The sequence below is a fragment of the Mytilus galloprovincialis genome, chromosome 2, assembly GCF_965363235.1.
Source record: "Mytilus galloprovincialis chromosome 2, xbMytGall1.hap1.1, whole genome shotgun sequence".
Classification (NCBI taxonomy): domain Eukaryota; kingdom Metazoa; phylum Mollusca; class Bivalvia; order Mytilida; family Mytilidae; genus Mytilus; species Mytilus galloprovincialis.
This window is the reverse complement of record NC_134839.1, coordinates 80,830,600-81,096,258: the sequence shown is the minus strand read 5'-3', so window position 1 is coordinate 81,096,258 and position 265,659 is coordinate 80,830,600. Positions and strand designations below refer to the sequence as shown.

At 32.1% G+C, this 265,659-nt stretch overlaps 11 protein-coding genes and 1 long non-coding RNA gene across 18 annotated transcripts; 8 read left to right on the top strand and 4 right to left on the bottom strand.

Moving 5' to 3' along the window:
- Nucleotides 1-15,849: 15,849 nt before the first annotated feature.
- Nucleotides 15,850-28,125, top strand: LOC143064565 (putative peptidyl-prolyl cis-trans isomerase dodo). 2 transcript variants are annotated; one of them, XR_012975277.1, is made up of 4 exons: nt 15,850-15,961; nt 23,046-23,237; nt 24,802-26,172; nt 26,364-28,125. XR_012975277.1 is itself a non-coding variant. In XM_076237471.1 (3 exons), exons 1-3 carry the CDS (start codon nt 15,913-15,915, stop codon nt 25,020-25,022), a joined length of 462 nt encoding a protein of 153 aa, XP_076093586.1. In that variant the 5' UTR covers nt 15,850-15,912; the 3' UTR covers nt 25,023-28,125. The 2 variants fall into 2 exon arrangements, 1 of the variants encoding a protein (XP_076093586.1); XM_076237471.1 differs by having other exon boundaries at nt 24,802-28,125.
- A 2,254-nt stretch (nt 28,126-30,379) lies between these two features.
- LOC143064563 (L-proline trans-4-hydroxylase-like) lies at nt 30,380-45,900 on the top strand. The gene is made up of 10 exons (XM_076237470.1): nt 30,380-30,503; nt 35,207-35,239; nt 36,459-36,537; nt 38,947-39,025; nt 39,910-40,017; nt 40,287-40,378; nt 41,816-41,906; nt 43,387-43,519; nt 44,992-45,143; nt 45,652-45,900. The coding sequence occupies exons 2-10, from the start codon at nt 35,224-35,226 to the stop codon at nt 45,763-45,765; spliced, it is 864 nt and encodes a 287-aa protein (XP_076093585.1). The 5' UTR covers nt 30,380-30,503; nt 35,207-35,223; the 3' UTR covers nt 45,766-45,900.
- Nucleotides 45,901-48,411: 2,511 nt separating this feature from the next.
- On the top strand, nt 48,412-58,461 carry LOC143064562 (L-proline trans-4-hydroxylase-like). The gene is made up of 10 exons (XM_076237469.1): nt 48,412-48,482; nt 50,870-50,903; nt 51,423-51,501; nt 52,710-52,788; nt 53,358-53,465; nt 53,932-54,023; nt 54,409-54,499; nt 54,973-55,105; nt 56,530-56,681; nt 58,199-58,461. Exons 2-10 carry the CDS (start codon nt 50,888-50,890, stop codon nt 58,310-58,312), a joined length of 864 nt encoding a protein of 287 aa, XP_076093584.1. The 5' UTR covers nt 48,412-48,482; nt 50,870-50,887; the 3' UTR covers nt 58,313-58,461.
- An 8,907-nt stretch (nt 58,462-67,368) lies between these two features.
- On the top strand, nt 67,369-74,615 carry LOC143064560 (L-proline trans-4-hydroxylase-like). The gene is made up of 10 exons (XM_076237468.1): nt 67,369-67,439; nt 68,074-68,095; nt 68,899-68,977; nt 69,523-69,604; nt 70,549-70,656; nt 71,551-71,642; nt 72,112-72,202; nt 72,944-73,073; nt 73,445-73,596; nt 74,100-74,615. The coding sequence occupies exons 5-10, from the start codon at nt 70,615-70,617 to the stop codon at nt 74,205-74,207; spliced, it is 615 nt and encodes a 204-aa protein (XP_076093583.1). The 5' UTR covers nt 67,369-67,439; nt 68,074-68,095; nt 68,899-68,977; nt 69,523-69,604; nt 70,549-70,614; the 3' UTR covers nt 74,208-74,615.
- Nucleotides 74,616-77,546: 2,931 nt separating this feature from the next.
- LOC143064559 (L-proline trans-4-hydroxylase-like) lies at nt 77,547-89,627 on the top strand. Its single transcript, XM_076237467.1, has 10 exons — nt 77,547-77,740; nt 79,205-79,239; nt 81,715-81,793; nt 82,417-82,498; nt 83,703-83,810; nt 86,345-86,436; nt 87,081-87,171; nt 87,949-88,078; nt 88,725-88,876; nt 89,365-89,627. Exons 2-10 carry the CDS (start codon nt 79,224-79,226, stop codon nt 89,473-89,475), a joined length of 861 nt encoding a protein of 286 aa, XP_076093582.1. The 5' UTR covers nt 77,547-77,740; nt 79,205-79,223; the 3' UTR covers nt 89,476-89,627.
- On the bottom strand, nt 89,578-91,613 carry LOC143064561 (uncharacterized). Its single transcript, XR_012975276.1, has 2 exons — nt 91,469-91,613; nt 89,578-90,604 (listed from the first exon to the last, which is right to left on the bottom strand). It is a non-coding gene; the product is annotated as an uncharacterized LOC143064561 (long non-coding RNA).
- Nucleotides 91,614-105,298: 13,685 nt separating this feature from the next.
- On the top strand, nt 105,299-138,622 carry LOC143064556 (sec1 family domain-containing protein 2-like). 2 transcript variants are annotated; one of them, XM_076237463.1, is made up of 16 exons: nt 105,299-105,349; nt 108,521-108,713; nt 109,253-109,489; nt 112,889-113,032; nt 114,014-114,091; nt 114,801-114,932; nt 117,192-117,364; nt 127,557-127,650; nt 128,287-128,414; nt 129,673-129,882; nt 131,653-131,746; nt 132,415-132,478; nt 133,024-133,126; nt 136,632-136,784; nt 137,073-137,205; nt 138,504-138,622. In XM_076237463.1, the coding sequence occupies exons 2-16, from the start codon at nt 108,540-108,542 to the stop codon at nt 138,585-138,587; spliced, it is 2,001 nt and encodes a 666-aa protein (XP_076093578.1). In that variant the 5' UTR covers nt 105,299-105,349; nt 108,521-108,539; the 3' UTR covers nt 138,588-138,622. The 2 variants fall into 2 exon arrangements, with proteins under 2 accessions (XP_076093578.1, XP_076093577.1); XM_076237462.1 differs by lacking the exon at nt 105,299-105,349 and adding an exon at nt 107,952-108,007.
- A 1,230-nt stretch (nt 138,623-139,852) lies between these two features.
- On the bottom strand, nt 139,853-156,503 carry LOC143064558 (target of rapamycin complex 2 subunit MAPKAP1-like). Its single transcript, XM_076237466.1, has 12 exons — nt 156,390-156,503; nt 152,905-153,062; nt 150,856-150,944; nt 149,422-149,535; nt 147,168-147,322; nt 146,690-146,856; nt 145,853-146,029; nt 145,295-145,404; nt 144,537-144,644; nt 143,676-143,810; nt 141,931-142,059; nt 139,853-140,406 (listed from the first exon to the last, which is right to left on the bottom strand). Exons 2-12 carry the CDS (start codon nt 153,033-153,035, stop codon nt 140,177-140,179), a joined length of 1,545 nt encoding a protein of 514 aa, XP_076093581.1. The 5' UTR covers nt 153,036-153,062; nt 156,390-156,503; the 3' UTR covers nt 139,853-140,176.
- LOC143064557 (eEF1A lysine and N-terminal methyltransferase-like) lies at nt 156,456-175,725 on the top strand. The gene is made up of 14 exons (XM_076237465.1): nt 156,456-156,592; nt 159,316-159,495; nt 160,140-160,368; nt 161,724-161,932; nt 162,398-162,515; nt 165,809-165,927; nt 166,269-166,403; nt 168,100-168,286; nt 168,580-168,757; nt 171,413-171,535; nt 173,232-173,308; nt 174,025-174,160; nt 174,741-174,869; nt 175,395-175,725. The coding sequence occupies exons 2-14, from the start codon at nt 159,404-159,406 to the stop codon at nt 175,709-175,711; spliced, it is 2,049 nt and encodes a 682-aa protein (XP_076093580.1). The 5' UTR covers nt 156,456-156,592; nt 159,316-159,403; the 3' UTR covers nt 175,712-175,725.
- Nucleotides 175,726-183,000: 7,275 nt separating this feature from the next.
- Nucleotides 183,001-210,970, bottom strand: LOC143064555 (cholesterol 7-desaturase nvd-like). 2 transcript variants are annotated; one of them, XM_076237461.1, is made up of 6 exons: nt 210,262-210,970; nt 199,338-199,526; nt 196,979-197,160; nt 196,119-196,364; nt 192,206-192,379; nt 183,001-187,564 (listed from the first exon to the last, which is right to left on the bottom strand). In XM_076237461.1, exons 1-6 carry the CDS (start codon nt 210,716-210,718, stop codon nt 187,397-187,399), a joined length of 1,416 nt encoding a protein of 471 aa, XP_076093576.1. In that variant the 5' UTR covers nt 210,719-210,970; the 3' UTR covers nt 183,001-187,396. The 2 variants fall into 2 exon arrangements, with proteins under 2 accessions (XP_076093576.1, XP_076093575.1); XM_076237460.1 differs by lacking the exon at nt 192,206-192,379 and adding an exon at nt 191,844-192,017 and having other exon boundaries at nt 210,262-210,966.
- A 28,624-nt stretch (nt 210,971-239,594) lies between these two features.
- Nucleotides 239,595-256,653, bottom strand: LOC143064552 (palmitoyltransferase ZDHHC12-B-like). 4 transcript variants are annotated; one of them, XM_076237456.1, is made up of 7 exons: nt 256,524-256,620; nt 246,634-246,715; nt 245,914-246,081; nt 245,320-245,450; nt 243,462-243,578; nt 240,866-241,032; nt 239,595-240,007 (listed from the first exon to the last, which is right to left on the bottom strand). In XM_076237456.1, the coding sequence occupies exons 3-7, from the start codon at nt 246,011-246,013 to the stop codon at nt 239,674-239,676; spliced, it is 849 nt and encodes a 282-aa protein (XP_076093571.1). In that variant the 5' UTR covers nt 246,014-246,081; nt 246,634-246,715; nt 256,524-256,620; the 3' UTR covers nt 239,595-239,673. The 4 variants fall into 4 exon arrangements, with proteins under 4 accessions (XP_076093571.1, XP_076093570.1, XP_076093573.1 ...); XM_076237455.1 differs by lacking the exon at nt 246,634-246,715 and having other exon boundaries at nt 256,524-256,653; XM_076237458.1 differs by lacking the exons at nt 246,634-246,715; nt 256,524-256,620 and adding an exon at nt 249,548-249,966.
- LOC143064553 (F-box only protein 6-like) lies at nt 254,254-264,279 on the top strand. The gene is made up of 5 exons (XM_076237459.1): nt 254,254-254,276; nt 258,581-258,703; nt 259,082-259,208; nt 259,927-260,056; nt 260,826-264,279. The coding sequence occupies exons 2-5, from the start codon at nt 258,637-258,639 to the stop codon at nt 260,967-260,969; spliced, it is 468 nt and encodes a 155-aa protein (XP_076093574.1). The 5' UTR covers nt 254,254-254,276; nt 258,581-258,636; the 3' UTR covers nt 260,970-264,279.
- Nucleotides 264,280-265,659: the final 1,380 nt, after the last annotated feature.

The following is a 265,659-nucleotide window of genomic DNA, read 5'->3' as shown; positions in this document are numbered from 1 at the left end:
TTTGTATATATTTATATTTTTGTTTGTCCATTATTCTCTATTCTATATATTTTACTGCGGCACCCTATTATTCTCCATACATTATTTTTTTGGCCCATTTTTCACTATTCTGTATTTTTGCACACCTCACCCAAACCTTCATAGTTTACAATACTTAACCATACGATATTACAATAACAGCAGTTAAAAGTTAAATAGGATTTTTTTTTCTGAGACAAGTGCCTGTGGTTACAGTATATCTAATACCTATCTAATCTTATAATATGAAATGAAAATAAATTATGTTAAATCATCATTAAAATATATTTACTAAAAAAAATCCGAAACATAAAAAATTAAATATAAATGAAAGTCCATTCCAGTTGAAAAGCACCTATGTTATATGTATACTATTTTTTAATAAAATTGAGAATGGAAATGGGGAATGTGCCAAAGAGAAAACAACCCGACCATTGAAAAAAACAACAGCAGAAGGTCACCAACAGGTCTTCAATGTAGCGAGAAATTCCCGCACCCAGAGGCGTCCTTCAGCTGGCCCCTAAACAAATATATACTAGTTCAGTGATAATGAACGCCATACTAATTTCCAAATTGTACACAAGAAACTAAAATTAAAATAATACAAGACTAACAAAGGCCAGAGGCTCCTGACTTGGGACAGGCGCAAAAATGCGGCGGGGTTAAACATGTTTGTGAGATCTCAACCCTCCCCCTAAACCTCTAGCCAATGTAGAAAAGTAAACGCATAACAATACGCACATTAAAACTCAGTCCAAGAGAAGTGCGAGTCTGATGTCAGAAGATGTAACCAAAGAAAATAAACAAAATGACAATAATACATAAATAACAACAGACTACTAGCAGTTAACTGACATGCCAGCTCCAGACTTCAATTAAACTGACTGAAAGATTATGATTTCATCATATGAACATCAGGCAAATCCTTCCCGTTAGGGGTTTAGTATCATACCATCATAACATATATGAGAAGAACATAACCCGTGTCATGCCAACAACTGGTTTTTGAATCAATATGTTTAGTTCCGATGCAAAGACCCTATAAGTGAATCAATATTAACGCCAAAATATGCAATCTTTAATGACCTGACAACAGTATTGTAACTATATCCCGTCTTAATAAGTCTATTCAAAGGTTTTGTTAGTGTTTGAGGTGAATACTGACACCTTTGTGCTTTATAAAGAATATTTCCATAAAAAATTGGATGTGAAATACCTGAACGTATAAGAAGTCTGCATGTTGAGCTATATTTACGAATGATGTCCTTATACCGATGATAAAATTTAGTAAATGTTTTGACTAGTTTGTGATATCGAAAACCCTGGTGTAATAATTTTTCAGTAATACATAAATTTCTCTCGTTAAAATTTAAAACATTGTTACATACACGAGCGAATCGTACAAGTTGAGATATATAAACACCGTAAGATGGTGACAAGGGAACGTCACCATCTAAAAATGGATAATTAACGATAGGAAATGAAAAATCATCTCTTTTATCATAAATTTTAGTATTCAGCTTTCCGTTAGTGATATAGATATCAAGATCGAGGAAAGGACAGTGGTCATTGTTAGTATTAGCTTTATTTAAAGTAAGTTCAGCAGGATAGATTTCTTTAATATACATACTGAAGTCGTCATTATTGAGAGCCAAATTATCATCCAAATATCTAAAAGTATTATTAAATTTGTTTATCAGATGTTGTTTCGATGGGTCTTTGCTTATTTTTGTCATAAATTGTAACTCATAGCAATACAAAAACAGGTCCGCAATAAGTGGTGCACAGTTAGTCCCCATTGGAATTCCGATAATCTGACAATATACGGAATTCCCAAAGCGAACAAAAATGTTATCTAGTAAAAATTCAAGGGCATATATAGTATCAAAGCATGTCTAATTGACATAGTTGTCGCGTTGTTCTTCACGATTAGTTGTAAGCATCCACTATTTTCCGGTTTAATGTCTTTCATTCTTCATTGGATCTTCAACAACACTGAGTCATTCTGATTGAAACAAAAAATTCTCTAAAACTGACATGATCAAGAAAGATGCTTGATTTCTTGTTGACAACATACTTGTTACGTTTGAAGGAATTGTTCTTTAACAGACGGCGGCTGTCGGCAATCCAATGGGAACCAATTGTGCCCCTCTTCTTGTCGATTTGTTTTTTTATTATTATGAGGCTGAATTCATACAGGAACTTCTAAGGAAGAAAGATAAGAAGTTAGCAATATTCTTTAACTTTGCTTCCCGCCATATATACATTATATATATATATATATATATATATATATATATATATATATATATATATATATATATATATATATATATATATATATATATATATTTTGGATAAGAAAGTTAAGGACAATTTCCCCAGAGGGCATAAATGAAAAAACATAGAATGAGTCACTCATTTTCCTGTTATCACTTGTTTCCAGTAACTCCGGCTTCCGTACTGGCTTCACAGTTTGAAGATTTTTTTTTAAAAATACCAGTTTAAATTACAGGGCTCCATTCATTTGGGATGGATGTATAAGTACGTAGCCACGTTTAATCGTTTTACATTATTAGATAAAACTTATTTTTTTCTAATCATTATTAAACTGCTATTCGTTTGGGAGGCTTAAATATGTAGTTTCTGTTTCGATTGCCCTACCGTTGTCAAATTTGAAATATTATACCAACTTGGACCGGTTAGGGCATTTTTGATTTTTTTGTTTGAGGACTGCCCTCCATGCAGTTATACCATCTAAACTGTCACAACCTTTGGTAATTTAGAGTTGTGCCAGTTCACTTCGCAAATAACTATTTTCATTTGGCATATCTTTGTAATCTTTGCGCTGTGTTTGGAAATTTTAAAATTGTACCAGCGTCTGTGGTGTTCGCTTAAATTGTATAAATTTCAAGATTTTGATAGTTTCTCAGTTTTCATTTGACATCGTGCATACGGAGTATATATGTCCCAACTGATACGATATTACCGGGCTTGTACTTCCTATCATAATTTCCTTGATAGAGGGTTGCTGCTCACAATGGAGCTTTTAAAAAAGAGTTCCAAATGGTTAACTCGATATCATCCCTTCGTAAATTTTACGGACGCCATGACGAGTTGGTTGACCGTCATAGAATAACTGTTTCACAGATGATATCGGATATGTTCCTTATGTCGTAACTACAATCCACTTTTCATCACGAATTTGACCTACCGAATTAGACTATTAACTGGGTTTTGTAATACTGAACAAGGGCAACACGATGGGTGCCACTTGTGGGAGCAAAATCTGTTTACCCCCCTGAGATCACCCCTAGTTTTGTGTGGGGTTCGTGTTCCTTAGTCTTTAGTTTTCTATGTTGTGTCTTGTGTACTATTATTTTTCTGCTTGTCTTGTTTTATTTTATAGCTCCAATGGCGTTGTCAGTTATTATTAAGCATATGTAAGCATGTAACAAATCTGATGATGCCCTATATGTAAATCGGACTTAAAATTTGATTTTAAATTTATTTTCAAATTTACTACAAGAGAGTAACGAACTAAATTTTGTCAGATACTTTTATGTAGTATACTTGTTACTTCTATTTTTAAAACATTGGTAAATTCAATCCGATTCATAAATTTCCGAATTTTTTTTTTAGAATATTTGTAACTACTAGTATTCAATCATGTCTATGAATAGATTGTGATAACTTGCACTTGCTTTATTCTGTGTTTGAAGACGATCATGATGATATTATGTAGTTTAACTTTTTATTTCAATAAAATATTGACTATGACTCTGGCTTTGTATAATATGTTTCGTTATTTGTAAAACTAATTGTTCTTACCTTGCAAGGCTTGTCTATCTCAAAATAATATCATGAAAATTGAGAATGGAAAAAGCCGGGGATGTACAGAAGTGACAACAACCCAAACAAAGATCAGAAAACAACATAATGACGATGTTTGACATTGATATTGAAGTTGGTCCATCGAATGATGGTATATTATTTCAGTTTGATAAAAGACATCCTCGTGTCAGCATGTGCATATTCCCCTTTTTATGATGATTGCTACAGTTGTGTTGCAAATAATTATAAATAATAGCGAGTAATTCTTTCACTCACTCATTGGTTGTATGATTGAATTCTGCCATTAGAGGCAATTGTTATACACAGGACGAAAGTTTCTCCCCAGAAAAAACATAATCAAATTGTCTCATAAACATACTGAAATCCGGGACTGAAGTTTTGTTTGTACATTTTATAACAAGAACAAGTAGCCAATTTGGTAGGAAATATTTTTTCGTTACACGAATCATAGTGATGTACTATATTCTAACACCAACAGATGAGCCGAGGATAGTAATACACAAGGAAACAATGACTGGACAACTTATTTTTTAGAAGGTAAGGGAAATAAATTTTGGCTGATCGAATTTCTTCAAAGTATAAAAAAGCACTTTCGGGTCACTGTCAATAGCAGGATACAATTGAGCATATGTACACGTTTTCTATCTATGAGTTTGACTGTCCCTCTTGTATCTTTCGCCCCTCTTTGTACGTGAATTCAAATTAGGCGCTCAATTAAAAAATGATTATTGATTGATAACATAAAAGCAAGAAATACAAAAGAGAGATGCACTTGAGATCTACACAATTTTGAAAAATTTTAAAAACTTGCTTCATATTAGATATTCATGGTATTCTTTTAGATACAGAAATATCCGTGAAATACAGTTACTAGACTGATCGAAATACTTCTATTACATATCAAAATAATTAAATCTTTTCATTTCGCTGGCCTGCTGCTCAACTTCTCTACGGAATTCTATACGCCGAGATTGCCGCATTGAACGGCGACATTTTAGAAATCTAGTCAGTTCATTCCTGGGGTAGTTCTAACTGTTGCTTCTCTGTTTGCAGCTGTATTTAAATAAATATTTTCTCCGCTTGAATTGTATTTTTGTTTTGTTTCTTCTGTGCTAGCCGGCTGATCATCTTGTATAGTAGGTGCGGTGCATGTACTTGCATCTTGCGCACCGACTCCAGATGGTCCAAAACAATACTTAAAGTGCAATAATTGATAATATGATAACCCTGTTTCTATTTGTATTCCCTTGTGACGAAGTCATTAATAGGATAAATATATTTTATTACGTAATTACAAAGTCAAGAATGTTTCTAAAGTTCAAATGTTCACAACTGTCTTTAAAGTTAAATTGTTCGAATGGTCAATATCTCACACGGGCACGTGATCGTATAGTGATATAACTGTTCGTTCATGTTAGAGTACTTCGGATAATAAGCGCATGAGTCCCAGCCTACCCGCGAGGGGGGAGACCTTGGCGGAATCTCCGGTACCAATCTCTTGTACCAAGCTGTCCTCTGTCCTCCTGTCCAAGTCCAAAGCTGGATCTTATATAGTCCAGTGGTCCATAAACATCGGCCCATAGCTGATGGCCGGTTACGAATTAGTCTGGGTGTTGAATAATTCTAGTCTGTGGTTAATTGTCAACCTATACAATTAACCCGCAGGATACATGTTATTTCACAGTATACATGGTCATTTATTGGCTGCAGGTTATATGTTTATAATATTCGTACAGATCGTTATTTAGTGTCCAAAGAGTACATTTCATTGAATGTTCGGTTATGCTGTAATCAATTCCTTTTTAATGAATTTCCTAATTAATACTCCAGTAATAATAATAATAATTAATGATATGAAACACAATTGTGTTACATATTATGCCTTCCATCCAAAATAGAACGAAAGTTCAATAAAATACGGTAGTTTTTCTTCCTGTAGATTATCCTAATAGTTCATTGTAAGGTTTCCGGTAACCATCACCACACATCTAAAGTTTATAAAGTTCTATAAGTTCAATATCAGGATATAATAAGTTCATTACATTCATCAAGTCCAATAGTGGAATATAGTTACACATAGTTCATTCGAATCATAAGTTCAATATTTCGGTATACATAGTTCATGTTTTATTTCCGTCACCATCATAGTATAATGTTCATCAACTGCGGGAAAGGACGCAAATCTTTGTACAAGTGTCGGTCATCATCATCTTCATTACGTAGTAGTTAACGCATCTAGCTGGTTGGTTCGTCCTTCTAAAGAGGCTGTTAATAACATTGTCATTGGGTTAAGTTTCATCCTTGATCAATGGCGCAGAGAAAGACATCAGTTTCTCTGGAAGCAGTAACATCTGTTCCAACCAATTGCGTTGACACCATGTTGTGCTAACTGTTCGTGGCATTAGAACTAGAACTCGCACCCTTCTTTTTGGCTAACCAAGATATATTCTTAATAAATTAACAGTACACAAATATGGCTATTCCAATGAAGATCGCACCTTAACCCCACTGATAAATTAAAACTTATTTCAATTTAGAAAACTAAAAATTGTCAACTTCCCCTTTGTTTCTTTTTTTTTTATTATCAATCGTCTGGTAAATCTCCTTTAGTTCTCTTGATTATTCAAGCTTAGCTAAATTTGATAAAACACTTTCTTTGTAAAAATAAAAAAAACTATCAAGTTATCTGGTTAAAACAAAAACAAAATAAATAAAAATAAATAAATCTTGTATACAACTTCGACAATTTTGAGAAAATCTACCTAATAAAAACAAGATATGTTTATTTATTCATTATTAAGATATACATTTATATATAAATTTACAATCAAATAAGTTAATCAATCATTTAATGTAATCCCTACACCTACATGATACACATGCAATTTTTTTAATACAAAATTATATTTTACCTTGTAAGCAATTGTAATACTTTTATTTCTTTAACCTTAGTGCCTCATTATTTAATCTTAACTCTAAATAAAGACCAAAGATTTATTCTGATCGCTCTTTAAAAAAAAACATTTAAGATTCCTTTGATAAAATTTCAACTACGTCTTGTTACTGACTATTTTTCATATTTGACAACAACAACACCAAAAACACCTTGTTGCAAAAAAAATGTCGTTCTCCTTAATCTTTTACATTTTTCCAAAATAGTATAAAGTGTCCTTATCATAATGATCCCTTCCTTTTATATATCTAATAATTTTTTTTTCCATTTGTTTTAAAATTTCCAACCTACTGCCTATCCCATTTATACATTTCAATACGGCTCAGCGTTAGGGTATAAATTGAAATCTGATTTTAAAACTGAACTAACATCTTAAAAACTAAAACAATTAAAAAAAAATCTATGCCTACTTATGAACAAACTGACACATCGTTAAGATTCTTTCTTCAACTCCTTAATTAATTATTTCCTTATTCTTATCTTAATTTCTAATAATAATCCTCATAGTAAAGTGTCTTAATTTCTAATAATAATCCTCATATTAAAGTGTTCATGAAAAATTTCAATTTTACTGTAAAGCTAGTTTTCCTTTAATATCAATTATCTATTTCACTTTAATTTTCTCGTTACGTTCGTATGTCTCTCTTTTTTTTTTTTTTTTTTTTTTATTTAATATCAATCTACCACAACAATACTAGTATGTAAATCCCTTAGGGCAAAACATATTTATGTGCTATTTTCTGAAGATACGTCTCTTTTCCTATTTTAAAACAATATGTAAATATGGCGTAATCTAACACCATAAAAAAAACTTGCACCATTTAATTACTAACATCACTTATGTTAATCAACCGAAGAAGGGGTTGGAATCTAAAATTATAGACTATTTGTTTTCTCTAAACAAATGTGCGTACACACTACCCAACTGCGCAAACCCATAATTCAACAATGGCAATAACACGCAAACAATGTATCCTCAATGTACCCTTAACTTCATCTACCAAAGGTTCTAATTCAACCTTCATTTACACCGGTGCTCTACTAATTTTACGTAAAACATATGTTTTCTAGAATAATTGAGTGTATCTTCAAAAAAACAACCCATAATATGACCAAAAACCACCATTAAATACGGAACAAAAAATGCTTATGTATCAGACATTTTATCTTCTTACAAATTTACTTTAAAACGAAAAACTAGCTTCTCTATAACTTCAAAAAAAAAATATTTTTAAGAATCATATATATAATTTATCCTATCTATTAAATAACAGCCTATAAAAATAGCACTTAAAAAATATAACCTTTTTCTCTAATAAAAAAAAATGTGAATAATATTCATAATTTTTAAATTTACCTTAATACCTAAAAACACTAAATAAAAAGTTTTATTTGAACCACATCTCGTGTACAAACATCAGATTTTCAGCCTTTTTAAAATACGGCCTCTATCCCTTTAAAATTAAAAACTTTACTTAATATTTGTGCCATCCCTTGAAAAGCCATTTCTACTTGTTGTACTGACATAGAAATATCTTGATTTTCCATTAAGAAAAATGAAAGTAACTGAGTTCTTACCTTTTATATTCCTTCGCGTTATTTTAGACAATCCAAGTCGATCGTGGTCAAACGGCATCAAAACGTGACTTATGTGACGAAGTCATTAATAGGATAAATATATTTTATTACGTAATTACAAAGTCAAGAATGTTTCTAAAGTTCAAATGTTCACAACTGTCTTTAAAGTTAAATTGTTCGAATGGTCAATATCTCACACGGGCACGTGATCGTATAGTGATATAACTGTTCGTTCATGTTAGAGTACTTCGGATAATAAGCGCATGAGTCCCAGCCTACCCGCGAGGGGGGAGACCTTGGCGGAATCTCCGGTACCAATCTCTTGTACCAAGCTGTCCTCTGTCCTCCTGTCCAAGTCCAAAGCTGGATCTTATATAGTCCAGTGGTCCATAAACATCGGCCCATAGCTGATGGCCGGTTACGTATTAGTCTGGGTGTTGAATAATTCTAGTCTGTGGTTAATTGTCAACCTATACAATTAACCCGCAGGATACATGTTATTTCACAGTATACATGGTCATTTATTGGCTGCAGGTTATATGTTTATAATATTCGTACAGATCGTTATTTAGTGTCCAAAGAGTACATTTCATTGAATGTTCGGTTATGCTGTAATCAATTCCTTTTTAATGAATTTCCTAATTAATACTCCAGTAATAATAATAATAATTAATGATATGAAACACAATTGTGTTACACCCTTTCTTAATGGTTGTCAAAAATTGTATGTCACGGATAACCAGAGTAAAGATATCTTACTTGTACTAACTACAGTAACACAATTATAGAGCCATGGAAACAAAATGTTCTTTTTACTTTTTATGTTATCAGGTAGTTAGTTCAAGTGGCAGTTATAGTTCTTGGAAACAATTATACTTTTGGGATGCTGCATGATCGGTTCTTTGAATAAGAATGTCATGATGTTTGTCCGTTTTAAGTGTGGAATTGACTTTATTATCTTTATCTACCAAAGAGAATATAGATAGTTACTAAGTTATTTAAAAAAAATCTTTTTCTTCAACTGTCGTCGTGCTTTATATGTGCATTTTTTTGTGATAACTTTTTTGTATGCTATTGTAGAGTTATGATGTCAGTTTTAACATGTTTAAGCATGATATTTTTTTTTCAAATTCAAGTATTTTACTGGATAAAGCACATATGATAAACTTGGGATGCAAGTGTGCAATACATTTCATATACGACATGTTTTATATGTTATGATATTGTAATTATTGTATTTATTTATGTTGGCCTGATTTGTGTTGTGTGGCCTGATAGTTGTTTACAGAATGATCTTAGAACTGTGCAGTTTAGAAATCACTGGAACAATTACAGAATGATTGGAACTTTCCAGAATGATCCTAAGAAAAGATGCGTTATATAAACTTCTACATTTTACTAGAAACTTCTGTTGTGACTTTCTAGGATGTTCCATTATAGACTGTTCTAGAATCTTCCATGACAACTATATATATACAGACACTAAAGTTAAACTCTCACTCTTGGACTTAGACTTAGACATCGATAGACTTTAGTATTCACAGCAATTTGGATTGAAACTTTAATTCTACAAACAACATCATACTGGATTTTGACCTTAGTAGTGAACGTAATATTCAGATTGGATTCCTAGAAGATTTCCGAATACAGATAAAGATAAAAGATTGGACTCATATTTTGACAGTTAAGTTGGCAGTAATATTTGTGTAATACTTCTTGTAAACTTTTGTATAATAAATATTGTTAAATTTTACTATTGATTTGTGTCTTTTGTTGGCTACATTTTAAAGGTGATTTCTGGCCGTATCAGAAATTGGGGGCTCGTCCGGGAGACTGAAAATATCTTATTAAATTTTTTTTTAGTAATTTTTATTATAACTAGCCAACAAAATTCTACAAAATGGCATTTGATGCCGGTAATTTTTTGAAAACGCCAGACCTGGAGAGTTTTGATAATTTAAAGAAAGAGGAATTAGTGTTGCTTGCTAAACATCTGAAATTAGATTTTAGAGTATCTATGAGAAAACAAATTATAAAAAATTTGGTTATAGACAAATTAGTGGACGCAGAAATTTTAGGTGAAGAGGCTCTTGATCTTAAGGTCGAAAACGTTGACGCCTTTAAATTAAAACATCTTGAATTAGAACATAAACTTAAATTAAAAGAACTGGAAATGAAGGAGACAGAGAAAATAAAAGAACTTGAAATGAAGGAAAGGTTGGAAATGGATAAAAAAAGAAAAAGAAGATGAATTTAAATTAAAAGAACTGGAAATGAGAGAACGGCTAGAGATGGAAAAACTGAAAATTGAAATGGTCAAAGAAGAAAGCAACTCTAGAGTCCAGTCGAAATCAGATTATTTTGATGCAGCAAAAAATATACGTTTGGTTCCCAGATTTTGTGAAAAAACAGTCGATAAATATTTTCCACAGTTTGAGAAAATTGCTCATAATTTGAATTGGCCAAAGTCGTATTGGACTACAATGCTACAAAGTGTTTTTGAGGGTAAGGCCGCTGAAATATACTCCGTACTTCCATCAGAAAAAAGTTCCGATTATGACACGGTAAAACAGGAAGTTTTGAAAGCTTATGAGCTAGTACCAGAAGCATATAGACAGAAATTTAGATCTTATAAAAAGTTTGATTCACAAACCTATGTGGAATTTGCTCGGGAAAAAGAAGATCTATTTGATAAATGGCTTACTTCAAAGAAAACAGATAACAATTTTGATAACCTAAGACAATTGATGTTATTAGAAGAGTTCAAACAATGTGTTCATTTAGACTTAAAAACACATTTAGACGACAAAACTATTGGGACAATACATGATGCAGCTGTAATTTCAGATAATTATACCCTTTCACATAAAAGAAGTTTCAAGGGTCAAAATGTTAATACTTCAAGTGGAAATCACAAAAATCAAAGCACTGAGCGTACTGATAGTAAGCCTGTTGCACAGAATAAGAGTCAGTCCAGTTATAATATGTCTAGTCCAAAATTTGATACTTTTGAGAAGAAGTCACTGATTTGTGCTTATTGTAAGAAAAATGGTCACCTGATGGCTGATTGTTTTAGACTCCAGAAGAAGAATGAACGAGATAATAAGCCAAAATCCAGTGCTTGTACGACACCTTTTATTACCAGTACGTTGGAATGTCCTGCGAGTCAGGCTTTTAAGTCCAGTTTTTGTGATTACATGGAGGAATATAAACCCTTTATGTCTGATGGGTTTATTTCTATTGTTGATGATACCACTCTTCAGCCTATTAAGATTTTACGGGACACTGGAGCTTCTCAGTCTTTATTGTTAGAAGGTGTGTTGCCTTTGTCCGAGAAGACTTCTGTTGGTGCCTCCGTTTTGTTACAAGGTGTAGAGTTGGGTTGTATAGATCTACCTCTCCATCGTATTTATCTGAAGTCAGATTTGATAACTGGACCAGTTATTGTGGGTGTTCGTCCTAATCTCCCTGTTGAGGGTGTTACATTATTGCTAGGAAATGATCTAGCTAGGAACAAAGTGGTTGCAGAACCAATTGTTACCAGTGAACCGGTGGTGGATGTTAAATCACCTGAAGATGATGCTGAATTGTATCCAGCTTGTGTTGTTACTAGGGCGATGGCTAGAAAACAACAAGATGAGGATTTGCAAGAAAACCAGTTTGATTACATGGACCTTTCTGACACTTTCCTAACAGACATTGAAGGTCCTGGTAGCTCAGAAAAGGCCATAATAAGACAAACTTATGTTAACAAGAATGTAATTATGCCATGGCCAGACGTAAACAGCCATTCATTAAACAGAAAGAACTTTTTGGAAGAACAAAATAAAGACCCTGAGGTTCTTCAGCTCTGCAAGAGGGCTCAACCACAGGAGGAAGCAGACAAAGTGGCTGAATGCTATTTCCATCAGGACGGCATTTTAATGAGGAAGTGGAGGCCTCCTGATGCTACCCCAGAGGAGGAATGGAGAGTGGTATACCAAGTGGTGGTGCCTAAAGTTTATGGGCAAGAAATTATTGGTCTTGCCCATGACACCCCCTTGGCTGGACACTTAGGTATAAGGAAGACTTGCCTTAAGATATTGCAGCATTTCTACTGGCCCAGACTTCGAAATGATGTCGCAGAATACTGCAAATCATGCCATATATGCCAGGTTATTGGTAAGCCTAACCAGAAAATACCACCAGCACCACTTCTGCCTATTGCAGCCTTTGACGAACCTTTCAGCAGAGTTCTAATTGACTGCGTTGGACCTTTACCAAAGACCAAAACTGGAAATGCCTATTTATTGACAATCATGTGTACATCCACTCGCTTTCCTGAGGCTATTCCGCTTAGAAATATCAAGACACCTACTATTGTCAAAGCTCTTATCAAATTTTTCACATTAGTAGGACTTCCTAAGTCTATACAGTCCGACCAGGGATCAAATTTCATGTCAGGTTTATTTCAGCAAGTCGTGTACCAGTTAGGGATTGCTCAGTATAGATCAAGTGCATACCATCCAGAATCTCAAGGTGCCTTAGAACGTTTTCATCAAACATTGAAGAACATGATTAGAACTTTTTGTCTTCAATTTGACAGAGACTGGGATGATGGAGTTCACTTTCTACTTTTTGCAGTCCGAGAGGCTGTTCAAGAATCCCTTGGATTTAGTCCCTTTGAGTTGGTATTTGGCCATACTGTAAGGGGACCGTTAAAATTGATTAAGGAAAAGTGGCTTACTGAACATACTGACTTGAATCTTTTAGAGTATGTAATCTAGATTTAAAGAAAAATTGTATACTGCTTGTCAAATTGCTCAGAAAAACTTAAAAAATGTACAGAACAAGATGAAAATTTGGTATGATAAAGATGCCAGGGATAGAGTTTTTGAGCCTGGTGATAAGGTACTTGTATTTTTGCCAGTCCATGGACATCCTTTACAGGCTAAATATTGTGGTCCTTATACAATAGAGAGTAAAATCAATGATTTGAATTATATTGTAAAAACTCCAGGTCGGCGTAAACAAAACAGAGTGTGTCATATTAATATGTTAAAACCATATTTTGAGCGTACTAATGAATGTGAGAGTAAACCAGTTGCCACTTTAGGCATGGTTAAATTTGAGAACAATCATGACAAACCAGATGTAATTGAACCACCTATTAGTTCTAAAACTATAGAAGAGACAGTTAGATTGAAAAATTCAGAAGTTTTGTCAAATTTAGACTCAAAACTTGCACATCTGTCTTTTGATCATAAAGAAAAAATAAAAACTTTGGTATTTTCTTTTAAAAATCTTTTTCCAGATGTGCCAAACAAAACCACTGCTGTTTGTCATGATGTTGATGTAGGAGATGCTTCTCCAATTAAGCAACATCCTTATCGGCTTAATCCACTCAAACTTGTAGCTATGAGAAAAGAAATTAAATATATGCTTGACAATGATATTATTGAGCCGAGTAACAGTGAATGGAGCTCTCCTTGTCTCCTTGTGCCAAAACCAGATAAAACCTTTCGTTTCGTGACTGATTTCAGAAAAGTAAATTCAGTCTCAAAATCTGATTCCTATCCGATTCCAAGGATAGACGATTGTATTGACAACATTGGTCAAGCAAAATTTGTGAGCAAATTTGATTTGTTGAAAGGTTATTGGCAAGTTCCATTGACACAGAGAGCTCGTGAAATATCAGCTTTTGTTACACCAGATGGCTTATTTCAATATACTGTAATGCCATTTGGCATGAAAAGTGCACCAGCTACATTTCAAAGAATGATCAATAATGTTATAAAAGATTTAAACTATTGTTATGCTTATATTGATGATCTAATTGTATGTAGTGATAGCTGGGAACAGCATTTAACACATTTGTATGATACTTTTGATAGATTGTCACAATCAAATTTGACTATTAATCTTGGTAAAAGTGAATTTTGTCAGGCCACTGTTGATTATTTAGGGCATACAGTTTGCCAAGGTCAAGTGAAACCTATTATGGCTGAAGTGGAAACCATTTCCAAATTTCCTCCTCCTACAAATAGAAAACAACTTATGAGTAATATGAGATATTTAGGCATGATTGGATTTTACAGAAAATTTTGTTCAAATTTTGCTACTGTGGTTCAACCATTGACTCATCTTTTACGAAAAGATTCTAAATTTATCTGGAGTGAAAATTGTCAGAACGCTTTTGAAAATAGCAAATCACTTTTAATTATTAGTCCAGTTCTGATTACTCCAGACTTTGAAAAACAATTTAAACTTGCCGTTGATGCAAGCGATGTAGGAATCGGAGCTGTTTTATATCAAGAGACAGATGATAATGTTGAGAAACCTATATCATATTTTTCCAAGAAATTAGATAAACATCAGAAAAATTATTCAACTATTGAAAAAGAGTGTTTTGCAATGTTGTCAGCACTTCAACATTTTGATGTATATTTGAATCCCACTGTATATCCTATTCTTGTTTGTACTGATCATAATCCTCTCACCTTCATACATAAAATGAGAAACAAGAATCAGAGGTTGACTAGGTGGAGTTTATTGTTACAGGAATATGATGTAATTGTAAAACATATTAAGGGTAAAGATAATGTAATAGCAGATGCTTTATCTAGAGCTTATTAAAACACTTTGTATATACTATGTATTTTTGTTCATTTTATTCATGATAAGTTTTTGTTACACAAAAACTTCTTTTAAGGGGGAGGTGTTATGATATTGTAATTATTGTATTTATTTATGTTGGCCTGATTTGTGTTGTGTGGCCTGATAGTTGTTTACAGAATAATCTTAGAACTGTGCAGTTTAGAAATCACTGGAACAATTACAGAATGATTGGAACTTTCCAGAATGATCCTAAGAAAAGATGCGTTATATAAACTTCTACATTTTACTAGAAACTTCTGTTGTAACTTTCTAGGATGTTCCATTATAGACTGTTCTAGAATCTTCCATGACAACTAAATATATACAGACACTAAAGTTAAACTCTCACTCTTGGACTTAGACTTAGACATCGATAGACTTTAGTATTAACAGCAATTTGGATTGAAACTTTAATTCTACAAACAACATCATACTGGATTTTGACCTTAGTAGTGAACGTAATATTCAGATTGGATTCCTAGAAGATTTCCGAATACAGATAAAGATAAAAGATTGGACTCATATTTTGACAGTTAAGTTGGCAGTAATATTTGTGTAATACTTCTTGTAAACTTTTGTATAATAAATATTGTTAAATTTTACTATTGATTTGTGTCTTTTGTTGACTAGAATTTAAAGGCGATTTCTGGCCGTAACATATATAAGGTTAAAAGCTCATTAGAGCTTATGTTTAAATGTTTGTCAATATCCGGTCATATACACGGCGACCCAAAATAATCTTACTTTGTCAATATACGGAATATGCACATAGTTTTATCCGGTGTTGTTTTACCTTTTTGTCTCTTACTTTCAAGCACTTTTTAACCCTGATCAAGCCGCTATTTCCACATTTTTATTTTCCAATCGGCACGATGTCAGACGTACCAGAAGGATGGGAAAGGAAAATTAGTCGCTCAAATAGTAATTTATTACAAAATTTTAACTTAGAAAACTATCATTTAAAATTTAGACGGACCATCCCAATCTCGTAGATAGTTCTGAAATTTGCACTCGCACTCACTCTCGGTCACATACAGTGAAACACTGTCACTGACCAACATAAACTGATATCTGTATAATACTGGAAATGAACTCAAAATACTGAGTAAAATTTATCCAGGAAGTGTGTGTGTGCCACTGATGCAGGGCTTTCCCAGTGCTTTCCCTTGAAATTGAAGTAGTAGGCTAACTACACCTTATTGCTAATCCCGGCTGACCCGGCCGCTTGAACTTTTGACGCAAACAACAATCACTTTTCCAATGTGGCGTCAGATATTTTGTTTTATGACGTCAAATTTTTACGAGAACCTGTGTGATATTCAGTAATGGAGGACAAATAGCGATAAGGTGTATTACAATTAAAGGCGGCTGTAACAGCTTGGTGCATTACGGCAGGGGTCTGGCATAAATAGAGCAAAATCCTGCATTCTCGCAGTCTCCTGGCACCTAATTTTTTCTTTCAAATGACCATTTTTTATCAGTCAGAGCTCAGACATAAGTCGATTTTTGTTTTCGACTTAAAGAAGTCAAAACATGTATTTATTATAAAAATTTGATTTCAATTTTAGACTTATCTAAGTCAGAAAATGACAGACTATTTATGTTGACGAAAAAACTTAATTTTACTTGGTGGCCAAAGTACACCACCTATGACAGCAAAAACCTGTCTGAGAGTTCACAAGGACTTGAGCTATCGTTTTTTAATTATCTAATTAAACATCCTCACTAAACACAGATGTTTTACCTCATTAAGTGTTTGTTCCAGGTGGTTGCATTGTAAGGTTAATTAACATTATCTCCGATTTTTAAGCAGTTAAGCTGCTTTATGCAAGCACCCTAGATTTCTGTTCTACCCAATAAATGCTGAAATATGTGCCACTTTTATTATCTGGCTGGCTATCATGTTATTTATAACTAATTGGACACTTTTTTCATACTTTTTATTCTGGAATATAAAAAATATTACCATAAAAACCTTAAATGATCGTCGAATCACCCAAAAGTTTTGAAGTTGCACATAGGAAGTAGTGCTCGATAGAAATCCTTCTATAGTTTATTATCCCCTGTGCTGTTGGCTAAGATGTCAAAGAACAATTGTATGAAATATTTGATCGCCGAAAATCTATAAAGATCAGTCGTTTACATTTCCCAAATGGCAAAAGTCGTAGGAATATTGTTTGTCATCGATACGTATTACATACGTCAGTAGTCTATTAATCAGCTGATATAAGTTGGCGGCAATTTCAAATTACATACATTGTAGAAGACGAAATTTATGTACCTTTTAAATTGGGAGGATTATGATGATACATAGGTACATTATTATTAATCATTTCATTCGTTTTTTGTCTGAAATTATTGAGATTATTTAAATCATCTTAATTCAGTAATCTTAAATGTATGCTCATTTGTATTCTTGTTAATATTATTCCGTTATCTCGTAAATGACCTTCATGCTTGTCAAATAAAGTTGTTGTTATTGTAATTTTCTCATTGGTCGATGTCAACAGGTCAAGGTCATTTCAAGATTGTTTGGCTTTGGTGTTACATAATGCTACACGTGCTTTGATTTAGCTCAATGTGCTTCAATAAATACTGAGATTAAAAATTTAACAACCGTTTTCGAAAGGACGGCATTATTTAACTTCCATAGTCGCATATTTTTGTAAAATATTAAGTCCGAATCTGTGACACGTATTACACCGTAATTGTTTTTGATTTACAAGAACTTTTCGATTTCGGTACAGAAAAATACAACTTTTTTGGATGTTTCTTTTTATAATTTTTCACATTTAAACACTCGTAAAGAGTTATTGAATCATTTCTATGCGGTTCCTTCAGCAACTTGATGCTGGTAAACGATTTTCCCATGAAAATGATACGAAAAGAAATCGCATGATACGATAAAAAGGTAACGAGGCTCGAGAAACGTTTATGTTTTCAACAAGTTGAAGTTACAAACAAGTTTTTCATAATTCCTACTATTACAGTTATTTAAAGTTTAAATAAATGTTTTTTTTATTTATTATGATATTTTTAATAGAAGACAGTTAAACCGTAATCAAGATATTTTAATTCAGTTATAATTTGAGACGTTAATAAAATTGAGAATGAAAATGAGGAATGTGTCAAAGAGCCAATAACCTGATCTAATAGCAGACAACAGTCGAAGGTTACCAATGGATCTTCAACAGGTTGGGAACAAACCCCCTGTATGGTGATTATACCTGTATAGAAGGATAATCCTTCTTTAGAGGGATAAAATTATCCCTCTATAGAGGGGTATTTTTGTTTGCACTGGATTTAAAGCAAATTAGGGCAGAATGGCATTTTCTAGTTATATTGACCAAAATCTCTAGCATTATATGCATTAACATATGCACTTTACTAAAAATTGGGATAACCAGTTTTCTGCTAAAGTGACAAAACTTGCAATCTGTTGTATACCTACCTGAACACCTGATCAACAACAAAAGGAATAGTTGATCCTTAAATTTCATGTTAAATCTAACAATAGAAATTCTGTTCAGTGAGGCATAAGTGAGTAGAATTTACCTGATCATCACAGCTTTCAATCATGGTGAACAATAGATTTTATATTTAGTCAGATAAGCATCAAACTGGGCATGTGCATATTAAATTAATTACATCAATTGGTGCATCAACTGTTCCAGGTTACTGCCATAATAAGTAGAGAATGCCATTCTGCCCTATTTTGATTTAAATCCAGTCTTAACAAAAATACCCCTCTATAGAGGGATAATTTTACCCCTCTAAAGACATGATAGAAGGATTATCCCTCTATACAGGTATAATCACCATATAGAGGGTTTGTTCCCAACCTGTTCAATGCAGGGAGAAACTCCCACACCCGGTTTGCTTTCGCTGGCCCCTTAACATAATAACAACAAGGTATACTATTTCAGTGATAATCATTGATAATGGACATCAAACTAAAATCAGAAGTATGCACAAGAAATTAAAATCTAAAAAAATGTACATAACAATTATGAAAAATAAATATGATATACAGCAACAATCACCACATTATTGGGTCCTCACTATTGACAGGTACATACAGTGTGGCGGCTTAAATGTCTGAACTGGCATAAAACTCTCCCCTAACATGGAACAGTGTATGTGCATAATCTCAGACATTGGAATCTTTATAAATATAAATTGGAAATAACTTTTGAAAGTGGTAGGATTGCATAGCGTAAACATTACTGTACAAGCATTATTTGATACTTTAGAAATAGCTGAGAACAATGCCTGAGATAAATATTTTCACTAATTCTTTACACTATTCATCTGAACTTGGCCAAGTTTGCCTTTGGGTTTTTGATTAACTGCCTATAGCACCCTTGGTGCTTTGATTAAGACTCTCATTCATAATATTCTTTAGAAGACAAAGCATGGTCTTTCAATGTTGTCATTATTTGATTTAGATGTATGACCTTTTTATAAATATGCGTGGGTCTTGAAGTTTACCAATTTTGATAACTTATCGACTTATAGGAGTCGATATTTGCAACTTTTTGATTGTGGTCAATTATTTCTTGATAAACAATATTGGACTTACAAAATGTATTAAAGTCGTATTTTGTCTTGCATTAAAGGGAGACAAATCCTTCATTTCACATGTTTCATTTCATTTTTTTAAAGCATTGGTTTGTTGTTTATTTTCTTTACCTTATGCTTAAAATTCATTTGCTTTTAAAAGAGTTTTATTTACATAATAACCCAATTTGTTAGAATCTTGATCGATTTATTTTGCATAATTACATGCATTTGTAAACAAATCACCCCCCCCCCCCCCCCCCCCCCCCCCCAAAGACTGTTACGCGGATTTAAATCATACAATTATTTCTCAAGCATTGACAGAATATTGATATATCCTCTGATTTTCTCTTTTTTGTAAACTGTTCAATAAGTCAGATATATATACATAAATCATTTGGAAATGTTATTTATTTGTGATTGAGTCAACAATATACTACTTTCGTTTTTGACCTTGATTCTCTGAACACCACATGGTCTCTGAAAAATGAACTTCAAAAGATACTGTTTTCCAGATTCTGAACAACATGATCTACTACACTTTCTTTTTTTTGACTGACATTATTCCATATAACATAAAATTGTCATCCTATCTGATTGTCTCCACATTCTACATGTATAAGCCAACATTCCAAAACCAACAGGTTAATGACCATCAGAAAGTCTCTATTTTTATCCTTCAAGACCACCGGAACGTCTTTCTTGTTATCTTTGAAAAGAAACAATGCATTCTGACTTTAAATAGACAACCAATCTACAGTGACCTGGATTGATGTGAACTATATTTAGCCTAAGGTAAATACTGACTTTTCATCCTTGATTATCGTTACCGCAACCTTGCGACAATACGTCTCTCAACTGCCTGTAAACATTTGAAAAAAGATAAATTTTTTTCTTTTTGAATTAATATTTTTGTCAGTGAAGTAGCCAGCACATGAAGCCACCGTAAATGGTGGAAATCTGCTGTCTACCAGCTACTTTGGAAAGCCCTGCTGATGTAACAAGTTGCGGGATATAACTTCCTTAAAACTTTCAGTTTTACACAGTTTTACAGTTCACAGCAGTATTTGGTAGTAAGTTCCAGTCGATGATAGTTTGTGGAAAAAATGAATGTTTATATATGTCAGTATTTGCTGATAAGAGTTTTATTTGTTTGACGTTTGAAGTTCTGGATGGTCTAGTATTAAATTCTATGTGATGTTCAGTGTGGATGGCTACCAGGTCGTCGTTCATTTGTACAGTAGTACCAGTCATTGTTCGTGTCTTCTTTCCACAAGAGGTTTCCATCCAAGGTCCTTCGTTATGGAGGCATATATATTTAATATTAAATTTAACAAAAGAAAACCAGGACGTTAGAAAAGGAAAGAAACAGAAAGGACCATAAACATTTGTCTTTTTAACATTTGTTTGCTTCATTTACAAAGAGGGTAACATCCTAACAAGAGTATAACTGGTAAACCTTACCTGTATTTGCATGCCCTAATAGGGTGGTTTCCAGAGCACATAAAACATTCATGTTCACATTTACATGCTGCCCCATAAAAACACCTGCCTAAGCTGTAACCCTTGCATGGTTCTGAGAATCTTTGTACCTGTTCAGATTCATTATTGTGGACATACTGTGATCCCTTTTTATCCCCCAACAGAATGATTAGTTTCACTATCTGAAGGAACAGATCTCTTGATGAGTGGATACGTACACTACCCACAGCTCCAAGTCTAGCTCTGCCCAAGACGAGTGAGAACATCTTGCCTTACGAAGGCGGTATTGTTCATCATATATGACTCAACCTGAGCCATCCCCTCTAGATGCAGCTAGTGGAACGGTGTACATGTATTTCAGGAATTCTTGTCCTTTATAAGGCAATTTTTCTAGCATTATATCCATAAAGATGATGAAAGCAGATGTCCATACGTGCATACTTGTGATGGTGCTCTGTTTTTGTGGAGTTATAGTTAATAGCCCCCTTTTACTGAAAGATAGCCATTTAAATGGGAGTCTGTGGCTAAATCTTTTGTAGATTTAAGTAAAACATGTAAATTAAGATATTCTCCAACCCAAATTTTCTCCTTAATTTTAACCGGTATATGGGCACCTACATGTTCAAAAACACTGTTGTATAATTAATCATACTGGTAGTAGCTACATGTTGTCTTGGTACTGGGTTTTGGTCAAATCCAGCCATCTCAAAAGCTATATGTTGTCTTGGTACTTGGTTTTGGTCACTGCCACTGGTTACAGAAATACTGCTTAGATCAGACTGAAATGGTACTGTCTCCTTGTCTGTGCTTCCGGATTGTTCTGGTAGGGTCATTCTTTGCCGTTCTGTTGGCTCTGATGTATGGTCTGATAGATCCTCTCTTCTATTTTGGTAAGTGTATGCTGTCGTCTTTGTTTACATGCTGCCCCTTGTGTTTTCTTCTTTTTATTTGATGATTGTCCTGTAGTCCCCTTTAAATAGTTTTCTTTGTCTTTTTGCTGGCTGCATGTTGTTCAACAATTAATTTAAGCTAACTATGCTGGCAGCCTTTGCACTTGGTTAACAATGCATGAATGATGTCACGAAATGAAAAGTGACTAAATTCAGAAACAATTAAGATTGATTCCGGGAAAAACGGAATTCTTCATTTATTAAACCAGTTTATCCTAATATGATAAACTTAAATAGTGTAACAGCATACAACTATATTAAGGTTTATAAGGTATGCATATATAATTAATAAAAGAACAAACACCCTTCAGAAAACACCTTGTTGATAACAATATGGCAGACGTTATATTTTGTATACAAGACATACAAATCTAATTCTTGAAGTGAAATTTCACTTTATTGAGTAAAAACGAGTAATATCTTTAATTTATATATTCTTTAATATTGTTAAAAGTAGTATAACACCATAAAAAAGTAGCATAGCACCATAAAAAAGTAGCATAGCACCATAAAAAAGTAGCATAGCACCATAAAAATCTTGTTATCCGGATATATCAGTTTTGGAGATATTGTAAAGGTTCTTGTATTTCTCAGGAAATCGTGGTACCGTCCTGACTGTGCTCATATACTACTTTATGACACTGTTGCCTGTAAGTTTAAGTTTTCAAGGGGATATTGACTGTAACATCATGATGTGTGCAACAACAGCAAACACCTAGAATTATAATTTTAAATCAATACTTTATAATGGGTATGATAATCATAAAAGAGGCCCAGCCTCAGGGGATACAAGTCTTAATATATATCTGGTCTTCAATCTTTGTTTCAGTGATTTGGGTAGTTATAGAGAGGCAACATCCAAAACATGTTTCATTAAGTATTCTATACATATTTATATACATGTAAGTGGTTCAATCCCTCAATTGCATAGTGTGCATACGATGATTCTATAAAATTGCATCACACAGGGTCTTGTGTCTTGTGTCATTGTCAATTCTTTTTCTTTTTTTCAGATAAGGAGTATTTTTTGAATATTTACACCAAAGAAAGTCAATGGGACATGCCTACAGCTCCTGCCAAACAGCAAAGTGCAACTGTTCAGGCTTCACACTTACTTGTCAAGCATAGAGATTCTAGAAGACCATCATCTTGGAGGGAAGAAAACATCACCAGATCAAAAGAAGAAGCTATAAAAATACTTGAGGGTAAATTTGATATATGGACTTGTCACTATACTGAAGAGTTTTAATAGACAAATGCTTTTAATGTCCCCTTGAAGAAAGTAAGATATATATTAATCTAACCCTGCCAGCCGTGTCAATCTACATGTAAATGTACCTATCTGTTCATCTGTCAACATATATATTTGTATACAATGTTACAGACTATGTATAAGGTATATGAATTCTCTTGTAAACTTTCATTCTGTTTATAGGTAGAACTTTATTTTGTAAATCAGTTGAATATTTACTGAAGATGTACATGAAATTTCTCATATTGATACAATGTATAAGCAGTATATCAAATGCAATTGGGTTATAAAATAATAATACGATAATCATGTTTGTCTGCATGGAAACTGATTCATCTGTTCTAATATGCATGTGTCATAATTAGTCAATGTTAAGATTTTTTGATTAGATCCATTTCTCATATATTAATATTAGCAATAGCCAATGGGTCTAAATTATTTTGATGCATAGAATGATTGTTGGGTCTGTGTCTATTTTCTTCTTGAAGAATTAACCTACTATGCAAATGCAGCAATACTATGTATACTTGACCATTGAGAAACAGTATTAATTTGACTATATAGATCTTTGTTTGTATTGATGTGAGATTAAACTACTTTTGAAAATAAAATTTTATAATTAACTAAAAACTATGTCCTCGATTAAATATAGGGGATTACAATGCAATGTTAATGAATTGTTGTTAATGAAATATATTTGTTCTTATGGGCATTATGTTTTTGGTCCGTGCTTTCGTTCTTTCATCCATCTGTCTGTCCCCCTTCAGGTAGTTTTTGGTCAAAGTAGATTTTGATGAAGTTGAAGTTCAATAAACTTGAAAGTTATTACACATGTTCCCATGACGCCTGTGATATGACCTTTCTAATATTAATGCCAAATTAGAGTTTTTACTCCAATTTCACGGCCCACTGAAGATAGAAAATGATAGTAACATTCTTGTTACTATATAAAAAGGAAGATGTGGTATGATTGCCAATGAGACAACTATCCACAAAAGACCAAAATGACACAGACAACCATAGGTCACCGTACGGCCTTCAACAATGAGCAAACCCCATACCGCATAGTCAGCTATAAAAGGCCCAGAAAAGACAATGTAAAACAATTCAAATGAGAAAACTAACGGCCTTATTTATATAAAAAAATGGCAAAAAACAAATATGTAACACATAAACAAACGACAACCACTAAATTACAGGCTCCTGACTTGGGACAGGCACATACATAAATAATGTGGCGGGGTTAAACATGTTAGCGGGATCACAACCCTCCCCCTAACTTGGGACACTGGTATAACAGTGCAACATAAGAACGAAATATAAAAATCAGTTGAAAAAGGCTTAACTCATCAGATGGACTAAAATACAAGTGGACGTGGCTGGGTACTTATACATCCCGACACAAAAAGACACAATGAACAGATCTGAGAGTACTCACAGTTATACTACATGTATCTATATCTAAGGCATTGACATAGTAAGAAATGAACATGACTCAATGTTATTTTCTCTTCTAGGCTTTAGGGAACAAATTGTTTCTGGTGAAAAACAATTTGCAGAACTAGCTTCACAGTACAGTGATTGCAGTTCAGCAAAGCGTGGTGGAGATCTTGGACCATTTGGTAGGGGTCAGATGCAGAAACCATTTGAAGATGCTACATACAGCTTAGATATTGGAGAAATGAGTGAAATAATCTCTACAGATTCTGGAGTGCATATTATTTTAAGAACTGCTTAAGTGTTCCTTCTTATTTATAATTATACTACAGGTTATAACAAAGTTACTGATATATTGTAAACTGGAGGTTGTATAGTTTTTTATCACTCATCAGTACTTTGATATTTGCATGCATGTGTCTCTATAAAAACATGATCTTGTTTAATTTGACTACATTCTGATATTGTAATCAAGAAAAACTTTAATTTAGAAAGACAATAAGATTAAAAAGGTTTCAAAAGAGGGACGAAAGATACCAAAGGGACAGTCAAACTCATAAATCTAAAATAAACTGACAACGCCATGGCTAAAAATGAAAAAGACAAACAGACAAACAATAGTACACATGACACAACATAGAAAAATAAAGAATAAACAACACGAACCCCAAGTTAGCAAACATTGTTCAGCGTTCTCCCTAGATATTTCATCTAGCATCCTGGTACACAGAAAAATTTGAAATACCATCTTGTTTTTAAAAATTATAGCAACACATTCATAACACAATCTATAAAAAAACAATTAGGTATCATCACATTCAAGAAATATAACAACACATTACCATGATGCTAAAAGGTCCTGGGGAGAACACTTGTTGATATAGTTATGTAGACAACACATTATATAATTGGTACAACAGGAGAAAATACACCTGTCATTTTTGTCGAGCCTTCGACTTTAGTCGAAAAAACGAGACTAAGCGATCCTACATTCCGCCGTCGTCGGCACCGTCGTCGGCGGCGTCCACAAATATTCACTCTGTGGTTAAAGTTTTTGAAATTTTAATAACTTTCTTAAACTATACTGAATTTCTACCAAACTTGGACAGAAGCTTGTTTATGATCATAAGAAAGTATCCAGAAGTAAATTTTGTAAAAATAAAATTCCATTTTTTCCGTATTTTACTTATAAATGGACTTAGTTTGTCCGCAAGGAAACATACATTCACTCTGTGGTTAAAGTTTTTAAAATTTTAATAACTTTCATAAACTGTCCTTGATTTGTACCAAACTTGGACAGAAGCTTGTTTATGATCATAAGATAGTATCAAGAAGAAAATTTTGTAAAAATAAATTTCCACTTTTCCGTATTTTACTTATAAATGGACTTAGTTTTTTTGCCAGAAACAAAACATTCACTCTGTGGTTTAAGTTTTTAAAATTTTTATAATGTTCTTAAAGTATCCTGGATTTCTACCAAACTTAGACAAAAGCTTGTTTCTGATCATAAGATATTATTCAGAAGTAAATTTTGTGAAAAAAAAAATCAATTTTTCCATATTTTACTTATAAATGGACTTAGTTTTTCTTCCAGTTAACATTACATATAGTCTGCAGTTAAAGTTTATAAAACATTTATTAGATTCATAAACTATCCTGGATTTTTTTACCAAACTTGGAAGCTTCTTTCAATCAAAAGGCAGTATCGAGAGGGAAATTTTTATTGGTGTTTTTCCTCATTTTTGTTGAGTCTGCGATTAACAGCAAAAGTAGGCGAGACACTGGGTTCCATGGAACCCATACAAATTTTTTTCATTTTAATTATTGCAATATAAGTGCCACACAAATCTTACGACTGTTGTTACAAGTAATCTCCATATATTTAAAAGTGCATAAAAATTGATTACGGTGACTCTCCTCTGCTAGTTTTGTATACGTTTAACCAAGTCAATATGCATGAATGTAACATTTAAAAACTTGATAAATCTAGGTTTATGTCAGATTTATCAATTTTCATTCTTTTGTCCAAAAAACACACTAAAACTTCAAATGTGCATTTGTGATCAGACGAAAATTCTTACAAACAGGCTTTCTGTTCAAGTAACAAACCACAAGGAAGATATATATATTTTTTTTTAATAATGACACATGTACAGCTGATCAGTTTCCCAATCATTAATTACTTTTGGAAATTATTTTAAATTAAGAAAGATATCTCCCTCATACAAAGCTCTGAATTCTTACCCGTTCTTTTTTTTTTTTTGGCCTTTTTGGTTTATAAGCTCTTTATCTTCTTTTGAATAAGTTCGGGATTAACAAATATTTTGATCTGAAGCATTATTGTCAAAATTCTCATAGAGTGTGAAAAAAAAATCTGTACTGTTATTGATTTATTAATATTATACAAAACCACAAGAAATGGCAAGTTACAAACGTTATGTATTTGATTAAATCAGCAATTCTGAAAAAAAAACATCAAATATGTCCAGACTCATAGTAATTAGAATAAGTTCCTTACACTGAAGTATAATTTTATCAAGGCAATTACTATTAGCATATGTTATTTCTTTAAAATAATCCTGGTAATTATGTTCTGTAGTTTGTGTTCTATATATATTATAAGTGACCAAGTCAGGCTTATCAAAAATACCTCAAACTCTCTTTTGCCAAAGTTTCCAGATTATACCTCATGCACAATAAGGGGGTAGGCAATTACTTTATTGACATGTGTTCATTGTACAGAGCTATTTTTTGGCAAACATTGATAGCAGACTAAGTATATCTAATGATTACATGAAAATAATCATGTAAAAGTTGATTTTATTATTGCTTTTCTTCAAAGCCATGGGTGTTCACTTTCTGTAATAATATTTTATTTTACCCTGTTTAAAACAGTATTCTTTTATTTTTTAATTTGTTCAATTTTGATATGGAATGTTTTTTTCTTTTGCTGGATCAGAACAATTTTTATTCCTAAATGATGCAATTATTTTATGGTGAATACTTTGATAAAACATTTGTCTAAACACATTATACGTTCAGTTGTATAGATAGATGAATATCAAAAATAAGTATTGCCAATGAGACAATTATCTTTCATAGTTCAAATGAAGTGGATGTAAACAAATATAGGCCACTGTACAGCTTCAACAAGGGAGATGATTGTGTAAACTTTCAATAGAAAAAACTAGATATTTCATATGATATAGAAATATTTGATTTCATTGGTTTGCATTTAAAAAGCTACAAAAAGGATTTGTAGTATTGATACAAGGTGTTTAAGGAACAATGTTATTTTTTTCCTTTAAGTTTGATTTCTTGTAACATTATAAATGTCATGTTCTATGTGCAAATATACATTCTTGCAATATGTGAAATAATTAGAGAATAAATGATTGAAATGCTGTGAGTTTTTTTTTTAATCAATTGTATATTATATCTTGTAACAAAACAGAATTTTACCAAAAGTCTATATATTTGATTTAAATTCTTTATAGACATCATATATCTACATGTAGCTGGATGTGATTGCTATGTTAGAATTTCTTTCCTTGGTATGCACTTTGATAGACCAACAACATTGAGACCAGAAAGGGGGAATGTGTCAAAGAGAACACAACCCGACCAAAGAGCAGAAAATAACCGAAGGCCATCTATGGGTCTCCAACATAGTAAGAAATCTCAATGTATACACTGTTGCAATTTCACTTCAATAAATTTATGCAGGTTACACATAAATAGAGTGCTGGTGTTCAACGATAGGTGAATTTAAACAAAAAAGAACAGTAAAAACTCTTCACAAAATATCTCACACCAAAATGTGTATGACTTGCCAATATTTTTTATTCTAAGATTTTTAGCAGAAGGGAGCATCAGGTTTTACCCTTGTCTTCTCTTCTCTAATTTGTTTGCCTGAACTTAATGTTATGGAACATATACACAATGCTTATTACCACAAAACTGGGATAAAGTACAAATTTAGGTGGAATCATTTTTACAGTTCTTGAGTAAGGTCCCTTTATAACATTTTATGCAAGCTGTGGCATCATCTATGTCCCATGGACACATTCCTTATTTATTGATGTTTAATTTGGGTTAAAGATACACATGTTTCAGATGTGGATACAGGATTTTGAAAATAGGAGGGCTTGGGGTCCCCAAACTGGACAAGCTTTAGAGTGCAATAGATCAGTGGTCTGCACAGCATTAACCATAAATTTAGCTCAATAAAGGTGGGACCCCTTAAAACCTGTACCCCTGTATTTGCTTAAAGTTATTGTGATGTTTAAAAGAGGAACGAAAGATACCAGAGGGAGAGTCAAACTCATAGATAGAAAATAAACTGACAATGCCATGGCTAAAAATAAAAAAACAAACAGATAAATAATAGTACAGAAGACACAACATAGAAACTAAAGACTAAGCAATATGAACCCCACATCAGAGTTTTATTCATTTTGTTTGTGCATTAATTTATTCCAGATTTGTCTTCAATAACTCAAAGACAAAACGAGTTTATTCCTATTATATTTTCCCTTAATACACGTATAATGATCACAGTTTATCCTTTATCTGTATGATATGAGGGCCTGGATAGGGGCGGAGTCTCTTAATAATTTAAGGTCACTATTATCAATTCAAAAATCAAATGATAATCTGTAAAATTCCCAACAATGTTATTATTTAATTTTATGTACAGAAAGAGTACAATTTTGGTTTTATTTTTTTATTCATCTTTTATTTCTGTAATTCAAATTTGTTTACCTTTCTCTTTAAAGGGAAGTTAGTTAATGAAAGTGAAACAGTGAATGAAAAAATGGCTTTTAGAATCCAGTTTGCATCTATTTTGTCAAAATAAGCTAAGAAACATTCTGATGAATTATTCACTAGCAAGTGAATAATCCGACCTTTATTGAATACGTATTTAACCCCATTACTGGAGATGGGTAACGCATGAACTAGGTGTGTTCGGTTCGAGAAATATAAGGAAATTTAAAGAATGTCAACATTGAAAGTGAACCAAGGGTAAACCATTTGATTTCAATCCACAAAATCTCATTCTTATACAGGTACAAAAGGTGTTTTCAAAAATTATTTTAAACTGACTTATAATATGCAACCAAAAAAGCCTAAAAAAAATTCACTTGCACGAGATTGCTATCTATTTATATCTAAATTATGTTTATATCTGGTTATATGACTGTGACAGTGTCGGCAGTCTTCAGAGGTCACAAGGATATTTAATTATATGGCGTCTAGACTAAAATACATATACGAGATTCTGCTGCAAATGAGATTATCAACATACGCCTAATATCAATCAGATATAAGAATTCGAGTCAAATGGGAAACATAAATTCACAGATAATGCCCCTTTAAAAAAACATTATTGTCTAGAAGTTATCATTTATATTAAAATTTCCATCTTATATTCAAATTTCTCAATACTTTATTGTTAGGCACACCCTAAACATATACCCTCTAATATAATTAACGGCTAGTGACAGATGGAGCATACACACGAACATCAATAAATATGTATATCACTTGTGATGAATCATTTCAAACACAATTCTATCTTTTATTAACCGTCTTTTCAGCAAAAGTCACTTTCAAATGAATCATACATAGTTTCGAGTCAGCTGGCTATCTTCAAAACGAAACTACAGACCTTCACCTACGTTATGATAATAAGTGTAACATTTCAACAGTAAACAAATCAATATTCATTATAGTAAGGTACAGAAGAGAACATTTTACAGTCACATCAGCGCAGTTGTTGGTAAGTTTCTTTTATTTGTATAAGAACGACACGATGGTACATGCATGTACCGGGAAAGGATTAAATTAAATAATCACGAAAGATTGTAACGAAGCATAAAGGTATATATGTTCTTAAATTCTAAAAATAGACATATCAGTCCTTAATACTTAAATGTCTCGGTAAACAAAATTCCTATACGTTTAACTGGTGGTCAAACTTCAAGTATGGCTTTAATGGCTAAACAAGTCCTTAAATACATATAATTTTATAACACAATTTAATGGCTAATAAAAGTCCCATTGGGTGGCATTACTTACTGATGAACGTATATTACATATGTAAATGCTCTTTTGTTCCGACGTTGGAAAGTTCCGGGCGGAAAGAACTAACTAGCCGAAAAGTTTCGGAGGAACTTAATAACTAGTTACTTTGTTCTTCCTCTGGTTTAAAAGTTCCACCGGAACAAAGTGACTAGTTGAAAAGTTCCAACGGAACATATCAACTAGTTAGAAAGTTCCTTTTTGCCAAATTAGTCAAAACCGGAACTAACAAACTAGCCCAAAAGTTCCAGCGGAACTTATCAACCAGTCACAAAGTTCCATTTGGAGAATTGATGCAAAGTAAAAGCGTAACATATTATAATTGAACCTTTCAAAGGGGAACCAAGATACTGATTACAAAATTCAAAAGGAACTTATCAACTAGTCACAAAGTTCGTCTTTGTCAAATTAGTCAAAACCGGAACTAACAAACTAGCCCAAAAGTTCCTCCTCATGTGGGTACTTTTAAAAATATCAATTTCAGATTAATGTATAACAATGAATTACAACTTATTCCGTTATGAAGGCAATATTCTGACCGAATTAACTAGTTGTTCTGTTCCGCCAGAACTATTCAACTAGATACATTGTTCCGGGACTTTTAAACTAGCTACTTTTTTTCCGGAACTTTTTGACTGCACTCGGAATAAAACAACTAGTTGGAAAGTTCCATCGGAACGAAATAACTAGTTGAAAAGTTCCGCCGGAACAAAGTAACTGACGGAACATACTGGCTGTTACATATACAGGTATAGATATAGAATGATACATCTTGTGTTCAGCATTTACCTTGTTTGTTACGTCTGTTACCACCTTAGGTTAATTACCACACAAAACAATTTGAACGGTTAAGACGCCATGCTCGAGTGGCACTGATTCATCACAATATTTGAAATCTATCAAGGAACATCCAGTGAATTGATGAATTTTTAATAACATCAAACCAGCAAACTGATATCAAAGCTCAGAGTATCAAAGACACTAGCAGAGGCGGATTTCGGCCTTGCCCCCCCCCCCTTTTGAGAAAAAAAATTTGGTTGCTTATATAGGAAATCACTGAAGCGTGATGAAATCGGGCCCCTCTTAGGCAGCCAGTGGGCCCCTACTTATGAAAATTCCTGAATCCGCCACTGACTAGTACTACTATAAGTACCGAAGGACAATCTAAACATTAAGTTCATCCTGTCAACACGACTCTTATGGACGTAAACCTCCCTCCTCTACTCGATTACTCATACAGATGGTATCACGGTATACAAGGCATGTAGAGAAAAGGAAGCAGAAGACACCAAAGGGGCATTCAAACTCATAATAAGAAGACAAAATGTCAATACCATGGCAAAACAACAGTGTATAAAACACAAAGACTCAGGGACATATCGAATCAATTAAACAAGGGGTGTCAGCAAGTGCCTCAGAACGACAAGAATTTAAAATCCTGTACCACATGTGGCCGACATTTGGGATTCTCAGTTAAAGTTTGTCCTTTAATTGCTTGCATGGTTGAAAAAACAATCAAGTTGAATTTGAAGAACAACAACTTCATCTCATTCCATTTCACAAATTGAAGAAACGACAATGGATACCGTACTGATCTTATGAAAACATAATTATGTGTTAATTAGAGAAATTCAACAAATCGGCTATTAAAAATTCGATTTCCTTATTTAGAAATATAGATGACATAATGTTCAAACACACTGGCAATTACAAAACATCTGATCGTAAACATACGATAGAGTCAACTTGAAAACGGTTTGAAGAGAAGATTTTATTGATGCAAGTACCATAAAGAAATCTGAATATTTTGCAATGTGTCCTACAAAAGTTCCTGGTATTGCCTTCTATTCATTAGCAATTCAAAGCATTCATTCCACAAATGCTTCAATTGGAGCAAAATCAATATTCTAATATGACGTGCTTCTTTTGCTTTGTAAACAACACCGTGATAAAATTCTCGATATATCTATACTTAGCGCAGACTCCAAGATGTACACAAATGGCTGTTTAAATATGCCTCCCACGTAAATCCACATGTATCGTAACCTATGCGTAAACGGTTGTGGATTTCGCTGTGTTAACATTACAATTGAATAAAACTATATAGAACATTTATTCTGATTCTGACGCATAACAAAAAGAATTCACACATTAGAGAACGGAAAAATGGACAAAAACAAAATAAATTAAAATTCCGCGAAATTCCAGTAATGATTTTAGCGCATTAACGTCTTTCAAAACATGACGTCATACGAATGAAAACGTCAAAGCTGAAGGTTTTTCTATTGCGTTTACCTTCTAAACTCGGATACAATTGCATTAAAATAAAGTATTGAGGTAGGTATTGCTTGTTTTCTGTTCTATTGCATTATTCGCACATTTACTGATTTCATTAAGTCAACATGGCGGCTCCTTGGTTACAACATGTCAACAGTGAATTTGACGGTAGCTTACGATAAAAAATGTAAATTTAAAATTGCAAATGTTGGGTTTACTGAGAAGTAAATAAAGTAAACACTTTTTTTTTCTAGCGGTTAGTTAAGAAATCATTCATGCATGTTTATTAGATTTGTTTTACATTTATCAAACAGTGGGTAAAATAGAACAGCCACACACACGGTATTACCATCATCGCTTCAGTTTTTTAATGATCGTATTTGTCCTGTTAGAATCGAAATAATTCATGGAAGCCATAGATTTGTTGTAAATTTACACATGGCCTGGGCCGTGATATTCGTTAATTTTATCCCTCGCTAACGCTCAGGATAAAATTCGAATATCACGGCCCAGGCCATGTGTAAATTTCCAACAAATCTATGGCTTCCATGAATTATTTCTTAATTCTAATATGACGTGCTTCTTTAGCTTTGTAAAGAAACCATACTTTATTATCCAATAAAATTAGTGTTGCACATGCGTATATTGACTACGGCAGAAAAATGAATTTCGTCAAATTGGTATGCATTTAATGTATTTCCTTAAATTAAAACACTTTCAAACACTAAAATGATACACATTTTGTTGCTAATACTTTTACAATGGCAACAATGTGTTACAATTCGTAATTGACATATTTGACCTAGATACCACAACGTTCATGTTGGCTGTTCTAATTTCAAAATCCCTCCCTCTGAAAAACACGTTTCATCTCTCCCGTTAAAAAGGCGTCATCGTATATAATAATTTCATTGAAACATATGTTCCGACGATAAAATATAAAATAAAGTATTTTTTATAGGTTATTATTACTGTTGTACTGAAATGACAAAATTGTTTCATATTTCTGATAAAATGGATTGACCCTAGCAGGGAATCGAACCCCATTCTCCTATAAAAAAAATAGGCGTAATTACCAATATACCACCAAGGTTTCCAATCCATTTTACAAATGCAACAAGATTGTCACCCAGTATTAATTTTAATCATCATGTAATACAGCATTTGAAATCGTCAGATGCACAAAGGCGTGCCCTTTGGCTTTGATCAACTTTACAAGGTGTAGCCACCGCAAGTATAAATGGATCTCTGTCAAAGGGCCCCTCCTGCCAAGTCTTGAATGTCAGCACAACTTTATCAAGGAATCTTCTATCAGATATGAACATATTTACCAATGCTACAATATTAACCGGCGGAATATTTACGATTAATTTAGTAAATAAAGACCTACCCGACTATCCTTGTGCGTCCACCGCCATTGACAACTGACTTGAAAATGTGCGTGTCAGAAATTGACCTCAAAGGAAAAGACTGTTGTGACACAAATATTGTTTTAGTTAATAAATTAATTTGTTAATTTCTGTTTCAATTTTGAATTTTAGAAATACAACTTTGCGAAATTAAACTGGTTTGAACTAGTTGGATAAAAATCGACAGGAAGGTTGATGGAAGAGCCTACACTAATACGGTACACTTATGTACACAGCGAACATAGAAATTACCGTAATTGTCCTAATCAGAATCGAAATAATTGATGCCAGCTATACTTTATTGTAGTTTTAACATGGGTAGGCATTATATTCGTGTTATTTTAGCCCTCGCTATCGCTCTGGCAAAAATAATCACGAATATAATGCCTACCCATGTTAAAACTACAATAAAGTATAGCTGGCATCAATTATTTCTTAATTAAAAATCAAAAAGGAGCTGTACTAGTGAGCCTTTACACTTTTTGCACTTTGACCACAACCCCACAGACGTGCATACACGATATTGTATCAAACTGAACAGTTACTTGAGTGATACCTAGTGAAAGGACATGCAAAGATTGCAGACATATGCACAGATCTTTAGACAGGTTTATTTTGTTTGTGTATGATGTACCACCGATTTAGACAGCAGTTGGTAGTTCTCTCAAGCCTCTTATTATATATCTATATAAATGTGTTGTTTTGTATTTTACAGAACCCTAAGAACTAACAATGAGTGTTGGATCAGGTATGTTTGGCAACATAACTGTTGATAACTGTTGATAATTTAGACGGTCTCAGTGATTATACAACTTTTTCATAAGATTATTATGTAGAATGGAGTGTGAATGATAATTTACTATATTTTTATTAGCTGCACGTTTGTCATCTACAAACACAATTATCATTAAAATTTTGGGTGAAATTTTGTAATTGACCATTATTGATCAATAAACTCATCATAGATACCAGGACTTAATTTTGTATACACGACAGACGCCCGTTTCGTCTTCAAAAGACTCATCATTGACGCTCGAATCCCAAAAAGTCAAAAAGCCCAAATAAAGTACGAAGTTGAAGAGCATATTGATGACCAAAATTCTTAAAAGTTTTGCCAAATACAGCTAAGGTAATCTATGCCTGAGATAGAAAAGCCTTAGTATTTCAAAAATTCAAAATTTTGTAAACAGTTTATTTATTAATATATAACCATATCAATAATAATTCATATCAGCACAAAAGTGCTGACTACTGGGCTCGTGATACCCTCGGGGAAATTAATCTCCACTAGCAGTGGCATCGACCCAGTGGTTGTAAATAAACTCATCATAGATACCAGGACTAAATTTTGTATAGACGCCAGACTCATCAGTGACGCTCGAATCCTAAAAAGTTAAAAAGGTGAAATAAAGTACGAAGTTGAAGAGCATTGCGGACCAAAATTCCTGTAAGTTTTGCCAAATACAGCTACGGTTATCTAAGTCTGAGGTAGAACTCAGCAACTGCTTTAATTATGCTTTTTAGAATTGACTAACGTAAGAATCAATTAGCTATAGGAAGTTTAAATCCTATCATTTGAAACATTCCCAATTCTCAAATATTGTGTTTACATATATTCGTTTAATTTGCTTCATTAATTATATGCCGAAAAGAACGGGCATGTAAACAGTAAAATAACAAAAATACGGAACTTAGAGGAAAATATAATCGAAAATTCCATAATCACATGTTCAAAATCAAATAACAAAACACATCAAAAACGAATTGACAAGAACTGTCGTATTCCTGACTTGGTACAGGCATTTTCAAATGTAGAAAATGGTGGATTAAACCTGGTTTTATAGCGCTAACCCTCTCACTTTGATGACAGTCTCATCAAATTCCGTTATATTTACAATGATGCGTGAACTAAACAGACATAATAAATTAATTTTCAACTTATTGAACTTATATACTTTTTTATATAGATTTCAAATTCAGCGAGCCTTTTAAACTGACGGATCAAATGTATGATGACTATCATGAAAATGGTTTTCTGATTATACGGTAGGTAATGGTATTTCATAAAATAAAAATAAGGACTGTGTTTTAAAGTCATATGAAACCTCAAAGTTAAAAAAAATTGATGCATATGTTTTTTTATAACTAAATGGATAGTTTTCATTATTAAACTTATGTACAGCGCGTTTCGTCTACATAAGACTCATCAGTGACGCTCATATCAAAATATTATAAAGCCAAACAAGTACAAAGTTGAAGAGCATTGAGGATCCAAAATTCCAAAAAGTTGTGCCAAATACGGCTAAGGTTATCTATGCCTGGGATAAGAAAATCCTTAGTTTTTCGAAAAATTAAAATGTTTTGTAAACAGGAAATTTATAAAAATGACCACATTATTGATATTCATGTCAACACCGAAGTGTTTAATTTGTACACATTTAGAAGAAAGTTACTTTTTTTAATTGCTTGCTTCCAGAAAGCAATTCGCCGACATATTTTCCGTATGCAGAGTGACCTTAAGCCCTGGTCACAACGAATCTACGACACATCTATACTGCGTCGCGACATGAAATTTGGTCAAATCGCGGATCATCTGTGGTCGTCGTAGGACAATCGCACGACAGTCGTACGATATTTTGACCATCGTGGCGCTGTCGTGGGACGAAAATTGGACATGCACCTTTTTTGCTCTACGATTTTTTATCGTATCACTGTCTTGTGGCTTTCGTGAAGGTGTCTTACAATCGTCGTCCGACTGTCGTGCGATAATCACATTGTCGTGGGTATCAATATAATTCATTTTAATCAAACAATCGTCGTACGGCTGTCTAACGACAATCTCATGACTGTCGCAAGACACTCGTGATACAGTCGCACGATTGTCTCACGAATAACAAATTTCGTACGATGATCGCACAAGATTGATTGTCTGTCGTACGACAGTGGTACGTTCGTCGTGCAACATATTTTTGTTGTATTTAGAAGAGCACAATTCGGCGGGAATGAATGTTTGGAAAAACATACCGTCTACCATTTAAACAAGACGACGATTATGCTTGGCCCTGCTAAATAGGCGCCTTGGCGGACTACAACAAGAGCAAAATATGGTCCTTTCAGAATTGATTCGAGCCCGTAAACAGTATAAGAAACACCGAAACACCCGACGTTGGTGGGTAAGGCCATGGATCGAACGTCACCTGATGTTTGGGCAGTATGGTACACTGATGTAAGAGTTGGAATAGGAATCTGCCAGTGATTTCGTTGGATTCATGCGGGTATAGCCTTACATGTTTTAAGAGCTTTTGTTAAGAGTCGCATCAAAGTGGTACGACAGTCGTACAACATTGGCACGATAGTGATACGACAATAACACGCACAACCCATGACATGAAAACCTGAAAAATAGCCCAAAACAACTCACGATTGTCGTACGATTATCGCACGATTGTCACACGACCGACTTGCGACACACACACGAAAGTACAATTACATTTTTTAGAGACTGTCTTGTACCCATCGTGGAATCATCGTGGACATGTCGTAGCTGATGTGACCACTCGAAATATTTTTTTTGGACATTTTGCAGCGCCACGACAACTATTTTATAGATCTTCAACGACAAAAAAAATCGCACGATCTGTTGTGACCGGGGCTTTAGTGTGACACTTCTCGTAAAAATCCGTTGATTGAATAACACATGGATCTGTCATTGAAATAAACAAATATGTGATTGTACAAGTTAAAAACGTGCTCAATATCCATGCTTCTTTGTTGATTGTTTACAATAAGGTGACCCTCGGTAAACTACGGCTTTAAAACACGACAATTAAGTAGCTGCCATTTTTTCACCTCATAACAGACGAGAGAAAAAAAAATGACAATTTTACGATATATTTGCGTTGCACAGAAGACTAAGTTTATGATATATACATGCATTGGTTCAAGAATTGGATAACCATTATTTTTCATCAGTCAATCGTTTCATATGACTTTAATGCTATCACAAAATGCCGGCCAACGATCAAGGGACTTGATGTTAACAACTAAAGATTATTGTATGAACTTTCACACCGCATAGTGAGCTAGAAAAAGTACCTGCATGACAAAATGAAAAACAATTAAAAAAAAACAATGGCATGATTTATGCTAAAATTATTCTAAATAAACAAACCCTAAATATGACAGAATCTCCCCATGACTGGGAAAAGTTGTGTAACAGCATACTATAAAAACAAACTGTAGTAAAAAAGTAGTTGGAACGCTGATTAAAAGTCTGGTATCTTAGATGATTTTTTTATTCACATACCAGTAGTATTAGTTCTTCATAAATATTATAAGATTGAGAAAGGAATTGTGACAAAGACCAGCACAAGGCCACCAAGGCCATTTATGTCTGATAAAATGAAGTTAACAAAAATGTAACTTTATTTAAAGAATCTATTGTTTTTTTTAAAGACATATGTTTGATAAAGACGAAATAGATAAAATTGAGAAATGTGTCACTTCAGAGCAGTTTATGGAGAACCGTTACTCGGTAAGCAAACGACAAGAAACAAATGTTTAGAAAATTTAACAATTGAACAGGAATAAAGTTAAAACATACGTTGTTCAAAATATTATGTAATAAATTGTAAATGTTCTTGAACAACTAGTTCTGACCATATAGGTCAAGATACCGTAAATTGATTATCTGACAGATTGTTTTATATTTGCATGCCTCATTGATAGTTATCAAAGTTACCAGGATTTTAATTTAGTACGCCAGACGCGCGTTTCGTCTACATAAGACTCATCAGTGACGTTCATATCAAAATATTCATAAAGTACAAAGTTGAAGAGCATTGAGGATCCAAAAAAAAAAGTTTTGTAAACAGGAAATTTACGGGAAAAAAAGACCACATTATTGATATTCATGTCAACACCGAAGTGTTGACTACTGGGCTGGTGATACCCTCGGGGACGAAACGTCCACCAGCAGTGTCATCGACCCAGTGATGTAAATAGTTATCAAAGTTACCAGGATTTTAATTTAGTACGCCAGACGCGCGTTTCGTCTACATAAGACTTATCAGTGACGCTCATATCAAAATATTAATAAAGCCAAACAAGTACAAAGCTGAAAAGCATTGAGGATCCAAAAAAAAAAAAAAAAAAAGGTTGTGCCAAATACGGCTAAGGTAATCTATGCCTGGGATAAGAAAATCCTTAGTTTTTACGAAAAAATTAAAGTTTTGTAAACAGGAAATTTATGCAAAAAAAATTGAACTTGAGCTGATAAGTGAAAAAAATAATAAGCATTTATTTTCTGAAATATTAATGAATGAAAAATGCACTCCAAGTTTCGAAAATTAGTAAAAAATGAATGGCAAAAGGATTGACACTGTCTGGACACCTCTATAGCATCATATTTATTTTCAGTTAGAAGACAAGGAAAATAAGATCGTTCGAGTTCAGTGGAAACATCCAGGTAGTGACATCACTGGCATTGCAGCAAGATCAGAGAAAATTGTTAACACTTGTGAGAAGGTGTGTATAAACTCTTTTTTTAATTTTCTTAATCTGACATTTTATCCTTAACATTTTTATGTTTGATTAAAAACAATTTTAGAATCGGACATTTAACTTAATAGATACATATGGCTTAATTGTCTGTCATGTATGAAGGCCCGTTTTTTGTTTAATTTTCAACGTATTTTGCTTAGACCACAAGGTTATTATCTAATCTAATGACCTCTTAACAGGAAGGTTTTCAAGTACATACATAATTGAATTTAATTAATATTTTCTAATTGCAGTTATTAAACGGCGAAGTTTATCATTATCATTCCAAATTAATTCTGAAGGATCCAAAGGTCTCCGGTGCAATATATTGGCATCAAGATTATGGGTAATCATATTGTTATAATATTTTCAAATCGTTTCACTCAAGAACTGTTGATATCAGACATATGAGTAAACGTTATATTTAAAAAAAAAAAAACCCTAATTGAACTTTCCATTTGTAAGTAGCAACATTCTAGCAGCACCTGCATACGGGGTATATATCTCCCCATTGATACGAGAGTACAGTGCTTGCATTTCCTATCATGATTTTCTTGATAGAGGTTTGCTGCTCACAAGGAAGCTATTAAACCAAGAGTTCCAAATGGTGAAGTTGAAATCATCTCTTCGTAAATTTTACAGACGCCATCACGAGTTGGTTAACCGTTATGGAATAACCGTTTCACAACTGATATCGGATATGTTGCTTACGTCATAACTATAATCCCCTTCAATGTGACCTACCGAATTAGATTATATACCGGATTTGTTATCACATAAGCAACACGACGGGTGTCAATGTGGAGCAGGATCTGCTTACCCTTCCGGAGCACCTGAGATCACCCCTAATTTTTAGTGGGGTTCGTGTTGCTTATTCTTTAGTTTTCTATGTTGTGTTTTGTGTACTATTGTTTGTCTGTTTGTCTTTTTCTTTTTTAGCCATGGCGTTGTCAGTTTATTTTCATTTATGAGTCCCTCTGGTATCTTTCGCCCCTCTTCTGTAGAAAGGAAATTTTCATTCCCTTACGTAAACGTTATTTCTAATGCAACAACATTTGTAACGTTCATTTTGATTGGATAACGTCACTTATTTACATGGCATCAATTGACAATTGATGCTGTAGAACGTACGCGCAAGCGTAGACGGCATATGACAGATTTTAAAAACATGTTTTAACGTTGTTTCCTGTCGGTTTCATTAGAATGGAGATAACAATATTGTATTTTAAGGTCCGACGGCATCAATTGGAGATCTGATGGTCGCAAATACCCGTTTACTCTCTCCACTAACGCGTCGACAGTAAACTTAATTTGCGACCATCAAATCCCCAATTGATGCCGTCGGAGCTTAAAATACAATACAGTTATCTCCTAAATCCTTCAATGTGTGATAATGATTATTGGATTAAGGCACCAGAAGTTAAACGATGTTCATATCTCACAAATCGATTAAGAAGACAAACGAATGTAACAAACAAAAACGGAGGGAACTATTGAACTGCAAACATGTGCGAGATCGGAGTGTGTGGGCCTGTTGAGGGTCTCCTGCTATGTATGCATACTAGTATATAACTATCCAACATGTACTTGTTTCTAGTCATATGGAGGTCGACCTCTTCATGGATATTTTTGTTGAAGTTCCAATCTGAATCTGCTATGTTAACAACCGCGGCTTTCGGTTTCTCGTCGATAGTTCTTATTCGCAATCATATCACATTTTTTTTATTATACTGGTAGCTGTTATTATGGTAAATGTTAATGTTTCATATGAATTGAACTGCAGATATTGGTATCATTATGGAAACCTTTTCCCTGATATGATGACTGTTTGGGTTGCAGTAGATCCAAGCACGAAAGAAAACGGTTGTTTAGAGGTAATTTTTATGAAAATAAAATGAAAGAAGAGAGTTATTTTGAAAAATTCAAGTATAAAAGCTCCTACCATTTTCATGAAATGTTTTGTAACAGTCATGTCCAACTAAAAAATATTTAGGTATCGTACAGTTCCCATTAAGCTGCATAGTTGCATTATTGCACATTCATTAAGAGACATCCATAAGTTGCTTTTTTGATATGTTTAAACTCCCTAGAGAAAATAAATATTTCTTGTGGTGGTATTTATTGGGCAATTTAAAACAAAAAAATAAAAGTTCACATTCAATTATCTTGTTTTAATTAGTTTAAGGACGAAGACTACATGCACGTAGTAAAAATTGAGTATCTAAGTAGGTTGATATTTGTTCTTGTGGACTGTAAACTCTTGAGTTAGAAAATTTTTTTAAAATCCGACTCAGTGTGTCGGTGTCAGAATAAGAAATCTTGGTTATAAGTTGACGTTATGGAAATTTCAGCCATCACATATTTGAAAAGTACACAGGCAAATTTGATTCTCATCAATTTCACGTGAATCACACGGGAAATTCACGTGAATTTCGCCTCAAACGAACTTATACGTGAATCTCACGTCAAATTCACCTCAAACGAACTTATACGTGAATCTCTCTTGAAATCAATTTATGTGAGGTTCACATGAATCTCATGTGAAACTCGCGTGAATTTCATGTGAAAATCACATGAATTTTGTTCACGTGAAATTCACATAAATTTTTAAAATAAAGTATTAATATAAACAACATCTAAATTTTCAAATTTAGTTAATATCACGAAAAATACCAATTTCTTTTTTGAAAAGTTCACGTGATATTCATGTGAAATTTTTCACGTTAGAATCATATGAATCTCAATTCACATGAAATTCACATAACAATTTCCTGGTGAGTTTCATGTAATAGCTTGTTTTAGGTGAATCTCAGGTGAAATTTTTCATATGAATTTCATGTGAGATTCATGTGAAATTCACGTGAGCAAATTTTGCCTGTGTAGTCAGTCATGGTAACAAAGCCTATGTACTACATTTTATAGTGCTATAACTTTGAAGTTCTAAAACATTTTCGACTTGTTTACGAAATATTTTTTACTGTTTTTAATATTTTACTATAGTTGTATATTCATATCGTAAATTGCTTCACTGACTAAACCCCTTATTGGTACTGCAAAAACAAATGATAATTATACAGTACTGCTCATTACAGAATTCTCTATTTCTATTTTAAACAAATCTTATATTTTTAAACTACTGTGATTAAAAAGCACAATAGTTTGATTTTTTTTTTATATCTGTTTAAAATACTTATTACTTTGAAAGAACACTCACAATAATAAAGACTGAAAATTGATTAGTTTTTTCGAATGATATGTAACTCTCTTGAAAACAATGTATTTTATTGAACAAATTAAACCAATGCCTTTTCTATTCTATAGTGAATATTTTGAAGATGTTTGACTCTTTTGTAGGTTTTAGCAAGATCTAATAAATGTGGACGTTTAGACCATCACGTTTATGATGGACAAAATCAGATTGCCGAAGAATCCCGACTGCAATCTATCAAAGAAAGGTGTCCCCACATATACGCTGTGATGGAAAGAGGTATAAAGTTAAGAAAAATATGCATTTCTTAGATTTGCGAACTCCTTTTTTGTTAGTTTTATGTAATTACTAGTATAAGGTTTGAATGCAACATTAATTACTTAAAACCGGTCGTATTCATTCTGGAGGGACATTCTGGTTTGGTTTTCATAAACAACAGAGTAATTATATTCTTTTACCGTATTCTTTATATGTCACTTGAAACAGTTGGTAGTTATAATTGTAATGAATAGTCGAAAACAAAGTAGCTGATACAAATAAAACACTTTTCAGTTCTTTATCAATCATTGAAATTATTATGACATCAAATGTAAACCTCACTAATGTACCAGTGCTGTTTTTATATTTTTGATTTGTTGATTAAATATATATGGTATTGTTCACACATAAAATGTATGCACCATCATCGGTTATTTCACGATTTTCTATTTGTCATGATGTCGCATAATTAGACCACACCAATATATTTACCACAATAGTTAACTTCTCAATTGTAACATGACAATTGCGTAGGGTTTTTCGCCTTTTCTACACAATAAACTAATCATACGATTCATAAAGGTTATATTTAGAGTAGATGCAATGGATGTATGATTATTTTTGGTCTTTTTTATTTCTAAATAATAGAGACAATACTATGAGAAATCGGAGTGTTTATTTAGAAAAATGATACATGTTTTACACGCAGAAGCTTGTTTAGATGTTGTACACTTTTATCAAATATTTCATCTACTTTAAGACCAGTTTTAAAGGCGTATCAAACGAGTTTCTGGAAATTTAATGTTATCAAAATTTATTGAACCAATGCATGCAAATATACTAAACTAAGTCTTGCATGAACGTTTATTTTTATATCAGTTACACATTTATAACGTATTATTGACAAATAATATTTGACTAAGTGCTTCTTGATCGCAAGCTAATAAAATTTAGAGTTTGTTGCCAAAATTAAGCGGATCGTGACTTTGATAAACAGTAAAATCAGAGCATTTTGAAAATGTGACAGATGAGTGATTTGATAGAGCCATATAACATTTTATTTTTTTTAATTTTCCATGCGTTCCAATCTGTTACTTAAACAATTATTTAACAGTTTTTAAATGATTATTTGTATTATATTTGTTCTGTAAGAATTTGTTATTACTAAGTTCAAGAACACGCTTGCTTACATTCTTCTATCACGATTTTTACCTGTAACTTGCGCTGTGTGGTGGACAAAGTTACAATTGGTCTCGTAACTAAGGTCACTGCATACGGGAACACATCGGTGAATTAGTGGCTTGGAAGTAATTAATTCAGTATCGGCACGTTTATAATTTTTTAAATTGGAAGTATCATATGACTTTTAGCCATAACTTTATCAGCATGTTTGATTTCATTGAAAATTGAATTTTATAAATTGGTACATTAATACTTTTTGTAATTATGTACATAAGGGGATGAAGTTTCATGTTGAAGTTTTCATTTGACAGGAGATGTTCTTTTTCTCCACTCGAATACGTTGCATTATAGCAGTCCTAACAGAAGTCAGATGAGGAGGCTTGGATTCTTGATGTGTTACAACAAGGCAACTAATGACTCTGTCATAAAGCATCACCACGCTCAGTATACGCCAATAAAAAAAGTTAGTATAGATAGCAATTTTAATAATACTGTTGTAAGATTACTGGTCTAATGAGTCGAACTCTTTTCAACTGCTTTTTACTGTTTATGCAAATATATTTAGCAGTTAATATTTGTTTTATATCACTCCGTTTCCAGACTTTCATCCCTCGAACTTCTTTAATAAGTGGACAGACTACTATAAATAATCTGTGTCTAAAATAATTTGTCGCTCTTCTTTAAAATTTTGATATCCTTGTTGCCTTTTCTTTTTTACGTTCTCACAAATAATACAGCGATTGTCCATTTAAGAAATAAATTAAAGGCAAACATAGTTTACCAATGTTTAAATCTGATAAGTTCACGTACACGGTACACATCAAAGTAAAAGTAAAAAGGAGGAAATTGCATGAGCTGTAAAAGAAGCCAGAGAAGGAGAATGTCCAGTGTAGAGTATTTTCTTAGAATTTTATTTTATTTGAGCAAACAGGATATATTCTTAATGCTATATAATGATTTTCATATTTCAGGTTCCAGATTCAGCAATGAAAGAATGTTCAAACTTTACAGATTTTTCTGGAAAAGACTTTGAACATCCCTCCACAAACACAACGATGATCGGAAGAAAGGACTTATCACACTGATGTTTACATGCAGTACATAGTAATTGAATCTCACAGATATTTATCTATAGTTTACCGGACATCAGGAATATAGTTATATTTAATACTGGTTAGCTTTATGCATGTAATTCTGAAATAAAGTCAAGTTTATGTAGACCCAAAGTCATTCACTTTGCAAATTTTAGGTTACAAAGACTCAAAGTGATACATCTATTTTGTGACAGTGTGACTGGAATAATATTAATGCAGTCTATCACAATTTCATATAAATTTTGCCTGATGTATTGCAAGCCATTTCTTCGTATGATTTCCTACCTATCACTATAAAGCAACAAGAGTATAACGCTGTTCAAAAGTCATAGATCGATTGAGAGAAAACAAATCCGGTTTACGAACTTAAATCGAAGAAAACACATCAACTACAAGAAGAAGACAAAGGATCAACAGGAACAATGCATGAAGTGCAACAAATTACAAACGCCAACATACATAGAAACGAACTATTTGATAACAATTCCTGTTTATGTACAGGTTATTTGAAAGACATGGTGGGTTTAACCTGATTTATAACTAGCAAAACCCCTCGCTTACATGGCAATGATTAAAAATATCGCTAAAATGACAACACTACATGACAGAAATACAGCAAAAAACACACACAAGACCACTCACACAGAGAAACGCGCACACACATAATATAATTTCGACACAACATGCAAACCGCAGAACAACAACGAACATCTTTCACCAATGACAGACAGCACAGGACATCACAAACAGTGATGCACTTATGTACCGAATATGTAATCTTGAACTTTATAGAAATATTTTCACAATACCAGTCCAAACAATTATCATTTTGGCTACACACCTTTTTGGATGAGATTAAATATAGAATCAGAAAACCAAAAGCAGTAGAAAAACATCAAAAGTCATGATACATAAAATCCGGTAGCGCTTAATTACAACTAATGATGGAGCCCAGGCGTGTCGATAATGTACAAATCGACTATTATGTAACCCGGATTTGTTTTCTACGAATCTATTTATAACTTTTGAACAGCAGTATACATAAAGGGAACAGTAGTATACCGATGTTCAAAAGTATATATATATACTACTTTGCCTTTATTTACATCCAAAATCAAAGGCATCATCAGAAACTTAACACATCGGGAAAATTTAGATGGGCGGTAAATGAAATTTATAACTATAACGAACATCAGTCGTTACTTTCGAAATTATACATCTGATGCAATAGAATTGGTAACGTCAATGTTATTATTACCATAAAAGGAACAAAGAAACCCTTGAAACAAAAAATATTTTTGATTTTAAATCTATCAAAAATGATAGTCTCTATTAAATCAAAATTATTTTAATCAGTTGATCTTTACAAATACTGAAAGTATGTTCTTCTTATATTTTTGAGATGTCTAAAGTTAGAAATATCTTATTAGAAATTTATATTATATTTAAGATGCATTTTACTTTTATACATCCTATTGTAGACATTATACCGGTAGTTGCAATAAAGATATTTCATGTTTTATAATGTAAAGTACTTTATATTGAGACTTTTAAACAATTGTTATAAATGCGTTTGTGCAAATAAATATAGTAAATATGACTTTCCCCCCTCTGTTTATACCTCTGCAGAAGGACTGTTTGACCCCGGGTATATATTCAATCCAATAGCCAGTACTTCGGTACAGGCATGAAAATACGGATAAAATATTATCTATCTCATATGCATGTGTGGCTCGGATTCATTGTTCGGTTTTGGATTTAATTTTGATACTTTTTGCAATTATCAGCACTTCAATGTTTGTATTCGGTTTCGGACTTTTCAATATTTTGGCCACGGAGTCACCACTGAAGAGACATATGATGACATGAGCATCTAGTGCAATAAAATTTGTCAATGAAATCACACCCTTAGAACCTGCAATCGCCTTTCCTCGTTGCTCAAACAGTTCTTGGTTTGTGTAAGAGAAATACCGACGATCTGATTGAATTTCAATCTACAATCGCACACAATTGAAAGCTAACGAGATATAAGTTTCGAAACACATAAAAATATATATGACCAAAAGGGGGCATTAGAAGAATGGTCTAATCTATGTAAGGTATGACTGAGGAACTTTTGAACAATATAGTTTCTCTATAATTTCAAGATATGTAAACGGACAATTTAAGAAAGATGTCTTAAATATAATGTACCGAACGACTGACTAATGAGCTGATGATATACGATCATATACGTTTGTACTTATAGTCACCCGGTAGCAGTATTGAACCTGTGCTTATATAATAAAAATAGCATCATACACATGAGAGGTTTAGCGCTATACACTCAGGTTCAATCCACCATATTGTACATTTGAAAATGCCTGTACCAAGCCAGGAATACGACAGTTGTTGTCCATTCTTTTGATGTGCTTTATCATTTGATTTTGCCATTTTCCGTTTTGAATTTTCCTCAAAGTTCAGTATTGTTCTTTTTACTTATACCTTTTGTGAGAATTGTTAATTTTCTGATCGATTGTTTTGTCTGTTGTCGACATTTACCTTTTCGCTAAATGTTAGGTCTAAATTATTTCATAGAGCGTCAAACACCCATGTGATATCGTGTACTAAAGTAGTACACTTTGAATTATGTATAATATGTAAATTTGGTTCTAAAAATAGATTTGAGATAAATGGTTATCTGGAGGAGTAAAACGACATACAATTAGGTTAGTATATTTTAGATGATTTTCTCTTTGTAAATTTTAAAGTAGCTTATATACAAACAGTCCGTCTTAAGAAAAATATCGGTTTAGCAGTGAAAACAAATACATGGTCATAAGTCATCTGTTTTATCTTAAATAATAGAACTGTCTTGTGTATATCACCTAATGTGTACTGAATAATTGCAGTGATTTAATAATTATAATAAAGTAATACTGTCCTTTGTATTTTTAACCAACCTGTGATAAGAATATGTAAGTAATGCTCCGAAGCTATCAAAACAATTCCCTACCCTTCAGTAAGTATACTGAAACATGATGCTTCGACTCCTCAACCTTGGTCACAAATACTTTTTATTCTTAGCTTTAGGAGAAATTTAAAAAAAAAATAGTCTAATTTGCAATTTTTGTCGAGCCTGCAACTTTTGTTGCAGAAAGCTCGACATAGGGATAGTGATCCGGCGGCGGCGGCGGCTACGGCGGCGGCGGCGGCTACGGCGGCGGCGTTAGCTCACTTCTTAAAAGCTTTATATTTTAGAAGGTAGAAGACCTGGATACTTCATACTTTGTATATAGATGCTTCATGTTACGAAGTTTCCGTCAGTCACATGTCCAATGTCCTTGACCTCATTTTCATGGTTCAGTGACCACTTGAAAAAAAAGTTCAAATTTTTTGTAATGTTGAATTCTCTCTTATTATAAGTAATAGGATAACTATATTTGATATGTGCGTACCTTGCAAGGTCCTCATGTCTGTCAGACAGTTTTCACTTGACCTCGACCTCATTTCATGGATCAGTGAACAAGGTTAAGTTTTGGTGGTTAAGTCCATATCTCAGATACTATAAGCAATAGGGCTAGTATATTCGGTGTATGGAAGGACTGTAAGGTGTACATGCCCAACTGGCAGGTGTCATCTGACCTTGACCTCATTTTCATGGTTCAGTGGTTATAGTTAAATTTTTGTGTTTTGGTCTGTTTTTCTCATACTATATGCAATAGGTCTACTATATTTGTTGTATGGAATGATTGTAAGGTGTACATATCTAGCGGGCAGATGTCATGTGACCCTGACCTCATTTTCATGGTTCAGTGGTCAAAGTTAAGTTTTTGAGTTTTGGTCTTTTTATCTAATACTATATGCCATAGGTCAACTATATTTGGTGTATGGAAATATTTTATGATCTTTATGTCAGTCACACAGGTTTTATTTGACCCTGACCTCATTTTCATGGTTCATTGCACAGTGTTAAGTTTTTGTGTTTTGGTCTATTTTTCTTAAACTATAAGTAATGGGTCAACTATATATGTTGTATAGAAGCATTGTTAGCTGAACATGTCTGCCTGGCATGTTTCATCTGACCTTGACCTCATTTTCAAGGTTCATTGGTCTTTGTTTAGTTATCTTGGTTAATGTTAAGTTTATGTGACAGTTGTAATAAAGCTTAGCTTTACACCTAGGACTATCAACATAATATCAATGATTAGTATAGAAGGCGAGACATTTCAGTGTGTGCACTCTTGTTGGAATGTTTCATGAAAACGAGAGGCCAGAATGTACATATCTGGTTTTTTTTTCAATGGAGAAACACAATCTTAATCTGGTATCTATCACAGTGACTCTGATATAAACAACTGACATCTTACAGATGAATTGTGTTGACAAAGACTTAGTTAATTGTTTTTGGGAAGTATCTTTAACAAACCGCCACTTCATAATGAGCTTTTCACGAAAAAATGCTATTTTGATCAAATCTTTCACATTTCAAAATACGAATAAAGGATAATACAAATACTGTTATCTCATAACTTAACTTGCATCTTTAAATCAGCAATTGTTTTTTTCACTCGAATTTTAAAGTTTACAATAATTTTGATAATTTTCATTTTTCAAATTTTAAACTTTTCATTTTTATAATGTTCTCGGTACTTGGGCTGAACATTTATCATACTAAAGAAGCGTTTCTTGTTTTCTTACGACTTATATTGTTTGATTGTCCCCAATGTTTGCTTTCCTTTATGTGACTCTTTAGATAACATTTACAATAATACGTTAAAATAAGAACAAAGATTATTTAACATAATATAAATATGTAATGTCATGGTATCATTGATATGTCTTTTTTAAGTAGCTAAAAACTACTGTTTATGATTTTTATGATCAAGATAAATATGATTGAATACACATAATTTAATGAAGGGTTGGTTAAAGACTGCTTAATGTTGAATTAATCAAGAAAATGAATATTTTGTGTAGTGTGAGCTTAAGCAATAGACTCAACTGCTACGTCATTTGATCACTAATGGAAAGTTTTATCACTGGCTATCATACCACATCTTTGTATATCTGCATTGAAATTTTAAAAACTGTTAAAATAAGTCATTTTTTGTAGGTATCTAAAGACTTCAAGATGGATATTGGATCAGGTATGAATCTATGAATCTACTTGTCAACTTTAATGTTTTTAACATGCACAGAAAAAAGACAAGTACCACCTACTAGATAACAAATTAGACACAAGCACCTTTTAAACAATCTACATTATACGTATGAAGTGAATAATAATACAGCGTACATGTTAGGCTTGCAATTGTTTCCCCCTTCATAAAATAGGATTATTCCTTTTAATTTATATTCTATAGTACATATGGTACATATTCATATACACTTTAAATTACATTGGAAAATGAAAATAATACTTTAAAAATTGGTTTGTCCAAAGTGCTTATCTGTATCAATCTTTATTATTAACTCTCAGAGCCAATAATCTGCAACTACCAAAAAAAAATTGAGCTATATGACCGCAAGGACCATAAAATGGTAGACAAATTAGTCTACGACCAACTTGCATGTGGGATTAGAACATTAGCTTCAAAATTATTTCTCAATGCATTTATTTACTTTTATCAAAATTAATTTGTTAGACTTATGTAAATTTCTTTTAGACTACAGATTCACTGAGCCTTTTAAGCTTACAGAACAAATGTACAATGACTATCATGACAATGGGTATCTTATCATACGGTTAGTATTAATAATCTGACAATACTTTTTTTTATAAATTTCAATCCTGGTATCTATGAATAGTTTATATGGACGAAACGCGCGTCTGGCGTACTAAATTATAATCCTGGTACCTTTGATAACTATTTACACCACTAGGTCGATGCCACTGCTGGTGGACGTTTCGTCACCGAGTGTATCACCAACCCAGTAGTCAACATTTCGGTGTTAACATGAATATCAATAATGTGGTCATTTTTACAAATTTCCTGTTTACAAAATTTTGATTTTTTTCGAAATCTAAGGATTTTCTTATCCTAGGGATAGATTACCTTATTTGGCCGTATTTGGCAAAATTTTTTGGAAATTTTGGACCCTCAATGCTCTTCAACTTTGAAATTGTTTGGCTTTATAAATATTGTGATATGAGCGTCACTGATGAGTCTTATGTAGACGAAACGCGCGTCTGGCGTACTAAATTATAATCCTGGTACCTTTGATAACTATTATAAACATGTTTTTGTCTTTTTCATTATTGATATTTGACACCGATCATGATTTTGATTTTCATGATAGTCAGGAAATCAAATTCGATCTTCCTGCAACGCTTTTCTATGCTAATCTAGATCAGAAACACTTCGACGATAACTGCTCAGAGAGCCAAAGATAATATAAGTATAGGTAAATGCAGGGAATCGTCACGTTAAGATACCCACGCCCGTTTCAAAGTCCATAACAAAATCATTGAGGCAAACATAATAAGATTCTGAGAAAGTTTAATTAAATTCTGAATGAAATATGTAGTGTAGCGTAGTATACTGGTAAAATAAAGTCCATGCTCTGTCTGAGTTGATCTAAGAAATCCTTTGAAATTAAGAACTAAAATAAATGTGAAAAAGAACAATCTGTGAGCAAGATTATGTAATCGTTTCACAAACTTTTTTTCAAGTTGTTCATGAACAGACAGTAGCTCATACAAAAGTGGGGTTGATTGACCAACGGACAGACGATATTTAATGTCATATCGATATTTGTCCTGTTGGTATGTTAACTGACATTGGTAAACTTTCTATATTTTTAACCCTTATTGATATGATCATATATCGTGTGAGTATGACTACGAGAGGAATCTTGATACACATTGGATAAAGATAAAGAGAGAAAGTTTTGGTATGTTGTCCAAATGTTTTATTCCCTGCCTTTATAATAACAAACATATATTTTTATAGTAATATGCTTGACAAAGAGGAGATTAACAAAATAGAGAAATGTGTGACCGGAGAAAAGTTTATGGGGAACAAATACTCGGTACGTTTGGTTTTAACATAGATGATTTTTATCTGATGTCTACATAGATGATTTTTGTCTGATGCCTACATACATGCAAGTCACTTGAAATAAAGCAACACTGATATATGTTTTTATAGAATGGAGTCAAGCTTGTGTAATAAATGCTTAAATGAATTTTATAAAAATGGAAATAAATCTTAATAAATTTAAAGAGTCCTAAGCACTTTTCTGGATTTTCTTTAATCAGATACGTTTAATACCGAATATTTTGAATGCCAATAAATTTTTAGAACCGAAACGGAGACGAACTGTATTACAAAAAAGGATATATAAATAATACACAAAAACATCAAAAGTCAACTTTGCCAGATGGAGTTGGAACTAAAGTTGTTTCTTAACAAATAAGTTGCAATAGCATACTTGAGAGTATATGAGTGTATATATAAATGGTGTCCAGCATAGGTTTGGTTGATGTTTCGTAATCGTTTACATAGAATAATGTTTATTTTAAAATTAGATTTTTATTCATCTTTTATTTTAATGTCATCATTGATGATAGATAACATAGAAACATCATATTATTTAAGCTAGAAGATAAAGAAAATAAGATAATACGAGTTGTTTGGAGACATCCTGGTACTGACGTCACTGGAATTGTATCTAGATCAGAGAAAATAGTGAGTAGTTGTGAAAAGGTAAGTACTTAGTTATTCAATATAGTCCCGTATTTATAACACATCTGTTAAAAACAACAACGCCCAAAGCCAAATATTTGAAAGCCAAGGATTTATAAGAACCGAAACAATTGAAGAGCTATATAACCAAAAATAACTAATAAAGTAGCCAAATCAACTAAGGCTAACTTTGCTAGTTTTTTATTATTTCAAAATTTATTAACTGAAAATTTTAAAAAGGGTTGTTTTAAATCATGTCAGTACCGAAGTACTCTCGATGATAGAGGTATTGACCCATTGATGTAATGATGAAAACAACACGTTATTGAAAGTTTATTATTGCTATTTGATTTTGCCATTTGATAAGAGCCTTTTCGTTTTAATTTTCCTTTGAGTTCGGTATTTTTTTGTTATTTTACTTATTGTTTGGTATATTTTGCTACTGTTCAATATTTCATGTTTGTTTTTGCTTTCTTAATATGTTTAGTTACTTGATGGCGAAGTGTATCACTACCATGCTAAGTTGATTATGAAGGAACCTGAAGTGTCTGGCCCTATATACTGGCATCAGGATTACGGGTTACTATTTTCGCAAATATTATCTTTGTTTGAACTTTATATTCTAACTATCCTATCAATTACGAGTACAGTTTATTATTACACATATCTCGTTATTCGTTCACTATGATCTTGTATAACTTAAACTTGCGTTAACTTAGCCGAATAAGGAATATCTGCTGTTTATTTTCTACAAAGTCTAATATGGCTATTCAATTACATTTTCCTAAATTATGATATGTACAGAATGCGAACAATCATTGGTAGCAAATATTATTGATTACTTGTAATCAAAGAAAGTTCACTTGATTTCTCATTTTGAAGAAATACATATTCTCATTATATTTATGATGAGGTTTGATTATTTGTAACAATACATATGTTTAATGCATTTAATATTTTAAAGCTATTGGTATCATTACGGTAACCTTTTCCCTGACTTGCTGACTGTTTGGGTTGCAGTTGATCCCAGCACGATTGAAAACGGATGTCTGGAGGTTCGTTATGGTCTATGTTTGTTAGTGAAATCACAGAAAAAAAATAAAAATAGCCAGTAAGAAAAACGAACATTTATTTGTTTAATTTCATAATTCATAAATTAATAAAACTAGAATACCGAATACCCACTAGCTGAATCTGAAAGTCTTCTATACACTTTGAATAAATTGATGTGATTCAAGAATTGCAAAACAAAAAGCACCTATAGTAAAACAGTCTTTGAGTATTAACGTAATCAAGTCAGTTTACATACTTTTCAAAATTTTGTTTTCGATTTTGTTTTCAACCAGTAACTTTTTACATACTATTCTTTTGATAGGGTTTAGACTTTCATCATGATATTGCATACTTTTATTTGTTATAAATTTAGCCATTCATTCAGTTAACATACTATTCATACTTTGTGATATGGATTTAATAGCATCAAATCAGTCTAATAGTATTCATACTATATCATATTTTTGTGATACAGGTTTTAGCAGGATCCAATAAATGTGGACGGTTAGATCACCATGTTGATGATGGACAAAATCAAGTTGCCGAACTGTCACGTCTAGAATCTATTAAGGAGAGATGCCCTCATGTCAAAGCTGAGATGGAGAAAGGTAATCCTACACTTCAGAAAAAGCAAATTCCGATAGTTTTATGATATCAGTATCACTTTATTCAAATTCTTACTTTTGATCTTTTTGATTCCAGCGTCAGGGATGATTTTTTTGTAGACAAAACGCGCTTTTGGCTTACTCAATTACTACACTGTAACCTTTGACTATTTTGTCTTCTCTGTTTTACAAATTAGATAGAACCGATGTTCAAATCTCATAAATTCAGAAGATACAAAATCAAATTTAAGAAACAAAAACCAGGAAATCATATTTAACCCAAAATGAACGAAACAGGATGCGTGACATGGTAGGCATCGGTCTATACACATTATCGCAATTAAGACTTAACCAAAGATTCTGTGACACTTAAAATATTATCGTCAAACAACAATCGTTTTTCTATTGATACGTCATATCCATTATTACGTAAACAAATGACGGGAATCTTTGTAATGTCCAAATGTATGGCAAACAAATAACGATAAGGTGTATATTTAAACCTCATGAATAGGCCACAAATAGTAAATTTACATATCAGCTTATTTTTTGGTATTGAAAGGTTTTAGACCGCAAAAGCATATCGTTAGTGGGTTTAGACGCATACCCATCATTTAGACACATACACATTGGGTATATATATATATCGGTCCATCAATTAATAATCGATGCTGACCGTATAACCATGATATGGTTTTCATTCTTGTTTCCTAATAACTATGCTGTAGCAGTTTTGTGTATCCTGTTAATGAGGTCTGTAAAGAACGAAATTGTATGTGCGTAACGTATTCGTTGGTATGTGTCATTTCAGTAGGCTGGGACAGAGTGTAATTGTTCTATGATAATTTTTGTATTATTGTCTTTCATTTTTGCTAATATGCTGTGTCTGTATGCATTGTGTGTTTCTTTGCTACATATGACGTGGCCCTGTGTTTATAAATCCCGTCATTGTGTTATTGTGCCAAGGTAAATATGTGTTTACATATTTGTTTGATTTATATTGATTAAGATGATAACCCAATGTTGACTTATATGACGTTTTTACCTATTATGTGTATTTGTTTTGTTCACACGTCGTTTTCAATATAATAGAATTTAGCTATAAGAAAATGCCTGTATCGAGTAAGGAATATGACAGTTGTTGTCCATTTGCTTGATATTGTTGAGGATTGGATTTTTGCCATTTGATAAGGGACTTTCTGTTTTGAATTTTCGTCGGAGCTCGGTATTTTAGTGAAATAATTTTTTGATACTTCTGAGTAATGGCAAGTTGACAATTTGAAAAATTGAAATCACGATAGTTATAAATGTTTTGGTTAAAGTCGTATACCTTTGTCAGTATAATATATAAGATCAATTTATGAAGTAGATTTTCTAGTTTCGATGATAGCTTTAATACTTAGAAACATCTTTCATTTTCTTTACAGGAGATGTTTTGTTTCTCCATTCTAATACACTACACTACAGCAGTCCGAATCGTAGTAAGATGAGAAGGATTGGATTCCTCATGTGTTACAACAAAGCCTCTAATGAATCCGTCATGGAACATCATCATGCTCAATATACCCCCATACAGAAGGTAGTTTTTATCATTTTGGCTCAATGTAGCCTTAAAGGCAGATCTTTTAACAAAATTGACATGCATCAGAAAAAACGATCGTAGCTTACTCTTTTTCATTCGGGAGTATTGTGAAAATGTACACAAAACGTAAAAGTAAATATAATTGACATATGCAAACAATATAAGTGGACGGAATTTAAACGTGTACACTAGTATAGGTAAAGGGGTAGGTTCAGTAAGACCCCTTTTTGGCCCAAAAATATAGCAATTACAAAATTGTTAAAATGTAAACTGTTAGTTATTTATGGAAAGAAGAATGCTTCTTATACATAGATATGGGCTGTTTTTGACAATACAATGCTCATATATCGGGTACTAGCATCATTTACTCATGCTTAATTACTGAAATCTTTACAATTTTAGCATATTAGTTAAATTTTTCCGTCTTAAATGAAAATGGCCGCATTTGTGTTCATTCTTAATATTGAAATGTAAGTTGTATTTGATGATAATACATAATATATATAAAGGTTGAGGATGAACACGGATGTGTTCACTATCATATTTGATAAAAGCCATCTGAAAAATGACATTTTCTTGGCATATTTGATAGATTTTTTTATATTTAAGCTTGAATCGGAGCGTTTTTAATTACTAAATCAGTAAAAATCTTTCACATAAACTCATTGAATCAACTGAAATAGATACTAAAGTGTTTAAAAAGTGTCAAAAATCTTTCGTCAGATGAACTTAAAATTTGATGCCATAATCGGCCCTTACCGGACCTACTCCTTTGATTATTTGATAATGGCCAATCAATTATAAATATGATGTTTAAACTCCATCGACTTATAATTGTTTGCAGGTATCAATCCTAATTGTCATGTTTGAGCAAACATTAGTACAAACAAATCAAGCAAGGCAAGCAAGCCAACCAGTCTCTTACTCTAGAGAGGGACGAAAGATACCAGAGGGAGAGTCAAACTCATAGATAAAAAATAAAATGACAATTCCATGGCTTAAACTAAAAAGACAAACAGACAAATAATAGTACAGAAGACACAACATAGAAAACTAACACGAACCCCATCAAAAACTGGGGGTGATCTCAGGTGCTCCGGAAGGTTAAGCAGATCCTGCTCCACATGTGGCATCCATCGTGTTGCTTATGTTATTGCAAATCCGGGAAATATCTTTAATAGCTTCCTTTTGAGTAGCAATCCTCTCTCAAGGAAATCATGATAGGAAATACAAGCCCGTAAATATCGTATCAATTGGAAGATATATACTCCGTATGCAGGCGCTGCTGGAATGTTGCTACTTAGAAATGGAAAGTTCACAATTGAAATACTTTGTACTTATATTGGTAAAGAGAAAAATATTTAACATGATTATATACACTGTTTAATAATACTTTCACCTGTCTCTTTTTTTTTCTCTCCGAATAGTATAAATAGAGGAAAGAATATTCTGTTTCAATTTATAAACATGAGTTGCACGTGCACAATGGTCAATTGGTCCAATTATTATTTCAGGTTCCAGATTCTGCAATCAAGGAATGTACAAATTTTACAGACATGTCTGGAAAGGAATTTCAACATCCAAATACAAATACAACAATGATTGGCAGGAAAGATCAATCCCACTAACATATGCGGGTTTTTTTCGGCAACGTATAAACGTTCATATACATTGTAGTTGGATGGAGATAGAGATTTTTTAAAAACATCAGACGAAATACAAGTTGTCGTAAATAAAATAACGCTTCATCCAATAAAAATAAATATTAATAATATAATTTTATTACTATAAATTTATTAATACAACTAGTTGCATTGATCATAACTTATGTTTTACTTTTTAGTAAACATTTTCCATATTCGGTTATCAATATCCAAATATAGTAGACAGACAAATAACTTGGTAATAAACACACGCTATTGTTATTTTTATCCTCTGGCATTTATTAGTCTCATATTCTATTTTTTTTTTTTTTTTATTTTAGTTCATATTTATGTTTTGAAGTTAAGTATGACGTAAATTCTCACTGAACTATTTTTATCCAGCGGCAAGCTGAAGCCCGCTTCCGGGTGCGGGATTTTCTCGCTTAGTTGAAGACCCATTGGTGGCCTTCGGCTGTTTTCCGTTCTTTGGTCGTTTTTTTTTTTGGGGGGGGGGGGGGGGGGTCTTTGACACATTCCCCATTTTATTTTCAATTGTATTATATTAAGGTTTTTGGAAATTCTTATAGTAAATCGATATCTGTATGATCGTCTATGAGACTGCTACGAATCAAGACAATGTAAAGGGGACCTTGCATATTATAAGTACACTTGTATGAATAAAGGCAACATTAAAATACTGATCTTCAAATCTCATAAATAGATTAAGAAAATACAGATCAAGGAAACAAAAGAAGCTATGGACATCACATGAACTCCAGGAGAAATGAGACCGTGTGCATCGACATGGTCATACCACTTTTACTTTTGTACATGCACCAATCTTCTTGACAACTCTACACTCAGTTAAAATGTTTCAATCGGAAATATGACACAATAGAAACTGGTTTCTAAATATTTAAACCCGCTAAAAAAATATGTCGCTTATAAATTGAAACGCAGAAAAATTGTATCGGGTAGCCAATTCGTGATGGACACCATAAAACTTATATTGTGTTGATTAAAGTTGTTTAGATATCGTTGGAACAGTTATTGTGGAAGGAGCACCCTTAGCTATTCAGCCCGGATATATGAATATGCACGATCATAAAGTATTTATTGAGAAAAAGCCATACGATGGGACAGAAGGTGATTTACATCTAAAAGACTGAAAAATGCATATTCGAAAGTTATAATCATCACGTTTGTCACTCATTCTAGGTTCAAGTCCACCTGTGTCGATATCGATACCGATTTTAAATTGCATTGCATGAACTCCTTAACCAAAACAACATAATCGGGTACCAAACTGCATATGTAGAACGGTTGGCAAAATCAATGCACAAAATGGAGAACGACGAAAATACAAACAATAGTCTACAAAACACTATATAGAAAACTGCTTAATACATTTTGACCTCGAGCATCACTGAAGAGACATTAATTACCATAATTCACAAGTAATTAATCGATTGAGTGGAAACAAATCCGGGCCACGATCCTAAACCATGGGCAATACATCAATAAAAAAAGGTACTGTAAATGTTTTAGCTGTCCTGTTCTGGTTATCTATATTTTTTATCTCGCAAATGTGTTATGTCTTTCGTGGTCATTGGTGATCTCGAGCGTATCAAGTCAAGGTTGCTGTGCGCATTTATATGAGTGGTCATAGTATGTCTGAGAGGAGTACTAAATCATGGAGGTATGGAACTTCTGGCCCATATTCCGTTGGTGAAACAACCTTATTTAACTAGTATGAATGTGAAGACATTTTCCTGTAAGAATTGGGACAAGTAGTAATAAAACAAATACTGTTGTCAAAAAGATAGGAGATCTTAATAAATTAAATCAGATAATATTTCTTGGTATTAAGGATTACTTACTCGTATCTTTAATAGATGATATATATATGTACCGAGCATATTTTTTTTTATTTATTGTCGTTATAAGATCATAGTTATGTATGTAAGCATATTCGCTAATTGGTCCCTCTGTGACATTGAAACAAACAAGGTGTCATTTAGGAGGATTGTCTGGATATTGAGTTCAATAAATAACTGTTACAAATTCTATAATAATCTGTCCTTATTGTTAACTTGAAGAATTAATTAGAAATGAAATTAAAAACAAAATGAAAGTAGATTTATGGAATAATTACAGAGCCACACGCAGATTGTTATAGTCAACTAAATATGTTGCTCAAACTTCGCTTCAAAAAATGAAATATCTATTGAATATTCTATTATCAATCATATGGAAAATTAAAGTTTTCAATACAAAAAGATGATTGTTCTTTAAATTTACCGTGGTGAAAAATTATAGCAAACGTCGGTAACAAAAGTTGGATACAACAGGTTTCGGAAGAAAATCAAAAGGAAATAAGCATACAAACATTGTTTAGCTAAAGACAAATTGCATACGATACATCGCAATGAACAAAAATGGGCGAGCAGGTTCTGTTATGTCAAATAGAGAAAGACAAATGTCAATGTTGAATCATTCTTGGTTGCAGCAGTATCCAACCTGGCTTTTCAATCAAGAATATTCTGGAGTATTTGAGCCGCTACCAAATCATCTTGGAGCACGTCTTATGTTTTATCTACATTGTGTATATAGAGTGTTGGACATAAGAGATGCTGATAGTATCGAAGACTTAATAGACTATGAACATCATATCAAACTTTCATCACAGGACATTGACAAACTGATCATTTTAGCAATAGCCCTATCACCAGACCGATTAGTGAACAGGTGCTTTTTTGAAAATGATGAAAAATGCGGAGTATTGATAAATGAATTTTACCATAAACATGAACTTTCTAAAGAAATAAAGATTCCAGATTTTGTACAGATTGGAGTAGACCAGCGGTCTGTTTATAACATTATGTGTTTCAAACATCAGTTCCTCCAAGATAATTATTATGCTCCATTGAATTTTTACAAAACTAGAATACGGCAAATATCTGAGGCTATAAGCATGTGTAGGAGTAAAAATGATACATCTAAAAGTAGGCAAAAAAACGATGATATCAATGCCTGTTTCTGTAGTATTTTATAATACCAATGTGATGACGTTCCATTCCATTTTGATTATTGTAGTTAACACAGTTTATGTATTCTGTTTCTTCGCTCAATGATATAATACAGACAATCCAATTGAAGATTCATGACTATTCATCAACTTGTTTTGAATATGTAACTGTTATAGTGATAATACTTTATATAATCATAACACTTTATATAAGCATAACGTTTACAATTTCATAGTTGTTTTCGAATAATTTTAAAGCTTGTCGCATGTTGTGCAATTTTCCTTACTTCAAGAGCCATAGAAATATAATCAACTGTATAGTATGTATTTATGTTGGTTTTTGATTTGATAATATACCGGTTTTTTTCCCTTTCGTTTCAAAATTGCTATTAAGAGATTGCTTTAGTCAGGACAAGACAATCAGTGAAATGTGTAGTGTTTTTTCCATATTCTAACTTCCTATACTTTGCCACTTCTTTGACGTCTTAATTTTTTCGTCAATTTGGGTAGTGCATCTGAACATTATTGTTTTGGTTTTACGAAACACATATAGACAATCATTTGAGAAACAAATGATATATACTTCAACACATTCAGAAAGTCATTTGAGAAACAGACGGGTTACAAAACAATATAAGAAGACTCATTTGAGAGAAGAACAAAATACACTGGAATACACGTAGATTTTTAGAAACAAAAGGAAGACAAAAGCCAATGTAGACAGTTATAAGCGAAACACAAGTGACACATTGGAACACATTAAGACAGTCATTATAGAATCCAAAGGAATACACTGAAGTTGACTGAACACACATTAGGACAGTTTAAGAGAAACATAAAAGAAACACGGGACTCATGAAGACAGTAAATTGAAGAATCAAAAGGGATAAACTGGAACTCATGTAGAAAATCATTTGAAAAAAACAAAAAGGCACACTATTAGTACAGGTATACAATCATTTAGGAAACAAAATTGATACACTGGATCACATGTAGTTATTATGAGAGAAAAAAGATACAAAAGAACAGATGTAGACCGTTATATAAGAAACAGAAGGAATACGCTGGAAATTATGAAGACAATCATTTGGGAAACGAAAGTGATGTTCTGGAACACATGTAAGCTTTATGAGAAACAAATAAGATACAATAAAAAAAAACATGTAGACCAGTTCTTGGCAGAAAAAAGGGAAACATTGGAAAACAAGTTTGACAAGATATGGACATAATGCCGTTAAATATCATTTTAAATCGTGCACTACTTTTTAACTATTGACTGGTTGATCGATTGTATGTGTTTAGAGAATCGATAATTTTAGATATGACTATTAATTTTTTAGATTATCCAAACACACATAGTCCGGTTTTTTATCGAATCTTAAGATTGTTCGTGTTAAAACTCAAATACGAATTCTTAAAAAGCAACATATCTTCATCCTATCAAATTAATTAAACAATTCTGCTATTAACGATACCACGCGTTTTATGGAAATATTCCAAACTTAGAACAAATCAATTTTCTAACCAATAACTTAGAAATCAGTAACAAACAAATTAATAATGATCTATTAATTATGACCTTAGGGCACAACATAAACTTATCGAATATAGGTAATCCAAAAGGCTAAATATATATGTGACATTTGTATACTCTGTGTCAAACTCGAGGACTGTAAACGGAACATCATAACCTATGTTTCATTTTAGTGTTTTTAATGGATTTCTTGGGGGACTTTGTCGTTATTACCTTGACTGAAAGATTGACTTATATACTGAACATGTGTTCCAACAAAAAATACATGGGATCATGAGCAGCTTAGATTTTACAGAGATTCTGAGTGAAGAATATAATTTACTTCCAGCTCAATTTAATAAACGATTGTTATGTTATCTAAACTGTGTGTTTAAATGTTTAATGGCAAACAATTATAATTTCGGACAAAAGGTGTCAGAATTGGACAAGCGCTCAGTTTTGACCGATTCAGATCTGGACGAGATTTTGAAATTGTGCAAATTGTTTTCACCAGATAAGTTATTAAACAAATGCTTTTTTGAAGATGACTCAAAGTCAGCCGTCAACTTTGAAAAAAAACACTTCCAGTTAATAACTTCCCGAATCTGAATATCCTTGACATTATAGCCATTGGCGACGGATCCTGGAATGTAATAAGTGTATTATTTATCGGAAAGCGATTTCTTCAGGAAAATTACTACCAGCCAATGAATTTTTACAGAAATAGAATATTAAACATAGAAACAAGGAAACACGAGACAACAAACACCTGTTGTAGCATTTTGTAGTACATGTATATGAATATTCTAATGAAATTAAAATTATGTGATCTGTATTTTGTCTCTAGTGAGTTCATGGATAGTAACTTCATCATATCGAGGAGGATTTTTTGTCATAGTTTGGTTAGGTCGGTCATGGATAAATTATGTTACTTCTCAGAGCGATTGTCTCAGATCTTTTTAAATGAGAAAATAAAAAGCAAATAACTTGTTTGAATCTATATTGTAAGGTTTACGATCTTAATGGAAATTGATGGTTTTTAAATGCAGGATGACGATAATAACGGGTTCGGTTTAGTGTCTAGAAAATCGTTATGGTTGTGTGATTTAATACATGGTTTAGATCCACATTAATATATATGTGTTTCACCTTTTATTGATAGTTTATTTGAAGGCGATTGTAAAAAACGTTACACAATTTACCAATTGACTAAGAAGGGAAAAAATATTTTTTTTAACCAAATTTTGTGGGCTGCGTAATCAGCAAACCGTACATTAATACTGTTTTACTTTTGGTGTGTTTTCCAACGTATAATTCATATAGCTGCTGCTCTTTTTAACTGGCAATCGATAAATAAATTACAACAACAGAGATCGTTACTTTTGTTTCACCTAGACTCTTTTCTCAATATGTCCATAATGAACTCTGCTTTGTATCGATATAATGAGTCAAATCCTTTTCAACTGATTATTAGCGCACATGTCCCAAAAGTGAGCTTTTCAAATCACTTGGTGTCCGTCGTCGTCCGTTAACTTTTACAAAAATGATTTCTCCTGGAACTACTTGCCCAAATGAAACCAAACTAATCCTTAATCATCTTGAGGATATCTATCTTTAAAAAATCCCATCAACCAAGATGGCCGCCATGGCTAAAAATAGAACATTGGCGAAAATGTAGTTTTGGGCTTATAGCTCTGAAACTAAAGCATTTAGAGCAAATCTGACATGGAGTACAAATTTACATAAGGTCAAAATCTATCTGCCCCGAAATTTTTAGACGCATCACACAACCCAACACCTAAATTGGCAATTTTAGGAAACTTTGCAGTTTTTGGTTAATATTTTAAATATTATAATAGAAAGAGATAAACTGTCAACAGAAAAATTGTTCAGCAAAGTTAAATTGTTTTAAAAATGTATCCGATAACCCGGTCTATCAACCAAGATAACCACCATGGCTGAAAAAAAGATCATGGAGGTAAAATGCAGTGTTGGGCCTGAAACTAAAGCATTTAAAGGAAATCTGATATGGAATGAAAATGTTCATGAGGTCAAGACGTATCTGAACTGAAATTTTTAGACACATCAGACAACCTGATGATGGGTTGCTGCTTCAGAATTTGGAAATTAATGGAAATTCTACAACTTTTGGTTATTATCTTGTATATTAAAATAGGTAGAGATAAACGGTAAACCGCAAACTTGTTCAGCAAAGAAAGATCTACAATTAAGTCAACATGACCAAAATGGTCAATTGACCGGAGTTATTGTCCTTCGAAGTCGATTTTGGACGTGATTGGCTACAACAAATGAAGCTTATTCGTAGTTACATTTTGTTGCACTAAAGACCATGTAGGTCAAAAATCATTATTTACTCTTATATTTGGAAAAGAGTATCACTTTACCCTTAAAACCTTTGATTCCGTCATTCCCTTGTGAATCAAAACTTTCTATAAAAAAAAACCTGATGCACACCAAAACTCTTGAACAACTTGTAAACTAAGAATTCGGCTCCCTCATTCAAAGTTGACCTAACTTGAATTTGGCTATTAATTCTAAGAAAGCTTTACGGTCAATCTGTTTGTATTACCTATAATGGTGGTTTCACGGTAAAAATCTGAGTTACACTGCCCTAAGCTGTGGTTTCACGGTAAAAATCCGAGTTACACTACCCTAAGCTGTGGTTTCACGGTAAATGTAATGTAAACTACCCCTAGTAGAGATTTCAAGATGAGGCTGACGTATACACTTATAAAGGTGGTTTCACAATATATATTTGATGTACACTACACAAAATGGTAGTTTTATGGTAAATTTGATGTACACTACCCAAAGTGGTAGTTTCATGGTAAATTTGATTTACATTACACAAAGTGGTAGTTTCATGGTAAATCTGATGTACACTACATAAAGTGGTAGTTTCATGGTAAATCTGATTATGATCTGATGTACAGAAATCCTTAGTTTTGGTTCATGATAATTTGATGATGAGTTTATTTACAACCACTGGGTCGATGCCACTACTGGAGGAGTTTTAATTTCCCGAGGGTATCAACAGCCCAGTAGTCAGCACTTATGTGTTGACTGGAGTTACCATTGATATGTTCATAATGTTGACAAAATTTAGATTTTTCTAAATACTAAGACCTTTCTACCATAGGAATAAATTATCTCCGCTGTATTTGGCAAAACATTAAAAAGTTTTGTTCCCCAGTGCTCTTCCACATCGTACTTTGTTTTTTTTTAACTTTTGAACATTTTTTTTTTATTCGAGCGTCACTGATGAGTCTTGAATACGAAACGCGCGTCTTGTGCAAATATAAAAATTCAATCTTGTTATCTATGTTGAATTTATTGATAAACAATACACCAAGTTGTGGTTTCGCGTTTAATCAAAAGTACACTATCCATAGTGTTTGTTTCACTGTAAATTAGATACGCACTACCCCTAGTGTTGGTTTCACGGTCGTTTTTGTGGTACTTTATCCCATTTGAAAGTTTAACGTTAAATATGATGTAAACACTAATCAAAAGTGGTGTTTTGTGAGAAATCGCATTGTCTGCACTTCCTCTAGTTACGGTTTCACTGTAAATCTGAAGTCAACTACCAAAAGTGGTGGTTTCAAGGTAAATTTGATGTATCCTATCCCTAGTTATGACTATACGGTACACTTCCCCTAGTGTTAGTGTTATGGGGGTAAATCACTACCCTCCTGATTAGTGGTTTAACAATTAGTCTGATTTAAACTCATCCTATTGGTAGTTTCACAGTAAATCTGATTTACACGCAATACCCTTAGTGGAGGTTTCAGAGTAAATCTGATGTACACGTATTACCCCCTAGTGGAGATTTCACAGTAAATCTGATGTATACGCATTACCCCTAGTGGAGGATTGACAGTAAATCTGATCTACACGTTTTATCCCTAGCGGAGGTTTCGCGGTAAATCTAATGCTCAGTATACCGGAACTAGTCAGTGGTGGTCTCACACGTGCACTGCCTTGTCTCAGAAACCAAAATACCTGAATATAACCCTACTGATGCCATGGTTTCACGGCAAACCTAAAGTACACTACCAAGTTTCGATTACTGATTTAATTGATTATATATGTAGTATGTATGGTTTTTGATTTCGTGTTGTTTGTTTGTTTGTTTGGTTTTCTTTCTTCTTTTTTTTTTTTTTTTTTTTTTTTTTTTTTTTATTTAAAGATTTCAAGTTTTATCAAATTTTCTTTATTATTCTAACTTACTTATTCTTGTCTTTATACATGTTATAATTGGCCTTCAACATATATAATCTGCCCCAAGTACCAGCGGTAGCAGTTCTCATTTTCAACGGCCTTGTCCCCTCAAATCTACCTTGCAGAACCTCCCTAAATTAATAAATGCAAGATATGTTCTCGTCCTGAATATGTATGAACTATTTGCCACAGACGTTAAACAAGCATCATCATCTTGCAACAATGATAAGTCGCAAGTTTTTCAATGTCATGTGACAAAACAATGTTGTTGTCATGTGATATCGGAGTTATAAATAGTTTACAGTTTAAAGAAGTAAGATCAAGTAAAGGTAAACAAATGATTGATTTTACGTTTAATCTTATTATCACACATCTGCAAACCTATTCTTAATATTAATGTCGTATATTGGTTTTTAACAGATTCGATTAGTTCGATTTTTCGTTTTGATTATACGTTTTATTATGCACTTAACTTGCTTTATCTCATGCATTTATACAATACATGCCTTCACATTTATTTAAAATAAATATATAAATGAACCTCGGTGTCATTGTCCGCACCATTGATTGTCAGTTTATCTAATATCATATGATATTAAGTAAACAGTCCGTGAAGTTAGATTAATTCTTACATAAGAGAGTAAAATATGTCTACGTTTAAAATGGAATTAAAATAAATATCGGACACCGAATTATTAATTTATTGATTTGTTCTGAAGCACCTTTTGATTTTTTTTAATCAATCTTTTGTGTTTTTACCAGCGCAATTACCTGAAATTGGGTACTATATATAACATAGTTTACTCAAATTTCTATAGTATCTACTTCATTCGACTGATATTTTACTGATATGCCAGTATGGTATTTTGAAAATATATCTTTTTTTCATAATAATAAGTTTATAAGTGATCAAGTATTCATAAATTTATTAGGGTATAGTAATTTTTGTCTTTTTTTTTTCAGGTCAAAATGAGCTACATTGCAGGTTAGTTATGATGCAGTACATACAATCCTCGTTGTTTCGCAATTCTAGATTCCATCTTCAGTTAAAAAGTTCTGTATGTTTCTTAGATCCTTAAGTGAAAGCTTTTACAGAAACTTACATTAATATCCAATTTTTCATTGCTACACAAACCAAACTAAGATCAACTAAAGCTGGTGTGATCTCCTGCGCTCCGGAAGGGTAAACAAATCTTGCTTCATTAGTAGTTACAACCATCGTGTTACTTCTTTAATATGTAAATACATGTAAGTTATGTTAAGGTATAAGGTGTTGGTAATTGACTTTTATCTAACCCGTAGGCTTTCTCCGAATTATTAAACCTGACTGAATGTGAATCACGTTTTTTAAGTCAAAGGATAGACAAAACAGGTAGAAGCAACATAAAAATTTTGCAATCAAAAAGCAAAACGTACAGTACTGAAAACTAAAGCAACAGGTAAATGTACACCTTTTAAAAAAAGTAAGCTTTAGGTGATATCAATTGACATTCACAATGCCATGAAGCAATGAAAGTTGACGAAAAAAATCATCTAATTCTTGTGGCCTTTGGCTGTTTTATTCTCTTTGATCGGGTAGTTGTCTCTTCGACTCATTCCCCGGTGCTATTCTCATTTCTATTAATGAGACAGCACAATCAACGTTGAAAAATTCTGACAATGGAAAATGACAAAAATGTCAATCATGCACCAAAACTTTGTATTTTCACTTTTTGTGACTCTACAAGTTCCACTATATAGAATAACATATACCGTACCAGACGTAATGTAATTAGTTTGTTTTTACAGAATATCAGTATACAGATGAATTCGAAACAACTCCAAAAATGGTACAAGATTTTAAAGATTACGGCTATATATTAGTTAGGTATATATACGTCTATATAGACTGAAGTGTTACGAACATAATTGTTCATATAATATCTCTTTTAAACAGCTACACAATATTGGTAATAAACTTATTTGTATATATATCAAAGCTGGAATACGAAAGAGTCTATGGAAATCAGCAGATTTGCTGAAAGGTATTATTTTTTTTTCAAAAGCTTAATAGGCGATAACATATAGAGCCCAAATAAGGGATTGACAGACCAGTCGAAAAAGCAGAGAAAATGGACATATTTCAGAATGTATTTAATTTATATCAAGTAAAACCACAAGTTGATTTACTGTAAAACTCTTTTCTAATACATCAAAAGAATTTTAAAGATGAACTCATAATAGACATCATCGTAATATGCTTAAAATTATATACACTAGACGAGCGTTTCGTCTACAAAGTGTCAGTGGTCGTGTGAACTTTGTGTCACAATTATGACAGTAGAAAAAGCAAAGTCATAAGGGTGATATAGATATCAAATACATACTACTCAAATGAATGTTATCAATTTTTTCAATTTATTTCATTTTAAGAAACTTGTATGACAAAGAAGAAGTAGAAATGCTTATTAAAGCAGTTAGTGAAACTGATGCCTTCCTTAAGAATTCTTATCAGGTAAATATGGTAAATGTAACCATCGTTTTTTTAAGTTTTGGTATGAATATATCGTCATTTATAAAAATAATCTTAGCTGCTTACTGTTGTTTCCGTTTGAATGCTGTTTCTATGATTATTGGTTTCTCTTCAAAGAAAATTCAGAAATAAAAACTGCCTTATTGTTCCTGAAACTCATTGTTTCTATAGTTACAAAATAATTGAACTCGGAAATTCAATAGAAGAAGACCCGTTTGTTTGCATAATAATACCAAATTTGTAAATACTTTGCACTGTATAACTTACATTTATATATAAAACGTTAAACATTACGAAAACCGGTTAGGTTTCATCTGAACTGCTGAGGAAAAACAAATTTTGCAGCTTGAACTTCGTGAAAGATCAGAGACCAAAATAAGTCTGTTCGATCAACTTTAAATATTTCTTTTACAACCAACATTGAACGTTTGTTTTCATCAATAGAAAAGTATAGAGTAAAAGTCAATGAGACAGTAACTCGGCTACATAGATAAACAAATCACATTAAGACGCTTTATTGAGTCGACATAAGATATTAGTTTGTGTACAGTTTTGAGGTGTATTGTGATACCGATTTCAGATTTGCTAGTTGTCAATTCTCCTCGAAATATTATCATACCCGCTGAGCAATTTTTCGTTCATCAATAATATCAAGTCGATACATTTAACAGCGTGTGTAACAACTTGTTTAAGTACTTAAATGAATGTTTGCATTTGTTAACAAGACAGAAATGTATGAAAATGGTACCGTATGTATAACAAGTATCCAGTAACATTGTAGATTATTGTTGTTTCTTTTTCTATCAAGGCATAATGCTTATTTGTTTTCATTCCAAGGGTTTCTGGATACTTGTTATACATACGGTACCATTTTCATACATTTCTGTATTCTTTAGCAGTAGCATTTTTCTTTTCTTAATATGTAGGTTGAGAAGGGGGCAAAAAAGGCACCAAGGATAATATGAAGTCACCCAGGAACTGACGTCACAGGTATGGCAGCTAGATGTGAAAAAGTTGTAAACACTTGTGAAAAGGTAAGAACAACATAATTTTAGTATTCTCATGCGTAACAATGCTGAAAACTACTCCATTGTATTGTTATTTTTTACCAAATAAAAAACAGAACAACATCCATTACTCATTACACTCTGCCTAAAATTTCAGTTGAAGCTAAATATTTTGAAAGATAAGCTAAACATAATTGAAGTCTTTGCTTGACTTTATGTATATACATCAATCATATATATTGACGATGTTTAATTTGATTTTATACTTTGGAATGGAATTCTAAATGTTTTTTAATAATAGTTCTGTCGCATGTAAAATTAAGATAAGGAACAGAAATACCAGTTTGAGCGAGAAAATAAGGAGTTCGGGACATATAGTTAGTCTTGAATAGGACATTTCTGTGTCATTTGATAGTGACTAAAAGATGTAGTAATATTTTCATTAGTGGTATTCAAACCAGTCACATTTATTTCCGTATCACAACAATAATAAAAGAAAACTTTCATTAAATCTATAATGTCTATAACATTCCATTGTCATCTGAGACATAATTCATGTAATAGGTAATACCTGTGTTTTGCACATGGAAAACATTGATGCTTAGACCAATTTATCACATGTTAATCAGATAAACTTTCGAAGATTTTAATTGTTACTGCTTCAAGTTAACTGAGGTCATCACACAGTTTTAATAGACGTGGCTATTCAAAACACTGTATGGTCGCTTATTAACACCTGACTTAGCTCAAAATATTTGTGCGGCGCCCTGAAAGACTTTCTACATAGTTGACATGTTTATGATATATTTGTCATAGTATATACTTTGTTAAACATTTTCAAGATACAATTGTTTATTTCATCATGTATAATTATTCAAAATTGGATTTCATTTTCTACTTAATTACAAAATTTTTCTTCAGTTACTTGGAGGTGAAGTCTATCATTATCATTCTAAGTATATGCTAAAAGATCCTAATATGGCGGCACCTCATTACTGGCACCAAGATTATGGGTATGTTCTTTTTTGAGAATGAAAGGAATATGCTCTTTTCTATAGCAGCTTAGTATTAATATTAAGTGCTATTTCTAACAGGTCATTTAAGTGTTGGGTTGTAGCTGGTATTCGTTTTGCCTGTTATACTAGTGGGCTCGTGCATACACTGAAACGGAAATTGAACCTCAAGGGTTGGTTGAACAGCTGTATAGATATATTTGATCCCTAGACTTCTTCCAAAGGATTGTTCTTCTCATGCTACATATAGATTAGGTGATGTTAGATTCAAACATTCCAAACTCTTGTCAATGAGAAGTTACCTTTTGTTTTAATTGAATTAATTATTTGCAATCTGATCGAGAGAAACAATTATGGTCCGACTATGAACTAGACTACGTACTACTATTGTGAAATAACTGACTACTACATGTACTCATCATTGTGGTGTTACTTACTGACTTACGTATGCCATTATTAATTTCTTCAGTTACTGGTACAAATGTGGCAATCTGTTTCCAGACATGATGACAGTATGGGTAGCATTGGATAAAGCAGTCAAACAGAATGGTTGTATGGAGGTACTAGCATGTTTAGATTTATTTGTAACGTGTTGTAGTCATTGTATTGATTAACGGTTGCTGAATTAATAAATGACAATTCCTTAAGATTTGTGCATAACATGTTTTCGAGTGATACACGCTTTCATTAAAATTCGACATAGAAAAATGACTTTAAAAGAATACCCGCTTTGAATAAACGGCTGATAAATATGCAGGTAGGGAAAATTTACCTCAAAATTGATAAAACAAAGTAGAAAATTCCAATTCCAAATAAAATTCATAAGTCGGAAAAAGAAAAACAACAACGTGAACAATATAAATACAGTCCACATATCACTATAACTGAAACTAAACAACGAGCTACACGATTCACTACTGTTTCCACCAATTTGTGTCATTTTAAATCTGTAACCAATATAAGGGAAATAATCTGACACTACGAAAAGATACTTTCAATTAAGTACATCGAGTTGTTTTTTCATGAATTGGACTTTGAAAACATCAAGCATACGATGAAAATCCACAAATCAAAGATAACATAAAATTCAATTCTCACCTAGAAATGTTATAAAATTGAGAATGGAAATGGGTAATGTGTCAAAGAGACAACAACCGACCATAGAACAGACAACAGCAGAAGGTCACAAACAGGTCTTCAATGTCAATTATAGCATGTCCAGCAACTGTACAACCGAACATTATAAGTCCCAAGTCGTAGGACCCTATCGAGACCTCATAGAACATATACTATCATTATAGATTCTTAGTGGATCTCATAAATGTGGAAGAATTGAACACCATCCATTTGATGGACAATACGTCGGTCTGAAATCACGTGTGGACCTGATAAGAGAGAGATGCCCTCACCACTACATGGAAATGAATCCAGGTTGGTGAAATGTATGGGGGGAAAAGAGATTATCGAAACAGATACTAGTGCATGAATTCTATAATTCTTTATTTTAAATAAATTAAATCTTAAATATCTAGAATTAAATAGATTGTGTGGGTAGTTTACTATTAAATACTTTTAAATGTAATGCTGAAACAAATATAATTAAGAAAATGCATGTATAGAAGTATTGTAACTGATAATTTTAACATTAGAAACGAAAACCTACTTATACGCTGATTATCAAGCTCATAAATAGGGTAAAAAAAAAAGATTCTGTGCACAAATCTAAGGTAAGACGACACGATTAATTTGAAATGAAGGAACATGTTTTGAAGTAAATTCTTTTTTCTCTAACGTTTTTGAAGGAGATGCTCTGTTTTTCCACTGCAATACAATTCATCACAGTAGTGCAAACAAAAGTGATTTGAGAAGATGGGCCTACATAATGACCTACAACAGAGCTTCAAACAACCCAACAATGGTACATCATCATCCACAGTATACTCCTTTAGAAAAGGTACTTTAGACTTTTGAAATTGTTTTGTTAGAAAAAAATATAATTGATTACAGACTAAAGCATGGAGTTGTTATGTCGTATATGAACAATTTGCCATCAGTGTATTGAAGACGTATTCCATTTAATTTTAGTGTGTCCGAAATATAAGGAGCTTATAGTAAAATTTATTAAGTCTAGACCAGGTGTGTTTAAATTTATTGAACTTTTAAGTTTGAAGAACATCAAACAGTTAACCAATTTAGGAAAATACATTTTTACTGCATTTTTAAAAGTCATGGACAATATCATAAAATTAACATTCTTTGTCTGTTTACTTGTTTACTTTGAAATTTTGTATTGACAAAGATGAACTGTTAAGTTCAAGGTAATAAAGAATTTGAATTTGACTTTCGATTAGGCCGAAATGTTCTCGAAAACGTCATCATAAAATTGGCTTATTGTTCATCTGCAGTTTGACTGTCTCTCTTTCCTTTACTAATTATCATATGTTTTTCAATTTTTAGGTTGCTAATTCTGCTATCAAAGAATGTACTAATTATACAGATTTGTCAGGAAAGGATTTTATTCATCCTCTAAAGAACACGACGTTAACAGAGTTATACCAGAGATAACATACTCCCACAGACTGAAATCTAAAAATATAATATCAATTATAACAGAGATAATAATTTAATAATCAGTAATATTTAGTATGAGATTTGAGAGACAACTATGTCTAAGTAATTTAATGAGTTTATTTCCTTGTATACATAGAAGCATAGGTTAAAGATCCCGCCATGGGAAGAACACACATTTTATACTGCTAATTAGAAGTTCTAATATTGATATAACACAGTTGTGCTTGATTTGCATAATTATACGGTAGATAATTTATTAATTTTGAATATAAAATGTTAATGTGTTTTAAACGCATTAAACTCTATACTAATACTTTTCTTGGTATGCAAATCAGGTATTTCATAACACTATAGCATCAACAAAATGCATACTGATGTGATATTAAAATTGTGAAAACTATAGTCCTGACTATCCTTCTTTATTATTTACAGTTGGATGGAATGTTGCACTTCACAAAGAAGTTATTACCAATTCCAATAATTTTTCGTCCCAAATGTTTGATCTGGATTGAACTTTATCTACCTTTACGTAGTTACTGCTGCCCGTCAATATCCCATGCAGCGCTTTTGTATATTTGATGTTTTAAAAACCAGTTCATAAACTGTGTGCCACAACTTATTTGCGCATATCATAATTTTAAATTCTGGAAATCGTGTTTTCTTTTTTATCCTAAGTATATAATATGTCCCAATAGAGAAACAATAATTTCTCATTCTTATGGTTTCAAATTTTTTTATGACATTACTGACAGCGTTTTAACTCTTTTAGAAAAAGTGTTATGTGTTCCTTTCTCGTTCTAGACGTCTTTCGGCAGACACGCTTAATGTTTTTATTGTTTATTTTCACATCAAGATTTCCATTAATACCGATTCACGAATTGTGGCCAATCGCTTCTGAAATTTCTGAATTATTGGCAGTTGCGCCTCATTCACATCACGTTTTAACATTTTGCCTCTTACGTTTTGTCATATGACCTCATGACGATTTAGTTGCTTTAACATTTGACCGAATGTTAAAAGCTAGAAATATTACCAGGATTTCAATGACAAAGGAAAGATAAGACTGTTAGCGGTACAAACAACACAAACATTGAAAAATCATGAAGCCTGAACAATACCACTCTCATCAAAACTAAAACTAGAAAGGAGTCAAGTCAGGTATGCCGGAATAAAGCAGTTCCTTATCCGCTGATGGCACATGTCGTTTTGCTCATGGCAAACAAAATTGGATGGTAAGTATTTTTCGATGATGTTTGAATCGAAAAAAAAAATGACGGGATTGTGGAAAAGACACATGTAACATGTCCATAGTATGCGATTCATGTATGTCATAACGCAAAACAAAACCATGAAGGCCTCCTAAAAACTCGACCATACCTTGGTTCAATAGCTCCCTGGTAATCAGCAACTCTCTGAACGAAATCAGGATAGAAAATGTAATCCTCGGATATTATATCAAATTGTGTATGCATATGTAAGTGCTACTGGAAGAATACAATTAAAGATACTAGTAAATTGAAAGTGTACAATGGACAATTCAACTCCTCTCCCGTTAAGTCAATCTTCTGCATCAGGTTCCCTCGTTGAATATTTCTAGACGTAATAGGAAGCTTACTTACCCATATCCGCTTGATTAAGTTTTGCTTGGGTCTGATGCTGTGCCCATAGCCTACAATCGTTGTTACTGTTCAATGAGAAGATATCATATATTTACGTGAAGTTGACAGATAATTGTATTTTCCTAATTAGAGGTTTTCCTTTGCAAATAGGATTTGTCTTTCCTAAAACAAGATATTTAATATCTGCGTTACCAATTCTTTTTAATGAAACAAAACCAAATTAATTTGTCAACATGCTCAATCAGTTTAAGTTGACAGCTCGTTTTCAAGAGGAGAGGACCCAGATTTTGTGATGAATTGACGAGGTTAACGCTTTTGGTACATGTAGCTATAGGTTGAAGTTTTGTTTTTACGGTAGATTTATATTTTTGTTTAAGACAGTTCGAAATGTAAGTGGATTACCTGATATGCTTAAAGTTGTTGATGAAAATTTGTTCAAAATAGAAGCTACAACACAAATAATGCATTATAGAGGAGTTATAATAAGGAAAAGGTGAAATAACCGAACTCTAAGAAAAATTCAAAACGGAAAGTCTCGTAGGCAAATCAAACGCTCAAACACCGCCCCAGACTTGGTACAGGCATTTCTTAATGTATGAAATGGTGGATTAAACCAGATTTTAAAGCTAACTAATCCTGTCCCTTGTATGATAACCGCATATAATTTCATTATATGGAAACTATTTGCAAACCAACATATACGTAATAGGTAAACTTTTCAAAAGTTGGGGTGCAGCAGTCAACACTCTAATATTGTCTAAATCACTACGAAACAAACAACTATGAATTCAATGAAAAACAAAATGATATAAGACACGCTATAGACAAAGGACATAATCAAAATGATAGACAAGTTTACCAAAAATGGCCATTTCACAATAACACAATGGCGGGATGTATAAAGGATATTTCCAAACACGTACTCGACAGTAAAGGTTAAAAAGACGATGAAAAGAACATTTTAACACGTATTGAGATAATAAACAACATCAGTATATAGATTGTATACTCACGACCAAATGTTTTATTTGCGAAAATGATACAGAATATCAATAAAAAGTCAAATAAAAATAAGACTCCGGGGAAAATTCAAAACGGAAAGACTCTTATAAACAACGTCTTGGTATCTTCCAATGAACACACTTTTTTTTTATAGAAAAAGCACAAGACGATGTTTGATCTATCCCGGAGGTATGTGGGTCATTACATTTTCTGCTAAGACACTGGTGACGTTTTCTAGAGTCTGAGTAGCAGCTGCAAGCTTATGTAAATCAAATGAGTTGGGGAAACGTATATCCCATTTCCAGGTGAATAATGTCGATTGCTGCTAAGGTGGGGTTAATTTATAATTTCAAAATTAAAATCTTTTCGTTTGTCATATATGGGGGTACTGAGATTACCACTTATGTCAAATTCTAGGTATATGTCTGAAAATGAGGCAGAAGAAGTCGTATCTCATGAAAATAAATATCTGATTTCTTTGAACTCCAGTTTTTAAAAATCTCCACGACTTCTGAAAATAAGAAGAGGTCTGCAAGAAGAGGCGCACAGTTTGTTCCCATAGGAATTTCGACAATTTACAGTTTATAATAAGATCTGCTAAACAGAGGATATTTGTATGAATAGTTCTATTTTCACAACTATTTCATTTTTTGGTCTGATAATAAAAAGATAAAATCTTAGGGTCAATGTTAACACATAATGATCCTTATCCATAGCCGTCGTTAAAGCAGACGTAACATAATGGAAATACAACCATGGAAAATAGCAGTATAACTTTTCTCGGAGCTGGGGTATTATCATTATTCACCTGGCGACCAATTCGTCATCAATTTACTTAATATCTATGTTTAATCACACTTGCTGTCGAGTTATAGTTTATTAGTAAACAATTGGAGATAAATTCAGGTAAGTAGTATGAAGTCCAGATTTGAATTTGATGTTTATATTGAGTTTTTGAATATTTATCATCTGATTTAAAATAAAATATCCGTAATTGCTTAACTTCATTAGTATTTGGGTTAAGATAGGAGTAGTGAAGAAATGAGTTTACCAAATCTTTAAGACGAGCCTCCAAATAGCTATATATATGTGTCGATTTTCTTGTTATAAATCACTTGTTTTGTAAGGTATGTAAGATAACTGATTGATTTATCAGTTTATTTTTTTCGTTCATTAGCACTTTACATCTAATTTCAGTGTACATATTTGCGTATGAAATGGATACAGTGAACTTGGAGACATTTAATTGCAAAACAGCTTGTATTTCAAAACAGTTTAAAGATAACATTGTTCACGTTTAGCTAAAAAAAAGTGTTATCCTTTGTTCATAGTTTCAAAGTTTATTAACGAAAACTCAGTCGCAGAAGACTGCACAACAGGAACATATTATACACAATATTAATTACAACATAGTTCATAATACAAACAATATACATTTTTAAATTATACATCTTCTGAAATAAGTCTCTGTTTATTACAGTTTTAAATTAGGCAAGCATCTTTTCCACCTTTTGAATAAAAATTGATAGCTTAGACAGCACATTAATATTACAATATTTAAGCATGCCAAGTACTTTTTTCCATTTGGATATTTCAAATAATATGGAGGTATAAACTTCCCCCCTTAAATCCTTAACTTCACAATTGGTACATTTACATATATAGTGGTATACATCCCCAAGACCAGCTTTACAAAGAGGACAAATTCTCTCATTTCGTGGTACATTTCTCCATCTTCCTGATTCGATTGGAAACTTTGTATTACCTACCCTTAATTTACATATATCTACTCTATGACTCCGCCTTAATTTTAACAGATATGGTTCTAAGCAAAACTCTTCTTTAAAGTTTAAATAAAATCCACACCCCCACCTTGATGAGTTGTTTATATCAGAGAACCAGTTTTGAATAAACAACTGGTCCTGGAGACCATAATTTTAATATAATTGAAATCAACTTGCTCCGGAATATTATATAGTTCACTAAAGTCACAATCATTAAACACAGATTTTACATAGTTAAACCACTTGAAATTATAACCTGTATGCTCATGCATGTACCAAAGTAACGTATACAGTTTACCCGATAGTTTTTTGTCATTTGATACTAGCTAGCTTGTGCCAAAAACATACCATTTTTAACTTGATCTGCAATTCAAGTGGAAATATTCCAAGTTCCCCATACACCATAAAATTTGGCGTAGACGATTGCACTCCCAAACTGCGCTTACAAAACTGTAGATGTAATTTTTCAGTATTATTTTTATTCATTTGTATATATAAATGTCTCCTTTATTACTGACTTGGTCTCTAGTTTATGATGGGCAAGGCAGAAAGGATAATGAATAACATTTCTATATTATTTTTGCAGACGTATCTAGAAAAGTATTATGAACATTTTAGGAGGTATGTACTACATTTGAGATAATACATTTTTATATTTTTACTTGATAATAATACATGTAGCGTAAATGATGACATAAAATGAGAGAAAAGCATGGTTTGTTAAAAAATTATGATTTCTAGTATTTATTGTACTTATTTGTTAATGAAAAAGTAAAAAAAAAAAAACACACAGAAAAATAATACATGTAGCGTAAATGATGACATAAAATGAGAGAAAAGCATGGTTTGTTAAAAAATTATGATTTCTAGTATTTATTGTACTTATTTGTTAATGAAAAAGTAAAAAAAAAAAACACACAAAAAATATCGAACTCCAAAGAAAATTCAAAACGGAAAGTCCATAAGCCAATGTCAAATCGAAAGATCACACACATCAAATGAATGGAAAACAATTTTCATATTCCTGACTTGGAACAGGCATTTTTTATGTACAAATTGTCAGAGTTGTTTAAAAGTGTAAATAAAAGGCGAAATAATCAAAGACATATCCAAACTTAGAAGTCGAAAACAAACTGACAATGAAACACATTAAAGAGGGAGGCAAGGGGTTTAACTGTTATGCTGTTATGGGGCAATTTAATTCTTTGTTATCTGTTATTTTGAAAATATATTTGCTGTTAGCTGTTATTGTTTTATTCTTTGTTAGCTGTTTATTTGTTATCTGTTATTGTGATAATGTATTTGCTGTTAACTGTTATTGAAAATTGGAATGTTACCATTTTTTTTGACAGTCAATATTCGGTATAAATTGAAGATCATTGGCCATTGGGGTCTACCACTACTAATATGTTTGTCCCATATTTAGAGAAGGATTCCATCAACATATACCCATCACAGAAGTGAGGTCCAGGACAATTCAAGTATATCTTATGATTATCCTTTGTAATAAATTCCATTTTTTTTTATTAATGTGTATTTAGAATTATTTTAATGTTTTGTATGAGAATAATGTTCCTTGTTTTCCGTACGAACACATTAAATTAAAACAATTCTTAATATGACAAAAAGGAAAACATATGGCCAGGAATATCTGACAAGGATCTCAATTAAGGACTAGGTCCTAACAACCACTTAACCTTTTATATAATATGGTACATAGCCTCAGCTCTGTAATTCTTTTCAAAGCAGAACCAAATGCATTGTACAATGAAAGTTCCAGCATGTACTTGGGTCCGAAGCTGCACATAACTCATTACAAACAAAGATTTATTTCGTTTCAAGCCATTGTTTCCCTACTAAACTATGTATTCTACTTACTAGTACACTTGGTACAATCAAAAACCTCAGCTGATAAAAAATTGTTCAAATAAGGCCTTTGAAAATAGTGGAATAAATTGCTTTTAGAGTGTCAAAATTCGTTCGAAGTACTTGATAAATTGCATGCTTATAATTGGTGCTTTTGATTTTTCTACCATATATACCACTTTGCCTCATAGTTTTATTAAGAAAAATTCACACACCTCATTAAATGGTCATTTAGAAAAAGTCAGAATATTCAAACTCTTTTAGGTCACTTTTCTGATTAGCAACAAAGGGAGCTTCAGTCAATATATATAAACAATACACCAACGTTTCATGAGAACTGCTGAAAACATTTTTGTGTTAATGTCTGAAAACTGGAAAATCACCCCTTTTTAATTAATAAAACCCGTTAACTCGGAAATGTAAAATCTAAAATTTATAAAAATTGAAAGTTACCTCATGTTAATAGATATAAACAATTCACCAAAATTCCTTGCTTTGTGAAAGCATTTTTGAGATATTATCAGAAAACTGAAAAAAACCACCAATTTTATTGAATAAAAACCCATTACCCAGAAACTTAAAATCTAAAATTTATAAAAAAAAACCAAAAAGAGAGCTCACGTCAATAGATATTAACAATTTCCCAAAGTTTAATGCAAATGGTTAAAGAGTTTTTGGAGTTAATGTCCGACATGTTGACAACAGACGGACAACAGTATACCATAATACGTTCCGTAAACGAGCGTATAAAAAATATTATAATATATTGAATAGTAATTTAAACACATTCTAGATACATAAATTAATACTAAAAACATAGTCATAAAAAATGGAATGCATTACAAAGGATTATATCCGTAATAAGAAATACTGATTTGTCAAAGACCGAATTATTTTAATATTTCATTTACTATTATCTGTTTTTGTCCATTTTAATTCCTTGTTATCTGTTATGAGCCAAATCAATTTGCTGTTTTGCTGTTATTGGGACCCCCTTGCCCCCCTCATTAAAAAGACAAACAGTACACTAAAACCAAACATAGAAAACTAAAGACTGAGCAATACGAAACCTGCACAAAAACCCGGATGTTACTGTGGGTTTTTTTTTTTACAAAAGGCAAAACGTGTAATAATACTCTTAGGAAGTATTATTACACGTTTTGCATTTAGTTAAAAACCAATTTGATATTTATTGTAATGCCGTTTTTTTCAAGTTTATATAAATTTCAGAGTACACATTCGTAGATGATCTCAAAGTAACAAACAACATGATTGCGGACTTTCAACAGCATGGATTTGTTATTATCAGGTATTTTTTTCAAGTAGTAAGAAATAAAGAAACAGGAGTAACCGGTACAAAAACCTATACACATGTTGCCTGTTTTACAAGCCATGCGTACTAAATTATCAAGAATGTTTTCAACTTGTTCAGATAGCTTACTATTGAAGTAATAATTCTCATATGTTACCATTCTCTTTAAAACATGTATCGGACTTAATTCTCGTCTCATGTAGGGGCTTTTATAGCTGACTATACTATATGATTTTTTCTCATTGTTGAAGGCCCTAAAATTATCTATAAGGCTTTCATTCTCGACATTTGAACTCTGGTGGATATAGTTGTTTTATTGACAATTATATCACATCCTATTTTCCTATTACCGGAGTAAAGAGAGTTTAGAAATGTAAAGAAACAAAAAAATGCTAAATCTTCACAGATGAAAGCTTGAAATATCGACAGACATAGAAAAGAAAGAATAGTATGACACAATCTATTTAAATGGCATTTTATGTTCAAGTGTCTTTTTCTATTAGTGTATACGAGAGTAACATTTTACCCTAGCATATATCATTGGTAACACGTTTTGAATGTTACTCTCTCGTTTTGAACAACGGTATACTACTGTTGCCTTTATTGCTTTGTTTGTACAGATCCTTATTTGACCAGGAGGAAGTTAATATGATACTGAAGTGTATTACTGAAAATGACGGTTTTACTAAAGAATTGTTTACTGTAAGTATAACGTAAATCCTTCATATTTTGTACTTGTAGTTATTTTTTTCGTTTTTATACTTAAATAAATCAGAAAATTAATAAATCAAGACATACTATATGCTTTGCCAGGACGGCTTATGATGTGATATATTCAGGTTATGGTCAAAGTTGAAGAAGTACTTTACTCTTGCTGCTTCGTGATCTTGCATTATCCTTGACTCCACGTTCCACTATATAGATGGTGTCCTGTCACTAAATAGTTAAAAAGTATGATGACTTAATTGAACACATATATCCCATAGGACCTAGAATAAAGGAAACAATGGATACAGTTGAATCTGCCTCATATCTTGACTTCAAGAAATTGACGATGAGAGTCGATTGAGATAAAAAAAAATTTACGACAAAAAGGATAATTTCAACTAACAGAATAATGAACCTTTAATTCTATTTCTATGTAAAAAAAAAAAAAGGATAGAAATGGGAAATTTGTCAAAGAGACGACAACCAACCAAAGAGTATAAAACACAGCCGAAGGCCACCAATGGGTCTTCACTACAGCTAAGAGCAACATTTTGTTTTCATTAAGTCTTTTCTTCAAATGCTGACATAATATATTGGATGAAAATTTAAGTTTCAATGAATTTTTTCGTCGATTGTTAAAAGTACCAAACGTAAAGAAATTAATTCAAAATAACCTTACGTTAAGATATTAATAACAAAATTACAGATCGTTATTGACTAACTATCGTGAATAAACAGACGTGAAGTTTACCTCAATAAGACAATAAAACCGGAAAAGTCTCAAAAAGGCAATATACTTCAATGGGTGTATATCAGATTTAAAGCTCAATAGGTTTAACAGAAACAACAAAAGATCTGTCATCAAATCCGAATTCTTTATAAGTAAAAAGTAATAACAAAGACCACATGGATTCCTTGTTTCACATTGATAACATGCTGGGGATTCTGAAATATTTTCATAATTATGTATTGTAAAATGATAAAAATTCTCTATTACCCTTGTTTTAATGAATAAGTCTTTACAAATATGAATATATGACATGCGGGATACAAGTTAATGACACAGCAACCTAACAGCAACAGTTATGGATATATCTAAAGGTAAAAATAGTATTCATTAAGATATGTAAAGTATTAATCAGATTTGAAAAAATAACCAGATTTACCCCAAATACAATTATTATATTTGATATACTAGTTGGAAAAAGGAGAAATGAAAACTGTCCGTACAATATGGAACCAGCCAGGCACTGATGTTACTGGTATGGTAGCTAGGTCAGAAAAGGTTGTTAATACTTGTGAAGCGGTAAGTTGTACTTTTATAACGAACACATAGACACAAATGAACCACCATAAGAACGTTTTAAAATATTTTGGTTACTATGTGGTATCAATGATCGTACATTTTAGATTCTATAAGACATTATCGTCACAATTTTGAGCAAGTTGGTATCAAATAATTAACAATTTCAGAAAATAAAATCTCCCATTCATGTGCCATCTTTACATTTCATAGTTGTTTCAATGCATAGCCATCATATTAAAAATATAGCTGAAGGTTGTGTAGCTTATTTCCTTGCGAATTAGAAGTTGATAGGCTTAACCTAGAGTTATGTTTAGTTTAATAATATTTATTCATTGATAGCGACAGAGATAGACGTTCCTGCTCCAATGGAGTTAAGCCCCATTGTAACTTCGAATATTCCAAATGTTTTTGTTTCAGAATTTTAACTGAAGTTTTTAATATCCAAATTGTATGAAACTCATACGAAATGATAAGAACAAGAAGACAGAGTACGCAATTTGAAATATGATGCATGTACCGTTCAAAAGTACTAGAACACACCCGCGAAATCGCGGGCACATACAGCTCGTGAACTGTTGTAGGATGATTTTTTGTAAAATATATTATGTATGGAGAATTTCATAAAAGGTATCAAAAGCCCTCTCCCTTTTTTCAAAGTCCTATATTTGTTTCCTTTCTGTTAAATTCAATTATTTTCGTGTTTCTGGCCTCAGACCACAATTATTCTTCACTTTTGCTATACTGCTTCCCAAATCGAAAAATATATTCCCGGATCCCGTAAGGACCAATCCCCAAATCCCGAGCTTCAAAATACCCGATCCCGACGCCCCGAAAAAGGTCCTGCCTCCCTGTAATCTCTACCTTACTTTCATTTTTGCCAAATCACTATTTTCACTTTCAACAATAAATTGTTATGCCTCATCTAGTCTGTGCATCCGTGCGTTCGTTCGTTCGGTCGTCCGTCTGTCCCGCTTCAGGTTAAAGTTTTTGGTCGAGGTAGTTTTAGATGAAGTTGAGCATGTTTTACTTATTTTAATATATATGCAAGTGATATGACCCCTTAAATAGTAAACATTTCAAAGAAAACAGTAGACAGAATCAGGGACATTCTATACTAACATAGAAAGTCCCTGACAGAATACAGAGAGTCTCTGTATATTAAAGTAGTATAATCGTAGTTTACATGTAGATAAACGCGAACAATAGTTGTCCTCTCTAAGGAGGTATAATATATAGTTGTGGTTCTTGCGATCTTTACACCATGAAATGAAACGCGAAAAATAATTGTCCTCTCTAAGGAGGTATAATAGTTGTTATTTTTGCTATCTAAACACCATGATATGGAGAACGCTCTGAATGGCTTATTTATTTTTCATTTTTGTTATCTATCATACGATTTTTTTTTTTTTAAATGTGTCATGTTTTACTTATTTTAATATATGTGCAACTGGTATGACCCCTTAAATAGTAAACAATTGAAAGAAAACAGTAGACAGAATACAGAGAGTCTCTATATATTAAAGTAGTATAATCGTAGTTTACATGTAGATAAACGCGAAAAATAATTGTCCTCTATAAGGAGGTATAATAGTTGTGGTTCTTGCGATCTAAACACCATGATATGGAGAACGATTTGATTGGCTTATACATGTTTTAATTTTGTTATCTATCATACGATTGGTTGTGTTTGTGCATGTTTCAAACCGGAAGTCTTATATATGACTAAAAGTCAGTCTGATGACGGAATCATATCCGGACTTTTTTTTTGTCGTTTTTCTCCCAAAATAACTCAATCTGAATAATCATAAGAATGGATGACAAATGCGACTATGCATGTTACCTATAGGACACAGAGGCATGATGATTGATTTATTGTGGAAGGAAGAGAAGCGACACACAAAATGAGGTCTTCTCGTTTAATAGTATAGATCCTTCTAAACTTAGAAAATTACAAATGGAGGCAATCGTGTCCTCAGACACATTCTTCTTTTATTTATTTCTAATTCAGCTTTTAGGTGGTGATGTTATTATTACCATTCTAAGTTTATGCTTCTTTTATTTATTTCTAATTCAGCTTTTAGGTGGAGATGTTTATCATTACCATTCTAAGTTTATGCTTCTTTTATTTATTTCTAATTCAGCTTTTAGGTGGTGATGTTTACCATTACCATTCTAAGTGTATGCTTCTTTATTTATTTCTAATTCAGCTTTTATGTGGTGCTGTTTATCATTACCATTCTAAGTTTATGCTTCTTTATTTATTTCTAATTCAGCTTTTAGGTGGTGCTGTTTATCATTACCATTCTAAGTTTATGCTTCTTTTATTTATTTCTAATTCAGCTTTTAGGTGGTGATGTTTACCATTACCATTCTAAGTTTATGCTTCTTTTATTTATTTCTTATTCAGCTTTTAGGTGGTGATGTTTACCATTACCATTCTAAGTTTATGCTTCTTTTATTTATTTCTAATTCAGTTTTTAGGTGGTGATGTTTATCATTACCATTCTAAGTTTATTTATTTATTTCTAATTCAGCTTTTAGGTGGTGATGTTTACCATTACCATTCTAAGTTTATGCTGAAAGATGCTAAAATTGCTGCTCCACACTACTGGCATCAAGACTATGGGTAAGCCTTTTGTTACAAAGAAAAATATCATTCATAATTCAGAAATTCGACTAATGTTCGGGATTTACAATGGCAAAACAGTTGAACCTTTCAAATTATCTGTTATATGTTATGCACTATCACCTATTGAAGTTATTTTATGCAAAAGTTTATAGGTTTACACTGATGAAGTCAAACTATTTACCCATCAGACGTTTGCTCGCAATTTTTCAATGTTTTAATTCAATGGACGGTTTTTAGTTTGGATCCTCTGTGTTAAAGTTGTTCATTCAAAATTGGTGCTTTCTTATTTTACAAATTAAAACAGTTGCCATGTTTATATAACTTTTGGCACCAAAATTCACGATGATCTGGAACCGTTCATAAAAACGGTTTTAGTATTGTTTCATCGACAGTACATTATGTGACAAGAAATGCAACTGAAATCAATTTCACATTGTTTCCAGCAACCAAAAGTTGTACAATGATCTTTCTATGTTCATTAATTGATTACATTTGTAAATTTTTTTTTAACCCGAATCTATGAAATATATAAGTTTTGACTGAACTTAAAAATACAAGAATATTCTAAAGAGATTTATGAGATTTGAACATTGCTAAACTGATGTTGCCTTATCATAAATAACACACTCATTTTAAAATAGATATTGGTATCATAACGGATGTCTTTATCCAGATATGATGACGGTTTTTGTTGCTTTAGACCCATGTACGAAAGAAAACGGCTGTTTAGAGGTATATTTTGTATTTAACTGTATTGATTTTTGCGGAAGATTGATATCTTCATATAAAAAGGTCATTTCATGTTGGCTTGGCTTCATATTAGAAAATATGTACGCATTTATCAATATCTGTTACATTTCTTAATTCATGCATAACGAGGGTTACAATGAAACTACCCTTAGTTATAAAAAATAATAGAAATGAAACAGGATGCAAAGGAATTATTTGACATTTAGAAATCCACACAATTTTTTCTGAGCAACATTTAACAAGGAAAGCATGATTTCAACAACATGGTCGTCATGTGGTTACAAGCTTTTCTGGCTATTCCTCCTTCAGGAACGCTTTAAGCAAATATTCAAATGCAAAGGATATATAAGAACCGAAACAGTTGAAGTGTAAGATAAACAAAAAGGACATAAAAAAAAGCCAATAAGTTAAATGAAATTTGTTTTATAATGATAGTAAATAATTTCAAACTTAATGATTGTCTGAACTCTCTTTTTTGCAGTTATGTGAGTTGAATAATAAAACAATACAGTACGTTTTGTAATGTTTACTTGGTACAATAAGTAAAGATTGCTTGTATCAATCTTTTATACGATTTTGATTATAAAAACTGTACATTATATGACATTGTTTATCATTATGATTGTCAACGATATTTGGAAATAAATCCTGTATTTCATGAAAATAACATTGCTCATACATGTCATAAAGATGCATTTAAAGTCATTACTATAATTTATTATAAAAACTAACATCAATAAGATTGAAAATGTTTTTAAGATTCTTCCTGGTTCTCACAAATGCGGAAGAATAGAGCACACTCCAATTGATGGTCAATTTGGGGCAGATAAAACACGTGTTGACGCTATTAAGGAAAAATGTCCATTAATTTATGCTGAGCTCAAACCGGGTTAGTAGTAATGTTTCAATAGTAAACCCTTCGTTTACAATTTCCTATCTGACACTCAATATATATAATCAAGAAAGGATAAAAAAGAATTTTATTCGACGATCGCATCCAGCGAGTTATTAACAATGTATCATTATACTTTCGTATAACAAAGTATAACAAGAATTGAAATTATTTGGCAAATCTGAATTAGTTTTCAGATATTCATAATGGATAAAGCATTATTCAATGTAAACAAATGAACTAATGATAGTTCAGAATATAAATTCGGGATATACGTCAAACAAAAGTGAGACAACTGGTATTTCATTGTTAACTTCGCAGACGAAAGACAACGATTGTTTTACACTATCGAAACCCGCAGCACGTTTTTTTTTTTTATATTAACAAAGATGTTAATCTTTTTCTGTGTTTTACTTATAATTTTTTCACATTTTACTTATCTGAACACAGTGTACCTTCAGTTTGATTTTCTTCTTTTTCAAATTTTATAAGTTTTCTTTTCTATCGAATCCGTGCAATTACAATTGTACAATTAGCCACAATCAGTTTCATCTTAGAATTATAAAATACTCATTTAATCAAGTATGATGATAGTGATATTTCCAATCATATCAATATGCTCCGTCCTGTGTTTATATTAAAGGAGACGCCATATTTTTTCACTCGAATGTCCTGCATCACAGTAGTGCCAATCGAAGTAACAAGAGACGATGGGCATATCTAATGGCGTATAACAAAGTATCAAATAATCCAGTCATTGAACATCATCATCCAAGATACACTCCTCTACAGAAGGTACTAGTATATATATTTTTTGACAATCAATTTATAATTTCAAATAAATGATGCGACGAGGTGATAGCAAGTACAAAATACAAAAGTATAGACATGTTCAAAGGTACAATTTTGATTATTTTTAAAAATGCCGTTAGTTTTTCTCGTTTGAATCGTTTCGCATTTTAATAGCCGGTGTGATTGTTTCTTATTGTTGAAACCCATACGTTGGCTTATATACCACTATTTATAAAACTCTAGTCGATTGTTTAAGCATCGGCAATCATATCACGTATCCTTGTTTTTAAAAGAGTGTTGTTGTTTTTCATATTCACTGCTTAAGGTTTATTGTTATCAAAAAAGCTTTGGCAGCCAAGTTCATTCACGTTGAATTCACTCAGAATTCAGAACAAATTTATTACCTACTTTAACATCTGTCAAAATTTCGTGCGTCAATTTCAAACGAAAGACAATAGAATTGACTGCTATTTAGTATGTGTTTATTACAGGTGCCGAATTCAGCCATTAAAGAATGTACTAATTTCACAGATGTGTCCGGTAAAGACTTTATCAACCCATGTAAAAATGAGAGTCTTGTGGATGGATACAAGGAAAAATAGAAAATTTAATTAAACTCGACTTTCGGAGTTATATGTAAAGTATGTTATGTACAATTATATTAACTGGACGATTTCCATTACCAAATTTGATTAAAATTGGTATTCATGATACATTGTATTATTTCAAAATAGATGTATGTAAATTACTGAAATATTTTATGTGTCTTTACTTTAGTTTTGTAGTTGTTTCCAACCGTCAATTATCAAATGATAAGATTTATAACCTTGACTGGATAATTTATCTTTCATATCAAAACCGGAAGTATAAAACTGCATAAATTCACTGTTATGTAAAACGTTAATCTTAAGTAGCTTTGCAAGTATTCCTATGAAACAGTCTTCCATTCTGATAATTTTTGTAAAAGGTATGGCATAAGCAAGCTTTTTCACTACTTTCATATTCGTTAGTGTGGTTCCTCCATGTATATATGACGGCCAAAAATCAAAAGGATATTCTTCTAAGTTCGTAAAATATTTCGAAGATTTTGTTCGATGCGGTTGTTTAAATCTTAATCTGTGGCCAACGATTTTATTTTCTGTAACACCAATACTATCAACAGCAAATTGATTTAAACGTCTGGTATTAACAAAACGATCATCATCTAAAAAATGTACATACTTTGTATTTATATTACGTTTCACTAACCAATCAATAGAAATGGTCGTTTTATACACTAGATTATCATATGTGTCAGCGAAACTGAACTGGAGAATATCGCCATATTCTTCATTTTCAAAATCAACGAGCGGTTGTAACCGATCTACGTATCCTAAAACGAACATCGTTTTTATACCCAGATGTATCTGTGCTCCCCAAGTGTTTCGAATAGCGATCCTCTGGTCAAAATTACCCACAAATGACTTTACAATAAAAACCATATCAAAACTATCACATACTCCCTTGCTACAAAACTTGATAGACGGATCTTTCTTTATGACATAATGTTGAGTAACATTGTTCAAAGGCTTTTCTGTAGTCTGGCCAGTTGTCCCAATTTCGTGAACTACGTCGATTACATTGTTTAATGGAAACGAAAACTGGAAAACGTAAAATTTTTCTCCAGTCCAACATCTTCTCAACATCAACATTGCAAGAAGTATGGCAAATGTGCATAGCCATGTTTTAAATCTGAACAAAATAAATGGTATTTATTTCTTGCATGTAAAACAAATTTCGTTGTAGATAGGGGCAAAATATAGCACAAACAACATTTTCAAAAAGTTTAAAAGAGTGAAAAGGTATATTTTAACAAAACGCTTTTGATTAACAGGTCAGACAACTGATGTTCTTAAACCCTACTGACTGTCATTAACAATTTCAAAATAAAACGATGACAAAGATGTAACAAAATGGATCTTTATATTAATTTAATACCAAACAGAAAACAATAAACTTGCGGCAAAGATGGTAAACCACAAACATAAGATGCTAAAAGTTTGTTTACAATTAATCAATTTATGTCTCTTCAGTGATGTTAGGGGTCGAAACAGAATTTGAAAGGCCATATAATTTATCAATTAAGGATAGACTCTTGAATTTTAAAGAGTCACATTAGGATGACTGGATTATATAAACTGGAGGGAAAATATAATACAAGCCCTAACAAAATAAATATGAACAAGTCTAAACTGAAAACACCGTTCAAACCTATGATTGCGTTGGATAAAATTCGGATCTTTTATACATGTGCATGTAACAATGTGTAAAACAAATTTCGTTATATAGGAATATAAATACAGCACAAACAACATTTTCCAAAAGACCAAAAAAGTGAAAAAGTATACTTTAAGAAAACGCACTTGACTAACTGGTCGAACAACTGGTGTTCTTAAGCCCTGCTTACTGCCATTGACGATTGCCAAGTAAATTGATCACAATATGTAACAAAATGGATCTTGATATTGATTTATTAACAGAAAACAATAAACTTGCGGCAAAAATATTTTATTATACATGATTGCAATACCACTTTTGTAAAAGTATTATACTCACCTCAAATTGTGTTTCTTTATAAGTGCACATACATTTATTTTACACATAATCCTTCATCAAAAATTTTATAGTCTTTGAACCACTTGTCCTTTCTATGTCAATATTTCATTCGCTAAAACAGTTTATGACTACTTAACAGCGGTATACAACTATTGCCTTTATCTAACATATAAATCACTCTTGTTATACACCATTAGATAAAAAAAAAAATCTTTTAATGTAGTGCATAACTCTTCAGAAAGATAACTTTGTAAACAAAATAAGTTGAAAATTTTTCTCACGTTTTATTGTTAAGGATATCTCAAGCTTCTATATGATCAAAATTCGTATTTGACAAACAGCTATACGACTAATGATTTTTTTCCCACTAACGTCTGTGGTACATTTTTTTGGAAATTTTTATATTTTTGTCACAGGTTCAAAGTAAATATCTTGTCAGAGTTTTATGAAAATTAAATGAGCTAAATGAATTTTAGTCAAGGTGATTGGTACCACCTAAATGAATACACGAAAGACTTGTATTTACTAAAGTAAGGGTTTATTTAAACATAAGTAGCTAGATGTCATTGATATTAAAAGATTTTGATGGAAAAGACAACCGTGGACCAACCGACTGTATAATTAATGCAAGTCACAAATATAGTCGAGTCATTCTAGCCAAAATATGAACAGGTTTAAACTTATTGCAACAGAATGTACTTCAAGTTTTTCTGGCTGATTTATATGTATTGTGGAACATTTAAAAAAATTGAAAAAGTTTGGAAAAAGGCGAATTTTGAATTTTGGGTGAAAACCTTGGATTTCAATGAGATCCAGCTCCTTGACATTCGCCACATTCGATGGAGAAGAGAGCCGCCATCACACTGACTTTTTTCCGTTTTTGTTCATTTCAATCGCACAACGATCATCCCTTCCCCAAATAACATCTGCATGACTAGACTTTTATGCTGTTTGCATGAGGGCATTTGGATTAAACATTGAACTGGGATGACTACATAGTTAATAAGTAAATATTTCGGACTTATCTTCATATAAACTATTTGACTAGCAACAAAGACAGCGCTGAAACAGGAGCTGTGAAACAATAATAATGACATCATCATCAACTTTAATAGCCGATATAGAACTTATAATTACGATAATGGACTTTTCCTTCCTCAGAAAGGAAAATTTATCAAGTGTGTGTTCATCAACTTTTGTACATGGGGTGAGGTGAAGAATGTTAAGCATATTCTTAATAAGCTATTATGTCCAAGGAATATTTTGTGGCTTGTACATCAAGACTTAGTGAAATATCTACTGCAGACGATCGATTCATCCTAATTATGCAAATAGAATTATTTTACTTGTGATCCTCGTATTGCGACCTGGTCTATCAAGCGTTAGAAGCATTCTTTTCTTTTTTTTTTCTGTCGCACTGTAGTTAACAATTGTGTTATGAATAATGAGATCAACACAGATTTCGACTTTCAAATCCAACAACGGACGGGAATATCAAACAAGATTAACGCATCAACCAAATTAGCGCTTAAGGAGATAACCCAAAGCATGAAAGACTGGTTGTAAAATATTAGTATTAACGCTGGCAGTTTTCAATTAAACAGTTGGATTTTTTGAAGAAACCTTCTTGATGAGTGACGAAATTATTATTTTAAAAAGTGCCGTATAATGTTCGACAAGATAATTGATGTGAGAGCTGTGTCTATTAGGAGATGTGTTCTAACTGCACGTGCAATAGTTAGCCTTTCCACTTGTCAATGAGTTACTGCATTCGGTGCATACACTGCATATAAGCTCATTAAAAACAGGTCTTTCCATAAAGTGACCAATACCGCCTACAAAACTCATTTCGAAATGTAAACCGTCAATTCTTAATATAACTGAAATAAAAGACTGATCAATGGTTTATATTTTATAATGTGCATTGCCTTCTAATAGAGGGGTTGATCAAAATTAATGTCAACATAGGTGAACAATATTGAGCTTTTGCTTGCTTGTTTATGAGATGAGAGTGGAATTTATTCATGTGAGATCACTAAAATACATGTTTTTCTTTGGCATAAAATAACATATGACTTTCCTGTATCGACCATATTCCACTCATAACCCATAGTTTCGAACTCTGACTGTAATGATGGTGTTGGTTGCATCTTATTATAACCTATGTTTATCTTCGCTAATTCTGGGACTTCCTTTAGTGTCGGTGACAGCCTTGGGCAGCTTTGTCAAGTCTTAATCCTAGAGTAACAGCTGCAATCATGCACATACCATGATATGTTCCACGACTATCCAAAGTTATACACTGCACGTAAGTGTCATTCCCAATATATGTGTCCGTTCTGTCATGAGCAGTAGCAGTAGCATAAAGTTGAAATCTTTGAAACTGTGTTTAAGAAGAAGCTATTCTAAGAGTGTTCAAAGTGTCCAACAATTAAAAACCTTGATCCAAAGTGTTGATGCATTTTTAAAAACACTGAGAGCGAGTTGTGGCGGTGCAGTAAGTGTTTTTGGTCGAGTTGCCTATAATAATAGCTTGACAACAGATGCAACAGTGTCGTTTTGACTAAATAATGCCCTTATGTAAACTTACATTTTTAATGTTCTTTGTAAAGATTTTTGTTTGCGTCAATTTAAATAATAGCCTGACAACAGATGCAACAGTGCCGTTGTGTCTAAATGATGCTCTTATGTAAAATTTCAGTTTTAATGTGAAGTTTTATGTTTGTGTCAATTTCTCAAACACCTAAGGAAATACTTCAAAGATAATTTAGATATTTTAGATTTTTTGTCAAATCTATTTATAGTGAATTGGGAAAAAGTTATTACAACTTATATTAATCCCTTTCCACTTAGCTGGTGCGAGTGCTGTCTTGTAGCGGCATAAGCTTGCTCTTTTCGAAAACTACATGGATGTCTTTCACGTGCTAGAGATATATCTCCTTCAGAATGACTATCATCGTTTCTCAAGAACAAAGTCACAAATGGTGTCAATAGAGAGACGAAAATTCATTCCCTGAAACTTTCTAACTACTACACCACGGCTTTTTATATACTTCTCCAAAATTGTCTGGCAAAATATAATGCTCAAGTCACAATGATCTGCATATTACGGTTGAAGATTTTTGTAATTTACCCTGTATATCTAATTCAATTTCGCAGAAACGAATGGAAATAAAAGATTATACCTGGTCACTTAGCTATTAATTCAAAAGTTCCTGCAGCTTATTTGCACTAGATTTTGTAAGACAAATGCTAATGAAGTGAAACCATTAGTTTTAATCTTCGCAGGCAATAGTGTCTAGTCTGGCTGCTTTTACGCATATGAGTACTGTTTTATCATTTAACTAATTATATGTTATACATTGCAGATCATTGAAAATCATAGTTGGCTTCATCGTGTGTTTTAAAAGTTCCAATGTTTGTATGGTCTTGTCGATTGTTTATATCTAGGTAATTTTTTTTTTTGGTAATTGAGTTTTGTACTTATAAATTCAGTTGCAAGGTTGTCACGGTGGTTTTGTACCGCTTTTTTTCAATTTTTGGAAGTAACTTATCATTAAAGGGATTCAGTGTTGTTCCATTCACTAACATTGAGGTGCGTGTATATGTGAAATTAAGGCAGCAGTACCATACCACTGTTCAATGGTCATAAATCGATTAAGCGAAAAACAAATGTAAGAAAAGCTAAGAAAATCAATGTACACGGTGGATAACAACATATACCTAAATTGGTTTACAATATGAATACAGTTTATTCAAACTATACAATAATTTCATTTTTTTACAGGATAAAACATTTCTTTACAACACTGTCTGAACTTTGGATTAAAAATGCTATAAATGATAGCGTTTGATGCGTTATTTATGCAGTAACTCTTAGCTGCCACCTCTATCATTTGATGTAACAATAGACTCTCGCTTTCCTCTTTAAGTTGGTTGGATTTAAGTAAGATTTGTAACGTTAGGTAAGGTACGTAGCTCAAAATAAACGTAACTGTTACTGTTACACATATAAGAGTTGTTTTCACCATTCGAGTGTTCTTCCGATTACTTGAAACTATCTTCATATTGACGGTCTGAGTACGATTTATAGAAGTATTAAACTTTTCTAAAAAACTGAAACGTAAGTTAGATCTAGTGGTATTTTCACATTGTCTATTGTTATCATTATTCAACTGTAAATTTATATGATACTCTACTTTCCGACTGTATAATGCCGACAAAGTGTATGAGCTTAAACTTGAACTAGACGAATTACGATTAAGTCCAATTTCTGGTCTTGCATATTTCATCTTCAAAATATCCCGTTCTTTTTTCCACTTTAGAATTGAATGAAATATTCGCCCATAAAGTATTACTATTAAACTGAAACATACAATAAAAATAAGAAGAAGGTTGCAGAAAAACAAGGTAGGATATATTGTGGTTTTAAGGTTATCGTCAACCATACAAGATTTCCCATAAATGTCAGGAAAAGTTGTCTCTGCGGAATGTTCACCAAACACAAATAATGCCGGCCATCCAAATATCAGTCCTAGACAGACTATTATACTAAGATGGGTACTTGATTTTGACATATAGTTTCTTTTAATGGTCTGCAAACTTTGTAATATCTGTCGAAAGCGATGAATACAAGCATGAATCCTTCTGCAATATAAACAGCCATTCCAACTCCTCGAAAAAATTTGCAGGCTACTGTATTGAAATTTACATAATGGAAGCGTAACGTAAATATCTCGAAAGGAATGCTTAAAACACAACATGTTAGATCTATTACTCCTAGGGAACATATGAAAAAGTTAGCTGATGATTTCTTGAACTTCATTCCGTAGGCATATACAACAAGTGTGTTACCTATGATACCGACCAGCATTAGAAATCCAGACAAAATCATAGCTGGAAGACGCCTTTGAAGATGAGTTTCGTTGTATATCCAAAGAATGATATCTTTGTTAAAAAATGTTGTGTTCAATGCGTTCATAGCATCATTGTTCGTGTAACTTTTATTATTGCTCATTCTGTACCAGGCTGAAAACAAAATAAGAAAAAACATGGTTATTAGGTAAACTTATGTGTAATATTGATAGATTTTTGCATTGGTATTTTTATAATACCATCAAAGGTTTCACGACCGTCTTCACGAGTTGATTGATAGAATACCGGTGTCACAGATAACAATGGATATGTTTCAATTGCTATTACCACAATCCCGTCCTCTATTCCTCAATTGTGACAGCAAAGAGTGGAACTTAACATCCGAATTCGAACTTACCAGGAGCAAAAAATGGGGCCGGATATGCCTACATTTTCGTGTATTACCATGGCATTATACGTTTCTCTTCGATTCGTAAGTTTTGAAGGTCTCCCTTGGTATTAAACATTTATATTTAAGAGAGTCTAAAATATGCTAACATCTTATTTTTTCATTACCAAAAGACTTTGAAGTCTTGAGTATTATATATAAAACGAAGTAAATCAAGTAAATAAGAAATTTTACTCACACAAATGATATTGAACTTAAATAAGTATATTCGACATTTAACCAATTCTACATATAATATCTTACCTCATGAAGATAGTAAATTTAGATAAGTACGGGGATATGCGATACTTAACCAATTCATTCTACACATACTACATTACCTCATGAAGATAGCGAATTAAAATAAGTATAAAAGTATCCGAAATTTAACCAATTCTACACATACTACCTTACCTTATGATTGGAGAGATCTTTTAGATAAATATTTCCGACATTTAACCAACTCAACACTTACTACCGGTCCTCATGATAAACACCACAGTTTTAACTCGAACATATTATTTGAAAGCATCATTAACAGAACCAGGATATTGGCTGATAAACTAATTCTTAAAAAAAATCATTCTAAATGTCGTCATTGCTTCCTATTACTCCAGATAAATGCTAAGAAAAATAGAGCAGAGTGGCTCATTGAACATCTATAACAGATAGTATGAATGAACGGAAAGCTATTTTAACACAATTACGCACAGGAAATTTGTTCTCCGGTTAAACTTTTATTCCAATAGTTTTATCTAAAGATGGTTAATACATTTACATGTTGTGCATTCGATAAAACGTCTGATTAAAATTTTGATTTTAGTTCTCACGTCTAATGGAAACGTTATGATTGATACGATTGATATTGATTCAATGATCGGCTGTCGATTCAATTAACTCTTCTCTTAAATGGAAGGCACGATCATTACAATCAACACCACCGAAAAAAAAAAACTTAACATCAACTGCCGTTGCAATTAAATCTTCCAAATAAATCAAAATACAGAAACAGAAAAAAACACTCAATTAGTTCGTTCTATTTCATTTCAAAGAAGAAGGTAATAAACTCGATTGAGTGTATCAACTGTGGCACACTCGTATCGATTGAATACGATCGTGCACCAAGTAAATTGAAGTTATAGAATCGAATGAGTTAATCAACTGTGGCAGAATCGTATCGATTGAATTCGATCGTGCCCCTAGTTAATTGCAGTAATATAATCGATGCAATCGATCAACTGAGACACGACTGTATCGATTGCATACAATTATTACTATCTTGTCCCTAAGTTATTGAAATAATAGAATATATTGAGTTGACAAACAGTGACACGATGGTCTTTTTAGTATAGATTCAACGTATTGACGTTGTTTTTCTTCTTAATAACTTGTTATATAGTATGCTTTTATTTGTCTTTGTATATTATTACTTGTACTATTTAGTCTGTTTTTTTTGGTGATATCCATTTGACTTGGCTCATTTCTTGTACATCCCGTAATTGTGCTATAGTTAACTACTTTTGTCTTTTTGGTTTTGCTTAGGTGTTTTGTCTATATATGCCTTGTCTGTTCATCATTTACTTGTTTTATAGTGATTAAGATTATTGTATTCCTATTTATGACACTTTTACCTATAATATCTGTCTGTTTGTTTTGTTCACACATTATTGTCAATATAACAGATTTCATGAGACTGTCAAACAAGCGATAGGTCTAGATAACTAAACATCAGATTTAATCATCTTCTATTTAAGAAAATGCCTGTAGTAAATTGAAGAAGTGATAGAATGTTTTGAGTTTACACGATTTAACTATCTGCAAGGATTCGATAAATAGCGTTTAATGGAAGCAAGTACCCAAACAATTGCTTGATCCTACAACGTTGTTGTTGTTGTTGTTGTTGTTGTTCTTCTTCTTCTTCCAAGTACTGCCCACATTCAATATAATTTATATTCTGGCAAGCTACATATGATTAACAACAGATTAAAACAGGATAAAACAAATTGTTCTAATGATTTAGTTTGTGATTTTGGTAACTTGAGACTTGACTATCTCAAGAGACTTTGCTGTGGTGGCATCTGGTGGCAGTTTGTTCCAATCCTTAACAGTGTTTAACAAGGACCATTTCTTACATTCTTTGGCGGCTGGCTGTAATAAGCAAGTATGTTGTCCTATGCGGTTTGAACTTCTTGATGGTTTTTGTAGATATTTATTCTTGTCTATGGCTACAAGATCGTTTGTTATTTTGTAACACATGATATGATGAGTCGGCATTATTTTCGTCTTGTTTGTAAGCTCTTCCATCCTAATGCAGTTATCATGTTGCTGACACTTGATTTATTTCTCTGTCTGCTATTTACATATCGTGCAGCTCGTATTTGTAACGTTTCCATTTCATATATGTGGTTTTGCTAATATGGGTCCCATACTAGCATGACGTATTCAATTTGCGGTCTAACTAATATTGTATAGGCATTCCCTTTGATGGACTTTAGTTCTGTTCGTGAGAAATTCCTTTATCCATTTGTTTGTCTATCCAATCGTTTCTATGACAATTCGCACAATCGAAAAAATATGTTACAGCCCTATCAATCCTCATCTTGCAACGCCTCTCTGTACACAAAAAGAGGACTTTTGGATTAGACAATTGGGAACTGCGACACCATATGGTTGCAATAACAAAATTGATGGTATAGGTATTCTATCTAGTCCTTCGTGTAGCTCGGTGAATGTGATGAATATTTTCAACTCTAATCCTCGACGTACACGCAGTCATGGTCATTGTCATTATAGATCACCTACTTTGCATGATGTATCTATTAATGACTTGCTGCCATTTATACAAAAGCCGTTATGTGTTCATCATATTCGCACGAAACTTAATTCATTTACCCTTTCAAAACTTCGTTCTCTTTTCAATTTATGTTTTGAAACCACTGTTACAAACCCTCATGCAAACAAATACAAACTTACAGCTATTATTTCAGATATTGCAAGTCACAGACTTTTCAAACCCGTTCGCATTGGAAAAGATTAAAAAGGGGAAAAAAGATATTTTTTTAATCTTTCCTTTGCCAACAAAGGTCTCGATGCCATCAACTTAGGCAATATCCTTCATCATAAATAAGTTCAGTCGAAAATACCTCCTTATTTCAAAGGTTAGGCAGTACCAATCATTTCTCATACCTATAACAAACCTATTGCAGCAATTTTCAATTACAAACACGTTTTGCAGGATATCAATATTGACGACTTCAAGTCTAAACCTCCTGATTGCACTTGTGCTAGTTCCCAAATCACATATAATCCAGCTGGTCACGTTATTACCTGTGACCTCAACATTGTCAATAACACTTCCCTGCGAAATTTTTTATCGAAAGGTTCGAAATATCTAGAGCCTAAATCCATCCATTGGAAAAACAACTTCAAAATTTTGATAGACTCAGTCGAGGAATATGCCAGGCAATGAACTAAGCGCGAGAAGGAAGACGTAGACACTCTTTCCGAATGGGTTAAGGCTGTGAGGTCGTTGATACAAATCAGAATTAAGAAACTGAATGGGTCTATCAATGCCCGTGCTACGTCAATCTTTGAGGACCCAAATGTTGCAAACCACTTATCCTACCTCCATGACAAATATGTTGTTTTCCCCGCAGATAAAGCCCTAAACAACATCGCCTTTGTGTGTTTAACTCATTACATTAACTGCTTGATAAACAAGTATTGACAACTTGGAAAACTCAACATATACCCTCACGACACTTACCAAAGAGGAAATTCTGGATAATCATAGGTCTGTTATATGTTCCTTTGGAATTTCAACCAAAGATGAAGAACTGGATCTTCCATCACTGTATTGGATACCTAAACTACAAATGTCTGTTAAAAAAAGGTATATTACTGGGTCTTCCAAGTGCTCCACGAAAGCTCTTTTTAAATTATTAACATCTATTTTATCAACAATCAAAGCCTTGCTTCAAAGTTATTGTGAAACTATTCTAGAGGTGGCTTGAATTAGATGTGGATACTAAAAACTTCCAAAGATCTTTTAGAGTACATACAATCTAACTCTCTTTCATCTTGCAATAGTATTAAAACATTTGACTTTTCTACACTTTACACAAGTATTCCACATTCCAAACTAAACTAAGAGACAAATTGAAAGAGTTTGTTGTTTCAAAAAAAAGAATGGCCAACGTAGATACAAGTATCTTGTCTTAGGGAGGGATAAATCCTACTTTGTAAAGGATCACTCTGATTCAAACGTTCGGAGGACGTGTTTTTCAACAGACTTTTGGGCATTTCAATGGGAACCAATTGTGTCCTTCTTGTCGACTTGTTCCTTTATTATTACAGAATGTATTATTAGGCTTACTTCATACAGGAACTTCTTAGGAAAAAAGATAAGAAGTTAGCAATATCCTTTAACTTTACTTTCCGCTATATAGATGATGTTCTCTCACTAAATAATTCAAAAGTTGGTGACTATGTTGAACGCATCTATCCAATCGAACTAGAGATAAAGGATAAAAACAGATACAGTTAAGTTGACCTCATATCTTGACTTACACCTAGAAATTGACAATGAGGGTCGGTTGAAAACAAAACTTTACGACAAAAGAGATGATTTCAGCTTTCTTATTGTGAAATTTTCATTTCTAAGAAGCAATATTCCAGCAGCACCTGCATATGGGATATTTATCTCCCAATTGATAAGATATTCTCGTGCTTGAATTGCTGCTCACAAGGAAGTTATTTAACCAAGAGTTCCAAATGGTGAAGTTGAAATCATCCCTTCATAAATTTTACGGTCGCCATTACGAGTTGGTTGACCGTTATGGAAAAACCGTTTCACAGATGATATCTGATATGTTCCTTACGTTGTAACTACAATCCCTTTTCTTTTATGAATGTGACCTACCGAATAAGACTATATACCGGATTTTTTAGAACATGAGCAACACGACGGGTGCCACATGTGGAGCAGGATCTGCTTACCCTTCCGGAGCACCTGAGATCACCCCCAGTTTTTGTTGGGGTTCGCGTTGCTTATTCTTTAATTGTATATCAGGCCCGTAGCCAGGAATTTCCAGGGGTTGGGGGAGTATTTGCACTCACGAACTCGACTTTAACAGTCACAATTCGAACAGAACATTGATTTTAACAGTGCTTTTTTGTTTTCAAGGGGGGGTCGTCCGAACCCCCCGAACCCCCCTTGCTACGGGTATGTACATATGTTATGTCATGTGAACTATATTGTTTGTCTGTTTGTCTTTTTCGTGTTTAGCCATGACGTTGTCAGTTTATTTTCGATTTATGAGTGTGACTGTTCCTCTGGTATCTTTCGTCCCGCTTTTATCAAAAGCTTTTGAAAAGTCAAGTATAAGCAGATCTGATTGCTTTCCGTTTTCCAGGTCTTTCAGTTGTGGTGTGTTTCGCATGATCGCAGAAGCGCTTCGTCCTAAAAATGTGCGTACGGTCTACGCTTTTACAACTCTATGAAGTAACAAACAGAAGCATTCAATACTTATCATTGGAATGCCGACAATCTGTTGAAAAACACGTCCTCCGAACGTAACAAATATGTTGTCAATCAAGAAATCAAACATCTTGATAATATCAGTTTCAGACTCGGAATTTTTTGTTTGAATCAGAGTGATCCTTTACAAAGTAGGATGTATTCCTCCCTAAGACAAGATACTTGAATCTACGTTGGCCATTCTTTTTTATGAAACAAAGCAATACAAACTCTTTCAATTTGTCTCTTAGTTTAGTTTGGAATGTGGAATACTTGTGTAAAGTGTAGAAAAGTCAAATGTTTTAATACTATTGCAAGATGAAAGAGAGTTAGATTGTATGTACTTTAAAAGATCTTTGAAAGTTTTTAGTATCCAATTTTTTTTTAGCTAGGATCATGAAAACTCGATTTCCATCAGGTTTTTATTTAATTTACCAGTGCATTTTATTGTAGGATCTCGTGTCTTCATGAATGATAATGTCAATATTTTAGAAGGACGCAAGATTGCTGTTAGCCAATCAAAATAACCTAATATAATGAAACATACATGAAATGCAATTATTACCTATCAGCTCTATCAAAGTAGTGAACGGTTCTCCAAGATAGCGGAGGAATAATGCAACAGAACAGAAAACAGGGTTACACTAATGTCCTGACAATGTCCTGACAGTGTCCTGACAGAAATGAAAATGCTTAATACTTTTTTATTATTGGAAGGATTTACTTGAAATTTGGAATCAAGCAAGATGAGAACTTATATTTAATAAATAAATTGAAAAAAAAAATAAAAAAAATATTTATAAGAGATAGAAAAATTGACCTGACCAACTTGACTTTGAAACTACTAATGTCCTGACAGATATTAAACGGCTAAACAATGTTTTATTATTGGCAGGATAGACTTCAAATTCGATACCAAGGAAGATTAAAACATTTAATACAAAAATATTAGAAAAAAAAAAAGAAGAAAAAAAATATTTTCAAGAGTTAGAAAACTTGACCTGACCAACTACGTCTTTCCCATGACTAACGTTAATGTCCTGACCGATGTAAAATGCCTATAGCTTTTTTATTCCTTAAAAGATCGATTTCAAATTTGATGTCAAGGAAGATTATAATACTAAATATATAGATACAAGAAAAAGATTTAAAAAAAATAATTTAAAGAGTTAAAAAACTTGACCTGACCAACGTTGACTCTGCTCTGACTAATGTCCTGACTAATGCAGAAAATGTGAATAACTTTTTATTATTGAAAAAAATGACTTAAGTTCCTTACCAAGGAAGATGATAGCATTAAATATAGGAATTTATGAGAGAAAAAAATGTTTTTTAATTTTTGAAATGTTAGAAAACTTGACCTGACCAACTTGATGTTTGTCATGAAGAATGTCCTGACCGTTATAAAAATGACAATAACTTTTTTGTTATCTATTGGGATATTACCAAGTTTGGTATCAGGGAAGATTACAACACTTAGTATAAGCATGTAAAATAAAAATATTTTAAAATTGACCTGACCAATGTTTACCTTGTCCTGCAATGTCCTGACTGATGAGGAAAAGACAAATATTATATAACTGTTTTTTTTTCTCTCTCTCTAAAGACAGAATAGACTTAATTCTTGAAATTATATGATATTTAATTATTTTCTTTATTTAAACATAGTTAAGAAAAAAATTGGATGCACTTTTTATTATTCGTAATTTATGTGTATAAGAAAGCCAAAAGACAGTGACATACTCATGATAAAATTATGTTTATTATAAGTTTTTATATTTCTGTGCCCGGTGATTCTAACATAATTCTACTTTGAATCTGAGACTACTATAAAGTTATAGTAGTCTCAGTTTGAATGCTTGTAAAAACAATATATTGAAATCAAAAGAAGCCCATTTTCTGTCCTTTTATTTATGTTATTTGACATGTTTAATCCCTCATTAACTAAACAACAAAAAATGAGTGAAATAAATAAGAAAGATATAGGTAAGTAAACACTCCAATTTGTGTTAATTTTAATTAATGAAGGTGTGATTAAATTTTAATTATTCATGTTACTGTCTTTGGACTTAATTGCATTATGTACATCTTTATATAATCCTTTCATATTAAATGTAGAAAAGGTGCATTTACTGAGTATCTACAGCATCTCTAATCACATATCACTTTTCTCAGTGATATAAAACCTGGTTATATCCCTTTCAATAACAAAAAAGTTATTGTCAATTTTATAACGGTCACGAGATTCATCATGATAAACATCAAGTTGGTCAGGTCAAGTTTTCTAACATTTCAAAAATTAAAAAACATTTTTTTCTCTAATAAATTCCTATATTTAATGCTATCATCTTCCTTGGTAAGGAACTCAGTAAGTCATTTTTTTCAATAATAAAAAGTTATTCACATTTTCTACATTAGTCAGAGCAGAGTCGACGTTGGTCAGGTCAAGTTTTTTAACTCTTTAAATTATTTTTTTAAAATCTTTTTCTTGTATCTATATATTTAGTATTATAATCTTCCTTGACATCAAATTTGAAATCGATCTTTTAAGGAATAAAAAAGCTATAGGCATTTTACATCGGTCAGGACATTAACGTTAGTAATGGGAAAGACGTAGTTGGTCAGGTCAAGTTTTCTAACTCTTGAAAATATATTTTTTCTTTTTTTTTTCTAATATTTTTGTATTAAATGTTTTAATCTTCCTTGGTATCGAATTTGAAGTCTATCCTGTCAATAATAAAACATTGTTTAGCCGTTTAATATCTGTCAGGACATTAGTAGTTTCAAAGTCAAGTTGGTCAGGTCAATTTTTCTATCTTTTATAAATATTTTTTTATTTTTTTTTTAAATTTATTTATTAAATATAAGTTCTTATCTTGCTTGATTCCAAATTTCAAGTAAATCCTTCCAATAATAAAAAAGTATTAAGCATTTTCATTTCTGTCAGGGCACTGTCAGGACATTGTCAGGACATTAGTGTAACCCCAGAAAACACTATATTTGACTTCATTTCTTTCCCCACATAATTTCATCCCCGATTGAAACGTCAGAGAAAAAAAGAGTAATTTGTATTATTTAAGAAATAATTCATGGGGGCTTGAATATATCGTTATTTTACCACGGGTTGGCCCTTTATGACAAATGTTTTACCCTGAGCGATAGCGAGGGGTAAAATATCGGCATAAAGGGACAACCCGTGGTAAAATTTAGATATATTCAAGCCCCCATGAATTATTTCGATTCTGATAAGACAAATATAGCAATTGTTTTGGTTCAAAGCGCACTAGATGGAGACAAATATTTGCCGTTCCCATAAATTAACCCACTTTAAGATTGGCGGTAAAGAACGGAGCAAACAGATTTAGTGACATGCTCAAACTATTTACAATAATATATTTAGATAGATTTGGATGAATTTTAATGATAATTTACTTATATATCTTCTATGTATATAAAAAAGGGCTTATACCACATTTTAGTATTGTTTGTTTACGTTTCATTCTGGTGATGATTTTCGGTATCAGAAGCGTGTATTTTCCCGAAAAATGCTTAAACTATTACGTTATCATTCTATGACGTCGTGTACTCCATCCATAAACAATCATATGACGTGGGAGTACAATCAGAACAGCCCAACCAATATATTCATATTTTACCACGGGTGTGTACTCAAAGCGTTTGAAGGACGTCATGTTAGAATTAATATTATAAGTCCTTGGAAAATCTTAGTTTAATTTTATACTTATAAATGAATTCATACAAAAGTAATAACTTCGAGCTGACACACACTGTTTGTAGGTTTTGTATTTTCAAATAGTTGGCCCCGTCTTCGACTACTATCTAGACAATGATAACATATGTCATGTACATGATGTATGTTATAGTTACAGGAATAGTAGTATACAGCAATAGTAATATCAGTGCATCACTGAAGAAACATGTATTGTCAAATCTGTGTTAGTGTGACACTGAAGTGACAGTTAAATTAGTAAATAGGAGGGTCAATGTGCCCTTCTATCATGACTATATCAGTTCTATTCAGGAATAATATAGATGTATGATGATAGTATTGCCATTAATTGTCAGGCGTCAAACAGTAATTACGGCTACTTTCAGCATAAAATTGGTTAAAATATTACTGTGATTTGCTAAAATATCCTTATCGTGATTGGACAGATTTCTCAAATAATTATCATTGCCTTTATTTTTGGAAAAAAATGAACATGATTTGTCAAACCCAGTTGACTTTTTTATCGTCTAAAAGAAAGTGTACATTTTATCGTCATGCACCAAAAATTACTTTTGATGTCATTTAGCTAGAATTTTCACTGTATTTCGTCATGAACATGATGAAGGTACCCCCATTATGACCCTCATTTTACATATGATATATGTATAATGTAATAATTACAAAATGTACCTCTCTCCATAAATATTTGGCAGGTATACATGTACAAATACTGTCAGTTAAAAGCTCATTAAAGCTTATGTTATACCCTTGTTTTTATACTATGCCAACTTTAGTTTGTGTTATATAATAAATTTCCACCATCATAACAATAAAGATAAAAGTATGTGGTAATGTATGATTGGTAATGAGACAACTCTCTGAAACGAGTGCCTGTGATCTGTGATTTAGAGCAGTTTGTCTCTTCACTCTAAGAAAGTTAGTTGTGATGAAGGTAGATTTGACCTTGCTTATTTTTGACGTATAAACACAGTAAGAATGCTTTCAGATAACAAAAAACATATTAATAAGATAACAAAATAATTCTTTATATTGGTATATTAATTTTAAACATTTCAAAATAAATAAAAGAAATTCTAGATATGAATAAATGTCTTTGATAAACTAATGAATAATGCAAGTATCTAGTACATTACAGATTTTGTAACGATTTTGAATTCAATAAAAAAAACTACATGTATAAGATAAAATTATAACCCTGTTCAAGGTAGACAATCAACATATTGACTTTATGAAATTAAACATAGACTCATAGTTCAAAGGAATATAACTCTTGTATACAAATGACACATCAATCGAATTATTTAGCTGCGAATTTGTCTGCCACCTTCAAGGAAGATTCTAAATTATCAATATAACCATAAGTTGTTAATCTATAAATACTGACGACTAATGAATGCTAACCACAGTAAAGAATATTTGTTTGAAATTTTTAACACTTACTCAGAAAAATGCTCGAACTACTTGACTTTAAAAGCTCATAATTAACGTGTTTACACAGTGATATAATATGGTTGTTAAACATTACAAACCTGTAATCGTATAAGACACTATACACCTCGTGTGCTTGCATTATCTTATCCAAAAATATATTTATTTTAAAGCCTAAATATTTCGACATGTTGTTTACGTTTTATAAATTTTAGAATTCTAATTGTGTCACAAATTCCGGTTAAGATTTGACTAAATACCAATATCCTGATATCGTCAGGTAAATATGCTACAACAAACAACAATCACTTAATTATAGGCTCCTGACTTAAGACAGGAACATACAGAATGGGGCAGGGTTGAACTACATGTAAATTGAAGATGACAACACTCATGTAACATGAGACAATGGTGTATCAGCATGAACAGTACAACAATTAACATAAGTTCATTGAAACTATAAAAATCAGATAAAGAGCTCAACAGTCATCATATCAATATGAAGTATAAATACATCTTACATGTACAAAAACACAGACTGTAAGTGGAAGAATACTTATACATACTTATACATTCTGGTGAAGTATCAAAACATTAAATTCATAGATCCATGTATTTTACATATTTTATGTTTACTGATTGACTGCTTAATTTAAGGTTATGCAGTCTGCACGGTTAGCCACTAGTCCGATGCCCCAGACTAGTAAATATTGATTCGGACAAGTGAAAATTTTCAAAATTTAATATAGTCATATAAGGACAAGTTTTGATATTTAGTTTCCGGACTAGAAGATGAAAAAGTTTTCTGTGCAGACTGTTATGAATTAGGAAGAAATCAAAGTAATTTAGTCTTTGCCATTTAGGCATTACGTTCCTTGGAATTTTGCCATCATGGTCATGATGTCTGATTATGTCTTATGTCAGATTTAATATTAAAAATTCAAATAAACAATCCCTAACTTTGAAGCACACCTATTTTCCAACAACATTTGGAAAACAATAAACCTCAGACACTGTATATCTTTATTAATACATTTATTAATTCTATCACAGGTATATAAATGAAAGGAAAATGAAGACAATATCAATGGTATCAAGTGAAGTCTGGAAGGAAGTATTTATAGATGTTAACAAGGCTGTTGTATTTATAGACAATGCATGTGCAGAAGTCCTTCATTGGAATGGTGGGTTGTCTGCCCTTACTGAAGCAGGAGCTGTTGATGTTAAAGAATTTTCATCTTTTGAGGTAAACATGATTGAATATTTGATTATAATCATTAATAATTATACATTCATCAGTCATAAAACAAGGGTGATTGAATATATGATTATAATCATTAATGATTATACATTAATCAGTCATAAAACAAGGGTGATTGAATATTAATGATTATACATTAATCAGTCATAAAACAAGGGTGATTGAATATATGATTATAATCATTAATGATTATACATTAATCAGTCATAAAACAAGGGTGATTGAATATATGATTATAATCATTTTCAAAATGATTATACATTAATCAGTCATAAAACAAGGGCTAACATAAGTCAACCCTCCTAAAAGGGGCACCTCTATTAAGCAAAAATGATGTCTTGTTAAGTCATCTTATTCTACTGTAGTTATTCCTATGTATTTTTAATCTCAATTACAAGGTTTTACTAATGTCATCGTCATGTTAAGATTTTATAATAATATAATCTAAAAATACAATGTTATGTATCTAATAAAACATACTTTGTATATTCAGCATGTTAAACTATGTTTAATTTATTTGACAGAGTGCCCAGAGTCATCAAAAGAAAGCTGTATTTATTACAAGTAGCTGCTTAGAAGAAGTGATAACAAGGGAAATAATCCAAGATATAATTCAGGCTAGTCATTTTCAGTATGTCATCATAATAACAGCAGTGACTCCAAGAATGCATCTCTTCAAAAAATCCGGAAGCTATGATGGTGACACACATTCCATTTTTGATGCATTTGAAGAAGATCTCTTAGAATGGATGGAAAATATGGTAAACAATTAATATAGATATTATTTCAAAAGCTGATAACTATGTTTGATAGTTGAGAGAGTTGTTGAGTTAACTTACCCATTGGAAATGATAAACCTCCAGCTATTGGCTTTTGAAGGCCAAAAGTCAATTGATTTCTTCCAAAAAGTAGAGACAGTCATTTGCAAAGTTTTTGTCTCAATATTAATAAAAAAAAATCTCTTATTCAAGTCATAGAGATGATAATCATGCAGCAGTGATGGCAGCATTTATATGTATAAAGCTTTATATTTCAGAGCATAAAAGACCTGGAATTTCATTTGTCTTTCTGTCATATATCCTTTGTCCTAGACCTCATTTACATAAGTTTTTTTGTTTTTTTGTCATGTGAAGTTCTCACTTAGTATGAGTAATAGGATAGCTATATCAATGTTTAAATTTAGTTTATAGGTTCCTTGCAAGGTTTAAATTTCCATTAGACAGGTTTTATTTGACCTCAATCTCATTTCATGGATCAGTAAACAAGGTTAAAGTTACATGATTAGGTCCATTTCTCAGATACTTTACATCAGCTATATTTGGTGAATGGAATTATTTTAAGGTTTACATGTCTTTCTGAGGTGTGTTCTCATTTCGCCTTAACTGGAAATTCCAGGTAAAAAAGGTAAAAAATATACTACGGCCAGATGGGAATTGAATTAATGCAAAATGTGAATTTAGATAAAAATATTAGATAAACTAATTAAACTTCTGTTTTTATGCAATTAGGAAATTGTTTTTCTTGAATTATTATTTTTAATTAAAGTGACCATTTTTATGATTTCAAAAGTTGTGAAATCAGGAAAAATCTAAAATATAACATTTTTCAGTAGAAAAGTTGCTTCTCTTGAAATATTGTTTGTTTCATATTTAATAGAAGTTGAAACTTTTTTTTTATTTTATGCAGTTAGAAAAATCTAAATAATCTAGTTATCCTCAGAATTATCCTTTTTATACATTATGCAACACACAAATAGGTTTAATAGAAGAAAAAAAACATGTTTTCCAACAGACTTTTAAAACAGAAACTTTAATAATAATAAAAAAATGAATAAAAAAAACCTGCTTATTGTATATTAAATGTGTAAGGATTCCGTTGAACCTGGGGTGGTGTTCTCGAAGTTATCTTAGGATTAGGATGTGTCCTAAGACCATCTTATGACTAGTCTTTGTCCTAAGTCGTGTTCTCGAAGCTCTCCTAACTTAGGATATATCACATTTTTCGTCCTAACTTTGGACACCTAATTAGGTGTCTTAAGATCATCATATCTTCATCCTAACTTTGTGCATGCCTTTTTTTCATTTTTTACGTGAAGATGAACATGAAAAGTAATGCACCATCGGTTATTAACTCGTATAAAGAAATCGTGCATGATTTTCAACTTTGAACTTCGCGTTTTTATTATACGATGACACTACGATTTTAATATTCTAATTTCAAAACAAATTGTTTTACAGTTTATATCAAAATCCTATTTAATATTATTTTATTATTACATTTGAAATCATGCATTTAATTAAATACATGTTAATACAAAATTTTATAAACAATTTTATTAATTGGTTTTGTCTGTAATAAATGTTTTATCAAACCATTACTTTAACTATTTAGACTTTCGCACATAGGATATGTATAGGACGTCCTAACATAAGATGCATTTGAGATAGCTTCGAGACGCAACTTAAGAGTGTCCTAAGTCGATCCTAAGTGCATCCTAAAATTGGTCTTATCTATGACTTAGGATGAATCTTAGGATACTGTAGAGAACACCACCCCTGGTGTCTTGCCTACTTTTGATGTTAATCGCAGCCTCAACAAAATTGAGGAAAAAAATAATAAAGATATTCCTCTCTATACTAACTTTTGATTGTCGAAGTTTTGTAAAACAACAGGATAGTTTATGAATCTAATAAATGTTTTGAAAACTTACTGCAGACTATATGTAATGCATCTATAATAAATGTTTTGAAAACTTTAACTGCAGACTATATGTAATGCATCTAGAAAAAAAAGCTATTAGTCCATTCACAAGTAAAATACGCCGAAATAAAGAATAAAATTTTAACTTAATTTCTTTCTAGATACTAGCTTTTGATAACAAACAACCTTCTGTCTAAGTTTGGTAAAAATCCTGGATAGTATAAAAAAAATTATCAAAATTTTTAAAAATTTAACCTCTGAGTGAATGTAATGTTTTCTTGCAGAAACAAAAAGTCCATTTATATGTAAAATACTGAAAAAAATTGAATATTTCATCTTACAAAATTTACTTCTGTATACTATATCTTATGATCATAAACAAGCTTCTGTCCAAATTTGGTACAAATCCAGGATAGTTTAAGAAAGTTATTTTAAAAACTTCCCATTTATATGTAAAATACTATCATTATATATTTATAGATTATCGTTGATCATCTCAACGAGATTGATTTTCTCGCTTGAGCTAGTACAGCGAAAGTGAGAAAAGCAATCGAGTTGAGATGACCAATGATAATCTGTTTATCGCTATTTTACCTATGAGGACGTTGTCAATTTCATGTCAATTTCGTTAGCAACGCCACGTGGCCTCCTTAGTTTCTAGCGATAATGTTTCCATCTCAAGCGAGAAGCATGATATGAAAATTATCACAAAAAAAGATCAAAGGAAAAATGCACAAAATAGCGATAATAATATTTATTTATGTTTATGAAAATAATTTTTGTGCTTTTTGTATTAATGCTTTTCTCTCATGTGATTCTTAATTACATGTACATTATTAGTTTTCTAATTTAAAAATGCATTTAAAAAAAGATGAGCCACTCTAAAGTCTTAAAAGAATTATTCAAAAAGAGAGACATTGGAAAGACACAAAAAAAAAAAATCTTTTAAAAAGTATTTCAAGACTGATTTTGACATTAAAATAACACATATCAAACATAATTGCAATACAAACAAAGAATAAGTTAATTCCATTGTTTACACAAGTTCCCATTTCGCCGTAGTTTTATTTTAACCTGAAAATTTGTACTAAGGCAAACTGGGATTAATTTTATATACATGTAATAATTTTGACATCTAAGGCGAAATGAGAATAAGCCCTTTCTGATAGGTTTCATCTGACTGACCTTGACTCTATTTTCATGGCTTATAGATGATGTAAGTTTATGTGATCCTTGTAAAACTTTATTGTGAGGACTATCAGGTAGGAGAAATATGTTTTTCATATATCTCAAATCTTGAATAACTTAGATGAGTAGTACATGTCTAATTAATTTAATGGTATTCTGTTATTTTCAGCTAGGACTTATTGTTATTACATCTAATGTCATAAGTATGTTCCATTGTTATCAAACGTGCAAATATAGTTATTTTTTACATTAAAAAGTGCTTATTTTTTCAGAATTACACAGCTGAGATAAAGCATATACCTGTTCTGATGTCTTGTATAAGCAATAATGTATTTATAACACCAGCATTTACAGAGTTATTCCCCTTGATAGAAACAGATGTCAAACAGCTCAGAATACAACATGCTAGTAAAAAGGTATGCTCATGATTAGCTTTCAACTAATTACTGTGTATTAATTTATTTTCGTGGGTACCAGTTTTCGTGGATTGATGAAGACTTGCATATTTGTGGATACTTGATTTTGTGGTTTTTCAAAAGGCTGCTAATAATTATACAGCAGATTTGCAATTAATTGAACATTTTTAAAATTCAAGGCTTCCATTTACCCATGAAATCCACGAAAATTGATATCCAATGAATAATAATGAATCCACAGTATTGATAATGTTAAGTTCTAAGCATTTTACACTAGACTGCATTTATGCATGCATTGATAACTTTTATTCCTTATTTTTAGTAGTTGTCAGAAATTAACATGTTTGAAATAGGTACAGTTATTTATTGAACCAGGGTTTTAACAAATGCATACATAGTGCAGAAATTAATCATGTCTGATTAGTTGAAATATTTAACAAGTGCTTAATATACAGTGTTCTGCTTCTTTGTTGAAGACCAATTAGTAACCTGTAATGAAGGGCACTTCTGCAATTAGTGTTCTCAGTTTTAACCTTTTATGAAGGTGACTTTTCTGCAGGGATCTTTTCAGTATTAACCTTTTATGAAGGGCATTACTGCAATGGATGTTCACAATATAACCTTTTATAAAGGATGCTTCTTGACTTAAGACTAAAATAAATGTTTTTAGTAATTCCTTATAAATTTAAAGAAAATTTGTTTTACATTGTGCATATTAGGAAATTTATTGGAATTTTACTAATGAAGACCCTAACTTATTACTTAACTCTGACATATTTTCAATTTCAAGTTTTACTTGTAATGTTCCAAATCATGTGTTTTATCTTTCTTGTACAAATGAAGTATTTTGAAATCTTATGGAAGATGTCCTAGATCTTTGATATGGACATATGTGAAAACCCATTTGGTGTTTAATAGCTCATCAAAATAGTGTTTGGTATATTTATAATGTTATTTTGTATTATTGTTTCAATTTTAAAGACAGAGAAGAAACATTTGGAATGTTTAAATGACCTTGACATGACCTGTCTACCAGCTGATCTACAGATTTGGTTCAAAGTAAGTTATTTACAGCTGTGGATTTCATTTCTATGATTCAAAAGTTCATCTTTTAGTTTATGTTTTTATGTAACATGGTCCAGTTTGTGCTTTATGATACATGTATGTAACAGCCATAAGGAATTAGTTATTGAAGTAGGTCATTTATGTACACCAAAAGCGTGGAGATTGAAAAAAAGGGTTAAAAGAAGGGCTAGAAATCATAATTTGGTTTGGAGTATTTTTCCGTGTCTTCGGCTTGAAAAAGTTTTCAATCTCCAAGCTATAAGCATGATAAGGGGTTAAAAGGACTGAAAACTTTTCTTTGGTTTTTGGATATTTTTCCATAGCTTCTTCTTGATATAGGTTTCAGTCTCCAAGCTAAAAGGGACTCAAAGGGACTGATATTTATAGTTTCTCATGGTTCTTTTCTTAGAATCAAATTATTTGGTCTAACATTTTAGTGTGTTAACTGTCAACCATCATGCTGTATCAACAGACCCTTTAAATAATCATTCTTAAAGGTTTCACATGATTATCTGATGGATAAAATGTAAATAAATTCAATTTAGTTTGCCAATTACAACGGATTCCGTAACAATGACTTCACGGTTCAGCTAACAAGCAAGCTAACCAAAGATATTACCTTTGGCTACACACTCAATGGAATCTGCTGTAACTGATATGAATTTATTTTTATTGCCATTGATTTGTTTGTTTTGATTTTCAGACATTTGTTTCTAGTATTGACAGTTTATTGTCAGAATTAGCTGTCAGTGAAGACTGCTACTCTATAGGACCAACTAGTAGGATCTTGGCTACTGAATTGGCTAATTATGCTCCAGCTAAAACAAGACGAAAGGTTTGCCTCATTACAATTACAATAACAATGTTTCAGTCTGATGATTTAACTTGTCTTACTTTTTCCATAGCATTTAACCATTGTAAGGTCAGCTAAATAAAGTATTATCTTTATTACTGGATTAGCTTGGTTTAAAAGGTCTTTTGCATTTTTCTTACACTTAGAATAGAGAGTTATATATAGAAAATGTAAGCATGCTAGCGTTTTTAACAGATGCACAACTGAAAATTTCCTCTGATGATTTGAAAACTGCTGCCCAGTGTAAGAAGTATGTCCAGTGCATGATGTTTTGTCGATATTGTCAACATCGCAATGTCAACTTTATAGTGTCGTTATTGTGTTATCTTTATGTTCTGTACCTTTGTCACATCGTATATTCGTTATGTTAACAATTCCTGTCAACATCGTGTTTATGTTGTATATTGACTCTATAACTTTCTGTTTACATCGTTGACATCGTATGCATCGTGATGTTGACAATATCGTTTTTACATTGTCAACATTGTATAAATGTTGTGACCCAAGTCTTAATCTTTGTGTTTACATCGTTCACATCGTATACATCGTGATGTAAACAATATCGTGTCAACATCGTGTTTATGTTGAATATAGAGTCCATACCTTTCTGTTTACATCATTCACATTGTATACATCATGATGTTGACAATATAGTTTTTACATCGTCAACATCATATAGATGTTGTGAACCAAGTCCATACCTTTCTGTTTACATAGTTCACATCGTATACATCGTGATGTTGACAATATCGTTTTTACATCGTCAACATCGTATTGTTGTTGTGAACCAAGTCTTTACCTTTGTGTTTACACCATTCACATCGTATACATCACAATGTTGACAATATCGTGTCAACATCGTGTTTATGTTGTATATCGACTCTATAACTTTCTGTTTACATCGTTAACATCGTTTATATCGTGATGTTTGAATATTGTTTATACATCATTTACATCGTTCACATCGTATACATTGTGATGTTGACAATATCAATAAAAAAAAGTTTTTTTATCCATTCATATAATAATTATTCAATGAAGTTTGTCGACTACATATATACAGTTTGCATTTTTATGTTTTTTTTAACAACAAATATTTTAATTAAATGTGATGTTATAGCTTTAATTTAACACAAAATAGTGTCAACATAGTTTATATGGCGATGTAAACACAAAATCTTTTTAACATTGTATACAAAACGATGTTTACGATGTCAACGATGTAAACAATATATAAGAGTTAAGACAATGTAAACGATGTACACACAATATCGTGTAAACATTGTATACATCGCGATGATAACGATGTCAACAATGTAAACAATATATAAGAGTTCAAACAATGTATACGATGTTGACACAACATCGTGTTAACATTGTATACATCGCGATGTAAACAATGTAAACACAATATATTTTTTCTAGATTGTATACATCATGATGTTAACAATGTCAACGATGTAAACAATACATAAGGGTTCAAATAATTTATACGATGTTGTGTGTTAACATAGTATACATCACAATGTTAACTATGTCAACGATGTAAACAATATATAAGGGTTGAAACAATGTATACGATGTTGACACAACATGGTGTTAACATTGTATACATCGCGATGTAAACAATGTAAACACAATATATTTTTTCTAGATTGTATACATCGCGATGTTAACTATGTCAACGATGTAAACAATACATAAGGGTTCAAACAATGCAAACAATGTTGACACAATATCGTGTTAACATTGTAGATATTGCGATGTCTACAATATTGATTAATCATCGTGCACTGGACATGAATGCAGTGTAACTTGAAATACAAACTATCATGGACAAAGAATTTTGCAAAACTATATACATTCAATCTGCTGCATTACTTTATGGATATTTTTCACATCTACTTTCATTTATTGATTAGCAGAATTCAAGACATTGGGATGCTATATTGCAAAGAGTCCATTAACCTATTCTATAAAGTTTCACATTTCAGAAAGTTGAACATAATCCATATCTTGTAAACAGATGCTTTTGTGCTGGGATTTTTGTTTAGGCATATGATTTGAAAGTGTTAATATGACCTTTATCTCTTTATCATAGTTCATTGGTTAATGTGACGTTTTTCTGACTAGGTTTGTTTCTCAATCATAATAAGTTTTAAATGTAAGTGTGAAAGTTTTATTTGACCTAAACCTTATTCATTGAATGATTCTTTTTAACAATGTGGTGGTTTTTTGCAGTCAACACAAAATAAGGCCTCCATTGTATTTGTTGATAGAACCTTAGACATAGGATCATCATGTACACACCAGACAGAAACTTTGTTTGATAGAATTGCTAGTGTATTCCCAAGATTACCAGGCCATAACAATGATGTCCTTATTGACATGTCATCACTATGTCATGTACACAAGTAAGTAACATGTCAACTCTATGTCATGTAAAAAAGTTGTTAAACTGATATGCCAACTTAATGTCACAAATGCTTGGAAGTAATGTGATAGATCATCACTATGTCATGTACACAAGTTAATAAAATGATAGGTCATCACTATGTCATGTAAACAAGTAAGTAATGTGATAGATCATCACTGTGTCATGTACAAAAGTAAGTAATGTGATAGATCATCAGTGTGTCATGTACACAAGTTAGTAATGTGATAGATCATCACTGTCATGTACACATCACTGTGTCATGTACACAAGTTAGTAATGTGATGGGTCATCACTGTGTCATGTACACAAGTTAGTAATGTGATGGGTCATCACTGTGTCATGTACACAAGTTAGTAATGTGATAGGTCATCACTGTGTCATGTACACAAGTTCGTAATGTGATAGATAATCACTGTGTCATGTACACAAGTTAGTAATGTGATAGGTCATCACTGTGTCATGTACACAAGTAAGTAATGTGATAGGTCATCACTGTGTCATATACACAAGTAAGTAATGTGATAGGTCATTACTGTGTCATGTACACAAGTTAGTAATGTGATAGGTCATCACTGTGTCATGTACGCAAGTTCGTTATGTGATAGATCATCACTGTGTCATGTACACAAGTAATAAATGTGATAGGTCATCACTGTGACATGTACACAAGTAAGTAATGTGATAGGTCATCACTGTGTCATGTACACAAGTTTGTAATATGATGGATCATCACTGTGTCATGTACACAAGTTAGTAATGTGATAGGTCATCTCTGTGTTATGTACACAAGTAAGTAATGTGATAGATCATCACTGTGTCATGTACACAAGTAATAAATGTGAAAGATCATCACTGTGTCTTGTACACAAGTTAGTAATGTGATAGATCATCACTGTGTCATGTACACAAGTTTTTTTTTTGTAATTTATTTTTATTTCATCTGAAAATACACCAAGCATATATTGTGATACATAATTATATAATTAATTCATAATACATATAATGATATTAAATTTTTCAATAACAGTCTAAAATTAAAAAGTTAGTTATGCTAATTGTTCTAAATTTTCTACTGGATCATACACATCCTTTATCACTCTGGATTAGAATACCTGAATATGCTGATAAGGTTAATGATTGCATCAGCCCTCTCCTATAGCCACATGCATCACTGCCTATACAGTGATGTAAAACATGAGAGGTACCAGGAGACGCCACCAGAGATCATTAACAGATAACATATTGGACAACATGTTGGACAGAGTCACATAATAAATGTCAACCTAAGTCAAGGGGAGATAATTCAGATACAATCAAACAAAAACTAGTATATCAATATATATATATAACAATAGCAATAAACATAGATAGTACTTTTAAGATGCACACAAATCACTGTCCAGTTGTGATGTGCATCAACATATTATTAATTCTACATGAACTATTATAAAGCCTTAAGTAAGTACATACATAGAAAGATCTCTCCTCACATGTGAACTAAGTTTTTAATTAATTCCCATTTACTATCAAATTTCTCTCTTGCTCTAGGGGATCTGTAAAAGGAGGTAGATATTTTTTCTATTTGGTAGGAATTTTTAATCATAGCTATGACACCTTTAAGAGTCGGTAATGAAGTATTAAAGCGACATGTATAAATATAATATTTAACCAGAATAGTGAATAAGTTTAGGGAAATATCCCAAGACTCTGACCCAAGAACAATATTTTCCACATTAAGAATTAAAGTTAAATTATTTTCAACTAGAAAAAGTGCTGCAATTTCTAACCACAAATTTCTAACTAGCATACATTCCCAGAAAAGGTGACTTATAGTTTCTTTAGTTTCATTACAGAAACTACATAAGTTAGTTTCTTTTAACCCGTATTTCTGCAATAATGCATTTGTAGCGAGAGTTCTATGTAAAATCTTAAACTGGAACATACTAAATTTGTTGTTTTTAGTGCAACAAAAAGGTAAACTATAAAAGAAATCCCAATTTTCTATATGAGTGCCTAGTTCCTTACACATTTTGTCTTCTTGTTTTGTAGGACGTTCTGTATACATTGACAAGAATTTTTTATAAAAGAACTGACATGACTTTTTATTGTTTTTTATAAATTCAAATTTATCGCTAGATATGTGAGTAATTTTCTCTGAAGTAGTGATTAAATTTTTCCAGTCTTTTGGTATCATATGCAGCAAAGAATGGTATTCCAAGAAATTAATATTAAGATTATATTTTTCGCAGAATTCTTTTAAAGTAAAAAAATTACTGTTTTCATCAAGTAAATCACCTATAAAGAAAACTCCTGATTCAACCCACCTCTGGTAAAAGACAGTTTTATTATTAATTTTCAAACTCTTGTTTAGCCATATGGATTGTTTCATGATCCCTTCAGCAGTGCCATTAGTCACAGTGTTTAGAATATTCCAGTTTAGTAAAATATCTTTCCAGAAATTATTAAAATTTGAAGAAATCTTTTGGATACCATCAGGGGTCATCAACCATATTTTGTCTGCTCCTAATCTGTTGTATTGATCTATTAACAATGTTTTCCATGGGGATATATTCAAGGGGTCTAAAAGTTTATTTATCCATGTCATCTTTAATGAATAACAAAAGGATCTTATATCTGGCATTTTCAACCCCCCATTTTCAAATAACCCTATCATAACTTTTCTTTTAATCTTGTCTGGTTTTCCTGACCACAAGAAACTAAAAAAAATATTTTGAATTTCTTTTATTTTATCATCCGGAGGATTTGGCAAAACTGTCAATGATTGAATTAGAATAGGAAGAGCTAGTGATTTAATGACAGTGATCTTTCCCATATATGTTAAATCTCTATAAACCCAGGAATTTAGCAGGCTCTGTATTTTTTTTATTTTTTCTTCAAAATTTACAAGCGTTTTATTTTCACTGAACAGATCAAATTTTATTCCTAAAAGTTTAAATTTTCCTGAATGATTCCAGTTCAAATTTCTTGTAGTTGTTAGTTTATCCCTTGAGTGAATCTTTGACCCAATCCATATGGCTTCTGTTTTATCAAAATTAGCCCTAAGTCCCGCACACTCAGAAAATTTTTCTAAAGTATATAAACATTTATCTAAAGATTTCTCATCCTCGTCTAATAAGAGACATGAGTCATCTGCATACTGGCTTAGTAGATACTCAGAATCATTTATTTTCATACCATTTATATCTGGGTTATTTTTAAGTGCAGCACTCATAAGTTCTAAAGATAATATAAAGAGATATGGAGATAGAGGATCACCTTGTCTAACACCCCGACCAATATTAAAAAATTGAGAGCAATGTCCATTATTTATAATACAGCTCTGAGATTCTGAATATAAGGTCTTGACCCATCTACAGAAAATAGGACCGAATCCTAGAAAAGACAAAGCCAAGTCTATAAATGACCACTCAAGAGTATCAAAAGCTTTCTCAAAGTCTAATAAAAGTAAAAGACCTGGTAGATTATCATCTTCTGCCTTTTCCATAATGTCAAAAATAAGCCTGGTACATTCTCCAATATACCTCCCCTTTATGAAACCTTGTTGTGTTTCACTAATTATATCCCCAAGAAAAGGTTTTATTCTATTTGCTAATGCAGCTGATGCAATTTTTGTATCAACATTTAATAAAGTGATAGGTCTCCAGTTTTTTAATTGAAATTTTGATTTACCCTCTTTTGGAATGCATGTTATTACTCCTTGTTTCTGACTAACCGAAAAAGATCCAGTTTCTAAGCTATAATTAAAAGATTTTATAATAAACTCATGGAGGTCTATCCAAAAAAATTTATAAAATTCTGTTGTAAATCCATCCATCCCTGGGGATTTACCATTTTTCATATTTTTCAATGTTTTTAAGCATTCATTAGTATTCAAATTACCCTCTGCCTGTAACCTCTGTTCATCAGAAAGTTTGCGGATAAAAGGATTATTTTCATCAAAAAATAGATTTTTATGTTCTTGATGAAGAATAGGATTTGTTGAGGAGTAAAGTTTTTCATAAAATGATTTTTGTTCTTCTAAAATTTCACTTTGGTTGAAAATTTCCTCCCCATTATCATTAATTAATTTTGGAATTATCTTTTCATTATAATTTCTTTTTTCAAGATTACAAAAATAGTTAGTACATTTTTCACCTTCTGCTACCCATCTTGCCTTTGCTCTTGCCATAATACCTGTTACTATTTTCTCTCTGTGTTGAACAAGTTCATTTTCTAAAATTTTAATTTCTGAATTTAATAATTCTGAGGGGTCTATTTCATAATTTTCAAGTAATTTAGCTAGCTTGAGTTCTAAATCATTTTCAGTTTTTGTGTTTTTCTTTTTTATATAACTGGCATATGATATTGTTTTCCCTCTTATCATACATTTTAAGAGTTCCCAAAACATGTGTGGGTTTACTGATAATTCTGTTTCTAGGTCATTCCCAGGCAGAGAGTATTGATTTATAGTTTCCCTTATGCAATTTTTTATTTCAGTTACATATACCATATCATGTAGTAAGCTATTATTAAACTTCCATGTGCCTTTACCTTTAATTTGATTGTAAAACTGTAAGGTAAGGTACACTGGAGAATGATCAGACCTGTAACTTATATCCATGTCTACATTTTTTACAAATGGTTCAAGATCAGATGAAATCAAAAAGTAATCCAAACGGCTTTGCTTAAGCCCAGGACCACGCCATGTAAATCTTTTTGTATCTGGATTTAATGCTCGCCATATATCAACAAGGTCCAGGGACTCTATCATATCTAAAATTTTATCATGTGCTCTTATATTGTTTTTAGCACTATAATGTGAGGTGTCCTTATCAAAGTCTTGCACCACATTCCAGTCTCCAGCCATAATTATGGAGCTATTTTTTATACCAGATACTAGACCTTTTATATTTTCAAAAAAAGCTGGAGAGTCCCCATTGGGACCATATATTGCAACAAGAGAAAGTCGATAATCTTGAATGGTCATATCTAGAATGATAAAATTGCCTTCCTGATCCTTTTTTTCTTGGTGAATAGTAAATGTAAAACTATTTTTTATTAGAATTGCTACCCCTCTTGAGCGGCTGGAACCAGAGCTAAAGAATGCCTTATACCCCCACTCATGTGCCCACTGCTTTTCTTTTTCTTTAGTACAATGTGTATCTGTTAATATAATTATATCATATCTTTTCCTATATCTTGAAAAAAAATCTCTTCTCTTCACCTCCTCTGACAGACCCCTACAGTTAAGAGATCCTATTTTCAAACTAGTCATTTATCAAACAGTTCAATAGGTGTGATATGTAACTCTATCCAACAGTCAAATGTTTTAAGTATACTATGATGGTATGTCATTCCTGGTTTTTTAACATACTGACAAATAAAAAATATCATACATTTAGACATCTGTAAAAAATATATAAAGTAAATAAGATCACAATAAGCTTGGTAGCAATTCAGGGTTTTCAAAATAATAACTCCCCACCCTTTTGAATTCCCTCCCTTTTTACTCCCCCCCTTCCGGGTCATTATAAATAGTAACCAAATTTGCAAGACCATGAATAAGTTGTTCAAATTCATTAAGTAATAGTTATGGTCCTGGTATAGTAAGAATTTTGATAACAGATCTGCAGGTAAATCATTTTCTCCTCATAAACTGTAGAAAACTATATAGCCAAAATTAATTAAACATATATACAATTCCCCTAAATCCCTAATATTGTTGGTATAACAAAACACAAAATTCACTTTATAATGAATGTGCAAATTTTACAAGCCCCTTAAGCATTTGTTAAGGCCATGATTTAACAACTTTTAAACTAAACAGTGAATACATGTAAAATATGGACAATACACACATGTAAACAGAACTTTACTACTACTCGTCATGCATGAGCAACAAACAGTTAAATAAATCATAAGCATAACATGCAGCAAGCAAATAAACATAACAAGCAACATGCTATCACAAAAACAAAGCTTAAACTAAAGCAGCAGAAGCAGAATGCAGTAAACAGATCAGCATTTTGTCAACATGAAAACACAAGATAAATAATGCATTTAAGCATCAAAAGCAGTCAGCATGCTCAACTTTGGTCTAAGCTGCCATTCAATGTAGGAGTTGATTTTGAAAAAGTTCTAAATGTTTCTAGTTACTTAAAACTATATATTATGGTTTTGCAGCTCACTCCAAAATTGGTAGCATAATGCGTAAATAAACGGAGACCATACCTTGTTACCTAGATTAAGTTTTATCCGTAATCTGATTGTATCTAAAACAAATAGATATTTATCTGTTTATTATAGTATTGAACAAATCATATAAATATAAATAACACTTATTGTATGAATTCGGGATCTGAAATTTGAAAATAATAAATAAATCAAAAGATGCATGTGTAGGACTTAGGTGGAAGGGTAAACCCTGTTCTTATTGTTTTTACCTGTAAACAGCACTTATGTGACGAGACTTGTGATTAAATAATAACATGTGTTTATCCACGGAGGCTTCCATTGTGTTGTGTGGTTGTAGCAGAACAAGACTATAGAGAGATTCCGAGTATCCAAATGTTTACATTATGAATACACAAGACTCCGCCTACAGGAATGTGAAATGTACAACTATGCCACACCCACTATTTACGTTAAAAAAAAGTCAATACTGAGAGGAGAACTCACGATTAACACAAATAGTGTTACATATAATTTTGCCTGGCGCAGTACAAAACTAAATAAAGAGAAAAGGTACATTTAAAATAAAAATATAAACAAGCTAACAAAAAAAGTAACTAAAGGTGAAAGAAAAAAAAAAAAGAAAAAGTAGCATCATTTTTATTACAATGTTCCAATAAGTCTTGTGAGCGATAATTATTTGATTTTCAAAACGATCTCTACGCGTAATGTTTATGATCTTTTCTTTACGAGTTGGACGAAAGGTGGATCTTTCAGGTACACAAGTCTGAATTTTCTTTTTTCCTCATTGGACATCTTGCTTCTCTCTGCCAGGAGTTCACCGCGACGAGCTGCAAGTGAGGGTGGGAGGTCCGGTACCACACTGTATCCGCACCCCCTAGGCAGTTTTGTGGCAGCACTAAGGATATCATCCCTATCTATCAAGTTTGATAGCCTAAGGATTATATTGCGTTTCTTTTCAGGACCATTCGGCAATCTATGTACTGCTGTAAATAGCATACCTTTCACCTGCGGAGCAGTAAACCCAAGCCCCTTTTCTTAAAGTTCTTGAAAACCAGGCCGAGTTTGCCAATGGTGAGCTCCATGATATTCACAATTCTAAAATCCCCAACTTGGAGTCACTCATTGCCGAGGAGGCGAATGAACGTCTGAAATTGGAGGTGTGGGGAAGAAAATGGAATTTGGTTATCCGTGGGATTGAGGGGAAAGTCGGTGAATCCCCTAAGGTCACTGAAAACATCGTCCGTATTTGGTTGCATGTACACAAGTTAGTAATGTGATAGGTCATCACTGTGTCATTTACACAAGTAAGTAATGTGATAGGTCATCACTGTGTCATGTACACAAGTAAGTAATGTGATAGATCATCACTGTGTCATGTACACAAGTAAGTAATGTGATAGGTCATCACTGTGTCATGTACACAAGTAAGTAATATGATAGGTCATCACTATGTCATGTACACAAGTAAGTAATGTGATAGGTCATCACTGTGTTATGTACACAATTAAGTTATGTAATAGGTCATCACTGTGTCATGTACACAAGTAAGTAATGTGATAGGTCATCACTGTGTCATGTACACAAGTTAGTAATGTGATAGGTCATCCCTGTGTCATGTACACAAGTTCAAATGTGATAGATCATCACTGTGTCATGTACACAAGTAATAAATGTGAAAGATCATCACTGTGTCATGTACACAAGTTAGTAATGTGATAGATCATCACTGTGTCATGTACACAAGTTCGTAATGTGATAGATCATCACTGTGTCATGTACACAAGTTAGTAATGTGATAGGTCATCACTGTGTCATGTACACAAGTAAGTAATGTGATAGGTCATCACTGTGTCATGTACACAAGTAAGTAATGTGATAGGTCATCACTGTGTCATGTACACAAGTAAGTAATGTGATAGATCATCACTATGTCATGTTAACAAGTAAGTAATGTGATAGATCATCACTGTGTCATGTACACAAGTAAGTAATGTGATAGATCATCACTGTGGCATGTACACAAGTTAGTAATGTGATAAATCAACACTTACACATATAAGAAGTATGTTAACTATATGCCATGTAAACAAGTGGATAAAGTAATATTTCAACTTAAACTCATGAATATAATTTAGTTTAGTGATATTTCATCACTAAGTCATTTACATAAATTCCTTAACTGATGGATCATAACTATTTCATATGCATACATAAGTTAAATGGTAGATCATCACTTTGTCATTGACATGTACACAGGTCAATGAAATGATGGGTCATTACTGTTTTATCTCTCCATGTAAAATGAAGTTTTCTTTGTTTTGCTTAGAAATAAATGAATATCTCATGCTACTATTGAAGGGGCACGATTGTTTTAAGGTCTAAGTAGTTACTACTGTAATCACTAGCCAGTGAACACTGAGATTTTGTGTCGAGCCCTAATTGTGTGGGTGTACTCGACTCCAATCTTAATTGACTAGGATTTCAGTTTTCATCTTGAATGCCGGTGGTTTTCTCTGGGCACTCTGTCTTCCTCCACCAATAAAAACTGGCTGCCAAGAAATAGCACAAAAGCAGTACTTAAAAGTGGCATTAAAAACACAAAAAATCAAATTATACTACATTCTATTTTGGTAACCACTTATATAGAACAGATCAAATTATTAACTATTTTAGTATTGTTGTATAGTGACCCTTTGTGTCTTTGATCCATACTTTTATCTGATTATTTTTTATGTTCCTAACTTAAGAGATAGACTATCATACTTTATTTATTTACTTTTTATTGTTTTATTATTTAAGCCACCATTGGATGCTTCTCCTCTCTTTCATGTTGAAACAAAGAGTTCACTTGGAAACTATATGCCTTGATTGTAAATCAAGTCTTTTAAGACCTTTAATTATACCCCCTCCGCAACGAACCCATGCAACAAAGTTGCACAGGGTATAATGTTTTTGACCCGTCAGTCCGTCGTACCGTCCGTCAGTCCGTCCATCCTTCCGTCAGTCCGTCCGTCAGTCCGTCAGTCCTGTTTCTTGTCATCGCAACTCCTCTCAAACCACACAACAGAATTTCACGAAACCTTTTCAGATAATAAGGACATACTATGTAGTTGTGCATATCGACGGGAAATTGCGATTCAAGTTTTTTTCTAGGAGTTACGCGCCTTTGAACTTATTTACTTTAATGTACTACTGCAACAGTTTGTCATCGCAACTCCTCTCAAACCACACAACAGAATTTCACGAAACCTTTTCAGATAATAAGGACATACTATGTAGTTGTGCATATCGACGGGAAATTGCAATTCAATTTTTTTTCTAGGAGTTATGCGCCTTTGAACTCATTTACTTTAATGTACTACTGCAACAGTTTGTCATCGCAACTCCTCTCAAACCACACAACAGAATTTCACGAAAACTTTTCAGATAATAAGGACATACTATGTAGTTGTGCATATCGACGGGAAATTGGGATTCAATTTTATTTCTAGGAGTTACGCCCCTTTGAACTTATTTACTTAATGTACTACTGCAACAGTTTGTCATCACAACTCCTCTCAAACCACACAACAGAATTTCACGAAATCTTTTTATATGAAAAGGACATATTATGTAGTTGTGCATATCGACGGGAAATTACGATTCAATTTTATTTCTAGGAGTTATGCCCCTTTGAACTTATTTGCTTCAATGTACTTCTGCAACAGTTTGTCATCTCAACTCCTCTGAAAACACACAACAGAATTTCATGAAATTTTGTAGATAATAAGGACATACTATGTAGATGTGTATATTGACAGGAAATTATTATTCAATATTTTTTCTTATACTTATTTAATTTCTCCAATGACAATGTGGGGACGTGGGGTATGTGAGCGTGCTCACTAAGGTTCTTTAATTAAATCTGGGATCTATCTTTTTCTAAGTTATTATTCGCTTTCTTTAGTTGATAATAGAATATGTAAATATTTCAGAGATGCTTCCTCAACTGTCTTACCTGGGTGTCTAGCTTCTTTTAATGGACACAACCAACAACATTTACAGCCACTTCTAACAAATAAAGTAAAGGTAAGTTTCTTCAATGTACAGATCTGTTTATAGTCTGTCTGGTTAGTGAAGCAGATTTATAAAATAATGAGAAAAGTAACAGCTAGCATCATTAGCATACATACTTTTTCCTTCTATGAAAACATCACTGACTAATATTGATTGTTTCCCCTATGTGTAGAAACATATACAATGTAGCTATTGTATGAGAACATAGTCTAAATTGCTTTGTGATTTCTTTTTAGAAAAAAATCTTTGGTTGTGAAATATAAGACATGAAACTAAAAGTAGGATTTTAACATTTTACTTTGGGGCTTGTGATATTTGTAGTAAATTAAATGTAAACAGGTTGTCAATAGATTACTCTCAGTAGAAAATTCTCAAAACTGTTGGAGTCAGTTGTATTCTATGAAATTTACTATTTGATATTATGCAATAAATGTTGATTTTAAAGATTGGTGAAATCTTTTTAAAATGACCTCAGGATTTAACTGTTAGTTCTATAATGTTGATTTTGTATTTTCTGCAAATTGTGGATGTCGTTATTGGCACTAATAAAAAAAAACTCTTTGACTTTATATGCACTATTATATTCTTTGACCAGTGTATCCAAAAATGATAATAAAAGTACAAAAATGTACATCATTTTTTATAAAGGAAGGTTTGATGGAAGTAAACAGACAGTTGGTAGACATAGCTTCAAAAGAAAATTTACCATTAAAGCTTACAGGCAAGCCTGGACGAGTTACTGCAGATCAGTTGGAAAATACTCTTTCTCTTTTCAAGTGAGTTTATAGCCAAGTTTTTTAATAAGGTTGAAAAGTATAATGATTTAGCTTTTGAATGTTTTTAGTTCATATCATTTTATCTACGACCTAAACTGTTTCTCATATTTTAGTTGGCTAATATATGTTGCTAAAAAATCCCTTCTGTTAACCATTACCCTAGGATACTTCACATGCATTTTCATAAGTTCCATGGTTGTTTTCAATGAAAGATAGAATTCTGTAGATTATCCATGATGATTGTAACTGAATATGTAATTCATTAACACTTTTATTCTATTATGACTTTCATTGGCATTCATCATAGTACATGTAAAATTGAGAAAGGAAATGGGGAATGTGTCAAAGCGACAACAACCAAACTATAGAGCAAAAAACAGCCTAAGGCCACCAATGGGTCTTCAATATAGCGAGAAACTCCTGCACCCATAGGCGACCTTCAGCTGGCCCCTTAAAAAATATGTATACTAGTACAGTGATAATAGACGTCAAACTAAACTTCGAATTTTACACAAGAAACTAAAATAAAAAATCATACAAAACTAACAAAGGCCAGAGGCTCCTGACTTGGGACAGGCGCAAAATTGCGGCGGGGTTAAACATGTTTATGAGATCTCAACCCTCCCCCTATACCTCTAGCCAATGTAGAAAAGTAAACACATAACAATACGCACATTAAAATTTATCATTTATCTATCACTTCAATGAACAGGACTAGGTATAGTTACATAGTTATGCAATATGCAAAGTACCCACATTGACTTCACATTGTCTATGGTGTAACACTCACAACCTTCAGCTCCAAATTTGATTTATTCTATTTTCTCCGTCTCTTGATTAAAAATGTATGACTGCCTGCAGGGTTCTACCAAAGGATGTATATTCTACAGATGGTAAAAAATATTGCACATTTCCAAATTTTTTGGAATGTTTGGAAAACAAACATTGCTTTCACGTTACACTTTTTTGTCAGAAAATCTCTATAAATTGCCAGATACAAACAACATTCAGAGATAAATTTGTTATCTATGTTCATATCTGTAGATTTGGGTATTTTAACACCCCTTAGTAACCTGTACACCCATTGGTTTTGCCTCTGTGAAATAAACAACACAATAAAATAATCAATATAAATAAAAATTGATACAGATTTAAAACAGTTTTATATTAAAATTTGTAAATTTCAGCAACAATGGTTCTACTGGACAGAATTGAAAATGGTAACTAATCTAAGGGCTGATTCAATTTATATTTTTAGGGGGAAATATGACATGATTCTTAAACACATCAATACGTTACAAGTTTCTATGGCAGTCTTCCAGTTGTTAAAAAGTCAGAGACAACAACAATTAGACAGTCTATCTGGGATTGAGAAACTGTTAATACAGGGTTACAGTGATGAGACAGATCCTTTAGAAGAGATATACAGACTTATTATCACAGAGACAGAGAAGTCAACAACTGAAAGGTAAAATAACAAACCCAAATATCTACTTTTGATATACAAACAGATTTAGTCACATTCTTGTTTAATAAGAATGTTGGTAACCATTGCTTACAATGATGTTGAAATAAAACTTTGATCAAGTCAGCTTCATTTGTTCTCTTGATTGAAATACAAATCCTGTGCCCAAGCTTGAATCTAACAATAGTCTGTTTTACTTTCTGTTCTGATAAGTATGTCAACCAATGAAATGTCTGCCTGCAAATTTTTTAAGGTGTTAAATATCACAAAAAAAACTAGGAGATCTTGTTTAGGTCTTAAAACCAGAAAATAAAACAGATTAGTGACAGCTGATTCTTATGATTGAATTGTTGGCAAAGGATGTTGGGCCCTTTTCACAAACAATCTTACCATGAGAATTGATTGTAATGTATGACTGAAATGTCATAACATACTTAGCATTTTCCTTTCAAGATTATTTATGAAATTTGGACAGAAGCTTATCTTCCAAATCAAGAAATAGCAACTTAAATGAAAGTTTGAGAATTTTTTAAATCCTGTATTTTACTGATAAATAGGCTCACTTTTTACTGTGAACATTTCTCTTTTACACTGACAGCAGCAATCACAGGGTAGACACATAGTTCAGTGGAACCCTTGATTTTCCTTTATTATTTAAACATTTTGTTGAATTAAATGTATACAGGACAAGTAGAGACTAGTCAAGTAATGTTGGTATTTGCTTTACAAGAAAAAAATCTGAATTTGTTAATTTTCACCAAAAAGTGACTAAATATACATGGTTTATTGTGGATTCATTTATTTTTGTGGATAAAGGAAATCTTATGTATTCCTGGATATTTATTTTCATGGATAAAGGAAATCTTATGTATTCCTGGATATTTATTTTCGTGGATAAAGGAAATCTTACGTATTCCTGGATATTTAATTTCGTGGATAAAGGAAATCTATTGTATTCCTGGATATTTATTTTCGTGGATAAAGGAAATCTTACGTATTCCTGGATATTTAATTTCGTGGATAAAGGAAATCTTATGTATTCCTGGATATTTAATTTCATGGATAAAGGAAATGTTACGTATTCCTGGATATTTAATTTCGTGGATAAAGGAAATCTTACGTATTCCTGGATATTTAATTTCGTGGATAAAGGAAATCTTATGTATTCCTGGATATTTATTTTCGTGGATAAAGGAAATCTTACGTATTCCTGGATATTTAATTTCGTGGATAAAGGAAATCTTATGTATTCCTGGATATTTATTTTCGTGGATAAAGGAAATCTTACGTATTCCTGGATATTTAATTTCATGGATAAAGGAAATGTTACGTATTCCTGGATATTTAATTTCGTGGATAAAGGAAATCTTATGTATTCCTGGATATTTATTTTCGTGGATAAAGGAAATCTTACGTATTCCTGGATATTTATTTTCGTGGATAAAGGAAATGTTACATATTCCTGGATATTTAATTTCGTGGATAAAGGAAATCTATTGTATTCCTGGATATTTATTTTCATGGATATAAAAGGAAATCTTATGTATTCCTGGATATTTAATTTCGTGGTTTTGCCAAGGTCTACATACAAGCCTATACAAAAATTTGTCATTCATTAGAAATTTCAAGCTTTACCTGTACCCATGCACGAAATCCACGAAAATTGGTATCCAAGGTATAATAATGAATCCACAGTACATGTATATAGAGACTATTGGAATTACAAAATATACAAAAAAATATTTTAATATTATTTGAATGGTTTATTTACAGATCCTGCACATTAGATGATATATTCTGTCTAATAATGTTTGTTTATTCTGTGTATGGGACCAGGATTAAGAGTGATAAAGAAGAACAAGTTAAGGTGAGAACCTATTAAAACTTAATGATACACAATGTAGACTTTTTCCAGAATTTTATGACTACTTAAAGCTATGGTAAAGTCTACAAATTAATATAAACATTATTCCTGAGAAATCTTGTAAAAGGTCAATTTGTGCTCTTATAAGAGTTATGATATATGAATACAAAGGTAATCCCAGAATGGATGATAACTTGAAAAGTATTGAAACATTGTCAGTATGTATGTTATAAACATAGAAATTTGACAAATATTCAAAAGAGGGTGGTTTCTGACTAATCGTATGAAGACTTTTACTAAATACTATTTATATATATATAGAGAGAGATAGCTAGTTTGTGTCATCTTTAAAATATTAATAAAATTCTGCATGATTATCTATCACTAGTTGAAGATAAGAACAGATTGTGAAGTATAATTTTTCTCCAGTTTTCCAAGGGTGGCACTTAAAGATATTTTTGTCCTTTTATTCTCTTATTCTCTTCTTGAATATCCTTATAACTACCCTCCTGAAAAAAAGAGACAAAGCTAACACTACATACTTATATTGGGTTTCAGTAATAAAGATAAAATAATGCTTTAGTTTAGGAAATTAACAGGTACCTTATTCAATTGTTGGTTCTAAATGCTCATCAACTTTGTAATTAAGAATAGATGTATTCCTGTTTTAGGCTGTTTTGGTGAAGTATGTTTTGAGAGAGAAGAATACATTGCCACCATTGACCCAGCAGATAGGTTTGTTAATGCTTTATGTTTATATTTAAGGAATGACTGTGATATTTTTTCTGTCTATGAAGAAATGACATAAAAAATGTGGTGCACACCGAATAACCTGTGTGAGCAACATTTTTGTTTACGTTATTTTGAATAAGACAGATAAAATATTACAGTTATTTCTTATAATTGAATTCCAAATTCCATTTTAAACAGGAGTTAACCATGAAAAAACGTTGATGACATAATGGTCACATGAATAAATTATGTCTATGATCTGATAAACACAACGACGTAAGCCAACCAGAAGATAACATTACATCCAAAATTAAATTATTTAATGTAAATGGGGTTTAGAGGTTTGAGAAATTATTATACTCTAACTTACTGTGCACTCTATTGCAATCACCTGTCTGTTCTTTCATCCAATACATGTTTTTTTTCACACATGTCCTGGAAACATCTCACCTAACACATGTTTTATCACTTGTGTCTTGAAAGAGACTTATTCATATTTTGTCAGCATTAACATTATCTGTTTTAACTTTTGATTTCGTGTTTTACAGTTGGTGATACAATAAATGAAGAAGTAGTAACAGCCATTCTGGATGATGCTTGGCAGAAGTTTAAAGCAATATCATCTGCAAGGAACAACCTTAAACAATTCAGGTAAATAATTTTTTTTTTGTACAACAACGAATAATAAAAAACCCTTTGCTCTTTATTATACTATTCATCAGCAAGACTTAAAAAATTCTCTATTATCTTCCAAAGGATGAATAATGGACATGTAACAGATACAAAACGGAAACGAAACGGACACCTAACGGACATTTTATCCTTTGGACGTCTGTTAACCCTTTCAACGCTATTCGCGGCATATGCCGCGATGAGGTGCTCCGTCCCCGGCTGCTATTCGCGGCATAAGTCGTTTTTGTTGTTGTTCGGTTTCGCCTGCATGTATTGTATGTATATCACTCGGAAGGCATCTAGATTTTAGTCCATCTTAAAGGGCGTGTGTCTAGGTCGCGATTGAGTTTATAAAAATGAAACTTTCTTTGGAAAAATATCGCGCCCGGCAGAGAAATAAAAAGTGAAAAAAAATATGACGCCAAAATGGCGGCGTTCATTGACGACGAAGAACTTGACGATTTCATACAAGAATATTTTGGTGAATCAGACGACGAAAGTGAATTTGAAGGCTTTGATTTGAACGATATAATTAATGATCATGACATACTGAGCGAAATAGTGTTTGAACAGGATGATAAAGACATAAATGTTGGGATAGATGAGGAGAATAGTTGGTCGCGAATTGACACGCCCCCCTTTTGTGCTCCTTTCACTGGAACGCCGGGTCTTAATGACATCGACATGGGAGAAGACCCACAACCAATTGATTTCTTCAATTTGTTACTTAGGAATTCAATGTGGGAGACAATAGTCGTACAAACAAACTTATACGCGGATAGGAGGCTTCAAAATGATGAACTAAAACCAAAATCTCGTATCACAAAATGGCGACCAACTTCCATAGACGAAATGAAAGTGTTTTTTTCTTTGATCATTTCAATGGGATTAACTCGAAAAGGTGACCTAGATGCCTATTGGTTCACAGATGAAGTTATTAACACCCCATTTTTCAGTAAAATGATGGCAAAAGATAGATTTATGAACTTACTTGCAAACTTACATTTAAATGACAACAATCTTGCTGATACAGACCGTCTATACAAAGTAAGGCCATTTATTTCAATGATGAGAGAGACATTTAGTGTCTATACTCCAGAAGAGTATCTTAGTTATGATGAAGGAACATGCCCATTTAAAGGGAGGGTTAAATTCAGGGTATATAATCCTATGAAACCCAACAAGTTTGGTATAAAGTTGTACCAATGTTGTGAAGCAAGATCTGGTTATTGTGTCGGGTTTGATATTTATGATGCTGATGCGGAGCGTAGCTGCAGTATTTATGCTGATATTGTAGATGTTTGGAGAGGATTGTACTCACACAACTAAATTAGTAGTTGGACTGTTAGCTTTCTGTGGCCTGTTGCTTAAGGGGTATAAAGTATACCTTGACAACTATTATTGTAGTCCTGAACTGTTTAATGAGTTAGACCTACTGAACACTTATGCTTGTGGTACTGTTCGTACTAACAAAAAACTCGTTCCAAAAGCGTTTACGCAGGTAAAAAAATTGAAGCAAGGGCAAGGAATATATCGTAGAATGGGGAATTTATTAGCTATAAAATTCAATGACAAACGTGATGTGCATATGCTCTCTACTATGCATGAGGCCAAACTTATTGTCACAGACAGAGTAAATAAAGACAACGAGCCGGTTCTCAAGCCGAACTTGGTGGTTGACTATTGTAAATTCATGGGTGGCGTCGACATGAACGACCAAATCTGCCAGTATTATGATGGTCTACGTAAAAGTGTCAAGTGGTGGAAAACTTTATTCTTTCACTTATTTAATGTTCTCCTGGTCAATGTGTACGTCTTGTTTAAGAAATATGGAAAGCCCGCAAAACGAAGAACGCATCAAATGTTCCGTCAAAGTCTAATCCGCGCCCTCATCGATGAGGCACCTAATGCTCCTCTTCCAGACAATATCAAAGGGAGAAAATGTGAACCGATTGGGAGACTAACAGGAAAACATTTTCCACAGTATATTCCCGCAAAGGAAGGGGCAAAGCGTAAAAGACCATTGCGAGATTGTAAGGCATGCAATTTTGCGCCAAAGGACAGACAGGGTAATTGTAGAACACAAACTTCTTTCTATTGTCCTAAGTGTGTCATAGCACTTTGTGTTCCAGACTGCTTTCATGAGTACCACACAAAAAAGGATTACAAAAGAAAATTGGGGGTTGACGATAACTCCTCATCTTCATCTTCATCTTCAGAGAGTGAATGAACACAATGACAAATTACAACGTTTTGTTATTTACATGTATTGAACACCTTTGCCAAAGTTTTACAATGTTACAGAGTTCTATTTCTAGTTATTAAATTCTATTTCTACATTTACAAATGTTTACAGTACTTCCAATCAATCAAAAAGAACCAAGTCATGAAATATATGAATAACCAATATAACTACAGTATCACAGTTTCTAGCGGCATTTGTTGCTTGAAAATTGAGAAGACATATATGCTTCATGGGTTTCATTTACCTGTCTTTATACAGAAACTACACAACACAGCTTGCAATATTTTATTTACACAATCATACAAATCAAAAAAAAAATACAGGAAAAGTAAAACATATAATTTTTTTTTTTTTTTACCTGTATTGTATTTCACCTTGATATACAGGTGCAAATATGTCACAAAGGTAAAAATAAACACTTTTGTAAATGTATATCAATATAATGAACATGTATAAAAAAATATAATCACATTCTTTCAACAATGAATCCAGTATAGACCATTTAATCACACAACAATTTCGTAGAAATCATAGAAATTGCTCCTCGGAAAGCACTTACCTGTAATCAAGTTTTTTACCTGCACAAAGGTAACAAGAGCTACAAATTTGTGATTTTTTTAATCAACAATCTTCACTTGTTAAAATTATTAGTTGTACACTAAAGCCAACAAAGATTCCAGTCCAGAGGAGTGGTATACACAAATAATACAGGTTAATTAATTTTACCTGTAGTTTTCCTGTATATATAGATTTCATTATGACCTAAAGGTAAAAATGGAAGTCATCATTTTATTGTTTGGGATAAGGAGAACAATTTACATACACAAACTTTTTCTGTATCTGCAATAATAAAAAAGTTATATCAGTTTGAATGTAGATGTGCATTTTCAGTACAAACAACATAGAAAATGCAGCAGCAGCAGCCATATTATTCATTTTTTGTGTAGCGTTGAAAGGGTTAAAAGAATTGAACATGCTCAAAATTTTTCAACGGACACATAAAACGTACGCTTAACGGACATGCAACAGATATAGACGGACGTCTAAGGGATAAGACCCGACGTCTAACAGATATGAACGGATTGAAAAAAAGTTATTCGTGAGGCGTCCATTCAAGCTATCCGGTAAGGTGTGCTTTAATGAGCTACACGACTGTATAATGATGTTTGGCTTACTTCAATTGTTAAGCAATATCTATATTACTGTAAATAGCTGTGCATAATCTCATTATCATTGTAGTTCTGTGTGTGAGGAAAGTGCTTTAGGACCTTCACAGCTGATGCCAATACTAAAACAGCTGATCAATGTAATGTTTGATCCCAGCAAACCAGAACTTCCTGATGTGGAGCTGAAATCATCAGGATTTGGGGATCTTTTGAAGTCTGGCTTTGGGTGAGGTTTACATTACATTATACACTATTATTCTAAACATCCAAGTACTTCATTAAAATGACAAAATGAAATGAAAATAATCAGTTTTTATTGCAACACAAATATCAAAAGTGATTATGTTTTAAGGATTCTTTTAGATTTTGTACTTTTTCTTGTTTTATAGATACTTTTTACATCCTCATGTTTTCTTTATGTTGCTTGTGTTTGTTTGTATGTCTGTTTTTTGTCAATTGTGTAAAGCCATAAATGATAGACTGATTTTAATATTGTTTTTATTTCTTATGATAGGTTATTTAGGACAGTGAGTAAACCACGCCCTAGTGACCATCCATTACTGATTATATTTGTTGTTGGAGGTGTGACTTCTACAGAACTCAAACAAATAAAGGACTTATGTGCATCACTTAAACTTTCATCACAGGTAATACTTTAAATGCATCATCACTAGTAGAGTAGGAACTGCTTATTATTTCGGGAATATCGATCTGACACGTCTGAGTTAGACCTTTTTGGTGGGGTTCTTTGTTTGGTATATCTAAAGTTTAGTATGTAGCAGTGTGTTATTGTTGTTTGTTTATTTTTTGAAATCTTAATGCCCATAGTGGACTTATGATTTTCCATTGCCCACTTTCTCTTCTTTTTATGGCCCCACAACGAAGTTGTCAGTGCCATATACCCTTGTCCGAAATTCTGAAATTCCGTCATTCGGAAATTCCATCATTCCTTCATTCAGCAACAAACCATTATAAAGAGTTTTTTTGTAAAGGCCTTCAGATATTGGGCTGATTTTTGGTTTGTGAGTTAACCATGACGAGTTACAGATCAAGTTTAACTTTCGTTCAGCTCCGCTAATTTTGGCCGAAATTACGGGCTTTGGACTATGTTAAATTGTTGAAAATCGGTTATAAACTTTTTTTTCTAAACGCTTTCAGTCATTGGGATGATTTTTGGCATGTGAGTTAACCAAGATATGTTACAGATCAAGTTAAAGTTTTGTTACGCTTGGCTAATTTTTGCCGAAATTACGGGGTATGGACTTTGTTAAATTGTTGAAAATCACAGTTATACAGACTTTTTTTCTAAATGCTTTCAGATATTGGGCTGATTTTTGGTATGTGAGCTACTCATGATGAATTATAGATCAAGTGGAAGTTTCATTCCACTCCACTAATTTTTGCCGAAATTACGGGCTTTGGACTATGTTAAATTTTTGAAAATCACAGTTATACAGACTTTTTTTCTATACGCCATCAGATATTGAGCTGATTTTTTTATATGTGAGACCACCATCATGTTGGTGTCCAAATGTGTTATTGAAATTGCAGATTTTTCAACTTTTTGAGACAGGGCCATTCGTGTCGCTTTGACACATCTAGTCTTTTTATGCCTCTGCAGTAGCTGATGGCCCTTGTACATGTATGTCAGTACGTCCCAAAATAAGTTTCTTTTCTCTACCTTTAGATTGCCTCAACTTTATGTTATAAACTTATACACAAAACAGAATTAAGTTCAAATTTGGTTTGCTTCACTTTTGCTGTTCTTGAGTTGTGTCCCTTTATAACATTATATGCAAGTGGCAGCATTGTCTGTGTCCCATGGACACATTCTTCTTTTATTCAGTAGTGTGTCTTGTAAATATTTTCTATGATTTAAAATCAAGTAAGGATGTTGAAGTATTGTGCTAAATAATATATATACAAACTCCTTTTTTATTTTCAGGTAATTGTTGGAAGTACAAGACTAATTAAACCAGAAGACATTGTGACCTCAATATTATGTCAAGATAGAATCAACAGGGTCTGATTATTGTGCAATAAATGGATAATTTAACTGTATAATTGTTTTGTATGAATTAACCTATAATGAATAATGGATGAATGAGTATTTGGCATCCATAATCAAATACATGTACTACCAATATTATATGCACATCAGGACGAGAACATATTGATGTGTTGTGAATCCTGCTTTGTACTAGACTGACATGCTTATAAATTAGCCATACTAGTTCACAAGGTGGTGCTATTTTACCCTGTCCTGACATATTCTGAATATGAATCAAACCAATCTTAATTCTTTTTATTCTTAAATTCTGAGTTGTTAGCAGACCAATGCAGAGAAGCAGCAAGTCTAATTTTTCAAGTCCCTGATGAGGCTACTTTTGAAAGTAGGATATTTGCATTCAGAAAATGCCCAAGATATATTCAATAAATATCTACAAATATCGGCTGCGTAAAGGAAAATCTTTTATTTTGATATCAAAGAGAACAATCATTCTGTGAGTATTTACTGGCAATATATAATCCCCTAACACAGAAAAAAATACATTGTATTGGAAAATATTCTAACTTGATCTCTAACTTTTCATGGTGAAAACTGTATCACAAATATGAAGTCAGCATCTTCAAGCATGGCCAAAAAAAAATGGACAACTGATTATTTAAGTGAACTTTTTAAGTGCAAGGACCATATTTCTGTACAAAGTCATATGACAAGAACAAAATTCAAACTTGAACTGTAAGTTGTCATGATAAAACTATATACCAATTATCTAATCAATATCTTGAAGAATGATAAAAAAAAAAGAATGGAACAATGATTATTTTACTGAACTTTCTAAGTCAAAGGACCATAACTCTGCAAAAAATCATCAGAATGGAACAAAATTTGAAATTATTTTGTAACTTGTCATAAGACAATAAACAAAATATCAAATTAACAAACATCTTCAAGCATGAAGACAAAAGTGTGGAAAACTGATTTGCCAGACGGATGGAGTGCAAACCTAAAGTCCCCTTCGAATTTGGTAGAGGACTAAAAACTGTCAATAATTCGGATTTGGTACAGACACACTTCAAAAGTAAGTGGTAGATTGAACCATGTTTTACAGAGCACCAAATCACATTATCAATTTACTTTGGGTTGAATTACTACTTATATTTAAAAATCCTTGTAACATGCCAGAAGAGAAGATGTTTTTTTACACACACTCACAAAGCTTGGTAATCTGCTAATATATACCTTGGAGACATGAAGTAAACTTCTCTAGCTGAAACTCATGAATTAAATTTTACACAATTATCTATATTTTATTTCATAATATACAACAATAATTTGAAACCATTAAAAAAACTGTATATTGTTCAACAATAATTATTTTTCTGTTTGTATGTTAATTTAAAAGACCTTGTCTGTTCTTCAGACTTAATAAATACTCAATATTTTATCAATTACACACACCTTTGTCTTTCATGGTAACACAGTATTGGTAATCTTGATAAAATGACTGTATATCTAGCAGCTCAATGTTAGATTTATATAGAGGTATATTACCATGATTCTTTACATCTTTTATGAAATTATGACTGATAGTACAAAAATAGTTCTGTCTTTCAGTTATCAGTGTACTTAGACAGTCTAAAGGAATCTCGTAATGAATCTCTCTTTCTTAAATGCTTTGCTGCTCTAGTAGCCACAAAGTCTTTCCTCACAGGACTAAGTCTTAATTCCAGAATGTTATTAATTTTTGACACAATTTCATTACCCACTTCTGAATCTGACTCGAAATCACTGTGTTTATAATCATGGCTTGTGAAGTAAGTTATCCTGAACACAGATTTACCTGAAAGAATATTATATATGATGTTAGCAAATAAAGACAACAGTAGTATATGGCTGTTCAATAGTCATAAAGTGAAAACAAATCCAGGTAACAAACTAAAACCCAGGGAAACAAATCCAGGTAACAAACTAAAACCAAGGGAAACAAATCCAGGTAACAAACTAAAACCAAGGGAAGCAAATCCAGGTAACAAACTAAAACCAAGGGAAACAAATGCAGGTAACAAACTAAAACCAAGGGAAACAAATCAACTATAAGAGGAAAACAAAATAACAACAGAAACACGGAATTTCAACAAAAAAAAATTACAACATACACAGATATTGACTATTTGATAAGAACTGCCATATTCCTGACTTGGTACAGGACATTATAGAAAAAATTTGTAAGGGTTACGCGGAACCCAGTGTCTCGCCTACTTTTGCTGTAAATCGCAGGCTCATAAAAATGAGGAAAAAAATCAATAAAATCATTCCTCTTGATACTATTTTTTTATTGTAAGAAGCTTCTGTCCAAGTTTGGTAAACATCCAGGATAGTTTATGAATCTTATAAATGTTAAAACAAATTTAACTGCACACTGGATGTAATGTTAACTGGAAGAAAAACTAAGTCCATTTATAAGTAAAATACAGATACATGTACATTTTAACAAAATTCCCTTCTACATGTGTTATGCATGTATCTAAAAACACACATGTCACAGGTGTTTTACATGCATTATACACATGTTTCTTGCCACGCATGTGAATCATGCATAGTACACATGCTATATATAGATACTAGCTTTTGATCATAAACTTGCTTCAGTCCAAGTTTCGTACAAATCCAAAATGGTATAAAAAAGTTATTAAAATTTTAAAAACTTTAACAATAGAGTGAATGTAATGTTAAACCAAGTCCATTTATAAGTAAAATACTGAAAAATGGAATTTTATTTTTGCAAAATTTACTTTTGAATATTATCTTATGATCATAAACAAGCTTCTATCCAAGTTTAATAGAAATCTAGTATATTTAAAGAAAGTTATCCAAATTTCAAAAACTTTAACCACAGGGTGAATATTTGTGGCCGCTGCCACCACCGAAGACGACGTCTACACGGACGGAATGTAGGATCGCTATGTGTCGCTTTTTCGACTAAAGTGGAAGGCTTGACAAAAATGGTAGATTGAACCTGGTTTCACTTTTGACTACAGAACAATATATATTTTAAACATTTTCAAAAATTAAGTTTATCAAACTAGTTTTCAAAGGTTAAAATGTATAGTCTATAGTTAAATCAAAACTTTGAGTGTGCTTTTACTAAGAGATTGTTGTTATTTTCAAATCAGACATAAACTTGGTGTGTTTGAAAAGTAAACATTAATGTTATTCCCGTTTCTAAAATGATCGAACTTTACATTAGAATTTTACAATGTTCTTTGGCAGTTATTCTGTACTTTTTATGCTTTATTTTCTGTATTAGATGTGGATTTCACAGTTAAGTTATATATAATATATTTCCACAATATTGACAGACTACCTGTTGATTTCTCTTCCAAGATTTCACAAGATGCAATATTATCAGCATCATAAGTCATGGCCCTTTGTTTGAAAAATTTAGTCCCTTTTGAACCAACTGGGTCTACCTCTACCTTCTCTCCACTAACACCTGAAAAATGTCATGATATACATTAAAATTCAGAAATTATTGCATACAAGTTGTCCAGATATTATAATAATTAATCTCGCTTTTTTGTCCATTCATCCAAAATCCTATAGTAATAAATGCACATAATAATTTGTGAATGAACAGTATCGTGTTTCTACTTGACATAATGAATATAAATATTGTAAAAATAATATAAGTTATAGTCGTGTGATATGATTATCTATTTGAATTGAGAAACTGGGTCAAACAAGTTTTTTGTGTCTTTACAATTCTTTTAGTTGACAACTTCCTAGAAAAACAACAGAAAGCATAAACAACAAGAATGTGTCCATAGTACACGGATGTCCCACTCTCACTACCAATTTACATGTTCAGTGGACCGTGAAATTGAGGTCAATACTTTAATTTGGCATTACAATTAAAAAGAATAAATCATAGGGAATATGTGTACTAAATTTCAAGTTGATTGGACTTCAACTTCATCGAAAACTACCTTGACCAAAAGCTTTAACCTGAGCTTCGCACTATCTTTTTCTTTGTTCTGTGGACTTTAAAACTGGGGTCAAAACTTAAATTTGACATTAAAATAAGAAAGATCATATCATGGTGAACATGTGTACTAGGTTTCAAATTGGTTGGACTTCAACTTCATCAAAAACTTCCTTGACCAAAAACTTTAACCTGAAGCAGAACAAACAGACTCACAGACAAACGGAGGCACAGACCAGAAAACATAATGCCTCTCTACTATCGTAGGTGGGGCATAAAAAGTCAAATGAAATGGTGGAGGGGTGTAAATATAGTAAACAAATAGTTATTGTTAAAATTTCCAAACAATTTTTTCAATTTTTTTTTTTTTAAAACAAGGAAAATCAAGAAATTTTGGTTTGTTGCCATGATAAGTTGTTCAATGTGTTATTTGTTTTTATTTTCTTGACTTGTACCTTAGACTAGTTTGGACAACTTTAAAAATATGAATGATAATTTTTGAATTTGATGTTATATTATGGGCAATGAAGGCCCTTAATAGTGCCCCAATGTAATTAAAAACCGATCTCTCATCGCTCCCGTTTTCTGATATGTCGCGTGGGAGATCTTATGAAACACGCTTTGAGGTCACATGTGATTGACCTTGTAGGTGTGTCTTTTTCGACCAATGAAAATGAGTCTTCGATGATCTTGAAAGTTAATCGTGAGGTAAAGGGATGTAACTCATTTTATTTACGAAGAAATCGTCAGTCCAAATAATTCATAAACTTTTTTGATTGGCTAATTAATAGGTCCTCGTCAAATCATTTGCATAACATTATAAATTTATAACTTCTAGTTAACTCACACGTGACCTCAAATCGGGTTTCGTTAGATCTCCCACGCAACATATCAGAAAACGAGAGCGACGAGAGATCGATTTTTAATTAGATTGATATTGCCCCTACTCCTTTTTGAAACCATCCGTTTTTTAAGGATTTCAATGAGGATTATTCCAAAATGATTCGGTGGGTCAAAAATTGTTGATTGCACATTAAAAAAAAGCCACCAAAATACATAGTGCTTAGATTTTAAGAAAACAAGATATTTATCAAGAACACATCCTGAATAGATTCCTAATAATTTACCCAGCTGAACATCTGTATTAGCTCTAAGGCGATGGACCATGCTGACAATATAACTTTTGTACTGATGACTTGTAAGAGAATCTGCCATTGTAGATACCTCATCCTCTGACCCTTCATTATGATGTCTTCTAGTACCTATAATAGAAACAAAAGAAGTTAGTACAGCAGTATATTTTTCCTGCATATCTAAAGAAAATCTTTTGTGTATAAAATAACTGGTCAATAATTATAGATTATAGTTGATCCTCTCAACGAGAACGAAAACGAGAAAGGCAATGGAGTTAAGATGACCAATGATAATCTGTTTATCGCTATTTTACCTATGACGACGTTGTCAATTTCATGTCAATTTCGTTAGCAATGCCACGTGTCTGCTTAGTTTCTAGCGATAACGTTTCCATCTCAAGTCATGTAGCATGATATGAAAATTATCACAAAAAAAGATCAAACGAAAAATGCACAAAATAGCGATAATATAAATTACATAAGAGCATCAAACCCACAAAGACCTACACAGATTGTTGTAAAGAAAAATTTAGCCTGACACCATGCAAATTCAGTTTTGGCTAATTTAACATTTCAATAAAAGTATAAATTTTCATCCAAGCCTGCTTCTCTGAAATTGTCCCATGGATGGTAATCACTTCAAATCAATAGGACCTATAGTTTTCCCGAAGGCTTGATCTAATGGGCACTAGAACAGAAAGAGAAAAAATAAATTGATAAAGTTTGTCTAAAAGAGAGCAAATTTTCGAAATTTTTTAGTTCTTATAGTTGATGCTTATCATAAACATTATTTTGTAATTCAGAAATTATTTGAAAAGTGTCTTTGATATATTATAATAATATAAAACGACTTACTATTTTCCCTGACTAGACTGAACTCCATTGTATCCATACTGGCTAAGGTAGCATCTAAATCAATTGACACCCCAGGTTCTTCCTGTTTTTCTAAATTGTAATTTAAGCCTGAAATGATAATAAATATTTTCTGTTATTGTCTTACAGGTTTATGAATCATGATTTTTTTTTATATAATTTCAATATTGATATTTTGTGTTGCATTGTGATAGTATGATTACCAGGAGTGTATCAGCTGGTGGATTGGATCCCTACCAAGGTTAAACTATAGACTTCAAACAAAAAATTGCTGCTTCTCCTCTTAGCATGAATAAGAGACTTGTGTGATAAGTTTCAGAGTCGTGAGCTTGTGTATGGTGACTCGACATCATGCAGACTGTTACTTTGTGAACAAGCATTTCAAAATTTTGGCTCTGAGTATAGGTCTAGTACAAAGCATCATATCAAACTAACATGTTTTAAATTGTCCTGAATATGCAAGTAAAACTTACTATCCAACCATCAAAATTAAAAAAATTAATTCAGTTAAACTGTAAAATTTAAATTGTTTTGGAATCTGTACATTTTAACTTGTGGTGAGCTTAAAAGATTTTTAATTAATTGATTGTTGGTTGTTTAAAATCCAGTGGTAAAAGATTTCTACTCACCCATTAGACAATATTATAGATTTTTCTATTCCAGAAGCATTATTTTACTAGTTTCAATATATATGCTTTACCATTTTTATCATCATTGTTTATTTATAAATACATTTTTACCTGGTCTTGGCCTAATCTTTCGTCTCTTTAAAATTCTCTGTAGTATATCTCGCATTGGGATATTCATACTTTCCATCTGAAATTTGTTAAATCCTCTGTTTGGTACATATCTGGAAAAGAATTGTATACCATGGAAATATCTTTGATAGATCATCTAATTATAAACCAAGAAGTTACAACAAATATTAGTACTTTTAATCTTTCCGTATTAGTATGGTTTCCATGCACCTCACATCTCAAATAAAGTTTCAATCTACTTAATGGGGGAAATTTACAAATATCTCTGTATTGGTGATTATTCCGTATATCATTTAACCTTGTTAATATATATATTAAGTATTAAGTAAATCAATTTATTTTCTCAACTATATTGCATTCAAATTCAAAATAATCTTAATGAAACATATTTATGTTATTATGTGAAATCTTCAATTTTGTTTGTAGTCCACATTTATTATAGACATTGCAAGGACCTGTGAAGGATTATGTAAGGTACACAAGGATAAGACAACACAAGAACACAATTTTTTAGCATTGACATTTTTTTTCTAAACTTACATTGTGACCACAAAGGAAGATTTTGGTGATTTTGCAGTTGGTAAGTCTTTTTCAACAAGAGCTAGTTTAGAAAATCCAAATTTAGAGACTGGTTCTTTAGGATCCAGACTGGGAAAATCCATGTCAACTTCACCATCATCCTCTGCTATATGTAGACAGTATCTTTCTATATTGTCACTAGAAATATAATATAAATACATCTTTTAACTAGTTTTATTTTCTCAGTTACTGCATAGCTTTAAAATTCTTTTGTAAAATATGAAAGCTTGAATTGCTCAACAAAAAATATTTTTTCTTCAAAATAAATCAATGCTTTTCAATGTCAGTATAATAAATTAGTTTTCTTTTCTGTCAGATAATCTCACTCAAGTATAGAGCTTTTCATTAATGAAGTACAAGCACTTTACTAATGGGTTTGTTTATTGTGTATGCTGGTCAGAATCGATTTGGTTAGTTGCAGCAATACACTTGATTCCAAATATTATCTTTCCTTCAAAGTATTTTGTTTTAGACAACAATATAATAACATTATATCATTTGTTTGTTTCTTGTATATAAAATCACTGTCAGTATGTTGAGCAATTAACTTGACAAATGATATAGATCAGCAGATTTTTTTCTGGTAAAGGAAATGAAGTGAACCAAAAATATTGGCCAATGAATTTTGGCACATACTTTTTATTTGTGTATGTCAAAGTTCTATTTTATTTCAGCTCTATGTTTTCTTTTGAATGTTTTGTTTCTGTAGAAAATAAAAATAATTTCAAGTCAATGTTCTAATCATCTGCTTAGGATGTTACATACATTTATGTATTCTTTGACCTGGATAGAACTTACTGAAGCATGGGTTCTCTCCCTTCATTAGTATACTGCCAACACACCAGTCCAATCAATTCCTGAATTTTTGCTGTTGCTATAACAACAACTGATATTGGATAACTTCTGTCGGCAGGCAAAGCCATTGTTAAGAATATATCCATCTTTTTTGTTGCCCCAACACTTGCCTAAAAAAAATTGTTGTCAGAACAAAATGTACTGAAAAATACATTAAATACAGATAGGTCCAATAAATTATAAATAATATTAAATACAAAAAATCTTAATACAGTCTTTAAATTTTTTAATTAAAATAACTTGTTAGTTTCAGTCTTTATGTTTTACATATTTTTGGTTTTTTTATTGACTGCAGTGCATTTATAATTTGTGAGAAAAAAAATTGCTAATCAATATAGAAAAAAAAATTATCAGTATTCTGAAGGGGCATTTAAAAGAAATAAACTTCAAATTCTACTTCTAGATTTTGTCATCTAAATACCTTTCCATCAAATTTGGCATATTCCAGGAAAGGATTTGATCCTGTAATAGCAGCATTTTCTAACAACCATGATAAGGAAGACATTTTTGGTTTCTTTTTCTCTTCATTTTCTTGTGGTAATTGCTTCTTATCAAATAAATGTCCTTTCTCTTCCACTAAAAATGAAATGAACAAAGTTATCAGACATTTATTACAAGGTTACGCATATGCTAGGTAGTGTCTGTTGTACAAAAATATAAATGAATTCAAGCCAGTACTGACACATAAAGTATCAAGGTCTTACTACAGATATCACATTAACTTTAACATTATCAATGACCCTTGAAAATAAGGTCAAGGTCAGATGAACCCTGTCCATCATGAACTGCAAGATCAACATGCATATAAACCTTAAAATCATTCCATACACCAAATAAAGTTGACCTATATTGATAACATTTTCTGAGAAACAGACCTAACACCTGTAACTTAACACTAATCAATGAACAATGAAGTGAAATTCAGATGACCTCTGCCAAACGGACATGTACACTAAACAACCATTTTATACAGCAATATAGTGGTATTTCTACTTATAGTGTCTGAAACAGAGACCTAACCAACAAAATTATACATTAACCAATTAATCATCAAATGTAGTCAAAGTAAGATTAACAGTATCTGATAAATGCACTTTACCACAAAAACTAAACATTTATCCCTGATCCATGAAGGGGTTCTTTCAGGTGAACCATGTCTGACGGACATGTAAACCTTGCAATGATTCTATAAAAATATCATATTCTTACTCATAATGAATCACACTAAAAGAAGTGGCTGTACTATGAAAATATGATCAAGATCAACAGAGATATGCCAGACAGAAACTTAAGAAACTAATCTCAACTATATACAATTTAGAATTATCAAGGTCTTCTTCCATCTGAAGTATGAAGCTTTATCCAGTTTATGCTCCCACCTAATAAGCGTCCTTAGGCCTTAACAATGTTTGTTATAGGGGGAGGGTTAAGATCTAAAAAAAAAATATGTTTATACCTGCCACATTTTTACGCCTGTCCCAAGTCAGGAGCCTCTGGCCTTTGTTAGTCTTGTATTATTGTTAATTTTAGTTTCTTGTGTACAATTTGCAGTTTAGTATGGCGTTCATTATCACTGAACTAGTATGTATATTTGTTTAGGTGTCAACTGAAGGACACTTCCGGGTGCAGGAATTTCTTGCTGCATTGAAGACCTGTTGGTGACCTTCTACTGTTGTCTGTTCTATGGTCGGGTTGTTGTTTCTTTGACACATTCCCCATTTCCATTCTCAATTCTATTGTTTGTCAAAGCTGAAATGACCAAGAGTACCCACTGAAAGTAACTTGTGAATAGAACAACAAAATCTTTCTCATATAGTTATTACAATAAAGTTTCTTCATGTACTGTGAAAGTACTTTAATTCATGGGTATCAATTTTCGTGGTTTAAGCAATATTTACATGTTCATGGGTTTTTAAATTCATGGATTTCAGTTTTCTAAAAAACAAATTGAAAAATTACAGCCTTTAGAAACGAGGTTACAAATAGTCTGGATTGAAGAAAATTGCAAAGTAAACATTTACCCATGTAAACTGTAGCAAATTAACCCAAGATAAAGTGATCAACAGATTAAGGACCATCAAAGGTGCTAATTAGGCCATAAACATGTCACCTAAAGAAATCAGTATTATAAACAAATGCTATAAACGTATCTTGAATTGTCAAATAATTCTTATCAAAATCAAGCCAAGCAAGTAATTATTATTTCCCATATGTACGAGAACTATGAGGATATACAATGAACACTTTATCATACTAGTATATCAATACCGGAAATCTGACTTTCATCGAAAAACATTATTTTTATAAGAATTAAAAGATCAAAAGTTGTACAGTTTAGGGTATTAAAGATTAAATGGGTATAATCCTGCATGCAGTTGTAGTTCTGTGACTGCTATTAAAGTATTCACAGATTCGAGGTTTTTTTTTTTGAATATCAAATATATTCATGGGGATCTTTCCATGTCATGATTGGAACAATGGTTGTTTTATTTTGTTGGACACTTAAATTCGTGGATAAAGTCATCCACGAAACCACGAAAATTGGTACCCCATGAATAAAAGTACTTTCACAGTAAATGATAAAAATAAAAGTAGCCCTTTAATTGGGCTGCACCCCTCTGATACTAAAAACAAAATGTTCTATTCTAAACTCTGAATCATTATTCTTAGTGTACCATTGTATTCACTAGATGAATCTCTCCATGGAACATTTTTTATTTTACGCTGACTTCTTCTTTCTTTCTTCATTCTCTCTAACTTCTGTGCTGTATTTGATCTTCTCCTATGACCTGAAAAATGAACAAAATGTATGTTTGTCTATTTAATACAACTACAGTCAAACCTCATTGTGTCTGACTTGGTTATGTCGAAAACTTGGTAGAGTCAGTTATTTCTCAGTCCCGCTAAAATTCCTGTTTGATCAATGTTTATTTACCTTTGATAAGTCAAATTCATTTCCAAATGAGTTAAGTATGTTTATCTTCTTTAGTCTGACATAAAAACAAAAACGCTTTTACCTAATCTGAGATTTAATGAATAGTTACAATTCAAATTCAGTATTTACAATGAATAAAAGGATAAAGACAATTATATGTCAAATTTATAATTGAATGCAATGCAGACAAACCTGATCACATATTTCAGAACTTGATTTGTTTTGCAAGTGATTTCATAATAAGAGAGACTGACCTTTGAAAATATTTGTTTGTGTAATGATGTTATTTGTGAATGTTATGTATATGTACTTGTGTTAAATGATTATGAGGAACCATAAAGTATGGAGATTGAATACACAATCATAATGTGTTGTATCGAAAAGATAAAAAAGGGACATTGTTCAATAATTCTAGTTTACACTTATCACATACTGTATTTCCTGAATTCAAAATTTATTACGCCACACTTGAGCTTGAAAGTTAAACCACAGATAAGTCAAATACTTTTGTCCTGTCCCTTAGACTTCGACATAACAAGGTTCAGCTGTATAAACAATTTCTACTATAAAACTGCCTAAAAATGCTGTGGCATATTCTGATTCATATTATCATACTTTATCTACATTTAGATTTTAAATTTAATTTTCAAATGGATGCCAAGTTACAAGAGACTTTGCAGCCTTGAGACTTTTAAAAGTATGCAGACTCTTAAGCTAATTTCTGACTAGAACTTTCCTGGCCAAACATGATAACAATCAGAACACACCTGGCCATTCAGCTTACTTGCGTTGTCAATGAAAGAGGTGTCAGATTGACCCAAGGTCATTGCATAAATCAGCTCCAATAATGCATTGCACCTTACTTTTTCTCTTTGGTCATGTGACAATCTTTCAAAGTGAATGTAAAATGCGTAAATCGATAGGTCACTGTGAAAATTGTCCAGAAAATAAAGGGTGGCAGGTTCATTTGTAGATGAAACTTACATAAATGAAGAGATAAATGAAAAAGGAAAAAATTGAAGCCCGATTAATATGGATCCATGGGTTAAGTCGATGACAGGACAGGACAAAAGTATTTGACTTATCTGTGGTTTGACTTACGAGTGTGTGATTATAAATATGGATTCATTTACAAGTTTCTGTCAGAGTCCATTCAACTGACACTAATACTAACCATATCCCATATCAGGGAGGATATCATAGGAACTTGACAGGTTGGTGTCAGAGTCCATTCCACTGTCACTAATACTTGAAGAATCGTGTCTGGAAAAAAATATTTCATCTCATTAATCATTCTCTCATTTTTAGATATAAGAAGATGTGGTATGATTGTCAAATAGACAACTTTCCATCCAAGTCACAATTTATAAAAGTAAACCATTATAGCTCAGTATGGTCTTCAACACAGAGCCTTGGCTCAAACCCAATAGCAAGCTAAAAACAAGAGCTGTCAAAATGACAGTAAACCGGATTCTTTAACATTTATTTGTGTTCTGGCATTTATCAATATTACAAGGACCAAAACTCCTAATAGGTAAAATTTATGATTATCAATATCAAACTTGACTTCCATGTTGTCAACAATAACAACATATAAACTAGATAGAAAATGACCCTCTAGCAGGACAAACTTTGTGCTCTTAATACATAAAGTAAGAAAAAATTACTAAGTCCACCTACCTAGGATTTTGAAAATATCTAAAAAAATGAATGAATTGTATGGTTTTCAAATTTTAAACTTTCAAGAACCGTAACTCCTGAACGGTAAAAAATCGTCATTATTGAACTTGACCTCCATTTTGTTGTCAGTAACAACATATTAAAATTTTAAAAGGTTTGGTTGACTGGTTCATGAGTAAATGTACGGACACGACATTTTTTAAACTTTCAAGAACCGTAACTCCTGAACGGTAAAAGTAAAAATCGTCATTATTGAACTTATCCTCCGTTATGTTGTCAGTAACAACATATTAAAATTTTAAAAGGTTTGGTTAAACGGTTCATGAGTAAATGCACGGACACAACATTTTTTAAGCTTTCAAGAACCGTAACTCCTAAACGGTAAAAGTCAAAATCGTCATTATTGAACTTGACCTCCATTTTGTTGTCAGTAACAACATATTAAAATTTTAAAAGGTTTGGTTGAACGATTCATGAGTAAATGCACGGACAACATTTGGTTGACGCCCGCCCGCCCGCCATACATCCCGAAATCAATAACCGACATTTTTGACACAAAAATCCGGTTAATGACTAGTGTAATACCATACAAAAGGGAACACCAACGGTCTAATCTACATAAAAAAAAAATGCTTCGCTGTACGCAGCCTGATACGACCACAGAGATTGAACCCTGAACAGTTGGGGCAAGTTTGAACAATATTCAAGCTTGATACTATCTGTTGAGTCATTGTCTGGAAACACACTGACAACAACCCCAACACCACAGCATTATACGAACCCAAAAAAATGTTTGCATTCTACTCGTATAAAAACAAAAACAAGAAACACTTACAAACCACATCAACAAACAACAACTACTGAACATCAGATTTCTGACTTAGGACAGGTGCAAACAATTCGCTGGGTTTAAATGTTTTAATAGGTACCAACCTTCACCCTTATCTAAAACAATAGTGTTACATCACAACATAGAAAGACGCACTATAAAATGTCAATTGAAATAGCTTAACTCAATCAAAAGACATATTAACACAAGTTAACATACACTGAACGATATTCATATTTTGATAATTTTACAGCCTACCTCATATTGACTCTTTTGCTTAAAATAAACAAGTTTTATGATATAAGTTTTTGAGCTTATGATTTAGGAATGCTGAAATATTGTATGATCACAGTGAAGCAATCCTTTTAAATGTTATTTGCAGGTTTACAGTCTGATTAAAAGTTAGTTTAATGGTTCGGCAAAGAGTTTTGAAAATTTTCTATCATGAATTTGTCAAATCATTCTCATTACATTTACTTTGAATGCTGAAGTGAGTAATAGGATAAGGGATTGTAAACTAGAAATGTGTCCATGGGGCCCAGATTATGCCACCGCTTGCATATAATTTAAAGTTATAAAGGGACATAATGAATGCACTGTTTATAACATTTTTTAAATTAGCTTTATGGCAATAAACACAAAACATGAAAGTTTAAATATTTCTCCTAAATGATTGCATATTATATATAGAGTATTAGACTGTTAGATTCTTACCTGCTTTTAGAATCATATTCATCATAATCTTCACTCTCAATAATTAATTCACACATCCCAGTGTCATCACTGGTAATGAATGAGTTTCTCAAGTGAGAGATCAGAAATCTGGCATTATCTGTCATAGCCATGGTTACAGCCTATTTGTTTAAGTATATCTGGAAAAAAAAACATGTAAAAAGTACAAACCTCATACTACAGTAAAAGGTACTACTTGTACAAGTAATTTTTATTTACTTGAAGAAGTAAAATAAAATATATACTTATATTATTAGTGAATTTGTAGGATACTTATACAAGTGAATTTTAGTTACTTGCATAGGTAAAAAAAAAATTGGCTTAGTTTTGTCCCTTAGACATTCAGATTTTTTTACTTATATAAGTGAAAAAGTCATCCTATCTTCTTTTCTTAAATTCTTAGGATTACTTTGCTCTAATAGATATTTAAATTGTCTGCCCTTTGCAGATGTCTTTCCTAATCATTTAATTGTAATTTCATGGACAATGAAAATCCAAGTTGTCTGTTATCGTCTGAACACTGCTCATTTACAAGCTCCCAAGGAGCAACTTTTGAAGGCCTTGGCAAATACTTAAGATCTTTGTGCAATCAGTTTCTTTGTTTAATTAATGAGATGAAACATTGAACTTCAATAAAAAAAAATATGAGTTATGCTGGGAAAAATCATTAAAGGCATGTTTTACATCTCAAAACTTGAGAATTTTTGTGTGATAAAAAAAAAATTCGCTTATACAAGTAAATTTTTGAGAAAATTAAGGGGATATTATTTAAATATACATGTAATAATTCACTTATATAAGTTAAAGTACATGTATATCTTATTTTACTTCTTCAAGTAAATAAAAATTACTTGTACAAGTAGTACCCCTGACTGTACTAATACCAATATTCTAATTTTGTTTCTCACTTCCTATCTACAATGTAGTTTTCTGACAATGTATAACTATTTGTTGTTCATTTGCAGGATTGAAATTGTTTTATTGTCAAGCTCTGGGAGACCAAGCATGATTGAAAGTAATTAATTACCATCAATTACAGTTATCCCACCACTTTCTGTATGTGCTAGTCTCGACTCAAGTCAGGAGCATGTAGTTTAGTGGTTGTCATTGGTTCATGTCTGTAATATTTGTTTTTTTTTGCATATAGTTTTGTAAGAATTGTTTGACCTGCCATAAGATTGATGACTCTTAATGGAATGCAAATAAGCAATAGAGACCAGAAGGGTATCGGGATCGTTCGCCCTGATTACATGTTCGCCCTAGGTTCGTTCGCACTGAGTTTGTTCGCCCTGGCAATCCGTTCGCCCTGGGTTCGTTCGCCCTATTTTTATTTATGATATGTATGTTACATTAATGAAAGAAATAATATTTATATATATTAAAATTTATGTATATCTATTAAAAGTTAAATACAGAATATTAATTAAATAAAATTCTTGGCTGCATTGTTACACTTTATTTTATAATTACTTTTAATTACTGTTGATTGAATTTTGATTGCTGATTAGGTATAATTTGAAATCTTTGATATCACTGATTGGTATATGAATTGTCTTTGATGGATTAATAATGAAAATAACATTTTTCTCAAATAAAATAGTCAGCTTGGATGGGTAAAAAATTTCCTAGTAACGTAATTACATACAGGTACTAACTTAGTTCTCAATACCTTGAAGTCACAATATCTTGTAGTCCTGAAATTTACAAGAACTTATAACCTAGTAGCAGCTAGCTGTAGACAACATAATACATCGTAAATATTCGGCGAAATTGTAGACTGACTTCAACATATTCAATTAAATACACACAACACAACGCTATAATAAACTAGAGGCTCTAAAGAGCCTGTGTCGCTCACCTTGGTCTATGTGAATATTAAACAATGGACGCAGATGGATTCATGACAAAATTGTGTTTTGGTGATGGTGATGTGTTTGTAGATCTTACTTTACTGAACATTCTTGCTGCTTACAATTATCTCTATCTATAATGAACTTGGCCCAGTAGTTTCAGAGGATTTTTGTAAAAGATAACTAAGATTTACGAAAAATGGTTAAAATTGACTATAAAGGGCAATAACTCCTAAAGGGGTCAACTGACCATTTCGGTCATGTTGACTTATTTGTAGATCTTACTTTGCCGACATCTATTGCTTTTTACAGTTTATCTCTATCTATAAGAATATTCAAGATAATGACCAAAAACAGCAAAATTTCCTTAAAATTACCAATTCAGGGGCAGCAACCCAACAACGGAATGTCCGATTCATCTGAAAATTTCAGGGCAGATAGATCTTGACCTGATAAACAATTTTACTCCAATGTCAGATTTACTTTAAATGCTTTGGTTTTTGAGTTATAAGCCAAAAACTGAATTTTACCCGTATGTTCTATTTTTAGCTGTGGCGGCCATCTTGGTTGGTTGGCGGGGTCACGCCACACATTTTTTAAACTAGATACCCCAATGATGATTGTGGCCAAGTTTGGTTTAATTTGGCCCAGTAGTTTCAGAGGAGAAGATTTTTGTAAAAGATTACTAAGATTTACGAAAAATGGTTAAAAATTGACTATAAAGGGCAATAACTCCTAAAAGGGGTCAACTGACCATTTCGGTCATGTTGACTTATTTGTAAATCTTACTTTGCTGAACATTATTGCTGTTTACAGTTTATCTCTATCTATAATAATATTCAAGATAATAACCAAAAACAGCAAACTTTCCTTAAAATTACCAATTCAGGGGCAGCAACCCAACAACAGGTTGTCCGATTCATCTGAAAATTTCAGGGCAGATAGATCTTGACCTGATAATCAATTTAACTTCTGTCAGATTTGCTCTTAATGCTTTGGTTTTTGAGTAATAAGCCAAAAACTGCATTTTACCCCTATGTTCTATTTTTAGCCATGGCGTCCATCTTGGTTGGTTGGCCGGGTCACCGGACACATTTTTTAAACTATATACCCCAATGATGATTGTGGCCAAGTTTGGTAAAATTTGGCCCAGTGGTTTCAGAGGAGAAGATTTTTGTAAAAGATAACGACGCAGGACGACGACGGACGCAAAGTGATGGGAAAAGCTCACTTGGCCCTTTGGGCCAGGTGAGCTAAAAATAAAAATCAGGGCGAACGGTCTCAGGGCGAAACGGAACAAGGGCAAACCGAAATCAGGGCGGACGGACCCGGATTCACCAGAAGAGGGATTTTCAGAAGTTCTGAAATGTTTTTAGGCATCAGTCAGAAGTCAGGTTTGAATGGCCATTAGAAAATTAGCATTTTTGCACAATTCATATGACTTGTGTACTTTAGAATAGCAAGGAAAACATATTTTTTGAAAAAGAGTAATAGTATTCTGCAGTACTGTCAATTTCAAAGTGTTGTAGCGATGTCTACGACAACAGTTTCAGACAACTGACATTGATCAATCAATTATCAACCAACCCAGCTGTTACACGTGAATAACATTCTTACTTGTATTATATAATTGATGGAATTAACATCTTGATGAAAAATATTGGTGTTATTAAAGTTGTTAAACTTGAATGCAAAACCAATAAAAGTGGCAGCAGGCTAAGACAAGGGAAGTAATTACGATAAAAATAAAATCGTAACGTAATCGGAGAAGTTACGACAAAACGGAATTTGTTTATTTGATCATGGTGTTTCAGCCTCAGGTAATACTTCAGAAAAATAGTGTTGTATTTCAAATCTACTGTACTATGAAGCTCAGAACAATATAATATTTCTATCTCCTTCAAGATATTGGTTCTACTTGCTTCTAATTATTATTATGTCTTGATTTACACTCTCTACCCCTGTACTGTACATTTGTAGCTACACATGCTACATGTGCTAATATATATATATTAATATAATATAGTCTCTGAGGCTAGCCTATAGACTAGTATATTGGAAAATCAATAGAGACTAGAGCTATCTTTCATACAGGACCTTCAACTATCCTGATCCTTAAACTTGGTATTATAAATTTCTCTTAGACTTATCATGCTTATAATAGTGTTACTGTCACAGTACTGTACGTGTTAGTCATGTAGGTTAATTTGTTTAGACGCAGGATCAGGATAATTAGGGCTAAGTGAATCTTGAAATGGCCCTAAACTCTTTAAATATTCTATCATATCTGCTTTTCTTTCGTTTGTCTCTTTCCTTGCTGGTGCTAGGATAGTGTCTGATTAACTATTTGGAGATTTTGAATCTCCAGCAGTCTTTTCATTTCTTCTCTTTCCTGGTAGTATCAATTAAGTAGGTGTTTTGTGTTTTCCTCTTCACCACATGACCACATTCAGTACTGATGGCGGTATTTATTCAGTTTATTGTCATATATTGTTGCCTGTTCTAAATTACGACATGATTCTCCTTACTGGATTCACAACAAAAAAGAAAAAAGACCCACTAAATATTTAAACAACGTCCAAATACATCAGTTCTGAACAGAGTATAAATAACAGTCATTTTTTCCAAATACATAAATACATGAATGATATATTTAACATATATTAATAATTACCAAACACCATTTAACAATAAAGATTTAATGACTTTCAATTAATAAGGAGGGGGAGCAGACTCTGTAATCAAATGATCTTGGTCATGTTGGTAACATGTGTCAACGCTTTAAGCAGTTATAGGCAATCATATGGCCTTCAATGATTAATGAGAAAACCCATACAAAATAGTTGGCTACAAAAGTCCCTTTTATGAAAAATATGATATGATTCCAATGACAAAACTATCATGACTATTGGCCTACTGATAACAAAACAATTTATAAAGAAAGATGACAGATTGGGACAGTCTGACAGTCTGACTGTCACATAAAAAAATTGGTAGGATTACACATGTTTGTGAACGCTCAACTCTCCCCTTATCTGGTACAGTGGTATTACAGCACAACATAAAAACAAACTATAAAGATCAGCTGAAGAAGGTTTAACTCATCAGATCATTACAAAGCAGAAAAACATCAAATAAAAACACAGACCAGATGCGCCAGAGTATATATCGTAAATATAAAGCAAACACTAAAAATTGAAATGCAAAAATTGTGTAACGGTACAACAATATCATAATGTTAATTGTTGGGGAAAATATTTGATTATTATATCTTCCGTAAATATCCTACAATTCTATATAGAGCCAAATCTGCAAATAAATACCATAACTTTTACTTTATTGTCAATTTTCTGAAATTGTTAAGAAAACAAAACAGGAATTTTTATTCACACATGTCATAAATATGCCAGGCTATAGCTGATTAGACACCATTATTAGAATATCTAAACTTGTGATCCCTTATTGTCAATTAATTAACATGAACTTTCAGAGGCAAAAGGATTAAAATTTAAATCCTCGATCATCAATTGATTAACATGTACTGCAATAGAGATGATTATTATTTATTTCATATGATACATGTATTTGTTAAAAATTGATAATCTATTTAAAATGTGATTTTAATAACTTCTTTTAGCTTTGAAATACGATATATGGAATTATTTGGAATTGCATCCGTATTGATTTGTTCATTAGATTAACTTTTTCGTATTTCTGATTTGATAAATTTAATTATATTTTGCCGATAAACGGGTGAATAAAGGCAAATATGAATGAGCTTTCTCAATACTGTTGTTCCAAAATTAAACATATCAAAATAAAACACATGCATTTAGAGAGAAAACTGCCAAAATATTTGAACGCCAAAATTTCCCAATTGACAGTATCCGTCCCTCATCTCTAACAACAAAAAAACTCTTTGAACAGATCTGATGGTAACCTAGTTACCATGGTTACTGACACCTAGTTCAAAGCTGATAACAATTTTTATCGCACCACAGGTAGATTATCACGTTTTGATTGGTTTAAAGCCATCATGTGTGACCCCCTATGGATCTGTAGGGGGTTCATGACGTCACATCTACTGTTAATGGTGACGTCATCTATTGATGTTGTTGTGCTTCATTGCAAAGTCAAGCATGCGATAAATTTGTTAACTACTGACATCCGGCCTCACCAATATAGATTTTTCAACCCTCTATGGATCAGTAGGGGGTCAAGTAGCAAACCATATAACTTACAATATGTTAAATAACTTGGTAGGAAGTTACCTATGATTAGGACAAATAATTTAGGTGTACTGCATACAAATTTCAATAAACATACCGGCCAGAAGTTTGAGAATCATGAAAACGATGCAGTACACATACTTTGTAAGGGAAGTCATCTCAAGAATATATATGCCCCAATTGCATGTAAATGTAAATATTTTTAAACATTAACCACATGTTGATGGGTACATACTAGTTTTTATGCAATTAGGTTTCTGTCTCATTGTTGTTTTTTAACATCTCCTTCAGCCATGACCATTTGATTATTTCAGTGAATCTTCAATCTTACATATTGGTATTCATGTCATCAGTATTATATCAACAGAAAAAAGGACAGTAAACTTTTAACAATCCAAGAAGATGAATCTTCTGCCTCAAAGTCACACAGAATTTCATTCTCCAGAGTACTGGGACAACTTCTTCAAAAAAAGAGGAACAAAAGCTTTTGAATGGTAAGTTAATTTATATCTGCTTCTTTTGTCACAGAATAGAGACTTTGGTATTATGGGTATGTTGTATCAGATGTTGCAGCATCAACTATATTGAAAATTTGTGATTATGTCTTTTTCGTGGGAACCGGGAACCACAACTGGCATGTGAGTTAGTGATATATATTTGTAGACAAAAAATGTCTCAGGTGTACAAAATTGCATAAAACTGACTGAAGTATGCCCACCCCCCACCCAACCCCAAATCCTCATTTGCAGTGTCAGAACAAATATTGTAGAAAGTTGACAAAACGTCTGTTATTGTACAAAATAAAAAAAAATCTGTGAGATATATATTCGTGTGCACACGAAATATACTTCTTCGTAAATCAAATTTTAATAAAGCATCACACAGAGGGGATGGGGCCAAAACAATTTCATACAAAATGAGATGTGCCAATGCAAATACAATTCATATCAAAAACTCATCAAATATTCCAAAATTATTAGCTTGGTATCTTTGATGAGTTTTGTCAACTTTCTACATTATTTGTTCTGACACTGCAAATGTGGGAGGGGAGGGTGTGGAGGGGGCATACTTCAGTCAGTTTTGTGCATTTAAACTTGAGAGGAATCTGTTATTTGAAACATATTATTGATTTTAACAGGTATGGGGAATATCCTGAACTGTGTGGAGTTCTACACAAATATATAAAGCCCAAAGATAAATTACTGGTTGTTGGCTGTGGAAATTCTGTCATCAGTGAAAATTTGTATGATGTTGGTTACCATGGTATTGTAAACATTGATATAAGTGATATAGTTATTCGTCAGATGATAGACAAAAACCAAAGTAAAAGACCTGATATGAAATTTCTGAAAAAAGATGTGAAACAGGTTAGTAATAAAATATGAACAAGGAGATACAGCTGAATATGAACAAGAAGTGGATAAAGTTGAATATGAATATATCCCGAGGTAAATATGATTTTTCGAGGGAGGGCAAATCTTCATATCTCCTGAGGCAAAGGGAAATGAATGTTTTATTCCACTGACTATGCTTCGTCTACTATCAATACATTTAATAGATGTTGCATACATTTTTTCTTCTTATCCGCTTGATTTTATAAGTGAAACTATAAAAAAAAATAATTATTAGTCTTTTGTTTTATCCTCTGCAATACATTTGAACCTGATAATGATTTTTGCTATTGCTTTTTTAAGGAGAATTAGAAGTTCACGTTGCACAATGTCATCCTGACATTTCAGAGGGGAATATGATCCTCAGAATGAAATATGAAGATTTGTTTAATGACACTTGGAATAGTCTCAACCAATCAAATATTGATTAAACTATCAATATGTATAAACAGTGGAATAATAACAAGTAGATAATGTTGAATACTAACAAATAGATAACATTGAATATGAACAAGTAGATAAAGTAACGTGTAATTAGAGCAAGAAGATAAAGTTTAATATTATACATTTATTTCCAGTGCCTGAGGGAGATATGAAGATTTTTCACCCTAAAAAATTCATATTTCACGAGGACATCTCTTGTAAGGCACTTTTTTAAAGTCTCAACTTACCATACGGCCAAAGATATGACACCATATATACATTTATTTCTAAAATAACCCATTATACTAACCCGAATAATCCAGTCGTTATATTACGATCACTTCGATCACTCCATTAACATCCAGAAAAGTAGTGGATAGAGGGCGCTGAATTATTCGAGTTACCCATTATACATGTATATGTAAATGTTTTCAAATTTCCAACTTTTAAAGGAACCGCCGTGAGTAGGTCATGAAATATACAGAAGCTTATGATGAAAAACATGTATAAAAATGCCAACAAAATTGTGATGTTTTTATCTAGACATACCTGACATGTAACATGGTCAAATTACTAATATAGCAGTCCAAAATAAATGAATAAATAGATGATCATGAACATTTACAAGATGTAAGCTGTCTAATACATCCAAGTAATGTTAATGATAATGGGTATGTATTAAATTTAAATAGCACATTTTTAATTAATTATGGTTACAACAAAGCAAGTTAATAAGAATAAATGAACAATGTCACATTGTCAAAGTGATTCTTTTATAAATATCAAAGAAGAAATGTGACATTAGAAGAAATGTGATATATGCACATCAAGACCAATGAAAAAAATTAAAATGAGTTTTATGTAAATTCATTAACATGCATGGTATTACTGGAACAATATTTTTGCAGATGGATTTTGAAGATGGTGAATTTGGTGTCGTGTTTGATAAGGGTACTCTTGATGCCTTAATGGTTGATGAAACAGAATCTGTCGTTGCAGATATTGATGCCATGTTTAAAGAAATAGGACGAGTCCTTAAACAAGGTGGAAGATACATCATAATTACACTGCTACAAGATCAGATACTGAAAAAAGTTTTCTCTTATTTCCCTGAACTGTAAGTAATCCGTCAGTTTTCTACGAACAGACAAAAAACATGGAGTCATCTCTTTCATATTTTATTGATTTGTGAAACGACAAATGTAACTTGTGTGTGCAAAAAATACCTAAAAAAATGGGATATTATCACCCACATGATTTTATGATTAACCATTGTTCATTCCCCTCATCTGTCTAGTAATACACATGATACAGAATTTTGTGCTTTTTCTTCTGTGAGCTTGTTTAGGAAAAACTAAGGCAATAATGAAAGCAATTTTTCATTTAACCAAACAATATCTAAAATTGAATGTTACATTGCTCTCCATTTTATACGGAAAATTCTTAAGAATTTGTCTTCACATTATTTTCTTTTCAAGCAAATAGGACAGTTAACATAGAGAAGTAACATCTTATATCGACCAACAATGTTTGTACCATGATTTATCTGAACTAACATTATACAAAAAAATCATGTTTTCAGTGGTTGGCCAATTAGAATCCATCTTATCAGTACAGATAGTTCAGAAAACAAAGATTTCCACATGCCAGTGTTTGCAGTAGTGCTGACAAAGTTCAAAAAGTTACCAAACATGAAACAGGTTGGTTTATCTATTGAACATTGTTCAGTGTATGTATATTGCACCTGATTTTCCAGTTTGTTCTTATGTTGTGCTATTACACCACTTTCCCAGGTTAGGGGAGGGTTGAGCACTGGGAAATATATTTTTAAAACATCGCCACATTCTGCATGTGCTTGTGCAGAGTCAGAAGCCTGTAGTTTAGTAGTTGTCTGTGGTTAATGTCTGTCATTTTTGTTGTGAATTAGACCGATTGTTTTCTCCTTTTTGTTGTTTACCATTTTTATACGACCGCAAAATTTGAAAAATTTTTCGTCGTATATTGCTATCACGTTGGCGTCGTCGGCGTCGGCGTCGTCGTCGTCGTCGTCCGAATACTTTTAGTTTTCGCACTCTAACTTTAGTAAAAGTGAATAGAAATCTATGAAATTTTAAAACAAGGTTTATGACCACAAAAGGAAGGTTGGGATTGATTTTGGGAGTTTTGGTCCCAACATTTTAGGAATAAGGGGCCAAAAAGGGCCCAAATAAGCATTTTCTTGGTTTTCGCACTATAACTTTAGTTTAAGTTAATAGAAATGTATGAAATTTTGACACAAGGTTTATGAACACAAAAGAAAGGTTGGGATTGATTTTGGGAGTTTTGGTTCCAACAGTTTAGGAATTAGGGGCCAAAAAAGGGCCCAAATAAGCATTATTCTTGGTTTTCGCACAATAACTCTAGTTTAAGTAAATGGAAATCTATGAAATTTAAACACAAGGTTTATGACCATAAAAGGAAGGTTGGTATTGATTTTGGGGGTTTTGGTCCCAACAGTTTAGGAATAAAGGGCCCAAAGGGTCCAAATTAAACTTTGTTTGATTTCATCAAAAATTGAATAATTGGGGTTCTTTGGTATGCCGAATCTAACTGTGTATGCAGATTCTTAATTTTTGGTCCCGTTTTCAAATTGGTCTACATTAAGGTCCAAAGGGTCCAAAATTAAACTTAGTTTGATTTTAACAAAAATTGAATCCTGGGGGTTGTTTGATATGCTGAATTTAGAAATGTACTTAGATTTTTAATTATTGGCCTAGTTTTCAAGTTGGTCCAAATGGGGGTCCAAAATTAAACTTTGTTCATCAAAAATTGAATAAATGGGTTCTTTGATATGCCAAATCTAACTGTGAATGTAGATTCTTAATTTTTGGTCCAGTTTTCAAATTGGTCTACATTAAGGTCCAAAGGGTCCAAAATTAAACTAAGTTTGATTTTAACAAAAATTAAATTCTTGGGCTTATTTGATATGCTTTATCTAAATATGTACTTTGATTTTTGATTATGGGCCCAGTTTTCAAGTTGGTCCAAATCAGGATTCCATATCAAGTATTGTGCAATAGCAAGAAATTTTCAATTGCACAGTATTGCACAATAGCAAGAAATATCTAATTGCACAATATTGTGCAATAGCAATTAATTTTCAATTGGAGTTATCTTTCTTTGTATAGAATAGAAGTTGATAATATATGTTGGAAATTTGCCAGACATGACTATGATGTCATTTTCTATTTTTATTTGCCAATAACTTTATGTAAATAACTTCATTGGAAATTTGCCAATATAAAATGTTGCTGATGAAGCTTTTTTTCCTTATCTTATCTAAAATGTTTTTAGATAATGTATGTTGGACATTTGCCAGACATGACTATGATGTCATTTTCTATTTTTATTTGCCAATAACTTTATGTAAATAACTTCATTGGAAATTTGCCAATATAAAATGTTGCTGATGAAGCTTTTTTTCCTTATCTTATCTAAAATGTTTTTAGATAATGTATGTTGGACATTTGCCAGACATGACTATGATGTCATTTTCTATTTTTATTTGCCAATAACTTTATGTAAATAACTTCATTGGAAATTTGCCAATATAAAATGTTGCTGATGAAGTTTTTTTTATTGTTTTATACAATAAACAATGTATATTCACTTTTACTACCAACCAATCTTTACTATTCAGTGATAACAAGCACTTTATTTTACATTTTAATATTTTATGATGTATTTAAAAGAGTAGTTATTGTTGCAAACTCCATTAGAAATTTGAATTGATATCAGTTTTGGAAAAAGGGAAACGGGGATGTGAAAAAAAAAGGGGGGGGTTTAAATTTTTCTCATTTCAGATTTCATAAATAAAAAGAAAATTTCTTCAAACATTTTTTTGAGAGGATTAATATTCAACAGCATAGTGAATTGCTCAAAGGCAAAAAAAATAATTTAAGTTCATTAGACCACATTCATTCTGTGTCAGAAACCTATGCTGTGTCAACTATTTAATTTTAGATTTAAAAAGTTTGAAGAAGAAATCTTTAATTGATTTGTAAAATCTTGACATTTGTTTTGTGTAAAAAAAAAAATGTAATGTCAAAAATTTGATCACAATCCAAATTCAGAGCTGTATCACGCTTGAATGTTTTGTCCATACTTGCCCCAACTGTTCAGGGTTCGACCTCTGCGGTCGTATAAAGCTGCGCCCTGCGGAGCACCTGGTTAATATCTAGACCTTTATAGCTGACTATACAGTATGAGGTTTTCTAATTGTTGAAGGATGTATGGTTGCATGCAAATTGATGCAATTGCTTATTTCCTCTTCATTTTAACTTTGTGGCATTGGTAATCACACCACATCTCATTTGTGTACTGCCAATTTAGAAATTATGTGATGTTTTTATTATTGCGAAAATGCGACAGGGTTATAATCTCAGTAATTTAAGCTCTCATTAAAGTCATTTTTTAATTTTTATATGAATTAAACAGGATTTTTCTCAATATCGCAAAAATTGAGAATGCATTTTAGTCTGAAATGACAAAATTGCAATAATAAATGCATGCAATAATTTCTGAATTTTCAGTATTCGAAGATTTGACAGGTTAGTTTATCTATTGACTATTGTTCAGTAGTTGAATAGGTCGACTTGGAACAAGTAAAAATATATTTCCACATTTATAGTTAACAGTTCACCTGTATTATATTCATGAGTTCTTTATATCTTTAGCTGCAATATGAACACAAGGAGGGGATGTATGATTGCCAGTGAGACTATTATATATCTACAGTTTTGCAAAATTCTAACACACATCAATTTAAATACACAAGTCAAAAAGGCACCAAAAAAAAGATATTGACCGTGGGGGGGGGGGGGGGGGGTTCATGGATCATAGACATATATTCTCCTGTATTAACACATATATTTCAGCAGTTTAGTCTCACACAAATTTTTATTACAGTTAAACAGGACCAATTCAAATTCTTGAGATAATTTTCTATTTATAGATCCTTGAAGTATCAACTGTAGAAGATAAAGTAGAGAGATTTGATGATGTTGATAAAGTGAAGGGTGTACTCAAAGAGATGCAGTATTATGCATTAATTAGACAGCAGATTAGTAAAAGGTTTGAGTAGAGAAAACTACATTGTTTTAACTGTTGTTTAATGCAAGAAATAGAAAAAAAACTGTTGCCTTTATTTTGCATTTTATCCATAGAAAATGAACTGAAAATGTAAATAACCTGATGACTGAATGTTCATAGAATTATTGTCATGTGGCTAGTTCAGAGTGGGAAAATATCAGAAAAGTGAAATATGGAATAAAAAACTCATTTTAAGGATCAGAGTTTACACAAAAATATTTAATTGTGTCAAAGCATCTTTCTATTAACCCTTAAACTTTAAAATATGTTTATTTTTTAAGTTGAAATTGTTGAATTATTAATTGTTGGTATATTTATTTCAGAAATATGAGTAAAGAGCATGTGTCTCTGTGTCTGTACAGTGATATATCCACCTCACCTAGATACACTTTACATATAGTTGACAGTACACAGAATCTCAAACAGAAGTTTGCCATTTTCATTGTGCCACAAGGGAGGTAATTACACTTTACATATAGTTGACAGTACACAGAATCTCAAACAGAAGTTTGCCATTTTTATTGTGCCACAAGGGAGGTAATTACACTTTACATATAGTTGACCGTACACAGAATCTTAAACAGAAGTTTGTCATTTTCATTGTGCCACAAGGGAGGTAAATATATAGCCTTGTTCCAAAATGATATATGCATATTTTTCTAATTCTCAGTCCTGGCGTTACAATTCATACATTCTCCACTCAATGTAACAGAATCTCTAAAAAAATATGAAAACTAATTTTTCAAACACATATTTTCATTCTCAACATGTAAAATTTCATCTGAAATCCTTTTAAAAAATAAAATGGATGTGCTATACAAGATGTGTTTTGGTTATGTTTGACATTGGAGCTGCTGTCTCACTGAGACATCCTAACATCTAACTTTGATGTATGATGTATTAATTGGGTTATTATAGTTGCAAACTCCATTGGAAATTTGAATTGAGATTATGATCATATCTTGAGGGAGAGAATTTATTTTTGGAAAAAGGGGAGGTGGGACAAGAATTGGAAGGGGGCATGGGTAAAAAAGAAATTGTGTTTTTGGTGGGTTTTTTTAGAGGGAAAGGGGGGCAATTTGCAACAGCATAGTGTATTGCACAAAAGCAAAAAAAAATTGAATATAAATTCATATCATATACTTTAAATTCAGAAATTATTGCTTGCATTTATTATTGCGATTTTATTTTTTACGATTTTGAGAAAAATCCTGTTTAATTCATATACAATATTTCAAAATGCGAGTTTGAATTATTGCGTTTTCAACTCTGTCGCATTTTTCCTAATAATAAAAACCTGCAATAATTTCTGAATTTACAGTAACCAATTCTAAGTTCTACTGTATAACCATTAATTTTCGTGGGGTTAAAATTTCGTGGTTTTGTATCAAAAAGTAAGTTCGTGGGGATTAATTTTCGTGGTTTTTAAGTTTAGAAAACAATTATGTAAATGTCACTTTATAATTGACAATATTCTATAAAACTGATCTAATCTTAACTTTCGCGGTTGGGAAAAATCAATAATTGCATTTCATAGTAACAGTGAGCACTAATCAGGTGTTGTAACCTGCACACCCTAACTGGCTTTTACACACCTTTGTTGTTTTATCCAATGACAATTATTGTGTATTAAAAGTATTACGACGTGAGGGCAATACAGATGGATTAGACTGTTAAATGACATTGATTGACAGTTCTTGATCATTTTTGTATTACTGTACAAACAAAAGATGAGGATTATCACCTGACTTAAAGAAAACTTTTGAATATCGTTGTCTAATCAATTAACCTATTTAAATGTATTTCATTGTATGCATTTATGTTCATCATTTATATTTTATATAATGTCAATAAGATTTTATCAGATGATAAAAAATGTAAATCTACAGTTAAATTTTCGTTGGGGTTTTAATTTCGTGGATAATTCTTATCCACGAAATAAACGAAATTAAATCCCCCACGAAAATTTCTGCTTTTACTGTAGGAATACAGTGTTTCTGTCTCAGAAACATGCTATGTGTCAAATATTTAATAACAATCCAAATTCAGACCTGTATCAAGTGCGAATAATGTGTCCATTTTTGCCCCAACTGTTCAGTGTAAGACCTCTGCAGTTGTATCCAACCTTTATGTTAAATTATTTGTGTTTTGTAGAGAAACTGATTGGTTGTTTGCAACAGAAGCTGGTAGGATGCAGCTCTCTGATTCTGCTGGATTTGAAAGACTGATTGTTGTATGTTTACATCGGGATCATACATACACAGATTTGGATAGTATAAAAACTGAACTTTCTGCCAAAGTTATGGAGTTGACACCCCCAAACTTCAAGAGAGGAGTACAGGTAGAATATTGAAATATATTTATTTTAAACCATATAATGCATTTTTAAATCACTGGTGAGATGCTATAAACATAAGAGTTGTCTTTCTTTTACCAAAAAAAACCTGCATTTGTTGGATACTTTTTTATGATATTCAGTATTTGTATAATACTAGTAGAAAGGTTATCTGAATTACTCTAAATTTTTATTTTTATTTAATGAATGCAATATGTACCTTCTAAATATGTGGCAAAAAGGCCAATTGTTCTAGTATAAGCAAGGATAAATTGACTATAATTCATTTTAAACTTTAGGTACCATTCTTGTCCCTTGGACAGGATATTGGTAAGAGACATATTAAGTGTAAAGGCCACAGTGATATGAGTGGAGAGTATGTTATAGAAGATGTGGAGGTGGATGGGGATGTGTACAGAAGACTGGTGTTCTCCTCTAATCCCAACATTGTACAGTCAGAGGCCAAGCTTAAATCAGGTTTCTAATTAATATCCCAACATTGTACAGTAAGAGGCTAAACTTAAATCAGGTTTCTATTTGATATCCCAACATTGTACAGTAAGAGGCCAAACTTAAATCAGGTTTCTATTTGATATCCTATCATTGTACAGTCAGAGGCCAAACTTAAATCAGGTTTCTATTTGATATCCTAACATGTACAGTCAGTGTCCAAACTTAAATCAGGTTTCTATTTGATATCCTAACATTGTACAGTCAGTGTCCAAACTTAAATCAGGTTTCTATTTGATATCCTAACATTGTACAGTAAGAGGCCAAACTTAAATCAGGTTTCTATTTGATATCCTTACATTGATCAGTCAGAGGCCAAACTTAAATCAGGTTTCTATTTGATATCCTAACATTGATCAGTCAGAGGCCAAACTTAAGGATGTACTTAGGTGAGGTTAAGTGAAAATTAATAAATCAAGAAGTTAAAATTGATACTATAAGCCGGTAGAGCACATGCTAAGGATAAAAATAAGCTAAAAATATTGATAGGTCATGGACCTCCTTTTCGAAATATTTGAGATTTAAAATATGGCGGGAAAAGGCTGACTCGGACTTTTACCTTCTATTTGCATTGGTATTATTTGGGTCTCAAAACAAAACAAAGAAAATCAAGAATTTTCTAAAATTTTGTTAAATGACCTTTCATGAGCTATTAAGTCTTATATGAAAAAATAAATGGGTGTTATGGGGCAAAATATTTTACCTTGTATTGTATGGAAAAACACCAAGGAGTCCGAACATTTGACACAAATTCCAAAACCTCACCTAAGCAGTGTTCTCCCCAGGATTTTGGGATAGCACCAGGGTAACGCGTGTCGAAATGATTTGTACAATATGTCGTGTCGCGTTGCATCGCTTATTTTTTCTTCTTGTTAGTTTTTGTGCCATTACCTTTTTGTCTTTTGTTTTGTTTACTGTGTTATTTTGACTTTGGATAAAAAAAAAAAATATACTTTAATATCTTTTAAGAATAAATAATAGAAAGCACTTTCAGTCTTTAAACTAATAGATCACTTTTTATACTTTGATCAAGCCAATTTTGTCCTGATACTTGAATAGTTACACTACACATTCCCCATTTTTGTTAGATTACACCATAACAATTAACTTTAAACAAGATTAAATTTTAATGTAGAACCTTTAGTAAATTAAATACTATTTTCCATAGCTTTAGACATGATTCTTTTAGACATCAAAAAAATTATTTTAAAAATTATTTCATGATAGACATGAAAAGTATACTTATATTATCTATGTGGACACTTATGAAAGGTTGTCTTCCAATCATTGTAATTTATTTAGTAACAGTTTTAAGTTGTAGGAATATACTACATATTTAACATAATATGTCTGTGCTTTAATAAAAGTATGATTGTCAAAAATAATTTGCAATATATTTTTGTTGGTATATTCAAAGAAAGTTTCTATCCTTGAGGTAACATCCTTATATAATTTTGCATTCAATTTGTACTTTATTTCTATTTTAAATGATGGATAATATTTTAGGAGCACATTTTTGTAATAAGCTAAATCAGGGGAAGTAACTCACGTTTTATAAATACGCAAATCATTTATGACCAAAGGCTGGAGTAATAGAGTTTATTAACAAATGTCTGCTTGTCCCTAACAAAAGTCTCATAAGTCTGTGATCATTAAGTTATGATCTCTTAATTAATTAAAACACAAGAATCATGTACATCGATTAAATCCAATCATCAAGGTTAACCTCAAAAGGTAAATCGATCACGTGGTGTAAACAATCTTCGTTGTCAGAACTGGATTGAACTGGTTTGAACTGGTCAATTTTCATCTGAAATTTTATACCCCACGGAAAGGTTTACGTTACATGATTTTTTTTACCGAAAATTTTAGCACCACGGTGAAAAATTATACATCGCGGCAAGAAAGATACCACCACGGTAGAAAATTATACATCGCGGGCCCGTGGTCCTTTAAGGGCCTGGGGAGAACACTGCTAAGTACATCCTTAAATCAGGTTTCTATTTGATATCCTAACATTGATCAGTCAGTGTCCAAAAAAACTTAAATCAGGTTTCTATTTGATATCCTAACATTGTACAGTCAGAGGTCAAACTTAAATCAGGTTTCTAATTGACATACTTATAGGTTATACCCATTTCAAACAACATTTTTTTGTTATTTACAAAATAAAGTCAATGGTGCATTTCTTATTTTAATACAAGTAAATAGTGGTAAGGTTTATATTTCTTCAAATTATGAGTAAATTGAAATGTGATGTTATCCACCAATAAGACAGTAACCCAACATCGTATCTAATCAAAAACATAAGCTTAGTATTCAACAACTCCTTAAGACATGTTGATTCTGCATGTTTTTAATAACTCTGGAATTCTTGATCAAATCATTACAACATTTGTTAACACTGCAGGAATTCTAACTTCCTAATGGTTTTTATTCATTCAAAAATATGTTTATAAAATCTACATGCAATGTCCACTCTCACTGAGTTGTGGACAGTTGAATCTTGGGGTCTTGGCATAGTTGTTTATTAAAGCTATGTTTTATAAATTTTATAAACTATAAAAACACCAGTGACATTTTGGATGAATCATTTTGATAAAAATATTTTCTTTTTGGCAGTTGGAAAGAAAAAAGGGAAAAAAGCAGGGAAGCTAACTATAGATCCTGATTATTTGGCTTGTCAACATCATATATCTATGATAGCTGGTCTTGGTTTCATCCCAGATATTCATCAGATGAAAGGTAAGTTAATCAGTTAAAAGTTATAATAATTACTGATGGCATCTTAAATAAACGCCACATGGATATGCTATTCTGACAAAGTTATTTTGTAATTGTAAAAAAAAGTTTCATGAAAAAAGTAAGTTAGTAGGTAAGTAAATTGTTTATTATAGTTTCATGTGAAATTTAGCATTAATATATATATTTGTACAAAATGTAATCTGAAATACAAAATACACCCAGCCCAATGGACCAATAAGTCACATTTTACTTTATACAATTCATTATATAATTTATTAGTATTATTAAATTTTTATGCTTGTATATGCAATGCACCTTAATATTTGTAACAACAACATGTCAGACCTTCCTGATACTTTAAAGGATAGGTATAGTTATCAAAATTTCTACACATTGATGTCCTAAGATATCAGCTGCAAGCCACAATGTTAATTTGTTTTGGCAAGTGAGCATAGCAAACAAGCAAAACAGCTTGACATTGTACTGAGCAGCTGATATTTTACTGTATCTATACATGGAAAACCTTATTATTTATTTATCGTGCTTTTTCTGATATATTCCCCAACTCTTATTATATAAAGCTTGACAGATTTAAGCTTGACAGATTAAAGCTTGGTAATGTCTCCTCACACATTGTGCTGATCAAGTTTCAAAGCTGTGATACAGAAATTACAGAGCAGGTTGATATTGTTGAAGGGAAGGACATTACAATTACTGTATTAACATTAACTTTCGTGGGGTTAAAATTTCATGGTTTTTTATGCCAAAAAGAAAGTTTGTGGAGATTCATTTTCGTTGTTTTTATGGTGAGAAATGTAAAGATCATTTTATAACTGACACTACTCAATAAAACTAATCTTAACTTTCACTGTTTGGAAAAATTATTAATGCATTTAATAGTGATAGTGAGCAATAAGAAAATTAAATTTTGTGGACTTTATCAATTGGTATTCTGATCATGTGTCAACTCAGCTGGAAAATGGTGTACTTGATGAAAAGGTAACCGGCGATCTTTGGATTAGTGCAATCAAACTTGCACACGCTAACTGACTTTTACATGCCTTTGATGTTTTATCCAACCACAATGATTGTGTAATAAATGGATTTCGGCTTGCTGGCATTAGACTGTTCAATGACATTGATTGACTGTACTGTACAAACAAAAGATTATGTTTAAATAATTTTGTTTTAGTCTCAATAAACCTATTATTTTCTTTGTATACATTTATGTTCATAATTTATATAATGTTAATATGACTTTGTCTGATTAGATAATGTAAATATTTATGTATTATGAATTCCAATACTCTCAGTTAAACTACAGTTAAATTTTCGTTTGCGTTTTAATTTTGTCGATAATTCTTATCCATGAAATAAACGAATTTGAATCCCCAAATGAAAAATTTCTGCTTTTACAGTAGTAAATCAATTGCTCACAGTAGTTTCTACTGTAATGTTTCTTCTGTAAACCTCCTAAAGTAAAATGAAGTATTTAGTATTTAAAATTACCTTGTGTTCATTTTTGGATACTTTCATATAATTGTGATATGGGAAGATATTTTGCAGAATTTAAACTTTGCAGTTTCTGTAATTTGTTGATTGTACAACTTATTGCTTGCATTATCCTGATGTTCAATTATATAAAAAAAAAAACATCATCGATGCAAGGACATTTATGTTTTGTTTCTTTTATCAGATGGAAAACTAAGTGCTTTATTGATAGGTCTTGGAGGAGGAGGTCTGGCTACATTCTTACATCAACATTTTAAACAGGTTGGTTATATTACACCTTTATGCATATTCTATTTCACTCAGTGAATGGTTTTCATTTTCTGATCTCTACAATGTAGTTGAAATTTCGAAAGTTATGATATGTCTGTCCATTGCAGGTCTTTTATGATACCTCTAACTCACAAAGCAGGTGGTGTATTGCATCCAAACATGTCTGTCTGTTTGTCTCTTCTTAACTTTTCAAGTTTTGCTACATATTACTCAGCTTTATTATCAAAGAATAGTTTGATATTCTGTATGGTCATATTATATGTTTTTGTACGTCATATGAATTCATACTGTGCATGCTTTTTAAATTGTGATTTCACAAAGCATTTTTTTATATAGCAACAAAACTCCTAAGCCAAGGATAACTTTATTATGATGATTTGTACTATGCAAGCAATCGTTAAATCTGTTGGGCAGTTAATTTCTATTTGACAATTCTTTAACTTCTCATTGGGTACACATTTTGATATATTTTTTTGTCAATTTAGTTCTCATTCAGTTTTGTCTAAAAATGGACACCATTGATTGTTATATTTGATGTCCTTGGGATAATTTCATTGAGCATTATGAAATCAGCAGTTACTAGTAATCAAACATATACTCCATGAACCAAATACTTGCAGTGTTATTACAATGGCCTTTCAAGTTACAAGCCAAATGTATTGCAACCTGGCCTTTTGAGTATTTCATTCTTTGTTTTTCTATTTCAGATAAATCTGAGTGTTGTTGATATAGATGAGGCTATTGTTAAGATAGCAACGGATTGGTTTGGTTTTGTTCAGGATGAACTCCTTACAGTACATGTTAGTGATGGAATAGAATTGGTCAAGAAGGAAGTAGAAAATGGTAAAAAAAAAAATTAAACAAAATTTGATATGAATACACAATCTTCTCAATCACAAACAAAAACAATACTGAACACGGTGTTACATGAATTTTACTAAAACAATGTTATGTCATATTTAATCAACAGCACATGTTTTTGTACTTTCATTTATAAATTGGTTAAAGTTCTAAATCTTCCAACTATAGATTATAAGATGACAATGTTATGATGAGAAAGAGTTGTTTGATATAACTCCATGAGGCAGTAATAAGAGTATGTTAATTGCATAAGTAGACAAGAGTTTAATAATAGTATAGCAGAAAAAAGTCCTGAAATAAAAGATCAACAAAAAAGATATTCTCGTCATTTCTAGTGAATTCTATTATAATTTACAATGATGGAGATCTAGAGTGACCAATGTTAAAGATGTACTTAGATCCAAGTGAGCAACACAGGCTTTTATGAGCTTTATAGCCTCCAGTTTACTTTTTTTTATTTGGTTGATTTTTTGGGGATTTACCAAATCAAAAAATAGAAATTGGCCATTCAGGTATCAAGGTGTGACTTTTCTCACAATTGTTTTGACATTATTAACTAAAGGTTTGAAACGTGATGTGATAATGTTGGATGTTGACAGTAAAGATACTTCTGTTGGTATGAGCTGTCCACCACAGGCATTTGTAGAAGAGGAATTCCTACTCAACATAAAGAAACTACTTGACAATAATGGTATGTATAGAATCACATTGTTACCGCAGGTCAGACTATAAATTCTTTAGAAGGCAGATGTGCAAATTGTTAAATGTTTGTTACACCTTAAGTATTTGTATTTGTAACAAAATGGTAAAAAAAAAACAAGTTACGAGAACTTACATCATCACCTGATGCTCACTTCTTTCCCAGAACTTCCTTGTTATAAAACATCCTGAAATGTGTGCTTTGAAAATTCAGTCATTTAGCTTTGTTTATACTATGGGAGTAATATGGTTAAATAATAAAATAGAAGGGATGATATCTGTAAATGATTTTTTTTGTCAGACATTAAATGAATTAATTTGAAACTAATTTAAAATGTTTTAAACCTGATGACAGCTGGCAATACTTAAAAAGGACAAATGTTTATTTTTTCAATCTTGATACATAGATGATTTTACTAGTTGATGCCAGTGAGGCTACACAGTTTTTAAAAACACATTTATTACCAGTTTTGTTGAATTCAATGTTCTTCTGAATTGTACAGTATTTATTTTTCAGGAGTTTTGATTTTAAATCTAGTTTGCCGGGATGAAGATATGAAAAAGACTGTGATTAAGCGTCTTACAGGAATATTTCATCAGGTTGTAGTAAAAGATATCGAGGAAGAAGTCAATCAAATAGTTTATGCACAAAATAGTATGGAACAGACTAACAGTGAAATAGGTTTGACTAATGACACATGTCATAATTGTGCTATTAAGAATCCACAAACTTTACTTAGTCCTGAAACATCAAAATATTTGAATTCTTGTGTAAAAGGAACTGATATAGATCTTTCAGATCAGTTCAAAAATATGATTATTGTAGACAGATAAGAATAAATATTTTCGAATAGTGATTTTCTACCTATATTTTCAGAGGTTATAGTAGGTTAATTGTGAAACACATAGAGGGTACAATGCAACCTACCTAAACTAAGACCTGAGTATTCACACATCCTGCTTTAAACGACACATTTTCTATGACCCAAAATATGCCTATCCTTACAGAAGTATTCCGACACCCTGCTTTATCTGACATTTTTTCTGGTCCCCAAGTGTGTAGTATAACACAGATTACACTGTACATACTTTGTGTCATTTAAAACTCCCAACAGTTTTCCTTCAACAGTATTTTCATTCAACAATGATTGCAGATAGAAAGGGTAAATTCTCATATTTTGGTCAGAATGAAATTTTTTTTCTCCATTTTCCCATGTTTTTTCCTCCATAAATGCTATAAAGGGTATCATATTTTAAAATCCTCGTTCAGGTTTTTGTTGATAATTTTGTTTTGTTAAATTTGCTCTGTATCTTTCTTGTAATGTTGTTTGTCATGAATGAAGTTACTTATAGTCACTAACTTTTAATTCTGAAAAATGTTCATTTAACACATTTGGAATGTGTGTCTCGCCTGCAATGAAAGTTGCAGAATGTGAAACATAGAGATTACAATCAGGAAACTGTAAACTTTGTATAAAGCTATATATTTCATACGGTAGACCTGAATGCTTCGAACCTTCTATGCAAATACCTCATATTACGAAATTTCCTTCTGTCTAATGTCCATTGTCCTTGACCTCATTTTCATAACCATGGGGCATTATTTATTTTGGTCAAGGTAGTTTTTGATGAAGTTGAATTCCAATGAACTTGAAACTTAGTACACATGTTCCCTATGATATGATCTTTCTAATTGTATTGCCGAATTAGAGTTTTTACCCACTTTCATGGTCCACTGCACATAGAAAATGAGTGGGGCATCAGTGTACCATGGACACATTCTTGTTTGTCAAATGTAATACTCATTTATTATGAGTAATAGGATGACTATATTTGGTATGAAAGTTCCTTGTAATGTCTTCTTGTTCATCAGGTAGGTTTCACCTGACCTAAAATTGAGAATAGAAATGGGGAATGTGTCAAAGAGACAACAACCCGACAAAAGAGCAAACAATAGCCGAAGGCCACCAATGGGTCTACAATGCAGTGTGAAACTCCTGCACCCAGAAGAGCGCTTCAGTTGGCCCCTAGACCTCATTTAGTGGACCAGTGATCAAGGTTAAAGTTTTGTGGTCAAGTCCGTACCACAGATGCTATAAGCTTTGAGCCAATTATATTTGATATGTGGAATGATTATAAGGTGTACATGTCTGACTGGCAGGTTTCATGGTTTATCATGCCTCTGCTGTAGCGTAGGGGGCTTTAAGTTTTACCCTTGTCTGTCTGTACATCCGTCCATACGTACGTCCCTAAATTGGTTTCTGTTTTCTAACTTTAGTTTGCCTCAACCAAATGTTATGAAACTTATACACAATGCTCATTACTACAAAATACAGGTCAAGTTTGTATTTTGGTGGCGTCACTTTTACAATTCGAGAGTTATACCCTTTTTACAAAAGTAAAAATTGCTGTTCTAAAAATATAAATAATGTCATTTTAAAAATCTTCTTTGAAAATTGGAGTTATCTTTCTTTGTCCAGAATGTTAGTTGAATCAACTTTTAACTAATGCTTTATACAATTCAATCTTCAATTTTACTTTTCACTGATGAATTAAAGCAAGATTTACCATTCAGTGCTTACAAGCACTTTGATTACCATTCTAGTGTTATGCCCTTTACAAATGCAAAAATTGCTGATTTTTTTTCGTTTCCATTCTCTTACTTATGTTTGTCTCAACTGAATTTAATGAAATGTATATATAATGCTTGTAACAACTAAACTCGGTTTAATTTAAATGTCGGTAGCTTCACTTTTACAGTTCATGAGTTATGTCCCTTTATAATGTCCCCTTATGATGGTCAAACGATCTGTATACTTTTTGGTGAAAATGAGATTAAAACTTTTTGAGTAACAGGACTTTGTTGTAACTAAAACAGGGGTGTGTTTTTTTCACATGTCACGCTGTATCTCAAAAACGATTTATGATCATTGCTTAAAACTTTACACACTTCTTAGTTATATTAATCTCAAGATCTATATAATTTTTATGCCCCACCTACGATAGTAGAGGGGCATCATGTTTTCTGGTCTGTGCCTCCGTTCGTGCGTCTGTTCGTCCGTTCGTCCCTGCATCCGTTCAGGTTAAAGTTTTTGGTCAAGGTGGTTTTTGATGAAGTTGAAGTCACATCAACTTGAAACTTAGCATCACTTTTTGGTGATGATTCAAATTTTTATTTGAGAATTATTATTGAGTTTTTTGTTAAAAAAGGTGGGTTTTCATATGTCACGCTGTATCTCAGAAACTATTTATGATTATTGCACACAAAACGACAGGCGTATCATGCACTCATGGCGCAGCTGTTTATTAGATATTGTAAGCAAAAGGTTAACTACATTTGGTGTATGGAATGACTGTAAGATGTCTGACAGGGTACATATGACATTGACCTCATTTTCATGGTTTATAGGTTCAAAAATTAGATTTTGAGGTTTGATCTGCTTCTCATGTACTATTAGGGACTGTACCACTTTATTTGGTGTATGGAAATTTTGTAGGGCGTACAACTGTCTTAAAAAGTCTTTAAACATTGTTGATCTGACTGTGACCTTATTTTCATAGCACATTGAGAAAGTTTATGTTATATATAAAAATGAAGATGTGGTATGATTGCCAATGAGACAACTCTCCACAAGAGACCAAATGACACAGAAATTAACAACTATAGGACTTGTACGGCCTTCAACAATGAGAAAAGCCCATACTGCATAGTCAGCTATAAAAGGCCCGAAATGACAATGTATAAAAACAATTCAAACAATAAAACTAACTTGTATTAAAATCATTATATTACTACCTTTCCACATCAGTTCAATGATAATTAAAACAGAGGAGAAATTTCAGCATATGCACTTTAGTTTAGCAATTGGTCCTCAATTTTTTTTTTCTTATTGAACATTTTGTCAATTTTAGAGATGACTGTGTTTGAAGAGAGCCGTGGTGTAGTGGTTAGTGCATCGGACTATTAACACAAAGGTTCCTGGTTCGATTCCCGTCTGGGATGAAAATTTCAGGGACTTAATTTTCGGCTCTCTCTTGACACCATTTGCGAGTATGGTCTTGAGGAAACGATGATAGTCCATCGGAAGGGGACGATAAATGGCTGACCTGTGTTAAGAGAGAGCCATATCTCTTGCACGTTAAAGACACCCTTGTAGATTTCGAAAAAGAGCAGGCTTATGCTGCTACAAGGCAGCACTCACACCCACAAAGTGGAAAGGGATTAATATAAGTTGAAAAACTTGTTTCCCAATCCACTCTAAATAAATATATGTTTAAACTAAGAGGGTTTAAGTCATCAACAGCTTCCTTCATAAATGATTTATTCAAACAACTTTACTTAAGAATTTACCCTTCTTTTTTTTTTCTTTGTTTTTTAATACCATTGGTCATGTTATTTGATTAACTTTTGGATCAAAGCAGCCTCAAGATCATTGTGACCAGAATTGTTTTAAATTGACAAAGGGCTTAAAAGTGAAAAAAATATAGATTTAAGTTAAAAGTTCAACTGTACTTTGATCAAATAAAAATTAAAAAACTGAATGACATACATTGTGATAATTATGTCAAGATGAAACAACAAATGATAACCTGACTGATCTGTCAATAATTGTTAACCATACAAGATAATTCTGCCAGGTAAAAAGGTAAAAATATTGATGAAATTCATAAATTATCTTCAAAACTAATATCTTAATCCAAGCTGTTGATATTTAATGATTTGAAATGACACTATGATTAGAATAAAAATATCCAGACAGAAAATCAAAACAATTAAGAAATGAAGAGATTTAAGTAAAAGCATGTTTATGTGAATGTTTGCACAACACTTCTGGCAATGGTATTTTGTTATCATATTGTTTCTCTTATACAGAAATATACAACTTGTATTGACATCAACAAACTTCTAAGATAAATCTTGTTTCTCTAATTCAGTATTTATATATACTCCTAGATTAATACACCTTATTGCTATTTGGAAATCTGTCCTACTTGAAGTTTTGACGTCATACAGCAATCACTTTTCCATTGTGGCTTCAGATATTTTCTATTATGAAGTCAAAATTTTAGGGGAACTTTTGTGATGTCCAGTAATGTCGAACAAATAGAGATAAGGTGTATTGGGATTCTTGTGCAGATAACAAGTTTATGTGCCTATTACAAAATGCAAGTCTCTAATTTTGACATGTAAAAAGATTTGTTGATAAACTTGCAAGTTACAACAAATTCCTCATTAGCCGCTTTAAACTTTACTGATTGAACAAATATTTGTAAAATATATTTTAGAAATTAATTTGAGAATAAAACTGTTTAAAAGCATCAAACAAATATGTCTGTTAAATAAAAATGACAAAGAAATGAAGACAAACCAATGCCACTTCAAAATTGTGTAAAATGTAGATCTACAAAAAAGTAGGATTGAAATCTTGAACTCCGGGAGGTAAAAATGAATTTGCTGTGTATACCACTTATTGCATTACCTCATGGTCAATGCCATAAATATGTCAAATTATGCTGGAGGTTAAGTTACTGTTCATTCCTCAAAAGTGAGGATAATCACACCCTTGAGGATCAGCTAAATCAGATTTTGAATTAATACTTTTTGTATCAATTTTGAAGAGATTATATCCCACACAATAAAGTATTATGAGTTTGTTCCATCTTCAGCTTTTGGTTAACAGGCAAGCACTTTCATTTTTTGTCACCTTATTGTTGACATACTAGCTCTTTGTCTTTGACATGTTAGCTCTTTGTTGTTGACATGCTAGCACTTTCATTTTTTGTGACATTTGCTGTTGACATGCCAGAACTTTCATTTTTGTCACTTTTTTTTTGACATGCTAGCACTTTTATTTTTTGTCACTTTGTTATTGACATGCTAACACTTTTATTTTTTGTCACTTTACTGTTTAAATGCTAGCTCTTTGTTGATGACATGCTAGCAATTTCATTTTTTAACAGTTGACATGCTAGCACATTCATTTTTTGTTACTTTGTTGTTGACATGCTAGCATTATCACTTTTTGTCACTTTTTTGTTGACATGCTTGCATTTTTATTTTTTGTCACTTTGTTGTTGACATGCTAGCACTTTCATTTTTGTCACTTTGTTGTTGACATGCTAGCACTTTCATTTTTGTCACTTTGTTGTTGACATGCTAGCACATTCATTTTTGTCACTTTGTTGTTGACATGCTAGCACTTTCATTTTTGTCACTTTTTTGTTTAAATGCTAGCTCTTTGTTGTTGACATGCTAGCACTCTCATTTTTTGTCACTTTGTTGTTGACATGCTAGCACATTCATTTTTGTCACTTTGTTGTTGACATGCTAGCACTTTCATTTTTGTCACTTTTTTGTTTAAATGCTAGCTCTTTGTTGTTGACATGCTAGCACTTTCAATTTTTGTCAATTTGTTATTGACATGCTAGCACTTACATTTTTATCAGCTCCTTTTCAAATTTTCAATGAAGGTTTCAATTTAAAACAATCATCAATCAATCAATCAATCAATCAATCAAAACCACAGATAAGTTCTATCAGAAAAATCTGTGTGTGTAAAAAATATTTTGTTTTTGTTTCCCTGATAAGTTAACACTTTTATTTTTTACCAGATCATCATTTAATTATATGGATGTTTCAACTCATCAAAATTTAGAATAATTCTGAAATATTTTAAATTGAAGGACCATTTTTAGCTCATAAGGGCCATGTGAGCCATTTCTATTATGTTGTCATATGTAAATTTTAATAGACATTGCCTCTAAAACTACTGGGCCAAATTCAACCATTATCAATAGGGTATCTAGTTTTAAAAAATATGTATGGTGACCCTGTCTGCTGACAAACCAGGCCAACATTGCTTAAGATGGAACAACTGAGGTAAACTGCAATTTTTTTTGTCTTTTATCTTGGAAACCTCTATGTAGATAGAGCAAATCTGACATGTGAAAAAGTCAAGAATGATGAGATCTGCTTCACAACTGAAATCAAACTGGCGGATGATCTCTTATAGGAGTTATTGCCCTAAAATGACATATTTAACCAATTTGTTTTCATTTTTGTCTACTATCTCCAAAAATATTAAATTCTAATGCAATTATTTTGTATCAATGGTTCTGATTGGATGACAGTTAGCGTAAAATTCTCTATCTCCTTGTCTGTAACTAAGGACGCCGACATTTTGAATTGCTGAATGTATTGACATGTAATTTCTACAATAATAAGCCAAATAACTCACATGTTGCACCTTAAAATCTTCTTTTTATTAAATTTTATTACATTCTGAAGCGGCACAGAAGCCAGAAAACGCCCGGTGTTTATGTTTGACCCCGGAAGCATAAATATGACGTCACCTAGTGTAGGGACCAAAGAAGATGACATCTTTTCCCGGATTTTTCTTTAATGAAGATTTTACACTGAAATAATGATTGAAATTTGTTTATGAACTTGTTTTGCATTAGAATAGAGATAACTGTATTGTATTTGAAGCTTTAAGGACGTCCATCGGTAGTTTTACTGTCGCAAATATCCGTTTACCTGTCTCCGCTGCGCGTCGCCAGGTAAACTAAATTTGCGACAGTAAAACTACTGATGGACGTCCTTAAAGCTACAAATACAATACAGTTATCTCTTAAATAGATGGACATAAAATTTGAACTGCAAAATGATCAGCAAGGCAAAATCTACAAATAAGTCAACAAGATGGAAATCATCAGTCATTACTTTATTGAAGTTATTTCCCTTTAACATTATTTTAACCATGTTTTCTGGGTTGATTTTTTTTTGCTTGTTATCTGGAAAACTAATGGATAAATAAATATATTGAAAAAGGAAAATGATCAGCAGGTTAAATGATCTATCAATATGTCAACATGACTGAAATTGTCAGCTTACTCTTGATAGAGTAATTCCCCCTCTAGTCCAAATAATTATGACGTCTTGAAACAAGACGTCATAAATATTTGGACTATTTCCCCTCCTGCCAATTTTTTTATTAAAAAGTGGCAATTGTTAAAAATGTAGGTTAGCGACACAGGCTCAGAAGACCCTCTTGTTCATTTTGAAATGTTCCCTATACCAGTAGGATTTGAATTGACTAAAGATTTTGACTAAAAACAATCAATTCATTACAAAACTATGTTTATTTCTCAAACAAATGACATAATAATAAATAATGATGGATGTGATCATACACCTTTCAGAATTTCTACTCACAAAATAATTTACTGCTTCCTTGAAAAACATATATATTAAGTACAAATAGCTTATTTGTACACAACAATGTACAAATAGTATATATTTTTGTACAATAACAATCATTTTCTTTTAAATAAACATTCTTCAAGATCAATCACAGTTTTTCTAAATGGATTTTTTAATCATTAAAAATCATAATACATTAAATCAAATCAAAAGACATTAGAAAACAAAGTAAGTGCAACAGTTTTAATAACTACTTACAGTTCAATAGAATTAGAAAACTCCTTCTTTGAACAACATGAAAACAAAGTGAATAGAAATGTAATTCATAAGATTCTAACCACAAGTTACTACTTTGGTGCCAATTCAGCAACCAATATGGTCTTCAGCAGAGGCATTTACCAAGAAACAAATGGAATATACACACAACAATGTTCTAAAGATTGATTAAATAATGGAGACTAATATGTAGCACTTGTGTATCTCTTGAGGTCACTACTGGTGTTGATACTTTGAGGATAATGGAAGTACCAAGGTGGCCAGAAATGATGGACTCTTTTATTTTGGACTAAATGGAGATATACATATTCAGCTGAATCTTAATGGTCATAACAATGTTATTTTGTTGTCAAGGAGCTACCCAAAATGGCTGCCATTATGGATGGGACAGGAATTTTAAACTACATGACCAATACTAACCTAAAACAAGCTTCTATACTTTTTATACTTTCACTCAGCCAAACACACTGATTATGCACTGTACATTTATTCTAATGAAGGTCATTTTTAAATAAACAATAGATAATAAATATTACATCATTTTATTATGCAGTAAATTTTAAAATTTAACAGTGGATTGTCTTTTAGTGTGAAGGTTTTTATTGGTTTGTTTTAAAACTTCCTAAAGCATAATGCACAAGCATTAGCCTTTCAAAAAGGGCTAGTCGACTCTTAGCTGATGAAAATGGAAAGTGCTGTCACTTTGTAGATTTATTCATTTACTAGAATAGCCACGTGCATCAATCAACAAATTTTACCACACATGTGAGGTCACACATTATGAAGTAGTATATATCGTTTAACGTTGTTGTTTACGAAACTCCAGAAGATTCAACTATTTATAGATAAAAGTTACCTGTGTTCTAATATCATGAATATGCATGATTAATGACCAGGCAAAATCTAATTGCTAAAATAGAGAGGACAAATCCGATACTCTACGGGATTGAAGGACATTTACTAGGTTTGGATTGTCCTAACCAATCAATAAACTTTGATTATTCACGTCTCGTAATATCTTCCAATCAGGTAGCAAGAAAAATTCATGCACTGATTGTCCATCGTTTAATTCTTAATATCGACTCCTAGGAGTCGATAATTAGAGGGTTACATTATTGGTGTGAAATGTAGATCTATGGTTACAAAAACTAAAATTATGTGACTTATAATAACTATTTACATAACCATAGTTAACAAAACAAAACATGGAAGTATTTTGTTACATGTTGACAGACGTTGGCTTAGTAGTTTGTACTATGAAATGTATCTAGTATAACTGAAAACTTTTGCAACAGTCTTTTGAGTTTTAATTAATCAGTAACCACGTTCAGTTTAACACCAGTCATTAATAAAACATGAAATCATGAGTTTTGGCATTTCTGCAAGACTTTAAAAACGTTTGAACTGTTTTAAGCACAAATACCTACTAGGGCACTTAGACAGACGTTAGATTCTATAGGGTTTTATAACAATTTGAGGTCTATAAATTGCACAAAAAGTTTATTTTAAAGCCAAATTATTATTTATTTATTTGTAATATATGTTTAGGCTGTATTTTGTTGATAAAAAAAAATGATATCCAGGTTTAGCTAGATAGATCCTGTCATTTGACACATTATATATTAATTTCTTAAAATAATTATAATTAATTAGACATTTGACTTGATACTAACAATGATTGTTCTTATTTTGGTTGGTTACAACAAATGAATTATATAGTAAGTCTTTCTATACAAATGCCTTGCTAATTGTGTTAATGTGTCCATAGATGTATTAACCCATAGTTATGGGTATTTCATCTATAATGTGTCTCTTTTGCTTTGTACATTTTTTTCACAAAAATCATATACAAAGTTTTGTGTTAGAAAACATGAAAAATATAACTTCCTTGATATATTTATATTAAATTTTCCTTGCTCAGTGTGTTTAAATGTGCCTGTTTTGCTTTGTAGCTTTTTTACACAAAACTCTTAATACACAAAGTTTTGTGTTAGAAAACACAAAAAATATAACTTCCTTGATATATATTTAATCCTTGTGTACAAATATGAAAGATTATCCCATAGTTTGATTTATTTTTAAAACAATGATTTCCTTAAAGTTTGTTAATTATTCGGAAATAAAATAGGAAAACAAAAACAAAAAAATTGTAAATTTAAGAGCTTTTTTTATGTTTTATTAAATGATTGATAGTGGATAACAAATTGAACTGTAGTAAAACTTCCCCAAATTATTAAATAATTATTTAAATGCACATAAATTGATAACTATACCACAAGAAAATTTATTCAATTTCCTAGTTTATATTGACACAGTTTTAAAACTAGATGTATGATTTTAATATATTCATTAATTTTATTACTTAGTCACTAAAAGTGCTAAGATTGTAAACATTGCATTATCATAACTATTGGCACAGTTAATCATAAATCAGCTAAAAATTAAAAGGCTTTTAACATTTCATTGTCAAAATGTTCTATATTGAATTAACATATATACCAGAATTATGACTTCATTTATTACATAAGTGAGTTTTCATACTTGCAATCAGGGTTTGATTGTGATTAATTGCCATCTACCCTCTAAACCTTGCAAAAAATGGTTTTACAACTGTTTTACAAAAAAAAATCAATATGTGGTGGAGTGTTTGTGACCTAACTATTCCATGACAGTTAAATTATTTGAATTGTTTATGTACCCAGAGAATTCATAGAACCTGATACATAAGTTCTCAAAATTGAACAAACTAAATTTCTTGTCAATCTGGAAAAAATTTCTGAGACATAATTCAAAATTTGCCTATTTTTTATGTATTTTTGATAAAGTTCTACACAACAAGGTTCAAAATTGACAACAATTTGATATGTGTTAAATAGATGGGGTTCATGGAAATACATTCCATTGAGGTAAATCAGATGTTTTCAGCTTGTGCATTTCCTTGTTTTAATTTCATTTAAATGGTATAAAAACAAAGTGGCTACCTAATTTAATGTCAAATAATGTAAATTTTACTTGATATAGGCGGTTTTGTTTCAAATATATGTATACAAGGCAATTTAAGCCTGTAAAAATATGACGGAAACTGTCGACAAAATTTTGCTTTTGATTAAAGTGCTGTAATAGTAATCTATAGATGTCTACTTTAAAAAAAAATAATAACTGTTGTGTAGTTTGTCAGTCATTGCAAACTTAGGTAAAAAAAATTGTAATTAAAGTGAAAATAAAAAAATAGTTCTATTTACTAAACATAAGTTTTGACAAGGATTCTCCCTATACAAGTTATTGGTTTTGACCATTTGCTAATGTATTGAATATTTGGCAAACTTCATAGGAATTCGATCAAGAGATTGATTTTTTTGTTGTTGTGAAACATGACAAATATAATACATGTATAGAATTCAGAAAAACTTAATACTGTAAACACAACAGACTCTCAGTTTACATACAGGTGACAATTGAAATAACTGGCAAAGTTTAAACACTATATACTTCCTTGAGTAACACTATACAAGGTTTTATTCTTTACATGTCTATTATACAAAACTCCTCACTGATAATAAGGTTTATGATATTGATACACACGCAGGAGTCAATATTTCAGATTTGTCTAGGATTAATTATACTTTTGGATAAAAGTATCCAAAGTATCAGTTGAATAATTTAGAAAAATATTTAGATGCACCAGAGACAGTGTATTTGTTAAACAAACATCTCTATAAAGACTGGAACTACAATTGTGAAAAAAATATGGAACAGTTTCATCTGACATTTATGTAATTATTGGGTTCCTCTTGTTACATGTATATAATGTTAATGGATATGTATTTAAATTGTAAATAAAAAGTCATTTATTTACATTATTAAAGATGATTTGAAATATTACATAATTGAGCTTTAATAATCTTTAACAGTAAACAATTCTATCTAATTTTCAAAAATAATGTTTGTTTTACATCATTAAAATGATAATGTAAATTGTAACACAACATTTTGTGACATCTTAATATAATTTGTTAGTATTAAATTCTTCTAACTGTTTTCTACCATTCTAATGTATCCTTTTGAAACTTTAATCTAGGACTGTGTTCTGAGTAGAATTGTGAATACCATCTACGGTGTTTGCTTAGCAGACTGTCCTCAGCTGACTTAACAAACAAAGGCTTGTTCAAATATCTTTTATTATTCCATATCATTATATCTCTCTCAACCTGAAAAAGACAAAAGTTAGTATTAATGTATACCAAACCTTTTATATAAATTAAGGATATGTGGTATGATTGCCAATAAGACAATTATTATTCTGAGTTTATCTATTGATTCAAGTTTGCATGCTGTCAACAATTTCTTTTTCAACCATCACATTTTTGATAGCAGTTTCACAGTGATCATTAATTTACTTTTAGCCAATTAAATTTCATATATGATCTGATGATGCTGTAATGTAATTATTCTCTATCAAATATACAATATTTGTACTTCAAAATAGTACAAAACACTACAAAATAGTACAGTAGCCATATTAGGATCATGTGGCCAATAATTTTTTTTAGATGACACATGGTCAGTAAATCTTAGTGCTATTTTTATTTAGTTTGTGAAATTCCATACTTGAAAAAAACTAGGTGTCTAATGGGACCAAGAAATAATTATACAAAAATAATGGAAAGACTGTCAGTTAAAGTAATAAGCACAGTCATACATGAAGGGGGTTCAAAGGGAAGTATTGTCCCCTGGGTACACTATAAAGGAGTATCTGTTGAAACTTCAATCATTTTGTATACTTTACTGAAGCCAGAACGGTAGGCCAAAATGCATTTCTGATATCTACATAGGAAAAGAACCTGATATTATTGGAAAAAGTCATAATATTCAGGTCTATTTCATACAATTTTTATCAACCCATTGAGGTCCCAGTGGTTCAAAATTGGTAATATAGATTTTCCTACAACTTGTGCACTTTTGATAATAGGTTTAACCTTCATGGTCAGATTCATCAGAGATTTACAAATGTTTTCTATAGTATTGACATTCTAAAATTGACACAGCTTGACATGTTAACAGTTTTCTTCATTGTTGGTTAATTCTCAATGAGTTTCAACTTAGTTATATATATTACATAGGAATAGTTGTCTGAGGTGGAACTTAATAAATAGTTAATCCACTCTTCCAACAGTTAAAAAGGCAAAATCCAATAATCAATGTTTCCCTGCAAATAAATTTGAAATTATATATCTATCTGTTTATCAAAGCAATTTAGTTATAAATTTAAAGATATTTTTATCAAATTTTGCCATCTTAAAGTATATTTGACTTTTGTACACTTGAATTATGTAATATTGTTCATGCATGTTTAAGTATTTACATAAGTTTTGTGATTGTTTTATTTCACACAAATGTATGAAGGTTTTAAAAATAAGTTTTAGTTGACAAAAACTATTCATTTTTTATGAGTTCCGACTATCTTCATAGGTTGATCAGGTCTGAAGTTCTGCACATCACAGCAATGTTTCGTTATAAAAAACACTCATCAAAGATGCATTTTGTACTAGAGCTAACAACTCTTTTTAAAAAGACAACACCTAAAGCCATAAATTAGAACTTTTCTAAAAAATTGTTTACTTATTCTCATTTCACTGATTTCAGAATATGCATAAATCAACAATTTTGACCATTTTCATTGCAATGATGTTTCTTATATAAGGATAATAAATAAAATAGAAGACATTTAGTGGCTCTATCACTATATATAGAGGTCAGACCACCAACTCACAAGGATTATTTTTATCAGTAGGTGTAACCTTCAGAAAGTCCCATTTCACTACAAGACTTAAATCATACCTTGGTTGAAAACTGGCATGTAGAAAGGAGTTACATGTGGATTTCATAAAATGCAAGGTTTCTATAAAATTAAACTTATTAGGTAAACTATTTAGTTATTGGCTGTTCAAATTTACCAGAGTACCAAAATTTAAAATAGAATAAATGCAAGTGCTTTTATTATTAAAAATAGAATAAATTTAGTGTAATTATGGATTCATAATTGTTCCTGGGATACCATTTTTTGTTGATATTGAGGGTGAAGGTAAACCAAGAGTTTAAATGTTCAACCAAATTTAAAAATTTCTATATGCTTGTATGCAGAATTTGACAAAAAAATTTGAATTCAAATATTCACAAAAATGCCAGATTTACTCAATCCACAAAAAATGTTATCCTCAAAATGTAAAAGCAACACAACTTGCAATCTTGTAACATCCCCTCATCACTCCTAGTTAGTGTCTATAAGTAGGGCAGTTCATAAAATGCTTTCAATTGTGATAAAAAAATCACCATATACAGTAGGAAAGTTCAAGGTTATATTCAAGTTATCTAATTCACTCATAAGTTATTATTTTACGACTGTACATGCAATTTTTTGGAGAATACAAAGTCCTGTAATTTTAAATTTGTGTTGTAAATGAATATAATTGTGCAACACTGGTATGGGCGTTTTTCAATAAAAGCGTTCTTTTCAGACCTAAAAAAAATGGAAAATCAACTAGTCTAAAATTTATTTTCAAGAGTTATTTTGAATACCTCTATTATAGACCTGTTTGTAAACAAAAAGTGCAATCTTAAATCTCTTTAAAATGATATTATTTTCATAATTTGTGTACTGTTTCGTAGGAGACTTTTGTCCCCTACGAAACTGCTTCTAAACACACATATTTTTGCAATTTTAAATGTTTCCTATAGACATTCCAGTTTGTTTACTTTATATACTAGAAAAATCTCATTTTTTTCTGAATTGGAGAACCATTTTTTATCGATAAAGATTAGACAGTACTTCACATATGAAGGTACAACTCATGTTACGTAGTGGACATTTTGATGCGTTTCGTAGTGGACAAAAAGTTTCGTAGTTGACATCAACCCTATTCTATGTTAATAAAAACATAATAAAAATTACATGAAACTAACCTTTGTTATTTGCTTTGCACGAATATAATTGAAAAAATAGTAAAAAAAGACTGCATGGTAGTGGTAGTGTCCACTACGAAACGTTTTTTTCCCAAACTTGTTTCGTAGGTGACCGTTTCGTAGGGGACATATTCACATGTTTTATTTTTTTCTCACAACCCCTATATTGCAATAGTAACAAGACTGACTGTGTTCATCAAAGCATTATTAAGCTGTACACTGATATTTTTTTCATAATTTTAAAAACCAGTTACTGAAGGAGATTTGATCCGTTTCGTAGTGGACATTTACAAAAATACGGTATCAATCTGGTCCATTTGATGTGCTCAATTTTTCTTACCAACAATTTAGTTGCCGTTATAAAAGCATCACTTCTTTTGTAAGACCCTAATGTTTATATCTCTTGCAAACAAAAAATTACATTGATTTTATTATAATTGTTCCTGGGATACCATTTTTTGTTGATATTGAGGGTGAAGGTAAACCAAGAGTTTAAATGTTCAACCAAATTTAAAAATTTCTATATGCTTGTATGCAGAATTTGGCAAAAAAATTTGAATTCAAATATTCACAAAAATGCCAGATTTACTCAATCCACAAAAAATGTTATCCTCAAAATGTAAAAGCAACACAACTTGCAATCTTGTAACATCCCCTCATCACTCCTAGTTAGTGTCTATAAGTAGGGCAGTTCATAAAATGCTTTCAATTGTGATAAAAAAATCACCATATACAGTAGGAAAGTTCAAGGTTATATTCAAGTTATCTAATTCACTCATAAGTTATTATTTTACGACTGTACATGCAATTTTTTGGAGAATACAAAGTCCTGTAATTTTAAATTTGTGTTGTAAATGAATATAATTGTGCAACACTGGTACATATTTAACTGTGCAACACAAAAGATGTAGGGGTATCAGTATTCTGCCCATCTCATTGAATATTGTGCAAACTTTAAATATGTAATAAGAAGTTTTCTTATTGCAGACTCATTTTTTGGATACATTTCAAAGCCATTCACTCACCCAAATAACAAAACAAAACATACACATTCCCATACATTTGTTTCATGAGGTAAATTTAGGGGTAGGGACTCCCCTTATAAACTGAAATATTTAACAATTTATAAGAAAACAATAACTTTAAAGTAAACAAGTTTTGAAAAAACTAATTACATAAAGTATATGGTTTATTTCATGTAGTTACATGCTGTCACGGAGAGCTGTGTCAAATGGCTTCATTTTGTATTTATTTAAAGAATAATGTTTTCAATTAAGTGGGATAAAAGATCTTTAAAAGCCTATCAAAATTGAATATAATACAATTCCTAGTGTAACAAATATGAAATAAGTGTCATTAAAAAAATACTTCAGCAGTTTTGTGCATTTTGAAACAAGCTTCTGCAGAAGTTCAATTGTAGCCAAGCTCAGTTTGTACACCTATATTTAAATTCTTTCCTCATTAAACAGTGACTATTGATACACACAATATCATAAATTTGAAATGAGAAGGCTATTTGCTACATACCTGTATTGCTTCAGATACCATAAAGAATTTAGATAGTATAGTTGGAAGCCTCCTGTCTATGTACACATTATGTACAACTTTCTGTACAAGAGGTTCAACAGGAGTAACTGATTGTATATAAACTCCACGCCCAAAAAAGGAAGAAAATTCTAAATATACAATGCCTGGGCCAATCTGTAAAAAAAATGAAGGCAAAAGCTGTTAGATATAAGTTTAGCAGAAGGTGTTTCTGTTTTGCATAAGGGGTTGTTCATACCTGATATATGTGATGCAAAAGCTGTGTGTTTTAGAATATAGGGTAGGTCATTCCTTATATAAATTTAGCAAAAGCATGTTGATTTAGCATTATGGGTAGTTCATACCTGAATAGCTTCAGCAGCCATAAGACACTTAGCTATTATAGTTGGAACTTTCCAATCAAGGTACACATTATGCACAACCTTCTGTACCAGAGGTTCAACAGGAGTGATTGAATGTGTGAATATACCTCTACCAAAAATAGAATTTAATTCTAAATATACTATTGCAGGACCAATCTGAAAAAACAAGATTCCTTGTTGCATATCTGAGAATTTTTTTAAAAGCAGATAAAACCCTGTTCAGTTATTTTGAAATATGAAATGCAGAATTTTGAAAAATAATTGCAAAGCCCATTATTTATTTTATGCAAATAAATATTTTCTACAATATCCATTAATGACCAGTTTACAATTTCTTAGTCTTCATTATTTCTTACCAAAGACTTGTGTACTATACAAATCCTTGTTCTAAGAAGATGGATTCTATTCTGTCAGAAATGAATTCAAAATTTCTGAACTAATTTTCTTGCTACTCATAAAAAATGGTATAAGCACTAGTATAATATTATTTATATAATCAAATTGTAAAATTAAATTATATGAGTTATCTCCCCTCATAATTCATTTCTTTAAAATTATAATTTGTTCTTGGGTTGTTACCAAAACAAACTTTCTTTTTTATTGATATTGAGGACAAACTAGATGCATTTCTAATTGATTCAGTTGTAGACTTTGACAATATCTTTTTTATAATTGTATCAATAAACCAATTTTTGAGACGTTTCGGCCATTGGCCTTCTTCAGTTCTTTATTTTTCCTCAAACTACATGGCTGACAGTACATTTGTATTTTCCTTTTCAATCATTGAAAAGATTGCCTATTGGAATTTTGAAAACAAGAATATCTTTTTTGTATATTGCCAGAATTACAACCACATGTTTACTTCCACAGAAAGACCAAATGTCTACATAAGTGGAAGTTATGAAATTGTAGTTTTTTTAGCATGACATCCTATGTCTATAATTTTTGTTGGTACTTAGATTTGGCCTGATTTGAGTTTAAATGTCTCTCTGGTATCTTTTGTAAAATTGAGAAAGGAAATGGGGAATGTTTCCCTGTTTGTGGTTTTCCATTTTGAAAGAGGTGAAATTTCAATACATGAAAAAGTTAAAATTTGAAGGAAATTTATTAAGGTTATATATGTATACATGTTAGAGTAGGGATTTTTTTTGTGTTGGCTATAACAAATCAATTGGCTATTACAGTAGTAAAGAAATATGTTCAGGAAAATTTTGAAATAATGTTGAAACATTTCAAATATAGCTACTGGTATATGAAATTTGATAAGGAAAACCATATGATAGCACCACAAGTCAGATGTAAGAACATGATAGTAGTTCTCTTTTCATTTACAACAATAATTTTATTAAATGATTTAGGAACATGGGTAAATGTATTTTTAAAACACACAACATGAAGGGTTAACAATAAGCAACTAAGCCAGTTCAAACAAAACATTGACTGTCTTTCTCTAACTAACATGCTTATCTATATATGTATTGAGTATTATGCATAGATACCATATAAGCAGTACCGATGTTGGTATGTCAATGGTACAATCTTCATACTAAATTGTTAAACATCTTTGTCAGTATGTACTACATTTCTTTCCTAAGCAACTTTGTTCAATTTAGCATTAAGTTTGTAGTTTTTATACGACCGCAAATTTTGAAAAAATTTTCGTCGTATATTGCTATCACGTTGGCGTCGGCGTCGTCGTCGTCGTCGTCGTCGTCGTCGTCGTCGTCGTCCTGCGTCCGAATACTTTTAGTTTTCGCACTCTAACTGTAGTAAAAGTGAATAGAAATCTATGAAATTTTAACACAAGGTTTATGACCATAAAAGGAAGGTTGGTATTGATTTTGGGAGTTTTGGTCACAACATTTTAGGAATTAGGGGCCAAAAAGGGCCCAAATAAGCATTTTCTTGGTTTTCGCACCATAACTTTAGTTTAAGCTAATAGAAATCTATGAAATTTTGACACAAGGTTTATGACCACAAAAGAAAGATTGGGATTGATTTTGGGAGTTTTGGTTTCAATAATTTAGGAATAAGGGGCCAATAAAGGGCCCAAATAAGCATTTTTCTTGGTTTTTGCACAATAACCTTAGGTTAAGTAAATAGAAATCTATGAAATTTAAACACAATGTTTATGACCACAAAAGGAAGGTTGGTATTGATTTTGGGAGTTTAGGACCCAACAGTTTAGGAATTAGGGGCCAAAAAGGGACCCAAATAAGCATTTTTCTTGGTTTTCGCACCATAACGTTAGTATAAGTAAATACAAATCTATGAAATTTAAACACAAGGCTTATGACCATAAAAGGAAGGTTGGTATTGATTTTGGGAGTTTTGGTCCCAACAGTTTAGGAAAAAGGGGCCCAAAGGGTCCAAAATTAAACTTTGTTTGATTTCATCAAAATTGAATAATTGGGGTTCTTTGATATGCCGAATCTAACTGTATATGTAGATCTCAACTTTTGGTCCCGTTTTCAAATTGGTCTACATTAAGGTCCAAAGGGTCCAAAATTAAACTTTGTTTGATTTCATCAAAAATTGAATCCTTGGGGTTCTTTGATATGCCAAATCTAACTGTGTATGTAGATTCTTCATTTTTGGTCCTGTTTTCAAATTTCAAATTCTACATTAAAGTCCAAAGGGTCCAAAATTAAACTAAGTTTGATTTTAACAAAAATTGAATTCTTGGGCCTCTTTGATATGCTGAATCTAAACATGTACTTAGATTTTTGATTATGGGCCCAGTTTTCAAGTTGGTCCAAATCAGGATCTAAAATTATTATATTAAGTATTGTGCAATAGCAAGTCTTTTCAATTGCACAGTATTGTGCAATGGCAAGAAATATCTAATTGCACAATATTGTGAAATAGCAAATTTTTTTTTAATTAGAGTTATCTTTCTTTGTCCAGAATAGTAAGCAAGAAATATCCTATTGCACAATATTGTGCAATAGCAAGAATTTTTTTTTAATTGGAGTTATCTTTCTTTGTCCAGAATCAACTTAAATCTTTGTTATATACAATATACAATGTATATACACTTTTTACTACCAACTGATAAATTTAAATAATCTTTACCATTCAGTGATAACAAGCAGTTTTTTTACATCTTAATATTTTATGATGTATTTAAATGAGTAGTTATTGTTGCAAACTCCATTAGAAATTTGAATTGATATCAGTTTTGAAAAAGGGAAACGGGGATGTGAAAAAAAAGGGGGGGGGGGGGGGGGGGGGGGGGGTTAAATTTTTCTCATTTCAGATTTCATAAATAAAAAGAAAATTTCTTCAAACATTTTTTTGAGAGGATTAATATTCAACAGCATAGTGAATTGCTCAAAGGCAAAAAAAAACTTTTAAGTTCATTAGACCACATTCATTCTGTGTCAGAAACCTATGCTGTGTCAACTATTTAATTTTAGATTTAAAAAGTTTGAAGAAGAAATCTTTAATTGATTTGTAAAATCTTGGCATTTGTTTTGTGTAAAAAAAACCCATGTAATGTCAAAAATTTGATCACAATCCAAATTCAGAGCTGTATCATGCTTGAATGTTTTGTCCATACTTGCCCCAACTGTTCAGGGTTCGACCTCTGCGGTCGTATAAAGCTGCGCCCTGCGGAGCACCTGGTTCATATATTTTAAGGGGCTGGTTCTCCATGTCTTGATGACAAATCATGAAGTCTAACAGGTCTATATAGTTCCTTAAGGTAATACTCATATACATTCTAAAATTGAACTGAATGCAATGCAAGGATTCATTTTTTTGCCAATTGAATTTTTAAAGGGTAAGTCAAAAGAATGCTAATTCATGTTCATGCACACTTTTAAAAAATATTGTGAGAATATTCTGCTGTGATTATATAATGGATATTAAAAATAAACACCAAAATTCTTACCTGGTTGGCTTGGACATCAAGATTAATTGGTGTGATAGTTTTGCCAAACATCCGAAGCTTGTGTGTGAGATTCAATACTCCTATATGTTCATTTGGGGCTTTTTGTGCTTCCCACTTTGCACTCCAGACATGGGAAGCAAACGACCATACTGTGGACCACATATGTCTTAGGTCTATCCCAGCTGTCATGAATGGAGTATGGACATTGTATAAATGTTGAACATCAGCACCATTTTCTGGAACTTCCTGTTAAAAACAAAAAATATTTACACTTGTGAAAGTCTAATAATAGAGTTATAAATTATACAGCACATTCTTGAATTCAACAGATTAGATTAGATTTTTTTGTGTTTTTTCATCACAACTTTTCACTTACTTTTGGGCTATTTTGTGGCTGCCAGTTTTTATTGGTGTAGGGAGACAGAGTACCCAGAGAAAACCACTGACCCTGGATAGGAAAACTGACAATTGAAGTCCAGTGCGCCTGCACAAGCTGAGTTCAAACTCACAACCTCAGTGTTAACTGGTAAGTGATAACATTGATTCATCAGCTTTAGGTTGTTGAGTTTAAACAACATTCATATTTTTACTTAAATTTTATTTGTAAATAATAAGCCATTACTGTCCAAATTTCATAGGCACTGAATGTAAAGCAAGCGTCATTTTGTAATTTCTAGTCAACAGTTATAAAACTTATATTCCATGAATGGATCAGTTCTATTATTTACTGTAGTGTTGTTTGAATCACAAGATACACAGTTAGATGTGTGACACAGACCCTTAAAAAGACCCTCTGGATTCAATTTCTACAAGATAAATACACAAAGATGATCCATACCTGTTTATGTAACTAAACTAACCTCAATGTGAGCATTAATATAATGTTCAGATCTGCCACCATATGCCCATTGGCCACTTTGGATTTCTTCTATTTCTGGTGGCATCCAGTAGGGTTCTGTTCCTTCTTCAGCATGGTGCCATATATAGATCCAACCATTCATTTCTTTTGTAATATAAGATTTAACTTTTGCCATTTCTGGAACTGAAAATATATATTCTAAATGATAAAACATTGAAGTCTTATAGGAATAAATCAAAAATAGTCAAAATAGGTTTGTATTTTGGCACAATTGGGAAAAAATAGTGTCTAATATTTTTTAATCTTCATTTTCATTTGTAATGCTGAAACTTTTCAGATTTGTATGGATTTATTTTTGAAAAATAATCATGCAATTTGATGTGTTTAATTTGACATTCACAGTTCTAGAAATAAAACTGACATACAGTTTCTTGATTAAAAGTATTAATGAGTTTGGTTGGATTTTGAATTGGTAGGCTTATATGGTACAAAATTTTATTTTGATTGTTATATCAAGGATTTTAACAGTGAACTATATAAATCCGTGATTTTTTTTGTAGCGTTATATATACGGTATTCCTATATTTAGATATTATAAAGTTATATTTAAATAACCACAAAATGTTAAGTCATATTGTGCACATATTTGGGTTTTAAATTATTGAGGAAATAGGTTACCTATATTGATATATTACTGATAGTCTTATGAACTTTTGTAAATTAAAATAAAGAACAAATCTAAATAGAGCTGAGATTGTGTTTGTTGGTATAGATACAATAACATGTTTACTGGATTGCACAATATTTGGAAACAATAGGTTTGTTCAAAAGAACTGGCACTATTATTAGTTTTGTCTGCAGATAGGGGTACCAAACTAGGACTATTTTAAAATCCTATCTTACAACATTTGTAACAGTTGTTTCATAAAAACATTATAATATTTAATGAAACATATATAAGAAATTTAAGAGGCTACAATTGTAGTTCTAACGTATCAAAAGTGATTTAACACATATTTCCCACAATTCTTTGGTTTGACCAAGGATTTGTATAATAAACCAATGTTCAAGACGTTTAGGCCATTGGCCTTCTTCAGTTCTTTATTTCTCCTCACAACTAAATGGCTGACATTACATCTTTCAATCATTTCTTTCATCCTTTTATAGGGTTTGAATTAAATCCTTGTTTTCAAAATTCCAATAAGGAACATACTTTATATAATTGTATCAATAAACCAATTTTTCAAGACGTTTCTATAGTATTTTTTTATTATAAAAATGTAATTTTGGGATCTGTTAATTGTTGAAAAGTTTTTAAGAGTTATATAATTATGGCATTTTAGTTTTCATTTATCTAGTTTTAATTTCTTGAAAACGAATCTTTCTGAAAGATGAATGAAATATTTTCAACTGCACGGATGTTAAGCTGTGATGTTAAGCAACCAGTCAATCAAAAAGTGAATTGTTGAAGGTTGTCTCATACAGATGATTTAGCTATGGACATCATCAATGACGGCTGTAACTGTTTGTATCACCTATCCCCCAAACATATATATATATGCAAAGTAAGTGCACTATCAGTCGTTTTATGAATTTTAAAAAGGTAAATACATGTACTCAAAGAAGAAGTTATGATGACAGATATAATAGGGCCACTGTTTTTGGAACCCTGAACTAGAAAATCAATAAATATTATAAATATTATAAATCCATCAAAGAACATACTTCAGGGCCCAGTTGAATTGTTAAACCAATGGTTACATAACAAAGGGTTAAAATTCTGTTTCAGTTAAACCTTCTGATGCGTAACTCGTAGTTAAATATTCATTGAATGTTAATTTTTTTTTATCAAAATAAAAATTATCAACGCTTTTTCTTAGTCCTAGGAGGAGTGTTTGATCAATAGTCTAGATAAGAGAAATGCAGCATCTAAGTTCATACAATAGTATAATATCAATGCAGACGTGACATAAGCCACATCAAGTTTGTTTGAAAAGGAAGCGTTTATTCTTGAATCATGTACATTTTACTGCATAAATTAATTAATTGACATAGAAAATAGGAGGAAAATTAGTTTTATTCGGTAAACATTTGAAAGAAAAAGTATATCAAAGTACTGCTGAATGAAGAAAAAAGGGCAGGACTATAAACTTGATCAGTTTCGGGATAACTAATTAATGGTTGTACAAAACAAATAATATTTTACCAAACTTTGAGTGACCTTTCCGATCATATAACAGGCAGTTTACCATGATTATTCTGTCTGTAACTTAATTTTTTGTGTTTGTTAAGGAAGTTTCCCCAATTGTTGTTGTTTTTTTTTTGTTTTTTTTTTTGTTTGGCATACAATCCATACGTACTGTTTTCCGAGTAAGGAATTTTGGTACATTTGCCATCTGAACCCCGAAATTGCCAGCCATGGAATGGACATTCTATACAGTCTCCAACAACGCGGCCTCCAGCAGCAAAATTGGCTCCTAAATGTGGACAGTAGGCGTCGACTGCATGTGCTTCTCCATATTCGTCTCGAAATAAAGCTAATTGTAAACCTGTTTAAAAAATTACATAAAAACATTTTTAGAAGTAATAAAGAAGTAGCATTTGTGTTAAATAATATTTAATATTGCGCCCGTTTCCTACACTGCAGCTCATTCATCTTCCTGAAAAATTCAGCCATCCAATAAGCCTATCCCTTCAAGGGACATCAAGTTTGCTTCCCTATTACAGGGTCTTTGACGTGGATTGGTTGACAACGCGAGTGATAACAAACCACTGAACCAGTGACAGACAACATGTATTTGTAGATCCATGGAAAACATTACCTTTATACTCTAATAGATACATTATTAAAGTATATAGGTAATTACAACTGACTTAACACATATGTAGTTCTCTGACTAAACAACTGGAACTATATAGAAACATTATTGATAGAGGATAACGTTATATCAGCCGAGATACAGAGAAGATGGACAACATAAGATTGCCAATCTTGCTGAAATACCACACAACTTTTGATATCATATTTTAGATTAATCTCGCATTTAAGATGTTCCCAAAATAACCCGTATTGGCTTTACAAAGACCCTAAAGTAATTTTATAAACTCATGCCCGGTTGTCGGTGTATTCAGACTTTCACATTTTTAACACAAGTTAATGCTTGGAATATTTTTTTGCTATAGGCTTTTCTTAAATTTATAATTTATTCATTGTATTAAGATTTATATCATTTGATAATTACGAGCCCTTCCTATATCGGATTTATTGGGGTCAAGATAATTTTGAAGGACTTTCTCAAGATTGCAGAACGTGAAAGATCAATGTTCTATTTGTATGAAGTTCAAGGTTTTATTTAGGTAGTCGTCAAGTGTATGATATGTACAGCGAGCAATTTAGATCTTTGCATTTAGTACACGTATATTGTTGAAACCCATAATATATTGACCTTTGTTTTGGTTATTCGTCAATCATGAGACAGCAACATTGACAGTGGCGGATCCAGAACTTTTCATAAGGGGGGGGGGGGGGGGGGGGGCACTGACTGACCTAAGAGGGGGCCCGTTCCAGTCATGCTTCAGTGATTCCCTATATAATCAACCAAATTTTTCCCACGAAAGGGCCCCCCCCCCCCCTGGATCCGCCTATGATTGAGTGTCCCGGACAGCAACTAAATGGCGTTTAAGATCTAAATGCCTCCGAAAATACAAACAGTATGTGCTTGGCAAATAAAGTTTGACCTAAAAAGGGTTTATAGCCTGTGTGTTAGTTATTCAAGATGGGAAAGTATCATATACGTTTATATTTAGAATAGGAATAATTCTATAGACGTTTTCGAGAATGTCTAAAAGTTGAATGTTTAACAAAATTCTTTAGCTCACATGAATGTGTATCTTTAAAACATAGTTAGAGTGCATATATTATGGGGTATATATTTAATTCATATTGGCTTTTCCGTTTTAACGCCGTTTAATTGTCAGGCACTCAACCAAGTACTATGAAAATTATTATGAGGACAAAATATTATGAAATCACTACTAGCTACCAAGTTTACCATTTAATATTGCTTTATAGGCCAACTTGTAAAGAATCTCCAGGTCAATTTACATAATACGTGAAAAAAAATTAAAGAGCATTTTGAATATATTTCAATTAATTGTATGTGGTATTTGGTATTAAGTAAAAAGGTTATAGTATCTGAAAGGGGTCATTGAAGTGTCATTGTATTAGAACATGTATGTAAAAAAATAGAAAAGGGGATGAACATACCAAGGAGGATATAAAAAGAAAACAGAAGACAACACAATGGTTAAACGAGAAAAAAAACCCAGTTGCGACATAAACTCAATAGAAATATCACATAATATTACACGGTCGTGAAATTACATTTGCCATATCGGGGCCTTTCATATCTGACTAATAGACTTGAAACGATGTGGGTTCTTCTAGTTGTAAACGAAAGCCTTACGGTGAACTACAGTTGCATACATTCACTTCCTTTTGATTCGGGTATATAGTTGTCTCATTTCCTGTTACAATATTTACTATCCCTTACGTAATATTGTATACAAGTTCTAGGTCTGTAAGTTTGTTCCATGAAAAAAAATTGTAAAGTAACCGTAACACAGGATTTGATTAAACGATTGCTGTTTGAATAATTTACTAGATTTTTCATTTAATCTGAAGTCGATGAAGACACAATGTTAACCTTCTCAATTTTATACTAACTTCTATTATAGTTGTGAGAAATGTAGCACAATCAATGGTGCTCCTTCCCTTACGGAAACAATTTTCATATCTGATAGGAAATCTTTATCATACCCGGTTCTTACAGTCAATAACTGATAATTCTTAATCTGCAATATAACTAAAACACAGATGTAAGAAGATGTGGTATGAGTGCCAATCATGGATACAACCCTCTCATCCAAGTTACTATTTGTAAAAGTAAACCATTATAGGTCAAAGTACGGTCTTCAACACGCAGCCTTAAAGTGTCTCATACCGAACGGCAAGCTATAAAGGGCCCCAAAAATGACATGTGTAAAACCTTTCAAACGAGAATATCTACAGAAGCAAGAGATGTGCAATAAAGGCAAGATAGTCCCTGACATCTAATATATTTGGTAGTTTAGAATTTCCTGGCTTAAGCAGTGTAAGCGATAAACGTTCCTGTGATTTTCTAGCGATTCATAGAAGATATGATACTAACTGGGTATCAGTTGTGCACTAGAACGGGTAATTGATGGAGGCTCAGTCTTTACAGCTTCTAGTTATATGAATTTCTCACAATGAAAGGTTTTCACTCAAATAACTAAGAGAAAAAAATGACAGGATAACAACAATTAACAAGCTTTCACGATATGGCCTACTGTGGAAGCTTGGCCATTTTTGTTCTTGAGTCATTTAAAGAAATGATTTTTGATGAACCTTAAAACCAGCATTAAGTTGTCGAATTGAGAAATATGCCTTTTTGTTCTTTTTTTATAAGATATGTAACAGTATAGGAATCGAGCCTATTGCTCTCTTTTGGCTGACGCATCTATAGTTTCATTAGTAAATATCTTATTTCGCCGGAAGTCTGAAGAGCAATTCCAAAGATAATTACTTTTTCAAAGATCACAATGGATAGCTTTTGTTCGTTATCTGTATAAATTTCTTTGACTTGCTAGTTGACAAATTAATAGATTTTATTTGATATTGAAGCTTTGCCAGGAAACAAGCAAGTCATGTTTATTTAGTAATTTAACTACGTGTTAATAGAGTCAGTGATCATACATGACAATTTAATCCTTACACAGAACAACACAAATAAATCCTGTATAATTATACAATAACAGTTAATTTGAGTTCAATATAAACACCCAAAACAGCACACAAATTTTATAAATACCAAATCATTAATTCTCAAACATATAAACCATAAAGTTTCTTATTGTATGCGCATCTTGTTTGGCAATGAAAGATGCTTCCTGTCCCACTTACGCATACCCACATCTTGTTATGCATCGAAGGATGTTTCCTGTCCCAAATACGTATACACGCATCTTATTTGGCACATACAACAGATTCCTAATCCAATTACGCATACCCATATCTACTTGGAGCTGCATGTACATACTAGTACTTCATTTTTTTTTGGTCATCATCAAAATAATCATCATCACACCAACTACTTATTTCATTTCTGTGTTAATGGGTTAATAGTATGTTTGATACACTGTTCCATTTCTGTGATATAAAAGAAGATGTGGCATGATTGCAAATGAGACAACTCTTCACCCAAGACCAAATGACACAGAAATAAACACCTATAGGTCACTGTACGGCTTTCAGCAACGAACAAAGCCCACACCGCATAGTCAGCTATTGTTACATTTCTGTATATAACTGTGCTAAGTGTGACATATTGTTATATTTCTCTGTAAACCCAAGTGTGACATATTGTTATATTTCTCTGTAAACCCAAGTGTGACATATTGTTATATTTCTCTGTAAACCCAAGTGCGATATATTGTTAAATTTCTCTGTAAACCCAAGTGTGATATATTGTTAAATTTCTCTGTAAACCCAAGTGCGATATATTGTTAAATTTCTCTGTAAACCCAAGTGCGATACATGTATATTATTAAATTTCTCTGTAAACCAAAGTGTGATATATTGTTAAATTATGTATTAAACTTTGTCAACTGTGAAATATTTACATTTCTGTGTCATGAGATATGTTGCAGTACTGTATTTGCTTTATGTTCAATACTCTGGGTTGTTTTTCATTAAACACTAAATGTGAATCAAATGAATCAATACAGTAACATTTCTTGTGTGTGGTATACGGTTTCATTTCTGTGTATAAATGGGTTTTGTGTGTATAAATGGGTTGTGTATGGTATACTGTTTCATTTCTGTGTATAAATGGGTTGCGTGTTGTATACTGTTTCGTTTCTGTGTATAAATGGGTTGTGTGTGGTATACTGTTTCATTTCTGTGTATAAATGGGTTGTGTATGGTATAATGTTTCATTTCTATATATAAATGGGTTGTGTGTGGTATACTGTTTCATTTCTGTGTATAAATGGGTTGTGTGTGGTATAATGTTTCATTTCTGTATATAAATGGGTTGTGTGTGGTATACTGTTTCTTTTCTGTATATAAATGGGTTGTGTGTGGTATAATGTTTCATTTCTGTGTATAAATGGGTTGTGTGTGGTATAATGTTTCATTTCTGTATATAAATGGGTTGTGTGTGGTATACTGTTTCATTACTGTGTTTAAATTGATTATGTGATATACTGTTATATTTCTGTATATTCCTGTATAGAACTGCGACAAGTGTGATATATATATTATAACATTTCTGTGTAAAACTGCCAAGTGTGATATATTGTTACATTTCCGTGTAAAATGCCAAGTGTGATATATTGTTACATTTCCGTGTAAAACTGTGGCAAGTGTGATATATTGTAACATTTCTGTGTAAAAGAGTGGCAAGTGTGATATGTTGTTACATTTCTATGTAAAACTGTGGCAAGTGTGATATATTGTTACATTTCTGTGTAAAACTGGGCCAAGTGTGATACATTGTTACATTTCGGTGTAAAACTGGGCAAAATATGAAATATTGTTACTTTTCTGTGTAAAACTGTGCAAGTGTGAAATATTGTTACATTTCTGTGTAAAACTGTTCCATTTGTGATATATTGTTACATTTCTGTGTAAAACTGGGCAAGTGTGATATATTGTTACATTTTGGTGTAAAACTGGGCCAAATATGAAATAGTGTTACTTTTGTGTAAAACTATATCATGTGTTATGTATAGATTATAACATGCCCTTTTCCATATTGGCTCGGGTATCATCCCGAGACTCCCATATCGGCTTCGAGGCTTTAGCCGAGGGCCGATATGGGTCGAGGGATGATACCCGGGCCAATATGGAAAAGACATGTTATAATTTTTTTATCACATATTTAAGTTTTGCAGAAAAGAGAAAAAAAAGGTCAATTATAACAATTTATTAACCAACTAAGTACATTATTGCCCAAAATGACTGGTTATTAAAAATAAGATATTTTCTGTAATGACCCTGTTTTTCTGTAATGGCCCTGTTTTTTTCTGTAATGGCCCTGTTTTTCTGTAATGGCCCTGTTTTTTCTGTAATGGCCCTGTTTTTTCTGTAATGGCCCTGTTATTTCTGTAATGGCCCTGTTTTTCTGTAATGGCCCTGTATTAATGCCCAGCTTTTCTGTATTAAGCCCAGTTCGGGTTTTTAATAAAGTTAATAAAATTAAGCTGTAAAGAGTATAATACCTTTTTGTATTTTATTTAATTTAGTAACCAGCAACAAACATTAAAGAACCATATAAAGGGATCACTGTTCATCCTGTTTTCAACACTATAACTCCTTTCAACTTAATATCTTGGATATTTGGTATATTTAAAGCTATTTTTTGATCATGGTGAAGTACATTTTTTTTTTTTCAAACTAAACTGTCATTAAAAGAGTAAGAGAGTACATCAAGTTGGCAGCAACACATGCACTTTTTTCAGTTGGTTAATAAATGTATTAAGAAATGGGTGTTTTTATAATGGCCCTGTTATATGTCCTTGGTCAGTAATAATGGCCTCGGATGTCTGTAATGGCCCTCGGCGTTGCCTCGGGCCATTACAGACTTCCTCGACCATTATTACAGACCTTGGACATATAACAGGGCCATTATAAAAATACCCATTCATTAATACTATATTAATGAAACATAAAAGGTGTATAGATTATAACATGCCCTTTTCCATATTGGCCCTGGTATCATCCCGAGACTCCCATATCGGCCTCGAGGCTTTAGCCGAGGGCCGATATGGGTCGAGGGATGATACCAGGGCCAATATGGAAAAGACATGTTATAATCTTTTTATCACATATTTAATTTCTGCAGAAAAGAGAAACAAAGGTCAATTATAACAATTTAATGAAAGATAAAAGGTAAAATCTTAAACATTTTATCACAAACGTGTCGTTAAGGACACAGTGACGTCACGTCATTTAGAATCAGGGCACAATATGAATATGGTCTTTTTTGCCCCGGGCAATTTTGAGGTTATTGCATATGCAAAACCAGACGTATTCGTAACAAATATGTGATAAAAAATCTTACACATTTTATCACAAACGTGTCGTAAAGGACGCGATGACGTCACGTCATTTGGAATCGGGGCACAATATCAATATACTGACATATACTCTTTTTTGCCCCGGGCAATTTTGAGGTTATTGCCTATGCAAAACTTAAGGTATTCATAACAAATATGTGATAAATATTGTTACTTTTCTGTGTAAAACTGGGCAAGTGTGATATATCAGTGTTACATTTCTTTGTATAACAGTGGCAAGTGTGATATATTGTTACATTTCTGTGTAAAACTGTAGAACTGTGAAACTGTGGCAAGTGTGATATATTGTTACATTTTTGTATAGAACTGGACCAAGTGTGATATATTGTTTCATTTCTATTTAAAACTTTGCCAAATGTGATATATTGCTACATGTCTGCGTGTAACTGGGCTGTGTGTGATATTCTGTAATATTATTAATTCGTATGTTTTAACAAATTTGATTCGTTTAGGGATAGTCACATGTTAAACTATATTTTCGAAGGTAGCGAGAAAACGGCGGATAGCAAAATCATATTGCACAGCAAAAAGCATATTGCACGGTTATTTTTAGAATGTCTAAAAGCCGATATACTTTGTGACGTCATGTAATGAATTTCAGGATCTTGTTAAGCTTAAACGTTTTGAAACAAATGATATCTTTGATCGATCATTTGACGGAAAAAAAACCCTTAAAATACACAAGATGCTAAACAAAAAAAAAAATAATTAAATAAAAACGAATATGTTGTTATCGTCAAGGAGACAATATAATATCTATAAAATTCAAACAAAATCAAATGACGATTTTGATACAAATATGGTCGGAAATTAATAATATAACAAATATAGCCTTTGTATGAGGTCAATACAGAATATATAGACCCAAAGAAGTATATCGACTTCAGACTTCGTCCTCAGTCAATATACTAATTTCAGGTCAATATATCCTTGTATCGACTAATACAAAGGCTATATTTGTATAATATTCACGGTTGTTTATAGAACTGTGTCAAGATTTACTGTTACATTTCTGTATCAAACTGTTTCGTGCGAGATGTACTTGTTTTGCTCTATGATCAATACTCAGACTGTTTTTTTTTTTTTTTTGTATAATTCATTGCTCTGGATTTTTTTGATTTTTTTTTTGTATAATGTATTTCTCTGTTTAGATGATTTAGTGTTGTATTAGTCTATGTTTAATATCTGATATTTATATAATTTATTGCTCTGTTTACATTGGTGTATGATTAAGTGCTGGTGTACTGTGTCTGCCGTCGTTTTCTTATGTTATATAATGTGAAATATATATTTCATCCCTTTCAAATGAAATTAAAATAAAGAAAAGGGATTTAATTTCATCAAAACAATCAAGAATTATGTTGTTGGTAGGTATAGTTTCGTGTATTATATTCTGTCAGTTATCAAATAACACATAAATATATTTTTACCTCTAAAAGTGAGACAATCAGGAAATAACTTTCACCTGACATACGTCATTCTATATTCAATACAAGAATTTATTTATTCTTAATGAGTTTAATCCAAAGCAGATTGATAATGTCTTAATTAAATTAACATGCACCTGTCGTAACTTGTACATTAGACTTAATTAAAACCTTAATTGATTAATACTAAGGTCAATATTAATGGTGTTTGAAAGTACTCGTATACTTACTTAAAATACGTGTGAACTATTTATTTAATACTTCAGATTATGTTTCACTATGAACAAGACACTGAGGTTAATCTTTCGCGGGGCAGCAAGAACAATTTGACTGCTAGTTTATAATCATATTAATTTTAAAGATTACCTTAGATGAAAGGTTAATTTCAGTGGCAAATTTTTACCCAGTCAATCCTTATAAAACAACATGTTAACCTCACACATACACCTTTCTTCCGACTTTGCGCTCTGTTTTTAACCTGTGGATGAACATTGGACCTGATAGATATAAGAAGATGTGGTATGCATGCCAATGAGGCAACTCAATCAAGTCACATTTTATAAAAGTAAACCATTATAGTTTAAAGTGCGGTCTTCAACACAGACCCTTGACTCACACCGAACAACAAGCTACAAAGGGCCCCAAAAAATTAACGAGAAAACTAACGCTCTAATCAGGGTCTTTCTATACTAATATAGTAAGTCCCTGGTCTAATCTATATAAAATACGAGAAACGAAAAACACTTATGAACCACATCAACAAACGACAACTACTGAACATGACAACATCCGATTCCTAATGTACATATACTTTATAGGTAATACATCATATTGTCTGATCAATTATATGTTTATTACCTTGTCCTGGTAATATTACTTTAATTGTTTATGTTAATTATTAACATATAAATCAATAAGTAACTAATACTTTATTGGCCTAGACATCAAATTTATAGCCAGATGTTATACAGACACAACATCAATGTGTTCCTTCTCCCTTACAACTCTTTCCTATGATCAAAGTGTGCAATTTGTTAAACAATATTCAATTTTATAGAGATCAAAACTATTCCTCTATGTTTTATCATAGAAAAAAAACACATAATCATCACACCCTGGGCCATCATCCTCATCATCCTCGTCTTGTCATTCTTTCTTCACCCCCTTTCCCTTTTTCGATATAGTTGAGTTATGTTGATTATATTGTAAAATGCATGCTAATATTCTATGTGTATTGTTATATAAATTGTATTGTGGAGAAGACTTTGTAAGACATAAGACATAACGCTTCATTTAAACACGGTTATGCATACAAGTTCAAAGCACGTCGGATCCTTTGAGCTTTGAGGAAATAAAATACATTTTAAAGTAAAATGTTCTAAAACGAGTAACCATCTTTGTGAAGGAAGGCTGAATGTGAGAAGTTGAATAAACTATTTGAGTGTACAATTAAACGCACAATGATTGAAATATTTTCTGTCAATTGAAATGTCATGGTTTGTGAAGCTTATACAAGGTTTTACGAATCACTCGATTATGTCGCTTCATGAATTCACATAAATCAATTTAAATTATTTTATTACATTTGCACCCATTTTTATACACATGTATTTTATTACTATTTATCACAGAGTGATTTACCCACGTTTTACAGAAATAACACAAATACCATTTACCACAAACTAAACAATACTATAAAAACAAAACCGATGAGTATTATATTTGCAAAACAAAAATATTTCAGAAACACTGAAACCTGGTGCGAATCCTGGATTTTAAAAAGGAGTGGAGGAGTCCCTGGCAAGTCACCGTTTGGAGTGATACTTGTAAAAAGTGTATGCATCTGTTATATATGTAGTCCATAAGGGGAACCTGCATCCCCAACCCTTCAATCTGCCTCTGGTTGCACATGTATGGAAATAGGTATGTTTTCTTTCGTTAGTATGCTGAGTGAACAACTTTGAAATGTTTCAAAAAAGAAGTCAACAATAAGAAAATATGTTTAAAGTTTGTATAATATTCAATTATATATGCGCAAAATACTCGCATCTTTAAATCTTTTGTGTTGCACAATTATATGTAATTGCGTTGCACGATTATATTTATTTACAATACAAATTTAAAATAACAGGACTTTGTATTCTGAAAGTTAAAAAAAACTGCACGTAAAGTCGTAAAGTATATACAACTTTAAGAGTGGATTAGATAACTTGTAAATAACCTTGAACTTTCCTACTGTATATGGTGATTTTTTTATCACAACTGAAAGCATTTTATGAACTGCCCTACTTATAGACCCTAACTAGGAGTGTCGAGGGGATGTCACAATATTATTATTAAATAGCAGGCTTAGTAGGAAAAAACTTTCTCCCGAACCCCTCGTGTTGACAGAATATGCCTAGACATATATACTTAACATATATGCATGGTGGTTCAAAAGGAAGTATTGACAAGAATCTCAAAGGAAGTTAATAGTAAACTGTATCAGTTGAATGAACATAAAATAAAAAATGAATAATTTAGATTTAAACGATTGGCAATGATACACTATATAACATTATAAGGCTATACATAAGGTGTTCATTACTTCAAATTGTTTTATATATATATTAGTTGTAATTGATGCAATAAATTGCATTACTCTTCGTGGATACAACACAAATAAATAAACAAACAAAACTGTTGAAAACCTTACCTAGAACCTGAATGTTTTTCGTCTCTGATTTTTTTAGTTGAAAACTTTCAGTAAGACCGAACCATCCGTTGGGGTATACCGGTGGCACTTCTCCGACCATTCGAGATTTCTGTACAATATTTGCCATGTCTTTCATTGAAAACTTTCCTTCTGTAACATATCCAATGTCTCCTAATATCCTGATTCTGTTCAATGGCACACAGAATAACTGGTATAGGTAATACATCGCCACGCATACTGCCGTTAGACAAATGTAGGTATAAATTGAATAAAAATCTAAATACGTTGAAAAGAATGAAATAATCGAACTCGTAGAAAATGACTTATACCACAAGTTTCCAACTTCTAGTAATGGCACTTCTAACACCTTCTGCGACACACATTTAGTTACGGCAAAAGTTAATATACACAACAAAAATCCAATAACAGATTTTTTCCAATAGGCATATAAGGCCATAGTAGAAAGACGGCGTGCAAATCACAATTATGATCGATGTACTTGTAAAACAGTCTTTTTATAGCCCCACTCACTTTCTGCGATTATATTTTAAACCTCCAACGGATATACAACCACAAACTTTAATAGTATTGGTTTTCCAAATTTTTAATTATATACTGAATGCATGAGTTGAGTTTAAACATGATTTTATACATGTTTTGTTGTTGTATACCGTTAACAACGGTACAACACACGATAACTTACTCAAGATCAATAACTAGGTTTATACCCGTATATTTCAAAATCTGGCCAGGTAGAAATGCAAAACTTTGTAAAATGATCCCATTATTTGTTTTGTTTACATGCGTTCCTTTGGTTCGTAGTAAAATTCTTGACCTGATTCTGTTTCATTCAGGTATTAAAAGCTAAATATGCAATTATTTTAAATAGTTTCACAGGAGTGACATTCAATATTATACAGTCACAAAGAATGCACGTAATCACATTATTTCACAAAGGACTTTTTTTTATTTTTACTTAAAATCCGTGTTTTCATAAGTGATTTTAACGAGGAAATAAACTATCTAATTGTCATTTGGGTGCGCATGTACTACATACAATCATCATCAATCATCATACATGTACATTGTGTGAGATTTATGCATGTTTGCGTCGGTATGAATTTCTCTCCAAAATTTTGCCTAAAATGGGGACATACCAACTGAAATTCGCACCCACCTTAAATATAAGAATAAGGAAAAATGTGTATTATGTGCCCCTTAAAAATGTAACTTGCGATTATCAGAAAATATAGATTAAAAACGGTGAAATTAACAAATACCTGTGTTTTGAATTTACTGAATGGCTTCTTATTTTTTGTTCATAATAATTTACACCTAGGATTGTAAAGTCACTATTTCTGGATCGTCGGTTCTATCTTCATGTATCTATCATGCAGCCATCCTGCACATCATCACACAATTTTCATCTCAATGCATGCAGTATTTTTTTTCACAAATAACAATAATGGATTATGCTTAACTTTTGTAGAAGCTGTAAAGGAGTCGGATGGTCAATTTGGACGAAATATTATTTACAAAAAAAATATTAGTGCACTTATACTATATCTGTTTGCAAAGGTAATATAAGATATTTGGGACTTTTTTTTATTAAATTGAAAAGTGTCATTTTTCATTGTTATTGTTCCCTTAAAACGTAAACAAATAGTTCAAATTCTTAGACATTATATGTGTTCTTTAAAAGCCGTCACCACACATGATATTTACCAAGCCTTACACAAAATCTACAGATATAGAAAACCTGTTAAAAAAAATAATAAGAAAAATCATCCTGCTACAATCGGTTATCTCCCCATACAAATTCTTCCGACAAGTTTTTCCTTTGAGAGTACTATCAATTGCTGGATATTCTGTAGTAGTACTATAGTACGAGTGCACGAAAAATGACAACAGATAAAACAGTGCGGCAATTTGAACCACATGATGTTTTTTTTTAGATCCAAGTCCATCGTATTAATTCTCTTTATAGCCATACTATTTCTTAAATGTTCTATATAAGTAGCTATAGGTTGCACCCTAATTTGTTTGTATTTGTAAATATTTGTGTTGCAAGATAATTCCCTTCTCCTTCATGTATGAAGTATTTAAAAGCAAGTTCACGTATAAAAATATCTTACGTCATATGACGTAAAAGTAAGTATGTAAATGGGGAATACAGGGGCGGATCCAGCCAAAAAATGGGGGTTCCCAACCCTGGATAAAAGGGGGGTTCAAACCACATGTCCCCATTCAAAAGCATTGATCGTCCGATAAAAGGGGGGTTCCAACCCCCGGACCCCCCCCCCCTGGATCCGCCACTGGAATATGTCAGAGACATCAACCCGACCAAAGAGCAAAAAACAACCCGAAGGCAACCAATGCCATGTTATGCTTATTTCGACTGGTTTTGCTTCTACTAATATTGATTAATATATATGATATCTATATCACTAATGGAAAGCTGAATACTAAAATTTATGATAAAAGGGATGATTTTTTCATTTCCTATCGTTAATTATCCGTTTTTAGATGGTGACGTTCCCTTGTCACCATCTTACGGTGTTTATATATCTCAACTTGTACGATTCGCTCGTGTATGTAACAATGTTTTAGATTTTAACGAGAGAAATTTATGTATTACTGAAAAATTATTACACCAGGGTTTTCGATATCACAAACTAGTCAAAACATTTACTAAATTTTATCATCGGTATAAAGACATCATTCGTAAATATAGTTCAACATGCAGACTTCTAATACGTTCAGGTATTTCACATCAGTTTCACCTCAGAAACTTACAAAACCTTTAAATAGACTTATTAAGAAGGGATATAATTACGATATTGTTGTCAAGTCATTAAAGATTGCATATTTTGGCGTTAATATTGAGTCACTGATAAGGTCTTTGCATCGGAACTAAACACATTTATTCTAAAAACAGTTGTTGGCATGACACGGGTTATGTTCTTCTCATATATGTTATGATGGTATGATACTAAACCCCTAACGGGAAGGATTGTGCCTGATGTTCATATGATGAAATCATAATCTTTCAGTCAGTTTAACTGAAGTCTGGAGCTGGCATGTCAGTTAACTGCTAGTAGTCTGTTGTTATTTATGTATTATTGTCATTTTGTTTATTTTGAATTTCTTTGGTTACATCTTCTCACATCAGACTCGGACTTCTCTTGAACTGAATTTTAATGTGCGTATTGTTATACGTTTACTTTTCTACATTGGTTAGAGGTATAGGGGGAGGGTTGAGATCTCACAAACATGTTTAACGCCACCGCATTTTTGCGCCTGTCCCAAGTCAGGAGCCTCTGGCCTTTGTTAGTCTTCTATTATTTTAATTTTAATTTCTTGTGTACAATTTGGAAATTAGTATGGCGTTCATTATCACTGGACTAGTATATATTTGTTCAGGGGCCAGCTGAAGGACGCCTCCGGGTGCGGGAATTTCTCGCTACATTGAAGACCTGTTGGTGACCTTCTGCTGTTGTTTTTTATTTGGTCGGGTTGTTGTCTCTTTGACACATTCCCCATTTCCATTCTCAATTTTATATATAAAACCATAAAAAGTGTTCACACGTTAAACTTGATGTCTCGCCTGCTTTGTTGGTAATGTTTGAATTTATATGTTGAAAGTCTCAGAGAAAATAAAAAGGCGATTATTAAAAAAAATATAACCTTACCAATGATCCATGTTAAAATAGGATAAAGGTCAGACCAACCATGTAAAGTCACTAGGAAAACTTAGTATTGACAAATGGACAATGAAAATTAGTCCAACGTCAGATGAAACATACAAGACAGATATGTACACCAAACAATAATTCGTTTCATACGCCATATATATAGTTGACCTAATGAAAATTAGATCAAGAACAAATGTACTCTGTAGGAAAGAAATGAACACCTTACAATCTGTCCATAAACCAAATATAGTTGACCTATAGTTTATTGATCTTTATAGTATCTGAGAAACAAATTTAAACACAAAAACTTAACCTTGATAACTGATCAAAGATCAGTTGAACCCTGTATTTCTGACCTGACGTTTTTGTATACCTTTGTAAGCATTCCATATACCACATAGATTAGACCGTTGGTTTTCCCGTTTGAACGGTTTTACACTAGTAATTTTTGGGGCCCTTTATAGCTTGTTGTTCGGTGTGAGTCAAGGCTCGGTGTTGAAGGCCGCACAATGACCTATAATGGTTTACTTTTATAAATTGATATTTGGATGGAGAGTTGTCTCATTGGCACTCACACCACATCTTCCTATATCTATAAGTGAAATTGTTACTGTGAGCTTGAATTATACATCACAACGAAGTCGGTGTCCTTATTGTGTCTTTTTTTTATCAATAAAACAGAAATTTATGTAGCATTTACATCTTTTAGTAAAACAAATTTGTATTGGTTATAGATATATAATTTTTTTTTAAACAATTTGAAGAAGTTTTTACGACCTTCTTTACAAATATTTATATATCTTGAAGGAATCCATTTATAACACTTCAGAAAACAAAAGAGATTATAAATGCATTATTTTTTTCGAATTTTATATTTAGTTTTACATACTATTTGTATGCAAAATCTTTTGAAATATGTGACACGACCCATATACAGTAACTTGACCTGAAAGAGATCATTTAAATACCTAACAAATATACAAATACATAGTATTACAAACTACTCATGCACACATAAATATAAATAAATATGTAAATAGTAGAACAGTCTAATTAAAATATAGATCTCTGATTTCGTTATATGTAGTATAACGAAATCAGAGATCTATAGTTTGAAAATGTATATAGTATAACGAAATCATGGAAATAAGATATCTATATTTTAATTAGATTGATAGTAAAATGGCTACATAGTACATAATACGTTAGCCAATAAGAAATAGACAGTATTTAATATGTTATCGTGTGGGACTGCATTGTAAATTTACTGCATTTTTGTATAGCTACCCAATATTTGGTACACGTATTTACCCCCCACCCGCTCCCTTTTCTCCCTAAAAAAACGGACCCCCTCTTTCCATTGAAACATTGCTAAAACAATAACCCTTGTTATAGATAATAATTTGTGATGGGAGATTGGAGAGGTTAAAGCGGTATAGTGAGCTGTTTAAATGCCCATTTGATGATTGTAATAGAGTTATTATGATACTAGAACACACCCGTGATATCGCGGGTCCGTGACTGAATTAAAGTATATAACTATGCGCAAGCCTTATCTTAGTATTAGTACTGTCATCTGATAAAGTCATGCCGATTATAAGAGACACAATTTTCTCTGCTTTCAAATCTTTCTGTTTGAACCCGTCGAACTGGAACTTATCAATTATTGGTAATATTAAATATTTGGAAAACAAAAGGTCCTGGAATGGAGTATTTTTTAATCAACAGCATTGTCCTATATTAGTTATAAATAAAGTTGAATTCTTTGATTCGCTGTTTTACGTCATGCCCGCTATCAAATTGAAACTTATTATTAGTCCAGATTTTTAGTATTCGTATTGTTATCTTAGAAAGTCTTACGGGTTAAAATACTACAATAGGTAACAATTTGACAATTTAGTAGTGTCAACCCTGTGAGTATGACCCGTTTATATAGCATATTAATTCTGAATACATCGTTTGGTGGTGTGCCTGTCAGATGCGGAACGTACAGATAAGGTAATAGGTAACAGGTGATTATACTATTGGTATCGATATCGGACTCGACCCGGAACTTCCTAATTATTGGCAATATTAACAAGTAATAGCTTTTCTAAAAAGCTTGCCGTATTTTAGCTGATTATATTGAGATCAGTGGTTTGTGAGTATGTTTATTTTTATTGGAATATTGCACTCCAAGCAATATGAATGCATAGCCCTTTTTTTCTACTAATTTGTGATTTTAGTTGTATGATGGGTGGACCAGGTTTATATTAATGGAAGGAGACTTAATAAAATGGGAAATGATATTTATAATAAAATGCATACTGTGTCTATAATCAACTTGATAAAAGAACATATAACCTACATATAAAAAAGAAGATGTGGTATGATTGCCAATGAGACAACTATCCACAAAAGACCAAAATGACACAGACATTAACAACTATAGGTCACCGTACGGCCTTCAACAAAGAGTAAAGCCCATACCGCATAGTCAGCTATAATAGGCCCCGATAAGACAATGTAAAACAATTCAAACGAGAAAACTAACGGCCTTATTTATGTAAAAAAATGAACGAAAAACAAATATGTAACACATAAACAAACGACAACCACTGAATTACAGGCTGCTGACTTGGGATAGGCACATACATTAATAATGTGGCGGGGTTAAACATTTTAGCGGGATCCCAACCCTCCCCCTAACCTGGGACAGTGGTATAATAGTACAACATAAGAACGAACTATAAAAATCAGTTGAAAAAGGCTTAACTCATCAGATGGACAAAAATACAAGTGGACGTGGCTGGGTATGTACTTTTGAGGATTACTACTTGACAAAATGGACTACTACAGAAGGCCTTTCAAATTTGAGAATGATACATCTTATACTTGCATGTATAGAAGTGATTGATATCTTTAATATCTGACTTTTGTCTTAGAAGATGCAATTAGTTTTGACAGTACAAGTTAAGTGTTGTTATTACTAATTTCCAGATCTAGTAATACTTGAAAAAGATGGTTTTATGGTAATGGGATTTGGAATGAAATATTAATTGCAAATAATTTTCTTCAACCTGTTGTCACCTGTCTTATATTTTTTAATATATCACGTTGTGGTTTGTAATCTTGACAAATTTTTTTTTGAAGTTCCAATGGCAGATTCAGGGGGGTGGGGGGGGGGGAGGGGTTTGGCTGATCAATGCATTTGAATGGAGACATATAGTTGGAACCCCCTCCTTTGTCCTGGGTTGGAACCTCCCTTTTTTAAAATGGCTGGATCTGCCCCTGATTTCTGAAGATGAGGGCTTCATATTACTATTAGCCTTTCATAGTGCTTTATATTTGGTTGCACATGTAATCAAGCTTTTGCTACTTTGAATATTTATATTTTCATTTCTGATGACAACCATTTCATGTAATACATATAGTCAGGATTATTAGTTAGTTTTACTTGTTAATGTTTATTGTCATGATCAGTGGCGGATCCAGAAATTTTCATAAGTGGGGGCCGGTTGACTGCCTAAGAGGAGCCTGCTCCTGTCACACTTCAGTGATTCCTTGAAAAGGGGGGGCCCCTTAAATCTACCTCCGGTGATTGATATGGACTAAATAGAATTGCTGTTTGGTGTGAACCAGGCTTTGCGTCGAAGACCATACTACAACTTATAATGGTTTACTTATATAAATTGCGACTTGGATAGACAGTTGTCTTTGGTACTTCAATATGAGAATCAGTTATATCTATGTACAAGATTGAGAAAAAAAATTTGTAATAAATTTAAAACATATACATGTATTTAATTCTGTAATACCTGATAATATTTATTAGTCATTTGTGCTTTTTTTCATTTGATGTTTACTCTCTGATAATGTCAGTATAATTTGATTGGTTGTCATAAAAAAATTGGGTCAGTTTGCAATTGTCATGTGCGGGTACAACACATTGTCATGTGCGGGTACAACACATCTGGATCTTCTTTCCCCTTTCATTCATAAAATTACGCATGAAATTTATCACAAAAATGCACCAGTTATTTGGTGAATGGAACACTTGTCATATTGTTTTATTTAAAGTCAGAGGCTGAGTTAGAGGGTTTTTCAGGGGGGCCTGGGCTGCCCCTTTTGTTAAAAAAAAATTGGTTGTTTATATAGGGAATCACTGGAGCATGACTGGAGCGGGCCCCTTCTTAGGCAGTCAGTGGGCCCCTGCTTATGAAAATTTCTGGATCCACCACTGAAGTTTCAGTAAAGTTAGATTAGCTTTTTTGACATATTATGTTGAAATTTGAACAGAAAATGAATGAAAAACCTAATAAATTTTAAAAATGCTCTTTTATTAAAAGCTTTCTTTGCTTATTCACAAGGACGTAACATATCCTCCATGCTATTCCAATCTGAGTTTTTGTTCATACATAGTCTGGTGCTGTTCCAATGCAAGTAGTCTTCTTTTTTCTGTTTCTGTTTATTCTTGAGAAGTATCTGGTTTACCTGTTCAGTCACTATAAAGTGTTACAATTCATATTTAAACGCAACACATAAATAGTGACCAAAAAGGTACCGCTATCACATGAGAGAAGCTAGTAAAAAGTAAAATGTATACATTTTAAATATTTTTGTGGGAGCATGAAATGTAGTACATATATAGATAGTTTTTTATAGACCATAGAACAAATAAGCAAACAAATTCAAAGGAAATGTACATGTAAGATGAATAATAAAAAAATTCGTAAGGGTTCCACGGAACCCAGTGTCTCGCCTACTTTTGCTGTTAATCGCAGACTCAACAAAAATGAGGAAAAACATCAATAAAAATTTCCCTCTCTTAAGAAGCTTTCAAGTTTGGTAAAAAATTCCAGGATAGTTTATGAATCTAATAAATGTTTTATAAACTTTAACTGCAGACTGTATGTAATGTTAACTGGAAGAAAAACTAAGTCCATTTATAAGTAAAATACGGAAAAAGTGATATTTTTTTTTACAAAATTTATTTCTGAATAATATCTTATGATCAGAAACAAGCTTTTGTCTAAGTTTGGTAGAAATCCAGGATAGTTTAAGAACATTATAAAAATTTTAAAAACTTAAACCACAGAGTGAATGTTTTGTTTCTGGCAAAAAAACTAAGTCCATTTATAAGTAAAATACGGAAAAGTGGAAATTTATTTTTACAAAATTTTCTTCTTGATACTATCTTATGATCATAAACAAGCTTCTGTCCAAGTTTGGTACAAATCCAGGATAGTTTATGAAAGTTATTAAAATTTTAAAAACTTTAACCACAGAGTGAATGTAATGTTTCCTCGCAGAAAAACTAAGTCCATTTATAAGTAAAATACGGAAAAGTGGAAATTTATTTTTACAAAATTTTCTTCTTGATGCTATCTTATGATCATAAACAAGCTTCTGTCCAAGTTTGGTACAAATCCAGGATAGTTTATGAAAGTTATTAAAATTTTAAAAACTTTAACCACAGAGTGAATGTAATGTTTCCTCGCAGAAAAACTAAGTCCATTTATAAGTAAAATACGGAAAAGTGGAAATTTATTTTTACAAAATTTTCTTCTTGATACTATCTTATGATCATAAACAAGCTTCTGTCCAAGTTTGGTACAAATCAAGGATAGTTTATGAAAGTTATTAAAATTTTAAAAACTTTAACCACAGAGTGAATGTTATGTTTCCTCGCAGAAAAACTAAGTCCATTTATAAGTAAAATACGGAAAAAATGGAATTTTATTTTTACAAAATTTACTTCTGGATACTATCTTATGATCATAAACAAGCTTCTGTCCAAGTTTGGTAGAAATTCAGTATAGTTTAAGAAAGTTATTAAAATTTCAAAAACTTTAACCACAGAGTGAATATTTGTGGACGCCGCCGCCGCCGACGACGGAATGTAGGATCGCTTAGTCTCGCTTTTTTGACTAATGTGGAAGGCTCAACAAAAAGAAGAGCCATGGCCAGGGGCCCAAACTTGACAGCATTTGGTGTTGAACAGGTTAAATGTTTGCATTGACAATAAATATAGCCTTTGTTAGAGGTGAGCCAGGTCACCTTTCCCTTAATCAGCCATATTAAAGGTAACCGCATGTTCTGGGCTGGGTTGAAAAATAAATGAACATGACTTTGAAAAATGCTGAAATTTTAAGATAAAAGAAATACACCAAATTGGGGAGACATTTATTAAAATGTTTGAATATGAAGTTGACAAGAACTAAGCTTTTCAGATAATATACAGACTATTACAGTCAGCCTAAAGACTCTTTGCCTACTGAAATGTGTGCTTACACAGTGCTTTCCTAAAATGATTTAAAATCAGTGTGATAGTTTTCATAAAGAATGCTGAGCGTACAGGTATTAAGACAAAATAAATGTTATGTTACATGTATCTACCCAAATAAGTAAAATATAAAAATTCTTAACTTCTAAAACAATGATTAATCTCCTGATTTAATTGACTTATCAGTATGCTTCCATCCACTGATGAAAATTCCATCTGAGTTGATTTATTATTAATTATTGTGCTTTGAATACACCTTATTGCTACAAAATGTACATGTCTGCCATTACTAAATGTAAATCACAAATGTTCCTAGTCAAATAATTATGACGTCTGGCAAGGCTATTTTATTATTTTTCTGGGACACCTTCCTGCGACATCATTACACAGAAGCCATTTTTTAACATGTGGACTTTGAGAGTAAATTTTGGGGGGAACTCTGTGACCTAATTTATAGTAGAGGGGCCCACTTTAGTCATGCTTCAGTGATTATCTATATAAGCAAACAATTTTTTTCCCAAAAAGGGGGAGGGGGGGCCCTAAATCCGCCTCTGCTGATGCCACAATGGAAAAGTAATTGTTGTATCATGTCAATGGTTGAAGAGGGACAGATTCTCAGGTCAGCTGGGACAATTAAGGGGGGAGACTTCTCCCGTCATGCTTCAGTGATTCCCTACATAATTAACCAAATAGTAATTATATCATCACGAACAAATGTACTAATTGTAAGACCTGATGATGTGAATAAATTGAAATCAGACATATCAAATGCAGTTCTCAGTGCTGTTGATATATCAATGGACAATGACTGCTTATACTATAATAGTCCCAGGTCCAACAACCAAATTTTCCCAGAAAAGGGGAGGGGGGGGGGCCTCCTGGACCGCCCTCTAAATCCGCCTCTGACAACTCAAAAGTATCATCATGTACGAGTATACATCAAATTGTCTACCCCACAAGCGAACATCTTTTGGGAGCTCGCTGTGTTGCAAGTATTTTGGGTTTGAAGGAAATAAGATGCAATCATATAATTTGCTGCCTTCAATAATAATATCATCTATAGTCAGATCCCTCTATAGTCGAGGACGTTCAGCTAGAGGGGGTTAGCCTAGATATACAACTGTATCCAGCTATGTTCGATATAAAGTCGTTCACCTAAGGACATTTTTTTTTTATTTTTTCTGTACACTTAGCTTTGATTTTTGATTTATTACTATGCATTGTCAAGCTTGGTAACTCATAATTGTTTCTCAGTGATAATATTAATAGAATGCACAACACAAAGTATGGGATGTCAACAGTAAACTTGCAAAAGCTGACACTATAGATCACTGTAACCCTTGTCGATAACTATACCGTGATGCTTGGTGAAGGCTTCTTTGCACACAAGAAACCATATTGCTCACCTTGTGAGTTTTGTTTTCTTCTAATCAGTCACTTGTTTTTATGGTTTTGTTTATTTACACCAAAAATCAATGAAGCGATGAAAGCGCGGGAAACGAAATGACATCTCCGGTAAATTCCGTGATTTTAATATTTTCTAATCAATATGTACAAGCAATGAAAAATAAATGGTTATTATTTTTATACTTAGTGCATACGTTTTGTGTATTTATTATTTAAAATATATGCTTACGTAGAAAACTAACACTAAAGTATCTCAATCAACTTCCAAGCAAGGACCGAAGCTCATAAACTCGGCAATCAATTTCATTTCCCCCATAATCATTCCGGAAACAGCCACGAAGCAGCCATTAAATAGTATTTATAACCAATGAAATACCATTAATAGATTTACCCGAACCTGACGTCTAGCATCTGACTAATCAGACCGTATCACCATGGTGATACGGTAATTACGTGGAAAACAAAAGGGCCTGGAGTGGTGTAATTTTTAATCTACACCTTTGTACTATATTAGTTGTATATAAAGTTGAATTCTTTGATTCGTCGTTTTTACGTGATGACGGCTGACAAATTGGACCTCGTAATTTTAGTATTATAGATATACCGATTTATACATAGGGGTTACAAAACAGTTGACTGGTAAGACGGAAACTAATCCCCATCGGGAAGGATATGGAGACCGAAACAAATGGAAGGATAGATATTTATATTGAATACAGTTTTGTCGATATGATGAAATTTGAAAAAAGAAACTAAATTGGAGGAACACCAAGAGAACAGAGAAAAGAATATCTGGCTGCGTAAAGTTAAGAACCATTATAAAAAAGAAATGAATGATGTGTTCCAATTGCACCCTGCTGTTAACGAGTTTTTCTTAGTTGTGTCGTTAGCTCACTTTCCACTAGTGGAACCCAAGGATACATAAACTATAGTGTGTTCGGACAAGATGACCTTCTATGACACATGTATAACGTAACAAGAGACCAATTAACACAGAAATTAACAACTTTAGGCCATCGTACATGACCTTCGACAATGAGCCAAGCCCATACCGCATAGTCAGCTATAAAACGCCCCGAAATGACAAATGTAAAACAATATTCAAACGAGCTCTTAAAAATGTAAGTGCAGTAGAAGTCAAATATTTACATTTATCGCTTTATATATATTAGTTCTAAGTAAACTATTTTATTTTTTCAAAAATGCACAAATCGGTCCCAATTAAGTAGTATATATAGTATATCTTGTTAGGTGTCATGTTTTATAATCAATTTCTTGATTATCTTTAACAACAAAGAATTGACAATAAGTGTGATAATTAGTAATCTGTTTGGACTTGAAGTCATTCATTTTTAAATTAGTATTGTTGACAGTTCTATTGCATATCATGTAGCATTGCATGTTTATGTTTGTAATTATGTCTCATAAGGAACCGTAACCAAAACAATATTAAGTGTAAATGACGTTTCAGATTTTTAGTATCAGTCTGTCATGATCAATGTGCTCTGACACAACCACTGTTGTTATGAAAATATTGACAATATTGAGGGTCGGTTGAAAACAAAACTTTACGACAAAAGAGATGATTCCAACTTCCCAATTGTGAACTTTCCATTTTTCTATGTAGCAACATTCCAGTAGCGCCTGCGCACGGATAATATATCTCCCCAGTTGATGCGATATTTTCTATCCTAATTTTCTTGATAGAGGGTTACTACTCACAAGGAAGCTTTTAAACCAAGTAGATTTCATACACAAGCGTCATCAATAGTATAGGCAGACAGGATCTCAATATAGTGTGATTTGCTCAAAGTAAATTTGATAGAATTTTAATACAGAATAAAATTTAAAACTTTTAATTCAAGGATTTAAATTTAACAATACCACATTATTACTAGAACTTCAATAAGTTATTATTTCTTTATGAATGATTGTTTGCTTAAGAGCAATCGTATTATGGTTGGCACCTCCAACCGGCGTTTTACGTTTCCGCAAATATTGGCATTACTTTTCCGGAAAAAAAGATGACGTTTCCGGAAAAAAAAGTTTACGTTTCCGCAAATAAATATCTTACTTTTCCGGGAAAAAAGTAACTATTCCGGAAAAAATAAATCATTCCTTTTCCGAAAATAATTAAAGAATACCTGTTGATCGAAAGCAAAGTCATAATACAAAATAAATATTTATTAAGTTAAAGGTCATCATAACATGCAAGTAAAATTCATCATCAAAATGTATGAAAACATATGTACAAAAGTCAGCACTATATAATCAGATATATCTTAATATGAGTTCATAAATCAGTGCTGGCAGAATATTTGTAGCCAACACGTCGTACTGTGTACAAAGTCCACAGTTGTACATTTGTTATATTTCCTATTTCGCAAATTCGGAATTTCAAAATATATCGAAGTCCATCTTCTCCTTTTCATATTTTCGAACGGATGCTTTTACAGTTGGAGTTATCATCTTTATGTAAGATATTGTTTGCAGTTTCAATAACACAACGACAAAGACAAAAATGTTAGGATGGCTAGCGTAAAACTGCTCGTTCAGGTGGACATGAAAAGACTCTGCACCATTCGTTGTTCTCTTTCCTCGGTGTCAGGAGGTGATGCCCAAATGGTTGATGGATATCTCAAATTGCAATTGCCATCTATATAAAATTCCAATATATAATCGGCAAATTACATGCATTTATCGTCAGATGGAGCATCGGCTATTAATTCAACAAAGCATTCTTCAATCATGTCAGTTGGCAAGTAAGCCAAAATTTAACTAATCCTTACCAGAGTCACTAGTTATATCTAGTATATTGTAGATATAAGATCAGAACATTTTCTTTATTAAAAAATAAAATAGATAATTTATCTAATAAATATTCAAATATTTATAATTTACCAGGTAAATTTCCGGAAAAAGTAATAAATACATATTGCGGAAACGTATACTTTAAATTTGCGGAAACGTATTATTGGGAATATGAAAAATTAGCGGAAATGCAATACGCCCCTTCTGTTAATTTGAAAGGTAAACATCGGATATCAATTACCTTGACATATTGATCGGATCAAACAAATAATATACTTGCAAATGATCAACTCGACGTATTATGTAAAACCAAATAATTTTAAAAATCATAAAATTTCTCTGTGGACATAATAGGAAATGCAGCGTGTTTTTAGGTTTTTATGCAGTTAAGCTGCATTATGCGAGCGCCCTAGATTTGTGTTCTACCCAATAAATGCTGAAATACTTGCCATTGTTATTATCTAGCTCGCTACTATGTTATATATAACTAATTGAACACTTTTTTAATACTTTTTATTCTGGATTACAAAAAATATGACCAGAAAAACCTTAAATGATCGTCGATTTATCCAAAAGTTTTGAAGTTACACATAGGAAGTAGTGCTTATTAAGAATCCTTGTGTAGTTCATTATGACTTGTGCTTTTAGCTAAGATGTCAAAGAACAATTGTATGAAATATTTAATCGCCGAAAATCTCTTAAGACAAGTAGTTTAGATTTCCCAAATGGCAAAAGTCGTAGTGATATTGTTTGTCATCAATACGTAGTACAATTACGTCAGTAGTCTATTATATAATAAGTTCAACTGTTCACGCTGTTGGCGGCAATTTCAAATTAGAAAAAGAAATTTTCGTAGCTTTTCAATTTGGAGGCAGGTGTGCAAATTAGCGGTGGTCCGAGGTCCGCGACCTTCCACTTTTGCAAGCGGAATTTCGACTAGGATGGTTGGTTTCTAGCTACGTTCGACGTAGACACCTTCCACTTGAAAGAAAATAAGAAATTACTTTGCAAACCTTCCATGCAAGTCACCAAAGTCTCCAATTAAACGAGCTAAAAACTTATTTTTATCATTATTATTCATGACAGCGATGTTCATTTTGTTCAACCGCTAGCTTTATACAGAAAATCGCCGACAAATATTGTATAAATTCGAGTAAATTCGTATCTGATTGACAAAAACAACATTGTAAACACATAACAATGGCGGAATTCTAGTCAAATCGGCACCTGGTTAAATCGGCACTTGGTCAAATCGGCACCCAGTATAGTTAAATCGGCACCTAGTCAAATTGGCACCTGGTTAAATCGGCACTTGATGTAGTCAATTCGGCACCCATGTTAAATTTGTTTAATATATGATGTGTACAAAATATAACTTTGTACAATTTATAATTTGTACAGGGTTTTTGTACAAGTTATAAGTTTTTTGACACACATTTTCTTACACCAGGTGATACAAGTTTATCTTTAAAAATGTTCTAGTTCAATCTTTAAATTCAAATTTATATACTTTAACTTAACATTTCGTACTATTATCCTTGTCCTCACAATGGAAATGAGGATACCCGAATAGTTTACATTCGAATTTTAATTTCTCCTGATACCACATATATCCATAAAAAGTCTTTTTGTGGTCTAATCATGTTTGTGTATTAATTCTCGCTATTAGATTATATCATATAGTTGTGAAAATATGACAGAAATATGCGAAACAAAAGCTGGTGTTACATTGTGTTTTCACTATGTACTTGATTAAAGTTATTTATTAATTGAAAAGAAAACTTATCAAAACCATGAAAACATCAGTCACATAATGTTGAGAAAACTTTAAATAATCAACTTTTGCATTTTTACAGCTTGATGCTTTTTAACAAAATAAATCATGATCGAATTTATACATTTTTAGAAATATCTATATATATTTGGGACTATTATGCTAGTATACTTAAATTACTAACTTAGCATAATAGTCCCAGTCCCATATATTATATCAAATATTATTGGATGCCGAATTGACTTTAAATGATGCCGATTTGACTAGATGCCGATTTAACCAGGTGCCAATTTGACTTTTTCTATGGGTGCCGATTTGACCAGGTGCCGATTTGACTTGTACCCCAATGGCGGCCGTGAAGACAAAATTTTACAGTATCGGATCCGATTCCGGAAGCGGATAAGGATAATTCCGGGTTTGGCGATCATTTACAAAATAAATCAAAGCAGGTGAAAAAATAAATCTATGCATGGTAAATGAATATAAACACTAGAATTGTAAACCAAAAGATATATGTAAAAGAAAGAAAAAGCAGAAAAATATTTTATACAGAAACTCAAAATTACTTTTTGACAAATTTTAATTTAAAAATCCAATACAACGTGACAGCTGGGAACAGTATATCTAACAATATACATGTTCATGGTCACAGTCTAAATTTTCTTTATCAGTGATAAATGATGATAATGCATGCGAGATGCTTTTAAAGTGTAAACATATTACTGCAATTTCGAAGGAATATTTGTTTTTCTCAATTTTGAAGGGTCAATTAAAGTAGCTGAAAGTTTCTTTCTTTATTTTAACAAATAATGCAACTATATTATATATACCTGAATGTAAGTAAATCATAAGATATATAGGTGGCATTTTTTGGGCCACTCTACCCCCTCCTGTTTGATAACTTGGAAACAGTTGAGCTCCCCACCCCTAAACCATATGAGGGGCAGATCCAGGATTTTAGGCTAGGAGGGGCACAAACTTAAATTTTCGCCGAGCAGAGCGAGGCTAAAAAAATTTGAGGTAAAATTATCGGAATATTCTTTATTAAGCTGAGAACAACCCATGCTTTGCAAATTTAAGGGGGTGCAAGCCTGCAACACCCCTCCCCCTGAATCTGCTCTTGCATATATTCAAGTATAGGACAATATAATAAATAAAATGAAATATAGGGGGAGTCCCTGGAGTTACCCCACCCCCTCCTGTTTGAGAACTTGGAAACGGTCGAGATCCACACCCCTTAACCATATATATTCATGTTTGTGACAATATGAACCAGATGCTCCGCAGGGCGTAGCTTTATACGACCGCAGAGGTTGAACCCTGAACGGTTAGGGCAAGTATGGACACAACATTCAAGCTGGATTCAGCTCTAAATTTGGATTGTGATTAAATAGTTGACACAGCATAGGTTTCTGACACAGAATGAATGTGTTCTAATGAACTTAAAATTTTTGTTTCTCTTAGAGCAATTCACTATGCTGTTGAATATTAATCCTCTCAAAAAAATGTTTGAAGAAATTTTCTTTTTTATTTATGAAATTTCAAATGAGAAAAATTGAACCCAATTTTTTTAATCACATCCCCCTTTCCCTTATTCCAAAACTAATCTCAATTAAAATTTCTAATGGAGTTTGCAACAATAACTACTCATTTAAATACATCATAAAATATTAAGATGTAAAAAAACTGCTTGTTATCACTGAATGGTAAAGATTATTTTAATTTATCAGTTGGTAGTAAAAAGTGAATATACATTGTATATTGTATATAACAAAGATTTAGGTTGATTCTGGACAAAGAAAGATAACTCCAATTAAAAAAAAATCTTGCTATTGCACAATATTTTGCAATTAGATATTTCTTGCTTACTATTCTTGACAAAGAAAGATAACTCTAATTAAAAAAAAATTTGATATTTCACAATATTGTGCAATTAGATATTTCTTGCCATTGCGCAATACTGTGCAATTGAAAAGACTTGCTATTGCACAATACTTAATATAATAATTTTAGATCCTGATTTGGACCAACTTGAAAACTGGGCCCATAATAAAAAATCTAAGTACATTTTTGGATTCAGCATATCAAAGAACTTCAAGATTTCAATTTTTGTTAAAATCAGACTAAGTTTAATTTTGGACCCTTTGGACTTTAGTGTAGACCAATTTGAAAACAGGACCAAAAATGAAGAATCTACATACACAGTTAGATTTGGTATATGAAAGAACCTCATTTATTCAATTTTTGATGAAATCAAACAAAGTTTAATTTTGGACCCCGATTTGGACCAACTTGAAAACTGGGCCAATAATCAAGAATCTAAGTACATTTTTAGATTCAGCATATCAAAGAACCTAACTGATTCATTTTTTGTCAAAATCAAACTAAGTTTAATTTTGGACCCTTTGGACCTTAATGTAGACCAATTTGAAAACGGGACCAAAAGTTAAGAATCTACATACACAGTCATGACAGTTAGATTCAGCATATCAAAGAACCCCAATTATTCAATTTTGATGAAATCAAACAAAAGTTTAATTTTGGACCCTTTGGGCCCCTCATTATGTTGGGACCAAAACTCCCAAAATCAAACCCAACCTTTCTTTTATGGTCATAAACCTTGTGTTTAAATTTCATAGATTTCTATTTACTTATACTAACGTTATGGTGCGAAAACCAAGAAAAATGCTTATTTGGGTCCCTTTTTGGCCCCTAATTTCTAAACTGTTGGGACCTAAACTCCCAAAATCAATACCAACCTTCCTTTTGTAGTCATTAACATTGTGTTTAAATTTCATTGATTTCTATTTACTTAAACTAATGTTATTGTGCGAAAACCAAGAATAATGCTTATTTGGGCCCTTTTTTGGCCCCTAATTCCTAAACTGTTGAGACCAAAACTCCCAAAATCAATCCCAACCGTTCTTTTGTGGTCATAAACCTTGTGTCAAAATTTCATAGATTTCTATTAACTTAAACTAAAGTTATAGTGCGAAAACCAAGAAAATGCTTATTTGGGCCCTTTTTGGCCCCTAATTCCTAAAATGTTGGGACCAAAACTCCCAAAATCAATACCAACCTTCCTTTTGTGGTCATAAACCTTGTGTTAAAATTTCATAGATTTCCATTCACTTTTACTAAAGTTAGAGTGCGAAAACTAAAAGTATTCGGACGCCGGACGACGACGACGACGACGACGACGACGACGCCGACGCCAACGTGATAGCAATATACGACGAAAATTTTTTCAAAATTTGCGGTCGTATAAAAATCAAATGAAATATAGGAAGAGTCGCTGGGGGTCACCCCACCCTTCCTGTTTTAGAATTTAAAAATGGTCCAGATCCCCACCCCTAAACCATATATATTCATGTATGGGACAATATAACAAATCAGATGAAATATAGGGGAAGTGCCTTGGGTCACCCCACCCCCTCCTGTTTGAGAATTTGAAACCCGTTGAGATCGCCACCCTTTAACCATATATTCATGTTCGGGACAATATAACAATTCAAATGAAAGATAGGGGGAGTCCCTGAGGTCACTGTATACCCTTCTGTTTGAGAACTTGGAAATGGTCAAGATCCTTACCCCTAAACCATATATACTCATGTATGGGACAATATAACAAGTCAAATAAAATATAGGGGAAGTCCCTGTGGTCACCCCAACCCTCCTGTTTGAGAACTTGGAAACGGTTGAGATCCCCACACCAAAACAATATATATTCATGTATGGGCCAATATAACTAATTAAATGAAATATAGATGGAGTCCCTGGGGTCACCCTACCCCTCCTGTTTGAGAACTTGGAAACCAATGAGATCCCCACCCCTAAACCATATATATTCATGTATGGGACAATATAACAAATAAAATGAAATGTAGGGGAAGACCCTAGGGTCACCCTACCCCCAGTGGCGGATCCAGAAATTTTCATAAGTGGGGGCCCGCTCCAGTCACGCTTCAGTGATTTCCTATAAAAGCAACCATTTTTTTTTCCCAAAAAGGGGGGGGGGCCTGCCCCCCTAAATCCTCTGCTTACCCCTACCTGTTTGAGAACTTGAAAACCGTTGAGATCCCCACCCCTAAATTATATATATTCATACGTATGGGACAAAATAACAAATCATTTACATTTACTATGGGCAGGTCAGTCAGACCTCACCTTTGATCCCTGTTGTAGTGAACATTTATCTAATTCGTGTCTCATAACTTTTGTACTATAGAACACAAGCTCAGTTTTCTTTCCAGGGAAACCAGTCCATTCATACTATTACATGTTCATACTAAGTCAACTTGAACTTCTAGCAGTCAAATAAAACCAAAGTTAACTACCAAGTAGAACAACTGCAATCATTGGGAACTTGTACCACTGCAGACTCACCATAAAAATATATACATTGATATATGCATTGCTTTTGAAACCTTGATAACATAAATTATTTGCCTTAATAAATAAATCATTAGATAAACATAAATGTACTATATATGAATGTTTAGTGTTGAGGCAACATTGCCACAGTTTTCATAATTACGGTTGCCTTGGTTTTTGGTTAACTGCCTTCAGCGCTTACAGCGCTTTGATTTTTAAGGTAGTGATATCGTTATGTATTAAATACGTTAAAGTTTCTTTTAAAAAATGCACGATTATAAATTCCCGAGAAATTATATAGATATAAAACGGTTTTCAGTTTCTGGTACTGTATATAGATAAGTAGATGCATGTTGTATGTAATCCTTGTTATTTTGATTTTGATTTTTATTGTCATTACAATTCAACACTGCTTGAACAGGTGCTTGCATAAGCACAATTTCTAAGCAACACCGCATAATAAGATATTCATCAGCATGCAAAAGAATCGTTTTACGATCAGAAGGTTTAAAGACGAATTGATGCTGACTTTTATCTATTTACCAGTAGGATAAATGTTTCATACATCTGAGGCCTGTGGGATTATAATAAAGAGCATGAGCAATTTAGCTGGATCCACTGAGTGAGCTTAAGGTCTAGATTCTGGTTTTCAGATTGTGCATGTTTGTTCGTATTTGGGTATTCTGTTTATTGGACAGTTCCAGAAAAGAAAAAAACATGTGTATTCGTATGACATTAAAGAGATACGGCCATTTTATCCTGTGTTGGTTGCAACCAAAATCAGGCGAAAAGTTAACATTACATGTAATAGGATTTGAAAATTAAAAAGTCTAAACGGTATACTTTTAAGATTTTCCAACACAGGCACTTGCCTCAGAATTTTTTCCCCTATATACCTTAATATGTGTTAAAGGGAAACTTCGCAAAAAAATCAAAAATTGATATTATGTCCATTCTATATAGAAATACTCAAATTTATAGATATTAAAGTTTTATTCCGCTAGATAAGAGATCACCATCGATTTTAAATTTAGAGTATCAATTCTCTGCGTTCCGCCATTTTGTCGTCTTCCCCGATTAAAAATCACGATATGTCTATAAACCACAAAGGACCAAAACTACAGTAACCGATGTAGTCGTAATTGCGTGTCGATATCTTGTCAATCGTACGGTTGTTTTATCTGACAAACTAACTTGATACGGAAAATGTTCTTATTTTTTTTAAATAACCATAGTCTGTTATTTTTAAACTGTTAATATTGGAATTAGTTAAAAAGTCAAAGTTTAAATCATAAATAAGTGTTCCGTGAAAATTGTTTTCGTAAATCTAATTCGTTTATAATTCTTTAAAGTAATAAATTTTATTCAAATGAATTCGGATCTTCCCTCATCTGATCACCAGCATGACTAAAGGTATTACTCCCAAAGGTATTGTGAGGGGTGTGAGGTGACACGTCCAGGTATTCAAGCGATTTCCTGCCGGGCTTGCAAGTTCATGCATCGTTTCACTTCTGTAGGTATTGATCAGTGTACACGGCCGACAACTTATAACTCTCCATATTGAACTATCAGGTGTATAATATACATCTCTGTCTTGCGTGTCCGAAAGTGATATAATATACTAGTCATTATTAAACTCATACGCTTGTTTATAAATAACATTATACTGGTGTAAAGAATATTATTTATAAAAATATAAATAATACCAAAAAAAAAAAAAGATTTGATAAAATAAAAATCTATTTACATTTTTTTCCCAAGGTTTATTTTGGGAAAATGTAATATATACTTGTTGTCAATAGTAAAGAACAGATTGGAACATACCAGAAATATTGATTTAAAAAAAATGTACGCACTTGTCGACGATTCATTTCTACGCCTGGATAGAAAGTTACGGAGCTATATCGCAATTTAAAATATATATATGTATACATTGAACATAAGAAAGAAACATACATTTTGTGTAAATTGGGGTAACAGTTTTGTAAATAGACTAGTCCACGTATGCCAACAGTATGTAATCATCGAATTCGATAGACTATTGTATACCAAAAGAAGAAGAAAAAGAAGAGGAGGACCAATTTGATTTAAATACAGGTTGATATAATAACTTGCTTCGGTTCATCGAAGTTATGAACATAGTAAAATCACAAATTTATATATATCAATTAGATCGTTCTCCAACAGAGACATATATACACATGTGTATATATGTCTCCTGTCTCCAATAAAGGAAGAAATTACATCACAATTGTTCCGACATTCATGTAAAACATATGCAACTGGACGTAGACTAATAAACCCCAAGGGATGTGAATATTTTCTAGGAAAACTTTTGAGTATTAAAGTTTCAAATTGATTTCGGGATTTATTTTCTTTCTTGATATTTAATGACAGCAATTTTAAGAATAAACTGCTTGTCCGCTTTAGGGGTATTCTTGCCAGTTGAACAGACTTATAATTACATTCAAAAATAGGGAAATTAAGATGACATTAAATTCGTTATATTAAGATATATATTAGGATTTTTTTATCTGAGACAAGTGCCTGTATTTTCCAACAACTTTACATATATTGATGAAATATCTACAAACATTATCGAGAACTATGTATAGCTGTTGAATTGAAAGCATCATGACATGTGTTGTCTTGATCTGAGGACTTTTGGTCATTGATACAAAGCTCGACTTAAGATTTTGGACTTTCGGGTGTAATGTTCTTTGAATTTGTAATTTGCATTTTTGAGCCAACATTTATTATCTATGATTCGGTTTAACGTTAAAAAATACGACATATAATATTGTTCCCTTAAAAAACGTACAAAAAGCAATGTGATATTAAAAACTTTTAATCAATTTTCAAAGACTTTATGCAAATGAAATTGGTTTGTAACTAGGTAAAAGTAAATAATACTAAATGAGAAAACCTTGTTTGTTTGTTGCTTCTCCAAACACCAGATTACATAGACAATATGAGTTTAAAACTAAGTTTTAAACACTGATTTCGTTATACTCCATATGGGTTATTACGAAATATGAGAGTATTAAGAAATCAGATTACTATATATTAGAAGATTGTATGAGTTTGTGTCCTGAAGCTTTGTTGCATTATTCTTTTGTATTCTTATTTTTGCACTACTGGTAAATAGTATGGAAAAGAAACTGATGTCTGAATTTGTTTTGCGTTGTCCGATTCGAATCGTTTTCGGTGGTAGTGTGCTCGACTCGATTGTTGTAAGCCGTTGTTTCGACCATAAGCAGAGTGAAACGATGGACATTTGGTATCAAGCAACGAAGGGTGTGCCCAGCTAAAGAGACACTTTGTTTTGTGTCATGTGGACATGTACCGTATCGTTCAAGAGCTTGCACGTTAAAATATAAAACAACACGTTTAATAATTTATTGCGTCCGAAGCGCTTTTCTGGATTTACCTTCATCAGGAACGCCCAAAGCCAAACATTTGAAATCCGAAGATGTATAAGTACCGAAAATCGTTGAAGAGCTATATGTTAAAAATACCTAAAATAAATAGCCAAATTCATCTAAAGCCAACTTTGCCTGAGGGAGTTGAAACCTTAGTTTCATAATAATTTCAAAATTTATAAACGGACAATTTTAGTAAAGTTTGTTTAATCATGTCAGTACCGAAGCACTGACTACTGAGCTGATGATACCCTCGGGGACTGATAGTCCACCAGCAGAGGTATCGACCCAGTGATGTAAAAATATAAAACAACACGTTTAATAATTTATTGTTTTATTAAAAGTCGGACTCAGGCAGACGGTTTCCCTTTCTTGGTATTAGTTTGGTTCTTGCGTGCCTAACTCAGAGATAAGGGTTGAATTTGAAACGATGGATATAATATACATATCATGATATATATACGATTGTATTACATTTAGTTCCTATATTTATCTTATATCAGTGTTATCGTTACACAAATCTATATTCTCTGATATAATATGTAAAAATTGCAGACGAAATTATGAAAAAAAAAGCGAAACATTTACTTACTTATATCAGAGACATATCATACATACATGTTTTATATGTCTCTGCTTATATTTTCCCCGCAAAAGGCTTTAGTTTTAAAAAATGTCAGAAATGACAATTGCTAAGAAGGTCAAAACAAAATGATTTTGTTGTCTCGACTTTAAAAGTAGCTTAAAAAACTGATTACTTGATTAGTTTTCGTGCACGAAATTCTCTTGACCAGATTTTCATCAACGTTAACATCATTCAAAAAAAGACAGTTAATTTGTAAATTAAGAATTAGCGCTCACTCTTTAAAAATTGAGACAGACAGATATTAAAAAAAACATATATAGAAAGATCTGAGCGTCTATGTTCTAATTGCTCACTTGGTAAAGTTGAAGATGAGCTTCATTTTTTATTAGAATGCCCTCTTTATGATATTCAAAAGGAAGATTTTTTTCAAGACATTTCTAATATTTGTTATAATTTTATAAATTTAAATAAATCTTCTAAATTTGTATGGCTCTAGACCCAAGAAAATGTAACTCTTATGGAAAAACTGGGCTGTTATATTTGTGCCGACTGTTTTGAATTAAGGAGATCAGGCATGAACACTGACATTAAGTCAAGTAAATAATTTGAGAATAAATGCATATAAAATAATTTTATTATTCTTTTATTCACAATATATATGTGGTTTTTGGCTCCGATTCTGACCAATGCTTATATTCCAAATATATATATGCATGTATATGTCGATATTGTTGTTGTTGTTACCAATTATGTAAATCAATTGTATCTGATGTTATGCCCTTTATGGGCCCTGTAATTTAGGAAATAAAAATATTCTATTCTATTCTATTCTATTGTAAAAGTCTGAGAAAAACCACCAACTGTTTAGTAGCCGCAATTGCATGGTCATCGATCGTAACATCCCTCAAGTAAATACATATACAGTGCAAGACAGATGACACTTCCGGACGCAGACGATGAAATCAAACAACACTTCATACTTTGTAAATAAAGTCTATGAAATTGTTCAACATAATCAATTAAAAGTTACGCCATTGAATACATCAGATCTGATATTCTGGCTCTTTGTAACGAGTTTGTAGTTTTATAATTTGTAACGCACGTCGCTTGTGATAACTTCCGCATGCCATATCAACATAGAGATCAAAACTGGAGATTAAAATCAGATAACAAAGCGCTTAATATATAGTTTACAATGTATCTCACAAAGTCTGAACATTTCATGCTTCCGTGTTATTGCTTTAATTGAACACGTTCTATCTATAAGTACAATCCTTCCTTTTCAACAAAAAAAAAGTGTTTAATCAGATAATTTTGAAAATATATTTTAATAAAAAATAGATTCTAAACCTTTTCTATGAAATGGCCTTCATGAATGCAGGAACTTGAAGTACAGGGTTGTCATTGGCAAGATAAATGTTGTTGTTTTTTTTTCTTTATGGTCATGGAATTTGTTTTATTTTCTAGAATTTTTCTAGACTGTCCTTTCCGTGTGTTTTCTCAGACTGTCCCTTTTTAAGCTACAATTTTCATAACAATTCTAAGCCTGACAGATAAAGCATGTGCATAATTACCTAAACAAACCCTGGAACAAGAACGTATATTAAATGTTAATCAAACGACCTAGATGGTTCTCTATTTCTTTATGGAAGTACAATATCAAATATCAGTTTCATTACGGTGACATATAAGAAAAAAAAACTCTACTTCAGTTCTTATATGACAGAAATAGATTTATCGGAATTCAGAGAACTCTCGCATTTTTATCAAAATTGGGGAATTCCCTCTGACGTGTTTCTAAATTTATAAAAACACTAAATATAAATACTGCTTAATTCTAATTTTCCGTGTTGTTAAAAACACGCACGTAAGTCAAGGAAAATATCAAACATGAAGATTATGAAAAGAACATTATAGGCTTTTTATTTAAGTTCAATCCCTTTGTTTGTTTTTACCTTTTAAAGCAAGACAATCATAAGAATCTGAGATGTTCATTAATGTTTAGAATAAAACGGTTGACGCGTACGTTAGGGCATGGCCCTGAGCCAATGATATAAGTCTACAGATTGCTTGAAAGCAATCATATCCCAAAAAATGAATGTAAAGGAGCAAACAGTTTTAGTGTTTTTACGGATTGAAATCCCACAATCATGGAATGGACAAACAGTCGTAAAGGGTTGTGTGTGACCCTGTGTATCTACTGAGATTGCTGCTATCAGTGTAAAAGTGTTATGTTCAATGCCAACAATAGATAAATTAAAACTGTCAATCAGTAAAAATACAGTTTTCCTTAAATTGTTTTTTTTTTTTTACTTTAGATGTGACCTGCAATGAAAGAACAAAAGTGAAATGTCACTCCTGCTTTACTTATGGTTGAATTGCTGTTGAAAGTCTAAAATATGGAGGTAAAGCTACAATTATCACATAGACTTAAAACTGACGATTCATGAAAACAAGGTCAAGGTGATATAATCTATGCCGGCCTGGCAGATATGTATACCTTGCAATCATTCAATACACCAAATAAAGCAGTCCTTTTGATCACAGTATCTGAGAAATGGACCAAACCGCAAAAAGTTTTTGACAATAGAGCTATTGAATGAGGCAAAGGTAAGCTTAAACCTGCCAGATAGACACAGAGGAGAATCCAAGTATCGTAATTAAAAATCTGTGAAGATATAACGCTGAGAGAAGGAATATCTTTTTTTATAATTGCAAGCTTAAAAGTCATATAGATCAAAAGAAACATGATATTCTGTTTTTAAGGCGATTACAAAAGGGGGAGAGGGGCATTGGATCGGCCACTGGAAATATACGCCTCATTCAATACTCAAAACAAAGCAGCTCTATTGCTTGAAGTATTTGAAAAATAGACCAAACCACAAAAACAAAACATGTCCAATGAAACATGAGAATGAGGTCAAGGTCAGATGAAACCTGCAGTCAGACATGTAGACCTTACAATCATCCCATACCCCAAATACAGTTGATCCATTGCTTATAGTATCTGAGATACAGACTTGTTTAAATAAACTAAACCATGTTTACTGATCCGAGAAATGAGCTCATGGCCAGGTGAACTCTGTCAAACAGAAATATAGACCTTGCAAGACCCATATAATAAACATAGTTATCATATACTTAAACTAAATAACATATGATTTTTACAGTATGATAATAGCATTAAATTAACGTAAACTCCATATTTTTCGAATTGGTGCCTAGAGGCTGATATGAAAAGTTTATCACATGCTTTGACTGTTAATTATTACATGCCTTTCCGTAACGTTCTCGCATGGCATTCCTGTGATACTCTACAAATTCCGGAAATACACCTCCATGCTACGTTTTCAGTGAAAAACATTACAAAGTAGTGTACAAAGCAATTATTTTGATACTGGGAAATATATGTAAAATAATAAAAAAAAAAAATTTTTTTTTTAAATAAATGCATTTCTTAAAAGTTTCAACATAATTTAGAAAGTTACTTTTAAAAAAAGTTGAATTTTCAAAACAGTGTTTATTATGTATATTGTTGAATTATTTTTTTGTTGATTCGTTCATATTAAAATGTTTTTCTTCTCTGTTGAGTCATATGATAGAAAGATTTCATATCGAATGTAGCATATTAATCTATTGTAATAAAAATTCATAATATCTAATAAAATTTGTAGATTTAGCTAACAAGGTCCTTATATTTGGATAAAGTAACATTTGTTTATAGTGGAAAGTTGTTTTATCTATATGAATCTGTTATTTTTCTCAGTTGTTGAAGCATATGATAAAAAGATCTTATCATATACTTACACTGAATAACATATGATTTTATTGTATGATAATAACATTGAATTAACGTAAACTCCATATTTTTTGAATTGGTGCTTAACAGGCTGATATGAAAAGTTTATCACATGCTTCGATTGTTATCAAATGCCTTTCCGTAACGTCTCGCATGGCATTCAGGTGATATTCGCCAAATTCAAGAAAATACACCTCAATGCTACATTTTCAGTGAAAAACATTACAAAGTAGTGTACAAAACAATTATTTGGATACCGGTACAGTACTGGAAAGTATATTGTGTAAAATAATAAAAAAAAAAAAATGTAAAAAATATAAAACTAAATGTATTTTTTAAAAGCTTCAAACATAATTTAGAAAGTTACTTTAAAAAAAGTTTACTTTTCCGAACAGTGTTCATTATGTATATTGTTGAATTATTTATTTTGTCGATTCGTCCATATTAAAATATTTTTGTCTTCTCTGTTGAGGCATATGCATATGATAGAAAGATTTCATATCAAATGTACTAAATCTGGGGTCCGACGTCTGCCGGTGAACTTTTCATTCTCTGAACCACTTAAAAGGATCAATATATGAATCTGTTATTTTTCTCCATTGTTGAAGCATATGATAAAGAGATCATAACATTTCATTTTTCATACCTCATGTATAATCAGCCCTTGGTCAATATAAGCCCTTGAGCCATGCGGCTCTTGGGCTGATAATACATGTGATATGAAAAATGCCATTTAATAATCTGTTATTAATAAAATGTCATTTTTCAAATCGCATATATTATCAGCCCTCGGTCAATATCAGCCTTCAAGCCATGCAGCAAATGAGCTCTTAGGCTGATACTGGACCTAGGGCTGATAATACATGCCATATGAAAAATGCCATGTAATAATCTGATATTATCCTATTGCACATAAATAACTGAGTATTTCACATAACAACAAAATAATCTTTTTTGAATCAGTCACTGAACTATGAACATGAGGTCAAGGACAACAGACATATAAGACAAATGAAAACTCAGTAACATAAGGTTTCTGCATTCAATTTATGAAGCATCCAGGTCTTCTACCTTTTAAAATATATAAAGCTGTCTGCTGTAGCCAGGTTATAATTCCCATTGTCTCACATTCTTTGACTATTGTTGCAGACAAGACATTCACAAAATCTCTGCTACGTCAAGGGCATAAAAAAAACTATCTTCTAAAGATGAGACATTGTAATAAATGTTTCTTTGAACAAGATATTTGAAGAAATGCAATTATGTGTTTACTAATGTTTTACACAATATTTTTCTTTCTCTTTCCTATGTTTGCCTTTTTTTCATATGTGACTTCCCATCTTTTCACTTTATCACTTGTCAGAAAGTAATATATATTCTTTATGCATCCTTCATCGAAAGGATTAAAATCATAGTCGAAATATTTGAGGTACGTGATTCTCTCCCTTGATACCATTTCCCATGTAGTCATTCCTTTTATCATTAAGTAACTATGGAAACAGAATAAACCAATCACACTCATCCCTCCAAACACAAGTACAAACATGTCTATCAACAATACTATATTAGATTTAAACCATTCTTTCCATGTTAACTGGTACTTAAACGACGACCTGCAAATAGAAAAAAAATATGTAAAACCTTTGTCAAGAAGTCTGCAGAACATTTAAAAAAAAATATCCATAGTGATCAATTATATGAAGGTGACATATTGATGAAATCTCTTTTCTAGAGCTTTAATTCAAACATTTAAAGTTCCATAACTCTAGAATGACAAAGAGCATAGACTACAATGTATCTGCTTGTTTACTGTAGACTATAAGCCATTTGCTATCTGGTTGAGGTTGTGATACTATTGACTAATAAAAGTCTCAAAAATATTAATATAAACATAAGGCTATAAATAAAACATATAAAAAATAATATTTTACCAGGGTTCTCGCTAAGGATTTTTGAAGGCGAGTCCAGGGACTCGTCATTTTTAGCCATGATGAGTCCAACAGAAAGAAGAAAATATTTTATTGCAATATAATGTAATATTTTAGTCTCCATTTCCTAACAGAGCAATGAAATGACATTAAATTCAGATCACTTTTAAACTTTTGCTATAAAATGATGATATTTGTGTTTAACTGTGTTCAGTTTATACAAAATATTTCAATCTTGATGCATCTGTGGACTCACCAGTTTTGAAAATGGTGAGTCCAGGACTCATGGACTCGCCTTAGTGAGAACCCTGTTTTACTTCTGCTTCATAAGCAACTACTAAAGAAATTTAAAAAGTTCCATTGTTTATAAATTGATAGAAATTTCATGATGTTCCAATGAAAAATTCATCAAATATCATAATAAAATTTACAATAATAGAAAACACAAAAAATTGTGAGCAAATTGTACCTTTCTGCATCTCTTTCCTTCAGGACGAAACATTTTACCTTTATCTTAAACGGCATTTGTACACATTTACATACCATGTTATCAGGAATGTCCAAAGGATAAGTATACAAGTAACTGCTAGAAATAACCAGAAATATTTATGATTCCTTTCTCCAACACAAGTCTCCAGCCATGGACAATGATGATCATATCGTCTGACACATTTTTTACAGTCTTCACAATGCTTACTCCTCATAGGTTGCTAAAATCACCAATAAAAACAATTAGTTAGTAAGATATCGAAATGAGAGGATGTGGTCTGATTTCCTATGAGACACATTCCACTGTCCCAGGATATGAGTGGGTTGAGCATTCACAAACATGTCTAAAACTGCCACATTCTACATATGCCTGTCACAAGACATGACCCTTAAATTCAGTGGGCCTCTCTGGTTGCTGTCTGACATATTTTTTTTTTTCTCGTTTATTGTTTTGTCATAAGTCAGACAGTTGTTTTTTTAATTTGAGGTGTTTTGACATTTTGTCATACCAGTGCCGTTTATAGCTGGCATATATTATGGGATTTGCTTATTGATGAAGGCTGTATCGTGACCTATAGTCATGAGAGTTGCCTTAATCCATGCCATTTGGACTCTGTTGGATAGTTACCTCACTGAACATCATACCACATCTCTTTATTTTTAATTGTTAATTTGGGTTTATCATTTTCCCCCAAAATCGTAATTATAACAAAAATTCTGAGTCTTATTTTAAAAGTTGACTAGAATACACCCACGAAATCGCGGGCATATACAGCTTGTGAACTGTTGTAGGATGATGTTTGTAAAAGATAATTATGTATGGAGAATTTCACAAAAGGTATCAAAAGCCCTCTCCCTTTTCCAAAGTTCGAAATTTGTTTCCTTTTTGTTAAATTCAACTATTTTTGTGTTTCTGGCCTCAGACCTAAATTATTCTTCTCCTTTGCTACAATGCATCTTTTGGTAAAAGTCAGATTAAATTAAAAATTTGCACTGCTTCAAACATGAAATAATTGTAACTACTTATATATAGACCATTATAAGTCTAATAAAATATGCTTCTAGGACAATAGGATCCATCGGTGCTTTTTCTTCTGAGAGCCTCATTATCATGCCAATGGTAGGATATGAACCTTGTATAAATGACTAAGACCGACAAAGGCTAATTAGAGAGGGGGGGGGGGGGGGTCGGAGGGGCCCTGATCCCGAAAACCCGGTCTTGAAAACATGAAATCCTGAGATGCAGAATTTGAAGAAATTCATATCCCGAAATATTGAAATCGTAAAATATATTCTGGGATCCCGTATTGATCAATCCCCAAATCCCGAGCTTAAAAACACCTGATCCCGAAGTCCCGAAAAAGGTTCTGCCTCCCTCTAGTCTCTACCCTACTTTCATTTTTGCCAAATCACTACTTTCACTTTCAACAATAAATTTTTATGCCCCATTTATGTGCATTGTGTTTTCTAGTCTGTACATCCATGCGTTCGTTCGTGATGTCCGTCCGTCTGTCCCGCTTCAGTTAAAGTTTTTGGTCGAGGTAGTTTTTGATGAAGTTGAAGTCCAATCAACTCGAAACTTAGAAAATATAGTGCCGAGGTGGCATCTGTGTACTATGGACACATTCTTGTTTCCACATGTTTTATTTATTTTTATATATATGCTACTGGTATGACCCCTTAAATAGTAAAAATTTCAAAGAAAACAGTAGACAGAATGCAGAGAGGATCTATATATTAAAGTAGCATAATCGTAGTTTACCTGTAGATAAAATGCGTAAAATAATTGTCCTCTCTAAGGAAGTATAATAGTTGTGTTTCTTGCAATCTAAACACCATGATATGGAGAATGCTCTGATTGGCTTATTTATTTTTCTATTTTTGTTATCTATCATACGATTGGTTGTTTTAAACCAGAAGTCTTATCTATGACTAAAAGTCAGTCTGATGACGGAATCAGTATCCGGACTACTTTTTTGTCGTTTTTCTCCAAAAATAACTCAATCTGAATAATCATAAGAATGGATGACAAATGCGACTATACATGTTACCTATAGAACACAGAGGCATGGCGATTAGTTAATCGTGGAAGGAAGAGAAGCAACACACAAAATGAGGTCTTCTCGTTTAATAGTATAGATTATCATAAAGAATTTATATTTGACAAAACAATATTAAAATTACTAGAAAAGTCTTCAGTTTATACAAACATTTACTTTTAAATGCCCAGAACATCATTATAGAGCACAAGTATTATTACTGGGAATTTTAACATCATAAAACATGACCAATCATTATTTCACAACCATATGAAGTTTATATAAGATACAAATCACAGCAAAGAAATAATAGACATGAAATTAAGAAAATTCCTGTTTTATGAACAAGCACTTGTATTTGGAATTTAGCTCTTTATACTGTAGATTCATTTATTTTCGTGGATATTAATTTCTGTGGATTGTTGAAAACTTGCGTATTCCAGGATATTTGATTTCGTGGTTTTGCCAAAGTTCTGTATGCAAAGCCTATTGAAAATATGTTATAGGTTGAACATTTGAATTTGGGATTCACCTGTACCCACGAAACCCACGAAAATTCATATCCAACAAAAACTAATGAATCCACAGTTGATTGATTTAATATGTTTTACCTCCATTTCACAAAAGTCACAGTATCTGTAAAGGCTTTCTTTATCTTTATTCACCATCTGTGCTTCTTCATCTTCTGATGAACTGTCTTCATATGCGATGTTGTTATTTCCTGATTTCTGGAAAAATAACCCAATGTTTGCCATTTTGTTAGGTACATTTTGTACTTTTATCTTCGGTTTCAGATTCACATACTTCATGTACTTTGATGTCTATCTTAGTAAACTTGCGTTGTCAAAAAAGAGCAGGCTAATGCCGCTACAAGACAGCACTCGCACCCGCAAAGTGGAAAAGGATTAATATAATTTGAAATAACTTGTTTCCCAATCCACTATAAATAAATATGTTTAGATGGCACTTGTTGTTTGGTTGCTGTCACAATGACATATACATCAAACAGCATTTGACTCTTACACAAGTGAGGTCTAGCTATGGAAAAATCATTTTAACAGAAATATTGTTTCGGACTAGAAATTACGAGTGAAATTATTTTGATGTTTTTCATGCAAAAGCAAGAGGGTAAATATCTAACAATATTATATATCCTAAATATATAACTGCTAACCAATCTTTGATAGTCTTTGTTCAATTTTTTCAGTAAATTTTACACTCAGTCATTGTCAGTCATTAAGACCTTAAAATATTGTTACTTTATTGAATGTTGAATGTCTATTGTTAAATACAAGATACTTTTATCTTAATTTTGATTGTTTTGTGTTTTTGTGTGTGGTTGGATTGCTGTGTCATTGAAGCATTAGTCTACATGTACATATCTTTTTATTCATATAGAACCACTATATAGACAAACTAGAGGCTTTAAAGAGCCTGTGTGAATATTAAACAAAGGAAACAGATGGATTCATGACAAAATTGTGTTTTGGTGATGGTGATGTGTTTGTACATCTTACTTTACTAAACAGTCTTGCTGCTTACAATTATCTCTATCTATAATGAACTTGGCCCAGTAGTTTCAGTGGGAAATGTTAATAAAAATTTACAAATTTTATGAAAATTGTTAAAAATTGACTATAAAGGACAATTACTCCTTAGGGGGTCAATTGATCATTTCGGTCATGTTGACTTATTTGTAAATCTTACTTTGCTGAACATTATTGCTGTTTACAGTTTATCTCTATCTATAATAATATTCAAGATAATAACCAAAAACAACAAAATTTCCTTAAAATTACTAATTCAGAGGCAGCAACCCAACAACGGATTGTCCGATTTATCTGAAAATTTCAGAGCAGATAGATCTTGACCTGATAAACAATTTTACACATGTCAGATTTGCTCTAAATGCTTTGGTTTTTTAGTTATAAGCCAAAAACTGCATTTTACCCCTATGTTTTATTTTTAGCCATGGCGGCCATCTTGGTTGGTTGGCGGGGTCACTGGACACATTTGTTAAACAAGATACCCCAATGATGATTGTGGCCAAGTTTGGTTTAATTTGGTCCAGTAGTTTCAGAGGAGAAGATTTTTGTAAAAGTTAACAAGGACGGACGCAAAGTGATGGGAAAAGCTCACTTGGCCCTTCGGGCCAGGTGAGCTAAAAAGGCATCAGTGAAAGCTACAAATACTGCTGTAAAGAGTCTTAAGATAAAGGTTTACTGTAAAAATATATAACATAAACTGAACATTATCAAAAAAGGATATACTTAATGTATATACATTAGATTTACAGCCATATATAAGCATCCAGAAAAGCGTGGTCAAAATTTTCTGGTATACTTCCTCCTTCTTTATACAGCAAGATTACCCTCATTTTCTCATTTTACATTATTGAAATCACATACAAATCTATGTAAAATGAAATAACTGTAACCATTCAATACATTTGTAGCAATGAGTAAATACCTTTTGTTTCTGTACATAACCAGGTTCTACAAAGCATGCTAGATAGTATAATACCAGGGACAGTGTCAGAATCAAAACATAGCCAATACCATAAACTGGATCTTTAAATTCTACCAATGCTTCCTTCAGTGCTACAAAATATTTTTATATAAATTATCAAAATACCGAACGTCTAAAACTTGACTCTAAATATTCATTTTACAAATTAAGATAAGTTGAGTGCTATGGAATGAGGGCCATAGAAAATTTTGACATTACATGTATTCCAATCTTCAAATTCTGCAGTCAGTATGTTACAAAACAAATATATACTCAACATAAGATCTGAGCACTTTTACCATGTTTACAGTTCATAGTCCAAGTCTGCTAGTAATCTAATTGTTTGATGTACAAAAAATGTACAATGTAAGAATGTCTTCATTTTCATTTTTCAATCATGTGTTATCAAAATGTAACTTAGGCTTCTTGACATGTTACTTACATGTACATGTTGTAGTCGTCTGTGTTTCTTTTACACAGAAAACAGATATTGAGTGTAGGATAACATTATACTTTGCTGTACCCCTACTAAGTTCTTAAAAATATCATACAAACCAGAATCTATAAAAAGCAATGATATTGGTACACCAAGAACTAATGCTGAGTGGAAAATCCTCACCACACATCCTAGACCACAAGAACATCTGCAAGTCATCCTACATACTTTGTAACTGTCCACTCAAATTGTAGAAACAATAATTTGTTAACAATGCATGGGGAACCCTAAAAATTATAATAAAAATTATATATATATTACTACTCCATACTCGTATTAATATGTGCTTGACAGCAAAAGAACAATGGTTGTTGTCTGCATGCAATTAGTTTCCTTATGTTACAATATGATGGTCATATTCTGGTATATTGTAATTTAAATAAAAAGACAAATCTTTCGATTCTGTGTTTATTTTTATAGATGTACAATGTATTCTTATCTTTTATAGGTCCACAAATTTTATTTCCAGTTCAATACTTAATCCTAGAAAAAAGGGTTAAAACTAACCTCCACTTTGGACCCAAGATTCTGTAATACATGTCCATGTATAGATTACTTAAACTTCCCACTTCCTTTGATTCATATATTTAATTAACTATAAGGACAGAGATATGTCTTGCCTATTTGTTATTTTGACACTGTAAATGATGAAATTGAAATAGCAATCCTTTAATATGTAAGTTATGCAAATATTCAAAGAACCATGACTGAATTTAAAGGTACAGGGCTAAACAATTTCCAAGGAAATGAGATGTGGCAATGCTAATACAACTGCATACCAAATACCACTGAAATCTCATAAGCATGATAAGTCGCTCTCTTTAATACTGCAGTCCCACTAGGCCACGATCGCACTACGATCTGTAAAAAAAATGCAAATATTGGTGATCATAGTACGATCGTGTAGATCGCAGTAAGGTCGTATCACGGTCGTGGTGAGGTCTTCAAGATCGTGATGAGCATGACCAACTATGAAAAGGTTCAAAACAATCGTGGTGCAGTCGTGGAGAAATCAGGCCGTAGTAGAAGCGTAGTGAGGGCGCACTAAGATCATAGTTAGATTGCAAAGGTAGCAAGAGCGTAGTGAAATCATGATTCTATTCGGAGAGACTGCACTACGATCTCACAGCGACATTATTACAACCTCACTACAAGCATCACGTTCTCACCGCGACCCATCTATGCTTTCAGTACAACTATACCACCCTGTTCACGACATAGTATGATTCTAGCACGCCCTTGCCGTTCTCATCACGCTCTTCTTTCGACCTGACTACATGTACGTTCATACTACGACCACCATTCCCATTGTCATTTTCACATAAAATATATTAAATCTCTCCAGGTTTTGTTTGTTTGTATGTAGTTAGGACTTCTAGTCCATTTTCTCTAACGGCTCAATCAAGCCTCTCGTTTTTATATAGATTAGATTGTTGATTTTCCCGTTTGAATGGTTTTACACTAGTAACTTTTGGGGCCCTTATAGCTCGCTGTTCGGTGTGAGTCAAGGCTACATGTTGAAGGCCATACCTTGGCCTATAATGGTTTACTTTTATAAATTATTACTTGGATGGAGAGTTGTCTCATTGGCACTCATACCACATCTTCCTATATCTATTGACACATCTGTGTCATCTCTGCTATTAAACGTTCAATGACATATGGTCATTTGAGCTTCATGGACCAGCAATAGGTTGAAATTTAGGATTTGATTGGTCGGTCCGACATCTCTGCTTGATCAGGATTCGTTACTATCAGAGCTCCCTCTGCCTCTACATTAACCCCTACCACCACACCCACATGTTCTAGTAGATTCTGGTGGCATGACTGTATTGTTTCAGAGAAATCAGAAATAGAAGGAATGGAACTGTATTGATATGGAACACGATATTGACGTTATTGCTGAGAACGTATACGTAGTACATGTAAGATCGCGGTATGAACGTAGTATGGTCGTGGTAAGAACGTGCTATAATCGCAGAAGCGTTGGAAGATCATGTTGCAATCGGATAACTCAGGTTATAGTCGTAGTGAGAACGTGATGAGCGTAGGAAGATCTTGACAAGCGTAGTGAGGTCGCAGAAAATGCGCGGTGAGAACGTGGTATAATTGTAGCGGGATTGTTGTAATAAAAGCATAATGAGGACATTTTTGCATAGTGAAAGCAATGAAAATTTACATTTTCATGCCGCTCATACCGCAACCTCACCACGATCTGAATTTATTTTAGATTGCGGTGAGCGTGGTTTACTAGGACTGGGGCTTAAACAAACTTAATTATATAAACACAAACATTAACTTGTAAACTATGAAAAAGTCATTAAACCATAATGAGGTCTCGGGTTAATCACCGTTACATAATCTTGATGGAAATATAACTTGGGAATGCCAATATCATGAATATAATTACATCCCAAATATCATTGACTTAACATTAATGGTTAATCTTAAACTGACCTTGATCACAAAAAACAATTCATGCAAACTAAACAAAAGTTTCAAAGTCAATAGACCATGACTGAGGGGTGCAGGCCAAATAATCTCCATGAAAATGTGATATGTTGGTTCGTAACCTAGTGTTTAAGACTATTGGCTACAGTGCTGAAGGTCCCTGGTTTGATCCTGACTTGGGGTGCTGGAATTTCAGTACGTTTTAGTAGGGTGATTTTCACCCGCCCACACACATCTCTGGTACCTTAACAGGAGATAAAACTAGAACATGTAGAATGTGTACTTTGGGGGCCTCGGTTGGTCAAAGTGGTTCCCGACTTTGACCTGAAGATCAATCTATAGATATCTCTTCAGTTTGGGACAACCTTAAAAATATGTTTGTTTGCAGTTTTCCGACTGTACCTTCAGACTGAAGGGTCGGTAGGTAGGAAAAATATTTTATTTTATCAGCCAAAATACAATTTAAACAAGCAGTTACACTAAACCAAGTTTCTTGTGAAGAAAAAAAAACATTTTAAAACAACAAACACTGGACATGCTGAAAACCAACATCAAATGAACAGGCATTTTCAGATAAAAAACTTTTTAACCAAAACTGAAACTTTAACATAGTGTCATTATCCAATATATGACATAAAATATGGTATAATTATTAAATACTGGAACACTTATAAACAAGGAATGTCATTATGACTAGAACTGTTTTAAAGAAATATATTCAGACATTATGCTTCTTGACTAGAATGTTTTCATGAGTAGAGTATTTTCATCAGAAAAATGTAGATATTAAAGATTTATAAGACAATGTATTAAAGAGTGTATTTTTAATAAAAAAAATAACCATTGAAAAGGCAACTTGAAAAAAAAGTATTAAGACATTCGACTGTTTTCATATTTCTTACAATATTTAATTATATGTGATAAGGTTATATTTTTGCCAGGCTTTAATGAAAACCAAAGAAATCTAAAGTTTGGGGTGAAATCCATAGCACCCCATTAAAAGTAAATGGTCTGTACTGAAATGTTTTTAATGCATACAAAAAATTGGCAGCATAGCTCCTAAGGACATGTTTTAATTGAATTCACACAGGCCACACAGTTTGGGTATATTAAATATTGTAAGAAAGAGAATAATTGCAATGAGTGGGGCAGCCCCCCCCCCCCCCTATCCTAAAGGAGCATACTCATTGCAATCGAAGATAGATTTAATATAGAGAGAGTATATTTATTTTTCAAGCTAACCATTCATTTTCTCTACATCTTTGTGTAGTTATGGTTGCTTCTTATTGATTTGGCATGATCTATATCCATTAACATTTCAAATGAGCCCTTCCTCCGTACAGGCGTGTTTACAGATATCCATGAAGATTTAAGTTACGGAGGAGTGGTTTCATCTTTGTCATCTTCACAGCGATTTGTAGAAAATATGCCATACTTCAAGCTGCTGTCGAATTATTTAACCACTGAAATTGGTTCCATAAAGCCAGGCTCCACAGATTCTGTACCCGATTTGTTTGAGACAGAATGGTTATCGTGTCAGTTATGAATATCCGCTGCATCATCATCAAAGATATCATCACATATCATTACATGTGCCTGAATCTGTATAAACAGTTTACTAATAAACATTTTTGTTTGTTATTTGTCTTAAAATTGACACGAGACGACAGCGTAAAGTACTCCTCCGTGACTTCATGGATACCTGTAAACAATTTCCATGTGCTTTATCATTAAACGGTCACATGAACGCTTGACGGGAAGCTAAGAAAAAACGAACTTGAAATACAGACTCCAAATTACAATTAATTCTGGACTGCTCGAAAATTAACGAACTTCAAACAGATATAATTTTAAATAAGAAAGGTGAGCAGAACTGTGAACTTATATCTCGAAAACTGTGTTTTGCCCTTCATTCCATTAGAGCCAGAACGATAATTCAACACAAAGAGAAAAAGAAAGTTAAATTAAAATTATAACAGCTGTGATGTAAACCATCCAAAAAGTATGAAGATATTTAGTAAGCGTGGGTTCCACCACACTATACTGCTATACCAAACCCGAAAATAAACGAATATTATAACAGCATAGTAAGCGTGGGTCACTCCACACTATACTGTACGATAAGACAAAGCCGCCAGTAAAAACTACGGTGAAAAGGATTTCTACTCACACCTATTAAGACTAGAAGATAAACATTGAATCGTGTGTGAGTGGAATTTTGTGTACAAAATAAAAGAAAAACTGTATATATTGTGTACATACAACTGTTTATTTCTTGATGGTGGAGGTTGATTATTACTACTACTCCTTTGGAGGTTGTCCTGAAGGACGGAAGAAGATTCAGCGGTAAGGTAAGAAATGCGTAATTGACCCAGACTTTAAATCATTTCCGGAAAGGACCCAAAGTTCCGGATCGCGTCAATAGAAGTATTAAAAAAATTTCTTCAAATTTAAAGCAATCAAATTTTCACAGTCGGGAGGATTTTCAAGGGTCGGTCGGTAAACTGCAAACAAACAATATTTTAATTTAAGCCTTGTCTGTTCCAGCCTAGAAGCCCAGTGGTTTTCTCCGAGTTCTTAGGCTTGCTCCACCATAATAACAGACTTCCTCTGTGTTGGGTTGAGGATTGTCCTGGTGGTGGGTTGTATATAATGATATACACGTAAGTTAGTGACACATCTCCATTAATCCTGATAGGAAGTGTACATGAATTCCACTGTATCCTCCACAGGCACTTGTTTCTATCCATTGGAAGGTCGACTAATATGACTATCCATATATTAAAATAGAAGCTTCTATTTATATGGATAGTCGACCTTCCAATGGATAGAAACAAGTGCCTGTGGTATCCCCACAGCAATCAAGGGGTGATCCGTTCACAGAGGGATCTTTGTACATACATGCAGACATTATCTGTTAACAAAACTCTGTTCGTTACCGGTTAATAAGTTAAATAAAATTTTGGAGGATTGCAATACAATTTCATATAGCAGTCCTAAGTATGAAATTGTTCAAATTATTATGGCATATTGTTATTCTAAATTATTTCCCAAAATTGATCGCCCTGAAGATCATAAAAAACATTTTATTAAAATAAAGTATGTCAATAAAGGCTTTGATTTTGTAAATATTGCCGGTATATTTAACGACCATTCTGTTAAAGAACAAATTCCTGGATATTTTGACAATACTGAGCTACCTCTTATTTGTTATATTTACAAGAAATCTACCCGGAAATTTGTGTTTAATTATAGTCAATTGTGTAAAGATGTTAATATTAGTGAAAATACACCTACTTCATGTACATGTAATTGCAGTAATTCAGAATATATTTATGGACCCATTTCCCATGTTATAACAGGAGATCTTAACATCGTTCAAGACCGAGAGTTAAAATCATTCCTCAGTAAAGGACCTAAATATCGTCCCCCGTCAATTATTAATTGGAATGAGTGTCGTAATATCATCCATGACTCACTCCATACTTACTGTATGAAATGGATAAAACGGGAAAAAGCTGACAAAAAATCTTTGGACTCTTTTTTTAATTCAGTAATGAAGATAGTTGATATACGTATTCAACATTTTAAAGAACATTTTACTATAAACAATAACCACAATAAACCTATTTCTCGTATCAAACATAAACTAAAAGAACTAGCCAAGGAATTTGTTTTTGTCCCGGCCGATAAAGCTGCTAATAATATTATTATTGTTTGACGTAAATTTTACATTGAGGTTCTGAAAAAGGAAATCACCAATTCACCAACATTCCAACTGACTCCATTTTCAGAAAACGAAATCTGTAACAAACATGAACTTTTAGCCACCGCTTTACAAGCAGAACCAAATACAATGAAAATCCCAACTATGTATTGGCTTCCAAAGCTACACAAAACCCCTTACAAATATAGATTTATTTCGTCTTCAAGCCATTGTTCAACTACTAAATTGTCTATTCTTCTTACCAGCACACTTGGTACAATTAAAAACCTGATAATAAATTGTTCAAATAAGGCCTTCGAAAATAGTGGAATAAATTACTTTTGGAGTGTCAAGAACTCGTTGGAAGTACTTGATAAATTGCATGCTTATATTGGTGATTTTGAATCTGTTCAAAGTTTTGATTTTTCTACCCTGTATACCACATTGCCTCACATTCTCATTAAGAAAAAATTCACACACCTAATTAAATGGGCATTCAAAAAATCAGAATGTGAATATATATGTTCAAACTCTTTTAGGTCATTTTTTAGTAGCAATAAACAAAAAAACTATGTTAATTGGACATGCTTTGATACTATATATGCCCTTGAATTTTTACTAGATAACATTTTTGTTCGCTTTGGGGATTCCGTATATCGTCAGATTATAGGAATTCCAATGGGGACTAACTGTGCACCACTTATTGCGGACCTATTTTTGTATTGTTATGAGTTACAATTTATGACAAAAATAAGCAAAGACCCATCGAAACAACATCTGATAAACAAATTTAATAATACTTTTAGATATTTGGATGATATTTTGGCTCTCAATAATGACGACTTCAGTATGTATATTAATGAAATTTATCCTGTTGAACTTACTTTAAATAAAGCTAATACTAACAATGACCACTGCCCTTTTCTCGATCTTGATATCTATATCACTAATGGAAAGCTGAATACTAAAATTTATGATAAAAGGGATGATTTTTCATTTCCTATCGTTAATTATCCGTTTTTAGATGGTGACGTTCCCTTGTCACCATCTTACGGTGTTTATATATCTCAACTTGTACGATTCGCTCGTGTATGTAACAATGTTTTAGATTTTAACGAGAGAAATTTATGTATTACTGAAAAATTATTACACCAGGGTTTTCGATATCACAAACTAGTCAAAACATTTACTAAATTTTATCATCGGTATAAAGACATCATTCGTAAATATAGCTCAACATGCAGACTTCTAATACGTTCAGGTATTTCACATCCAATTTTTTATGGAAATATTCTTTATAAAGCACAAAGGTGTCAGTATTCACCTCAGAAACTTACAAAACCTTTGAATAGACTTATTAAGAAGGGATATAATTACGATACTGTTGTCAAGTCATTAAAGATTGCATATTTTGGCGTTAATATTGAGTCACTGATAAGGTCTTTGCATCGGAACTAAACACATTTATTCTAAAAACAGTTGTTGGCATGACACGGGTTATGTTCTTCTCATATATGTTATGATGGTATGATACTAAACCCCTAACGGGAAGAATTGTGCCTGATGTTCATATGATGAAATCATAATCTTTCAGTCAGTTTAATTGAAGTCTGGAGCTGGCATGTCAGTTAACTGCTAGTAGTCTGTTGTTATTTATGTATTATTGTCATTTTGTTTATTTTCTTTGGTTACATCTTCTGACATAAGACTCGGACTTCTCTTGAACTGAATTTTAATGTGCGTATTGTTATGCGTTTACTTTTCTACATTGGTTAGAGGTATAGGGGGAGGGTTGAGATCTCACAAACATGTTTAACCCCGCCGCATTTTTGCGCCTGTCCCAAGTCAGGAGCCTCTGGCCTTTGTTAGTCTTGTATTATTTTAATTTTAGTTTCTTGTGTACAATTTGGAAATTAGTATGGCGTTCATTATCACTGGACTAGTATATATTTGTTTAGGGGCCAGCTGAAGGACGCCTCCGGATGCGGGAATTTCTCGCTACATTGAAGACCTGTTGGTGACCCTCTGCTGTTGTTTTTTGTTTGGTCGGGTTGTTGTCTCTTCGACACATTCCCCATTTCCATTCTCAATTTTATACAATGTACATATGCTAGTGCTTTTAAATTATACAACTGCATATCATTGACTTACCACTAGTGGTTCATCGAACATAGGACATTCAAAAATGTTTTTTTTTATCTGTCTTAACCACTAGATTACCAACACACATAGATAGGCAGATACTAGAAAATACAGATACTGAAGGTAAGAAGTATTATGTAGATTTTAAATTTAAACAGGTTGGGAACAAACCCTCTATATGGTGATAATACCTGTATAGAGGGATAATCCTTCTATAGAGGGGTAAAATTATCCCTCTATAGAGGGGTATTTTTGTTTAGACTGGATTTAAATCAAAATAGGGCAGAATGGCATTCTCTACTTAGGCCACACCAATTTGATTCCTTGTTCGACGGACCCGCCCGCACCTATTTTTTTCAAAACAATTTTTTTAAATTTTTTTTATATTCCCGCTCCCCGCATCCGGAAATGTAATCATGTCCATTTCCCGCACCGTTTTTTTTGTAAATATTATAAAAAGATATCTACATTTATTTTTAAAATCACAGTCTAACCTATATATAACGATTTTAAACATAAAAGCACCCCACCACACTTTGTAAATATCTGTGAGAATATTTGTTTCAGCATGAAACCTATTTATCCAAAGCGGGAGTGCTCCGTAATAAATTTATAAAAGCGGAAATACCTGTAAAGAACAAAAAAGTGGTTACTTTCCCCCTTACTTATATTCCCTATCAAAAAATGTTCGTTGTTAGAATAAAGTACAAAGAACTTCTGAAGGATTTGCCTTCAACTGCAATTATATTGTATGCTGGCGAAACAAAACTATCGATAGCCGCTGCATGTTTATGCACCTGTCCTGATTGATTGAGGGGCCTGTCGTTCAGCAGTTAATATCGTTTGTTGATGACAGTTGTTCATTGGTATTTTCCCGTTTGGATATACATGATATATAAATTAGATCATTGGTTTTCCTGTTCGAATTGTGTACGCTAATAATTTTGGGGACCTTTATAGCCTGCTGTTTGGTCTGTATCAAAGCCCTGTGTAAAAGGCCGTACTTTGACCTGTGTTTGTTATTATCAGGTTGAGAACAACCCTCCTTCAGACAAGGGGTCATTTTACTGATGTAGAAAAGAAAATAGAAATACCAAGGATTTTTATAGTTCTTCTATACAAAACCTTTGAAAACTTAGAATTTTGAACTCAAAAAGAGGAGAGTTACATCATATTTTAAACAACTTTTCTGAAAGAGGGGTCCACTTATTTTGAATAATATTAAACTGTTAAAGTAAATGTGTTAAGTCCAGGAATATTACAAAATTCTAGGACATGTTTTGACCATTTATTACCAGATAGATATATAGTTCTTTGAGAAAATATGAGCCCTTTTGTACAAACAAATATATTATAACTTATATTGATCCCTCATAAAACATGTAAAAGGGATATTTATAACATTAAGGGGTTGTCCCCAAACTGATTATGACTTGGATGGAGAATTGTTTCATTGTCAGTCACACATACATAGACCAGATTTAATTATTTCTTGGTGAACAGGGAAAAAATACTTCAGAAATTAAAGAAATGTCAAAGTACAAGTGATAAATCAAGCTTTAATATTGTCAAAACCTACTATTTTATGTTTACAAAAAAAAATTATAATCGCTCGCCTTTACTTTTCAAGCCTTGCCTCAAAAATTTGCAAATTAAATATTTTTTTATTAAAATTTTCAAATCGCTCGCTCGCCCCAAATTTTGGAGTCCAAAAATCCGTAGAACAAGAAATTAAATTGGTGTGGCCTTATTATGGCAGTAACCTGGAACAGTTGATGCACCATTTGATGTACTTAATTTAATATGCACATGCCCAGTTTGATGCTTATCTGACTAAACATAAAATCTATTGTTCACCATGATTGAAAGCTGTGATGATCAGGTAAATTCTACTCACTTATGCCTCACTGAACAGAATTTCTATTGTTAGATTTAACATGAAATTTAAAGGTCAACTATTCCTTTTGTTGTTGATCAGGTGTTCAAATAGGTTTACAATAGATTGCAAGTTTTGTCACTTTAGCAGAAAACTGGTTATCCCAATTTTTAGTAAAGTGCATATGTTGATGCATATAATGCTAGAGATTATAGCCAATATAACTAGAAAATGCCATTCTGCCCTAATTTGCTTTAAATCCAGTGCAAACAAAAATACCCCTCTATAGAGGGATAATTTTATCCCTCTAAAGAAGGATTATCCGTCTATAGAGGTATAATCACCATACAGGGGGTTTGTTCCCAACCTGTTAAAGATGTCAAAATTTATAAATTATGAAGCTGAAAGTCGATATCCAAATTTGAAGTGTAAACAGGGGTCAACAAGGAATTCATTGAATAAATATACAGAAATATTCGAGGGTCTGATCTTACCCATTTATCGTATACTCTTAAAAAGGTAAATAATTATGTTTGTGTCAGTTTTGAGTTGATCTACATTTTCGATCCGGAAGTAAACAATCAATAAACAGTTGTCTAAATGGGCGGTCTAAATTAATGACTACTAGTCCGATATTGTTATTTTGGGTCTTTCTATTCAGTCCTCCTAAATTCTTGTGTGATTTATTTTCATTGGAATTTCTTTATATAATTTTTCTGAAAGGTGTGGCTCTTATGATTTTTATAGTCATTATTTTTTTAATAAACAAAATAACTTTTTTTTTTATCTGTAGAACCTGTTTTAGTCCCACCTAAAAACAAGTGACTTTTGGTTTCACTTTGATCATTAAAAAATGATGGGAGGCCAAATGCAGAAGGAAGAATTTCCGCTAACCGAAGTACCTAAGGAAATTTTTGAAAATATTCTGTCGTTTCTTCCTGGAAAAGATCTGCTCCTTGTGTGCAGTAGGGTAAACAAAGAGTGGAAAACTGTCATTGACTCTCAGAGTCTGTGGCACTTAAAATGCCAGAGATTGCAGATACTGTTTGCAGATCTCCTCCATAATCATGATGGACCATTTGACTTCAAACAGTATTATTTTAAAAATCCTTATACCAGAAATCTGTTGAAGAACTCAAAAGCTTTAGGTATAAATCATTTAAAAAATTAAGATATATATATAAAATACAGGGGGAGCTAGGGTTGGGATCTCAAAAACATGTTTAACCCAACACATTTTTGCCCCAAGTCAGGAGCCTCTGGCCTTTGTTAGTCTTGTATGATTTTTAATTTTAGTTTATTTAATATATTTCGAAGTTCAGTATGGTGTTCATAACAGGTTGGGAACAAACCCTCTATATGGTGATAATACCTGTATAGAGGGATAATCCTTCTATAGAGGGGAAAAATTATCCCTCTATAGAGGGGTACTGGATTTAAATCAAAATAGGGCAGAATGGCATTCTCTACTTATTATGGCAGTAACCTGGAACAGTTGATGCACCATTTGATGTACTTAATTTAATATGCACATGCCCAGTTTGATGCTTATCTGACTAAATATAAAATCTATTATTCACCATGATTGAAAGCTGTGATGATCAGGTAAATTCTACTCACTTATGCCTCACTGAACAGAATTTCTATTGTTAGATTTAACATGAAATTTAAAGGTCAACTATTCCTTTTGTTGTTGATCAGGTGTTCAATAGGTTTACAATAGATTGCAAGTTTTGTCACTTTAGCAGAAAACTGGTTATCCCAATTTTTAGTAAAGTGCATATGTTGATGCATATAATGCTAGAGATTATAGCCAATATAACTAGAAAATGCCATTCTGCCCTAATTTGCTTTAAATCCAGTGCAAACAAAAATACCCCTCTATAGAGGGATAATTTTATCCCTCTAAAGAAGGATTATCCGTCTATAGAGGTATAATCACCATACAGGGGGTTTGTTCCCAACCTGCATAAGTATCATAATACATATTTTTTATTAGGGCAAGCTGAACTAATCAGAAGTACGCCTCTGGGTCTGGAATTTTCCTGCTGTATTGAACACCTGTTGGTGGCCTTTGGCTGTTTTCTGCTCTTTGGTCGGGTTTATGACCCTTTGACACATACCCCATTTCCATTCTCAATTTTAGAATATATATTATATAAGATTGGTGGTGAGTTTCCATTACAATCCTACATTAGCTGCAGTGGCATTCCAGCTATTTTCATGTGGGAAAAAGGGGTGGGGGAGTGCAACTTACCGTGTAAGAGGGATAAATCTAAAAAATGGTTGGTCTTGTACATGAATTGTCATTCCATCAAATTCATACTCAAATATATACATGATATAACCACAGATTAGGTTACATTGTACTGTCGAAAAATTATATAATGTGGAGTCAAAAGATGGTACATGTATTATGAAAAAGATCTTTGGACTCCAAATACATGAAATAAGATTTTTTTTTCTCTGTAAAATATTACACAAATTCACACTCATATAACACTTAAAACAAAAACTTATATCATCTAACATCATGTGCATTTACTTGCAGAAGGAGTGAAGCACTGGTCGCTGACACCTCTTGGTGATTACTATCGTAATGAGACAATGTTTATAAAAGAAGATCAACCACATGGTTCCGATCCATTACACCAGTTTATAGGAAAGAATTTTGGTAAGTTCAGGGTTAATTATATTATTTTTACCAGCATTTATTGACAGTTTTACTGGAAGATTTTAGAACATGTTCATATAAGAGTTTCCCATTTTCATCAATTTGAGAATATAAAAATAAGGAGATATGGTATGATTGCTAATAAGACAAATTTCCACCAGGACAGGATTTTTTTTTGCTGCTTATTTAAGCTTTTATGATATATATCATTTTCCATTTTCTTCAACTTGAACTGAACTTTAATTTAATCACATGATTTCGTAATGTTGTTGTTTATCAGCTGTTTGGTGAGCATTTACCCTACAGTTTTGCAATATGTGTGTGGTGAAATAAACAGTCTACAATGCCTTTATAAAATGATTATTTCTTTATTTCCAGGAGACATACAGAATTGGGTGACATCCTACATATACTCTTCTAGAGAACAGATGATTGATCTAATTGCTGAAGGTTGTCATAGCCATATTTTGGACCATGTTAGACCACCTATTGTCATCTCAGAATGGTAGAGTCTTTTACACTTCTAATTATCAATTCATGTTTTCTTTTAATGGTTCACAAGTCTGAAAAGGTTGTTCAATGCTTTCAATTGAAAGGATAGACTTGTTAAACGACATATCAAAATACACACAGAAAATTCCATCCTTAATTGTGCATCACTTACATTGTAAAAGTCTGTGAATAGCATCTGTTACATTGGTTCTACAATCAACATCACTGCTGGACTAGAAATTGAAGTGGGGAAAAAATCATGCACACTATGATGGAATTATATATTATTAAAAGCCTTCTTTGTTTGTATGTATTTGACAATAAAAAGTTAACCATGGACTGAAATTTCATATAATTAATATGTGTTCTATCATGTGGAACATCACAATTATTTTTTTCATGGTTGTGGGATTAATTCAACTATCTGAAGAATTTTTATGATTAGCCTTTTGGTAACAAATTGTTTTTCTTTTATTAATCATGTTAAAGTACCTTTTTAACATCAAAAACTGCAATGCACCTTGTACAACAGTAATATTTTTGACTTTTGATGTTCCCCTAGAGCCTACCCATAATTTCCTTCAGAAAAAAACATCTTTAAACTAATAATATGTGTGTGGTAAATTTAATTACCATGAGTGTCCTTGTCATGCAGCAACATTTTGCATGCAATACTTTTTTCTGAGAAAATCATAGCAAGTCTTAATTTTAAAACTTCATTCTTATTTCAGGTATGCAGCAAGGTTTGACTGTGGATCAGAATTTGATATGGAAGTAAAAATGTATGCTGAAAACAAGGAAGAATTATTAGATAGTCATCAATTCAACTGCAATTTAAATGCTGGAAGACAATGGTTTCAGGTTTGTCCAAACAATCTTATCATGTTTATTTTTCACTATCACCTTTACAAGAAAAATGGAAAAGCAACAAATGAACATTAGTTATTTAACACCTGTGAAATTCAAACAAAATACCATATTGTTGTGAAAACGATTCTGATGAATAAGCAGAATGTAGATAGACACTTTTATTTCTGAAAGAGAGTTTTTAAGATGCAATTATACCTATCTGAAGTATAGGACATGCTCTCTCTCGACTCAACCCACTGGGGAAGACAAATTTATCATAATAAAACTAGGGTGTTGCTTGCCAGATATAGATGAACAGGTAACAGGAATGAGCAATCATAGAGATTTATTATGAAACTCTGCATTAAAGTAGAACATAAGTAACTGCAGTTATATATACAAAAAAAACTAAGCTTATATGGAATGTTTACCCAGATAGAACAAGATATCTAGAAAATAAATGTACAAATATTAAAGGATACACATGAATATTACAAATTAGTTAACTTTTCCTTCTTAAAAGCTTGCCTTATGAATCATGTCCTCTTACTCATTAAAAAAACCTGAACAAAGATTATAATTTGTACATTATACACAAGTCTGTCTAAGTCTCATCAGTTGTACAAAAATCTAACAGATGTTAGGTCAAGAAAGAGTTTTTATTTATATATGTTATGATGAGAGATTAAACATATTGTAAATAGTCCAATACAACTGGATGTTTTCTTTCATTTGAATGAACTATTACATTAGTTTTGATCCTATGCTTATTTTTTTTCAGATCAGACATGTTTTTAATGCTTACCCACCAGGTGTTCGATATATCCACTATCGCCATGCAGGGAAAGACAGGAAGTTTTGGGCTGGACATTATGGTGTCAAAATGGCTCTACCTACAGTGCAATTTGAAATGAATAATCTGTGATAGACAAGATGATTGTTTTAACTTTATATTACTTCCCATGTACAACAATGTTTATATCAGTTCAAATTTTGCAATACATCTAATTCTATTTATTTTATTTAAATGTTCTCAAAGAGAAGTATTGTATCTATGAAATGCGCATATAGTTGGATAACTTAGTATTGATGACAGAGCCTTGATACTTTCTTTTTAATTTATTCACAACTTTTACAAACTTAGGACTGTATGTAGACCTGTATATACTTTTGGTCACGTTTTTTGGGGTTGCTGTCTTATTGATGTTAACCCCAAATCTCAATTATTCATATTGAATAAAACAAAATAATGAAAAAAGTATAGACTATTTATATCCTCTATTTTCTTAAAATTGTTTTTTTTTATAGTTTCCATATGATAGCAAATGTTCCATTTGACAGCATATTTTTGCATATAAAAGTCAATGTCATAGACCATGACACACAAGTCAAATTCAATTTTCACAGTTGATATTTAGGGTATCTGTGTCACCTTATTATAGTATTTATTAATGTATATAGCTTTTGTAATTTATTACTTTGTTAAAGTTTTTTCCTTTTTTTGTACTGCAACGTTACTCAATGTTTTGTGAAGTTTGTTTATCTTTTCTAAACAAAATTATATGCTATTGTCACCAATTCTTCTCAGGAAATCATTGCCTATATACAGCTCACATGTCAGTAACTGCTAGTAGTCTTTTGTTAGTTTATGTATCATTATCATTTTGCTTAGTTTAAATTTCTGTTGCTTATTCTGAGATCTGACTCAGACTTCCTTTAAATTGAGTTTTACTGTGCATATTGCCTTGTGTTTGTGTATTCTACATTGGCTAGAGGTATATAAGGTATAGCAGGAGGGTTGATCTCACAAAACATGTTTAACACTGTCACATTTTTGCACTTGTCCCAAGTCAGGAGTCTGGCATGTACAGTTAACTCTCGTTGTCTCGAACTCGGTTGACTCGAAATTTCGGATGAGTCGAAGTTTTCACGTGGTCCCTAACTTTATTCCATACAAAAGTATGTAATTCGACTCCTGATGAGTCGAAATTGGATGAGTCGAAATTTCGGTTGAGTCGAACTAAATTTACGGTCCCAAGGTTAACAAAAGCATTCAAAATTAATTTTTTATCTCGAACTAATACACATATGTCAAAACATGACCTCCGGGATTTAGATGGATTGAAGAGTTAATCTGACAATACACGTGTAATTAAATTTCCGGTCACTGACCACTGTATTGATTTATGACATGCTATTTCCATGAGTGTTTACCTAAGATTATCTTTTATAGAATTTTTATAAATAATTAGTGATAAATTGTTAATGTTCATGAAAAAGTATTTAAATTGTTTACAAAACAATTAATTTGTGATTTACACTAATGAGCTTGGGTGTGTATAAAGTGAGGATTATGGCTTCCGTTGATGATCACCTAAAAACTACTCAAACGGCGTCTTTAATCTTATTATATGTTCTTTTGAAAACAAAGAGTGAGATAAAACAAAATGAATAGAAATCAAAATTTTCTTAAATCTCTTGTATCCGAGAATAAACAATTTTGTCAGCTATTAGCGACCTGAATTACGAAACTGTCGATTGGAAATAACTCTCTTGGAAAAGCCATAGGATTTTTTTTTAATTGAAACAATTGAATAAGTAAAAATAACAGTCATTATAATAATAAAAGACTGTGACATACAAATACATCGATCTGATACTAGAATATCGATCCCCTTGTTATATTCACCCGGATTTATTTTAGCTTTACCAAGCTAAGCAAGAGTTGTGTCCCTTAGATTGTCGAACTTCCGGTGTTCGTTTGAGTCAAACTACGTGTATCTCGAAATATTTCTCTGGTCCGGCTGACTTCGTCATAACGAGAGTCGACTGTATTTGTCTTGTATGTTCTTTTTTTACTTTTGTTCATTTATATGTTTTAGAGTTTATTCTGACATTAATTTTCACTGAACTAGTACACATTTTTGTTAGGGGTTCAGTTGAAACCCACCTCCAGTTTCTGGATTTTCTCACTGAGTTGAAGACTCGTTGGTGGCCTAGGGCTGTTTTTGGGTAAAGATTGCAATGCAATCAAAACCCTATGTTACTGACTTGATATCTAAATCTTCCAAGGCTTATCACTACCTTTTTGATACACAAAATATAGTGCATTGATCACAACATTCTATCCTATCCACAAAAATTTCAAGAATTTTATTAATGTAATATATGCTCAGATATTCAAGTCACAAAACTATGTTACACCTGTCGAGAAAATTACATAATTTTTGCAAGGTGCAGGAATCTATTATCTGTTAAAAATATATCTTCAAAAATTGAAGATATCTCTCATTGTCCAGATTTGTAGTTGAATGAACTACTGACAATGCAATATTTAATTTTACTTCCCCTGACGAATTAACACAATCTTTACCCTTCTGTGCTTACAAGCACTTTGATTTGCTCTTTGGTTGGGTTGTCTAATGACACATTTCCCATTTCCATTCTCATTTTTATTATTTATGCATACTACTTTTGTTCAGTTTAGTTTACTTCGTAGATTGTTTTTGATGTCTGAGACTAGGATAGTTATTACTGATTTAAGTTAAGAATTTTACTGTTGATTTTTTTTATGAAAAAATATCAATGCTTATCAAAACTGTTATGATACAGTTATTAATTATTTTTTTTAAGATAAATAATTATATCATTTGAAATTATTATTATAGACCTGATCTAAGAGACACAATTGATATTCAAAATTAAGTATTTTTTTACCTTAACAAATACATCAACAAATTTCTTTTACATACTGTTCCAATAACATTTACAGCAACACTTTTGCTTCAAATAAGAATTGGTTTAATATGCATGTACCCATTGCAATTATATAAAAAAGAAAAAAATGTAAAATATCCCTTTTAATTTTGTGATGCTGTACTTATGAACACAAAGGGATCTTTGTTATGTGATTTTATTTGTAAATAAACAACAAACGTATTTGTGCATATTTTCCGTTGTTAAATGTATACAGTAATGTTATTTTCTATATATATGTTATCCTTACTCTCACTTTTTTCAGAATGGCAAGAAATAATCAAAGATAAAAGTAGTTGTCAAATGTCCCTTATATTCTAAAATGATATAAGTTTGTAGTGTATAAATGAATTATTTATATAAAACATTATAAATCTTATTTAAGATGTCACAAGTATACTAGACATATCTTTAAACTGGTTAATATTTGTACAACCCTACAAAGTAAATTTTACTTATAATAAAGCAAACAAAAAGAATATTGTGACTTAATTTATTATGCCAGATATTGACTACTAACCCTTTGTTTATTGTTACAAATTTATTGTACAGTATGTATATTTTTTTAAAGGAGGTCAATCTTATAAGAGTATATTATATATTGTTTACTGGTACTATTAGTTTTTCAACCAAACTGAGCATATGACAGTTATCCTATCTGTTCATTCCACAATCTCTTTTGATTATTTGACAAAATGCAATGACATTTCAAAGAAGAATACAACATTGTCCAGAAAAAAACCCAGTATTAAATGCTCATTTAATAGTTTCACTGATAATATATTGCCTTCTTTGTAAGAGTACATTTACATACTGACCCTGCTTTGAAAGAAGAGGGTTACTTGCTTTGCTCTTAGTAACAATATTTTAAAGCAGTTAAAACCATGTTAAATTTTGAATTTAAACTGCCTTATTCATAAACCTTCATATTTGTCTGCAATTTAGATTTTGCCTCAAAGAGGTTGATGAAGAAGTATTAATGTACCCTCAACAGCCATCTGCATCTACTTCACCAGTTTAATTTTAAAGACAATTGCTTGCCTTTAACCATCAGACTTTGTATAATGGTGTGGCCCAAGTAGACTTTAATACTAACATCAAAAGGAGGTCCTATGACCCATATTTTGATTTATTAACGTTGGTTCAGGTTAACATTGAATTGAGGTAAAATTTTCATTGCATTCTGACACTGCAGTGTGTTTAGCAGGAGATGCATTCCTTGTAATCTAGATGAACTGAGTTTATTAACCCTCTCCCTTTCACACCGGTACAGCTTTCCGGTGAAACCAATTTCAAGATTTTTTGGGGACATTTAGACTTGTTGAATCGCCATTTGCTGACATACAGATGTAGTTAAGGGCTCAAATTAATCCTCAGATAACCAGCAATGCGATTTAATGTGCATCAAACCTCTATCATTATTAGTTAATAAACAAGTCGCCCCTTACTGATGTGTAAATGTTCTGTAAAAACCATTTATTTTTCTTCGAAATTTGAGGAAAAGTCTCAAAAAGAAGTGCAAAGAAAAGTGCTCTTTTAAGAGGATTTATGACTTTTTTCAATAACTGTGCAGTGAGTTTTTGAAGAATAGTATTAAACTAATAGTTCTAACTTGTACACTAGTTACAAATGTAATTTTTAGTGTAGCAGTGCAATCACAAACTTGAAATACACTAAAAATCTGAAGTCATTTCTTAAAGATATTATGAGAAAAGAGACAAAAACCGCTAAAATATTCTGAATTTTTTTTGTAGAGTTGAAATAGATGTAACAAAACATGGTTTCGTAATTAAGTGTTGCGGTATACTAAAGTTGAAAACACTTTTGTTTGAATAAAGGAACATGTATATTTCAATGAA

Coding starts and splice junctions, on each gene's coding strand:
- LOC143064560 (XM_076237468.1), top strand. CDS start 70,615: ATGGCAGCTAGATGTGAAAAAGTTGTAAACACTTGTGAAAAG. Junction 71,643..72,111: donor TACTGGCACCAAGATTATGG/GTATGTTCTTTT, acceptor TAATTTCTTCAG/TTACTGGTACAAATGTGGCA. Junction 73,074..73,444: donor CTACATGGAAATGAATCCAG/GTTGGTGAAATG, acceptor ACGTTTTTGAAG/GAGATGCTCTGTTTTTCCAC.
- LOC143064562 (XM_076237469.1), top strand. Junction 51,502..52,709: donor AATGGGTATCTTATCATACG/GTTAGTATTAAT, acceptor ATATTTTTATAG/TAATATGCTTGACAAAGAGG. Junction 55,106..56,529: donor CAAAGCTGAGATGGAGAAAG/GTAATCCTACAC, acceptor TTTTCTTTACAG/GAGATGTTTTGTTTCTCCAT.
- LOC143064555 (XM_076237461.1), bottom strand. CDS start 210,718: ATGGCCTTATATGCCTATTGGAAAAAATCTGTTATTGGATTTTTGTTG. Junction 196,365..196,978: donor ATATTAATGCTCACATTGAG/GTTAGTTTAGTT, acceptor TGTTTTTAACAG/GAAGTTCCAGAAAATGGTGC. Junction 192,380..196,118: donor TTGATGTCCAAGCCAACCAG/GTAAGAATTTTG, acceptor TTGTTTTTTCAG/ATTGGTCCTGCAATAGTATA.
- LOC143064563 (XM_076237470.1), top strand. Junction 36,538..38,946: donor AATGGTTTTCTGATTATACG/GTAGGTAATGGT, acceptor TTTTTTTTAAAG/ACATATGTTTGATAAAGACG. Junction 43,520..44,991: donor ATACGCTGTGATGGAAAGAG/GTATAAAGTTAA, acceptor TTCATTTGACAG/GAGATGTTCTTTTTCTCCAC.
- LOC143064553 (XM_076237459.1), top strand. CDS start 258,637: ATGTTTATAAAAGAAGATCAACCACATGGTTCCGATCCATTACACCAG. Junction 259,209..259,926: donor CCTATTGTCATCTCAGAATG/GTAGAGTCTTTT, acceptor TTCTTATTTCAG/GTATGCAGCAAGGTTTGACT. Junction 260,057..260,825: donor CTGGAAGACAATGGTTTCAG/GTTTGTCCAAAC, acceptor ATTTTTTTTCAG/ATCAGACATGTTTTTAATGC.
- LOC143064559 (XM_076237467.1), top strand. Junction 82,499..83,702: donor TTACTAAAGAATTGTTTACT/GTAAGTATAACG, acceptor TTGATATACTAG/TTGGAAAAAGGAGAAATGAA. Junction 83,811..86,344: donor TTGTTAATACTTGTGAAGCG/GTAAGTTGTACT, acceptor TTTCTAATTCAG/CTTTTAGGTGGTGATGTTTA.
- LOC143064556 (XM_076237462.1), top strand. CDS start 107,967: ATGAAGTATAAATACATCTTACATGTACAAAAACACAGACT. Junction 109,490..112,888: donor TAGAATGGATGGAAAATATG/GTAAACAATTAA, acceptor TTATTTTTTCAG/AATTACACAGCTGAGATAAA. Junction 114,092..114,800: donor ATCTACAGATTTGGTTCAAA/GTAAGTTATTTA, acceptor TTTGATTTTCAG/ACATTTGTTTCTAGTATTGA.
- LOC143064565 (XM_076237471.1), top strand. CDS start 15,913: ATGTCAGACGTACCAGAAGGATGGGAAAGGAAAATTAGTCGCTCAAAT. Junction 15,962..23,045: donor GAAAATTAGTCGCTCAAATA/GTAATTTATTAC, acceptor TCTTTTTTTCAG/ATAAGGAGTATTTTTTGAAT. Junction 23,238..24,801: donor AGCTATAAAAATACTTGAGG/GTAAATTTGATA, acceptor TTTCTCTTCTAG/GCTTTAGGGAACAAATTGTT.
- LOC143064558 (XM_076237466.1), bottom strand. CDS start 153,035: ATGGCTATGACAGATAATGCCAGATTTCTGATCTCTCACTTGAGAAAC. Junction 146,030..146,689: donor GGGAGAGAACCCATGCTTCA/GTAAGTTCTATC, acceptor TTATATTTCTAG/TGACAATATAGAAAGATACT. Junction 140,407..141,930: donor CTTGGAAGAGAAATCAACAG/GTAGTCTGTCAA, acceptor ATATTCTTTCAG/GTAAATCTGTGTTCAGGATA.
- LOC143064557 (XM_076237465.1), top strand. CDS start 159,404: ATGAATCTTCTGCCTCAAAGTCACACAGAATTTCATTCTCCAGAGTAC. Junction 159,496..160,139: donor GGAACAAAAGCTTTTGAATG/GTAAGTTAATTT, acceptor TGATTTTAACAG/GTATGGGGAATATCCTGAAC. Junction 173,309..174,024: donor TACATCAACATTTTAAACAG/GTTGGTTATATT, acceptor TTTCTATTTCAG/ATAAATCTGAGTGTTGTTGA.
- LOC143064552 (XM_076237455.1), bottom strand. CDS start 246,013: ATGACTTGCAGATGTTCTTGTGGTCTAGGATGTGTGGTGAGGATTTTC. Junction 243,579..245,319: donor GTTATGTACAGAAACAAAAG/GTATTTACTCAT, acceptor TTATTTTTCCAG/AAATCAGGAAATAACAACAT. Junction 240,008..240,865: donor TGGACATTCCTGATAACATG/GTATGTAAATGT, acceptor TTCTATTTGCAG/GTCGTCGTTTAAGTACCAGT.